Source organism: Homo sapiens, chromosome 2 (assembly GCF_000001405.40).
Source record: "Homo sapiens chromosome 2, GRCh38.p14 Primary Assembly".
Classification (NCBI taxonomy): Eukaryota; Metazoa; Chordata; class Mammalia; order Primates; family Hominidae; genus Homo; species Homo sapiens.
In genome coordinates, this window is record NC_000002.12 from 155,678,866 (window position 1) to 155,922,658 (window position 243,793).

Consider the following 243,793-nt stretch of genomic DNA (forward strand, 5'->3'; position numbering starts at 1 on the left):
TCAATAGAGAAATGAAAAAGGAAGTTTTGTGATGTATCAAGAGCACTAGTATTTTGTTATTATCGTTATTTTTTAAAATAACACAGTCTCAAGTTAACATGCCTTTCTATTTCATCTCTTTGCCTTGAAAATGACATAGTAGAGATATGTTAAACATTTTTAAAATAGTTGAAGATCATAATATTTTTGTTTTGGTTTCTAGTGTCCGGAGTTCAAATTGAACTCCAGTATAAATAATATACTCTAGAAACAATTCTTAGACAGCTAGGTGCACAAATGCTACTGTTAATCATATGCTTCAGCTCCTTGAAATTGTGTACATATGCATGTAAGTAATCAGGCAGATATTTATTTATTAGTAATAATGAACATTTTCTGAAAACAGACAATAGTATGTTTTGAACATGCTAGAACTTTAGCTTTTTCTTAGGTTTCCTATTTTTAAATAAAACTAAAAAATTATACTCATATGTAAGAGGTCAATCACATTTGGCAGGATCACTTAAGATATAACAATGATATAATATATAATTTTATATATTTTATAATAACAATGATATGAAGACAGTAATGATTCAGATTTTTAAAATTAACTACAGACATTGAGATACATAATTGTTCTTACTTCATACCTTATTTAACGTTATAAACACTATTTCTGTTATAAATAGGTGTCTCAGCTGCACGTTGCAACTTGGAGTAGACCACTGAGCCGTCCTCCTAAATATTATGACATGGAGAAAATCACGTCGTACTTTAACCTATCAACAAAGGAGCAAAGCAATTACAGAGCTAAACAGAGTCCAGGAAGACCCAATAAAGAAAAATCCAAGAAAATTTGGTGAAAATTCTTAAGGGGCCTTCCAATGTTTAATTTAGGCCTGAGGCATGATTAATATTCTGATTCTAATTCAAAAGACTGAACCACAAAGGTACATCTTTTGGGTATTTTTAATAAGCGTAGTACAACACTCTGTGAATTAACAGCTGGTCTGACTGGTATTTTACTTCCTCTTTGCTTACTCAAGTGAAGCAGTTAATATTAGTATAATCATCAAACTAACACTAGTCCGGCAGAGGGACAGATTTTTTTTTCTAGTGTTGTGATGTAGAATACAAATTTTAAAATACAAAAAAAATAAAAACCCACAGCTGTATTAATATTAATCAAATCATTGTTTTAGATCTAAAAAACATTAGAAGTGCATTTCAACAAAAAAGAAAAATTAAAATTTTAAAACCGTATTCCATCTTAAAAAAAATTTCAAAGGAAAAATAAAATATCAAATACTTAAATAATTTAATGAAATCGATCAGATGTTTATGAGAAATGTTGAGAAGAATCATGAAAAAGTGATAAGAATAATTTGTCAGTATTATTGCTAAAAATAAGTAATAACTTCAGAATAAAACTCTATTTTCATAAAACTGTATAAACAATTACTATGTATTTTATGTATACCCGAACAAAAGTTACACTTTTTTGGTCAATGAAGAATAATATTTAGACCATGAAGCATTAATTTTCATAATTTTGTTGTTTGCAGTGTTTCAATCCCTTTTATCATCTGATGTTTTGACATGCTCATTAAGATTCACGGCAAATGAGATATTCATATTTGCTGAAAACAAAAATTTTTATTTCTTTGATTTTAATTTTTAATACATTTGCAACTGAAGCATATTTGAAGCAAAATTTGCAACATAATTTTTTTATAGTTTTTAGGCAGGTCATCTTCAATTTTCATAAAATATTCTTTTACAAAATCTCATTTTGAACTATTCTTTGTAAACGTAGGACTTCTAACCATTGTGCTTATATATGATTCTTCAATTTACTAAATGAATCTACAATTTATACATTAAACCGCTCATTAATGACATTAAACTCACCTGTAAAATATTTAGCCTTGGCTGTTTGCCATTACATTTACAGTAAAAGACAATGCATTATTTTTATAGAACATTACTAAATATAAACTAAAATGTTATTACTGTGCTCCTAGTTAAAATCATCATGGCAAAAATAAACTTCATAATACTCAAATATATACACTAAATTATAAATTAACTCTTAATGTTTCGCTTTTTATTCTACAATCAACCATTTTAAAAGAAATTTAAAAGATAGCAGACTTAGGTAAGACTATATCTTTTAAGCAACACGTTTAATCACATTACTAGACATGCAACTGTCTATTTAGTGAATTAGGGCTATCATATATGTCAGAATATTATGCACAGTAAGAAACATTTGAAATGTTTTTAACGTTTCCCTAACTGTTAAGTGCAAAGTCTTTGACTATGAAGCATCAGCGGCATGATGAGTCTAATGACTATTTCCATTCTCTCCCAAGAATATATCTCCATTGGAAGAAAACATGCATATACCCTCCTTTCCAAAAACAAAAATAAACAAACGCAAAGTAATATTCATATTGGTTTCAGTTCTATAATCATAATGGATACTGATCATCAGGTGTTGTATACACAAGTAGTAGAGAATACAGCAAATGACACACTGGTGATTCTGTTCTTGATTAAGGGATTTGCTTTCAATTTTTTAAAACTCTATGCAACCAAAGAAAAATGCACCTGCAACCAAATTGTGTCCCAAAGTCATTGATTTGCAATTCTGGGGAGTGAATGGTCTACGTCAAAAGCTACCCAGGTATACAACTCCTGAATATCAGATATTAGCTTCTGGGCTTGACTGATAAAATAAATTAAATTACCAACTACTACAAGGGACATTTGTGATGAGCTGCTGAGGAGTCTTGACATCAAATATGGCTTTACTGAAAATAGATAATTTGTTTATTGGAGACATATAGAAGAAAGATTAATTATGAAGTTTAGAAAAACAGAAGGATAGAGAAGAGAGAATAATAAAAGCTGAATCATGTTTCTTTTCTCCCCCAAAATATTCCAACCAGAGCTTTAACACAGGTGGATAAACTTCTTGCAATTATGAAAAGACTCTGTATACTAAGAAAATCTACATTCTAGTGGTACTGCTTTACCGGGTGCCTTGGAAGTGCCTCATAATTTCAGAACTCAGTTTCCCTAGCTATAAAATACCAACGTGTGTTAAAGCTATATATTTTCTACTATCTTTTCCAGCTCTAAATCCTATATATGCTATTTTCCTGCCATAATATTAATGGTATAAATAGAAGTTAGATTCTCCTTGCTACAAAAATATATTTAAGGAAAATTTGCAGAATTAAAAGGAAAAGGAAGGGGATTGGGCACAAAGAAACAAAATGGTATATCTTCTTATATGTTTCTGGTCTCAAAGGATAGAAAGTCTCTGAAAAGATTTTCAGACTTGAAAAATTCTTTATATTTTGTGACTTGTGAAGAGCATTTATATTTTATCAGTTGTTTTAATATTAAGTATTCAGACAAGGTGGTTTATTGCACATTAAAATAAAAATTTATTTAATCTTTTCAATGAATTTTTATTCCAAAAGTATAATCTTCTATTTTACTAGTAAGAACAGAAGATTCTGTTAAGGGAAATTTACAGGGATGTTCATAAGGTCACATCTCTTCTATCCCATAGATCATATTTCTATTGGCAGAAACATAGTTGAGAAAGACTCAGAGAATTTTCGATATGGAAGAGTTTTCAAAGACCATATTCAGGAATTGGTGTGTTTTTCTTATAAAACTGCCTTATTTTAATATAGGACTTTCTATAGTTTACAACCAGCTGTAATTACTGAAATCAAACTAGTAGTGTATCTGAAATATACTAAAATAATCAATAAACAGTAAGAATTAGCCATCACTGAATTGTACAACATTGGCTTCCTCTTTATACTATCATTGGCTTTGCTTCTCTTCTGACTGACTGTTCTAACTAGTGTTTGAACCTTGCAAGAACATTTATTTATAAATTAATTTAAATTCAATAAACTTCTATATTCCAGAATAATTGTAAACTCTTATGTAATATCTTAAAGAAAAAAGTTGCTGAAGTAAAACAAATTCTATTGCCTTCCATAATTGTGTTTGTTAACAAAAATCATATTTGTATGAAAACCAGACTTCATTTACTGCAATTAATTAAAGAGCATACCTTGGCATACATGAGGTATTTCTCATGCTAAAGTCAAAGGCTATTTGCTAACTTTTGGTATTATGGAAAGACGTAGTCCAACAGTTGATTTGGATAGTAACTGAACTGGGCATTAAGAATGCCAAAATAAGGGACTGGCAATTCTAATCAGGGGAGTAAAAACCACTGGAGAATGAATGTTGAGGAAAGCATAGTATTTTCTTAATTTTTTTTTACTGCTTCATACTTCTGATTCCAGATATGAAGAGAAAGAATAGGTGAGAAATCTGCATAATTTGGAGGCAATAGCTAGAGTCGCTGAAGAATGTGTACATAAATAAGACAGCGGTAGCAGATGCCAGAGGAGGGGAGATGATGAAGAGGGATGGTAGGCAGAGCCACCAACAGAGCAAACTGAGTTTAGAATAGTAGGTCCATAGACTTCTAATCCTGGGGAATAAAAAGTTTTAAAAATGCAATAATCCAAATAAATGTCATGCATTAAGGTGTTTATATTTGCTATTCGTTCATTGAAGAATACAATTTTATTGAATAAGTGATTGGTCAATAAGCAATTATAAGGCAACCAAGTTAGAAGCTGTGGAGATAGAAATTAGTAAAACACAATCCCTCCCCTCCAAGACTGAAAAAGACATTGTCTCTGCCCTTTAGAAGCTCACGGTTTAATTGGGAAGATAGAAATAGGAGTGTTATGTTGGAGATAAGGGCAAAATGCTATGGTCACCCAGGCAGGAGAGTAATAAACTCTAAGTGGGTTGCCATTTGAGCAGAGTCTTACAAAAAAGAATAACTATTTTTCCAGGCAAAGGAATGAGAGGAACAGCAGAATAGACATAACGGTGCGTAACATATTTGGGAAACATGAGGGGAGCAGTTGCAAAGGTTGATGATGAAATGACGAGCTGATGACAGGGACCAAAGTCTGCAAATTACATATTATATGGCTCTTATCTCACAGGGCAGTGATCTCAACCGTATCTGACTCAAAGGTCTATTTTAATAACAAGTATATACTTTATATATATGAAATATTATAAAATATGTGATAATCTCCACTTAGCTACCTGGAAATAACATTTATACATATTATAACAGGTATATAACAAACTAAAAACAAAAAGTTAATATAATGACAAAATAAAAAGAAAATATTTAAACAAAATAGTGTAAATGTTAAGGCATAAATGTCAGACATGATTGCATTAGACCTGATAAAGAATTCAGATGCTTGCACTTATATGGGGAACCACTGTGAATTTAATGCCTATAAATATAGGCTCATACAGATGTGTTGCATTGGCAATGCAAATAACCACCGACATGGTTGCTAAAGGTGATGTGATTTTCCAAAATAATAATTTTTTAAAAAATTCCCTCTATTTGCATTGTGGTTGCATTTCTGGAAAATGTTGCAAATAAAACTGCAAAAGAAAAATGCCTTTTGCTTATTTAGGGAATCAAGTCCAGTGCTTGTTGTTATTTTTTATTTGTTTTTCACCCAGTTGCATATTCAATGATTCTTTGGAAAGTGGTTAAGGACTTATGTAACAAACTTACATTTAACAAACTTAAAACAGTTGATCTATCCTCCCTCAGGAAAAATCATCCTTGATCAGGACTGTGCTATGAACTACACCTAAAATCCTTCTCTGCTCCCCTTCCCAGCCACCAAATTCTAAAAGTCATCGCAAAAAATGCCCTCTCCAATGTCAAACCCTGGCCTCCAGCTATGAGTGATTCCTTAAGGACATAGATCCTCAAAATTTGAATCACATTTACCTCTGTAAAAGTTAAGTTTTGGGCCTACACATCCCATATGTGTGTACTGTATTTATAAATTATGTACACGTACTACCGTACTAATTATATAATGGGGATATTTTGAGACATATATAAAGATATTTATTAAAGAATGAGATAAAAATTAATATTTTTCCAATATTTTTAGACACTCAAGTCATGTTTTCTGACTTTTTTGGGGATAATTTCAATTTGTAAACCACAGCTCTGTGATAACAGAGTGCCAACGAGGGCAGGTGAGTCCTGGCATAGCATGAGAAGATGAATGTTTTAATGAAAGGCACATCTCTATCTTAACACTGCATGAGGTAGAAGGGAGGGAGGGTAGATCAACTGTTTTAAGTTTGTTACCTGTAATCTGGATAAAATTTCAGGAGAAAGTTGATGCAATGTGAAAGGATTTATAAGAGTGGCAATTGAGAGAAAATGTTGATAGTATTTAGAGTTATTCTGTACTAAATGAAAAGGGTATTGATCATTAATTTATTTTTATATTAATCCCTCCTTTTCTAAAAATAAGATTTATTAAATAATCTTTAGTCATGTGTAATGGAAAAATATGTACAAAATATATAAAAATATATACAAGCTTTCTAAGCCCTCCATCAGTCATGATAATCTGCCCCTTTCCCACCATTAACAATACACAAGCTATTATTCTGAGTTTTAAAAGCTAAATATGATTTTTTAAAATAGCTAGAACTTTAAGCTTGAACTCTACCAACTGAGGCTCTTTTCTTCTTTAGATTAAGGGCTAATCTACAGATAGGAGTCGGAGTGACTTACTTTAAAGCCTCTCTTATACGGACCACCATATTTCATTCTTGCCTTCATTAGAATTACATTTTATTATCAGTACCATGATTTAGGAGATAAATTTTTTCAAACCATATGTATATATATAAAACGAAAAAAATTTACCTCCTAAATCATGGTACTGATAATAAAATATATATATATATTTTTTAAACCATATATATACACAAAATGTTTTGGTCACTTTGTCCTTCCCTTTAGCTTTTAAAGGGAAGGACAAAGTGGCCAAAACATTATATATATATATATGCTGTATATATATAAACTACTATGATATTGCAGTTTTATCTTCACCAGCTTTTTAAAGATATAATTCACATACAGCTGACTCATTAAAAGTGTATATTTCAGCGGTTTTTTAGTATATTCAGAGTTATACAACTATCACCACAATGAATTTTATATCATATTCATCACCCAAGAGAAAAACCCCACACTCATCAATTATCACCCCCTTCACTTCAAACCCAATCTCCCCAGGCCAAGGCAACCATTAACCTACTTTCTGTCTCTATAGCCTTGCTTAGTTTGAACATTTCATTTAAATATTATTATACAATGTGACTTACGTGACTTGTTTTTGTTCACTTAGCAGGTTTTCAAGGTTTATGCTATACATTCATTGTAACATGCATCAGTTCTTTATTCTTTTTTATTGTCAAAATAAAATTTCATTATATGAATATACCACATTTATTTATCAGTTGTTGGAAATTGGGTTGTTTGCGTTTTTTGTCTACTGTGAATAACGCTGCTACAAACATTCCTGTATACATTTTTGTATGGCTCTTTCAATGATGGCTCTTTTTCCCTGTCTCTTTCCGTATTTCTCCCTGTTAAATTTCTATCTGGTGGCCAGGCACCGTGGCTCACGCCTGTAATCCCAGCACTTTGGAAGGCCGAGGCGGGCGGATCACTTGAGGTCAGGAGTTTGAGACCAGCCTGGCCAACATGGTGAAACCCATCCCTACTAAAAATACAATAAATTAGCCGGGTGTGTGGTGGGCGCCTGTAATCCCAGCTACTTGGGAGGCTGAGGCAGGAGAATCGCTTGAACCCGGGAGGTGGAGGTTGCAGTGAGCCGAGATCGCACCACTGCACTCCAGCCTGGGCAATAGAGGGAGATTCAGTCTCAAAAAAATAATAATAATTAAAAAAATAATTTCTAACTGGTCTACTGTTGTCCATTTTGCTCTCATAAGTCTACCAGCCCCTTCTCAATTGCTTTCCACCAAAAATCTCCATTGCTTTAGACAGTGTCCTTAGGCTTGTGCTTTCCCACACTCTGTCCCAAAGGAAGTCAATCTCCTTAGAAAGAGTTATGGAACACTTTGCTCTTGTGTCCTGCCGCCTCCTATATGGTATCTCTATATCTGCTCCTCTGAATCCTTGCTCTGGATCTGGGGTGGCGACATCAGTCTGCTTCTTTAAGAGTGACAACTCAGTCTACTAGTGGAACACTGGATGTGGGTAGTAGCCTCTAGTCTTCCCATCTTGGCTTTCACAGGATGGAACCCATCGCCCTATGAGCAAGCTGCAGCAATGACAATGAGAGCCCAGTATTCTTGGCCCGCCACTCCTGGAGTAGATTTCCTGCCCTATATGTAGGAGTTGGATGGACAAAAGAGTCCCTGGACCTCTCTGTTGCTCTTGCCAAGAAAGAGCTTCTGCAATATCAAACTTGGGAGAGTGATTACAAATGCTGGTGGCCTGGCACGCCTGGGAGAAACCCTAGCCCTTGACTGGGTACTGGAGGCAAAGATCTTGGCTATACCCTCTCAGAGTAAAGTTCCAACTTGCTGAGCTGGTAGGGGGAAGCAACATGTGGAAGTTTATAGTACAGTTTTGTAATTTTGAAGATTCCAATTTCTCCTTCCCCAAAATAGACCTCCTTCTCTTTTTCAGCTTAGGTAGACTCTTTGAGATCCTCCAAGTTTGGAGACAGGGATAAACAAATATTGAAGTAAACTAAAAATAACTCTCTCTACTGGAATGAAGAGTTTGAAGAAACAACCCACTTTTATTTGTCTCTTAAACATTTTCAGGTTGAGAGAAATTAAAGACTTAAATAAATGGAAAAGTGTATCAGGTTCATGAACTGGGTGACTCAATATTAAAACATCATTTTTTTCCTTAAATTGATGTCTAGATCTAATGCAATCCAAACTAAAATACCAGAAGACTTTTTTGTAGTATTTATTAAGTTGAATCTAAAATTAAATAGAAATGCAAATAACCTAGAAAAGCCAAAAGCAATTTTGAAAGATAACAATGTTGGAGCACTTATACTATAAAGCTACAGTAATCAAAACAGTGTGTTTTTTGTTAAGACACACATATGTGTCAATGGAACAAATTAGAGTCTAGAAAAAAACCACAATTATGACACTTTTGACAAAAACGTAGGCAATTCCATGGAGAAAAAGTAGTTTTTTCAACAAATAGCCTTAGAACAGCTGGATATGCATATGAACTTCAATTCTTAATTCACACAACAAACAAAATTTAGCATGAAATAGAACATAGACCTAAAAATTAAAATTATAAATATAAAATTTCTAGAAGAGAACACAGTAGGAAATCTTTGCACACTTGGACTACGCAATGATTTACTAGGCAAGCCACAAAAAGCTGAGTCCATAAAAGGAAAATATTGATACATTTTACTTTATCAAAATTTATCTAAGAATCTTTCAGCTCTTAAATAAATGGAAAGGGAAGCCAAAAACTGGGAAAAAATATTCACAATGCATAAACTGATGAAAAGCTTATATTCAGAATATAAAAAGCATGTTTACATATCAGTTACAAGAAGACAACTCAATTAAAATTGGGAAAATGATTTTATTTTTCACAAAGGATGGTACACAAATGAATGATGAATACAAGAAACAGTGTTCAACGTCATTAGCAATCAGGAAAATTCACATTAAAACTGCAGTGAGATTCTACTATAAAATCACTAGAAGAGCTAAAATTAGGACTGAAAATATCAATTGCTGATCAAAATATATAGTAACTGGAACTTTCATACATTTCTGGTAGAAATGTAAATTTATGCACTTTGGAATAGACTGGCAGTCTTTCATAAAGACACATACACACTTACCAAATAAAGTTTGTGTTTAAATTAAAATAATAGTCAAACCAAATAAAAACAGTAATCCAAAGCACTACATACCAAATTTTAAAACAGATTTGATAGATTCATATTAAGTGGATTTGATATAGTCATATTTGACATAAACAAATTCAAAATACAGAATTTTAATAGGACTTGCTATTGCTTAGTGAGTCGACATCACATAACTCTAATACTCTAATCTCTGAGGAATAATTTTTAAAATCACTGTTTCCTGGTGACATTATTTCTAAGCCTTTATACATTTATGACCTTGTCATTATTCCTATTAAATTTTGGGGATTATATTGATTTTTAGTTTTTTTGGTAAAAGTGTTATTTTAGATTTCATTTATTTTCAAAACTTCCAACTAAAGTTCCTTAAACTTTTTTTGGATCACATGCAGCTATAAAATATTATCAGTTTCCAGAAAAATACAACAAATTGCAAGTACACTATGTTTAAGATGTAATTTTAGAAGGCCACTGGTCCCCTAAAGCACCTCTATTTATCTCCTAGAGAACCATGAACTATAAAATAATGATCTATGATTCAAATACAATTTTGAAATGTTGAAAATATGAAAGACAGGTAAACACAGTTTCAAGATTTTCTTCAGCATACAATGCTTATATAAGTATCATAGATCTAATTTAATGAAATACTAAACAAAGCATCTTATCACATAGCATTAAGCAGTTCCTAAGGAGCCACAGTACACATTACTCTTAGAAGAAATCTTGGATGGTGACTGGAAGGACCACATCTAAAATCAATGGACTTTAGTTGAAATTCTGATCTACAACTGTAGGCTCAATTCCCCTATCTGGGATTCGTGAATAGTTAACTATACCAATCTCTTTATTTGGTGTTAGAAGTATGTGAAATAATATAAAGTTACTTAGTATAATAATGGCACATATAAAACATTTAGTACATGTTAACAATACTTATTAGCACATACTATGAATGTTCTCATTGGTGATGTGAATATATACTCCAAAGCACCAAATTCCTGTTTAAATCCTACAAAGAATCTTCCAAAGACACCAAGTTTTCATAATTTCAGTGTTCTTTCTAAGTCGTTGCTTTTCACTATTACTTTTACATTTATGTAACAAAGGAATACTATTTTTATTCTGTTCTGTAGTGTTTGATATTGCACACATTTTTTTCCTTACATTATTGTCGGACAAGAGAACTCTGATTATGCACTGTTCACACAAAGCTTCCTTGTGTAATATTAAGATAGATCATTTGCCAAAAGAATAACCTCACCAAGAGGCCAAAGCATGGGACAACAAAAAAGTCTTTATGTAGTGATTGGTTCACAGGCATCCTGTGCCTTGAGGCGTGATTCAAATTTCCTCACTGAATTATATCTGTACATCTCTCACGCATATCCACATCCCTCACAAATCAACTTCCCTAGCTTCCAGAATTCATTAGGGATCTTATCCTCTCTCTAAAATAACTACAACTCTAATGCGTTCCCTGTTTATTTTCAACATAGAGCAAAGAGGAGCTGAATATTTAAGACCTTAGTTGTTAGACATGTTCGTAATAAAAGATTAAAGAAAAATAGAACAGAAAATTTGGATACAGAATACATCAGGCTTTTTTGGTTTAACTAAAGTCACTCAAGTTGTAAATTTAAGTGATTGAAGTTCTAAATAGAATAATAATTAAGATTTTTCAAAATGCAGAACTAGAAAAGAGAAACCTGGAAATTATTCCATCAAAGCTTTAACCTATAAAGCTTTAATTATATTCAGGATTTGAGGTTAGAATGATGAAGAATGCCTCCTTCTTAAATTAGGTTGAAGGTTTAAATCAAACTCAACAATTTCAGCAGTGCCCCAATAGATCTTAATGTCACATAGCTTTTTGCTCTTCATGTTCTTTTCTTTATTATTGCATTGCCTCATTAACTCTCTTCTGTCCAAAAATAATAGACCGGAGTAGGAGGGCTAGTGATTATTGAAAACCTAGGGGTGTTCAGTATCAATACCCAAAACTTAGTATACATCTTCTTAACTTCAAAGGAATATCATACTCATATACAGAAAAATTAAGAGCTTTTATATATAACTCCTTGTACCTCCAATTAAAAATGTGTGTAGTTTATACCACTTTAGGTTTTGTTGTTTATAAGCCAATTACTGGAAAAATTATCAAATTATAACCTAGCCACTATAAATAAGTCTGATCCATCCAAATAAACATGCAATATGAGTATATAAATGGATGGTTGGTATTGGTTCCTCATTTCTAGAACAGTTGTGTTTTGCATCAGAGCAATGAACTCTGCTTTCGTTTTCCTAGTTTTGCTAGTCATGTCTGCGTGTTCCCATTCTCTTAACTTCCTTATTCAAATACTTACCAACTATTGTCAATTGTACATTTTAAATATCTCCAGATATGCACACTTTCCTCTGTTCTTTCAGGGTCTTACTATTTCTTGTTGTTTGGATTATAGCAACATCTTCCAAATTGATGTTCTTTCTGCATGACTTGGTTCCCTTCTATCTATTCCCAAGATCAGAAGAATCTTTCTAAATGCAGAGATGATCAAGTCACCTCTGTTCTTCATACTTTAATGGTGGCATTAAAATGGAATTGTTAATTTCTACTTTCTGTATACTTTTATTTTTTGTACCGATGCACTCTAGCCTCAAAAAAGCAAAAATATACCAATTTTTACTGTACGAATAACAAAGTTCAATCACTTTACAATGACAATTAAGGACTTTGATTTGATCTTTTCTTATCTTGTCAATACTGACACACACCACCCCTGACTGTCTAGCTTAAATTTTGTGTAGTTGTTAGAATGTAATAATATCCTGTGAATCTCTGTACCTTTGGCACTCTCGTTATGATTAAAAACCTTTTCTTCTTTTTTTCTTGAATAACTCCTAAGTGTCTTTTAAGATTCTGCTCAGGCAGCACCTCCTACTCTAGTCAAAAACAGATGTGCAAGTTCAAACAGCAGTTTAAATGTTTCTCATAGACATCCCAAAACAACTCAAGGGCAAAGACTATGCCTTACCAGTCTTCGCACAGCACCTAGTATCTACTAACTGCTCTCTAAATAGATGGTAATAAATGAAGACATGCTTGGCTCTCTTTCTGAGTTTTCACTCTACACCTTAGAACACCAAAGCCCGTACCTTACTTTGGATAGACCCATCTGGCCCTGCCTTGACAATCTATATCAAACATATTTCTTAGAGTTTGCTAAAGCTGAAGTTTGAATTTTGTGTACTAGAGCAGAAAAGAAAATGAATTTAGATTTATAATTTAGGCATTAGGAAACAATGAAAAGTTTAAGTTTAATTTTAATTTTAAAATAACAGATTTGCATATTGGCATCATCACTCTGATAACAGTGTGAAAAACTGATTAGATAAGGAAGACAATGGTGTCAAGGTAATTAATTTAGAGGCTATTTCAATAGTCAGGAGAGAGATAATAAGTACATGGATGATATTGGATCAGGAAGGAAAGAATCAGATTTGAGACACTTAGGAGGTAAAATCACCAACTGTTCACTGGAGGATATAGGGATGATTTAGAGTCACAGAAGTTCCTAGATTTCAGGCTTTCCCAATCACTGCCAAATGAGAAAAAGAGGAAGAAATTTTGGTGTCAGTGTATGTGGCAGCAAGTGAGCAGAGGAGATAATCAGTTCTGTTCTGAACTTGTTAAGTTTGAGGTGTATATGGGACATTCAACAGGAGGATTAGAGTATGTATTTAAATGTATGAATCTGAAAATCTGGGAATGGACAGGCCTGTAGATAAATATTTGATAATACAAAGCCTACAACTATTGTTTGAAATTATCAGAGTAGATGAAATTTTCAATGAAAATGTAGATTTTTCTCCAAGAAGTCCAGACTGTATTTCTTCTGGACTATATAACTAACGAAATTGAAAACTGATTTACACAGCAGTGCAAATAAAAGTTAGAATAGTTACCATTAAAAAATAATAATATTAAGCAGATTCATTGCATTGCTGTATACACAGAGTTTCATTTTCTGACTTAAGTCTTGCACTTCAGTTCAATGTGCCCTAATGTGATTCAACATTTTGCTTTGAATGTTGTAAAGCGTATTTATACCACAATCAAAATAATTTCTTCATCTTTGTCTTTAATCCAGAATAATTTTTTGTGATTGGCACTTCTTTATTTTATCCAAATTCCCTCCTTTGGGATTAGTGTGTAAAGGTTGATAAGGGTCAAATGATGTGTGGGTTGAAAGTAGTTTCATGATTCATGGGAACTATTAAACTATGCAAAATTATCACTCTGGCACAATGAGTTTCTTATGAAAGCCTTCTTAATGCAAAAAGGAAAATGGAACATTCCATGGATTTTCCATCTCAAAAATATGCTAAGAAGTACATGGAAAATAGTCACATAACAGTTTCCAAATAATAGCCATATATCTCTGGTATCATGCAAGCATTTTTTTTTCCACTGTTGCCTGGTTCTCTTGTAATTCTGATAATGCACTGCCTGACTCCAGCCTTATTTAAATTTGATTTGTTTCTAAAGTGTGTGGTCAATTTTGAACAATTAGAATAATAATATTTTGTACATTTGTTCAGGGGTTTGATGTTTATAAAGTTATTTCTTATAGATTATCTCATTAAACATACAAGCCATACAGGTCTATAACTATATGTTTATAACTATAGGTTATTCTCTGGCAAAAATTGTTTTAAATTATATTTAAACTTAAATATAATTTAAATTGAATTAACTCTTCTGACTACAACCACACAAATATGTAGCCATTTTTAATTTATTTCTTTTTTATTCAAATATTTTGGAGTTTTACAAATTAAATGAATTAATATTTACAAGGCACTTAAAATAGTTTCTAATAGATGATAACCTCTTATTGAGAGTTAAATAAACAAAAATAAAATAAATAAGTTAACTATCTTCAAGAACATTTTATGAATCTTATTATTTTGCTTGATCTCCATTTTTACCACTGTATCCCAGGGTCTCAACTTATCTGCTTGGCTTATTTTAGCCTCTCCTTCAGATTTCCCTCTCCAGAAGCCAACTAAAGAGTTGCCACTAAATTTAATGTTATTACATTCCAACCATGTAAATCTTCTTCTATAAAATGACTTCTATATAAATTTCCAAATCCTTATTATAGATTTCAAATGTAATCAGCCAGCCCTACCTAATTACCTATCACCTTTTTTTTGAGCAATATCTTCTGCTGTCTTGACATGAAGCATTCAAGACATTGGGGGGAAGCACACTATTCTATCCCTCTTAGTGACAAGCTGGTCAGGTCTAACTCAACTGCCACCTTTTCCAATGAAGACATAAGCTGATTGTTATAGTCAGAAAGTAGGTTTTCTTCCTTTTTACTCTGATGAAACTTATTGTTTCAGGTTCAAAAGACATTCATCACTCAATGTGGAGTGTAATGGATGTGTTGGTATGATCTGTCTTGCTTAGCAGAGTAGAAGCTGACTAAGGAATTACTGAGACTTGGCAAGTTATTTATTCACACTTAGTTTCCTGAATGTCGAATTGGTTCAAGAACAACCTATGCTGGATTCGTGCTTTTGCTGTGTCTTTTCTTTAGAGTTCTAACTACCACTGACCTCTACCATATTTCTGGGAGGGCTTCAACTTCCTCTTTACTCATTTAACTGTAGCTAGATTTTCTCCAAAGCTCTGGATGTAGAAAATGAATGCCTCTTTTTCTCTTCTGTTCTCTTGTTTCTCCTCCTCCTCTTCTTCTTCCTCCTCCTCCTCCTATTTCTTCTTCTTACGCTCTCTCTCTACCCCCTCCTTTGGATTATGAATTATAAAAGATTTGCTGGAAAAAAAAGAGTAATCTAAAAAGTACAGAAAAAAAAAAAAACCTATGTAGTAGTTTCTTATTCTCAAAAACAGGCATTGCCTTGATGAAAAAGGTTATTAAAAAACTAAAATTAGGCAACAAAAATAAAAATTATTAAAATATGGAAACTACCTAAACATTTTTTCTTAATCAATAATACACTAAAGGCATATGTATCTGATATCTAACAAGCAAGAGAATTTAGGAAAAACAGAAAAAATTAAGAAATGATTTTAAAAGTTTTCTTCATACATCTTGAGTCTTCTGTTTAATAACTGTTTGAGAAGCAAGTGGAAAGGTCAGAGAGGGGCAAGCCAAGATGAAACAAGTGAGAGAAATGAGACTATCTGTACACTAACTTTTTGATGTTATAATTATTAAACTGCATGATGCAAGGCAGCAGCCTAATAGCAAATTAGCACCATTACTTTCCACAAGTATATTATCATATTGAGATTATTATCATGCATCCTAACAATTACATAATGTTGAAATATGATTATAAGTATAAGGTGATATGGAGCTCATCAGTTTTAATATCTGTTTGCTCATTAACTGCAAATACCTCCCAAAAACATTCCAATTTAAAAGCTACATATTGCTATAACTTTAAAACCACATATTATGTAATTCTGTCTATTTTGTAGTTTTCCCAGAGGTCAAGAAAAATAAATAAATAAAGCAACCAAGCTAATTTTCAAAATCTAAAAGTTTCTTATAGAAATTTTGATTTTGAGCCTACAGTTAATGAAAATCCAGACAACCAGGCAAAGAAAATATTTAGAAATCAATAAGTATATGCCAAGTGATTAGATGATTAAAAATGAATAGAAAAATGAGCCTCCTGTTTTATAGCACTAATATTGTAATAATTGATCAAAAGTAAATATTAAAGTTACATTAAACATGCAAAACTGACATTCCAAGTATTTATCATTTTGCAACTTATTCATAGCTGAAAATAGTCACTCAGTTCTAAAGTGCACACTAACGTATTTTTCAGTTTTGTGAGCTTAGTCTCAAACATCACATTTCTTCAGATTTCAGGCTAGGCTTACCTGTCTTTAAAGCCAGGAGATAGACATAAACAGAGTAACAAACAGTTACTAAACATTCAATTCCATGCATTGTGCAGCATCAGCATAAAATAAAATTTCTAGCTCTGTCTGTGCAATTTCAAATATTATACGGCTTTGCTTATTGCTTTCCTGCTTGATTACTTAATTAGGCATATACATATGCTTAAGACTTTGCTAAGAATACATATACATATATACATTTTTATATGTATATATTTGTATATACATACATACATTTTATAGGTATATATTTCTGTATACATATATACATTTTTATATGTATATTTTGTATATATACACTTTTATATGTATATATTTGTATATACATATACAAACATAATATAAATATACAGATATGTATATACAAAATACGTATATAATATATTGCATAAATACAAAAATTTGTATATAAATATATGTCTATAAGTATACATATGTATTTATGTGTATATGTATATTTAGTTTTATGTTTATATAAAATATTTTGTATATTTTATAATATATAAATTGAAATATATAAATATATTATAAATCTATAAATATACATATAATAGATAAATTTATTTATTTCATAATTTGATAATATATTAATTTATTAATATAAATTCATGCATAGATCTAAATATTTTATGAATATTATATATTTATATAGTTTTATATTGGCAAAGTCTTCAATCCCTAAAAATGTTTACTAACCTTCCTACAAATTTCAGAAACACCAGAGACTTTACGCCTACTACTTATCTCTAAATTTAGGGAAAGAATAACAGATACTTTTAAAAACTCATCTGAATAAGTAAAAATAAATATTAGCAAAACTTGGTGCAAATATCAGCAATTATATGAAATATTTTTGAAATTCAAGATATTAAATACTATTGAATTGTCAGCCATTTTTTAATTTGCTTAATATTAAATGCTTAGTACAAATTATTAAACATTCATGACATGTCAGGCAGGAAGATGAGGAAGTCTGGTCATTTATCCTTAAGGAGATCACAGACTTGCAAGATAAACATATTAGGGGATAATTAAAATACAGTTTGATAAATACGTAAAGTTTTGAGCCAGTTACATTAAAAATTCAAGGGAAGAGTGACTAATTCTTTCAACAGAGTTACAAAAACCTTCAAAAAGGAAGTGATACTTCATTTAAAACCGACAAAAACATTCCAACACAAAGAACAGGGCAAGAATCATTACATGTCATAGTATTATTATAAAATGGCATAGGGTATGTTTAGATATTTGTAACTTATTGAGATGGTAAATATGCTTATAGAGTAAAAAAGGAAACCCCATCATTAATAGCCTTTATCACACATTTTTATTAGTAGTTAATAGACAGTTATAGAATTTTATAAATTGAGGTATAGAATTTTTTGTGTTTTTTTGTTTTTGTTTATTAATCTTTTATTTATTTATTTATTTGAGATGAAGTCTCACTCTGTTGCACCGGCTGGAGTGCAGTGGTGCGATCTCGGCTCGCTGCAACCTCCTCCTCCCAGGTTCAAGTGATCCTCCTGCCTCAGTCCCCCAGTAGCTGGGATTACAGGCACGTGTGCCAACATGCCCAGATAATTTTTGTTATTTTTAGTAGAGACGGGGTTTCGTCATGTTGGCCAGGCTGGTCTCGAACTCCTTACTTCAGGTGATCCACCCACATCAGCCTCCCAAAGTGCTGGGATTACAGGCGTGACCCACTGCGCCTGGCCGATTATTCTTTTAAGTTCAGGGGTACAACTGCAAGTTGTTATATAGGTAAACGTGTGTTGTGGGAGTTTGCTGTGCAGATTATTTCATCATCCAGTTTTGTTTTGTTTTGTTTTGTTTTGTTTTGTTTTGTTTTTGATAGGGAGTCTTGCTCTATCGCCCAGTCTGGAGTGCAGTGGCGCGATCTCAGCTCACTGCAAGCTCCGCCTCCCGGGTTCTCGCCATTCTCCTGCCTCAGCCTTCCGAGTAGCTGGGATTACAGGCGCCGGCCGCCACGCCCAGCTAATTTTTTTGTATTTTTAGTAGAGATGGGGTTTCACCGTGTTCACCAGGATGATCTCCATCTCCTGACCTGGTGATCTGCCCGCCTCAGCCTCCCAAAGTGTTGGGATTACAGGCGTGAGCCACCACGCCCTGCCTCCATCACCCAGTTTTAAGCCTAGTACCCATTGGTTATTTTTTCTGATCCTCTCCCTCTTCCCACCATTCACCCTCTAAAAGGCTTCAGTGTGTGTTGTTCCCCTCTATGTGTCCATATATTCTCATCATTTAGTTCCCATTTATAAGTGAGAACATGCAGTATTTCGTTTTCTGTTCTTGTGTTACCTTGCTAAGGATAATGGCCTCCAGCTCCATCCATGTCCCTGCAAAGGACATTATCTTGTTATTTTATATGGCTGGATAGTATTCCATGGTGTATATGTACCACATCTTTTTTATCCAGTCTATCATTGATAGGCATTTGGGTTGATTTCATGAGCAATCCCATTACTGGGTACATACCCAAAGGAATATAAATAATTCTATTATAAACACACATGCACATGTTTGCTCATTGCAGCACTATTCACAGTAGCAAAGAGGTATAGAATTATAGTATAAAATTATTAGTATTTTCATTAATTCATTTTCATTAGTATCATTGTTTTAATACCCTCTAAATGGCAGACACTGCCCTAGATCCAATTATACAAGGTCAAATTATACATAGCCTCATTTTTCAAGAGTGGGAAAATCAGTGGAAGAAACTGTCAAAAGATTATTTTACATTATCCATCATTTATGTTGCCCTAATCTTAGATTTTTTTCAGATAATATGATAATACCTAAGATAATATATGGTATTATACAGCAATATCATATTTTAAAGTTCAGAAAAATACACAAAAGAGGCAAGTAAGGAAAAAGTAGACTGGCAGTGAGGCTAAAATTCATGATGTAAAGATACAGCTCTCTAGTACTTGGCCATAGTTGGTGGCTCTAAGTACTTTTGCACCCAAAATGAATAGGTAAGACTTGGCAACTACACAGTTCACCATGTTTACCAATTTTTTTTTTTTAGGCTGAAAACCACCACTCTATTTTACCACAAGTTCAAACTGGAATTTCTCAGAGACCTCATAAAGACTACATTGTATAATATAATGTGTAATATCTTAAGCAATATGAAATAAGCAATAAGGAGTTTAATAAGAATATTTTGTATAAAATCACTCATATTATATAAACATATAGATCACAACAAAATATAATTAAGTGAAAACACATGAACCAATAGTTTAACATGCTATTGGATTAATATTGCTTCTTTGCATACCTCAAATGAAAGTTTCTTTTGTTGATACTGTCATAATCAGTTGAAAAGCAGTCTAAAATGCAATGCCATCTGTTGAAAAATAAAAATGAAATTGTTCATACTACATATCTGGGCAGATTTTCTTAAAATGGTGCAACACAAAATAGAGAAATCATCTGAATGCTAAGGTTGTTTTGTATTGTCATTCATAATATCAAATTTTACATTTTTTGGCTAAATACCTGCATTATTTTCATTGACTTTCAAAATGTCAGTTTTATCTGTTTTACATGCTGAGGTTCTATACAAGATCTCATCCAAAGAAAATGTTCTACTGTTGTTTTTTTTTTAAGTATCAAAACCTTTATTGCAACCCTTTACTGCTCAAAGTTCTCTCAGCAAAACTTTGTGACAATGCAGACATTTCCTTTCCCTGAAGGTCCCCACTTTAATCAGCCTTCTCTTGCTGGGGCCAGTCTTTAATCTCTGTCCTTAACAAGTGTTTATGTGGCAGAGTCATGTGAATTAGTATCACATCAATGCTGCCTTACATCAAATTTGGGAGCCTGAATATTGGGGAGATATGTGCTTAAACTGTTGGTGATGATGGCTTGGAAGAATATATTAAATGATGAATGTAATGTCTGAAAAGAATACAGTTTTGATTTGAACATTGTGGAAGGATGTCATTAGAACAAATCCCTAATATTAGAAACTATTCCTGTGTGACTTTAGAGTTAGATAATCCTTATCATTTTTCACCTACTTTTTAACTATTGTGGAATCTTATAACATCAAGGTTCAAGACTGATTTATATCTAATGCACTAATCTTATCACATCAGGATTTTTTTTTTTTTTTCTGAGATGGGTTCTCTTACTATGTTGCCCAGGCTGGCCTCAAACACCTGGGCTTAAGCAGTCATCCTGCCTCAGTCTCCCTAGTAGCTGGGACTACAGACTTTTTCCAGTGCATTAGGATTTTATTTGACAAAATCACTTTTCCAGTGATTCTCTTGAATCACAGTGTGAAAAAAATGTTCTGCAGTTTGATTGTAAGCTTTTCTCAGTTGTATTCAGTCAGAATATTTTTAAACCTGGGCTGGGAACACTAGTAAAACTTGGAGAGCCAGTAATATGATTTCTGATGTGTAGTTTATCATCTTATTCTTCATCCCTAAACTCCAGATAGAAGAGATGAACAGTTATCTGATTCCACAATGGTCCCATTCAATAGAAGAACATCCATTTTAAAATGTTGCTTTAAAAGCAAACTATTTATTTTATATTCCTACAGAACTTTTCAGAATTTAAGCCTATGTTAGATACTAACTGACAATAGCAGATTTATCCAAAGTTAGGAAAAAGAATTAAAAACAAACACTTTGGCTTGTGGTATCAAAATTGAATTACTAACTTTTAAATTGACCTCAGTAGAAAATAAAAAAAAAAATAGCAATACTAAATACAAATACAAACACTAAATACAAAACTAAATACAAAAACAAACTGAACAGTGCCGAACAGTTCATGGGACAATACCCAGAGTAAATTAAACCAAAGAATATTTTTAAACCCTGAAAGGCATAGGTACTGCTGTTATAAAGATGATCATGTCCATGAAAAAGTGTTCTTTAAAAGCAATATCCCCATTTTGTTTAGGACACAGCATTTATTGGGTTAAAGCAAACTCACCTTTTCAACAAGGACAGCTAGATATATTTTGACAGCACCAAGCAATTGGTTAGCTCTCCTGAGTAAAAAACAGTGCTGTGTAGACTTTTTTCCCAATCAATTATTTTTAAAATGATCAAACTGTGTCATATTATTTGTAATGCTATTAAGAATAATATCTAAAGTACTTAAACTAATTATGCCTATTTTGTAAGATTAATTATCATTAATAATTTAACATATTTTATCATTTAAGTCAGTATCCGTTCTGATCTTTAACTTTAGAGAGCGCACTGTATATGTACCACATAATTAGGGCTTATGTATCACATAATTAAGGCTAAATACTAGGAAATCAGACTAATGAGACCAAATCAAACTGAATTATTTAAGCTTTTTTCCTTTAATTTTAGAGGTAGAATATTTAGTAATTAAACACTGATTTCATTTTCGTGAACTTGCATATGTCTCCTTTGTTTCTGAGGTCCTTGCTGCAGAACAAGCCTTCCAAAGTGTTTCCCTGAGAAGTGAAGGGGAAAAAATCTCTCACTGGCCACAACTGGGGGCAAAATAATTAACACAGGCAGGTGGTTACAGCTTTTTTCTCTCCCCTTTTTCTGCCACTCTAATATCTTGGGGTCTTCATTGTTTGTTTGTTTTTTTCCAGTTTCCCAAGGACCTATGTGGCTTCCTATCTTTTTATATTCCATTCTCCCAGGACCTGGCTGCTGTGATGGGGAATTAAGAGCTATGAAATGAGCAATATTATTCAGGAGTTCCAGTTCTATGAAGAAATGTTTTAGGCAAAGGGACTTTGGCATTCTTTTTTACCACATTATTCATTCACTCCTTCATTCATTCTTTGAACAGATATTTATGAATGTCTACTATGTGCTAGTCTCAATTGTTATACAACAGAACTGGTGAGATTTTTATATACCCGTCTGATAAACAACAAATTGCATTTGTGGGTGTCATTTCATAAGTATTCACTGAGTGCCTCCTATATTTCCTGAGACCTGGCTAGTAGCTGCTAAAGATAGAGTGGTAAGCAAGAGTGACAAGAGCTTTGTTCTCATAGAGCTGATGGTCTTTCTGGGAAGACAATTACAGAATTTAATAAAATGCATTATGATGGGAGAAATATAGGGTCATGGAGGAAGACCAAACTTCAATTGAGTTAAATAACACTTCCTGTAGGAGGTTTCATTTAAGCTAAGGCCTGAAGGATGGTGAGAAATTTGGTATTCATATGTGCATGTGTGTGAGGGTGAGAAACAGCTGGCAAAACATGGATTATGAGAGAATGTTGCAGACAAAGGAAACATTTCTGAAGGCTGAATGTAGGACAGCAGCATGACTTGATCCCGAAACAGCAACAAATTCAGTGTAACCAGAATGGTTAACATTAAATGAGTCTGGAGATGTAAGTAAAACAATTGCCTAGACACACATCAGACCAGAAACTGAGGCCTTGTAGCCAGTTAAGTACTAGGAATAGATAAACTTTTAACTCAATTTCTCTTTACAAAGTTGCCATTATATATGCTGACCCTCTGCACAAACAGAACATAAGTATTTATTTGAAAAACTTCCTTGTTTTATAAAAATTATAATTTTTAAAAAGCAATCGCCTCTCAATGCTTAAAAAAAGTGCATTTTTATAAAAACAATTGATGTACACGCACACTTTCTAAGCTATAATTGCAAGAGGTGTTGTGGTTCAAAAAGACCCAAAAGGAAGCATAGACAATATTACTCTGAGGAGTTGTATCAAATTTACCATAAGGATCTTTGGCAGTATTTCTGCTCCTCTTCTTCCATTGCAGTGTAAGCCAGGGGCCTAGTTGTGGAAAGTCCTGTGTGGTAATCACACACAATCAGTGGGGTTATTTTTGCACATTTTTAGTATGGAAAGTAAAAGGCAATATAAACTCTTTATTGACAGATAACTTACTGGGCGCTTTCATCTTTTTACCTTTTTGTTTTGTCTTCAGTTTCACTCCTCCATGACAATGTATTTTTTCTGGGCCTCACTTCCTTTCTCCTCCCCTGGATCTGGCCCCATAAGAGCTGCGCTCAGATATGGCTTTTTACACGGGAAGCCAGAAGCAACGTGAAGGATGCCTTTCAGAAGGAAATGAGAGCAGTATGACATGGCTATTGCTGGGGAAGGTTGCTATGATTCTGAACTAAGACAGTAGGAGTGGGAGTAGAAGGCAGCAGCCAGGTCTGAGAGATACTTGTGAAGTAGAAGTGATAGCTTGGGTGACCCAGCTAGGGAATGGCTTCTACCAGAGGGAGGAGTCAATAAAGATTCAGATTTTTATCATCTGACAACAATGAATAAGGAATGAAGTATAGATTTGGGGGGCTTAGTAAATTCAACACTTTTACATTTTAACTGGATTTCATTATTTTATTTCTTGTGCTTTCCCCAAGGGGAGAAGCATTCAACTTTGCAGTGCTTCTAAAGTATGCTAAAATATCAGTGTGATTTAAATGATCACTTATATTTTCACACAATTAAATACAGCGATTAAGTCACTTTTCATATAGACAAACTATCTGCAAAGTTGTTTCTATCAGTCAATCTTGAAACTTCAACAGGAAGACCTATTAGCTGATCCCTGACATATGCACAATTGTTGTCAGGCATTATTCCCGGCTGCTAGCCAGTGTGATTGGCAGCACAGCTCTTATTCCAGTACTGAGGTAGTTCTTTGGGATCAGTAAAAATCCCTCTGAGATCTGCCTACCTCACTTCTGCCGTTATCTACCTAGTCAGTGATAGCAAGGCATTGAGGAAATTAAAAAGTAATGTATCTTCTCAGAAGAGTTAGTATCCCTTATATGATTCAGGACACACACAAGTCTTGGTAAGCCCTTACCAAGAAATTGAAAATACTGGAAAGAGTAAAGAAGAGTCATTTCTCCTCAATGTTAAGAATGGCCTAAATCTAATTCACATATTTATTTTACCTTATCCATTTATCAGTGAAGAGATCGTTAAGTAATTTTTGCAAACATATTTTTGACATGTTCTGGCTCTTTCTGGTGGTCTCAAAACTGACCATTACCTGGAATTGTTTTTCTTTCAAACCAGGAAAAGAAAATAAGACCATCACTACCACAATATTCATCTTGGGTTGCACAAAATGACATATACAATTTGAACCAGGAGACAAATATAATAATACTTTACAGATGAATCTCTTTTTTTTCCAAAGTAGATTTAGAAGAAATTAGGAATAGAAAAAAGTCTTAAAGCAGACTCAAGGAAATAGAGTTCTTCATTTATCACAGAAACAAATAATACAGTAATGACATAATTTCCCATAATATCACTTGATCGAGTCAACCTATTTCACTCATTTTATTATATAGACCTTCAATGTTTTAGATCTGTCCTGTCACCTGTCAATTCATGCTTCATTATGTTGCTCTTCAGTGTCATTCAAGGTTGGCTTCCTCCCCAACAGCTATTCCTGTCCAAACAGGAATCATGCATGCCATTTCTGTCTGCAGTGTCAATCCAAACATGATTTCCCATAATTGTATATTGCAGAAATCATAGTGAGCTGAATTCTCTCTGCAAAAGAGAAGAAAAAGCTCAGAACTACCCAGAAAAAGTGAATCTCCTACCATTTTACATTTGCTGAGTGGTTATAAATTAAGATACATTGTTTGCCCCACTTCACAGTTCCAGAGTGCTACTACAAGAGCCCTTTACACAATCAGCAACCTTATCATGCAGTATTTTTTAGAGTATAGTGTGGACAGAACAAGCAGAACAGAATCTATTAATTTCCCAGAGTAGAGCTATTTTATTAGTCTCCTGCAATATCTTCATGGACTCACAAGTCTATTCGATACATAGGACAACCTTCCAAATTTAGTATTTAAGTTTCAGAACTGCATAGTCTGTTTTCTCTGCTACCTATGAGACAAAGGCTGCTGTGATAGTTCTGCAAGGCATAGCTACCATGAACCCATACATAGTTTTCTAATCACACCATCTCTTGTTACTGACATGGTTTCTGTCTTTTTTGCCACTCATAGTCAGGTAAAGAAGTAGTCATAATGAAACAAGCCAACATTTATACACCTACAATGCACCAAGGACTATTACCCTTTAATCTTGACTTCCATCTTAACAGTTTAATTATCTAAAATGTACTCAAAAGAAAAATGAAGATAGAAATGATTGTTCTGGAACAAAGTCCCATAGATAATAAGTAGTAAAGGCCAGATATTAACCTAGGTTCTTGTGGACTTCAAAACTCCTGTTTTGTACCCTTTACAATATTGCATTCAATACAGAAATTTTATGTTTAAGGATCATTAGGTTTAACCTCCACATTTTACAGATGCTGAAACTATGCCATGTACTGGTTCAATGACTAAATCAAGGTCACACAAACATTTCTTAGAGCTAACACTTAAACTCATGATTCCTTCAACTCTCTTCTGTATCATGTTCAACTAAAACGATGATAATAGATATTACAACAATCATAAGTATTATTATTGCCATTGCTAATTGAAACCATACTTCTAGTTAGCGATGGAACTTCTGTGGGACTACCGTATTATTCCCCATGGTCGCATTATCTCACGCTTCCTTGAATAATAGCATATTGAGCATGGACTATGCGTCGGCTCAGTGAAAAAGTGGTATCATTAGAATCAGAGTTTCAGAAGCTTTTCCTTCCAGTGTCTTAAGACTTTACGTTTTCAAATACAATTGTGTGTCTATGAATGAACAGCAGTGCTTATTTGATCTTTTCACTACAATTAGCTTCGCTAGGACTAGGTTATTTCTAAACAGAAGGAAATAGAATACTCTCATTTGATGTTCTGATAAAATGCTGATACCTTCTCTGTTCTTTTTTCTTTCTTTCTTTCTTTTTGGGAAAGGAGGAGAGGATCTATATCATTCATCAGATTTTCAAAAGGTTAGACTTCTTACTGTGTGGGGATAAATTAAGTTTCATTGTAGTATTATCAGCCCAAAATACATGGGCCATATAGAAAATATATGATCATAAGGGCATTTTGCATATGTTTGCCCACCTGGAACAGTAGATGTAGTGCATATTCTCCTAACCTTCCTCACATAGTGCTATGCAAACATTTCACTGAATTGATTTTTTTTAGCCAGGCATTATTCCAACGTTGAAGCTCCATAGGAAAATGGAAATGCCAGTGCAAATTTCTATTTTTGATTTAACTATCTATGAATCCAAGTTTGAACTGGGAAAAAAATCACAACAGGATAATACCAGATAATGGCAAGTCTCACAATGATTGTTGCCTTATAACATCATTTTGAGATCAGGCACAAAGATTAAATTAGGACCCATTAATAGAAAAATTTTTAGAGGAACTTGAGCTCAAATTATACCAATCTGTTACTATTCCAAAATAAACGCATCAGGTGGCATTTAAATGCAGGTGGTTAACCGTTTTATCAGTGCAGATATTTAAGCTATTAGAAATATAATTAGAAAAATTAAATTAAACACACTTAATGTAGATTCTAATTCTAGCAGCACTGTCCTTAGCATTATGCTATTTCTATTGTAGATTATAAAATGTGCCTAAATTGCACAGATTTGCTTCTGAGTGATAGCTGAACTTAGATAATTAAGTTGTTAACCATGAACTTCAGTGGTCAACATGGTTATATATCTTTGTCTTAATCCTGCTCCTCCTTCTTGTTTCCACAAATCTCAGGGGAGGCAGATGAATGGCACTTGACTCTACCCAGCAACAGAGTCGACTGATTAGACATAGTCTTGTACCGCAGGTACACTCAATTATATGCCTTTTGGAGAGTCAAGCATTCCCTGAAGCTAAAAGTGTTGAATCTGTTGATATCACATATTTTATAGGAGGAGAAAACTGACCAAACATATTTAAACCTTCAATTTTATTTCATAACATACTTCCTTCTTCTGTTTAACACAGGAGGTAAGGAGTTTGTTGAGATAAAAAGGATAAATCAATTCTCTTCCAAATAATTAAGTCATTAACTGGACAATGACTTCAATTTTAGTAATCAAGTCATCTGTGCTGGGAAAAATGTGACATTACATTCAAGGCACAATTTAGTGTCCATTATGACACAACCTATATTTAATTTTTAAGATGTCAAATAGAACAAATTCGAGAAAAGCATACTGCCAAAGCAATCATATTTTCTTCTATTATCCTCACAATAGAAAAGTACTTAGTAAGCACTGTTATTAATGTTGCTTGTATAGTAATAAAGCTGCTCAATGCTGAAGATAAGCTTGGATGCATTAAACGCTAATAGTAAATACATACAAATAAAATTCCAATGAATTTTTTCCCCCACAAATTGTAATATACCTTCATTTTAGCCAAAACTTCAAGAAGCTCTTGAATATGCTGAAATTTCCAACTTGAAATAGTTCTAGAAATGGCAAATCAATGCCTTTTAACAAGATATAAGAAGAAGCCTAGCAAGTATCAGTAAATCTTAGCAATCAAGGGATCCTTTCCATGAGCCATTTCCTGAACAACACTATTGGCAAGTCCTTTGATTCCTGAACTTTATCGTAAGCTAACCACAAAACATTTTATGTCTATTTTGGCTTTAATGAAGGTAGATGTGATTTCTGAACAAGTTCAGGAAAGTACTTCTTTCAAGCAGGGAAACTGCTTAAATTAATTAAGCTAATTAGGTTAATGAATAATTAAGGTAATTCTTTCACTCTTCCTCCACAATTCAATCTCTTCATTTCTTAGTCATAAGTCTCAAATGGTGGTATTAGGATTCCTAAATACAATCACAAATTATATTTCTGTTTAATATTCTACATCACAATCAAGTCTATTTTTTAATTTTTTTTCTGAGATAGCTTAAATAAGAATGAGTCACCTCTCAAATATTGAGTATCTCTCTAATTAGGAAATGTCAATATCATAAACTAAAAATTAGTTTAAAATAGAGAACATATTTAGATATAAATAATAAATACTTTTAAAAAATCACTTATTTGAAATATAATAGGTTCATGAGCACCTGCCTTTCAAACCCTAGGCTCTGTAAAACAGTATTTCATGCGATCCTCTAATTACCCAAGGAGGTATATACTATTATCATATTTTTGTGGTTAAGTAATTCAAGACTCAAAGATGTTAAGAGACTTGTCCAAGGTCATACAGCTGAACATAGTGGAGCTTGGATTTGTCTGTTTTAAAGGAGGCATTAAATCTCTTTAGAACTTGACTTATTTTTGAAAAATGAGTACTATTACTTCTCTAAATGTATATAGTATATTTCTATAATCTTCATATTTCCAATGAGTTAGTCAACTGTTAAGAAATAGAAAATTTGTGAAAATACTATAGCAAAGAAAGACTAACCTGACTCAGTCAATTAGTAATTTGTATCTTTTGTCTCCAGACTCCTATCTTCCTGAACACATTGTCAGTGGTCATACAAGACTGCATTTTAATTTAGATACAAAGACATAAAAATTGGATTTCAGAGAATAGACATATTTTGCTATTTACTTCTGTGGTGACAGACATAATTCCTGTCAGTCAGTCATCTAACTTCAACTAACCTCTGTCATTCCCCTCACCACTAAGGGGCAATACAGCAGCACACATGTCACTGTAATTAGCATGCAGCAGCAACTTTCATTAGACCAATGATCTCCAATAAGATTTTCCCAAGGGCTGCATTCAGTTATGTGTAATCGTTAGGCGGGCCACACATGTATTAGCATATAATTTGCACATGATTTGCATATGCATTTAAAGATTGCATCCTATTTCTCTGGATATTTCTAGTAAAAATGTAATTACTACAACATTGAAGGTTGTGATTTCTCTTTCTCTGCACTATCCCACCACATCTGACTCATGTCTCGTGACAGAATAGTTCAGCAGAAAACCAGGAAAAGCCAGCAGGGAGGAAATAGTCAGTAGAGATGGTTAGGGTCAATAGAAATCTTTTTGGGGGCACTAATGATGAGAACTGAGAGTATATTGCATTAGACAGTTTGTCTCTTTTATAAGGATAAAGGAATAAATGCCCACTGGGTGGACCTTCTAAGAAATGTCTTTATAGTTACTGCTGATATCTTGTTGAGCATCTTTTTTTCAAACCTCATTACAGGCTAAACAGCAAATTATCTATTATCACTTGGGAAATCTCAGTTACCTCTTAATTCTAATAGTGTAGTCACATAACAACTTTAACTGAGTTTTCTACTAAACCTAATTACTCTCTGTTTTGAGCACTAATTTTAAGTGGAGAGCTCTCTATTTCCTTTAGTATTTTTTAATTCATATGGACCAGTCCCACACACTTGGAGATCATACCCACTCCCAATTAAAGAGCTTCCTGGTGCATTCATATTTGGTTAGGTAAAGGAAAAGTTACAAGGAAGCGCACATGATTGGTATAGGACAAAATTAGTAAAAATTGGGAATAAGTACACATGCATAGACACAGACATTCTCACACATTTTTAAATACATATATGTTCTTATGTTTGTGAAAAAAAATTATTTTCTCCCTCTCTGACTTCTTCTGCAATCAATTCAAAATCTACATTTGTTTATCTGGGAAAATGTTCTTACTGCTAATTAGATAGAGTTAGATAATACATAGATAATAGCTAGATGACAGAGAGGATCATAAAAATTCTGGTGGTTGTAGACTGAAGACATATAACTACTAGAAAAAAAGTAGTATAGTCCTATTTCCTCTATATGTTTCACCAGTGTTCTATTTATGCTTTGTTATTTCAGATGGTCAGAACCACGTAAGAAAATTGTTAAAAGCAGAATTTCCCTTACCTACTCTGGTGTTCTTTGAACTTCTAGGGCCAGGCCAGGAATCAGTAGAATGCTTTCAAATAAGGTCACACAATTTTTGGATGATAGAGCCAGGACTTGAATCAATACTTGTATAATTCCCTATTCTACCTTTAAAGTCTTGATTTTATGATCTCATTTATGTGCATAGTGAACAGACATCATATTCTGTTTTGTGAGTAGAACAAAATTAAGCAATTCTCAGTACTTTGTTCTTGCAGTTCATGATAACAAAGGACGCACAGAACAGAACTCATCTGTTGGCCAAACACTTAGTTAACATCCTCAACAGTGACTTAATAGAAGATGAAAAGATACATTTTTTCCTGCATCTTCTTCTAGTCAACCAGTTCTTTTGTCCCAAATTCTAGTATGATTTGGCACTATCAGCAACACATATCTTTGGTTTACCCATTGTATCCCTGGAAAGTGAATGTATCTGTAATATAATAAATTATCTGTAAGCAATTTTTTATTGGATAAACAAGTATGAATGTATAACTGTTACACAAATTGTTTATAACATAGGAAGCAGTTCATGATGTATTAAGTAAAAATGTAGGCTACAAAGTTTTTTCTTAATAGTTTGATCCCATTTTGGGGTAAGGAAGACAGAGGGACACATATTAATGAAATTATAGTTCATTGATAGTGTGGAATTATGGTTTCTTTTTCATAAGTTTGTCTTATTTTTTTAAATGTATATTTTTATAATAAAAACAAAAATGTTGTACGTTTGTTTTTGTTTTATTTTAAATATAGTGGCCCCTTCTACTACATCTTGGTAGGACTTTATGGAACACAGTTGGAAAACCCACATTATAATTAACGATCCAGGGTTCCAATATGAAATGTGGGCTTAAGTTTCTTACTTAACAGCCCCATCTCCTTATTCAATTTACTTTTTGGTGTTATTTATGTAAAAATCTGCCTCTTTCTTTAAACTGAAACTGTCTTAAGACCAAAAGCACATATTATTTATTTCTGTGGTCATCTCATCCTGATGCCAACCCTAGTAATAAGCTCATATGTAGCCTGCACCCAAAAGATATTTACAAAAATTTGTTCAATAGCTTAATTAAAACAGTAAGCGCCACAAAATTATATAGCTTACTAGTGAGTATATAATATAAGCACCCTTTTTGAAAATAAATCTGAAATTTAAAGAAACTTGGTAGCCTAATTTCTTAATGAACTCTATTGCCATTGGTCATGTCACTTCATAAATAAAAGTCGTTGATCACAAGGAAAACCAGACTAGAGCACCATCAATCATGTCTATTGGGGAAAAACAAAACACTTCAAGTAATATGTTTATGGTTCATTCTGTTCCTGATCACAAATAAATCATTAATTCAAAACTCCTGAAAGTAGTCATTTACCTAACCACAAAAGCTAAAGAGTAGGAAAAAAATTGTAATGCAAGAAAAATATGTAAGTAAGCTTGAAATCATGAAAGAAGTGAAAGTATGGGAAAATCTCACCAAGTCTAAAGAACTTCTATATTTTTAACTTTAGGTTGAGGAATATCTCCATTGATTTCTTTTTCATAAAGAATGAATACTTGGGCTCAATGGCAAGGAAATTAGAATTATAATAACTTTTTTATATCAGAGCTAAACCCTACATAGTTTCATCCCACCCAAAATGATCCTTTTCAGGATAATCCATTAACTGAGGTTTCCCATTCCAATTTACTATTGTTTTTCTCCTAGAGTACTGCCTAAACTGCATAATTTGATAAGACTGTGCGTATTCCTAGGCCTATGTGCAGTAACAGTTTAACCTTCCAGGTAACAATTGTGATAACACCTGAACCCAAAGGAATATCTCTAATTATAGACATTTCAGCCATCACTGCAGAGTGGAAAAAAATATTCCAAGCCAGTTGGATCTATAAGTGCTTTGGCTACACTTTAACTAAATAGATGCTTTTTGGTAGCAATGGCTCAATTAATAGTCTTCATGTTTCTTTCTGTGTTTGCTTTAGCCCTTGGAGTTTAGCACCTTTGGTGCGAAACAAATGTATAATCATGGCAGTAAGTCCAAAATTTTCCTTTACCTGCAGAACCAGCTTAACATTCTATATTATTGAAATTATATAGTAGTATAAACATGAATAGAAAGCTACTTAAACTGGAACCACAGAATAGTTCTTTAAACAAGCTCAAAGCACATCACCATTATTCTTTTCCAATCATTATTTACAAAGTTTTTGTTATTATACTTGCCACACTAAGGATATATAATGACCTACACATTTCAGTACAGTAAAGAATAAACATTAGTTGCCTTAAGACCTTTTTAGAAATAGTTTTTTTCAACAAACCCGTTTGGAAAAAAACATGTATCTTAAAATACAAACTTCAGAGTTCCATTTCTACTTTTGGCAGACTCTGTTTCAATTACCTATAAGCCTAAGTAATTCATATAAATTTCTTCTTCTTCATTAACATTGAGCACCTGAGAAAAATCATATAAGGCTTTCAGAATCCAGATTTTCACTAGATAAATGGCAAAATGAAATGATTATTATTCATGATATCAGTTGGCCTCTTCAGATACATACCTATGACTGTAGGTATGTAAATCTACCATGTTTAACTGAGTACATTAGCACTGCAGATTGAATAACCCACAACCCAGGGACAGAAATAATTATATTAAAGCTCATTTCAAGCCATGTAGTTCTCTATTAGTAATTGTATTGAGCTATTGAGACACAATCATTAGAGACATAAAATGGTCATTTTGTATATTAGTAGTAAAAGAAAAAATCGTAAACTTTTAAGGAGAATTCATAAAATATGTACTTTTGACTCCCAGTTAAAACATTGATTAAATTGGATGCTACAAAAAAGGGCACTAAAAGCTAGGAAACATCACCAAGGAGGGTGACTACCAACAACCACCTAAACTTTTTACAAGCATCTAGTCACCAATAAGGTAGCATGTACAAGGCTTCAAACACCTATTTTATCAAATGCACCTGGAAAACTGAGGTGCTCCCATCAAACTGCTGAATGCTTTATCTGGGGAAAAACTGACAGCCAAGGAACAACCCTGAACTGAAAGAGATGGAGAGTGTTGCCCATATTCTGTAACTCAATTTTTTCCTGAGAAATGTCAAAAATTTCTAATTAACAGGTTACTCTACTTTACATAATAAATATTTTTTATTATAATATTCTAAGAAAAACATATCTAATTGGACAACTCTTTTTAAAACATTCACATTGTTTTGTTTTACTATAACTGTCTCTAAACCTTGGTTTACAGCACATTATACTGCTTTTGTGTAAACTTACAAATACAGGTAGATGCTTCACATGTACTAAACTATTTGCTCCTCAAAACAAAGTGTTGTGAGTACTGTAACTAATCTCATTTAAAGGAAAGAGAACTAAAGCACAAAAAGGCATAAGAATTTGCCCAAAGTTACACAGCTTGGAAGAAACAGATCTCAGATTCAAACCCAGATATTAAGGCTCTAGAGCCCATCTTCTAAACGCTACATATTTACTTTCATCAGTTCCAAAGTTTACTCTGAACATTGTTAAGACAAATTCACCATTTCTTACTTCTGTTTATGAAAGTTTAAGTATTTTAATGTTCGATGTTTTCTCTTGTCCTCAAAAGAAAATTGAGACATGGGAAGGCAGTGAATAATGGCTTTATACATCACACCTCCAAAACCTCAACCTTTCCCAACAACCCCTTAACTGGTGACTATGTTGAAGTGAGTTAATGAAATTAACTACTTCTTTTTTAAGCTTAAAGGATCTATCAGTTAATCATTTCATTTTTACAAAACCTTCCTTCATACTACACATTGAAAGGGTTAAATGTGATTTCTGCAAAAATCCTTGAGGGCAATGCTATTAATAGAAAAAGGCAAAATTAATTGTACTACGTATCTTTTAGGCACATTGGTTTTTACTGCTGAGGGCTTAGGCGCAAGCAATCCCTCCACAAACTATGTACAGTATATATGAAAATACAAATATTTTTATTATATATAATATAAACATAGTATATATAATACAAATATATTATTATATATAATATAAACATAGTATATATAATACAAATATATTATTATATTACTTATTATATATATCACTCTCTCTCTAGGTGTACTATCTCTCCATCTAGAGAGAAAGAGAGTGAGAGAGAAAGACAGAGAGAAACCCAGAAATAGAGAGACATATCATCCTGGAGCTGCAGTTAGACTTAGGCAGAACTTATACTTCAGAAATAGTGTCTCTGAAAAATCAAAGTATAAACCAATATAAGCACGAACATGATACATAACTGACTCACGGAAAGTATGATACAAGAGCTAAGGAGTCCCTCACCACATGTTAACTTCCTACAGTGAGTTCCAGAATTCTCTAAGATGGAAACATGTAGGAGAGGCAATAACATACCTCATAGAATTTTAGAAATTCGGAAAAGAGTTTCATGGCCTCTTCTGGTCCCTCCTAAATTAAGTCGTTGATATCACCCACGGGTTACTTGTCTGATTCCTATACTCATCCTGACCAGATTTGGAATCAATTAACTTTTATTCAATCTATTTTACCATTTTTAATAACAGGTCAGGAGTCTCACAAATATTATCTCACTATTAGTCCCAATTTTACAAATGAAGGAACTGAGGCTCGGAGAAATTGAGAATCCCATATGTAGGCCATAAACAGCAGAGCTGGTATTCAAACTCACATCTGCTGACTTTATAAAAACAAGATTTTGTTAAAGTACTAATTTCATGTTGTGTCTGAAATTAACTGTACTTCCAAAAAGCTGCCATGCTTCTGTCTGACCCTAAACCATACAAACATGGATATATTTTGGCAGTAGGTCTTTGGTCTTAGCTTTTCTGTAAAGACTCCTTTGACCTGAGGCTCAGCCTACTTAGCTAGAGCCCTAAGCCATGTCTAGTTTCTGCCAGGCTGCTTTTCACGAGGGCACATTTCTGATGTCTCTCTCCCTAGATTCTACCCAGCTCCTATTACGTTCCTCCTGAGTCCATGAACTGCTGGTCACAAGGACTAATCCTCTTTAACTTCATTTCCAGTAGCCAGGGCAGTAAGAGATATGTTTAGGAGAAGAATGGGAAAGAACAGATTTTAACTATTTCATAGTTATATCAGACTAAATCTACATAAAGTTATAAAAATACTTGCAAATTGGATAAGACTTTATAATTTACAAAGTGCTTTCCATTTAAGACTTTAGCTTTACAATGAGAATTCCCATTTAACAGATAAGAACACTTTGCTTCAGAAAGAATTAATGCTTTATTAGGACTGCCTTATAAAGAAAGAAATTCTGAGCACTCTTAGTCATTGCCATCCAATTTGAAATCTTAAATAATAAACCTACTTTTTAATAGGTTATTTTAATTTTAGTTTATTTCTAAATATTCTTAGTGGTACTTTCTATCAGGATAAATCAATCATATTGTAATTTTTTTTAATGATACTTAAAATGCAGCTTGGTTATGGTCTCAATGATTACTACCTATGGAAGGACACTTCAAATGCAAAAATATCCCTATTGACTTTTTGTTTTCAGATATGTGAATCTCAAATTGTCTGCATTTGTCAGTCTGGAAGAAATTTTGATAGTCAAGTTCTATTGCGTTGAACAAAGCTGATCTTTTGCTCTCTTGTTCATCACTACAGAGGGCAGCAACAGACAGCAGAGCTCAGCCTTACACAGGAAATATTAAAAGTTTCTAGTAAACAAGAAGTTTAAAGACAAAGTCATGCTTTAATCACACCAAATTTTCTTTTGCCTTTATGCAGTTTAAAATTAATGACATCTATAAATTTTCATATAAATTAGCAGAAAAATGGAAAAGTACTGGGAAAGACTGGATTCTTTCAAAGGTTAAGTCTCTGATGTTTTGTACTTATGCCAAAATCAGCATTAAACAACAAACATAAACTGTGTGTCATACAACATTGAGACAAGTAAAATTTATTCTGTTTTTTTCTTGCCATTTTTCTTACTCATGCTTGTTTTATTTTATAAATCTCTGTCTTAACAAGTACTTTATATAAATGTTTATTCTCATAGAATAAATACTATTGTTAAAATGTATCCAAACTTACTTTCAATAGCTAAGAACTTTAAAAGCCATGGTGTTAAGAGAAGATTTACCTGCAAAGTGCCCTCAGGACAGAAATGATTGTGAATTGCAGTTTGCAGGGGAATGAAGACTGTACTTGCTTCATAGGTTGGTTGCATAGGCCTAAGACTGATTGTACATGCAAAGGAGGGCAGCAAAGATCTTATGATCAAAAGAGAAGAAATGACTGACAACACAGAGCTAGTTCAAAGGAACTAATGGAATAATTAGTCCCAAAAAGACCAAAAAGACTGAAGAATTCATGATGTCATAAAAAGCAGAGCTACTTAAATTGGATTAGAAAATAAAAATGACATGAACATTGTAAATATTCACAGATCACATCATTGACGTGTAATGTGCCGTTAAATGATGTCAAATTAAAGGGGAAATTACATGTGTTAGAACTAGGATGAATAAAAAGAAGACATTTAAAGATACATGGTCCTTCAAGTGAAAATTCCTAACATATATTACATAGATGATCATCACTCAGACAGAAAAACTGGGTGAATGAAATGTAAAATAAAATATGGGGGAAAGGATACTGACTAAAAACAACTCATTTTCAAATATAAATGGTAGTTAACTTTAGATTTTAGAGGAATTATTTGGGGAATTTCTTTTACATAAAGCAAACTCAAACATGGTTATTATAAATAACTGATAACTGCAATTTATTTCTTAAAATCTGTCCTAGGGTTAGCCCTAAGTATTGAATTAGTATGTACGTTTGTCGGAAAAGGAAAGAAGGGTTAGGCCTATTTCAATTTCCACATTCTCCATTTTCTCTTGCTAATTGTATATGTTATTTGAATCAGCTCAATTATTTGGGAGCTTGTTTGGAGCTTACATAAGTAATAAAAAGAAAAACACAAGAATACTACATAAAGTAAGTGTAATGTTTGTCCTTTCCTGAGTTTCAGAAATATCCCTTGAAGATAATCACATTCATTAACATATAAACCAATCTGAATTAACACACAGCTCAAATACTTCCAAAATGTATATAAATACATGGATAGCTTCGGGGTAGTCTATAAATGTTTACCAAAGCAACATTTTCATTCCTGATGTATCTTTTTTTTGACAAATGACTTAGAAACTATTATATAAAAATCATTCACCTTTTAACTGACTCTTAGTTTCTGTTTATCTATTTTTACTAGCAGTAAGTTCAGCTTTACCTGAATCTTATGTCATATTAACTAGATAGCAAGTACCTTTCTTATATTGACGCTTATTGTTAATAGCATTTAGCATTCTGTACTATAACCTTAGTACCTCAAATTGACAGAAGAAGCAAAGTCAAGATAAACAATAGACATTATACTCCTCCAAGTCGACTAACATTCAAAAGGTACTATAAGTGCCCAATATAACTTTTCTCTATTCTCAAAAATTCCCTAGGTCTCTTTTTGGTCTATGAAAAGGCCAGTGTGTTAAGGTAAAAAAATGTAATCCAGGTTGCAATGAAATATTTTTTAAAATGCATTATCAGTAGGCATAATCCCCAGTCTTAAAGCATTTCACAAAGCACATGGAACTTGCTCCAGCTCATTACATTCTCCACAAGAGAACAAACTATCAGACAATGTGGTTTGGGAAGCAGTGTTTGTCTGGGTAATGATGGAGACCACATCTCCTTCCCAGGCTTGTGGTCCTAGGGAACTCTATAAGAGCTCATTCCTCAGAAGAGAGAATGAAACATGTGGCGCAGGGGTGGCAGAGTGCTTCTATTACGGTCCAAGCTAATTTATTCATAGACAGAAAAATGGCATGCTTACATATTGCAAACCAGTGTATAAAATTTCTGCTTCTTTTCAGCCTAAAAAAAAGGGCATTAATTGTTTACTACTTCAGACTTCACTTATATGGAAAAAAATAGATTTGTTGTTGTTGTAGGAAGAAAGGGAGGGAATCTACTATAAACTAAGTTCTGTACTAGTCACTTAATATATACAAATATATGTACTGTATTAATTTTATTCCTCATAATAATGAAGAAATGATATCAGAGAAATCAGCCATACCAGAAGCTAATTGTAAATGTAAGAATTCAAGTCCATTTTGTCTGACTTCAAAGCTGATGATCTTCCTTTAATGGACGTATCAAAATCTCACATTATGTAACCACTATATTTAACAACACATTTGGGCCTAATTTGGGAATAAAATTTTGGTCTTTACCCTAGAAACTATTACCTTACAGAAAGCCAATTAGTGTCGATAGTATGAAAACCAGACAATATGAGACTTAAAATTTGTATGTTTTTTGTTTTTGTTTTTTTTTTTGAGACGGAGTCTCGCTTTGTCACCCAGGCTGGAGTGCAGTGCCACGACCTCTGCTCACTGCAAGCTCCACCTCCCAGGTTCACGCCATTCTCCTGCCTCAGCCTCCCGAGTAGCTGGGACTACAGGTGCCCGCCACCATGCCCGGCTAATTTTTTGTATTTTTTTTAGTAGAGACGGGATTTCACCACGTTAGCCAAGATGGTCTGGATCTCCTGACCTCATGATCCGTCCGCCTTGGCCTCCCAAAGTGCTGGGATTACAGGCATTAAAATTTGCATCTTTACCCATCATCAAGCTGTTTGATTTTGAGCAAGTCACTTAGCCTCTCTGTGCCATAATTTCCCATCTGTAAAAATGGAATAAAGATAATAACAATACTGCATAGGGTTGTTCTGAGAATTAAAGTAGTTATATATACAATGAACTTGGAGCAATACTTAGCACAGGTGTGCTATATTAATTCAATGCAAGCAATGTCAATCCACAATTTAAAAAATTGATAACATTTTTATTAACACATCTCAGAAATATAAGAAATTTGCAAACTAAACTTATAACTGTTGTGTGGAATTTGGGGTGGGATATATCCAGAAAAAAATCATTGATAAGAAAAATGATGAAGAAATACAGAGAAAAAGATGAAAATGTGAGAGAATGTAAATGAAGTAAATGATTGAAATAACTGCAACAGGTTATTTAGAATTAATCATAGACACTTAAATATGCATTAAATTCCTAGTTCTATTAAGAAGAAAAAAATAAGATTAGGTTTCTGTTCCTGAAACTTAAGTAAATCACATTCCTAATATAATTTTTCAAAACCAGCTTAAAGTTTCTGGGGATACTAATTTGATTTTATTTTGAAGGGTGGATGGTAAAGGACTGGATTCTCTTTTCGCCCCATATCCTGCAGGTGAAGAGGAAAAGAAAGAAGGGACACTCACTCTAGCAATGGTTAATTTTTACAAAGTATTTGGAACACTTCAGAAAATCAGTATAGACTATACTAGCATGGAAGCTTTTGAAGGATTAATAAATCTGTTCTGAAGATTCCTACTGCAGATGTGGCATGTAGGAAGGGTATATATGGCCTAAGGTAAAACTCTTGACAAGACAGAGGGTGTCTGGATTCTGCATTGGCCTAGGATATGACAAGTGATTGTAAATTTCCTTTTGCAGTCTATAATCTTGTCAGAAAGTAATGCAATCCTCTCTGTTGCAATTTTCATTAATATTTAGACTAACTTTAATGTGGAAAATGGACTGAATACTGAGTACAAACTGTTTTATTGACTCAACCAGTAGACAGCCTTGTAGTTTTACCAATGTTTCTAATTCGGTTGCAATGATTTGATCATTAACATCATACAAAGGATTTTTATACACATACCCTTACTTACATTATCTGTGGGCTATTTTCGGAGTTATATCATATCTCAAAGAAAAGTAATTCTATAATATATCAGAATGTTCCCACATTTTATCAAGTATATCAGTAACAAATGGTTCTAACTGGTGACTAACAGAGAAAGCAATATATAAAAAATAACATTATCATAATGTTTAAGTAAATTAACCTATTTTAGGCATAGTATAAGCAGTATGATTTGATAAAGACTATTTTCAATCAATATAGGCACTCATCATAGGGGAAATGATCACAAATAATGTGGATTTACTCTGCAACATTGAGAAAATGCAAATAAAGTCAGATTATCAACCACAAAAAGTACTTTTCTAATCTCTTTCTTGTTTCCTGGAAAAATGCAATGAGGACAAGAATGCCCAATTGTATTCCAAAGCATTCCAGCCCCATTCCAGGGGAAAAGTTAGCAATAGGATCTTAATATGTAATCAATTGCATAGTATCAAGAATAAAATTTCAAAAAATAAAAATATTTGAATATTTTCCTTAAGATCTTTTAGAAATCTTGTTCCTATTTTCTTGTCTGGGTTATCCTTATGACATTCTATCTGAAGAAATAGCAGTATGGATTCATTTAAATTGATTGAATAAGAGTTCCATCGAAACAAAATAATTTTTGTTTAAATATAAAGAGGAAAAGTCAATCAATAGGTCTTTATTCATAAAAAATTATATTATTATTTGAGCTAAGCATCATTTCTAAATATATGTATACGTAGTTCTCTGAGCTAAAATAATATGTTTTTTTCCTCTCATTGATAATGAAAGAAATTCAATGATTCTAGAAATTATTCAGCTAAAGAAGGTGGTTAGTCTAGCATCCAGAAAGCACCAAAAGATGTGATAGCTTTGACTCATAAAGAGGGATTACATTTATTCTGATAGATTGCACCAGAGCTACAGAGAGAAAAGTTTCAGTTTATCACAAGGAAAATTTTTAGAAAGATGGCACAGGTTGGCTTCAGAAACATTAATCTAGACACTGTGTAAATTATTTTGTAAAATTTACTGTTCTCTGGATATCTTCTATGAACAACCAGAAATGGAGGAACCAATAAGAAATTGTAACTCCACTCTAACAGTTCACATATTTTGAAGTATTAGAAAAGCTGATTGGTGAAGGCATTGGAGGTTTTTTTTATGGAACAGAGTCTTGCTCTGCTGCCCAGGCTGGAGTGCAATGGAGCAATCTCGGCTCACTGAAACCTCCACCTCCTGGGTTCAAGCAATTCTCCTGCCTCAGCCTTCAGAGTAGCCAGGATTACAGGTGCCCATCACCACACCCAGCTAATTTTTATATTTTTGGTAGAGACAGAGTTTCCACATGTTGGTCAGGCTGGTCTTGAACTCCTGACCCAGGTGATCCGCCCACCTCAGCCTTCCAAAGTGCTGGGATTACAGACATGAGCCACCGTGCCCGGCTTTTTTTTTTTTTTTGTCCAGTTTTTATTTTTAGAAAACAGTTCATTAAACTCATGTCAACTTCACATTAGTTATATATAATATAAATTAATAATATAAATAAAACATCCTTCTAAACATCTAAATAGTTTGAGCATGGTTTATCGCATCATTAGGCAGAACACCTCCTTTATGTTATTGCTGATATAGGTATTTCTACAATTTTAGCCTTCATTAGAATTTAGCCTTAGATTCAAGGTTGACTCAGTATTTAGTACTTAGAAATAAGTTTACATTTTTAATAATGTATATGTTTTGTTTTATTCCTCAGTTTTTAAATGTTGATTCCTGGAGATATAACCTCCTAGTAATGTACTCTTGCAGATGATTCAAAGGATGGATATAAACCTTTTCTTACACAAAATTGAGAAATGCAAAATAATAAGTAGCTAAAACATAGTATCTTCCACTGTGATTGTTCTAGAGTCAATGCTTAATCTAATTTTCTGATCAAGTTATGCCTCATACATTTTTTAAGTAATAAAAAGGCATTACTTTAAATTAAAAATATTTGCCTCTGGTATGAGCATAAAGTATATTCAGAGTAGATGTCATTCTTTAAAATATGTTTTAAAATGTTGGCAAATCTTTATTGATTTTAGAATCTAAACATAGAAAAGCTAATTTGCAAAAGGATCAAACAAACAAAAAATCAAAACAAAAGACTAGACAGCCAGGCATGGTGGCTCACACCTGTAATCCTAGCATTTTGGGTGGCCAAAACAGGAGGATCACTTGAGCTCAGGAGTTCGAGACCAGCCTGGACCACACAGTGAGACCCCCATCTCTAAAAAAAAAATATGAAAATCAGGTGAGTGTGGTGTTGCGTGCCTGTAGACCCAGCTACTCAGGAGGCTGAAGGGAGGATCATTGTAGCCTAGGAGGTCAAGGCTGCAGTTAACCATTTTCATGCCACTGCACTCCAGCCTAGGTGACAGAGCAAGGCCCTGACAAAAAAAAAAAAAAAAAAAAAAAAAAGACATAGTTTTTCTTTAAGAACATAAACTTGGATAAAATTACTTTTATCCGCTATGGTTTCTGTTTATTGCCATACAGAAAATTGATAGTATTTGATACCCATCTTCTGGATTCTTCAGCATTACACAGACACAGCCAAAGAGTCAAGACAGCTCCTAAGAAAAGGAATCTGTTTGCTTCCTACTTAGTAAAAGCTTGTTTATAGAATAAAACAGAGGCGAATGAGCTATAATCTGAAATTTTAATTTGCCCTACAATTAATTTACATAATTTGTGAAATGGTAAGTTATTGATTTTCCTAGCTACAAAGATTGCTATCTAAAATTTCTCACATGCAATCTCTGCTTCATACTCTAGTCTTATAAAATGGAAACCTAGTAAGGAATACACTAAAAATTCTTAAACACAAACATTGTCAAGGACATAATATTCTTTCAGAAGTTAAGGTTGCCCTCAGCTTTTCTGCACAAATTGACTTCGCAGTAAATCTAAAGTAAATTTTCCCAACTTCTCTCCCACTTTCCACTCTAATTGATTCTCCATGAAACTGCTGGGGTTGTCTTCCTAAACAACAATAATAACAAATGAAGAAGAAAAGAAAGAGAAGAGGAAAAAAATGGTAGATAAAAGGGAAAGTAGGACAGACGATGTCATCCAGCTGCAGAGACCTGCAAGGTGCTTCTCACTCTGTTCCATTCTTGACTCATCGATTATGGTAGTGCTCCACCTTCCCATGATTCAGCAACAGTGGCACATCTATCTTTCAAGATGATAGATGCACACCCTTTCACACCCTAATACTCCTTTCTTCTTATGCTTTTCATTCATCCCTGAATGCCTCCCCCATCTATTTTTCTTATCTCTTACTTAATTAAGAACTTGGTAAAACGTGACTTCTTTCATGAAGCTTTTCCTAATATTTCAGGTATAATTTGTTGTCCCTTCTGATGTGCTCTTATTGCAACTAGATTATAAGCTCCTTCAGAGCAGAGATCATATCATGGTTGATGATAATAAATGCTTCCTGGATTTAATTGAATTGAACTTCAGCCTCATCTCAAATAAAACTTTCTCCATTGAAGCATTTTCTGATCTTCTGTTAAATATGTCTCTTTCTTCTCTTAAGTGCTGTGATTCTAATTCTTTTATGCTTCTGATTTTATTTTTATATTATAATTCATATACAAAAACATCACTCTCAATACACATTGCATAATACTTGATGGCAAGAAGATTGTGGTTTCTGGCATATTCTCTAGAGTCAGTTGCATATCACATGAACTCAAATATTAAATAGATTTTATATTTTTCAGCAATCTTTAAATATATACATATTAATATTTTAAATTCCTACACTCAAACTTACATTGTCAAATTTGGTACCAAATTTACAACACTGTGTGATTTCTCTATAGGATCCTAAGCTTCAAAACTATAACAAAACTTGAGAGTGGTTATATTTAGATGTCACTATAAAATCATTTTAGTTTTATTTTTAAATGTGAATTTTTGAGTTACACATTTCTCATAATTCAAAAACAAACATTTTGAAAATAGGATATACAGTATTTACAACATGATTGCTATAAATTCATTTGAGTCTCATAAAACCTCTGCTCTGAAACTTAGCATATTAATAATATGATTAGATCCAAAAACACATGGCTAACTTATGACCAAGAAAGGCAAATTTTAGCTACCTATGAACAATCTAAATGATCTTTCCCTCTCAATATAATACTATTGTCATTATTACAAAATTAAATTGTTCTTGAATACTTTTGAAGTAAAAAAATAAAGCAACAATTCTGTTTTATTCAACAGAGAAATAGTGCAATGTGTTATTGTAACCTGACTTGTATCTTACTTGTAAAGTACTGGAAATTATTATTTTAAATTACGATGTTAGATTAGATTTTCTGCAGCTTACTGTATTGTAATGTAATATAATTGCTAAATGCAAATGAGATACTGTACAGCTTTCCCATAGAGTTGTTCATGAAAGCCAAGCATTTTACATATTACAGTGAAGAGCATGTTATTAAGAAACAAATTATAATGAAGCTTAACTTAGTATGAAGACCAGATACTGTAGCTTTATAATGGGTAACAGTATAGTAGGGTATGTGTGTGTATATATATATATATATATATATATATATATATATATATATATATATATATATATATCAAGTCAACTACCCAGTGAAAAATTCATTTATCAAGAACATTAATTATGGCAGGAGTGATAGCACTGTACTTAAAGATTTTCACTTGTTCCCATTACTGGATGTTGGAGTTACCCATGAGAGTTATTTTAGCTTCCAAACACTGACCAATGTTCTGTGCCTAATAAAGCCTGGGACTCATCATACCCCAGGGAGATGTGAAGGAAGTAAATTCTGTCTGGCAACTTTCAGGATAAAGTCTTTATTTCTTTCATCTGTAACTAGTATTAATTGCTAATTACTTTTTCACATGTGAATATCTTTTCTTTTCAACTGTGTTCTAAGTTCATGAAGACAAGCGCTATACCTTACACTCTTTCTTCGTCACCCTCAGTTATACAGGAAAGTTGATTTGGAATCAGCCCACCAAATCTGTCTGTAACTAGCTATACAAGATGGGGAATTAATTTAATCTCCTTGCAGATAATTTTTTCTCTAAAAAATAGGTTGCTCCAGATGACCTCTAAAGTCTCTTAAAAATCAAATATTCTGTGACGTATGATCTCAAAAGTGTTCAGAAAAATAACTGTGAACTGCTTAAATACAGTAAAAAAAATATTTTTAGAAACCAAGGTGCTATGGGGGAAACGTGTATAAATACACAAATAATAAAATCAAAAACAATGGCATTATTTAAATTATAATATTCTGGGAACTCTCAAAACCATCCTTGAAGTTGTTGAGGATAATCATGTAATTGTCATCCAATCACATTGTAGCATTTGGTTCTGCCTAAGACATCCCATCTTTGTACATTTGTGAGGAAAGCATTTTTGAGAGAAGAGGAAGGTGAAACCACAGCAATTAGTACTACAAATATCAAAATGGCCTACAAATTATAAAACAAAACTTCTCAAAGATATGTTTCTTACTCTTTCTAATCATAGTGTTCATTAAATAAAGCATAATAATATTTAAAAAAAAAAAAAGAAAAAGAAAAGAGCAGAGACACCAAATGGGTTTGTTGCAGTGCAGAAGAAACCAGCTCAAAAGCAATTTATTATTAATGCCTGAATATTCTTGCTAAACAGTTCTGATTATTTCACAAGAAAGAGGTCAAGGTAGTGGAGAAAGGGATTTAATCAAATAAACTCTCAATCTCTCTCCAAATAGCATTTTCATCCAGCTGCATGTAAATTCATCAGATGACTAGCCTCCAAAAGCACAGGCAAGGTTAATCTGCTATGACTGTTAAAACTTCTATGATATGCCTATTGAATAAAGATTTAAAATGGGATGAGCCATGCAAGTTACCCCAAATCAGATTTTTTTTTGCTCATAAAATACATGATATATCCACTGTTAAAAACAAACAAACGAACAAATAAGCCAAATTCTTTTCATCTAAGTTAGAGTTTATTACGATTTCTTAAAAAGGGATCTTGATGATGTGTAGTTTTCATTTATCATGATTTTTAGGAGTAGCTGGCCTCAGGTTCCAGGAATCCTAAATACACTTATCCTGTCTGGAATCAGCTTAAAAACTTTAACATGTCAAAAATCAAAAAAGAGAAGGTTACAATAAGTGTTAAAATATTTTTTAAAGTCATGCTGATTTACTTTTACTTATATGAAGATTATAAAATGAATTGTATTGTTTTCCGAAGGTAATATTGCTGGCAAATGTTATCACGTACATACATTTGATGATTTATTACTTAAAAGGTAAATTTTCATTTATGTTTTTCAAGAGAAAAAATAGATGAACACAACATCAGCAAAGAGGTATATTCGTGTGCATTTTCATAAATAAGAAAAATGCACTGTATAGATAAGATTTTGCTGATTTATTTTTGCCTGCTTCATGCTCCATGAAACTTTATAATTGTGTATAAATATATTGCAAGAGTTAAAATTATGTTTTCAAATATGGCAAGGTATTCCAACATGTTTTACTTGGAGGATGAAGAATTCTAAATTCATTTTCTTTAAAAAAATGAATTATGCTATATAGATTTGTTTCTATAGTTTTAAAAAATGTAAATGCAGAAATGACCTTTGACAAAAATATATATAATTTACCCTCAGTAATAAGTAATTTAAGTGGTATTTCCAAACGAAGCAAATGTCACGATAATAAACATATATATGAAGGCTTTTAAAGAATCCATGATATCTTTACTATCTGAATGCTCAATTTGTCAATTTTTTTATATTTATAATTTTAAAATCCATATGAAAATATACTACACCATGTAAATGTTTAGTTCAGTCTATGGCTACATCAATAATCCTTAAAATACCTTTCTTTCCTGCCAAATTTATAAGATTTGCTTTATATTGCGTATTTTATTTCTATACTTAAGAAATCATGCAGCAGTTAATAAATCTTCTTCAGAAGAATTAAAGTGTTTTTTTCTGCTGGCATTCTTTGCCCTCTAAGCTCTCAGCACCTTTCTTGAATCTTAGACGCCATTTTACATGAGGACAATTTCTAAAAAGCAAAATACAACTGTCTAATTAAGGGCTGTATGATTGGCTAGTTCGCGGTCTCTGTGACAGTTGTGACAAATACACATATTGGCACAGCCCTAACCTCACTTCACAGTTTGCAACACAAAGATGGTATTTTCAGAAATGTGGAGAACACTCTGATACAAAGCTTCACCTTGTCTAGTGCTATTCCATTTAATTTTTTATTAACTGCCTGAACATATGCCATTCTAGAAGAGGGTAATAGTTACAAAATGTCAGCAGAAACATTTAAACTGCTAAAATGTAAATGATTTTATAAATTTGTAATGAAAGGTAATTGTCATGTGGGAAAAGTAACAGGAAAACAGACAAGTGTAAATGTAAAACTGGTAAAGAAAAAATACATCTTATTGGTTGTAGGTAGGAAAACCTAAGTATATTTTAATGAGTACTGTAAGTAGTATTTAAATAAAATTAGATTCATACACAGAAAATGTGAATTCTATAATATTTTATTTTATAACATTAGGAAAGTTCATAACAATGACAAGAACTCATAGAACTTTAATGTGTTAAATTCAGAAAACAGTAGGACATTAAGATGTTTCACCTCATTTAAAAAAACAAATAAATCAAAAAAGGATAATATAAATAAAAAGTGTCTTTGGTATCAGCACAATAGCTTTAAAGCACAATATTCAAATATGATTAGTGTGTTTCCTTAGTTTCCACCACAGTGAAAAACAATTTAGTGATTAATCCCTTTAGCAACATAGTGCTGGGTCAGTGCTTTCAGATATGTCAAGAACGAGAAGACTCCGGCAAGGAATTGAGTATTTCCTCAGCCACCACACACAGCAACCACCTTCCAGTTAGGTTTGCGGGCAACCATCTTTAAATGCTTGAGCTGTTCTGCGTGGCCATGACAAGATTTGCAATTCTCTACGTTTATTTACACACCATCACCCCAACTAGACATCACATGGAAGTGGCATGGTCACAGCTGACCCCAGGGTAGTCCCTGTCTCTGCCGATCCAATTTCATCGTGCTCTGCAATTGAACTGCAGTCATACTGTAGAGGATGTATGCACAGGACTCCGTGCCACAATAAAATTAGCAGAAGCTTGTCAGGGGGCATTTTTCTGTTTTACAGTGACAGACCCTGGACAAATAGGTCTGCTTTCCAGAAATCCATAGAGGTCTGGCTCTCTTGAAATGTATATGAGCCCAGCATGTTTATGTCACTGTTCTATATGGTAAGCCTGTTACATGATAGTTTGAGAACAATGTGAAGCCTTTGCGCTGTATTTTCCATTTCCTCTTCACAGTTTTCAGGGGCTTTAAATTACATATGAATAGACTACTTATTTTCGGTTTGTAGAAAAACAGCTTCTGTTTAGTAGCAGTAACTGAGGAAAAAATGCATTTTTTCTTCAGGAAAAAAATGCAGCACAGATCTATTGTATGTTGAAAGCAAAAGTTCAGATAGAATTTTTTTTGTAGTTTGATATGAGTAGATAAATCAAACATCAAAAGTCTCTTTCCTGAACCCTCATTGTACCTGTAAAATTAGGTATATCAAAAGGAAAATCTGTGTAAGAGTATACATTTAAAGTATACTTGCAAATAAATTTGAAAGATTATTTCTTTAAGATAAAATGTTAAAAGAATAATATGGTAAATAGATACATTTTAGTTGTGGGTAGAACACTTTAAAATATAATATGTTTTGTAATCGACACTAAAGTAATTTTGTTAGATATTCTGTGCAGTTCTTACATCAAACATTCTCAAAAGCCCTGGGATCATTTTATATTCACTGGAAGACAGAAAGAAATCCAAAACCTAGTTAAATAAATTGTTCATTTATTCCTTCCCTTTTATGCACCAAGATCTACATGTGGTCATTAATTATAAAGAGACTATTATAGCACCATATTTTCATTCAATACGATGTCCTGGTATATATCAAAGAAGTCCCATAATTAAAACAGAAGGGCCACAATGACAATTAAAATTACAATCTATATGGGGAAAGAAAGTACAGTTCTGCAATTTTTCACCCTGTCACTGTCAGCTGCATGGAATATTCTGGTCACGTCTCTTGCAAAGCAGCCTAAATTCTTCTTCACCAATGCAACCTCAAAAGCATTATCAGCACCTAAGCAAAAGCCTGTGCAAGTATAATTTAATACGAAGCCACAGTTTGCAAGTAATAGCGTATAAAGTGATATTTAAGTGGTGTTTTAAGCACACTTCTGATGGCTACAGCCTCTTTTCCCTGGTAAATGCGTTTTCCTTTGAGTAGTGATTATGAGTCCTAGGTGAAGAGGTCCTGTGTGCAGGTCTGTCTGTAAGCCTTACTTCCAGCTGCCAATCTTTACTTCACAGTGAAGAAAAAGCCACATAGCACCTTGTTCTTACTCTTGTATGCTGTCATCCCCTGAGCCTGATAACACAAAATCATTTCCACGTAACACTTTCCTGCTTCTGCCTCTTAAACCTTGAGACCTACACATTGTGCATGCACTTGCACCCTTGGCAACCGGCTCCCAGGAAGCCCCTTCTTTTGAACCATCAGAGTCTTCTAACGGACTATTTTTAACACTTATCTTGGTAAATATCTGCATTAATGGAGTACAAAGCTTTTTGGTAGCAATATGTATTTGCTACAATTTATTGTCTATAAAAGTCACGAACAGTGAATTATTACTCTCAAAATTGTGTTTTTCTTTATAATAACTTTAAACTGAGCGCTCATATATGAAGCATGCAATGGAGATTGAGAAGGTTTTGTATAATAAAACTGTGACATGGTCATTTTTTCCAGTTTTGCATTACGGAGACACACTCATGCATGGTGCTTTTTAAATTCTTATTATGTGTGAGGTCAGGGGGTCGAATGTCAGAAAGTACTGTTAATTTCACGGGGTTAGGGGAAAGTAAATTCAGAGGGAATACAGATCACTTAGCACAGAAAACCAGCTCCTCTGAAGTTTGGTTTTACATTTGTTAACCATATCCTTCAGCTGACGAACCATTGAGACCACGGTGACATTCTGGTCCCAGATATAATGGCTTGACATGCTGCAGTGAGAGTGTGATTCCGTCGCCCTGCTCCCGTGCCAGCCTCAGCCTTCCTCTGAATCAATGAAGCACTAAAACTCCACACAACTGGAACTGAACAAAGCATGTTGCCATTTTGGCTGTGATGTTTAAATTATAGAGAAAGCAGTCAGGATGTCTTAAAGTTCAATCTGACAAGAAATGTAAAATATATTTCTGTCTTCATTCTCTGGGAAGGTAGCATCTCATCCTGCACAGTATCACTACCCAGAATCCTTTTAAAGTGGTTTGTAATAGAACATCAAAGACGAAATTTTTGCATTTCAGGGTTTTCTGCCTAATCAAAAAGATATCTTGGCGTTGGGCAAAGCTTCTGGGGGAAAATAGTATCATAGATAATAATGCCTTATTCAGTTGGTGGTGTAAAGATATAGTTTCTTTATTTTACCTGTTTGTCTTGTAAGACAAAATTAACATGCCGGCACACATATAGGAGGCATGGGTTATACAACTAACTACCAATAATGATGAGTTAAAATAGCCCATTTTATGGTGATGATAGCTGAGTAATAATCAAAATATGTTGTCGTGTGAGGACTGTGAACATGTTGAACTCTGATAAAATGTGCAATTTTATTTACAAATAGTTCACCAAAGCTGTAGAAACAGATGCTGATAGGTTTGGTTGGATGGTTTTGTTTTTATTCATTTTTTAAAACAAGATTTTTCAGATTCAAAACTCAAACGGGGCTCAGCTGCCCCCTTATAATTAAATTTTAATGACTTAGGCTGAGTGTTTGTGTTTTGGCAGCATGCTTAATAGTGTTAGCATTTAAATGGTTACAACTCGACTTTGAGGGGTAGACCCATTGCAAGTGGTCAGTGAAGTTCTTGGAAAGATAGCCTGGTTTACTGGGATGCTTCTGGGATTTAGTGGGACAGCTACCCACAGGCCATCCAGTTATAATAACTTGAAAAATTAAAATAAAATACTACATACTCTAAATTCCACAGTAGCCTGAGGGCCAATGCTTTTCAGTTTCAACTCTTTTTCACTAGAAGTACTATTCTGTGTGTTTTCCTATGCCAAAGGGTGCACTGGTAAATAAAAGCAATATGTGGTACTGCTCATAAAATCACTCATACTCACAAAATGGCAAGAATAATTCAGGGTACACATTTTAATCAGTTCACTTTTTTTTTTTTTTTAAAAAGAATCATTATTAACTTTGCAGTGGTGTATTTCACTGGTTCCTTTTATAATTAAAAACTTTTTCCCCTCAAATTCCCTTTCCAGCAAGCAGCCTGTTGCCTGAAGTTTTACTCCTTCATTACCAGTTAAAACAAAATCACCAATTAGGCACATGAACACGTCTGTATTAATCTCATTAAGGTGATAGCACCAAATAAATTGGAACTATTTTTGTGCTTTTACTGTGTTCCTATGGCTTTATCAGGCCCTGTGGTCATATACAAAGACCTCGCAGCTTAGTCATTTAGAGTCATTCGGTTGTGGACTGAATGTGGCATTACCATCTATGGCTGAAAATTGCTTTCAGCTTTTCAACTGCACTGACTAGTCTGTAGTTAATCTTAGATCATTCACTCGCAAAATTAAATGAGCCAGAACGATGGTCTTTTTTTTATATAAAATAATACATCACAAAACACTTATTTGCCCTGCCCAAAAGAGAGATCAAATTCATTTAAAATCCCATAAACCAGAGTTGTGAATTTTTAATTTTATTTAGTAGCAGAGAAATAGAGGGTAAGCTATCTTTCTACAGCACATCATTGCTATAAATTTACATATAGAAGATGGTTTGAAGCTTAACCAACCTTTAATCTATCTTTGATGTATACTTCTACTTCAACATGGTCATGTGACACCCTTATTAATGCAAATGTAAAAAAGACTGTTTTGGATCTCTGATGTAATTAGCCATAAACTACCTTAAAAAAATGTGCATACTTGAGTCACTGGAGTTGCATATAAAGTTCACAGTTATCATCACAGAAGAATAACCTTAAGAAACTAAGTTTAAAATTTTTACTTCATTCATTCCTACATTTTCTTCCCAAGTAACTATTGAAGGCCATTTTACTACACCAGTGATAGTTAACTAGGATATGACTTCCAAATAACTAGTTTTATTGGAGTAAAGCATTTTAACTTTTCCAGGATTTTTATCCTACTTCTTGTAGAACTAAAATCACATTGACAGAAAAATGCCAAATGAGGCAAGGGGAAACACAGTGTTTCTCACCCTGATTATCATATATCATAATGATTTCAAACACGTCATCTTTGCAATGAAGCCACTGAGCGTGTGTGCTGCTGTTTGTTCCTCCCTCCCTCCCCACTAGCCTAGCCCCACAATACAAGCCAAGTGTCTATGTTTTGATTTTGACAGTCACTAATTTTAGGCTCCGAAAACCTTGAGCCACCACAAATGAGGTGAGGTCACCTCATAATGCCAGAAGGAGGCAAAAAGTTTGGATATTTGAGGGCCTGACCCAGTGAGTCCCACAGTGGATGGCAGGACGCTAAGGTCAGATATTGGAAAATAAGGTTCATGTTACTCTGTCAGTAGGGCCTGTGCAAGCTGCCTGTTTGACAGAGAAGGCCGTGTATGGTCTGGATCTCAAGAAAAAGGAAGGCAGCCACCCAGATCAAAAATTATCCTGTCGGCCATCCAAAAGCGATTCTGACATCAGCTTAGGGAGACAGAAATAAAATGGTATCAAACACCAATTAAAATTGTACTTTATTCTGGGATAGTCAAGAGAAATTCATGGATCTATCTCAATATTATGAAAGTCCTTTTATTAAGAATACAATTGCCAAAGTCACATTGGTGACATCTCTATTCTTACCATATGTTGCAAGTATGCATGACTCGAACTGTGCAATTCTGTACAATTCATTTTTTAAAATATAGTTTAAACCATAAGTGCAAAATATAGTGTTGCATAGGAGTTATAAGTTTCATAAGCTTAAAAACAATACAAAAATGTATTTCTGTTTGAATATAATTTTTAACTTAGAGAAAAGCAAACTGATTGAAATTAACCAAAGCCACTCATTGGTTATGTAATCATTATGCTAATTATAATCATGTCTTTCTTTTTCATTTGTAATAATTTAGAAAAAAAAAGATTTTGTGACCAAAACATTATGCCCATTTTCATTGAGGCTGTTCTACCTGTCTTGAAAACTTTCTTGATAGTGCTTGATCTGATTCTAACTAAAGCAGTGCTTTTTAAATCTCATAGTATTGCCACTTTAAAACAGATATTAGCTTTATATTTTTCAATAATTTTTAATGTCTTATAGGGACTTAAATCTATCAAGATTTGTCCCTTTTCTAAGGATATGGGTGAAGGAAAAGATAGATATATAGTTTTAAATATATATTACCCATATATAAGGTTACTATTCTAAATACTGCACAGTATTAGTTTTCGTATCTCAAGAAAAAAAATCTGCATATTGTTGTTTATTCTGTGAAATATTCCTTTTTTTTAATAGCCTGAACCAAATAATTTCTCATTTTTACAGGCTTCACTTCACTTTTCTCACAGTGAATAAATTGCAACTTATTTCCATGAAATTCACAGATGACACAGATCTTTATTTTGCATAAAGGCATAAAGAAGTGTCTAATATCTTCAATATTCATCTGCTAAGTGGACATTTGCATTGGGTTAGAACGGAAAAAGAGCCCCAACCCTCCCGCAGTGACAGCTGTACAAAGGGATGACATCTGACAGCTGTGACAGTGCTGAAGGGAAACTCAGATGACTTGCAGCATCCATGATCCAATTACAGCACACATCCCTCTGACAGACCCAGCAGCTTGACTCCAGCGTTTGGAAGGACAGTATTGATCTCTTGTCAGAAACCAGTTGCCTGCCTGCAATTGTGCGCTGCTGAACTTTGAAAAGCTATAGTACCCTCTTAAATGATAGGGGCAGTCAGGTTATAGTATTCAGGTACAAAGAGAGGTGCAAAGGGTATCTGCTAAATGCTCTAAACTTGAACAAATCATAACAATATGACAGTCCAATCATACTCAAGGAGCCCAGCTGATCTAGCTGGCTACTGTCTGTGCTAATGGAAAGACAGCTCTTTGTGTTTAGTGGGATGATCTTACTTGATGAAAAGGCCACTGCAATTAGTGCATGCTGGTTGGCTGTGCTGGGTGACAGCAGCATGGATGGTACAATGGCAGCTGCCAATAACCCTAACTTCAAGAAAGCAGACAATTAGGCCTTTGATCCTAACACTGTTAGTCCCTCTACTCCAGACCTCTGCTTGGCTTTTACTGTAAACCTCACAAGGGCAATGTGGTACAACCTCCCCAAACAGAACAACTTGGCCAAGAGGTCAATTACCTTTCTCCTCTTGCCTTGTGGTCCCGCCTTCTGTAAGGGAAGAGACAGAGAGAAAGAAAGAAAGAAAGAAAGAGATAGACACGTGTAAAATGTAACAAGCAAATAAATATATATTTATTTCAACTACCATTTAAAGGAAGCTAATATATAAGCATCCATGATTTAAGATGCAAAACTTTAAAAGGAATTTTTAAAAACAGGGTTGTATAAACAAGATACTAAATTTTAAAATAGAGCTATCTAATGACAAATGATCTAAAAGTGCATGTTTAAAAATTATTAAACTGCTAGAATAATTAAAGGTTATCTCTAGTTTATTTTCAGGATTGGATAAAGATAGATGAAATTTTCTGAAGACTTAGAGCTTACACAAAACTTACAAAGTAAATTTTTTTGGCACTCTTTATCAAATGCAGTCCCAAAGCAGGTAAAAAAATTAGATAGCTGTAAAACAAGTTAACTGCTGAAGCACGTGCACACACACACACACACACACACACACACACACACATTATACCAGTATAGACAAATATATGATTAGAAAAATAAAGTCTGTATCAGCCTTAGAGAGTTTGTAATGGATTGGACATAATAGTAAGACTGGAAAACTGACATGATATAAAACATTAGAATATTTTTCAAAGAGACAGTGTTAAATAACAGCGTAGTATTATTAAAAGATAAAATTAGGCATGGAAACAAGGATTTCAGAAATGAACAGAGAACTAGAGATTTTTAAAAAGCATAAAAATATAAACTTTGGAAGAGCTTTAAAACAGAGAAAAACAGATATAAAAGTATCTAAGATAGCAGCAGACACAGAAGCCATGTGTTTCAGAAATATAAATCTTTAATACACATAAAAAGATGCCATGCTCACTCACATGTAAATGAATGCTAATCAAAGCGGCATATGAGATTGCCCAAATATAAACTGGACAATACAAAATCAGGGTGTGGACAGACAGGCATCCTCTTCTTCTGGAAGTATAAATTGTGGCAGACTTTCTTGAGGTTAATTCAGGAATATCTCCTACCCAAAATCCATGTTACTTTAAACATATACAAAATTCATCACTGCACAAAGATTTATGTGCAAGAATACTCATTGCAACATTGCTTTTAATGAGAAAAAAATGAAAACAATCTATCCAATCAGAGAAGATCGGTTAACTATATCATGATACACATGGAATAATACATAGCCAATAAAAAAGAATTAGGTGGATTTATATAAGCAGATATAAAAATATATTTTTATTTTTATTTTCTTTCTTTATTTTGTTGAGACAGAGTCTCGCTCTGTAGCCCACGCTGGAGTGCAGTGGCATGATCTTGGCTCACTGCAACCTCCACCTCCTGGGTTCCAGTGATTCTCCAGCTTCAGCCTCCCCAGTAGCTGGGATTACAGGCATCTGCCAACATGGCTGGCTAATTTTTGTATTTTTAGTAGAGACGGGGTTTCACCATGTTGGCCAGGACGGTCTCGAACACCTGACCTCAGGTGATCCGCCCACCTCGGCCTCCCAGAGTGCTGGGATTACAGGCATGAGCCACTGCGTCTGGCCAAAAATATCTTTAAGTATAAGAGTATAAAGTATAAGTATACTTTAAAATATATTTTAGGCTGGGCACGGTGGCTCACACTTATAATCTCAGCACTTTGAGAGGCCAGGGAAGGCAGATCACTTGAGGTCAGGAGGTGAAGACTGGCCTGGCCAACATGGTGAGACCCCGTCTTTACTAAAAATACAAAAATTTGCCGGATGTGGTGGCACACACCTATAGCAGGAGAATTGCTTGAACCCTGGAGGCAGAGGTTGCAGTGAGGCAGAGGTTGAGATCTCGCCACTGCACTCCAGCCTGGGCAACAGAGAGACTCCATCTCAAAAAAAAATTAAAATAAAATAAAAGTATACTTTAAAGTAACACGCTGGTTCTGGGTCTGTTGCTATCTTAGATACTTTTATATCTGTTTTTCTCTGCTGTAAAGTTCTTCCAATGTTTATATTTTTATGCTTTTTAAAAATCTCTAGTTCTCTGTTGATTTTTGAAATCCTGGTTCCCATGCCCAATTTTATCTTTTAATAATACTACACTGTTATTTAACACTTTTTCTTTAAAACATATTCTAATGCTTTATATCATGTCAGTTTTCCAGTTTTGTCATTATATCCATTCCATTAAAAATTATCAAAGACTGATATAGACTTTATTTTTCTAGTCATAAATTTGTCTTTACTGGTATAAAGCATACTTATACCCAAACAACTATTCATATATGTATGTTTCCCTGTATACTTATACTTTAAAGTATACTTCTAAAGTTTACTTTATATTATTTTATACAGAAAAACATACATATATGAATGATTGTTTATGCATTTGTATATACGAATACTTATAAGAGAGAGATATATATATGCGCTTTATGTATCTTAGCATTTCTAGAAATACAAACAAGAAACTGGTAAGAGTGGTTATCTGTCATCGATTGGGATGGTAAGGAGAGTTAACTTTTAGTTTATATTACCTGGCACTATTTGCATGTATGTGTATTATTTTGATAATAATTTCTTAAACCAGTGAATTTAAAAGTTTTTGTGTTAATCACCTCTGGCTGCTAAATATGACTATCCATGACAGTTGTTCATATAGATGGGGGACACACTCAGTAGAAAAAATGGTACATTCCCTAAAAGTATTGTACATTTAGAGATTTAAAATTGTTGAGATAGAGCTCCAAGAATTTATACTCTTCATTCCTTTAGTAAACAGACATCGATTGAAAGTCATATTTTATGGTAGGTTGAGACCATGAAGTGTAATTAGTAGTGTTCCTTACCACGAGAATCTTTTGTCTAAAAGTACAGAACAATGAAGAATGCTGAGTACCATTACCATGAGAGATATAAGCACAGGTGGTTTAGGGTACATAGATGCAGACTTATTCCAAGTACAGGAAGTTAAGGAACTATTTCCAGCAGAGATGATGCTAGATTGAAGTATTTGATGGCAAATATGGTCAACCAAGTGAAACAAATTAGTAGGCCTTGGATTTGAAGTACAGGAAACAGCATGGGCAAATGAATAAGGGAAGATTTAGGCAGTACAGCATGACTATCCATTAGAGAGCAAACAGATTAGTGGTGAGAGATGGGTCTGAAGAGGAAAGTAGACATTTCAAGGGGTAAGAAGAAGGGTGATAAATGACCTGCATATTTTCTGAATTTTTGCGTTTATTAAGATGGTATAAAGATGCAGTCGTTAAGTATGCTGAAAAATAAGAATTACCTGGACTCCATGTAAAAAGAAGCAAATTCTTGAGGCCTGACTCGAACCTGCTAAGTTAAACTGATGATCTGTTTGTGTAACAAGTATCCTGGATGATTGCTAATATCCAACAAGTTCAGAAAACATTGGTTGAAGGTTATAACTTAATATCTTTTATATTATTATCTTTAGCCCAAATTTAATCCAGCTGAAAATAACAAGCAACCTAAGTTTAAAAACTCCATCTTTGAAATTATGTCTCTAGTGACAAATATTAAGTGAAATAAAGGACACAAAATCTTAATTCCAACAAGACCATATTATGACATAGCTTTTAATTTATTTGATGAATACGTCTTAAAAATTTATATTCCTTGAAAGCATCTAGTAAACCTCTATTCATCTGAATTCTCAGTATAATTGATTATTAATCAAAATTATAAGATAAATATTTTAGACTAAATTATTCGGCTATAAAAATGAAAAAGGGTATATATTATAAAATGCTTTTGAAATACAGTTATATTTTATGTTTTATATATATATTTATGCATATTACCTTTTTTATTTATTTTCAATCTTAATTTCCTTAAACCTTTGAATTTTGTGTTCTGACTCTAAAATACATTAAATTTTATTAATATTAGTTTTACTGTATGCGCTAAACAGTTGGATAACTTTACCAATAGTAATTGACTTTATTTTAATAACATCTGTTTCCTATAAGTCCGGAAATACAGATCTCTTACAGCTAAACCACAGCAAAGAAACAAAAAATGTATCTCTAGCTTCATTATAGGCCTCAAAAAGGTGTGTTTGTTGGTTTGAGCATTATGCTTCTATGGTCTAATTCTAGGCATTGATCTCCTTGTGGATCATTTAACTTTGTTCTGCTCCATTTCAAAAACTGTGCCCTTAAACATGTTCATCTCTCAAATACCTGTCATTGGTCAGAAGGAAAATGAAGAAAGAGTGTGGATGGTTTTATTAAAAAAAAAAAAAACTATTCAATTTAATTAAATTCAACTCAATTCATTTCAACAAAAGTTTGAGGAATATATATTCTATGCCAGGAATGCAAAACCATGAACCATGAACTAGAGCTCAACGGCATTACAGTTTGTTATCAGGGATATATATATAAAGAAAAATAATAACATGTAGAATTAAATATAATAACAGAACTACATCCAAGGCATAAAAAAGTGAGCATTACCTGATGAGAAAATAGGAGGGAAGAACTCATCTATAGACCAATGGTAATTCTAAACAATAAATAAGAGTTCATCAGATTTATTGGCCATTGGAGAGGGTAATTTTGAGCAGAGAGAGCAGCATGCCCAAAAGTGCATAGAGGTGAGGATGTCAGAAAACTACAGCATTTTAGTATTGATGGAATGTATGTTTTGAGGAGAAGGGGAGACACTCAACTCTATTGAGCCTTTTCTCAATTTTTGAGGTACCCCACGTTGCCGTGTTCATGTTCTCAGTGTAGATCTTCCCAGAGTCCCCCATATAACCATGTCATTTTAGGTTGCTAGAAGGAAATAGGCAGAGGGATTGTGCTCAGCAAGATTGTATTTTACAACCATAAGTTTTTCTAATAAACTATATTGGAACAAAAATATCTTAATTTAAGACGTATTATAAAAGCAGACCCCAGTGCAATCCGAATCTTGAACTATAAACTTTCTCCAGTAAAAAAATAAAGGTTTAAAGAAGCCCCTACTCCAGATAAAATCACACCATGAGTTTTTTCCTTCGTCTTGAAACAGCTTGTCTAAATTAACCACTCCTTATGACTTTTCCCAGAAGCCCCATCTTGGTTCTTGCCTCACTACTAGCCCACCTGGACAGGAAAAATTATAATGTATTGTAAGTGAACAAATACCATGTAAAAATCCTCATGGATTACTCTTGACATTTTGAAAACAACACCTCTTAGCACTGTCATCATAATACTGTGTTTTGTAACAGTGGCTATCTAACCTGGAAAGCCATTAAGGAGGTTGGAACAGATCAACAGCATCCCCAACTTTTTGGTTCCTCTGTTCATCTAATTGGCTTTTTAAGGAAACAGCTCTGCCATGGTAACTGGGAGACCCTGCCTGTCATCACATAGACCATGTAGGCAATGTTTGACCAAGGTCTGACCCAAGCTTTGGTGAAATGGCCTGAAATTCCTCCTGGGACAACTGTAGACATACTGGTAAATGGCTGTTGCATGTAGTTTCTCATCCATATCTTATAGGAGATTCCCACAAGACCATTTGTGATCCCTATTCCTAGTCTCAGCAATGTACATCTATCTTGCTCCTCTTTGAGGGTGCAGCTTCAGGCTTCTGTGTGAGTTTATAAAACTGCTGTGTAAATAATAAACTTTCTGGATTTATTTGGGTTTGTTGCCTCCTCACTGGCTCAACCTATGGGCATGCGACAAGCAAACCTAGCAGCTGCCATCATGGTGCAGTTTATGGGCTGTTTGATCACTTGACAGACTTAATAGTTAGTCCCAAATTTCATCAAAAATATTGCTCCCTTTGTGAGAGAAATTATCTCTGGAGACACAACTTACACTAATTTTCAACTAATATTTATAAAATACCTCTTATACAGTGAGCAGTGAGCTTATTAACATTCTAAATCTCATTTAACATGAATAACTAACACGTATTGGACATATGTGCCAGCTACCGTGCCACAATGTATCATGGCAATTCCCTTATTAGTCCGGATTGACAGAGGTGGCAGCTGGGATTTGGAGAAGTTAAGTAACCTTCTCACAGTTAGTGCACAGTTAGAATGAGCCAGAACCCATTTTGGAGTAGACACAATTCAACACCAGTGCTCTTCTTTTTAACTACCACGTAATTTGGCCTCCACACTATTTAAACATTTTACTAGGAATCTTATTATGGTGCATTTTTAAAATGCATCAAGTCATATCAACATATATCATTTATTTAAGACACATATAGAGCTATCCTTAACAAAACTTAAGGAACATGGCAAAAAGTGATCCTCAGTAATGGATGTCCTGTCTGATCAAGGGTCAACATCAAATATTGATCTATGTTGTCACATATATACTCTGAAGATTGTATATTATTTGCTGTGTGCTGTTACTTTCAGCTTTTCAAGAATAAAATTCTAAGAAAAGCTTTCCTTTTGAAGTGTATCGATTTCTTACATGTTATGCAGTTAACTTGGCTGAACTCAAACTCAACTCTCACCTAATTGAAAAAAGTTGGAACCTCTGCTCAGTTGTTTCAGTCTTCCAGCTATGGCATTCGCCTTAAAATCATGATGCATATGTAGATTAGACATCAGACAAGGATGTATGTGGTGTTTATATGCAGCTTTTATGGCTTCACCTTCCAGAGATTTTTCCCTTCAATTTCCGTCCGTATAGTGAGTCCTAAATTTTATCCTCTTTTTTTTTTTTTTTTTTTTTTTTTTTTAGATGGAGTCTTGCTCTGTCGCCCAGGCTGGAGTGCAGTGGCGCCATCTCGACTCATTACAAGCTCCGCCTCCCGGGTTCATGCCATTCTCCTGCCTCAGCCTCCGGAGTGGCTGGGACTACAGTTTATCCTCTTTTTTCTTAGGACAGAAGACAGTGACATCCACTTCAGTTTTTGGTCCTGTACTGCAGGGACTGGAGAATAACCTCAGCAAAAAAACAAACAAACAAACAAAAACGACTAACTGTATAAATGTGAGTTTTGTCAAATATAGTGCATTTTTCTCAAGGGCCAGGCTAGTTTCTTATTTTTCAGCCCGTATTTGGTCACTATTCAGTGTCTTACATAGTTATTCTTTATATTTTATGTTGAGCTTATAATTGTTATCTATAAAAGGCTCACTCTGATAACAGAAAGTCATCCTCTACTAGAATTAATACTATGTGAATATATAAAAAGTTTCTTATATACTGCTTGTGAGGTGAATAATTTGATATATGTACATGATTTATATACATACTATTTAGTTATTACTTAATTATGGTAATTAAATTCTTATCCTTTTTATTTTTGTTACCTGTTTTTTAGATGGAGAATTATGAAATCTATTTTGGTTTTTTTACAGTTCTCTTTTTATTTTTTCTGTCTCTTTTCTTTTCTTGCTTTGTATAATTTATTGCTATATTACTGAGTGCGTAAAGTTACTTAGTTGTTGTTATACCTGTTCTCATATAACAGTCTTCTTTTTGCTCACTATATTCTTCTTGAATTTAACCTTAACATTAATGTATTGTACCTTTTAATTTGTTTTTCTACGATTTGCATGGCTTTATATTTTTTACTTAACTTGTTTGAGAAATAATTATTTCTTGAGAACAAAATACTTTGTAACTTATGAGGATTACATGATGGTGCCAATATGTTGCTTAGCCATTGCTTATGCACTAACACTAACAGAAGTGGATATTGCATAACAGCAGGCAATGAAAATTATTTGCTTGAAAATTTTTACTGGGTCAAAGTATTAGATGTTTTTAATTCAAATGTGCTGATAATAAATCAAATTATAGTATTTTCTCTACATTCCTACTAACAAGTTTATTGTATAGGAATTCAATTACTGTATTTCACATTATAATAAAACTATTGGATTCATGTGTTAATGTATGTCTAATTCTTCATGAGTCATTTTGTTTAATGTAATATTTGTTAAAGTGAATATGAATACAGATGCTATGTAGCAGTTTATAATTTAGTAATTTTTATAATTCAAAGAGGCAGGAGAGTGGCATCACCAAGATGGTGGAGTAGGAGATGCCAGGCTTTACTTCCCTCAACAAAAACATCAACTAGCAACTATACTCAGGCCAAAACACCTTGGTGAAAACTCCAAAACGAAAGAATAAACCTCAGTACCTGTATGCTCTACATAACTCAATAAAAGTCCACATTGAAAGGGTAGGATAAATAATCTCACTCTGACCATGTTGCTCTGCCCCAAGTTGGAACAGCAACACACGGAGAGAACTCTCCAGGGTCCATGGTTTCTACAGTGAAAAAAAGAGAACTGGAGAGGTGGACATCCAGCTACTCTACCATTCTAAGTCACTTCCCAGAAAGCCCACTCCATTCTCACCTCACCAGAAATGGGGAAGGTAGTGGAAACTGCATGGCTAGACCCCTGTGGCAAGGTAGAAACAAAACGTGGCAGAGTCCACCAAGACCAATGTGTAGATTTTTATGAAAGCTCAGTGTACTTCTAGCAATGGTACTCAATCAGAGGTAACAGCTAGCAGCAGAGCTGATCAAAGCTCAGCTGCTCACTCTCAGAAGAGATGGAACTGCTACTTGTCTCGTATTCTTAGGCAGCCACCCTCCAGGCTTAGTCTTAGATCCTATACCAGGGCCCCACCCAGGGAGGAAACATATCTCCACAGCAAATTTTTACAAGCAGACACTATATCTGCCAGGCCTGGGAATTTTATCAGCACTCCTAGTGGCCTCAAAGCCCACACCCAGAGCCCTTCCAGGGAGAAAGGCAAATCTCAGCTGTGCATTTCAACTCAGTATAGCAGTTCGTCCATTCATTCTGATCTACTTAACCTCAAGGTCCCTCTTGCAATGCTATCCAACTGCTGAACTCAAATATTGGTATCTTCTGGCCAGGGAATACACCCTGTGGCCTGGCTGTTTCAGGGGCGATTGCAGTGCTATAAGTAGCTCAGCCTGATAGCAGAGTTCAGCCAGTAGTCTTGCAAAAGTGCAGAGCCTAGCTAGCTGTCTCACTTGAATTCAGAGCAAAGGCAGCAAGCCATCTATCTAGAAAATCTCAAAGCAAGCTCTACCTGCCCATGGTCTTTAGCAGGTGGTCTATCCAGGATTTAGGCTAAACTAATTAATGAAGGTCTGTCCCTGCCAAAGAACTCGTGGAAAAGCCAAAAATGATGGCTATTTTCACAAAAATGTAAACTCTGATGCAAGGACACAATAATTAAAAAGACTCTGGAAATTATGATATCTCCAAAATGAACTAATGAAGTTCAAACAATGGACCCTAAAGTAAAAAAGCTCTATGAAATAATGGGAAAAAATGATAACTCTTTTTGAAAGTCCAGCGAAGTAGAAGAATACATGAATAAAATAAAATTAAATGGCATTTGGAAAACAATACATACACAAAATAAGAAGCTTAACAAAGAAATGGAAACAATAAATATAATCATATAGAAATCCTACAGATGAAGAATACAATGACTGAGCTGAAAAATGCCACAGCTGGATTTGATCAAGCTGAAGAACAAATCAGTGACTTTGAAGACAGATATTTGAAATTACTTAATCAGAGGAGCATAAAGAATAAAAAAGAATAAAGAAACCATATGGAAATTATGGGACACCATTAAGAGACCTACCCTGTGCAAATAGGCATTCCAGAAAAAAAAAGTAAGAGAAAAAGGATGAGAAAGCATATTTAAAGAAATATGTTGGTGTGTAAAATAAACGTTTCTAATATTAGAAAAGAAAAAAATATCCAGGTACATGAGGTAGAGGTTACCAATTAAATTCAGTTCAAAGAGGCGTTCTCTAAAACATATAATAAACAAGTACCAAAAACCAAAGACAAAGAAAACAATTCTGAGAGCAACAAGAGAGAAGAAATACCTCACAAAGAAAGGAATCCCATTATGACTATCAGTAGATTTCTCAGCAGAAACCCTGCGGACCTGGAGAGAGTGGGTTGATATATTCAGTATGCTGAAGGTAAAAACAAACAAAACCTGTCAATCAAGAATACTTTATTCCGAAAAACTATATTTCACAGGAGAAGAAAAAAAAAAAAAACCTTTTCCAGACAAATAAAAGTTAAGGAAGTTAATCACAGCTAGACCTTAGTGATTGTTAAAAGGAGTTATTTAAACATAAACAACAAAAAAACTGTAATTAATAACATAAAATATACTAAAGCAGCAAACATAGTGGTTTATATAATATAGAGGAATATTTAGAGTACCCTAGGACTGCAATGGTGGAGTGTAAAATAATTATATCCTTAGTATGAAGGTTAAAGGAAAAATTATAAATAACAACTAGAGCTAATATCAATTGTCAAGTGATATATATTACAAAATTACATAAATTTAGACACCAAAAATATAAAATGAGGTGATAGTAAAAGCATAGAGTTGTTTTATGCAGTCAGAATTAGGCTATTATGTGCTTAAAATAGACTATTATAAGGGTAAGATATTTATTAATTTGAACAGGCTTTTCTCAAAAGAAGACCCACAAATGGCCAACTAATATATGCAAAAAGGCCTATCACCAATCATCAGGAAAATGAAAATCAAATATAAATATAAATCATCAGGAAAATAAAAATCAAAGCAATATTGAGGTATCATCTTACTGAAGTTAGGATGGTTATTACTGAAAAGACAAAAAATAGTAAATACTAGTGTGGATGTGGAGAAAAGGGAACTCACCCACTAATAAGGTTTGGCTGTGTCCCCTCTTAAAAATCTCACCTTGAATTGTAGCTCCCATAATTCTCACGTGTTGTGGGAGGGACCCACTGGGGGATAATTGAATCGTGGGAGTGCTTTCCCCATACTATTCTGGTGGTAGTGAATAAGTCTCATGAGATCTGATGATTTTATAAGGGGTATCCCCTTTTGCATGGCTCTCATTCTTTCTTGTCTGCTGCCATGCATTTTGCCTTCTGCCATGATTGCGAGGCATCCCCAGCCACATGGAACTATGAGTCCATTAAACCTCTTTTTCTTTATAAATTACCCAGTCTCTGGTATATTATGGTAATCACAAACAAAAAAGACACATAGACCAATGAAACGGAACAGAAAGCACAGAAATAAATCCATTAAACTATTGTCAATTTATCTTTGTCAACAGTTCTGAGAATACAGACCGGAAATGGGATAGTCTCCTAGTAAATGTTATTGAGAAAACTGGATATCTATATGCAAAAAAAATTAAATTGGATCTTTATCTCAGTATTAAAAAATCAACTTAAAATGAATTAAAAGCATAATCACTAAAGCTTAAAACTGTAAAACTACTAGAAAAAAACAGAGGGAAAACTATACAACATTAGTCTGGGCAATGAATTTTCCGATTTGACACCCATCAGAGCTGGCAACAAAAGTAAAAATAGATAAATGGGATTACATAACAATAAAAAGTTCTACAGTACAAAAAAAAATAAACAAAATGAATAGAAAACCTGTGGAATTAAAGAAAGTATTTGCAAGACATACATCTGATAAGGAATTAATATCCAAAATATATAAGGAACTTAATCAACTCTATAGAAATACAACAACCTGATTAAGAAATAGTGAAAAAACCTGAATAGACATTTCTCAAAGGAAAACATACAATTGGCTAACAGATATATGAAAAAAATGCTCAACAATATTAATCATTTAGGAGGTACAAATTAAAACCACAATAAGATATTACCTCATACTTGCTAGAATGGCTTCTACCAAAAAGACAAAATATAACAAATGTTGGCAAGGGATGTGTGGAATAGGGAACCCTTGTACACTATTGGTAGTAATGTACATTAGTACAGCTATTACAGAAAACTGTGTAAAAGTTCCTTAAAAACTAAAAATATAATTACTTTATGGTCCGACAATCCCACTTCTGGGTATTTACTCAAAATATTTGAAACTAGTATATCAAAGAAGCATCTGCATGCCTATGTTCATTGCAGCACTATTCATAATGTGTCTCTAAATGGATGAGTGGATAAAGAAAATGTGGCATGTATACACAATGGAATAATAAATTCTGTCATTTATGACAACATGGATGGAATTGAAGAACATTATGCTAAATAAAATAAGCCAAACACACAAAGGCAAATATCGTGTTTACTTACTTATATGTAAAATCTAAAATAATTGAACTCATAGAAGAACAGAATAGAATGGTGGTTGCCAGAGGCTGGGGGTGGGAGGAATGGATAGATGATAATCAAAGAGTATAAAGCCTTAATTAGATAGGAGAAATAAGTTTGATTTTTTTTAAAAGATTGATTGCACAATTTGGTGCAATATAGCTAATAATTGAATACTGTACTTTTCAATATTGCTAGAAGAGTAAATCTCACATGTTCTAATCATAAGAAATGTCAAATATTAGAGATGGTGGATAAGTTAATCTGCTTGATTTAACATTCCACATTCTATCCAAAAAAAACCCCTTCATTTCGTATCCCATAAATATATGCGAGTGTAATTCATCAATATCTAACAAAAGATTAGATATTGTTTTGTGAGCTTCCAATATTGCTATTGAGAAGTTCAATAACATTCTGACTTCTGAGGTTTCATATTTTTCTTTTCTGTATCTCTTTCTCTCTCTCTCTCAATCTCTCTCTCTCTCTCTCTAACAAAAGAGAGAGAGAGCATCTTTATCTCTAACAAAAGAGACAAAGATTTCCTTCAGTCTTAAATATTCAGTCTATTTTAGTCCTAACCAGATTATCTTTAAAAATGTATACAAAGTTGAAATCAGACATTGTAATGAAGCTTTTAATCCATGTTAACTTTCATTAAGTATATTATAAATTCACATTCCTTGACACATGTTTTCCTGAATTAATTTTTAATATTAATTGTCAAGGCAGAGTTTTAGAATCATAGTAGATGCTAAAGCATTAAATATTAAAACGTACAAGACCAAGAGGGTTATTGAAAAAAAGTGTGATGCAAACAGCAATAATCAAAGAGAAAACAGGCAAAAAAAAAAAAAAACTGTCCCCACTATTCCATACAATTCTTTTCTTCATCATTCAATCAAAGTTTCATTATCTCTTACGTTCCCATCAAAATAATATATTCATTTCTGTAGTGGATTGAAAAACAGTCATTATATTTTACCCACTTTCCATCAGAAGGTGTGGTCTATTCTCTAATCCCTTGAATCTTGTCTAGGCTTTGACCACCAGAATGTTGTAGGAATCACATTGTGTGCATAACCAAACCTAGTTCTCAAGAGGTCTTGCAGCTTCTGCTTTGACTATTTTGAAATTCTGCCTTATAACTGGCATGTAAAAATCCATTCTAGCCTACAGGAGAATCAAGGCTAGAATGGATTTTTACATGTCAGTTATAAGGCCACATCAAGGAAAACAAGACCAGAATCAACTTCTAAATCAGTTAGTGAGGTTACCTTAAACATTCCATCCCAGCTGTCCTTGCAGTGACAGTCAATCATGCAAAAGAACTATACAGCCACCCCACAGATTTGTGAGGAATAATAAATTATTGTTTTAGGCCTCTAAATTTTGAGGTGGTCTGTTACACAACAATATACAATGTAGAATTTTTAAGGAATAGGTAACACCCTGGTGATATTTCATTTTTTTATCCTATCTATTTGTACTTTTGACTTGTTTGTACTTGAAAGATTGTACTTTTGAGTACAAACAGATAGAATTAAAAAAACAAGATAGTACTTCTACTAATGCAAAACTTATTTGTATACTAAAATGAAACTCTACACAGGGCTCAGTTCACTGACGTTTCTTAGTTGAGTGATGCAAATTAGTAATGACTGAGTAATAATCAACAGTAGATGTCCAACTCTGTGTATGTACTTTCAGTTTGAGTCTTGCTGATAGAAAACTTTCTACTTCCTTCTTCAAGAAACATAAAAGTTGAGGCAGAGTCAAGATGGCCAACTAGAAGCAGCTGCAATTGGAGGCTCCCACCAAGAAGAACCAAAACAGCATAGGAATCCTGCGCCAGCAACCGTGGTATCCAGGTTCTATCATCAACTAGGCAGTTGGCGTGATCCACAAGGGGCAAGGAAAAGCAAGGTGGTGCATTGGCCCACCTGACAGCCACATGGGGAAGGTGAGCCCCCACCCCCAGTCAAGGGAGGTGGTGAGTGAGTGTGCTACACAACCTGAGGAACCATGCTTTTACCACAGAATTGTGCAACTCACAGATCAGAAGATCCCATGCCACCAGGGCTTTTGATCCAACCACAGAGCTGCACAGATTCTCAACATCCACTTGGCTGGAATCTGGTAAGACTACTGAGTTCCTGGGGAGAGGGGTGGCCATCATCACTGCTGCTGCCTGCTGTCTAAGCCGTCTGAGCTGCCTGAGGGAGGGGCAGCAGCCATGACTGTGGCTGCCTAAGACAACAGAGCTCCCCGAGGGAGGAGCAGCTGTCATTACTGTGGCTGCCATCTGTCTAAGGCTTCTGAGCTCCCTGGAAGAGGGACGGCAGCCTTCACTGTGGCTGCCAGCTGCCTAAGAAAACTGAGCTCCCTGGGGGAGGGATAGCAGCCATCACTGCGACTGCTAGCTACATAAGACAGTAAGCTCCCAGGAGAAAGGGAGGCAGTCATCACTACAGCTCCAGGCCATGTTTTTCCCCTGCTGGAGCCAAGGAGGCTAAACAGCTTGGTCCCAACAGGTATTCTTCTCCACAGCATAGCACACCAGCATTGGCAGACCATGGTCAGACTGCCTCTATAGGTTGGACTCTGACCCATCCCTCCTACTGGGAGGAGCCTCCCTGCAGGAACTCCAACAACTCCAGCCAGGGGCTCAGGGACAGAACTCTGACCTCCCTGGGCTTAAACCCCCAGTGGGAGGGGTGGCCATAGTCCCCACGTATGCACAGACTTAGTCTTTCCTCCTGTTAGCTCTGAGGAATCCGGGCAGCCTAGATGAGTGGGTTTCCTCCCAGCACAGCACACGCCCTCAACCAAGAGTCAGCCAAAGTACTTCATTAAATGGGTCCTGGTTATCTTGCCCCCTAACTCGAGAGACCTCCCAACAGAGTTCACCAGACACCCTATACAGAAGCATTCCTATTGGCATCAGATCAGTGCCCCTCAATGCCAGAGATCCCAGAGGAAGGAGCAGGCGCCCATCTTTGCTGCTTTCCAGCCTCCTCTGGTGATATCTCCAGATGTGGGAGCAACCCAGATGAACAGAGTCTGAAATGAACACCCCAGAAAACTGTAGTAACCCTACAGAAGAGAGACCTGGCTATTGAAAGAAAAATCAACAAACAGAGAGCAACAATAACACCATCAACGAAAACGTCCCCACAAAACCTCATCCAAGGGTCAGCAGCCTCAAAGATTGAAACTAGACAAACTCATGAAGATGAGAAAGAATCAACAAAAATCACTGAAAACCAAAAGGCCAGAGCGTCCCTTCTCCTCTCAATAATCTCAACACCTCTTCAGCAGGAGCACAGAACTGGATGGAGGATGAGATGGAAAAATTGACAGAAGTAGGCTTCAGAAGGTGAGTAATAACAAACTTAAAGCTGACTTAAAGGAGCATGTTCTAACCCAATGCGAAGAAGCTAAGAACCAAGACAAAAGGTTACAGGAGCTGCTAACTAGACTAACCAGTTTAGAGAAGAACATAAAGTACCTGATGGAGCTGAAAAACATAGCACGAGAACTTCTTGAAGCAAAAACAAGTATCAATAGTTGAATCGACCGAGTGGAAGAAAGAATATCAGAGCTTGAAGACTATCTTGCTGAAATAAGGCAGGCAGACAAGATTACAGAAAGAAATGAAAAGGAATGAAAAAAACCTCTGAGAACTATGGGACTATATAAAAAACCAAAGCTATAAGTGATTGGAGTACCTGAAAGAGGCAGGGAGAATGGAACTAAGTTGGAAAACACACTTCAGGATTTCATCCAGAACTTCCCCAACCTAGCAAGACAGGCCAACATTGAAATTCAGGAAATACAGAGAACTACAGTAAGATACTCCACAAGAAGATCAACCTCAAGACACATAATCATCAGAGTCTCCAAGGTCGACATGAAGGAAAAAATGGTAAGAGCATTCAGAGAGACAGGCCAGGTCATCTACAAAGGGAAGCCCATCAAACTAAGAGTGAAACACTCAGCATAAACACTCCAAGCCAGAGGAGAGTGGGGGCAAATATTCAACATCCTTAAATAAAAGAATTTTCAACCCAGAATTTCATATATGGCCAAACTAAACTTCATAAACGAAGAAGAAATAAAATCCTTCTTAGGTAAGCAAATGCTGAGGGAATTCGGCACCACCAAGCCTGCCTTGCAAGAGCTCCTGAAGAAAGTACCAAATATGGAAAGGAAAAACCAGTGCCAGCCACTGCAAAAACACACTGAAATATAAAGACCAATGACACTATGAAGAAAATACATCAACTAGTGTGCAAAATAATCAGCTAACATCATCATGACTGAATCAAATTCATACATAACAATATTAACCTTAAGTGTAAATGGGCTATATGCCCCAATTAAAAGACATGGACTGGAAAATTGGATAAAGAGTCAATACCCAGCAGTGTGCTATATTCAAGAGACCCATCTCACACGCAAAGACACACATAGGCTCAAAATAAAGGGATGGAGGAAAATTTACCAAGCAAATGGAAAGCAGAAAAAAGTAGGGGTTGCAATCCTAGTCTCAGACAAAACAGATTTTAAACCAACAAAGATCAAAAAAGACAAAGAAGATGATTACATAATGGTAAAGAGATAATTCAACAAGAAGAGCTAACTATTGTTAAATATATATGCACCCAATATAGGAGCACCCAGATTCATAAAGCAAGTTCTTAGAGATCTACAAAGAGATTTATACTCTCACACAATAATAGTAAGAGATTTTAACACCCAACTGTCAATATTAGATAGAACATTGAGACAGGAAATTAACAATGATATTCAGGACTTGAACTCAACTCTGGATCCAGTAGACCTGATAGATATCTACAGAACTCCCCACCCAAACAACAGAATACACATTCTTCTCAGTGCCACATGGCACTTACTCTAAAGTCAATCACATAATTGGAAGTAAAACGCTCCTCAGCAAAAATGCAAAAGAATGGAAATCATAACAAACAGTCTCTCAGGCCACAGTGCAATTGAATTAGAACTCGAAATTAAGAAACTCACTCAAAACCACACAACTACCTGCAAATTTAACAACCTGCTCCTGAATGACTCCTGGGTAAATAATGAAATTAAGGCAGAAATTAAAAAGTTCTTTGAAACCAATGAGAAGAAAGAGACAATGTACCAGAATGTCTAGGATGCAGATAAAGCATTGTTAAGAGGGAAATTTTTAACACTAAATGTCCACATCACGAAACTACAAAGATCTCCAATCAACACCTTAACATCACAACTAAAAGAACTAGAGGAACAAGAGCAAATACATCTAAAAGCTAGCAGAAGACAAGAAATAACTAAGATTAGAGTGGAACTGAAGGCGATACAGATACTAGAAATCCTTCAAAAAATCAATGAATCCTGGAGGAGTTTTTTTGAAAAAATTAACGGGATAGACCAGTATCTAGACTAATAAAGAAGAAAAGAGAGAAGAATCAAATAGGCACAATTATCACCACTGACCCCACACAAATACAAACCACCATAAGAAAATACTATAAACACCTCTATGCAAATAAACTTGAAAATCTAGAAGAAACAGATAAATTCCGGGACACATACATGCTCCCAAGACTAAACCGAAAGAGATCGCATCCTTGAATAGACCAATAACAACTTCCGAAGTTGGGGCAGTAATAAATAGTGTATGAACCAAAAACAGCCCAGGATCAGACAGATTCACAGCCAAATTCTACCAGAGGTACAAAGAAGAGCTGGTACCATTCCTTCTGAAATTATTCCAACACTTGAAAAGGAAGGACTTCTCCCTAACTCATTTTATGAGGTCAGCATCATCCTGATAACCAAAACCTGGCAGAAACACAATGAAAAGAGAAAACTTCAAGCCAATATCCCTGTTGAACATTGATACAAAAATTCTCAATACAATACTGGCAAACCAAATCCAGCAGCCCATCAAAAACGTATCCACCATAATCAAGTCTGCTTCATCTCTGCGATGCAAGGCTGGTTCAACATACACAAAACAATAAACATAATCCATCATGTAAACAGAACCAATGAGAGAAACCACATGATTATCTCAATAGATGTAGAAAAGACCTTTGATAAATTCAACGTCCCTTCATGTTAAAAATTCTCAATAAACTAGATATTGATGGAACATATTTAAAAATAGTAAGGGCTATTTATGACAAATTCACAGCAAATACCATACTGAATGGGCAAAAGCTGGAAGCATTCTCTTTGAAAACCAGCACAAGACAAGGATCCCTCCTCTTACCACTGCTATTCAACATAGTATTGGAAGTTCTGGCCAGGGGAATGGGGCAAGAGAAAGAAATAAAAGTATTCAAATAAGAAGGGAGGAAGTCAAATTGTCTCTGTTTGCAGATGACATGATCTGATATCTAGAAAACCCCATCATCTGAGCCCAAAATCTCCTCAAGCTGATAAGTAACTTCAGCAAAGTCTCAGCATACAAAATCAATGTGCCAAAATTAGAAGGATTCCTGTACACCAACAATAGACAAGCAGAGAGCCAAATCATGAATAAACTTCCATTCACTATGGCAAGAAAGAGAATGAAATACCTAGGAATACAACTAATAAGGGATGTGAAGGACCTCTTCAAGGAGAACTACAAACTGCTCAGGAAAATAAGAGAGGACAAAAACAAATGGAAAAACATTCCATCCTCATGGATGGGAAGAATCAATATCGTGAAAATGGCCATACTGCCCAAAGTAATGTATAGATTCAATGCTATTCTCATCAAACTACCATTGACATTCTTCACAGAATTAGGGCCTGTCATGGGGTGGGGGGGTGGGGGAGGGATAGCATTAGGAGAAATACCTAATGTAAACGACAAGTTAATGGGTGCAGCAAACCAACACGGCACATGTACACATATGTTACAAACCTGCACATTGTGCCCATGTACCATAGAACTTAAAGTATAATAAAAAAAAGAAGAAAAAGAAAAAACTACTTTAAAATTCATACTGAACATAAAAGGAGCCCATACAGCCAAGATAACCCTAAGCAAAAAGAGCAAAGCTGGAGGCATCATGCTAACTGATTTCAAACTATGCTACAAGGCTGCAGTAACCAAAATAGCATGGTACTGGTACAAACACACACACATAAACCAAGGGAAGAGAATAGAGATCTCAGAAATAAGACCACACATCTACAACCACCTGATCTTCAACAAATCTGACAAAAAATAGCAATGGGGAAAGGGTTTCCTACTTAATAAATGGTTCTGGGAAAATTGGCTAGCCATGTGCAGAAAACTGAAACTGAACCTCTTCCTTACACCTTATACAAAAATTAACTCAAGATGGATTAAAGACTTAATTGTAAAACCCAAAACCATAAAAACCCCAGAAGAAAATCTAGGCAATACCATTCAGGACATAGGCATGGGCAAAGATTTCATGATGAAATTGCCAAAAGCAATTGCAACAAAAGCCAAAATTGACAAATGGGATCTAATTAAACTAAAGAGCTTCTGCACAGCAAAAGAAACCATCATCAGAGCGAACAGGCAACCTACAGAATGGGAGAAAATTTTTGCAATCTACCCACCTGATGAAAGTCTAATATCCAGAATTTACAGGAAACTTAAAACAAATTTACAAGAATAAAACAACCCCATAAAAAAGTGGGCAAGGGACATGAACAGACACTTCTCAAAAGAAGACATTCATGTGGCCAACAAACATGTGAAAAAAAGATCAACATCACTGATCATTAGAAAAATGCTAATCAAAACCACATTGAGATACAATCTCAATGTCATAATAGAGATTATTCAACAGTCAAGAAACAACAAATGTTGTTGTGACTGTGGAGAAATAGGAACGCATTTACTCTGTTGTTGGGAACGTAAATTAGTTCAACCATTGTGGAAGACAGTGTGGTGATTCCTCACGGATCTATAACTGGAAATACCATTTGACCCAGCAATCCCACTACTGGGTATTTTCCCAGAAGGAATAAAAATCATTCTATTATAAAGACACATGCACATGTATGTTTATTGCAGCACTATTCACAATAGCAAAGACATGGAATCAACCAAAAAGCCCATCAATGATAGACCTGATAAAGAAAATGTGGTATATACCTACTGTGGAATACTATGCAGCCATAACAAAGAACAAGATCATGTCCTTTGCAGGGACATGGATGAAGCTGGAAGCCATCACCCTTAGCAAACTTACCCAGGAACAGAAAACCAAACACCACATGTACTCACTCATAAGTGGGAGTTTAACAACGAGAACACATGGACACAGGGAGAGGAACAACACACACTGGGGCATGTCGGTGAGTGGGGTAGGGAGAACATCAGGACAAATAGCTAATGCATGCAAGGCTTAATACCTAGGTGATGGTTTGACAGTGTAGCAAACCACCATGGCATATGTTTACCTATGTAACAAAACTGCACGTTCTGCACATGTATCCCACAACTTAAAGTAAAATAAAATAACAAAAAAGTTGGACCCTGACAGTAAAGCTGAAACACTATAAAATATTTACCTGTAAAAATAAATAAAATAAAATAAAATAAAATAAAATAAAATAAAATAAAAATAAAGGTCATTGTAGGTGGATAGAGTTTCGTTCCAAATGAAGGGATTTTGTTCTGTGTTCCCTCTTATGCGGTGTTCTGGTCCCAATCCTGTTAGAGGATGTATTCTACCTTCACTTTACTAGACTTTTCAGCACAACCAAAGCATTTTTTAGATTAGCGTCTAATTATTATGCTAGTTTTATGTTATTAGAGATGTTTGGGGTAGGAGAAGCCTAAATTTGATAAGCAGTACTTTAGGGAGATTCAAAAATTTAAATTCATAGACTTATTGGTGTTGCATTCAGTGCTTCGGTGTATTCAGTGTTGTATTCAGATTCAATATTATTATTATAATTGCTATTATCTTATAATAAATATATAGATTACAGGAAATATTTGTCTGTGTGGTTTTTTGTGAAGATAAATTAGAAATTCATTATGGGTTTCAGGCCAAGTGCTTTTAGGTTAATTTTGTCAACATGAAGACTTTTTTATAAATAAAACCATATTTCTTGAAATGAACTTATTTTCAGGATAGACATTCTAAATTATTCAATTATATTTATTGGTGTAACTGGATCTAGAAAAAATAAATTAAATGCATAACTAGTTTCTGTATATATCAACTACAGGAAATAATTGTGTGGTTTTTTTGTGAAGAGAAATATCTTTGAATTGTATTACTAGGTATAATTCTCAAGAAATAGCCCTCTGCTCAGTTTTGAAACTAGTCTCCAATAAGAATAAGTATTGTAAGTAAATGTATTTGGAATCATTTTCTCTGAATAGATGGTTCTACACCCTGCTTGCTAAACATTTATTTCTTATGAATTAAGTTGAATACCTGAGTATCCTAGCCTAAGGTCCCAAATTTTTCCATTTGCCAAAATTGGAAAGGTTAAATTTATAACCTTTCTAATGACACTTGGAGCTGAACAATGATTCTTGATAGAGGTTATTATGCCAATATAGAAATTCTTCCTACATTTACAGAAGAAAACTATATACTGAAACAAGAATGCTACACTTTGCTTACCTCAGCACCTTTTTTTCTTTCACTTTAATGTTGACAATTAGAATTTACCATTAAGGATATTGCTACCAAATGATCTCTGTAGTTTAAGTCAAATTTATGAGGTATAGTATGGGAAAAATTGTAGCTTCCTCATCTTTGGAATTTAATAAAGTCTTCATGTTCAGTTTAAATTTTTTGATTTATTGTTTCTGCAATAAAGAGAATATCTCTCTTTTAATGCTTTTAAACAGTTACATTCAGACATATTGGCCTGTTCGATAATTTATTAATGTTTGCTTCCTTATGATCTTACTAATAAGCAATATGACCAAACTTAAAGTAGATTCAAAGTGTCTCAGTTTGTATTCTGTATTACCCATGCTTCAATTTTTAAAAAATAAACTGGAGGAATAAAATCTCAATTTTGGGAAAAGAGAAACTATATTATACACACAAAAATTAAATATATAGAAATTGTCAAACTTCCCTGCAGATATAATACATTCCAAAAACAACAATCCACTTGACTAAAGTAATTAGTAGCAATCAAACTGACTTATAATTGAGTGGAAAATAAAACCAGGTGAAAAGAGAGTGCTATGTGGTGCTCCCAGATGGGTTAATTGCACTAAAATCTTAATGAAGTATCTTAATTTCTAATAGAAATTGGAACTGGATACTAACATTTTTTCCCTGCCTTTGATGTCAAATCAAAGCAAAGTTTTTCTGAACACTTTGGTATGATATTACTAAATATGCTGCTGATAGTTCTTTCTACATTGTTTATTTTTCGTGGTTGTCTTAGGATAGACTATCTTCATTGCCTAGTCCAAAAAATTCCGACTTTGATACAAGCCAAAATTTCTTCTTGCATGTAGTACACATTCCGAATACTTATAGTACTCTTCTTAAACCTTGGGTTTTTGTCGAATTTTTCCTATTTTCTAGGTTGCTTTGATTGAATTCAGGAGATCCTACTTTGTACTTGAATAATTTTCAAGAACATTTTTTTCTGAGTCTCTCTCTTGCTGGCCTTTCTTTCTCTCACTACCACCACCCACCACCTCATCTCATATCACATTTTTTCTCAATAATTCTTGAGAGTGGGGCCTTAGATGAGCAAGTCCTTCACTTTTTAAATGACATTAAAGTTTTATAAAGATCTTAACCACATGGATGAAAGTAGGAAGAAAATAAAATAGCTGCAATTATCAAACATTACACGTGAAAGCAAGTATTTCCTTTCATTTCATAATTTTAAGTAACTGCTTTGTTTTCAGAAATCTAGTCACTATATTGAAATGTGGAACATGTAAAAGCTAAGAAATTAAAGCTTTATTATAGGTTTCAGGCCAACTGCTATTGGGTTAATTTTGTCAACATGAAGACCTTTTTAAAAATGAAATCATATTTCTTGAAATAAACTTATTTTCAGGACAGACATTCTAAATTATTCAATTGTATTTATTGGTGTAAATTGATTTAGAAAAAATGAATTAAATACATGAACTAATAATAGTTTCTATAAGATCACTGTGGCAAATTTTGCTTCTATACTTCACAGTTAAAATTTGCTATCTGGCTACTACAGACAGCAGCCAGTGAATCTCACTCAGCTTTATCAAACTATTGCTTGGCAATTCCTCATGTAGGGGATTGTATTTAAAATTTTCTTTGCCTTATGAACTGACAAGTTGATTGGCCTTCAGGCCTGGGATCTTGGGTCAGGCCATTGGTAAAGTTCAGTGGCTAAGAAAGAGGTCACTGATTACTATTTATAATTTGTTTTCTGATAATTTTAGCATGCACATGAACTCAGAGGCCATGGGTTGCAGTTTATAAATTAAAACAAATGAATAAAAATATGTACAACTAATTCTGGCCATTTTCAAAGCACTAAGATATTTGTTATATTCATTTAAATTAGTATGACATTATGCTTAACTTTAAGGCAGAGGTGGACAATAACAAAATATCATCTTGTCTGTTTCTTCTGAATTTTCAGATGAGTATTTATAAAAATAACACTGATGAAAAATTACAAAAGTCATAACAAAATATTAAAGGGGGACTATATTCATTTAAACCCAATTAGTAATTCTTTATTGCTATTTACTTTATTTCTTAATATTCAAGACTTTAAAAAATTACTTTATCTGTTTTATATTTACCATATAATGTTTCATATAAAAAATATCTTCTAGGCTTCTTGTCATTGGTAAATCTTCATCTCTTGCTATTTATTATTTATCGGTAAATTCTACTAATAATTTTTTGGGGTCAATGGTTTTATTCTGCTTGACAAACAAAAATTTGATATAAAATTTCTTATAGTTTTGTAGCAAATTTTGTTCTTATACTTAGTTAAGAAAATTCTTAATACCTTAAAAGAAGATATAACCATACTTTAAGTGAGTATTTTACTAAAAACAAAAAAACAAAACAGTAAATTAAATTTTTGTCTGCACACTAAGCATTAGTTAAATCAAAGTTTTTATAAATGTTATATAATAAATTAATTCTGAAAATGCTTTCTTTCCATTTGTATTTTCTTTTTGCTTGATTTTGATGGGACTCTATATCAATGAGGAATATAAGGTCATTTCAAAAGAACATGATTATATAACCTAAATCTAATCAAATTGGGAACAACAAAAAGAGGCTGGAGATCAGAAATTTAGCTATTTTTAACATCATCCTTATATGCAGAGGGCATAGGAAAAAGAGATTCTATGTTATAAAAATGCTCAGTAATTACTCAAAAATTACTTGACATGAAAATAATATACATGAGAATTTTAATAAAAAAGAGATGAATAGAAACTAACCTAGAGATTACCCAGATGTAAAATTTAACAATGAATTTGAAGCAATTATTATGAGTCTGTTCTGTTTCAACATGGATGAACCTAGATCACATTCTGTTAAGTGAAATAATCTGGACACAGAAAAACAAATACTGCATGCTCTCACATCTATGTAGATGTAAGTTCTGTAAAAGTTAAACTCGAGCCAGGCACAGTGGCTGACACTTATAATGCCAGCACTTTGGGAAGCTGAAGTGAGTAGATTGCTTGATTCCAGGAGTTCAAGACCAGCCTGGGCAACACGGCAAAACCTCATCTCTACAGAAAAATACAAAAAAAAAAAAAAAAATAGTGGTGCATGGTGGTGCACATCTGTAGTCCCAGCCACTCAGGAGGCGTGGAAAGATCAATCAATCCCAGGAGATAAGGTTGCAGTAAGCCATGATCACACCACTACACTCCAGCAAGGGTGACAAGGTGAGACACTGTTAAAAAATTAATAATAAAAATTAAAACTTACACTTATAGAAGCAGAGAATAGTATGGTAGTTGCCTGGGACTGGAGTGTGAGGGAAATGGGAAGATGTTAGTTTAAGGATACAAACTTTCAGTTATAAGATGAAAAAGTTCTGGGGATCTAATTTTCACCATGGGTAGTGATAGATGTGTGTTAATTTCATGTGCTAATCATTATATAATGTATACATATATCAAATCATCACATGTACACCTTAAATATATACAGTTCTTATTATAAAACCAATTATTTTTAAAGAACATTAGAAAATATGTAAACATAAAATGCAAAGATGACAATATTGCCATAAGATAAAAAAGTAATTTTTAAAAAGGCAATATTATATTGAGATATATTCCAAATAAGGAAATTAATCAACATACACTAGAATAAACATGTAAGTCAAAGAAAAATTATAAAGAAAATTTAAAAATATTTTGAAGTGAATCATAATAAAATACATCATATCAAAATTTTAGAGATGCATAAAGAACATTTATGCTATAACGAAAATAAGAACAGAACACTTTGAAAGAAAAATATTTAAGAAAATTAACAAAGACAAATATCTGTTTTTTGAAAATATACAATTTGTAAAAATCTTAGTAAGAGTTATCAAACAAAAATAAACCAAGGATTTGAGAGAACTCACATTTTCCCCATTTTTCCACTTTGTGGGCAGCCTTGGATATAGACTTGTGTGACAAGATGTCATTGAAGGAATGCCTTGACAGGACATTTATTTTTCTGGTGAGAGAGAATAGGAAAAGAAGAACTTGTGGTTAAAATGCTGAAGGAAGTCTTTATTAACTTTTTATGCTTTTTTATCTTGTTGCTTAGTCCTGAGGGTGATCCCAAGAGAGTGAAGCTCAGTCATAGTGAGAAACAAAGTTTCTGAGAATAAAACCTATTTTTCTAGCCAGAGAACCAAGAACTGGAAAGTGTAACATAGAGAAAATCTACATTAAGTGATCCGGAGAAAACGATGCGCTAAATGTGCATATTAACTCATAAAACTCTTGGGCTAATCCCCAAATGGAACTTGCGCAAGATAAAACCAAAACAACACAGAACATGCTGAGAACTAACTATAAAGTCAACTGCAGCCCAAATCCAAGACTAACCACTAAAAGGAACATGGGCAATATAGAGCTCAGTCATTTAGAAAAAGCTGTGAAAATTGAACTTATATTAGAACCATTGCCCACAGAAGTTGACATACAAGACTGATCAAACCTAACCAAGCTTATTGTCTGCAAAAACAAACAAAAATTAACTTTGAAGTGAGTATTAACAGCAGCAATAACCCCACAATATACTTTTCAAAATTTCATAGATACATCCAAAATTACTTGACATACTAAGAACTAGAACAATGTGACAAATTCCAAATGGTAAAAGTAATGTCGATTTCAAGATGGCTTAAAGGTTGAAATTATTAGTTAACAACTTTAAAGCACCTATTATAACAATGCTTCTTGAGGTAAAGGAAAACACTTGAAATGAACAGAAAAATTTAAGTACTCTTCTGACAAAACCTGTATTAAAAATATAAATTTTGGTACAAAAATATATTAATAATAAATGAATTTAAAACGCATTCACTTGATTGGATCAAGATGACAGAATAAAGAGTCCATGCACTTGAAGATAGATCAATAGAAATTATACAAGCTTAAAAATAGACAGAAAAACTTGAAAAATAACAGTCTCTGAAACTTATAAAACATCAAAAAATAATAGCATTTGTCCCAGAAAGAGAGGCAAGAGATTAGTGTGGAAAGTATATTTGATGAAATGGTGACCAAAACCTTTTCAAATTTGGTGAAAGACATAAATTTATAAATTTAACAAGCTCAGCCATCTTAAACAGAATAAACTCAAGGAAAGCCATTCCTAGACACAGTGGATTCAAAACACTAAAACCCACAGATGAAGAAAAATTATTGGAAGCATCCAGCGAAAAATGGCATGTTAATGGTCCACATTGTTTTATATAACTATGGATAAACCAGACAGGCCAGGAGGCAGTAAAATGAAACATTTAAAGTACTGAAAGAGCGGTCTGTTCAGTATTTTGTTGATGAGTTAATGTCCTTTGAAGGGACATGGATGACACTGGAAACCGTCATTCTCAGCAAACTAACACAAGAACAGAAAACCAAATACCGCATGTTCTCACTCACAAGTGGGAGTTGAACAATGAGAACACGTGGACACAGGGTGGGGACACATCACACACTGGGCCTGTTGGGGGAAAGGGAGCTAGGGGAGCGATAGCATGGGGAGAAATACCTAATGTAGGTGACGGGTTGATGGGTGCAGCAAACCATCATGGTACGTGTATACCTATGTAACAAAACTGCACATTCTGCACATGTACCCCAGAACTTAAAGTATAATTTAAAAAAAAAAAACACCATGACACAAGTTTATCTATGTAATAAACCTGCAATTGTACCCCTAAACTTAAAGTTTTTAGAAAAGAGAACAACTGGAAAGGAGCATGAAAAAATTCTCTGAAGTAATAAAAATGCTCTATATATTAATAGGGATGGGGATTACATGGCTGTTAGCTTTTGACAAAATTGAGTTAAAGCCTTCATTAATGCATTTCATACTTTGTAAATTTTATCCAAATAAAAGATAGAATAGTAAATAAATATCAAATTTCTTTTTTGTAGTAATATTTTAGTAATTTTGAAACTACTTTCTGTGTGTTATAGGCTTGAACAAATGAATAAAAATTTTGAAAATAATGAAATCCCAGTTTCTTACATTTGGGAATTTGAAATATCAATATGAACTCATAGTTTTTAAGACAGATAGACATAAACAAATAGATGAAGAAATGATATGACGTATGTCATACTCCGTTTCTCTGCCCACTAAGAAAGAGGGCCTAGGAGCAATGACAGGTAGAAAATGAGCACACCTAGTACACTGATCTTGGTTTCTAAATACCATTTTCCATTAAAGTTTGCCAGGGCTTTATGAAGAAAAAGCTGACTCCAAGCTTGAGATATGAAAGTTAATAAATGAGCCTGAAATATCTTCTACTGTGTTCAATAACAAAATACTCAAAGAATGATGGAGACACATCAAAAAGACATAAATTCCAGATTTAAGACAGTCTCACTGAACAAATGTAATATACACTGGGAACCAAAAATAAACAATGATATTTATGGAATACATTGCACAAAATATAAATCCATGAGTAATCCTAATGAAAATAAATTAACAAATAAATAGAAAACTGTAGAGTTTATCAGACATTCATAGCTGTTTTTAGGAGGATGTATCTGTTTCATTATACTGGTGAAAAGAGAATTTCTTACAATCAAATTGGATTGCTAAATATATACCACCGTGGCTTATACCTCATATGAACATAATAAACATCTGTAAAATTTGGGAATAAAATATAGTAAGAAAAGCAAGTGATATTATATTCACTCAATGGTTTTCTTTTCAATAAAAATACCAATATAATGTTTTCAATTAATATTGAGACAATTTATCCAAACTACATGTTTTTATCATGTTTCAACAGATTACTTACTCAATCATAGAAAAAACTACTCCTCCAAACAGCAGTCTCTTCTCGATGCTTTCCATGATAGAGTTCCCAAATATTTCACAAGGGAATCCCATACAGAGAAGAAGAGACACACACACTGCCAGAAATGGGACAACAGGGAGCTTACTAGGATATTAATACACGTGAGTTACAGTAAATTAACCTAAATGAAGAGCTGCCACATACAGCATTGTGCCTACCGATTGCAAGTGAACAATTCTGGATGAACTGCCAGCTATCACTTATTCACTAGGCATCAGTAATGTTTGCTTCTAGTTGCAACAGTGACAAAGAACAAAATTTGAGACTAGTTTTAGTAATTTTGCTCCTGTTATATTCTCAAACACAGAATATGCATTATTTGCTATTGATTATTTTTATTTGTAAAGGCCATGAACCCCAAATTCTGTTATAGTTTCAAATTTTGCTAACCTAAATGCTTAAAAAAATACTTGTCATGTCTTTTCTTGTTTTAATTTGCAGTTATTCTCTTCTAACCCTTTTTTCCCTGGCTTTCACTAATATACATGACATTAAGCATTTGTCAAAACCTATAGAACTTTACAACACAAAGAGTGAATATGAATGTATGTAAAATCCAAGGATCTTCTTACTATTCCATGCTTGTGCTCTATGAGGATATCTCAATAAAAGATAACAGGAGATGTGACACTGAGAATCTGTAAGGTTTCATATGGCACATAAATTGAGCTATTTACTTTTTTCCCTGGAACACAGTATCTACTATAACAGAATATGAATGGAAGGAGGTGTTTGGCATAAAAAGCTGAGGCTGTGATGTTGACTTGAAAGTTAGTGGATGAAATGAATCACTTCATTCTGTTTATGTGATGGATTACATTTATTGATTTGCATACATTGAACCAGCCTTGCATCCCAGGGATGAAGCCAACTTGATTATGGTGCATAAGCTTTTTGATGTGCTGTTGGCTTCGGTTTGCCAGTATTTTATTGAGTATTTTGCATCAATGTTCATCAGGGATATTATTCTGAAATTTTCTTTTTTTGTTGTATCTCTGCAAGGTTTTGGTATCAGGATGATGCTGGCCTCATAAAATGAGTTAGGGAGGAGTTTCTCTTTTTCTATTGTTTGGAATACTTTCAGAAGGAATGGTACCAGCTCCTCCTTGTACCTGTGGTAGAATTTGGCTGTGAATCCATCTGGTCCTGGACATTTTTTGGTTGGTAGGCTATTAATTGCTGCCTCAATTTCAGACTTGTTATTGGTCTACTCAGGGATTTGACTTCTTCCTGGTTTAGTCTTGGGATGGTGTATGTGTCCAGGAATTTATCCATTTCTTCTAGATTTTCTACTTTATTTGAATAGAAGTATTTATAGTATTATCTGAGAGTAGTTTGTATTTCTAGGGGATTGGTGGTGATATCCTTTTTATCATTTTTATTGCATCTATTTGATTCTTCTGTCTTTTCTTCTTAATTAGTCTGGCTAGTGGTCTATCTATTTATTGATCTTTTCAAAAAATACCTCCTTGATTCATAGATTTTTTGAAGGGTTTTTCATGTCTCTATCTTCTTCAGTTCTGCTCTAATCTGAGTTATTTCTTGTATTCTGCTAGCTTTTGAATTTGTTTGCTCTTGCTTCTGTAGTTATTTTAATTGTGATGTTAGGGTGTTGATTTTAGATCTTTCCTGCTTTCTCTTGTGGGCATTTAGTGCTATAAATTTCCCTCTACATACTGCTTTAAATGTGTCTCAGAGATTCTGGTACGTGTGTCTTTGTTCTCATTGGTCCCAAAGAACATCTTTATTTCTGCCTTAATTTTGTTATTTACCCAGTAGTCTTTCAGTAGCAGGTTGTTCAGTTTCCTTGTAGTTGTGCAGTTTTGAGTGAGTTTCTTAATCCTGAGTTCTAATTTGATTTCACTGTCTGAGAGACTGTTATGATTTCCGTTCTTTTGCATTTGCTGAGAAGTGTTTTACTTCCAATTCTGTGGCCAATTTTAGAATAAGTGCGATGTGGTGCTGAGAAGAATCTATATTCCATTGATTTGGGGTGGAGAATTCTGTAGATGTGTATTAGGTCTGCCTGGTGCAGAGCTGAGTTCAAGTCCTGGATATCCTTGTTAATTTTCTGTCTCATTGATTTGTCTAATATTGACAGTAGGGTGTTAAAATCTCCCACTGTTATTGTGTGGGAGTCTAAGTCTCTTTGTAGCTCTCTAAGAACTTGTTTTATGAATTTGGGTGCTCCTGAATTGGGTGCATATATATTTAAGATAGTTAGCTCTTCTTGTTACATTTATCCCTTTACCATTTTGTAATGACCTTCTTTGTCTTTTTTGAGTTTGTTGGTTTAAAGTCTGTTTTATCAGAGACTAGGATTGCAACCCCTGCTTTCTTTTGGCTTTCCATTTGCTAGGTAAATATTCCTCCATTCCTTTATTTTGAGCCAAAGTGTGTCTCTGCACATGAGATGGGTCTCCTGAGTACAGCACACCAATGGGTCTTGACTCTTTATCCAATTTGCCAGTCTGTATATTTTAATATGCGCATTTAGTCCATTTACATTTAAGGTTAATAAATTTGTGTGTGAATTTGATCCTGCCATTGTGATTCTAACTTGTTATTTTACTCATTAGTTGATGCAGTTTCTTCATAGCATTGATGGTCTTTACAATTTGGTATGTTTTTGCAGTGGCTGGTACTGTCTGTTCCTTTCCATGTTTAGTGCTTCCTTCAGGAACTCTTGTAGGGCAAACCTGGTGGTGAAAATAATCTCTCAGCATTTGCTTGTCTGTAAAGTATTTTATTTCTCCTTTGCTTATGAAGCTTAGTTTGGCTGGATATGAAATTCTGGGTTGAAAATTCTTTTCTTTAAGAATGTTGAATATTTGCTGCCACTCTCTTCTGGCTTGTAGGCTTTCTGCTGAGAGTTCTGCTCTTAGTCTGATGGGCTTCTTTTTGTGGGTAACCTGACCTTTCTCTCTGGCTGCCCTTAACATTTTTTCCTTCATTTCAACCTTGGTGAATTTGATGATTATGTGTCTTGGGGTTGCTATTCTCGAGGAATATCTTTGTGGTGTTCTCTGTATTTCCTGAATTTGAATGTTGGCCTGCCTTGCTAAGTTGGGGAAGTAATATCCTGAAGAGTGTTTTCCAGCTTGGCTCCATTCTCCCTATCACTTTCAGGTACACCAAACATAGGTTTGGTTTTTTCACATAGTCCCATACTTCTTGGAGTCTTTGTTCATTTCTTTTCACTCTTTTTTCTCTAATCTTGTTTTCTTGCTTTATTTCATTGAGTAGGTCTTCCATCTCTGATATCCTTTCTTCCACTTGATTGATTCAGCTATTGATACTTTTGTATGCTTCACAAAGTTCTCCTGCTGTGTTTTTCAGCTCCATCAGGTCATTTTTGTTCTTCTCTAAACTGATTATTCCAGTTAGCAATTCCCCTAACCTTTTTTCAAGGTTCTTAGCTTCCTTGCATTGGGTTAGAATATGCCCCTTTATCTCAAAGGAGTTTGTTATTACCCACCTTCTGAAGCCTAATTCTGTTAATCTGTCAAACTCATTCTCCATCCAGTTTTGTTCCCTTGCTGGCGAGGAGTTGTGATCCCTTGGAGGAAAAGAAGCATTCTGGTTTTTGGAATTTTCAGCCTTTTGGCACTGGTTTCTCCCCATCCTCATGGGTTTATCTACCTTTGGTCTTTGAAACTGGTGACCTTTGGATGGGGTATCTGAATGAACGTCCTTTTTGTTGATGTTGATACTATTCCTTTCTGTTTGTTAGTTTTCCTTCTAACAGTCAGGCCCCTCTACTGCAGATCTGCTAGAGTTTGCTGGAGGTCTGCTCCAGACCCTGTTTGCCTGGCTATCACTGGAGGAGACTGAAGACCACCAAAGATTGCTGCCTGTTCCTTCCTCTGGAAGTTTCGTCCCAGAGGGGCACCTGCCAGATGCCAGCCAGAGCTCTCCTGTATGTTGGCCTCTACTGAGAGGTGTCTCCAACTCAGGAGCCACGGGCATCAGGGACCCACTTGAGGAGGCAGTCTGTCCCTTTTCAGAGCTTGAATGCTGTGCTGGTCGATCTGCTGCTCTCTTCAGAGCTGCCAGGTAGGGAGGTTTAAGTCTGCTGAAGCTGCACCCACAGCAGCCCCTTCCCCCAGGTGCTCTGCCCCATGGAGGTGGGGGTTTTGTCTATAATTCCCTGACTGGGGCTGCTACCTTTTTTTCAGAGAGGCCTTGCCCAGAAAGGAGGCCTTCTGACCGCAATGGCCTTTTTGAGCTGGGGTCCACCACTTAGAACTTCCTTGCAGCTTTGTTTACACTGTGAGGGTGAAACCACCTACTCGAGCTTCAGCAACAGCCCCTCCCCCGACCAAGCTCCAGCGTCTCAGGTCGATCTCAGACTGCTGTGCTGGTGTGAGAATTTCAAGCCAGTGGATCTTAGCTTGCTGGGCTTTGTGGGGGTGGGACCCACTGAGCCAGACCACTTTGCTTCCTGTCTTTAGCCCCCTTTCCAGGGGAGTAAATGGTTCTGTCTCACTGGTGTTTCAAGTGCCACTGGGGTACGGAAAAAAACTGTGGCTAGCTCGGTGCCTGCCCAAACAGCCACCCAGTTTTGTGTTGGAAACCCAGGGCCCTGGTGGTGTAGGCACTGGAAGGAATCTCCTGATCTGTGGGTTGCGAAGATCATGAGAAAAGCACAGTGTCTGGGCTGGAGAGCATGTTACAGTCCCTAATGGCTTCCCTTGGCTGGGAGAGGGAGTTCCCTGACCCCTTGTGCTTCCCCGGTGAGGTGACACCCCACCCTGCTTTGGCTCGCCCTCCTTGAGCTGCATCCACTGTCCAACCAGTCCCAGTGAGATGAACCGGGTGCCTCAGTTGGAAATGCAGAAATCACCCACCTTGTGCGTCAATCTCACTGGGAGCTACAGACTGGAGCTGTTCCCATTCAGCCACCTTGCCAGCCAACTCAAGTTTTGCTTATTTTCTTGTGGATGTTTTAAGCTTAGATTTCTCTTCCTTCTCTAGTTTTCTATGATAGAAACTTAGATTATTGATGTTAGATATTTCTTTTCAAAAATATTCACTCAATTCTATAAATTTTCATCCGAGTACTTCTTTGGCTATATCAAATTTTGGTAAGTTGTAATTTCACATTTATTTATTAAAAAATATTTGCTTAACTTGCTCTGAGGCCATTAATAATGGCTCACAGTTGTAATTCCTGCATTTTGGGAGGCCAAAGTGGGCAGATTTCTTGAACTCAAAGAGTTTAAGACAAGCCTATGCAACATAGCCAAACCCCATCACTACCAAAAAAAAAAAAAAAATTAGCTGGGCAAGGTGATGTGCTGTAGTTCCAGCTACTTGGGAGGCTAAAGTGGCAGGATTGCTTGAGCCCAGCAGGTGGAGGTTGCAGTGAGCTGAGATCATGCAACTCACCCCGGCCTGGGTGACAAAGCCAGACCCTGTCTCAAAAATAAAATAAAATAAAATAAAATTCCTGGGGACTTTGTTAAGCTATGCATTATTTAGAAGTGTGTTGTTTAATGTAATGTAATGTAATTCTATTGATTTCCAATTTAATTTTATTGTGCTCTAAAAGCATACTTTTTATTCTTTTAAATTTGTTAAAGTGTGTTTTATGGCCCAGAATGTGGTCTACCCTGGTGAAGGTTCCAAGCTTAAAAAGAATGATTATTCTGCTGTCCCTGGATGTAGCATTCTATAAATGTCAGTTGGATTCAGCTGATTAATGATGCTAGTCATTTCATATATATTTTTACTGATGTTCTACCTGCTTGGTCTATCAAGTGAAAAAGAGATTTTTAACTTACTTTGATGTATTTAGACCATTCACATTTAAAGTAATCATTGATAGAGTAGGGTTAATATCTACCATGTTTGTAACTATTTTCTAATTTTTTGCACTTGCTCCTTCCTTCCTTTTACCCCTTTTCCTGCCTTTTCTGGTTTTAATTGAGAATTTTATGTAATTCCATTTTTCTCTCCTTTTCTAACATATCAATTGTACTTTAAAAAATTGTTGTCCAGGCGTGGTGGCTCACACTTCTAATCTCAGCACTTTGGGAGGCTAAGGCAGGAGGATCACTTGAGCCCAGGAGTTCAAGGTGGCATTGAGCTGCGATCATGCCACTGCACTCCAGCCTGAGTGACAGAGCAAGACCGTGTCTCAAGAAAAAAACAAATGTGTTTCCTAAAGTTTGCAATATGATTGTAAAAGTAATGTAATTCTTGTTTGAATTAACACTAGCACTTCTCAACTAGTGCAGGTACATATAACAGAGTATACTCAATTCCTTCTTCCAGTTCTTAAAGAGAACATTGCAGTTATTCGTTCATTTATTTATCTGTTATAATCACACAATACATTGCTACCATTATTACTTTGAACAATTCTCTAAGTCAATTAAGAATAAGAAAAATAATAAATATATTTTACCTTCATTTGCTTTTTCTCCAGCACTGTTTATGTAAATCTGAGTTTCTGATTTACATAAAGTTTCTGATTTTCTGCTAATCTGGCTGGGAGTTGAGCTGTGATTGAAGGTTGCCACAGTTATAGGTGTCAAGATTTTCTAATTTCCCCTATGGCTGTTGTTTTACCCTTCTTTGTTATATTTTAGTTCCCTAAGGATTCCTTCTAAAATACAGTCTGTACCTTGCAGCTCCTCCAGCTCTAATCAACTGTTACTATACCAGAGCCCTGAGTGTGGGTGTTCTATGATGTTATGATTAAATCTCAGTCTTTTAGTGGCCTATATCCCTGTGCTGTGACCTTTATAAGTGTTTCTTATGTTGTTTTGTTGTTTGTTTCCCTTTCTTCCTTCTGAGGTGAGGTAGGAAGGCTAGACTTGACTAGAGTTGGGTAATTGCCCTTTCGCAGAATAGGTAAGATAAATTTCTGATAAAATCTTCTTCGCTAGATTATAGGCCTTTGTTATATAAAACACACTGGGCATATTTCAAGTGTTCACTTCTTTCCTTCTCTGCCAATGACTAAAGATGTTTTTTCTTGGCTCTTCACAATGACTACCTGAAGGAGCTCCTGGAGGTAAAACCCATGGAAGTGTGAAGACTCTCTAAGACTGAATGCCCAGGAGCGTCCCACTCTCAGGCTAGCTCACACCCCGCATCCAGAAGTTTATCACAAATACTATATATGTCCCTTCCAGTTTATGGCTCAGATGGCTTCTGCTCCACTAATGTAATCTCAGCTGTGCTTCTGTATACTAATCTCTCTTTTCAGATTTCAAAATAGTGATTTTCCTTGTGTTCTCAATTCTTTGATGGATCCAAAAATAGTCATTGATTCTGTTTCTTTAGACTTCTTCTTGTTCTAGAGAGAGAAGTAATGATTTTCCAGCACTGTACATATAGGAGCTAAAAGTAAAAGTCCTCAAAACTGGTTTGTAAAATAAGAAGGCACCTTGATGAATTCTATGCTGGTAATTGAAAAACTTACATGCAACTCTGTTATTGCTCAATTATTATCACATCACATGTGAATGAATTTTGGGAAGCATTATCAGTCATCGTTGTCATCATCATCACCAACATCATCACCATCATTTTGTTACACTTCCTCAGGTTGTAAAAGTTGGTAAAATGTGGTGGTGAAATTGTGTTTTCAACACAACTTCTTAAACAAAAAAGTCCGCAAGTGCCTGTAATCCCAGCTACTTGGGAGGCTGAGGAAGGAGGATTGCTTGAGCCTGGGAGGTGGAAGTTGCAGTGAGCCAAGATCGTGCCACTGCACTCCAGTCTGGGTGATAGAGCAAGACTGCATCTAAAAAAAAAAAAAAAAAAAAAATTCCTTCCTGTGAAGTGACACCACCTAACTAAGGATTTACTTCAGTTACATACAAGAGCATATCTAGGTATAAAACATAAGTATAAATGTTTGTCTAACATACCAATTTCAAAATGAAAAAACAAAAAGGAGTAAACAACTTACCAGTGGTTTAATACATCAAAAAGTAGAACTGATGCATTTTTAGAATCATGTCTTCAGACTGATCAAGGACATCAAATTCTTTAAGACAGATGACTATTCTGGGATGAATTTTAAAATGCACTGTACATACCTCTGCAAACTAGACATAAAATGATAAGAAATTCTTGCTAACATTCCTAACGCTAACTTTCATGGGAACCAGACCTCTTGGGAAATATAGTCCTTTGGTGTAAATGCTTAAATACAGAGTTATGTGAGCTGTGCAGGCAATGAAATATGATGAGATTTACTTTTAGTTAGAACTTAACTGAGACTTAGAATGATTCTGGAATGAGACTTCCAATGGTGAAAGATAAATGTCTAAATTTACTGTCCCTCTTAATCCTAAACTTTTTCCATAAATCCCCCCATTCCTCTTTATTAATGTAGTACAAGAATAAAAGACAAATTGGTGAAACCATGATCTAAGAATTTGTTTGCAGTACCACTGATTATGCCATTTTTTAATTCAAATGACTTTAGTGGCTAAGGTTTAGGTCCCCCAAAATTCTCATTTTTTGAGGCTTTTGAAAGTTATTTGCATAATTGCAAATAACCTAAAATTATTCTTACAGACATACAAAAAGTATTTTGTAAGTATTTACCAAGGGTGGGTGGTATTTCGCCTATTATAAAGAAATTTGTGTAATTTTAAAAAGTCTCCTTTTTCCTAATACAAATTTATTTTTTCCTTCTCCTTCAGTGCTCAAAATAGAAAGATTTAAAAAAACCCACACGCTAAATCTAATTCTCTCATCATTTTCTTAAAGGCTACTGAAAGGTATTTTCAAATAGGAATAATCCAATTAGCAATGATGGTTCAATCCAAGAAAAAAAATTTAGTTTCTCAATAGGTACCCATGAAGAACTGTTTATGGGCTGGCCTACAAAACTACATAAAATTTAATTTATATGTAAGTTTATAATAAATACAAACGTATGCATGAGGGCTAGATTATTTATAAAATGTTATATGTTTACAGAGGTCAAGACTTTTTTTCTTGTGTATCTTATAGCATATGGTATAGGCTAAAATTAGTGTAAACTTCAAACTACTACATTGTCACGTTTATGGACCCTTCACCTCTACCATACTGGGAGTTTATCAAAGGTAGTATTCATTGCCTGTTTTATACTGGATCCTAAATACATTGCTGTTAAATGAAACTGCACAAATTGAAATGTATGTGCTATGACTTCTTTCCCAAAATATGTTGTGAGATCCTTGAAGGTAGGCACATTTCTTTGTTTCTTTTTTTTTTTTTCCTTTACTTTTTGGTGCCTAGAACATGGTCAATTGATCAGCATACCCTAAGGATAGTGTAACCATTGTTACAAATCACTGGTTCTGGCCCGGATCACAGACTTGCTTTCTTTGGATCATGCAATGACTTTTAAGAACTAGAATTAGGTGCCAATACTTTTAACGTTGGGAAATTTTATATTTTTTAAACAGATCTAGATGTTTTGCTTTAATCCAAAAAATTGGTAGGTGCAGCCACAAAAGACCTACACTCACACATACCACCCTCCACTGAAGACGCTCCTGTCGAGGTGGGGAGAGCACACTCCACTTAGCACAGTCTGCTACCAGGTTGTTTTGCTTATTTACATTACTTCCCTGGATCCTCTGGGGTTTGAATTTTCTACCATTTATCTTCTTTAAATATTAATTTTCATGAAGTGTTCTGGATATACTAGTCTCAGTGGATGCTCTAAGGAAAAAAGAAAAATCACAACAACAACAAACTTAACTAAACTTGTTTACCCAACATTTTCAGACACTGTTGGCTGCAGAGGCCTTTAAAGATATGTAACAGATATGTAATGATACATAACAGAACTAGCAATTCATGGTACATATTTAATATTTATATCAGTAAGTTAAATGTTCTCACCCACTGAAAATATATGACTTGTCTTGTCCAGGCTCCTTTAGTTTGAGGCAAAGTTTATATGCTAACATATTTTTGTGGAGCAAGAGGATGAAAAAGATTTGCAATCCCAGGGCAACAAGAGTATGGGTAAAAGGAGATTAAAACAGAGAAAGAGGAAACGCTATCCTAAGGTGGTACTCCACTAAGCCAGTCAGGCCTCGTAATGACACGTAGCTGAATGCTCAACAACACCAGGTACCACTGGACTGGCCATATGGAGCCATCATGCCTTAGAACAACCATTGCTGGTTCCTTGTTGCCTTCTGTCTCTCACTGACGAAAATTCCCTGCCTATTTTAAGTTAGTTAGCTGTCCCCTACAGGTAGACACTAGGAAAGCCATACTCAGCCACAAGCATTAGGAGACGAGATTGCCAGTGACGCCTAAGAATCTTCAGTAGGCAAATGGTCCAGAAGGTAAGTAGGAAGTATCAAACCTGGAAGGTAGATAGAGTTTGATATACTCCTTAAAAGGTGATACTTCACTCTGAAAATTTAATGCAGCAAGAACAAAGCAGGAGTTTTCCAGTTTGTATCTGTTTCCACTAAAATCATGGCATTTCTGCCTTCCAAGACTGGCTATCTTCCATTCTTACATGAAATCAAAAATATTGCAAATGTATTCACAATAATTATGTTTAAATGTACTTTATGTCAATAATGTGCAAATAAAGACTGTAGCTAAAACCTGCTTTCTTCCTTGGAAGACAATAATTGTTTAAAAAAAAATGAAGACAAAGTAAAAAATCCCATTTATACTCTCTGGGATCTAAGTTTGAAGAATTATAACAAATATACCATAATATTTTCTGCTAATGATGTAAAGAGCTTAAAATTATTGTTTCTTTAGAAAGAAAAGTTTCTATGTGGTATACTTACACCATGGAATACTACGCAGCCATTAGAAGAATGAAATCATGTCTTTTGCAGTAACATAGATGGAGCTGGAGGACATTGTCCTAAGTGAAGTAACTCAGAAATAGAAAGCCAAATATTGCATGTTTGCACTTGTAAGTGGAGGCTAAACAATGGTTACACATGGACATAAGATGGAATAATAAATACTGGAGACTCCAAAACAGGGAGACAAGGGACGAAAAGTTATTTATTAGGAACAATATTTACTCTTCGGGTGATGGGTACGCTAGAAGCCCAATTCCCACCAGTATGTGATATATCCATGTAACAAACATGCACATGTACCCACTGAATCTAAAATAAAATTAAATCTTTAAAAATAGAGAATTCTCTTTCAGGATACTGGATATGAGGAGAGTATAAAGAAAGATTCAATTATTTCATTATTTGATAGACACATTTATTTTCCATTGCTTCATTTTTGTTTCTCCACTCTATATTCCTATGTTCATTTTTTTCACCTAGATATTACCTTTTTCAAAAAATTCAGAGCAATTTTAGGTTTATAGCAAAATAGAGCAGAAAGTACACAGAGTTCCCATATGACCCCTGTACACAGAGAAGCACGGCCTTGTCCACTACCAATATCTTACACAGAGTGGTAAATTTGTTACAATCAGCAGGCATACACGGACACATAATTATCACTCAAACTCATGGATATGACCTTTGATGTTGCATCTAAAATGTCATTCAATACAATAGCAAATACAAATAGCAAAGAATTCTCAGTCTCTCCACCTACAAACACTTCACACTTTATTTTTCTGCATTTTTGCATAGGAGATTTTCTCCTATGTTATAGTCTAAGAGTTTTACAGTTTACATTTATGTGTAAAATCCCTTTAGAGTTAACTTTTGTAAAGGGTATAAGGTCTGTATCTAGATTCGTTTTTTATCATGTAGATACTGTATCCAGTTGTTCCAAGCACCATTTGTTGAAAAAACTACCTTTTCTTTGTTTCTTTGCCTTTGTTTCTTATCAAAGATCAGTTTACCTTATTTGCGTAGGTCTGTTTCTGAGCTATCTATCCTGTTCCATGGATCTATTTGTGTATTCTTCTGCCCACTACCATACTGTCTTGATTACTGTAGCTTTACAGTAAGTTTTAAGGTTTGATAGTGTCAGTCCTTTGACTACTTTTCTCATTCAATATTGTGTTGCCTATTCTGGGCTTTTCTCCTCTTCATATAAACCTTAGAATCAATTTGTCAACATGTTCAAAATATTTTGCTAGGATTTTGATTGTGATTGCATTAAATCCATGGACATGTTAGTAATACTGAGTCTTCCTATCCATGAACATGAAACATCTCTTAATTTATTTTGTTCTTCTTTAATACCTTTCATCAGAGTGTTGCAATTTTCTTCATATATATTTTGTACTTATTCTGTATATGTATTTGTGGAATTCCTAAGTATTTCATTTTGGAGGGTGCTAATGTAAATGATACTGTATTTAAAATTTCTAATTTCAGCTGTTCAACTTTGGTATGAATGCTTACTTAAAATTCACAATACTGTAAGGTGAGTTTTATTATATTTTTGATACACATGAAGCCACTGAGTCTTATAGAAGCTAAGTAATTTGGTCTTGGTCGCATCAACAGTTAAGTAGCAAATGGAATTTGACCCCAAAACTTTCTGGCTTCAAAGTTCTCCCCCACCTCTATGACTCACAGCCTTCGGTGATCACAGTAATCTACACACAGCTATCACACATTTGATGGAAAATTATAAATATTGCACAACTATAGTAATGTGGACATCTTCAGTTCCTGAGTCTCTTCAGGGACAAGATTTAATATAAAATGGTTGTTGATAACATAGTTTACAGTCTCTTCACCTGTTCTTCTGCTCTCAGGTGAGTTTGCCCAAGCAAAGGTCAAGTTTGAAGTCCCTAAGCATTTTACGTGCTTTGATAAGGCAGAGACTGAAGTTATATTTTCCTAGTCCTCTTTGAATATGACCTCAGAATATAACCGTGCCACAAAATATTCCAGAAAGCATGTCATTTGGAGAATTAAAGATGGCTTTGCTTTCCCCAAACTTCACTGAAATTAAGACAATTTTAATGAATTTTCAAAGACTGAGCAAGATATTTTTGGCAACATTACTTCTTACCTGGGACATTCAGAAAATATGTAAACTCTCAGTGTTCTGTTGAAAACATGCAACAATTATTCTGTAAATGTTCCCAACACTTTACATATATATATAAAAGACAATTTTATTGTGCTTTCTTCATGCAGCTGCCTTCTCTTCTCATTTCATTAGTCTTAGAGTTTTCCTACATCGCAACAAATACTTGTATCCATCCATAAATAAATTCAGGCTGTTTAGGTAAATGAAATTACAACATGTAAATATTGTTTTACATTTATTTATTCAGAAGAAGCAATTGTACAAACAGAAAAGTTGGAGTAGTGAATCATCCACCTTATAATGCCATCCAAGATAGCACTGGTATTCCAGTGGTAGCAAATACCTGGGTATTCCCAAACTTGTCTTGAATACTTATGCCATCTCTTGGTATAAATGAAGCTTTTCTTTTTCAAGTTTTCCTTTCACTCTACATATACTTCAAGCACACCATTTGTATCAGTGGCTTCAAGTCTCAACTGAAATATAGATTCTAAATATTGACCATTGCCAAATCTATGTCTCTAGCACAGAACTCAAAAGTTTTGGAATACTATGCAGCCACAAAAAAGGATGAGTTCCTGATCTGTGGAGGGACATGGATGAAGCTGGAAACCATCATTCTCAGCAAACTAACACAAGAACAGAAAACCAAACACCGTATGTTCTCACTCATAAGTGGGAGTTTAACAATGAGAAAACATGGACACAGGGAAGGGAACATCACACACAGGGGCCTGTCAGAGGGTAGGGGGTTAGGGGAGGGATAGCATTAGGAGAAATACCTAATGTAAATGATGGGTTGATGGATGCAGCAAACCACCATGGCACATGTATACCTATGTAACAAACCTGCACGTTCTGAACATGTATCCAAGAACTTAAAGTATAATTTAAAAAATAAAATAAATAAGAATTACTCACCCATTAAAAAAAAAGATAATGTATTTTCCAGTGTGCTTTACTTTTATTTTCTTAGGCTCTAGTTTTACATTTCCATTTAGCTTTATTTTCTCTCTTTTTCTTTTTGACCTCTCAGAGGATGCTACACTATAATTTCATGGGTATTCCCTATACATATTCAGTTGGTCCCTACTTGTCTCTGTTCTCCCAGGGACTTAGTCTTTGCACTGATGTCTTCACTTCAGCTTGCATTTACTCTATTCTCAATGGCTGACTCTTCTTTCATCACACCTGAAGGCTTTTTCTCCTTCTATCTGACACACAAAAAACTCCATTTTTATATGACTTTAAAAATATTTTCCCATTATAATCTAAATTTCTTGTAATTATATGTTTTAATAAATCTTATTTTATGAAGATCTAATTTCTGACTTCATCTTCCTTTATAAAATATACTAGATGACTGTAACATATATGTTAACATTTTTCTAGTACTTACCAATAGAAACCATTACATTGTTTTGTATATGCATTAACTCAGTTAATCCCATTTCAACACTATATTTGGCAGATATTATTACCTCAATTTTAGAAATGGAGAAATTTAAATATACAAAGTTAACTAACTTGTACCAGGTCACACCAATAGAAAGTGCAGGTTTTAAATCCAGGCTATCTGATTCCTGAGTCTGTCCTCTTTACCTCTATGCTATATTGCTTTGTTATTAGGTAAATATGAAGCATTCATTTAGAGATAATTGTGGCTTCTATGACATAATAAAAAAACTGAATAGGTTACTATAAAAAATAATGGGTTTTGAAATTAAAAACCCTTTTGTCAAAATACCAGTTTTATTTAGTAGCAGTGTGACCTTGAACAGTTCATTCCATCAGAAAACAATACCGAACATTTAAGAATTAAAAAGCTGAAAAATAAAAGGGGGTGGGAAGGTAATCCCAAAGGATATGAAAGTCATAAAGAAAACAAAAGAAAACTCAAAATTTGTATTATACAATTTAAAAGAGCTCTAAAAAAACACATACATAAAACAAGAACAGATTACTGTAAGAAGTTTCTGAGAATTAAATACATAATTATCAAAGTTTCAAAAGTAATAATAATTAATAGAATGCATAATACATGTAGCTGAAGTCTGAGTTTGTGAACTGGAAGATGGACAGAGAAGAATTCTTGAGGCAAGTGTAAAATTTCAAGCCTGATACTGAACACAGTGGAAGTAGCGTCTTTAGAGAGAAAAAGAGAAGCAAATATCCTTGAACAAATACTGATGTCTAAAAACAAAAACAACAACAACAACAAAAAAACGGGCCACTCTACATTTAGCGAAAAAACTGGGGAAGAGTATTTCTTACTAAACGATCTTAATGAAATTTAAGAATACTAAGAATCAAGAGGAAAATTCTCCAAACCTCCAGAAAGAAAACAGGGATAACCTACAAATCAGTAGGATCAGATTTCCATACACTTGCACATATGAATCTATAGAATAATGATCACAAAAATCTGAAGGAAAGGATTTTAAAATCTTATTTTTAGAATCAACAGACCTATTTTTAAATACTGTTACACATTTTTAAAATATGCAAATTCAGAAATTATGTTATTCACATAAACCTAGAAACCATTTCTGAACAAAATAATTGCAGCAGTATATGCCAACAAAATACAAAGTAATACCAAACACCAGAGCCACAGAATACAAGAAAAATGAATTAATATCTACTAATAAAATGTATAATTAATATAAGATAATTGTCGCTATTATGATTGTATATGTTTTCTTTCAAATGGAGATTTCTGAAATAGAAGAAACACAATGGAAAACATTTATTAGCAATGTGAAAATAAAGTTGCAGAAGATTTAAGGGAAGGGATGGGCAATAGTCAAGTTGAAGAAGAAGGTCTTGTCTTACTTGAAGAAAAGCCGTACCTACTGATTATTATATAGCCTTGATTTTTTCTATGTCTAAGAAAAGCAGAATGGTAGAATAAAAGTAAAACAATAATAAAATAGAAATAGAAAACTTTGACTCTAGTAACAGATATAAAACCAAACATATCAGTTGCCAATTACAATGTTAGATAGACATTAGACAAAACATATCAATGACTATAATAAATGAATGTTTAAAATTTCTCCCCCTTACACATCTAAGACATTCAGAAGGAATTTTCTTTAGTGCCCCATATAATTCTAACTTGCACATGTCTTACTTTATTCCTTTTTGTTATCCCTTGCCCCTTCATGGGCCCTAATTTCTTTAAGCATTAATAATGGAACATGATTGATGTGTTACTAAGAGGAAAATGTATACCCTTAAATTATTCAGTTCTAAATGGCCCAGGGGTCTAGACAATTGTGAAGGACCTTTTTCAGGGGAACAGATTAAGTCAGATTTTATTTAATAGTTTGTTACCATAATATATAATTTTTAAATATTTAGAGATATGATGTCTAGGTTTCTATCTCTACTCCCACTCTATACCCTCCTAATGTCACAGGTGGGCCTGTACTTAAGATTTACAAATGTGTTTGACAATGTTTTGCACATTATTTTTGTTGCATTCTCCTCTTTCTTCTAAGATTAATTTCTATTTTGATGATATTTATAATTAAGTGTTCCTCTAATGAAGGTTTGTGAAATGTAATCCTCCTCGGTCTAGGCCAGGGAATACCTTCATTTTGTTCTTATATTTGAATCATAAGTAGAAAATTCTGGGAGATGTTTACCTTCAGCATCCTCAAAATATAATTCTGATATTTTTATTATTTATTTTGTTGGTAATGAATCTGCCAAGAATCCAATGATTTTTCCTTATAGCCTATCTCTTGTTTCTTGCCTCTTTAACAATTTTTTTTTATTTTTCATGTTCTCAGTTCTCTATAATGCAACTTAGGTGCAAATTTATGTTTTTTATTCCACTCAACAAAAAATAATATCTTTCTTCAAACTGGAGACTAGTAGCTTTTATTTGATTTTTGATGTTCAGTTTTTTGCAAGTAACTCAAATTACCTCCCAAGTACACCAAAGCAGGCCTATTGGATTTTTCTCCCAGTATAAGCATTAGGGCCTAAGCTCAAAAACATCCAGAAGCAAAAACCCCCACGAGCTTCCTAGATTTAAAATTTGCTCACAGCTCTTCCGTTTAGGCCCTTCTTCTTATAAGGCAACCTGGAATTCTCTTTTCTGGGATTCAAATTCAGCTAAGTACATATTAGTTTCTGCTTGGTCCTACCTATCTACATATATATGGGGGAAGGGTATTAAGATCTTTCCTCATCAGTTTAACCAGTCTCCATTACTGATTCAAAAATTTTATCTCTCCTTCATTTGCTCACTAAGGTAATCTCAGTTTGGGAATAAAATTTTTGTTGATATATAAATAAACACTGGAAATTTCTTATTATTTCCTTATTACTTTTTTATCAAGAATTAAGTAGAGGAAAGAAGATATTTATGCCATCCCTACATCTTTCCATCCCATTTTTAATGGTAAACCAAGGAAATCTACATGTTATCCTGTGAGTCACTCTGGTCATTATGTTCCATTTATGATATCATCTAATAACGTCCTTCTCTCTTTTTGTATTTCCCTAAACCAAAAACTATATGTGAAATATCTCTTACCACAAAGATTTTTAGTACTCACACAATAACAAAAACATGTGAGACTGGCAAGGTAGGGTGGCAGGGAGACCCTGTGTAAGAATAGTGTTATTTTTCACTTGGAATAGCGAAACTTATCCTTATTTCCAGGGATACCTGGAAGTCTGGTACTGATCCTTGGTCAGAAAAAAAATGAAGTGTAGATGCAATAGATAGTGATTATCATATCCGTTTTAAAGCTGGAAACACCACTAGAGAAATCCTCTACTATTAATAGCTTGTCTACGTTCTTTGGGATATATAAATAAATGTTCTGTATTTGGTTTAAATGGTTTCCCAGCCTGTCTTTAGCTGTGTGATATGTAGGAAAAACTGATTGCTCTGTAGTTCTGTGGTTGGACTTCCTGGAAACTGATCTACCTCACACTGATCTGAGCATTTCAGAATCTGAATGTGAAGCAAGTCCTTTGTGGCTGAGAAGGATCCTGAAGGGCTGCAGCTGTAAGTTTGATACATCTCTGTGACTTTCTGCTCCTTGTTTCTCCTGTTGAGTGTATACTTTACCTTCCTTAAAGACTTTATTCCATCTTATCCTGTGGAGTCTTGTGAGTCCTTTCAATTAACTGACCCAGTGTAATTGAGGCAGGTACAAATAAAATATGTAAAGTATCACTGTATTTATTAAAGACACTTTAAAAGGAAATTTCTAAATCTCTATCTCATTTTACAGATAGAGAAAATAAAGTAGAGAAGCTACATGATTTGTACCGTATTGTCATGTAAATTCTAAATTGCTGTGATTTTTTAATTATATGGAGGAATGGTTATTGAGTTAAAATTTGTAAGAATTGTGTTTCCAACAAAGATCAAAAAAGACAAAGAAAAGCATTATATAATGGTAAAGGGTTCAATTCAACAAGAAGATGTAACTATCCTAAATATATATGCACCAAACACAAGAGCACCCAGATTCATAAAGCAAGTTCTTAGAGACCTCCAAGGAGACCACAATAATAGTGGGAGATTTCAAAACTGCACTGATATTATTAGATGAATCATCGAGGCAGAAAAGTAACAAAGATATTCAGGACCTGAACTTAGCACTGGAACAAATAGACCTAAAGACTTCTACAGAACTCTGCACCCAAATGCAACAGAATACACATCCTTACTACCACATGGCACATTCTCTAAAGTTGATTATATAATCAGAAGTAAAACACTCCTCAGCAAATGCAAAAGAACTGAAATCGATAACAGACTCTTGGACCACAGCACAATCAAATTAGAAATCAAGACAAAGAAATTCACTCAAAACCATACAATTACATGGAGACTGAATAACCTTTTCCTCAAGACTTTTGGGTAAATGATGAAATTAAGGAAAAAATCAAGAATTTGTTTGAAACTAATGAGAACAAAGATACAACATACCAGAATTTCTGGGATGCAGCTAAGGCAGGGTTAAGAGGAAAATTTATAGCACTAAATGCCCACAACAAAAAGTTAGAAAGACCTCAAATTAACAACCTAACATCACAACTGAAAGAACTAGAGAACCAAGAGCAAACCAATCCCAAAGCTACCAGAAGAGAAGAAATAACCAAAATCAGAGCTGAACTGAAGGCGATAGAGACATGAAAAACCATTCAACAGATCAACGAATTCAGGAGCTGGTTTTCTGAAAAAAATTAATAAAATAGACCAATAGCTAGATTCATAAAGAAGAAAAATAGATGATTCAAATAAACACAGTCAGAAATGATAAGGGGGATATTACCACTGACCCCATAGACATACAAACGACCATCAGAGAATATTACAAACACCTCTATGCATATAAACTAGAAAGTCTAGGAGAAATGGATAAATTTCAGGACACATATACCCTCCCAAGACTGAATTAGGAAGAAAATGAATCCCTGAACAGACCAATAACAAGCTCTGAAATTGAGGCAGTAATAAATAGCCTACCAACCAAAAAGAGCTCAGGACTAGATAGATTCACAGCTGAATTCTACCAGATGTACAAAGAAGAGCTGGTACCATTTCTACAGAAACTATTCCAAAACAATTGAGAAGGAGGGACCCCTCCCTAACTCATTCTATGAGGCCAGCATCATCCCGATACCAAAACCTGGCAGAGATACAGCGGAAAACAAAGCTGCAGGCCAATATCCCTGATGAAACTCGATGCAAAAATTCTTAACAAAATACTGGTAAACCTTATCCACCACGACCAAGTAGGTTTTATCTCCAGGATGCAAGGTTGGTTCAGCATATGCAAATCAATAAATGTGATTCATGACATAAAGACAACTAAAGACAAAAACCACATGATTATCTCAATAGATAAGGAAAATATTTTTGATAAAATTCAACATCTCTTCATGTTAAAAACTCTCAATAAACTAGGAGTTGAGAATAATAAGAGCCATATACAATTGACACACAGCCAACATAATACTGAATGGACAAAAGCTGAAAGCATTCCCCTTGAAAACTGACACAAAACAAGGATGCCATCTCTCACAACTCCTATTCAAAATAGTATTGGAAGCCCTGGCTGCGGCACTCAAGCAAGAGAAAGAAATAAAGGACATTCAAATAGGAAGAGCGGGAGTCAAACTATCCCAATTTGCAGATGACATGATCCTATATCTAGAAAACCCCATAGTCTCCACCCAAAAGATTCTAAAGTTGATAAACAATTTCAGCAGTTTCAGGATACAAAATTAATGTACAATTAATGTACATCTCTATATACCAATAACATTCAAGCCAAGAGCTAAATCAGGAATGAACTCCCATTCACAACTGCCAAAAAAAGAATAAAATACCTAGAAGTACAGCTAACAAGGGAGGTGAAAGATCTCTACAAGGAAAACTACAAAACACTGCTCAAAGAAGTCAGAGGAAACCCAAACAAATGGAAAAACATTCCATGCTCATGGATAGGAAGAATCAATATCATAAAAATAGACATACTACCCAAAGCAATTTATAGTTTCAGTGCTATTCCTATTAAATTACCATCCACATTCTTCATGGAACTAAGGAAAACTAGTTTAAAATTCCTAGGGAACCAAAAAAGAGCCTAAATAGCCAAGGCAATCCTAAGCAAAAAGCATGCAGCTGGAGGCAACATGCTACCTGACTCCAAACTATACTAAAGGACTACAGTAATCAAAACAGCATGGTACTGGTACAAGAACAGACACATAGGCCAATGGAACAGAACAGAAAACCCAGAAATAACACTGCACACCTACAACTATCTGATCGTTGGCAAATCTGACAAAAACAAGCAATGGGGAAAAATTTCCTATTTAATAAGTGGTGCTGGGATAACTGGCAAGCCATATGCAGAAGATTGAAACTGATCCCCTCCCTTACATCTTATACAAAAATTAACTCAAGATGGATTAAAACTTAAATGTATAACCCAAAATCATAAAAATCTGGGAAGACAACCTAAGCAATACCATTTAGAATACATGGGCAAAGATTTTATGACAAAGATGCCAAAAGTAATTACAATAAAAGCAGAAATTGACAAATGGGATCTAATCAAACTAAAGAGCTTCTGCACAGCAAAAGAGGCTATCAACAGAACGAACAGACAACCTACAGAATGGTAGAAAATTTTTGCAAACTACGCATCTGACAAAGGTCTAATATCCAGCGTCTATAAGGAATTTAAACAAATTTCTGCATTAGCTTGATAAGGATAATGGCTCCATCTATGTCCCTGTTTCTTCCCTACAAGAAAAAAAATACTCTATTAAAAAGTGTTCGAAGTACATGAACAGACCCTTTTCCAAAGAAGACACATATGGCCAACAAACATATGAAAAAAAGCTGAATATCACTTATCATTAGAGAAATGCAAATAAAAACCACAATAAGATACCATCTAACACCAGTCAGAATAATTATTACTAAGAAGTCAAAAGATAATAAGCTGTTGAGGTTGTCGAGAAAAAGGAAGACTTATACAGTGTTGGTAGGAGTGTAAATTAGTTCAACCATTGTGGAAGACAGTGTGGCAATTCCTTAAAGACCTAAATAAAGAAATACCATTTGACCCAGAAATCCCATTACTGGTTATAAACCCAAAAGAATATAAATCATTTTATTATAAAGACATATGTACGTGTTTATTCCTTGCGGCACTATTCACAATAGCGCAGACATAGAATCAACGTAACTGCCCATCAATGGTAGGCTGGATAACGAAAATGTGGTACATATACACCATGCATTACTATGCAGCTATAAGAAAGAACCAGATAGTGTCTCTTGCAGGGACATAGATGGAGCTGGAGACCTTTTTTTTTTTAGCAAGCTAATGCACAAATAGAAAACCAAATACCAAATGTCCTCACTTATAAGTGGGAGCTAAATGATGAGAACACATGGACACATAAAGGGGAACAACACATACTGGAGCATATTGGATGGTGAAGGTGAGGGAGGGAGAGAATCAGGAAAAATAATAGGTACTGGGCTTAATGCCTGGGTGATAAAATAATCTGTACAACAAACCCTCATGACACAAGTTTATCTATGTAACAAACCTGCACATGTACCCCTGAACTTAAAATGAAAAGTAAAAAAAAAAAAAAAATTAAAGGAGCTCAATTGAGAATTCACAAATAAACTGAAGAGTTTTCTCTTTTAATAAAGTTAACAAAAAATGTATTAAAAAGAACAAGTATGTCAGAACAAGACATCTAATCTGTAGAGGAAATAATACTCAGAAGCAGATATTATCACAGAAATGAGTACCATTAAACTACTGAAAGTAACTTACTGATTTTGAACTAAATGTTTCTGTTTTCACTAGCACGAAAGACAGATATGAATTAAACACTAAGGAAAAACAGAAATGAGTGACACAAAGGGCATTTTATATGTATACAAATGTATAAAATGTATATATGCTTATCTCTTTCTATATAGAGAGAAAGAAGATAGAATAGAGAGTAAGAGAGAGAATAGAGGACAATGAAGGGAATTCTCAAGAGTATACTCCAAATAAAATATATTTATTTCACAGAGTTCTTTCTACGAAAACCAATGTAAGAAGCAGGAGCATTCTGTGCTGGTAACTGGTGAAAAAAGTCAATGATTGTTACAAATGAAGACTTAAGAAGGAAATTTTTCAAGTTTAAAACATAAGGAAGTTTTTGATCAAACAATCCATGATTCTCCTTTTAAAACTATATAAATAACATCTAATGTTAAAAAAGTATAAAAAGCAGATACTGGCTTTATTCCTATAGTAATAGTAAAAGAGAGGGTAATAAACTGGAGGTTACTAAGTATTGAAGTGAGATACAATGTTACAACTAAAAAATCAGCAAAACCTAGAAATGGAATCATCATAGGGTTTTAAATAATTGTCTACTATTTGGGGGAACCAATAAATGTGCACACAGAATTATTTTATAGTACATTATATCAAAAATTAAATACAAGTGGGGTTTAAAGTAAGCTATTAGAACTAGTGAGCTATTCTATAACATTTCTGTTTTTATTATAACCAGTGTTACAAAGAACATTTGTAAAGTCATATTTGCCTACTTGCCTATTGCCTTAGGAGAAAACACAAGGAATTACACTGCTTGGTTAAATGAATTATATTGCTTGGTTGAAGTTAATTATTTAATATAAACTGGCATAAAGATTGATTAAAAAAATTGAAATCATGATTTTGTCTTTCTTGGTGTAGAATCATGATATAGAAATTTAAATTGAATACAGATCACTTTACATTTTCTTCAGAGAAGGGTTAAGCTCATTTAACAGGTTGTCGACAAATCCTAAGACACTTGGCTTTTTGAGCTTACTTTGCTTTTATGTGGAAAGTCCAAATTTGAAAATTTCCACTAGATTTTATGACATTATGTTACACTCTTTCTAATTTAGTCATTCTGCCTTACAATCAGCCATTACATCCCTTGGGGAAATGTAAAATTTAAACAGACATTAAACTCAAATAACTTCCCTGCCTATCAGAGAAATGACAAGGAAATACTGTTACATATCATGTCATTTATGACACTTGTGATTAAGAGCATATATATATATATTATATATATATATATACACACACACACACACACACACACACACACATGTTGAATGCTAAAGAACTGGATGTACTGAACGGATGTATTTGGATATTCCCAAATTTTAAAAGGAAAAAAATCATAGTAAAATAAATTATAAAGTAAAAATACAGTTTTAGTTGGTATCAACTTTAAAAAGCTGTGCTTCAAATGTTGATAGAACTCTTCAAACTTTAGGATATACTTACGTAGAATACTTTTATGATTGTATATAAGATACCAAGATATCCCACAGTAGATTATTTAAACCAAAATGGGATCAGTTTATAAATCTTGCAGTACTGGTTTGAAATCCGGACATTACAGACAACAGAGGACAAAAGGGGAATAATATAAGCAAAAAGAATAAAATAAAATATGTGAAACGTTGGTACATATTAACCTATTCTGTATAATTTTTCACTTCACAGTATCATTTTCTTTGTGTCTGCAAGTACCCAATGTGATAACTTTGCTCTAAGTCACTTCCTAAGTCAAATCCTCTGTCCCCTGTAATTTAAAATAGCCCACCTCACCCCTCCCCCAAATTTGGAAACTACATCTCTCAGAACAGTTAACCTCATTTACATATTAGATACAAGTTAACTTTACCAAACTAATTTAATGTTTGTCTAGCTTGGCTGATGATAATAATAATCTGGGTTACACATCAAATACTAAAAAGTTTAGAAACTCCCAGGTCTCATTCAAGACCAGTTGATTGGTCTGTTTGAATTACCCATCCCAACCAGCATATGTGTGAATGATGTGTTTATGTGTATATGTGTGTGTATATCTATATCTGTAATATTATGTGTACTAATAATGTGCTTTTACTTATACCACGCAAGTATACATTGTAATATATATTTATATGCAACATAATGTATGTTGTAACAGTATATCATGTAAATATGCATTTTATGGCAAGCTATAAAATGCGCTTACTAAGTGAAGAACATTTAAATTATTTCATATAATTAAATTGTATTATGAATAACAGTGACAAACCTCTTTTTTTGAGACACGGTCTCACTCTGTCACCCAGGCTGGAATGCAGTGGTACAATCACTGCACCTCAACCTCCTGGGCCCAAGCAATCATCCCGCCTCAGCTTCCCAAGTAGCTAGGACTACAGGTGTGCACCACTGAACATCTTTATAAGTAAATTCCCTTTCCCTTTGTGACTTTTGCTTTGAATAGTCTTTTATCTAAAAACAATAGAAGAAAATGTTTTCAAATGTTTTGTGAAATCCTGACACTTAATCTGCTTTTTATATTTAGAAAGGTGCATAGTTCAGATAAAATAAGTTGACTTGTTGGGGGAGAAAATCATCTGGCAGATTGTATGTAGATAAAAGGCAAAGCTCTTGAAGAAAAGGAGCATGAAAAAGGAGGGCTGAGGACTGAAATGTTCTGCATTAAAAAATTAGAGGAATTCAAAGTTTGTACCCAGTAGTAGGGAAAGAGAAAAAGAGATGCAGAGGAGAAAATGATGGGAATAGATGGAGGGAAAATAAGAAGGAAAAGTTTATCTAGAAAAAAATAAAAAGAAGGAGAAAGTCAAGCAACATAGTAAGGAAAATATCGTGTAGAATGGAAGAGGGTCTTCTCTGTGCAGGAGTCTGTATGTATGTACAATTTATGCATATCTTTCTGATTCCTGTTAACTATGGGATAAATTCTATAGTTTCCTTTGTAAAAATATATTGCTGGAATTTCCCAAAGTCTTACAGCATCTTAAAGTAGACTAAATTTAATTATTGCATGGTATGACATTACAGAATTCTCACAATGTATTTAACCTAAATACCATTTGATCATAGTAATACAATTTTAGCTATTAGTAATACAATTTTAGGTATTATAAATTCTAAATTAGTGAGCATGTTCAAAAATGAATGTCATCACATAGCTTGATTATTCCTAAAATAGGAATTACTGTAACATATATTTCAAGTGTTTTCCTTAATTGAGATCTGTCAGTGAGATAATGGATATTTTTAGGACCCTTTAGTTTATACTTCCAAATTTTCCTTTGGCCTACGAATTTTGCATTATTTCACACTTTATCCGGGTGCATAAGTTTGCCTCCTAGGGTACTCAAACTTCACCAGGTAGTAGATGCTTTTTCTTTTCTTAGCCAAAAAAAAAAGTCTCAATGTACATTTAAGGTGCATTACTGTGAACAATGTTTGCATGTTTATAGACTATCTGTATATCTATATTTTTTCTTTAATGAATTGCCTTGCAAAGAAAAACTTTTTCTCTCCTGGGCGCAGTGGCTCACGTTTATAATCCCAGCACTTTGGGAGGCCGAGATAGGCGGATCACGGGGTCAGGAGATAAAGACCAGCCTGGCTAACATGGTGAAACCCCGTCTCTACTAAAAATACAAAAATTATCCGGGTGTGGTGGCGGGCGCCTCTAGTCCCAGCTACTCAGGAGGCTGAGGCAGGAGAATGACGTGAACCACCTGGGAGGCGGAGCTTGCAGTGAGCCGAGATGGTGCCACTGCACTCACCCTGGGTGACAGAGTGAGACTCCATCTCAAAAACAAAAACAAACAAAAAAAAAAAAAAAGAAAAACTTTTTCTCCTGTTAGATGTAGTGTAAAAGTCTTTTAGCTATTAAGATGATCAATAGTTTATGTATAAGATGTGCTATAATGTAGCCCAACATTATCATATTTTTTATTTTGATATGGACATATACTTTCTTTTTTATGTTTATGCTATCCAAACTTCTAATATTTTTCCTTAGGCTTTTTATCACTCCTTGCATATTTAAATGCAAGGAGTTGCATTTAAATATTAAATGTTTCCTCCTAATGTTATTATTTAATTCTTATTTTATTAATATATGTTTAATATATCTAAGACTTCTTTGGCTAAATGGTGTAATATGACAATATAGCTATATCATTTTCCAAATTGCTAAATCAGTAGTCCAAATAATGTTTATTACAGAAGCTTCTTCTTCACTGATTTTTTAAATACTCCAAATTATACATGACATTTTAATGCATTATATTAGTATTTTACTATTCTTATGCCAGCATCTCACTGTTAAAAATATCTTAACTCTCCTTTCTCCAACAATAGTAGAAGAAGGGAAACATAGTGGGAGAAACTTAGAAGTTACACAAATAGAAAAAAAAATTGGTGTTCTGGTAAATATTAGCATATGATTATAGGAGGAGGGAGTTTCCATGATCAAATGATATTAAGGGTGTATACTAAATAAATCCAAAATTCTACTTTGGTATTTCTGGAGAACGTAATGTGGTTTATCTCTTTTAAATAATTAATATGCTGTGTTACATTAATCAATTACCTAATATAACATTTCTTACATTCCTTAAATGAATATATTTGGTTATTTTGGATTATTTTGAATAATCTATTACACTAAATTGGCTAGTATGCTATTTAGCATTTTATCTATTTTGTAAGTAAAATTGGCATGTAGTTGCCTTTATTGTCTATCATTTAGTAGAGGAGCCATACCATCTTATTAAAATAAATTTGAGATGTCTTCAATCTATGTATACTTAGTAGATATAGCATAGAAACTAATAAATTGATATTTTGAACTTACTTTTTATTCTGCTATCTCTTTAATTTCTTATTTACCCTAAGTTTCCTTTTAGAAATCTAAATTTGTACAGGCAGATAATTATATTTTCACCTTTTTTTAATTTTTTAAATCACTATGCTTTAGAGCAATAAGCAAACAGTCCATAAGAAAGCTAACCAGGCTGGGCACGGTGGCTCATGCCTGTAATCCCAGCACTTTGGGAGGCCAAGGCAGGTGTATCACGAAGTCAGGAGTTCAAGACCACCCTGGCCAAGATGGTGAAACCCTGTCTCTACTAAAAATACAAAAATTAGCCAAGTATGGTGGTGGGCGCCTGTAATCCCAGCTACTCGGGAGACCGAGGCAAGAGAATCGCTTGAACCTGGGAGGCGGAGGTTGCAGTGAGCTGAGATCATGCCACTGCACTCTAGACAGTAAGAATCCAACCCCCCCCAAAAAAAAAAAACCGTAAAGGAAGAAAGCTAATTAATATGCGGTAGTTCTTTGTATTTGGCTTATGCTTTTAATAAGAATGGCTCTATTCTCTTATTATTCACATAACATTAAGTAATTAAATAAATATTATTTACATGAATTAAAAGCATACAGTAATATATTGGATGTTCTTAACTGATCAAGGGCTATACTATTTTACCTATAGTTCATCAAGGTTATTTAAAAATCCTTGAACTACATCAGCATCTAGTGATATTTCAATTTCTCTAGCATACATTTTAAGAGTAGCTTCTCTGGAGCCAAAATACCTGGGTTTAAATCCTAGCTGGACCACTTTGTCATTTGTGTGACCTTGTGTAGTTTGCTTACCCTCTTTTTGTCATTATTTGCATGTCTGAAAATAGAATGATCATAAAAGTACCTACCTCACAGGATTATTGTGAGAATTAAGGCTGTGTGTGTGTGTGTGTGTGTATATATATAAATATAAAATATATAAAATATAAAATATATATATATTTTTATTTTATTTCACTTTAAGTTCTGGGATACATGTGCTGAACATGCAGGTTTGTTACATAAGTATACAAGTGCCATGGTGGTTTGCTGCACCTATCAATCTGTCATCTAAGCACTTAAAACCATACCTGTCCCATAGGAAGTGCTAAACGTGTTTATTATTTTACTCTGAGATGTATTAAAGTGATTGATTTTATTTTCTAATATTAAATTCTTATACAAATGTATCTGTATACGTAAACCAATAGGTATTTTAGGTATCTTAGTGTTCACCTTCCTTTTTTTTTTTTTAGTTTTTTTTCAGTAGAGATGGGGTTTCACCATGTCGGCCAGGTTGGTCTCGAACTCTGGACCTCAAGTGATCTGCCCACCTCAGCCTCCCAAAGCTGTGGGATTACAGGTGTGAGCCACCACACCCAGACTCACCCTCCTTATATTGTTTTCCTTAGTGTAGTTGGACTAATATTTTATTTATAGGCTATGGCAAGTTTTGACTGTGTATACTACTTGATGTGTCCATATGTTATGTCCTGTGGTCCAAATTTGTAGAATCTAATTTGTGTAGTTTTTTATTGCTGCCACTAAAAATGACTGCAAACTTATTGACTTAAAAAACAGAAATTTATTATCTAAAAAGTTTTGCACTTCAGTATTCTGACATGAGTCACACTGAACCAAAATCAAGGTATCAAAAGGGCTGTCTTCTTTTCCGGAGGCTCAAGGGAAAAATCTGTTTTCCTGAGTTTTTCAGTTTCTAGAAGTTGCCTCTCTTTCTTGGTTTGTGGTCTCTGTTATTCCTCCTTAATGACACTTCTGTCATCACATCTCTTTCACTGACTACAGCCAAGAAAGGTTCTTCATTTTAAGGATTCATGTAATTAGGTTGAACCCAGGTGGATAATCCAAGTTAATTCCCCTACCTCAAGGTCCATAATCTTAATCACATCTGCAAAGTTCTTTTTTGTTTTTTACATGTAAGTTTACAGATTCTTAAGATTAAGAGATGGACATCTTAGATTATTAGTTCTGCCTTTAACTGTATATGGTATTTTAAACATCTCCTTACCTATCAAAACTGTACTCCTTACTTAAAATCTCTTGATACCTCATTTACTAATGCTTAGCTGATTCTCTCACTCACACCCTCTAAAATTCTTCCAAAGATTTTGTAACTACCTTGTTTAGTTGTTGCAGTTATTATGTACAAACTTCTGAGATGACTTTACTATGGCTTCTCTGTTTCAGAGACATTTCAGGTGGCACTTTTCAATTATTTCCTAGATACAGACATTAAACAGGAAAAATCATTTCAGTGTACTTTCTGATATTTTCCCTCTCCCCTGGCAGTTAAATTATTTCATGTCTAAATCATTCTTCTTCACCTAGTAACAATTAAAATATCTCCCTTTTTCCTCCCTGTATTGATCTGCTTGGGTTGCCATAAGAAAATTCCTTAGACTGGGTGGCTTAAGCAACATAGATTTATTTCTCACAGTTTTGGAGGCCAAGAAGTTCAAGATCAAGCTGCCAGCAAGGTAGGTTTCATTCTGAGGGCTTTTTCCTTAGTTAGCAGATGGTCACGATTTTTCTATGTGCTCATATGACCTTTTCTACATGCATTCAGAGAGATCTCTGGTGTCATATAGAAAATAAAATTTTTCAATATAAATAAGAGTCAACAAACATAAAAAGCAATAGGCTTACATCAACACCTCTCTAATTTTGGAATATAGAAGAACAATAGGTGATGGAAATAAAATACTTTTTATACTATAATTATATCTTCATTAGGACAAAAATCTCTTTAGCTTCCTCATGTACCCTTATAATCTATTCATATGATAGCATTAATAAAGCCTGTTTAAAATGATTACAAAGGTAAACAAATATATAGAATATATGTGGAAATAACAATACACCAGGAAAATAAGAACAGGAAGTATTTTTATAAAGAATCATATAGAATTTCTAGAAATAAAAATATGAGGATAGAAATTAAAAACTCATTTTATGTGCTAGAAATCAGATTAGACACAGCTGAAGAGAGAATTTGTTAACTGGAAGATACATTTGAAGAAATTACCCAGTATAAAGAAAAAAATAAAGAATTTAAAATATAGAAGAGTCATGGATGGTAAAATAAGAAAAAATAATATATGCCCAACAGAAATACAATATATGTCTAAAAGTATAAAGGGAAAATACAGAGAATGGTGGGAGGCAATGCTTCCGGGTAACAGGTGAGAATTTACCAAAGTATTTGAAAGAGTTGAATACTCAGATTCAAGAAGTACAAGTGACCCTTATACAACATGGGTGTGACCCATGTGGGTTCATCTATACATGAATTTTCTTTGCCCTTTGCCATACCTGACATGACAAGTGTATTTTACAAATGATTTTTAAATAACATTTTCTTTTCTCTAGCTTACTTTATTATAGGAATACAGTATATGTACCTATAACATCCAAAATATGTGTTAATTGACTGTTCATGGTATCTATAAGGCTTCCAGGTCAACAGTAAGCAACTAGTAGTTACGTTTTGGAGGAGTCAGAAGTTATATAGATTTTCAACTGTGTAGAGGGTTGGCACTCCTAATCCTAATGCTGTTCAAAGATCAGCTGTATAATATGTTGTAAGTAACTTTCTTTATTTTTTTCATTGCTTTCCACTGTTTTAAGAATTCAGACTGAATAACAATATTTAATTTATTTAAAATCTCAGTCAGACTGGTAAGTATACTATTCTAGTGGCAAATTAGTAAATATTGAAGCTTTTATTCTGGCACCGTTTCATTTTGTTTTCATATTGGTGCTATGTAAAGCTATGGGATTACTGTTGGGGAGGGGGTAGATGTGAAAAGGCCATTCTATTGATTAATGAACTTTTATTCCAGAATTTGTTTCTCCACATTGGAAACCAAGCTTAACCTGTATTTAATAAGCAAGCAGAGTACATTTGAAAACACAGGGTGTACTCTAAGAGAGACCAAAAAAAAATTGATGAAGGAATCTTCTACTTTAGATGGAGTTCAAAACAAGATAAAGTGAAACAGAATTTATGTGACCAATATAGTACCAACTATCAGAGCCTAAATCCAGTTATCAGGCCAATATCACACATTTAAATTGCCGGTTTCATAGTGGTAATTTAAGGTGTGTCCCACCCCCTAGAAAACACTATAGTTTCTAACACTTAACCTAGTTTATAAAGTCTTTTCATTGTGTTTACATATGACAATAACATAATTAGATATAGAATTGCTAAACATTTCTCCACAGGTAGTATTTATGCTTTTGTCTAAATAAATTTAGTTACAAAGAAAAGGCCAGTGGCATCATATATTTGGTTTTTCATGTTATCTTTATTTTTATTTCCAGTAGGTGTGTATAATTTTTCAGTTCTTAAATATAAGAAATGAAAGTAATATGTCTCCATAGAGTATATTTATTTCAGCTTTATATAAAACAATACCTTTTTTTAATCCTTAGACTAAGTATTCAAATGCAAATATGTATTCTTTTCGGCTTTGTTTTAGAAATAATTTTATTATGCAAAATTCATGCATATAAAAATATATAATGTTCATGTGAAATACAAAGAATGATATTGAGCTAAATATTCATACAGAAAACACCTTGTTCAAGAATTATAACAGTAATAGTACATTGGCTTGCAAGACGTTGTAATAAAATTGCACTCCCTGAGAAAATCACTATTCTGAATATAGTATTCACAATTAATTTGCCTTTAAACATTTTAACAACATATGGATGCATTTCTAAATAAATATGGTTTATTTTTGCATAGTTTTTAGCTTTATATGAATGGAAACATTATAAGTTCAGTATGTTGCTATCTACTATTTTTACTAAATCTTATATTTGTAGTAGTTATATTAGTTTGTTTTCACATTGCTATGAAGAAACACTTGAGACTGGGTAATTTATAAGGAAAAAGGTTTAATTGACTCACAGTTCCACATGGATGGGAAGGCCTCAGCAATCATGGCAGAAGGCACCTCTTCACAGGGAAGCAGGAGAGAGGATGGGTGTCAAGCAAAGCAGGAAGCCCCTTATAAAACCATAAGATCATGAGAGAACTATCACTCACACTCATGATAGTGAGAACGCTCACTATGAAAACAGCATGGGGGAAACCACCCGCATGATTCAATTATCTCCACCTGGTCCTATCCTTGAAGCAAGGTGATTCTTACAATTCAAGGTGGGATTTGGATGGCAACACAGAGCCAAACCACATTATTGCCCCACTGGCCCTTCCCAAATATCATGTCCTTATATTTCAAAATGCAGTCATTCCCTTCCAACAGTCCCCCATAGTCTTCACTCATTTCAGCATTAACCCAAAAGTCCAAGTCCAAAATCTCATCTGAGACAAGGCAAGTATCTTCCACCTATGAGCCTGTAAAACCAAAAGCAAGTTAGTTACTTCCTAGATACAATGGGGGTACAGGCACTTGGGTAAATACACCCATTCCAAATGGGAGAAGTTGGCCAAACCAAAGCTGGTACAGGTCCATGCAAGTCTGAGATCCAATAGGTCAGTAATTAAACTTTGAAGTTCCGAAATGATCTCCTTTGACTCTATGTCTCACAACCAGGTCACACTGATGCAAGAGGTAGGCTCCCACAGACTTGCACAGCTCCACCCCTGTGGCTTTCAGGTTACAGTCCCCCTCCCAGCTGCTTTCACAGGCTGGTGTTGAGTGCCTGTGGCTTTACCAGGCACCCAGTACAAGCTGTCAATGGATCTACCATTCTGGGGTGTGGAGGATGGTGGCCCTCTTCTCACAGCTCCACTAGGCATACCCCAAATGGGGACTATGTATGGGGTCTCCAATCTCACATTTCCCTTCCACTCTGCTCTAGTAGAGGTTCTCCATGAGGGCTCCACCCTCCAGCAGACTTCTGTGTGGACATCCAGGCCTTTTCATACATCCTCTGAATTCTAGATGGAGATTCCCAAACCTAGATTCTTGACTTCTGTGCACCTACAGCCCCAACACCATGTGTAAGTCACCAAGTCTTGAGGCTTGCATTCTCTGTTCTCTGAAGAGCAATGGCCCGAGTTATACCTTGGCCCCTTTTAGCATGGCTGAAGCTGAAGCAGCTGTACTGTAGCGCACCATGTCTCAAGTCTGCACAGAGCAGAGGGGCCCTGGACCCAGCCCAGGAAAACATCTTTCCCTCCTAGGCCTAAGAGCCTGTGATGGGAGGGGCTGCTGTGAAGGTCTCTGACATGCCCTGGAGACATAATCTTCATTGTCTTGATGGCTAACATTCAGCTCCTTGTTACTTATGCAAATTTCTGCAGGCTGCTTTAATTTCTCCTCAGAAAATGGGTTTTTCTTTTCTGTCGCATCATCAGGCTGAAAATTTTCCAAACTTTTATGCTCTGCTTCCCTTTTAAACATAAGTTCCAATTCCAAACCGTATCTTCGTGAATGCTAAAACTGAATGCTTTTAAGAGAACCCAAGTCACCTCTTGAATGCTTTGCTGCTTAGAAATTTCTTCCACCAGATACCCAAAATCATCTCTCTCAAGTTCAAAGTTCCACAGATACCTAGGGCAGAGGTAAAAAGCCACCAGTCTCTTTGCTAAAGCATAGCAAGAGTCACCTTTACTCCAGTTCCCTACAAGTTTATCATCTCCATCTGAGATCACCTCAGCCTGGACTTCATGGTGCATATTACTATCAGCATTGTGGTCAAAGCCATTCATCTTGTCTCTAGGAAGTTCCAATCTTTCCCACCAATTTCTGTCTTCTAAGCCCTCCAAGTCTCTAGGAAGTTCCAAACTTTCCCACATTTTTCTGTCTTCTTCTGAGCCCTCAAAACTATTCTAATCTCTGCCTGTGACCCAGTTCCTAAGTCACTTCCAAATTTTCAGGTATCTTTATAGCAGCACCCCACTCTGCGGTACCAATTTACTGTATTAGTTCATTTTTACACTGCTATGGAGAAACACTGAGACTGGGTAATTTATAAGAAAAAGAAGTTTAATTGACTCCTGTTGCACACGGCTGAGGAGGCCTCAGGAAACTTACAATTACAGCAGAAAGCACCTCTTCACCGGGCAGCAGGAGAGAGAAAGAGTGCCGAGCAAAGTGGGAAGCCCCTTATATAAGTATCATATCTTGTGAGAACTCACTCACTATCAGGACAAAGGTATGGGGGAGACTGCCCCCATGATTCTATTATCTCCACCTGGTCCGGCCCTTGACAACTGGCATTATTAAAATTCAAGGTGAGATTTTGGTGAGGACACAGAGCCAAACCATATCAGTAGTCTTCCATTTAGAGTTGCATCTCTGTATCTACATGATGTCTTTTCACTATACACATATATTTCCATTTATTTCTGCATTCAAATGTTGAACAAATTTTTGTGTTTGTTGTTATAAACAATATTTCTAATAACATTCTTTCATATATCTCCTTATGTAACATGCAAGGTTTCACTAGGGTATGTATCTAGAATTTTGAGCATCTTTTCATGTTTTTTAACTGTTTATATTTCCTTTTGTGTAAAATGTCTACTAATGTCTTTTCTCTTTTTTGATTATGTTGGGATTTTTTCCTAATTGCTTCTTAAAACAATTGCATAATGCTTTTTGCCTAAGTCTATTCTGACTGATATTAACATGGCTATAAATATTTCTTTCATGTATTCATGTAATATCTATATATCTATATATACTATTTATATTATTCTGTATATATATACACATATATACTTATTAAACTATTATTTTAGTAATTTGTATTGTTTTTGGTAGTCTATCTAGACATTTACAAATAATGACAGTTTTTATATTTTCCACACATTTGTACCATTTATTTTTACTTTTGTTTTTGGGTTACTATGTTGACATCAAAATGCAATAAAATAAAGAACAGAAATGAGTAAATATGAGTATTCTTGTCTTACTCCTATCTTAATGGAAATAAATTTAACATTTCAACATTGCTATACTACTTGATACAGGATTTTGATATATATCTTTTTCAGATTAAATAATTTCTCTTCTTTCCCTGGTTTTCTAATAGGTGGTTTCTGTTTTACTCATTTACCATAAGTTGGTATTTACTTTATCCAAATGTTTTCCTCTGCATCTTTTATTAATTAAGTTCTTCTTTTGCTTTTAAAATTGTTCAGATAGAGAATTAAGTTGATGACTTTTCTAATGCTAAATCCATTTGCATTTCTGGGACAAATCCTACATGGTTTACATATTTTATACTTTGATGGATTTAATTTGCTCATCTTTATTGGTTTTTGCATCTGGGATCATGATTGATATTGGCCTACGATTTTTCTTTCTTATATGTTTCTTATTTGATTTTGGTTTTAATATTATATCAGCCACACACATATTTGCATGTGTGTTTGTTTTGGGAAGTGCCCTTTCTTGTATTGTCCTCACAATTATTGGTTTATTTTTGCTATTAACTACATTTGGTATTGTTTAATTATTATTTGGTTGAACCACCCTGTAAAACTTTCTAGCTTTCTTTATGTGCTGATTTCTATTACTATTTTAATATCTTTAAGAGTTATAGGACCATGTAAGTATTCTATGTCTTCTTGAAGCTCAATTAGAAAGCTACATTTTGCTTTCTAATTGACATTAGAAAGGAATATGACAAATTAGTATACATTTTCAAATTTCTAATTCACTGGCATAAACGTTGTTCATAATATTTTTTAACATCATCTAAATCTTTACTGTATTTACTCCTGCTTTCTTAACTGGAAATGTGCCTATTTGAGCCTACATTCTTTTTATTTTAAAAAGTCTTGCTGAAGATTTAACAATTTTGTTAGTCTATTCAAACAACATATTCTGGCTTTTTTGATCATGCTAAATGTTTCATTTCTGACATCAATTTTATTTTAATATTTTCTAGTTTTTATTTTTTAAATTCTTCTATTTAGGATTGTTTTTTCTGTTCTCATTATTGGAATTTGATTGCATAACTTATTTATGTTTGCCCTATCATAATATAAATATCTTAAGGCTACAATTTTTTTACTGTTAACTTTAGCTATACCCACTAAGTATTGATATATGAATTTTTCATTGATTTTTAAATATTGTCTAATTTTATTTTAGATAATAGATTCTTGAGATGTTCTTTTTAAGACCATTTTTATTTCTTCTAAACTATATCTTTTAAGTTAACTTGGGTTTGAATATTATTCAGTTTTTTTCTAGACATGAAGAAAAGGAAATACACTATCCTAAGGAAGATGAAAAATCCTGGAGGAAAAGAATACTTGGAAGAGTTCTAGTTCAAAGTCAGATATTGTGACTTGAAATATCAGAATCCTAGACAAATGGAAATGTAAAGAAGGTAGACAGAACTCAGAGGGAAATACAGGCCCGAAATATAAGTTTAAAAGTTGTTGGCATAGAGATGTATTTAAAACCCCCAGGAATTAATATGATCTTCCGGGGAGAGAGTGAATGATTAGAACATAAGAGGGCCCAGGACCATAGTCTAAGGAATCCCAGCATCTAGACATCAGGATATTTCAAGTGATAAAGTGGAGGTAGCTTAATTGATAAGGTGAAGAAACATACTTGTTAAGCAGAGTAGAGAAATAATGTGGTAGCTGAAGGGGGACATTGGTCAAAATTTTTGTTTCGCCTTTTTTTTAAGGAGGAAAGTACAAGAGCATGTTTGAAGGCTGATAAAAAGAATTCTGGAGAAAGAGAGTGATTGAAGACAAGAGAAATGAGGAAAAATCTAGAGAAGTAAAAATGCAAGGGAACCTAAAATAAAAAGCCTGACAATAACGGATGTTGTCAAGGAGGTGAGACAACCAAATTTTAATTTAATGTTGGTGGGAATATAAAGATAAGCATTAATTTTGTAAAAAGGCCCATCAGTTTCTTATAAAAGTAGCAATATACCTACTCTATTATCAGCAATTCCATTCAGATATTTTTCCAAAGGAAATATAATCATATGTCCATAAAAAGAATGTTCAAGGGGGGTGAGGGATAAAAGACTACATATTGGGTAGAGTGTACACTGCTTAGGTAACAGATGCACCACGATCTCAGAAATTACCACTAACCAACTTATCCATGTAAGAAAAAGCCACCTGTACTCTCAAAACTATTGAAACTAAAATCATAAATAACAAAGAATGTTCATAGAAGTTTTATTTATAATACCTAAAAACTAGAAAAAGTCCAAGTGCCCATCAATATGAGAATAGATAAACAAACTTCACTATATTCAGAGAATGTAATACTATTCAGCCATAGAAAGAAACAAACTACTGATACATTTAGCATGGATGGATCTCAAAAAAATGATTTGCAGAGCGAAAGAAGCCACCCACAAAGGAGTACATACTGTATTATTCCATTTTATATGAAGTTCTAAAACAAGCAAAACTAATCTGTATTGAAGAAACAGAACAGCAGTTTCCTCTCTTGGGGTGGAAGTAGAATATTGATTAGAAACGGGATGAGGGAATTTTCTGGGATACAGGTAGTGACCTACCTGATAGCGGGCTGGGTTATACAAACATATGCATTCATCAGAACTCAGCAAGTATATATGTCTTGTGTATGTAAAATGTACTTGAAGAGAAAAAAATATGGTAAACATATATTAACCTCTAGTTAATTATAGGCATGCTGATGTATTTAGGGAAAGTGTAATGTCTGCGATTTCTTATAAATGCATTAAAAATTATAAGTTGGATTGATGGCTAGATAATTGGATATGTGATGAAATGTTTATAGTAAAATATCAATGGTAGAATTTAGGTAGTGGCCACATAGATGTTCACCTTGAATCTGTTTGAAATTTTGTATCACAAAATATTGGGAAAATAAGCAGTAAGGAGATAGTGCCTGGAGATTTTTGGTTGGACTGGTTTTTTTTTTTTTTTTTTTTTAATGCCACTGTGAGGGTTTAGATGGAAAAAAAGGGTTCAGAGAAGTGCTGATCCTGAAATGAACCAACACTGACTGAAAAAGAAGAAATGGACATAATTAAGTCTCTTATGCAGGATAAAATTTTTCAGAAAACCCAGTGGCAAAATTATAAGAAATTTCTGCACATTTTCTATTACCCAACTTCTCATCAGTTTGTAAGGTTCTTAAGGGTGTAGCCAACATATATTTTTCTCTGTACACTTGACCTGTGGTGACCATGCAATGACATTTCAATTAATCAAGTGCTCCTCCTCTTCTTCTATCGTATTCCTGAACCATGCAAATGGCCAAAAATCATGATCTTGTAACTGCATAGAGAATCTTCTTTTCGATGTCTTTCAGTGAATTTAAAATCTATTCTTCACTTTAAGGATCTTTTCTTTTGCTCTCTAAATGTTTTGGAGTCAAATGCATCTTCATTTCCTTTTTTGCATGTCCCTCTGACAGCTGATGCAAGCTGGCAGAAGATGAAAAGTATTTAAAGTGTGGCAGCAGGGCTCAGTTCACATAAAGCAATCATCTTCTCCTCCAACACAGTCTTGATCACTCTGAACTATGCTGGTTAAACAAGTCCAATCTCACTATAGTACCTCATACAGGATTTGAATTTTCCTTAGAGGGGGCATGCCCTCATTCATTTGTTTGCATGTTTGCATTTTCTGTGGCAAGCAAGGGTGAAAAAACCAATGAAAGGTGACGGTCATCTCTAATGGAGAAATGCTGGTGTAGACTAACCTGAAATGTGCTGTTCCGGCATCAGGGCAAACCTAAGCATCCTTTATGGAAAAGGAAAACACCACACATAAGAAGCACTGCCATCCCTAAAATGTTCCTTAAATGCAGTGTGCCCTTTATGGGCACACTATATAAACTGGACCAAGAAATCCAAAGCACAATAAATCTTTTTGTTTCCTTCTTTAAATGACAGAAAGTTTCAGTAATGTTCTACCATCCAGGTTGACGAAAAAAAAGTCAAAGCAAAATGAGTTGAAAAGTGGCATGTACATTCAAAATTTAAATTTCTTTCCAGTTCAGCAATGTTAGATGTCATAGGTAACGCAGGGAATACTTATTTAAGTGGTTCATATACTCTTAAAAGGAATCAAGATTAAAATGAGGAGGTGCACATAATAGCATAAAAAGGAGCAAAATCTCAAGCTTTTTTCTAGGTGAAAGATTAGTCATTTAAGTCCTTTGAATCCAGAAAGCAAACAGCAACTGCTATATTTGCTTGCTTTACAAACATGCTTGTTAAAAATAGTTCTCTAGACATTTCTACTCTGTTAAATATCTAACATACACTTTTTTAAAAACCACCCTTTACTCATTAAAAATAAGGAACTTTGAGGTACATTTGATGTGATCAAACATGAGTGGACATATAAACTCAGCTTTAAGTAGCATGACACATCCAGGCATTTAAAAATATGTTTAGAAATTTTAGTACACCTTATATTGAGGAGTTTTGTTTTTATCTTTGGTATTGTTAGTGCTGTTCTAGAGTAGGTTAGTATATTCTTTTATTATCAAACATAAAAACAAATGAGAAAACACTTTTGTTTCAAATTCTGATTTTTTTTCTTCCACATTCTAGTCGTTACTGGTATTAGACACGTAGACATGTAGAAAGATAAGGGACAAGACACAGATAACGCAAATAAAAATTGAACAAAACACAGGAAGATGACATTTACAATGCAGCTGACAAAGCCAGTCACTTCACTTTAAATAATGTGGCAGGCTGCAAAACTATAGTAATTACTAGAATTTCATTTTCATTAACTAATAAACCAAGGAAAACAATTTAAGTATCTGAATGTCATTTTTCAAATGAAAATAAACTGTAAACATTTGAATAACATCACAGCAGGGATAATATACCTAAGGAAATCTATTGAAATATGTTAGTGGATTCATCCTCTTCTATCACATTAAAACTGCAATTGACTGTAAACCTCCTACCACTCTCCACTGAGACTTTAATTGTAAAGATTCCTGTTACATATCATATTAGAATTTAGTTAAAATTGTAGAACACATTATTTCCAATCAGACAGCCAACCATCACTCACAAAGATTTTTAAAAAGGTGATTAATAATTCATCTCAGATAAGGAAAAGATCTATATTTATACCATCTTCTCAGCCACCATAAACTACCTGACAATTGTTCAGTAATGATGCCCAGTAAATTCTTTAAAATGGTAATTTGTCATTCTGTCACTTCATTTGTGACCTAAAATTCCTCACTTGAGGCATCATCAAATAAATTAATCACTTTCCAGGATCCATTTCTCTGTTCTGCACGTTATTATGCCGGGGCTCTCTTGTGTTTCTCTTCATTTACATATATTTAATGGCTGAGCCGTGGTTCACGATGGCACATAACGCACACATCTCATTACAGGTGAAATATTCTAACTGCCACTATCACTGGGAAAGAAAATAACTCTCCCAATTTAATTTTCCTGATGTAAGAAAACCATGATTCTTCACTATGAAATGTTGATGCCATCCATCAGTCACAATCAATAAAATCATCATAGAAGTACGCCTTCTTCAGCATCTTTCCTTCATACTGGTATTATTTGAGGAAGGTAATTAAACTCATAATATGTAATGAATGTAAATGAAGTAAAAATCCTCATATTAGCTCTCTAACTATGCTTATATTACAGCGTTGATTTAAAATATTTTCCCCAACTTATAAATACATAAGACCCAAAAAAAGAGCTATCAGCTGTAAAGACAATATTCATCAATAAATAGAACTAATTTTTAAAGGAGCATTTTAAATGTAAAAGTACCAAGTATTAACTATTTATAGATTTTTCACTTAAAATGATACATTCTCTTTGGATTTGTATATTTCCAAGCTTTCTGAAAATGTAGCTAGTACTTTGGATGTACATGTTATCATGTCACAAAATTAGTGATTTTTTTCAGTAACCTGGTCTACTTGATTCCCGCCATTTAAAGGCTGCAGGTACCATCTGTTCTCAAGTAAGAAATTTTCTTGTTGAACTGGCAATCTCGCCAATCTCTGCCTTAAAAAGCCTATGAAAATGTAGATCAAAGAAGCAGGACATTTTGCAAACAGTGGTTTGGGAATTAGCCCTTCAGAACTATTTCCACGTACTGTAAATATTCATCTCAAATTGCTATCGTATTATTTTTGTAAAGGTAAATAGGGAGTGTTTTAAAGTAAACTAGTGTCACATAAACATCACCCTGACTCTAAGTATGTTACTACTTAATTTAACATTCATTAACTAGTTCTCCCCACATACCTAGGAACATTAATTTCAGGGGAATGGTGCCTTATAGAAGTCCATTTGGAATGAGGATTCCCTTCATTATGAATTCATCATCAAAAGAATGGCGACTTTCTTTATCTTGGAAGTGGTCCCTGTTTGCCTGTTTAAAATAATGCTTGCAAGAGTGTCTAAAATACAAAGTGAAATATTAATTGTACATCTCTGTAACAAAGGAGAAAGTAAGTGAATACCACTGCTCCACAGATGAATGACCTAACTACAATATTGACAAACCATCTACACAGTACTATTTTCTTCCTCATTAATTATCATATAGTTATTTTTAATGGGCATTTATTCAAGAAAAAAAAAGACTGCAAGTGCAGTTTGTATGTGTTTTCATTAACACAGCAGCAGTCTGTTGACCTAAAGCAACACACCAACACTCACAGACCTAGCTGGAAAATAGTGATTGACCACTTTCTGGAGTTTTTGAGGGACTGTCTAAGGTGCATCTGCATTTTGGAAAATGCAATCAGTTCAGACTGAAGCAAGAACTGACAGCTTTCATGGGTGTTCCTATATGAGACTGGACTGTAGTCCCAGATGATCTTCTGGTATGGAATACAGCTCATTGAATCTTCAAGTACACATCAAAGTGACTTGGAATGGCTCATTGTGATGACGGTGATAGGGGATAGAAAATGAACTTCTACCATAATCTGACAAAACAGATACAACTCATGTCCTATAGATAATATTATTAGGATACAGTGGTGTGGATTAGAAGACATAAGCTTGAAAAGTTTTTGGAAAATCTTATAAAAACTATAGACAGATAATGCTAAATGTATTAAAACAGAGGCACTGGGCAGAATATATTAAATTGCTTTAAACAATAGGAAAAAGAGAGAAAAATGCTATTTACGAATCATGAATAAACTCTATGCATTTTAGCAAATTTGGTGCTCTGAAAATTTAATGAACTAAAGTATATTTTAAGAATAGAAAAATGAAGGTGAATAAGGTTCATGGCATGAACAAAGGAAAGAGGAAAGATCCTTGCAAATACAAATGCCTATATTAATTATGTTAAATGTACCACAGAAACTTGTGATTGCCCACATTGTGGAATAATGCGCTTAACAAGACCACACCTTCAATGGGAATAGGAGACTTTTCTTTATTATTTAAATAATCATCTCCTTTTTGCAGAAGCATTCACTCCCCCAGTCATATTTATATTATAATTCTGCTAACAAAAGCTGTCCAAGCTGAGATCCTTTGATATTTTACTCATAGACACCTAGCCATTAACATGTGTACCATAATAATAGCACTAGAAAATATTGTTACTACAATTGGTTGCCTCAAATATTGTTTTCTAAGATCACAGAAAATTTGAGTTAACAGTTAGTAAACAGTTGCTAAATTAATGCTGCTTGGGGACTTCCAAGTAAACTGAAGTTTCTATGGGGCTAATCTTAGTAAACCCAAGGTAGAAAGCTTAGTTTAGCCATCTGTCTATGGCCAAAGGTCAATGTTTATAGACTTAAATAACCAGTTTTGCCTGAGACAAAACACTGGCGAAAATCCGGATTACCCTAGAATGCAAAGCAGTGTACTGGGGCTCAACCAGGCTGTTTGAACCACTTGTTAACTATGTGACTTTGCATAAGTTACTTTTCCTCTTGAGAGTCTCTTTCTCCTGATCTGTAAAATGGGAACTAAAACAAAACAAAAACATAATTCATAGTGTGGCTATCAAAATAAATAAGCAAATGGATGAAAGGGAGTTATAGAGCTTTAAATATTAGGCTAAATTACATTTCTTTTTCTTTGGTGGTGCATTAGTCTGCTAGGGCTGCCATAACAAATTACCCAGACTGGGTGGTTTAAACAACAGAAATGTATTTTCTCACAGTTCTGGAGGCTGAAAGTCCAAAATCGAGGTGTTGGCAAGTTTGGTTTCTCCTGAGGCCCTCCTCTCCTTGGCTAGCAGACAACCACCTTTATGTTCTATACTTATACAAATTTTTCTCTGTAAGCTTTATTTTCCCGTGTCACTTTATTTTCTCATAAGGACACCAGTTATTGGATTAGGACCCTACCTTATGACCTTATTTAACCCTAGTTTTCTCTTTAAAGGCCCTATCTCCAAATACTCATATTGGGGTTAGACCTTTAACATCACTTAGGCATTTGAGGCAGATTAGACATCCTGTCCTTTTGCAGTTAGGTAGGAACTTGTGGCTAGTTTTGGCCAATTGGTCATGATTCTGTGCAACCATTTTAACTCTTTGTGTGAAGCTCTCCAACACTCTATTTTCCTGCCATAGTGATCTGATCTTGAGTTGAGATGAAGTTTCACACGACCTCATGAGGCAGCCCAGTCAGCTGGGTCTCTACATGGAGGAAAACTACCTGAGGTGACTCAAAACTGCAGCAGACTTTGCAGGCCCAAGAAATAAACCCTTATTTTGATAAACCACTGTAGAAGGCATGTCCTAAAGTGAACCCTGATGAGATGTGCCCTTATATCATCTATTCTCATTGAATGTAGGCAAAACCAACAATTTGCTCTTACCAAGAGAACATAGCAAAGGTAAGTGGATGGTCAACTCCTTGAATAGGTTATGTCACATGGCAAAGATAATGGGATGTCATACCCATGACCGTATTATGCTGTTAGAACAGACTCTGTCTTACAGACTACAGGAGAAAGACTCTCTTGGTGCCCTTAGAAGCTGCTATGATATGAATTGCCCAAGGAAAAGGGCACACAGCAAGAAACTGTGAAAGGTCTCTAGGTCCTGAAGGCATCCCCTAGCCAATAGACAGCAAAAGAACTGGACTCTTAGTCTTAAAATTTTAAAGAACAGAATTCTACCAACAACTATGTGAACTTGGAAGAGGACCTCAATCTCTCGAAAGGAACACAGCCTGGTTAACTTCTTGTGTGTAGCTTTGTGCCATTCTGAGCAGAAAACTCTAGTAAATTGTGCTGAGACTTCTGATTCATTAACACTGTGAGATAACAAATGTATTTCACTTTGAGCTAATGAATTGGTAACAATTTGTGGGCTGTAGTAGAAATGTAATACAACTGCTGAGATTTGGAGGCTTTTTGCCTTTACAGAAAAGACCTGTCTTGACTGGCATTGGAACAATTGGTTAAGGTGAAAGCAATAGGGGCTGGTTGCCAAAGCATTTGGATAGAGGGTGGGTTGAACAGTCACAACCAATGTGAGTACAGAAGATTGGACTGATACCACTCAGAAGCATGTCACACACATATCCTACCATTACTAGTCTCTCACTTGCATTTGTGTTTACTGGAAAATGTGAAGAGACATACTTCTTGAATTTCAAGATATCACAAAGTTTAGAGGGTTATCATAAAGATTGGATTTCAAAAATAAGATCTGAGGATACCTATAAGTATAAATCTAACAAATATCAATTAAAATGAGACAAAAAGTAGGCTCGTTTTTACCAAATCCTGCTCTAAACTTTAACAACTACAACTACTTAATTTGCACACCATGAATTCAACTGCTCCTCTTACCTAATATAAGAGGAGTAAACCTGAAACAATCATCTTTCATTCTGGAATATTTGACACCACATTTAATCTGATGTCATCCTCTTTCCTCTCTTTAGTATCTTCAACAAAAGACATGTATTAAAGACCATGCGGGCTTATACACAGAATAAATAACAGAACAATCCCTGCATATGGGATGCTTTACATCTAAGATACTCCTTTGCACTCATTGAAAAGAAAAGATGGATATAGTTAAAATACAGTAATGAGTTGCATAACGATGCTTTGGTCAACCATGGACCACGTATATATGACAGTGGTCCCATAGATTATAATATGGTAGTTTTTTACTGTAGGTTTTCTATGTTAGATATGTTTACATAAACAAATACTTATCACTGTGTTACAATTGCATAGAGTACTCACTACAGTAACATGATGTACAGATTTGTAGTCTAGAAGCAACAGGCTATACCATATAGTCTAGGAGTGCAGTAGGCTATACCATCTAGGTTTGTGTAAGTACACTCTAGGATGTTTGCGCAATGACAAAATCACCTAATGATGTATTTCTCAGAATGCATCCCTGTCATTAAGGGACACATGACTGTAGTGAAATACACAATTCTTAAGCATGCAAGGAACTAAATTCTCTAAAGCTTAGAAAAGGGCTGGCTGATGAATCACAAAATGGGATCTTAAAGCATGACAAATTCAGAGTCTTTGTTTGCTTGTTTTTGTTTGGGGGTTGGAACACCAAACAAAACATCAGAGACAGCCCTGTTACTTCAAAAAGGCAACATCACAATAGAAATAATAAAGTGCAATATTTTCTCTACAGTATGTAGAACATCAACAAGTACATTAAGTAAATAATGTCTCTTATACACATTGCCATGGGAATCCATGATAAGAAAGCTCATGGTATCTGTTTGTGTATAAGCTTAATAATATTCTCTACTGTCCAATAGAATATAAACACAGACCTCATTGAAAGCATGGTACTGTCTCGTTTAATCTTTGATTTTTTGTTTTTGAATGATTTTATAATACCTCATTCAAAAATGCTAAAGTGGCTTCCTTTTTTTCCTCTTTTGACAATGGATTGCAATAGGTACACTGAGTTCTATATCAAGGACTCTAGGCTGTCTATATTGAAACATTTAAAAGGGAGAAGTTGTTTATTGTGAATAATGCTGCTGTAATTCAGATGGGCAGTGGGTATGTGAACTTGAGCATTTTCAGTGAAACGATGCCCAGTAAATACACGAGCATTTTTTCAGCTCTGTATATTTTGCATAATTGGATGGAATGGAACTGACAAGTACAACTAACTAATTCCAAAGTTTCTCCTAATTAAGTCATTTTAGTTCTAGAGAGGAAAACTTAAACCCTGAAATGTGGTCTCCCTGTTTTTCTTGCTACACAATATAGTAAGGGTTTTTTTTTCTTTTAAATTATTAACATCATCATTTGCTGTTTTGGTGTTCTGTGGTACTCAATTTCAATGACAACAATTAGTAGTAGATGTGCATTTGTTCCTCAATGCTGGGAATTGAATTTTTTTTATAAGCACATCCTGTTTTCAGTAATTGGATATACCACCAAGGAGTAAAACAAAAGATGAAACACCCTTCAAAGGAAGACAAATGGAATTAATATTCCAACCGGGTAATTACAATCCACGAGCCTAAAAAACTCTTGTCCTTTCCTTTTCAGTACCAGATTATTGTGCAACATGGCTCTGCTCTGTTACACTTAAAGCCTACTTTCTTACACCAAACACAAGAATGCTTTTCAAGTTTGGGTTAAAATAATTTATTTTAATGTTTAGAGGAATGAGTTCTTTGACTTTTTTGGAATTTTCTGGCAAAATACAGCAAAAGAACTAATTTTTCTCAGTGTTCTTGCTGCTCCTATCTTAATTTAAGGTTCAAATAATATGCATCCTTTACATGACACAATGTAACATGTAAGATTTATTTTGCTGAATATAAGTGTGGAATTAATGTTAAGAATATGGACAGGAGTCATACGAACTTGGTTCAAATCTTAATAATGTCATTTGTTAGCAGCATGAAGCACAACCCTGGGAAAGTTACTTAAACATTCTTAGTTTTTGCCTATGCACAATAGTAATAGTTTTTATCTTATTGTACATAATAATAGTAGTTAACCTTTGTGAGCATTTAATATGCATCAATCACAGTTCTAAATCTTTACACATATATTGAGTCATTACATGAACCACTTGGAATAGTTTCTGGTATATTCCGAGCACTCAATAAGTGTTAGCAATAATAATGATAATTATTAGTATCAGTAGCAATCCTAATAATAGAAACAGATGTAGTAGAGTTCTTACCTCATTGTAATACCGTTTGTTGTTACAGATTACAAGCCAGGCTCTTAATCTAAAGGGTGTTTCAAAGGTTCTCTTTCAGTTCTGGTAAGAAATTCAGAGAATATGTTATGAATACATATCAAGGAGAATGAAAATTTCACATTAAATCCTTAATATTTTTAAACTGACTTAAAAATATACTATGTATTGGCACAAAGTAAGTTTCATATAGGTAAGTATAGGAAAGCAATCTGGAGAAAACATAGATTGTAATGTCAGTTCTGAAAATTAATAGAGCCTTACTGAAATACTGAACACTTGTCAACTCTCACCTTTTCTATTAAAAATACAGCTTTTGTGATGATGGGGAGATGCTGGGTGTAGGAATAAAAATTGAAAATGTTAGGGTGCCCTTCTTCCCTATGAATATTACAACTGCTCTGTCTTTGGACCCAAAAGGCCTGACACCTCTTAAGTGGGAATAGAGTAAGAAGCAACATATCACATGCATACACCTTTGTGCATGCTCACAAGTGTATCCACTGCACTCATGAGCACATTTTCTCCCTAGTTCACTCACTTATTCCCTGGAGAGAAAATTTACTGGAATAAATTTGTAATCTCATACATAACTCTCTTTTGAAACTGTTAAAGGGTATCAATAATTATAAGTTTTGCCATCTATTTTAAAGTTAAGTCAGCATTTTGTTGTTCTTTGATATTTTTAAATGTCAAATAAACACATGCTTCTTGTTAAAAAATAAATCAGTTCAGTAGGACGTAAAGTAAAAGAGCTAAATCCTCCATTCTACTCCTTTGAAGGAACCATTGCTGATGATAGATTGGTTTACATTTTTGCAGGTATCTTCTAAACAAAAACAAATACATTCATACACACAGATTTTTCTACAAATTAAGAATATAAACACATCATTCTATGACTTGCTTTTTTCTCGACAACATATGACTATCCTTTCATGACAGTGTTCATAGGTTTCTTTTAACAAATATTTGAGTACTCTACACACATTGTGACACAAAACAAAATCTGGAGCTTACATTAGATAGGGCGATCAAGAAAGTAGGAGGGGATATTTGAACAGAGGCTTGAATAAATATATGAGCATGCTGTCCCAGGAAATTGATTTATCATTAGGACATATAGATTCATTCCATATTTCTACTATTTCAAGGAACTGAGTGATCAGTCCTATGTCAAATGAATGCTGTGTACTTCTGTGTACTTTATGAGTTTTTCCATCATAAAGATTTCTAAAAGTACAATAGATACACATTTAAAATGTTGACAACTATTTCCAAATTGTCCTCCAGTCTAGTTTTACTAAAGTACCTCAATACCTGACACCAAGACTGTGTAAGTATTCTATTTTCCCAAAACCTTGCCAACCCTGTAGACTGTCACACTTTTTCATTGTTCTGTAAACTTAATGGTGAGAAATGGCATTTCTACTTCCATTTCCCTGATTACCAGTGAGTTTACAGATCTTATCCTATATGTTATGACAATTATTATTGTTTTTTATCTTCACTACCTGTTTATATATGTATTATTTTTTTCCTAAGGGATGTGTAAGAGCTCTTTTTATATCCAATTTCCCTTTTCCATCAGTGGGGTTGAAAACAATTACCCAGTTTAATATTGATCTTTTGACTTTGCTTATGCTGCTTTTCTTAACAATTTTAGAAGTTTTATATAGTCAAAAATTACTAGTTTTCCAAGATCTATTCATCACTGAGTACCTACACTCTTTCCTAGGAGGCAAAGATATAGGATTAAAAACAATGTTTACAGGCCAGAAGCAGTGGCTCACACCTGTAGTTCCAACATTTGGGGAAGCCAAGGCAGGCGGACCACTTGAGCCCTAGAGTCTGAGACCAGCCTGAGTAACATGGCAAAACTCCATCTCTCCAAAAATTATCCCAGTGTGGTGGTGTGCACCTGTAGTCCCAGGTACTCAGGAGGCTGAAATGGGAGAATCACTTGAGCCAGAGAGGTCGAGGCTGCAGTGAGCTGTGTTTGTACCACTGCACTCCAACCTAAGAGACAGAGAAAGACCCCGTCAACAGAATGAGACCCTGTCTCAATTAAATATATATATATATAGACATAGGAATATATATATATGATTCTTATGTCATGCAAAGTATGAGGATAAGCAAGAGAGAGAGTAAAAAGGTGTTAGGGGGAGGGGGCTACTCCTTTATATAAAGCAATCAAGAAAGGCCTCTCTGAGAGGATGATATTTAATAAGACTCTAAAAGAAAGTAAGGAAGTGAACCACATAGGGGAACAACAGATGAAGCAGGATCCTACTAAGTGCATGTGAAGAATGGCAAAGAGGCCAAAGGCTGAGGGGATCCATGAGTGCTAGGCTGTGATGCAAGAAGCCACCGGAAGATTTCGAGCAAAGGGGTGACATTATCTGACTTACATTACAAAGGATCATTCAGGCTGCACCACAAGGAATAGACTATAGGACATGAGAATGAAAGCTAAGTAGAGAGAACATTTATCAGGAAATTGCAATAGCCCAGGTAAGAGATGTTGAGAGCTTCTAGGCATTTGGACACACTTATAAAAAATGTACTTTCATTAAACGTACAAAGACAACCAAGCATGGTGGCTGACACCTGTAATCTTAGCATTTTGGGACCCAGAGGCAGAATTATCACTTGAGCTTCAGGAGTTCAAGTCCAGCCTGGGCAACACAGTGAGACTTTATCTCTACAAAAAATTTAAAACGATTTGTTGAGTATGGTGACACGTGCCTATAATCCCAGCTACTCAGGAGGCTGAAGTGGGGGGATCACTTGAGTCTGGGAGGTCAAGGCTGCAGTGAGCTGTGTTTGCACCACTGCCCTCCAGCCTAAGAGACAGAGAAAAACCCCGTCAAAAAAAAAAAAAAAAGAGTAAAAAGACAGTATTTACAAATATTTTCAATTTAATTTAGGTAACTTATTTTAAAGTAAAAGGTAAAATAACATTTCAGTGCCTTTTTCCCACATTTACCTATGTTAGGATTGAATGTTATACACTTAGATCTTTTATCCACTGAGAACCTATTTTGTAAGGGACAAATTGAACATCAAATTTTAAGGGTTTTTCTCACAAAATGCTTTTATTATAACAATCATTTATTTAAAAATTTATCTCTTCCCCACTGGTGTGAGAACTTTTATTTCTATATGTACAGTCCTTCATCACTTAACAATGGGGATATGTTCTACAAAATACATTATTAGACAATTTCGTCACTGAGCGAACATGCTAGAGTGCATTATACAAACCTAGATGGTATAGCCTACACCTAGGCTACATGGCATAGCCTGTTGTTGTTAAGCTACAGACCTGTGAAGCATATTACTGCACTAAATACTGTAGGCAATTTTAACAAATAGTAAGCATTTGTGTATCTAAGCATTTTTAAGCATACGAAAAGTACACAAAATACAGTATACAAGATTTTAAAAATGGTATACCTGTATAAGGCACTTACCATAAATGGAGCCTGCAGGAATCTGGCTGAGTCAGTGAATGAATGGTGATTGAATGTGAAGGCCTAGAATATTACTGAACACTACTGTAGACTTCATAAACACTGTATATTTAGGCTACACTAAATTTATTTAAAAATAAAGTAATTGAACTATAACATTATGATGACTACACCATCACTAGGAGACAGAAAATTGTCAGCTCCTTTACCTTCTTACAGGATCACCACATTATATGCAATCTATCATTGACCAAAACATCTTTATGCACTGCCTGAGTGTACTTGAATATATTTCTGGACCGTGAATTCATGGATCTCTTTATCACTGTACCAGGAAAATGTTATTCTAATTATTGTTGCTTTTAATATATTTAATATATTTTTAGATTTAGTAAAGACAGTAAAATCATTATCTGATATAAACTAGCTACAACCCTTCTATAAAGCTATTGATGATAACTGATGTTCTCTATCATTATAAACCGAAAAAAGCAGAACATAAGGGCCAAAAAAAATTATGCTTTTTGAAATGTTACTTACATTTCAGAATTGTTTGATGGCCATTAGCACATGTTCCCAAAACTAAATCCTTCCTCTGTCTTCTGTGTTTCTTCATCCTCTGTTTATGAATTTCTATGATCCTCTATGAAAACAAATACTTCATTATGCTGTGTCTTATGTCTAATTGTTTGTGCATCCAAATCTGCAGATTTCCAGATGCTGGAGGACAGAAACACTACATATTAAATTCAAAGAGCTTAGGCATTTAGCATAGTTTGAAGCGAGGCTTTTTAAAAATTTTTGATGAAGTCCAATTTATCTATCTTCTTCTTTTGTTGTTCATATTGTTTTGCTCATATTTTGATGCCATATGTAAACAAACCATTGTCATATCTGCAATTGTGCAGATTTAGCCCTATCTTTCTTCTAAGAGTTTTAGTTTTAGCTCTAGCATTTAAGTCTTTGAAAAACTTTTGAGTTACTTTTATATATGATGTGATAGAATCTAATATCATTCTTTTGTACATGGATATCCAATTTCTCAATATCATTCACCTAAAACACAATTTTTCCCCCATTGAATGGTTTTGGCATCTTTGTCAAAATTAGATTAACTTTCTTTCTCTTTTCAAGATGGTTGACTAGAAACATCAGATACCAGTTTCCTTCAGGAAAAAAAAAAAGTTATCAAGGGGAAAGTGCCGGAGCCTATGAAAAACTCACAGGAAGAAACTGGGGCACAGACAAAGAAGGAAGCACGAGGCTGGCAGGGATTGGCTGGGAACCCAAAGGACTTGTTACTTCATCAAAAGGGTAGGTGTGTGTGGTATTGTCTCCCGTTGCCCCTGCAGTAGACTACCAGTGTCTGAACTAAGAGTGCTCCTCTTTCCTTGAAAACCCAAACATTGCTGTGAGTGTCAATTTAGGGACTTCTTAAGAGCATTACACCAGACTACCAGCTCACGCAAAGTCACTTGCCCTCCCGCTAGATCCAAGCTGTGGTGGTGAGTGCTATACTTTGAGTACACAGACTGGGGGACTGTGTCCAACTCAGGAAACCTCAGCCCTTGTGTCACCATATCACCAGAGACACTGCAGACATTCCCTGGCACCCACTTGGATTGTAACAGCTACACAGGACTTGCTGGACCCAGGGGAGCGGCAGGATTACCAGTGGTCTAGCCCTCAGGGAGGGCTGCTCCAGAGAGAAGGGAAAGAGCAGCATACCAAAGGAGTGTGAACGGAGAGGAGACCAGTGCAAACACTCTCCTGGCCCGGGAGCTCCAGCTGGTAGGCTGAGAGTGACTGTGCCACTTCCAGCAGAGATGTGGGTGGTGTGCTTGTCTCTGCAACAAAGGAGTGTGGTTCCATCCCAGTGGACAGAAAGCCTCAGTGCTCAGGCATGGACATGGAGAGGGAGAGAGGAACTTCTCCTCTCCCCACCTACAGCTTCAGAGACAGCCCTGGCTTCACATGTGATAGGTTGGTAAAGACACATCAGAGGATAGCCATTCTAGGGCTATTAGGGATGGCCATGTCCCCACTGGCAGTATGCCCACTGGGCCCAGGCTTGCATGAAAGATGAGGCCTGTCATCATCTCTACATGAACAGCAACATTTCTGCAGTGGTGAGCAGGAGAGCCAAAAACCTGAGTGTTTTGGGCTGAAAGAGGAGATTTTGCACAGAAGATATTTCAACAGTGAGCGAGAAGGCAAATGTCTTTCATGGCTCTTGGCTATACTGACTGCCGCCTGGAGATAGACGGCAGCGTCCATCCTATTTGCATGTCCCAAGCACTGAGACAAGGGTGTGGCAGGGAGCAGATCACATTTTTGCCTGCCTAGGCCTTGGAGCTGGGGCAGCCCTGCTCCTCCTCTGCAGAGATCTTAATAAATTTGACCCTGCCATCCTAATCAGGGCTGGTGCTTGTGCCTGATGTTGGGATTTCCAAGGGCAGCCTTGGTGGTTCAACTCAGCCCAGGTTTGTCCCCAACTCAAGGACTGAAAAGGGAGTTCAAGCCACTGTGCATTCCACAAACCAGTTCATGTCCCCAGACAAGTGAGAGCTTCACTAAGTAAACAAAGATCAAGCATATTCCCATCTGCCTTTGCTATAACCAGCTCTTACCCTTAAGCACCACCCACTGGCCTGAAGGTTGAATTGCACAACCCACTACAAAATCTGCTGACACAAGTGCACAGCACTGGGAAACAAAATAAGCTTCCTGAGACCTCTAGCATCCCAGCCCCACAGGAGGCAGTGAGTTAGCTCACACACCCAGTCCATCACTATTATAGCCAGCATTTTAAAAAGCCACCACACAAAAGTTATCTACAACCAAGGAACTTACACATTCTTTGCCACTGAAAGCACCCAGAACCAAACCTAAATGACCTTACACAACATACATTATACTCACATCATCAATTGGAAAAGAAAAAATTTCTTCCCAAATGAAACAATAAGTACATTACAAAATAAGAAGAGATAATTTATCCAGTTAAGAAGAAACCATAGAAACAATTTTGGATGTACAGAAAACAGAATATTACAACACACCAAAAGGATCATACTAACTGTCCAGCAATTGAACCTAAGCAAAATGACATCTTTGAAATATCAGATAAATAATTTTAAATATTTATTTTAAAGAAGCTTAATGAAATCTAAGAGAATGTTGAAAATCAACACACACAAAAATGAGAAAAATAATTCAAGGTATGAATGATAAATTTGCTAAATATATAGATGTTAAAAACAAAAAACAAGCCAAACATCTGGAATTTAAAAATTTGTTGAAGGAATTTAAAACTATTGCTGAAATCTTTAACAATAAACGAGACCAAGTGAAAGAAAGTTTCCCAGAGCTTGAAAACAGGTCATTCCAATTAACCCAGTGGGATAAAAATAAAGAAAAACATTTTTTTTAATGAATAAAGCCTGTACTCAGTACAGGGTTATGAAAACAACCAAGCCTGCAAGTTGTAGGTATCCCTAAGGGAGAAGAAAGAGAAAAAAGTTTGGGAAACTTATTTGAGGAAATAAGTGAAAGTTTCTTTACTCTCGCTAGAGACTTAGACATCCAGATATAAAGACTCAAAGAACTTTAACAAGATACACTGCAAGACAGACTTCACAATGACATATAGTCATCAAATTACACACAGTCAATATGAAGAAATAAGACTCAAATGTCAACAAGAGAAAAAAAAGGCATCTCATAACATATAAAGGAAATTCCATAAGACTAACAGTGGATATCTTAGCAGAAACTCACAAGCCAGAAGAGATTGAAGTCCAATTTTCAGATTCTTAAATAAAAAATATTATCAATCATGAATTTTGTAACTTGCTAAATTAAGCTTTATAAATAAAGGAGAAATAAAGTCTTTCTGGCCAAGCAAACACTAAGAGAATTCACCATCACTAGGCCAGTTCTGCAAGAAAGGCTCAAGGCAATCTAAACCTTGAAATGAAAGCTTGATAATCTCCGTCATAGAAACACATGAAATTATAAAACTCACAGGCCTTATAAAACAGTAATTGAGACTATAAAGCAACTAGACAACCGACATTATGACAAAACAAAACTTAACATATCAATATTAACTTTCAACATAAATGAATTAAATACTCCACTTAAATGGTATAGATTAGTGGAATGAATTAAAAAAATAAGATCCAACTATATGCTGCTTATAAGAAACCAATCTAATTATTAAAGACACATAGATTCAAAGTAAAGTATGGAAAAAGATATTTCAAACAATTGGAGACCAAAAGCAAACAGGATTAACTACATTTATGTCAAATGAAACAGACTAAATCTACAACAGTTAACAAAGACAGAGTCATTATATAATGATAAAAAGATCAATTGAATGGGAAGATATAATAATCCTAAATATATAAGCACCCAACACTGGAACACCCAGAATGATAATGCAAATACTACTTAATATGGTTTGGCTCTATATCCACACCCAAATCTCATCCAGAGTTGTAATCCCCACATGTCAAGTAAGGGACTTGCTCAGAGGTGACTGGATCATGGGGGTGGTCTCCCTCATGCTGTTCTTGTGATAGTGAGTTCTCATGAGAGCTGATGGCTTTAAAGTGTAGCACTTTCACCTTCTCTCTCTCTCCTGATACCTTGTAAGATGTGCCCTGCTTTCTCTTCACCTTCCACCATGATCATAAGTTTCCTGAGGCCTCCCCAACCATGCAGAACTGTGAGTCAATTAAATTTATTTCTTTATAAATTATACAGTCTCAGGTGTTATTTTATAGCATTGTGAAAACAGATAACACAGAGAATTGGTACCAGCAGAGTAGGCTGCTGCTATAAAGAAAATCTGAAAATGTAGAATTGACTTTGGAACTGGGTAATGGGCAGAGGTTGGAACAGTTTGAGGGGCTCAGAAGAAGACAGAAAGATGTGGGAAGGTTTGGAACTTCCTAGAAACTTGTTGAATTATTTTGACCAAAATGCTGACAGTGATATAGACAATGAAGTCCTCATCAGATGGGGATCTGGTACTATTGTGGACTGAAGCAAAGGTGAGTCTTGCTATGCTTTAGCTAAGAGACTGGTGGCATTTTCTCCCTGTCCTAGAGATCTGGGGAACTTTAAACTTGAGAGAGATGATTTAGGGTATCTGGTGGAAGAAATATCTAAGCAGCAAAGCATTCAAGAGGTGACCTTGCTTTTACAAAGAGATGATATGAAATTGGAACTTATGTTTAAAAGGGAAGTAGAGTGTAAAAGTTTGGAAACTTTGCAGACTGACCATGGTAGAAAAGAAAAACCCATTTTCTCAGAGGAAATTCAAGCAGGCTGCAGAAATTTGCATAAATAATGAGGAGCCAATGTTAATCATCACTGACAATGGGGAAAATGTCTCCAGGGCATTTCAGAGATCTTCAAGGCAGCCCCTTTCATCACAGGCCCAGAGGCCTAGGAGGAAAAAATAGTTTTTGTGGGTCAGGCTCAGAGCCCCACTGCTCTGTGCAGCCTTGGGATTTGGTGCTCTGTGTCCCAGCTGAAAGCTCCAGCCATGGCTATAAGAGGCCAACACACAGTTCAGGCCGTTGCTTCAGAGAGTGCAAGCACCAAGTCTTGGTGGTTTACACATGGTGTTGGAGGGAAAAATGGTTTTGTGGGGCAGGCTCAGGGCCCCACTGCTCTGTGCAGCTTTGAGACTTGGTGCTCTGCATCCCAGCCAAAAGTTCCAGCATGGGTAAAAGAGGCCAATGTACAGCTCAGGCCATTGCTTCATAGAGTGCAAGCTCCAAGCCTTTGTGGCTTACATGTGGTTTTGGGCCTGCAGGTGCACAGAAGACAAGAGTTGAAGTTTGAGAACCTTCACCTAGATTTCAGTGGATGTATGGAAATTCCTGGATGTCTGGGCAGAAGTTTGCTGCAGAGGTGGAGCCTTCATGGCAAACCTCTTCTTGGGTAGTGCAAAGGGGAATTGTGGGGTTGGAGCCCCCCACACAGAACCTCCAGTGGGGCAATGCCTAATGGAGCTGTGAGAAACAGGCCACTGTCCTCTAGACCTCAGAAAGGTAGGTCCACCAACAGCTTGCACCATGCACCTGGAAAAGCTGCAGGCACTCAATGATAGTCCGTGAAAGAAACCATGGGGACTGTACCCTGCAGAGCCACAGAAATGGAGCTTCCCAAGGCCATGGGAGTAACCCCTTGCATCAGCATGCAGCATGACCTAGATGTGAGACATGAAATCAAAGATTATGGAGCTTTAAGGTTTTTTTTTTGTTTTTCTTTTTGTTTTGAGACAGAGTCTCACTCTGTCACCCAGGCTGGAGTGCAGTGGCATGATCTTGGCTCACTGCAACTTCCACCTCCCAGGTTCATGCAATTCTCCTGCCTCAGCCTCCCAAGGAGCTGGGATTACAGGTGCCCATCACCATGGCTGGCTAATTTTTGTATTTTTAGTAGAGACAGGGTTTCAGTGCATTGGCCAGGCTGGTCTTGAACTCCTGACCTCAGGTGATCTGCTTGGAGCTTTAAGATTTAATGACTGTCTGGCCAAGTTTTTGACTTGCAGAGGCCCTGTGGCCCCTTTGTTTTGGCTGAATTATCCCACTTAAAATGGGAACATTTACCCAATGCCAGTACCCCCAGTTGTATCATGGAAGTAACTAACTTGTTTTTGATTTTACCATCCTATAGGTAGAAGAAACTTGCCTTGTCTCAGATGAGACTTTGGACTTGGACTTTTGGGTTAATGCTGGAATGAGCTAAGACTTTGGGGGACTGTTCAGAAGGAATGATTGGTTTTAAAATGTGAAAAAAACCATGGTATTTGGGAGAGGCCAGGGGCAGAATAATATGGTTTGGCTTTGTGTCCCCACTCATATCTCATCTTGAATTGTAATCCCCACATGTCAAGGGAGAAACCTGGTAGGAGGTGATTGGATCATGGGGGCAGTTTCACCCATGCTGTTCTTGTGATAGTAGGTGAATTCTAACAAGACCTGATGACTTTAAAGTGTGGCACTTCCTCACCGTCTCTCTCCTGCAACCATGTAAGGCATGCCTTGCTTCCTCTTCACCTTCTACCATAATTGTTAGTTTCCTGAGGCCTCCCCAGCCATATGGAACTGTGAATCAATTAAACCTCTTTTTTTAATAAATTACCCAGTCTCAGGTAGTATATATATAGCAGTGTGAAAACTAATACACTACTAGACCTAAGAAAAGAGATAGCAATACAATAATAGTGGAATTTTAACACCCCACTGACAGCACTAGAAACATAATTAAAGGAGTAAATGAACAAAGCAACACTGGACTTAAATTAGACTGTAGACAAAATTGACCTGATAGACATTTACAGAATATTCTACCCAACAACTGCAGAATATACACTTTTCACATCATTACATGGAAGTTTTAAGGTAGACCAACTGTAAGTCCACAAAACAAATATTAATAAGTTTAAATAAATCAAAATTATATCAAATATCTTCTCAGACCACAGTAGAATGAAAGCAGAAATTCATTTTAAGAAGAACTCAGGAAACTATACAAATACATGGAAATGAAAGAACATGATCTTCAATTATCTTTGTGTCAACAAATTAATGTGGAAATTAAAAAATTTTTTAAATGAATAAAAATAGATGCACAATAAAGCAAAACATTTGGGATACTACAAAAGCAGTATGGAAATGGAAGTTAATAGCATTAAATGCCTACATCAAGAAAATAGAAAGATCACAAATTTACAACCTAACATTATACCTCAAGCAACTAGGAAAACAAGAACAAACCAAACTCAAAGCTAGCAGAAGAAAAAATTATAAAAGACATTAAAGAAGAGCTAAATGAAATTGAGACCAAAATATAAAAATAAAAAGGATTAATATAATTAAAAGTTAATGTTTTGAAAGGATGAACAAAATAAATAGACTGATAGCTAGATTAACCAAGAAAGGATGAGAGAAGCTTCAAATTAGCAAAATCAGAGATGAAAATGGAGACATTACAAGTGATGCCATAGAACTATAAAGATCATGAGAGACTTTTAGGAACAGCTAGCTCTACACTCACAAACTAGAAAACCTAGAGGAAATGGATAAAGTCATAAGTGACTTCAGTAAAGTTTCAGGATACAAAATCAATGCACAAATATTAGGAACATTTCTATACACCAATAATGACTAAGCTGAAAATCAAATTAATTCCATGTATTATAGCTTCAAAAACAATAAATAAAATACCTAGAAATTCATTTAACCAAGGAGATAAAAGGTCTCTACAAGGAAAACTACAAAACACTGATGAATAAATGAAAAAACATCCTGTGCTCAGGGGTTGGCAGAATCAATATTGTTAAAATGACCATACTCCCTAAAGCTAGATACAGATTCAGTGAAATTGCTATCAAAATACCAAAGTCAGAAAACTCACCTGGAACCTACAAGACCCTGAATAGCCAACCCAAGTCTAAATGAAAAGAATAAAACTGGAGACAACACATTAGCTGACTTTAAATTATACGATAAGTTCATAGTAACCAAAATAGCACGGTACTGGTATAAAAATAGACACATAGATCAATGGACCAAAATAGGGAACCCAGAAATAAAGCCATATACCTATGACCAACTGCTCTTTGACGAAGTCAACTAAAAACGTACACTGGGGAAACAATACCCTATTCAACAAATTGTGCTAGGAAAATTGGATTGTCATATGCAGAAAAATGAAACTGGACCCCTATTTCTCACCATATACAAAAATTAACTCAAGGTGATTAGACATTTAAAATTAAACCTGAAACTATGAAATTCCTAAAATAAAACCTAGGAGAAACTTCTGGACATTGACCTAGGCCAAGAATTTATGACCAAAACTTCAAAAGCACAAGCAACAACAACAACAAAAGTAGACAAATGGGACTTCCTCAAGTGAAAATGCTTCTGCACAGCAAAAGAAATAATCAGCAGAGTAAATAGGTAATCTACAGAATGGGAGAAGATATTTCCAAACTATGCATCTGACAAAGAACAAATACCCAGATTCTCCAAGGAAGTCAAACAACTCAAGAAGAAAAAACAAAACAAATAACTTCATTTAAAAATGAGTAAAAAAACATGAAGACACTTCTTAAAAGAAGACATACACATTGCCAACAAACATGAAAAAACTTTAAACAACATCAATGATAGAGAAATGCAAATTAAAACCACAATGAGATATCATCTTATACCAGTCAGAATGGCTATTCTCAAAAAGTCAAAAAACAACAGATGTTGGTGAGAGTGTGGAGAAAAGGGAATACTTATACGCTGTTAGTGGGAATGTAAATTAGTTCAATCTCTATGGAAAACAGTATGGAGATTGCCAAAGAACTGAAAATAGAGCCACCATTCGACCCAGCAATCCCACTACTGGTATCTACCCAAGGGAAAAGAAATCTTTATATGAAAAACAAAAAAAAAGACACATGCACTTTTATGTTTATCACAGCCCTATTCAGAATAGCAAAGATATAAAATTGACCTAAGTGCCCATCAACAGATCATTGGATAAAGAAAATGTGCTCTGTATATGTACACACAAACACACACAAACACACACTCATGTACACATACACCATGGAGCACTATTCAGTCATAAAAAAAGAATAAAATCATGTCTTTTGCAGCAAAATGTATGCAATCATCGGCCATTATATTACAGGAAATAAATCAGAAACCAAAAGTTAAATACTGACTTGTTCTCATGCATAGGTGGGTGCTAAATAATGTGTACACATGGTCATAGAGAGTTGAATAATAGACATTGGAGACTTAAAATGTGAAATGGTGGGAGGGGGTGGGGGATGGAAATTATTTAATGAGTACAATGTACACTCTTCTGTTGATGGTTAAACTAAAAGCCCAGTCTGTTGTTTAATTTCCACGTATATGTAAGTTTCTCTAATTTGTGTTTTTTTGACATTATTTTATTGTAGTCAGTGAACATACTTTATATTATTTCTATTCTTTGAAACTTACTGAGCTTTTTTAAAATGACATAACATATTAACTACCTTAAAGAATATTCCCTGTGTACTTGAAAAGAATGTATATTCTTCTGATATTGAATGGACTGTTCTGCATATATCTATTAGATTTCATTTGTTTATAATGTTTTTCGAGTCTTCTTTTTTGTTGATGTATTTGATCTGTTATGAGAAGTGGGCATCTGAGTTCTCTATTAGTGTTTAATTATCTATTTCACCTTTCATTTCTGTCAGTTTTTGCTTTATGCATTTTGGTGCCCTGTTATTAAGTGCATATATACGTATAATTGTGATATCTTCCTGATGCATTGATTATTTTATCATTATAAATATCTTCCTTTATGTCTAGTAACATTATTTGTTTCAAAGTCTATTTTGTTTATTGTTATTATAGTCACTTCCTAATTTTTTCTTTGCGTAAATCTTTTTTCCATTTTTTATTTTTTAAATTGATTCATATATTTAAATCTCAAGTGTCTTAGATCTTTTCTTAATCCTGTCTAAAAATTACTCCTTATGAATTGGAATATTTTATTCATGAAGATTTACTGTTACTATTGACATAATTGGATTTTCACATACCATTTTGCTTTTTGTTTTTATATCTCCTGTGTCTTTTTCCTCCTCTTTTCCTCTTTTACTGCTTTTTTTGCATCAGGTAAATATTTTCTCTGGAAGTATTTTAATATATTTTTATGAATGGTTTACTCTGTTGTTTAAGTTATTTCCATAGTGGCTGCTTTCAGGCTTATCATATAGATATTAACTTATAAGAAATGTCTTTATATTTATACAAACTTAATTTCACTGAGATAGGAAAACATTACTCCCATATAACTATTTTCTTTCCCTCCTTTTGTGATATTACTCTCAAACACACTACACTTATTTCTTCAAACCAAATGACGCTTATTAAAATCATAATTTTATATAGTATTATGTACTTTAAAGAAACTAAGGGACGAAGGGTGAGCAAATATTTATTTATAGCTTTGTTATATTAACCTTCTCATCTATCATTTGTGATTCTGTTTGTTTATTCCCATGGTTTCAAGTTTTTATTTGTAGTCATTTCCTTAGCCCAATACAGCTTTGCATCCAACCCACATGTTCTGTGCTGTTATTAGACAATATATTACAATTCTATGTGTTATTAAGTCCAACAATACTATATACACATATAGTGTATGAATGTATGTGTGTGTATATACATTATATATGTATTAAATAGGTATGTGTGTGTATACATGTGCAGACTAGGCATCCTCAATTCAAAAAATTCAAAATCTTTAATGCTCCAAAATCCAAAACTTTTGAGCATTGACATGATGCCACAAGTGGAAAATTTCACACCTAACTTCGGTGATGGGTCACAGTCAAAACACAGGCCCACAACACACAGTTCATTCAGCATCTGTACAGTAACCTTTTAATCAAGACACACAATTGCAGGTGGAGACTGAAAGCCTGCTGTTGTTTCCTGTTGCTGTTGTTTAACAGCCTACACAGGTATTCTGGTGCTGCTACTGTGCTTCTTAGTTACCATAAACACATAATTTTTTCACTATTACTGATATGTCATACTTTTTACTGTTAAGTACATATGTGTGAATAAGTATAAGAAAATAATTACTTACTGATAGCAGAGAAATTCAGATTCAGGAACGATGGTGATGCCAACAAAAACAGATTTTCCACGTGAGTGACTGAGATAGTGACACTTTTGCTTTCTGATGGTTCAATATGCAGAAACTTTGTTTCATACACAAAATTATTAAAAATATTATACAAAATTACTTTCAGGCTATGTGTATAAGGTATATATGAAACATAAATAAATTTTGTGTTTACACTTGGGTCTCCTCTCCAAGATATCTCATTATGTATATGCAAATATTCTACAATTTAAAAAAATCTGAAATCTGAAACACTTCTGTTCCCAAGCATTTTGGATAAGGGATACTCAACCTGTGTATACATTTCCTCTGAATCTTTGTTTATTTTTCCTCATTAATGTCTTCAAATTTTCTAATTCTTTCCTCTGCCTGTTAAAATCTACTAATGAGCCCCTCTGGTAAATGCTTCATTTTAGTTATTACACTTTTCAGTTTCAGATTTTTCTATTTTTCAAATAATTTCCATGTTTTTGTTGATCTTCCCTATCTAATGTAACACTTTCATCATAGTTTACTTCTTTAATAATGGTTTTCTTTAGCTCTTTGAACATATTTATAAGGGCTACTTTGAAGTATTTATCTATTATACACAATTTCTGTTGTTTCTCACCAGCAGTTTTTGTTGCTTGCTTTTTTTCTAGTATTTGGCTCATCCTTTCATGTTTCTTTGAATGTCTCATTTTTTTTTTCTGGAAACTGAACAATTTAGATAATGTATTGTAGCAATTTTCCTCTCCATTCTAGAGCTGGTTATTGATATTTTCTTCTTTACTTGTTTAGTAACTGGCTGGGTTGTTTTAGTGAAGTCTGCGTGATGTTGCTTTTCAGAGGACACACCCTTTGGTAAGCCCAGAGTTATTCTAGGTTCGACAGGACTCTCTTTATCTCTCCTTACCACACCAGATGTTAAGCTCCAGCAATTGCTGGCTCATTGCTCTACTGTTTACAGTAATATCCCAGGGCATAAATTGTTCCACACACTAATCCAATCAAATTTAGGCTACTTGAAGGTGTAGTTCCAAAGGTCAGTGTTTGAGATTTGTTCTGACACCAGAAGGGCTCTTGCAAGCTGTCTATTTCTCCATTTCTTTCCAACAAGCTAGCTTCTCTAAGAATAGCTCATATTTCACATGAATGTGTTCATCACTTGTCAACTGCTTTTTACCTAGATGTCCTCCTGAGAGTGCTCCAGTGCCTGACTTTTTTGCATTTTGCTACAAATGAAGTTCCTTTCTTTAAAGTGGCCTTTGAAGTTCTCTGTTCTACGGCTTGCTTGTTTTCTCAGACAAAATATTAACCCAGTGTTTGGCGTTGGGACAGGGAAAATGGCGAGCTTCTTTCTAAATGACACCCCAGTTGAAGAGCTGAACACTCAGTGGATAAGAAGAGGGCAGCATCTTTAGGTATCTTTGGCATGCTTCCTTTGTTCTTATGAAATCCTCATCCCATGAACCAGGGCAAGGGCAACTGGGGGCTCCAGTATGCCCAGACACCACTCCCATACTACATCATTTTTCCCATAAGTGAGGACTAGGCAATAAAAGGGGTCCTCCGTGCCTTAGCCATACTCATCCAGAATTTAGATTCAGAAACAGGTAGCTGGGATCAAGACGAAAAATGTTGATGTTCTGAACCATAAGGGAAGAGAGCCCTCCAACTTGATGCTGGAAAAAGAGAGAAGCCTGTGTTCTTGGCTGTTCCATTTTGGAGTAGAGTTTCTGTCCAGCTGATCTGGAAAAGGGGTGATGAAAGGCATGGGTCTTGGTTTAAGTATCCAAGCTTTTGCAGTTTTTACTAAGTATAATAGATTTCTTTGAATAAGTGGTTTTTTTTTCATTTGCTATATACAATTTTCTGAAAACTTCAATGTTGTTTTTATTTATAATACTCACTAGTTTCACTAGGGAGTGGACCCATGGAGCTCCTCACAGTGATATCAGAAGAGGAGCTCCCATTTTCCTCCCTGTTGAAGTACATATAAAGAGAATCACATAGAGGTACTTTTGTGATATCTGCTTCTTTTACTGAGCATTATGCATCTGAGATACTATTATGCTGTTATGTATAGCAATAATTTTTTCTCTTTCATTCCAATATAATACTTCATGGTATGAATACGCCATAACAAGTCATTGTTCTCTTCAGTGTCATTTGGATCATTTTCAGTTTGGGGGTATTATAAGTAAAGCTCTTATAACAATCATCATATACTTTCTAATCAACATAATCATTTATTCTCAGCATACTCCTCTGAATGAAACTTACGAGTCATAAATATATGTATGTTTAACTTTAGTAATATTTGCCAATTTCTCAAGAACATGGTTCCAATATACACCAGCATCAGCAATAAATAAGAGTTTTAGTTGCTCCATACTTAGACAACCTTTGGTATTATCAGGTTCTTTTAATTTTAGCCCTTCTGGTAGCATATCTCATTCTGATTATATTTTCCATCTCCGTTATAACTAATGATGTTAAGTATCTTTCCATATGTTGGCCAAATGAATAGTGTTTTTTGGGTGCCATTTTGAGTTCTTTGCCCATTTTTTAAAAAAACTGGTTTGGCTGTCTTTTTCTATTTTATTTTTAGGAGTTCTTTATATATTATGTTAGATATATGCATTGCATATCTTCTCCTAATCTGTGGCCTACCTCTTCACTCTTTTTATTATATCTTCTGATGAACAAAATTATTTATTTTAAAATGAATTCCAATGTAGCAACCTTTTCTTTTAGAGCTAATTTTTTGTGCCCTTTTAAAGAAATATTTGTCTCCACCAAGGTCATAAATATATTGTCTTATATTTTTTTCTGGAAACATAATAGTTTTACATTTCACATTTGCAACTATAAACTATCCTAAATTACTCTATGTCTAGTATACAATCTATTTTAAAGTCCATTTTTATTCATATGGATATAGAATTTGTCCAGCATTATTTATTAAACAATCTTATGCTCACAAAATTGTCATGGCATAAGCAGGCCTATCTCTTAATTCTTAGTTGCTTTGGTGTTTTAAACTATAACTACATCAAACCACACTGTCTTAACTACTAAAGCTTTACAATACACTATGAAATCTGGTAATGTATATCCTTCATCTTTGTTTTTATTTAAGGTTGCTATGGCTATTTCTGGTCATTTATATTTTAATATAAGTTTAGAATCAGAATTTTTAAAGTCTAATCAGTGTGTCAAAATGATTAAATCAGAGAGTCATTTCTATCCACTAGTAAAAAGAGACCCAAGAGATTTCTTTATAAATGTTTTAGAGGACAATAGGTGGGAATACACTAAAAGAAAAAAAACAAAAGATGTTTTAGCTAGATATTCTTGTCTGTAGAATGATGTAGAAGAGTTTGGCAAAGTAGTTTAAAAAATACTGCTTAATACATTTATATGTGTATTAGTTCATTTTCATACTGATATAAACAACATCCTGAGACTAGGTAATTTATAAATAATAGAGGTTTAATTGACTCACAGTTCCTCATGGCTGCGGAGGCCTTAGGAAACTTAAAATCATGGCAAAAGTGGAAACAGGCACACCTTACATGGCAGCACGAGAAGGAAAGCATGTGAAGTAGGAACCACCAAACACTTATAAAACCATCAGATCTCATAAGTACTCATTACTATCATGAGAACAGAATGGAGGAAACTGCTCCCATGATACAATCACCTCCCTCCCTCAACACGTGGGGATTACAATTTGAGATGAAATTTGGGTAGGCACACAGAACCAAACCACATCATTCCACCCCTGGCTCCTCCCAAATCTCATGTCTTTTCACATTTCAAAACCAATTATGCCTTCCCAACAAAAACAGAAACTTCTTCCGCCTGATATCCTAAATCATCTCTCTCAAGTTCAAAGTTCACAGATGTCTAGGTCAGGAGCAAAATACCACCAGTCTCTTTGCTAAAGCATAGCAAGAGTCACCCTTGCTCCAGTTCCCAATAAATTTCTCATCTTCATTTGATGCCACCTCAGCCTGGACTTCATTGTGCATGTCACTATCAGCATTCTGGTCAAAGCCATTCAACAAGTCTCTAGGAAGCTCCAGACTTTCCTACATCTTCCTGTCTTCTTCTGAGCCCTCCAAACTGTTCCAACCTCTGCCCATAACCCAGTTCCAAAGTCACCTCCACATTTTCAAGTATCCTTTTAACAGTACCTCACTCTCTGCAGTACCAATTTATTCTATCGGTCCGTTTTTACACTGCTATAAAGAACTTCCCAAGACTGGGTAATTTATAAAGAAAAGAGGTTTAACTGAATCACAGTTCCCCATGGCCAGGGAGGCCTCAGGAAACTTAAAATTATGGCAGAAGGGGAAGCAGGTACATCTTACATGGTAGCAGGCGAGAGAGAGCATGTGAAGGAGGAACTGTCAAACACTTATAAAACCATCAGACGTCATAAAAACTCATTACTATTATGAGAACAGCATGGGAAAAACCACCCTCATGATCCAATCACCTCCCTCCCTCTACACATGGGGATTACAGGTCCCTCTCTCAAGACGTGGGGATTACAATTTGAGATGAGATTTGGGTAGAAACATAGAGCCAAATCATATCAATATTCAAACCATAATTTTGGGTAAACAACTCCAGTTCTACTCTAGTTCAACTCTATCATAAAGCTTTTCCTACATTCTGAGTATATACATTACCAACTACATGTTATCAACTAGAGCATATATACTGCAGTTTACAAAACAATTTATTTGTTTTGTGCATATGAGTCTTATTTTTCATGTGAGTTATGAGTAAGATTATGAGTTCCCTAAGGGCAAAGGTCTTTTAGATTTCTTTTTACCCTTCATGACAAGGTAACCCATAGTACTTAGTGACATGCTCAAAATACTGAAACATTCAAGAAATGCCTCTTGATTGATTGGCCATTGACTGAGAGCCTGTCGACTGTCTGCTATTTAGCTGCTGGCATTTTCTATGTATTTCCCATCTAGCTTTGGTGATGATGTTCAATAGAGACAGATTTCTTTGCAAGTAATTATATTGCTTTTTACATTCTCCTTGAAGGAAGACTGGTCATCAGTGTTAGAGATCTAGTATTAACACAAGAAAAGAAACATGAGTTTTAAAAAAAAAATCTTTGAAGAGACCACAGCAAATGATAATGGAGAAAGCAGTCCACAGGCAATGACACCTTTGGATCCCCTCATACCTAGTCAATCTTCTAATTATACACTGTAGAATGCTAACCACAAAACAGACATACTGTGATTATCTGTAAACATTAGAGGATATAGCATCGAGTTGTATTGCCTCTACCAGGACTCTAAGCCGTAAACTTGTAAGTACATTAGAAGCCGACACTCTTAGCAGACTTTGCTGAATTGCTGGCAGCATCAACATCTGATCGATATGCATGTTCACCAGCCAAGCTGACTAGTACATCTGTTCTGTGAAGAAACATACATTCTGCCTCTAGTACAATCAGTGTAATTAAAAATTAACATGCATTAATTGTTAGAGCTGATGTAAACAGCTGATGTTCCACTTAGCACTGTCTTCTGTACATATCATTAGGCAAAGCCAAATATTGTTAAGTAAACAGGCAGCGCTTACAAAAAGGAGAGAAATAGAAAACTAATTCCAACTAAATAAACTGACACTGTATTAAAAGTCAAATTACAATGATTAACCAGAGCCAGATTAGGCTCTGGATCTTCAGAGGAAAACAATTATAAAAGTCACATTTAATTATTTGAATCTTATTTTGGTAAATGTATTTAGGCTTAGTCTGAAATAGAGTCAGTGCATGCATAATACACTAGGATTTCAAATGAGTAGAAAAGAACTCTAGGAAAAGTATGATTCAGGATTGATTTATGGCTGAAACATTCTGTGAGAATGCATCATTCACAGCCACTTCAGTAACCGGTGTTCTCTGGGGAAACCCAAATCTGATGTTTAATGTTAAAAGGGGTCTATTTTCTTCTGCATGCATCTGCATAACTACTGTCAGTGTCGATGAGAGTTTCAGGCACATACTGAGAAGAGAATATACACCTCACTACTTAAGTTTCGCCTGACTTCTTTTTTTAAATAATGTCATAGCAAAATGATTTCTCTATCTTGATTTAAAACCAGGAAAAGAAAAAAAAATCTCCAGCAAGCAAATCTGTCCAGTGAGATGCACTACCAGCATAAGTTCACAGACCAGTTCTGTAGTTATAGATTGCCTCGGGCATTCAGCTGCTGGGGCCCCAGGCTTTTCCTCCCCTTCTGAGGTTTTCCCTGTAAGTGACTTGCCTGTCACTCTCAAGTCTAATTTAAAAATAGTGTGCATTTAAATTTTGAGAATGATTTCTTAGGTTATTTTCTCATGAAGTTTGACCAAGTTTCAAAATACCAAAGTCCCAATAAGTGTGATTTTTTTGAAAAAAAATAAAAATCACAGAGTGTTAAGGTCCAAGGGAGAAATGGATTTATCTAGAAATCACTAGGGAAAACATTGCTATTCAATGGTATTCACAAAGGTTCAACCCTTTTTTGTTTTTTGTCATAATTATAGTCATTATAAAGAGAATAACTATAAAAATTTCCTTAGCATGTAGGCATGAAATGGTGAATCCTCCACTGTAAGTATACAGTGCTTTAAGAAAGTGCCTACATTATTTATTCATAATTGTGTTAAATTTGAATACAAACTGAATTCATTCATGTATTAAAAGTTATAAACATGTTAAAACTACTCATAACAAAACACATCAGATATGTCAAGAATCACAGCAATCAAAATGAAGCCTATAAAAGGTAAAAGTTACATAAGTGTAAGGCATGAATATAAAAGCTAGCTTAAGAGCTTCTAAGTTTTCTGTTGCTATTCAAAACCACCATTAATCTCCAAGCTTTAAACATAAAAGTTAAAAATTGGTAGTTATAGAATAACTGTTTTTGAAAATTTAAACTCAATTCCTAAAAGATATGATGATGATGATGATGAAGATGATGATTAAAATGTCTGATACTTACAAAACAGTAAGGCTTTAATATTGTCTATATTATACAGTTTACACTTCTGGCATGATATTAAATATATTTTTCTCTTTTTTAAGATGGAAAAATCCATTTAAAATGCTGTTTATAAATGGCCATTTAAGCAAAATAATTTGAAATGATGTTATAGTTAATTAAAAACTAACATATACCCAATGCATGGATTATTAAGAAATAAGTATAATATGCATTCTATAGAACCTACATTAAATATTAAGTATTTCTTTGATTTTTTCAATTACTCAGAAAATGTTGATGGTCTCATGGTGCCTCATACTCATGAAAATCTCTGAGCAGTAACTTACAAAGTATTGTAGGTATTTATGGTTTATATCATTAGGATAAACTCGCTTTTTACCTTGAAGATTACTTTTTAAAATATTTCTCATATCAGTTGTCTTGACATTTAATGTTTATGTATATTTACATATATGTATATATATGTGTGTATATATGTATGTAAAATTGTATATACATATATATAATTGTATACATCTTTGGATATGTAATTATATACAATATGTATATAAAATTGTAAAAATACATATATATATATATACATGTACACACACACACACACACACACACACAATAATTCTGGGAAATTCTGCCTAATTGCAGTTTCCTGTGTTTCTGCTGGGACTAGAAAATAATTTGCTAAAATGAAAAATATGTGTCTCTCTTTAAAAAAAAATTGAAAATACTAAAGCTGTCTCCTTCACTTTCAAAGAAAGGCAAGATAAAAATAAATACATTGTTGTTCATGAAAGTAATATATTCTCTGTAGTATTTTTATAAGGACCTTATATAAAATACAATGATTATAAATCATCAGTGTATTCAGAAATTTCCTCAAAGAATAAAGCGTGAATTTGTATTATCTTAAGTTTCCTCCATTTCGTAGGAGGCCTTTATGAATGTAGTAGCAACTGAATACATGATTTTCACAGAAAGGATTGGAGAGTAGAATATAAATATATAAAGAATATTTGTAGTTAAAAAAGCTTTATTACTACAAAGAATATTTATAGCTATAAAAGCTTCATTAATACTAGTGATTCTTAGAATGTAGTTAATACTATTAGAATTTTTTTTCTCTTAATTACCATCATTTTCTATGTTATTTTATTTTGGAACATTGCTTTCACTCTCTTCTTCTTTGTGGGAACAGGTCAAAGTCGGTTTTCATATTCAATTGTGCTTCCAGGTGATGGAATTTTCAGCAAATGCTATGTATAACTAACAGTTAAAAATGCATTTGTACTCTAAAATTCTTTATAGCACCTCAATCTACAAACAATTTTGCCAATGCAGTTTAAAAAATAAAATTAAGAAACTGATATGAACATTTTTCTGTGTGTAATAAAGCAACATCCAATGTTAATATCATAGGTAATCATTTTGTCTTTGTATTTATTTCAGAAAAAATAAAACTCATAGTTATCTCTGAATCTTATTACAATCAGTTTGTTGCTAAGGATTACTTTTTCTTGCTGTAGGATACATCAGACTTTCACTTTTCTTCTCCATTCCTTTATCCAAAACTACAAATGTGATGTCTCAGAAAACCATAATTGCAAACATAATAATGTATCTTCAGGCTACTAATGTGGTGAAATATTAGCCCTCATGGGCTCACTTTGAGTTTTCATTATTTATGAGTGGTGGGAATAAATGGCAGGTATAATATGGGAAGTAGGTCCACCTAGAGAACACAAATGTCTCAGGAGTCATATCCAATGGAAAGGTGAGAAGAAATCAAAGATATATTTTTATTGTTTTAGCATTTTGTTTAGTCAAGAACTAGAAATCAGGTAGCACTATTTATACTAAAGTGAGAGAGTCTCTCTACTACTATTAAAAGGACTCTCAAGATTTTTAAAGAAGCCAGATGTCTTGAAAGAACAGTTACACTAGTTTGAAATCTCAGAGAAATGCTTTCATTTAAATTGCCCAAACAGCGAATGATAGTGACATGGATGTAGTCAGAACAATGTTGAAAACGGGGAAATTAAAATTAAACTCAAACTTTCAGCCTTCTATCACCCTGTAACAAAATTACTGTGCTCATTTTGGAAAGATAAAAGCAACCAACCAAATTTAACTTGGTCCTTGAAGCTGCCCTGGAGTCCTGCTGTTTATTGGTTTGCTCTCTCTCAAATGCTGTACATTGTAGGGACCACAGTGTCTATTTTCTTCCTCCAATGTTCAATCTTCCCCTTCCCTCTCAAGGGAGGCCTCACCTCCTAATTCATAGAATTTTTAAAAGCCAAGAAGTAACAATTGCTTTAATATCCTACCACTAAACCTATAAAATCACCTGCATCTTTATCCTACTCTCCTCCCCATTTTGTGAAAATGTAAGTGTTCTCCTTTTGCTAAGGCTACCATTTCTGCTGGCCTCCAGATTCTATCCTTTGTGACTTCTCAGATAAACTTCTCTACTCATTTTATGGTCTCTCCTTCCTGATAACCACACTTCTGGCAAATGTTCTTTGCATGGTAATGTCTCCAGTTTTCACCTCTTATTGATTCCTAAATGTCTTAGTCTGAGAAATCCAGGATCAAGGGGGCCACATCTGATAATATCCTTATTGTTGGTAGGGAATCTCTGCAGAGTCCCAAGGCAGCACAGGATATCACATGGTGAGGAGAATGAGTGTAGTAGCTCAGGTTTCTCTTCCTTTTCTTGTATACCCACCAGTCACACTCCCATCATAGCCCATTCATCTATTAACCCATTAATTCCTGAATTGATTAATTCATTCCTGAAGGCAGAACCCTCATTACCCCATCACCTCTTAAAGACCTCACCTTTCAACTTTTCCCAATTGGGGATTAAATTTCAATGCAGGGTTTGGAGGAGACAAATATTCATAGCGTTCAACATTTGTTTGCAATTTAGAGGAGCAGATATCAAGAAAAGATTTAATGTGCGTTAAGAGATGTCTGGGAAAATACCTGCAAAAGAGGAAGGGGAGGGATCATGAATAGGTGAGGAAAACCTTCACACTGTGTTGAGGATCCCTGTGAAGGAGAGATTGAAGGAAGAAGGATTGGTTAGGAAGAGTCTCAGACAATGGCACAGTTTTAAGATATTGTGTCCAGAAAATGGCACACGGATTGAAAGATTATTTTGGAGCTGTGAGATTTAATGTCTGCCTTGCTGAGTTTCATGATTGTTTAGGGCCTGTTACTCCTTTCTTCCTGTTTATTTCTCCCTTTTGGAATAAGAATGTTTAACCTATACCTGTTCTGCCATTGTATTTTAGAAGTAGATAACTTGATTTTTGGTTTTACAGGCTCATAGTTGGAAAGGGTTTGCCTTGAGTCTTAGATGACACCTTAGACCTTTGTGTTGGTGCCAGACCAAATTAAGACTTTGGGGACTATTGGGATGGAATGATTACATCTGGCATATAACGAGGACACGAGTTGTCGGGGGATACTAGAATGTTATGGTTTGGATGTGCTTTGTCTCTGCCAAAATTCATACTGAAATTTAATTGACAATATAGCAGCGTTGGGAGGTAGAACATTTAAGAGGTGGTTAGGTTGTTAAGACAGATTAATGTCTTTCTTGTGAGAATGGGTTAGTTTCCACCAGATGAATTAGTTCTCATAGGAATTGATTAGTCCTTGTGAGAGCTGGTTGTTATAAAACAGGTCAGCCTTCTTGTCCTGTCTCTCTCTCACATGCTTTTTCTGTGTGATATCATCCACGATTTTATGATGCAGTTAGGAGACCCTCGCCAGACACCAGCACCATGTTTCCTGAACTATCCAGTCTCCAGGACCATGAGCCAAGATAAAACTCCTTTCTTTACAGATTACGCAGTCTCGGGTATTCTGTTATAGCAACAGATAATGGGCTAAGACACCCCTACTGTGTTCAGTCATTGGCGATAGGCAGCCAATGGTAAATATGGACTCTGCTCCAACAGTGGTGAATCCAGAAGTGCAACACCTGGAGCTATCATTTGGTTGTCTTCCTGCAGCATGTTTGAGTGTAATATTCTTTTGGCAACACACTGAGCCTCCTCCAATTCAACAGTTATACCCCATCATTAAAATCATTCTCATCAAGCGTCCAGTTGATAGAGTCAGTGAACTCTTTTTAGTTGTAAATTTTCTTGTTCTATCCACTGCATTTGACACTGCTGACCACTCTCTCTTTAAAATTATCTTTTCTCGACTTCTGTCACACTACTTTCAGATTTTTTTGTTTGTTTAAAATCTATTTCTTGTTAGTTTCCTCCTCTGAGAATTACATTTAAAAATCCACATTTCATTATTTCCAAAATTGGCAAATGTCACTATTATATACCAGGATAAAGGGATAAACTATAAAGTTTAGCATTGTTTTGATTTTTACATCTTGCTCTGTCACCATTCATACTATACTTAATTAGCACAATGCTTACCATTCTGCCCCTCAAACCTCTCAAATCCATCCATTCCCCTCCATCTGCATGTGTTTACCAAAACAGCAAGACACTTTCTCTCTCACCTGGATTGTTGCTAAATATCTCTTATACTAGTTTCTTTGTCATGAATCTACTCACACTACAGACTGGGTAATTTTGCGAAAATTTAAATCTGTTAAATACCAATTTCTTGTTAAAAACTCTTCAAGGTCCTTGAGATAAATTTCAAACTGCTTAATACTGTACTGAAGGCTCTTTAAAAACTGGCCCCTGCCTACCCTTTTATCTTCACCTTTCCCACTTCCCATTAGACTCTGTAATGAACTCAAACAACACTTTCTTAAAAGTTGCTCCTCTATGCAATACTCTCTTTTTTATGTCTGGCTGGATCTTTCTTTCCTCTAATTTTTCTCCTGACAAGCTTTTATCCATTTATTCAGTAAACATTTTTGAAACTTTCCCCGAAGTCTTTGAGTCCAGATTTGGTACGTGTTCTCCAAGATCTGAAAGCATCCTCTTCTACTACAACCTTACAGCAGTCTTCCCTTATTCAAAAGGAGTACATTCCAAGACTCACAGTAGATGCTTGAAACCCTAGATAACACAAAAACTTATACATCTTATGCTTTTTTCCTAAATATACATATCTATGATAAAGTTTATTTTATAAATTAGGCACGGTAACAACAATAATTAATAATAAAATAGAATAATAATAAAAATATATTGTAACAAAAGTTATGTAAATGCAGTCTCTCTCTCTCTCAAAATATCTATTGTTGAATTCACCTTTCTTCATGTGATGATGTGAGATGATAAAGTAGCTACATAATGAGATGAAGTGAGGTGAATGACAGTGGCATTGTCACATAGCGTTTGACTACTCTTGACTTTCTGGTGATACATCAGAAGGAGGATCATCTGCTCTGGGTGATCCTGAATCACTGAGCCCTGACAATATCGGCTGGATGTCAGGAGCAGATAATGTTAACTAACTGGGAGGCAGTATATACCGTGTGGATATGCTGGACAAAGGGGTAATTCATGTTCCAGGTAGGAAAGAGCAGGATGGCAGGAGATTTCATCACGCTACTCAAAATGGCATAGGATTTAAAACCTATGAATTATTTATTTCTGGAATTTTCCATTTAATGTTTTCAGACCACAGTTGACTGCAGGTAATTGAAACCTCAGGTGAAACCATGGATAAGAGCCTACTGTATTGTTGCTGACCCATTTCCTTTGCTAGCCATAGGATCCATGATAATTGGAGTCACATCTGTTCTATGTGTTATAATGCTTGAGACATAATAGATAGTCAATCAATATCCCCAGTATGCATTTTAGCAGTATGGCCTCAGAGATACTGTCTTTTTTCCCCTATTCTTCACCACGCATATATTTAATAATTTGATCTGGGAGTCAGAACAGCTGATTTGGCGCCTTTATCCTACTACTAATTATCTATGAAGTCTTGAGATAATCGCTCCAGCCTTCAGTTTCTTCATATCAGGATGTGCTCTGCAAGTGAGTGTTGTCTTTCATTTCCTATCAGAAAAAATGTTGTGTTTCACTGAACTAGATGACCTTTAAGATCGTCTCCAGTTCAAAAATATATTGCCACTGGGGCTACAAACTATTAAGTTGAGGTAGAAGACAAGTGTACAGAGTAACATCACTTAATTATATTAGTATTTAATTTTTACATAGTCTTCTTTTATTAATACAACACTTAGTAATTTCTTTCATTAGTTCTAGTTGACCTCATGACAACAGCTTGTGTCTCTCTGTACCTTTAGCCACAGTTCCCAACTCTTCTCAGTCATCCAGCTTGCACTTACTGGCTAATGTTCTTCTAAAGGTTTGTCTATAGTGTCTTAGCTTCTCTCTTCCTCAGTTTCCTCCTCTGCCAAATGGGTATAGTAATAGTACCTGTAAATTTTTTTATAAATAATTAAACGAGTTTATTTTCTTAAAGGGCCTGGCACACAGTAAGCTCTTATATAATGCTATCAATTATTATTATGGTAAGGAACCAAATCCTTTTTCATTTACCCTGCATTGATACCGGGATTAATCATCCATCCTCATGAGTATGAGGTCATGATATGGACTTTCAACTGGTTTTTGTTTTATTTTATTTTTTCTCTCCAGGACTTTAAATATTTTTCTAGTTTGCTGGATGCCACAAACCTTCCACTTTTGTTTAATAATGTCAGGAGATTTTTTCTCTTTGCATAAGCAATTTTTGTTACCAAAACAAAACAAGACAAAAAACATATACTAATTCCCTTTCCTTGTCGTTTCCAATTTTTACAGATTTCTCTTTATACCTATCCTTCTCACTCTTCAGCCTGACTGTGGAGTATCATATAGCTTAAACAAATTATGAGGAATATTTTAGAGAAACTAACATTTATAATATGTTCTTGTATTTCTACTGCAATGACCATGGGCTCAGATCAATTGAACCCTCCAAATCCATTACAACTTTAAGGGAGAGAGAGTTTCATATCATAAATATTTACTAAAGATCACATGAGAACCGTAGTACTCTTGGAGAAAGATATAAACCATGCTTTTGAAAAAGCTGTCTCTTACCATCCAGCCCCACAAAACCCAGTTCTTCTTCTAAGATGAGAACTACAGTACTTAACATTTCAAGAAAGAAAGAAAACAAAAAGGGAAGCTTTTTTTTATACTATACCTACTCTGTAGCATTATAGAAATTTAGCAGAAAAGACCAGACATCCCCAATACTCCCTCCAACTCTAACCTCAGTCTGTCCTTACTTCCATTGCCGCCCCAGGCAATATGGCATGAAAAGGCTCAGCAAGAAATATTCATTTGTAAAAGAAAAACAAATCATTATAGCAACACTCACTGGTCATTCTGTAGCAAATGTGCAATGCTCAGATTTTGTATTTTCCTGAAATAACATGCACATTTTAGGCATGAAATTATGATTGTTTGACTGTGAAATACTGCACCCAAACACCATGTGGCTTTTAGCAGCGTATCATCATATCAAGAACTATTTTTACCCTTTGGCGATTTTTCCTGCTTTGGCTCTGAGAGCTAGTCCATACGGTATTTGTATGTGGCATCAGTGGCAAAGATTTTTTAGAAGAGTAGATTTCTTCATTTAAACAGCATCACTGTGTAGTACCATGTACCAATGATAGCACAGAATCTAAACTAGAAATTAAAATAGTGTGATTTCAGGTTAACTGGCAAGAAATAAAGTCAGTGAGTATGAACAAGAGAGGAACAAAGATGACAAAGGACTTGGAACATACATGTCTTTTCATTTTCCTTAAAAGGTGATTTAAGTACATACTAGATTTTATAATACCAGAAGAATGACAGTATTTTTTAATGCAGTGCATTCTACATTTTTCCCCCAATGACTCTGAATCCTAGTGACAATGAACTTTGTCCGGCATCTCATTTGATGAAAGCAGGCAGAAAGACTTACAACTTCCATGTATTTGCTGCCTTTCAGAAGCCTGGGCAGAAGAAAAGAGCAACTTCTTGAAAGATTTAAGCACATATTGGTCCCCTTCCAGGACACAGACATGAAGCCATATAAGAAATATTTTGAAAAGACAACCAAAATTAGCCAAACTCTTTAAACTTTCAAAATGCTTGGAGCAAAAGTCTGTTTTAGTTTAATCCAAATTAGTTTGCAGACTTAACTAGAAAGAGAAGCTACAGGAAAATATGAGCTGGCTTAACGTGTGTGTCTTGTCTATAACTACAAAGTTGGCTTTTGTTTCTTGAAGAGACAAATCTGGTTATGGGGTTTTCCAAACCTGTGATGACATAAAAGTATAGTGCCTGTGATGCTGAGCATGGATTCTTAGATTCAAAAATTCAATTTACATTGAAAATAAAACAAAATTACACCAATTCATTTAAAATTTCTACCACCCGTTCTTTCTAAGGAAATAGCATCAGAAGGATTAATTACATCAGCATTATGTTATACTCACCCAATACGTATTGCTGCTTGAGTTCATGTGTAGATGATTTCAAAGCTGCAGAAATCACTTTTTAAGTTCTACTAGGTTAATCATATATCTCCTTCTCATAGTTACTGGTGCAGTTACCCCTTTAAGTGGCTTTCCAGCACTATTGCTTTATAATAAAATGTTCCAGAGTGTCTATATATAAACTGAAGCTCAACTTGTCCATGCAAACTAACTTGTTGCATATGTATTGCAAAGAAATTCCATTTCGTCAGTTGATTTATTGTTGTATCAAAAGAAATAAACTCTTGAACCCCAGGGGGAAAAAATTATGCTGTTTCATTCTACTTATGATGTTTCAACATAGGCCAAAAAATAACCAGGCTTATTTTCTCCAGTGAGGAAACTGAAATGAAAGCCAAAAAAAGTAAAATTTTGGTCAAAATCAATGTTTTTATATACTTTTAATTTTAAGAACTGCTCTTCTTTCTGAAAATGCGCAAGCTTCATTTCATAAGTTTATCTTTTCTAGAAAAGTATTGCTAAACCATTTGTTCTTTAAAATATATTGTATATATTAAGAAAGAGGATGATAGGTAAAAAAAGGAATTAGATGAAGTAATGAATTTCTTTCTAGCTAATCCTTTTAGTGAAATATTTGCTTAAACATTGGACTTGGTTGAAGCAGTGTAACTGTCCTTGCTATTTTTCATCATCTGTGTTTAAAGCTCTATACAATAACACTAACAGAAGCAGCATCAATAAAAAATAACCATTATGAAATATTTGTATGTTTTCTGCAAAGTCTGAAAAAAAGTAACATTTAAATTTCTCAATCTAAAAGTAGCGACTATTATCCCATTTTAGAGAAGAGTCTGAGGCTTAGAGACGATAAGTAGCTTGCTTCAGGTTATAAATCTAGCAGATGGCAGTCAGAACTTTGAAGCACTTCATCTGACTTTAAAGCTCATGGATGAATTGAATTACTCACATTCCTGTGTTCCCTTTCTCTTGCACAGGAAATCAGCCAATTGGCTACTCAATGAGCTAGATGACCAAAATTGTCTTTATTATTATTTTATTTCAAGTTGTTGTTCTTTCCCACCCCTCTCCCCTACCCTCTCACGACCATCTGGGTGGGGAGTACTGCCATTAAAAATGCAAGTGTGACTTTCAAAAAGGGTATTTGCATGATTAGCAAGGCTAATAGAAGATCGAGTTACTGTAGCTGATTAACTCTACTATGGTTGTCAAACAAAAGAAAGGGGTAAGGAATATCAAATGGAAAAAAAAAAATGTCTAAATTAGATTCTCAGTTTCCCAGAATGTGACATATGAAGACTTCTCTAAGGAAGAAAACACATTAGTTCTCTGAGTGATGGTACTTGAAGTTGTTTCAATACGTTATTCAGCTTTATGCTGTGAAGCAACTTACAGTACTCCAATTGTTTACTCACTCAGCTACATGTAAAATGTGTACTTAGGAATGCTTTATAATAAGATATGCAACAAAGTCTGTCTTATTTAACTGCACTGATTAGAAGGGGCAAGCATTTCATTTTGGCACAGTGTGGTGCACTACATCATTTCATCTCGTTTGAAATATTACTCAGAGTTCAGAATGCCAAGCTTTGAGCAGAGAAGAACAATGTGTGGTTTTTTTAAAAAATAAAATAACAATAGTGATGATGAGAAGAGAATGAAATAATGCAATTCTTGATTCTGTCAGATGGCAACTAGTTCGGGGGTGGGGAGGGAAGTAAGTCCCATGATGTTGCCATAACAGAATCTAAAAAAAACCTTCCGAGATTACAAAAGAAGCAAAGTTTAAATCTACCCTGTAGGAGTGCGGGTCACCAAAGCACTCGGTGACTAAATGAGAAAGACTCGAAGAAAATGTCTGTGAGAAGAGCTACTGGTAAGGAAGAGAAAAAAAAATGCCAGGCAGCCTGAAAACAAACCTGACCTTAACGGTGACCATATCCAAAGTATAGCAGAAAACCTCCTTGAGCAAAGCCAGGGCAGTGAAGAAAACAATAAAAAGCTATGTGGAATCACTTATGCTTATTTTTTATTGGAAATAATGTATTTGGTTGGCGACCCTTGAGATGTGTTACTGTCCACCTATATGAGTTCCAGATTTTGCTCCAAAAAGAAGGGACATCTACTCCTTTTTGAATATAGAATGAGTCCATTTATCTGAAGATAAAACTCACGTTAGAAAATTGTGGTCTGTTGCCTCATTCTGTCTCATCTTTAGGTGAAGAAAATGATGTCCAAACAAATTGAATGACTGCTCAATGCCATTACCATGCCATTAGTGTAATCACCAGTCCATACTGTACTTGCAGGGTGTGTGTGTGAGTGTGTGTGCACGTGCACACCACAGCAAGGTAAATTGTATTTTAATCCCTTCATGCTAAATCATATATTTATATTTTCACACTTTTACAATTTTAAAATGTAAGAGCATTTACAATTAATTTGTACATTTAAAGAAACCATGTTTTAGTTTTCTTTTATTCTTTTTTGCTTCCTCCCTCCCTCCCTTCCTTCCTTGCTTCCTGCCTTCCTTCCTTCTTTCCTTCCTTTCTTCCTTCCTTTCCTACCTCCCTTCCATCTTCCTTCCTTTCTCACTTTCCCTGTTTTATTTCCCCCCACTAAGAAAGCCATTGTTAAAGCTAAGATCCCTTTTACATTCTTCCCTTTGCCAGACAAGTAATTTCTAGACCGAGATCTAAACCAGTAACACAGAATACCTAATAAGCAAATCATGATTATGATGGAATTTTCAACAGAATATCACTACCAGTACAGCTAAAAGTTTTTCTTGTTTAATCATTTCAAATCCACTGAAGCATTAGCTATACAATGATTAGAACACATCTTTCCTAAGTATAAAGTGTTTTCTTCACTCTATCACATTTATCATTTTAATTATTGTTTTCATCCACCAACAATGATTTAAGTTACAGAAAAATACTATGATGCATCTCTCACCTTTAAGCTTCTGGTCAGTACCAAGTAAAATTGAAACTAAGCCAGTATTTTGTAAATTGCATCAGTGTAGATAATTCATGTTTTATGAAGATTAGACTTGTATAGAAAGTTGTTTTAAAATTATTACACTTAATTAGTTGCTAAAGTATATTTTAAATAATATATTATAGAGTAAGCTTCAAAGAGTGTTCACACACATTTGCAACAAATCCAGAAAGTGTGGGTAAAGAGTTTTGTGGGCTCAATTTAAAAGGCAATAAAATGAGATCAAGTTAACAAAGAAAACATATGTATTTACTTAGCTATACAAATTTTAGGTTATTTTATTAGTATGTTCATATGATACAAATTCTTTCTAAAAACCATCTCAATACAACTTCGTAAGGTGCCTCATTGCATGAGTGGGAGAGTGAGGAAGGAAGAAACCAACACTGACCATTTATTTTTGTTTCATTTTCTTCTATATTAGCATTCATATTTTATGTGTGCACTTCCTTTGAAAATTGCAATTTGTTTAGCTTTCAGCCACTTTAAAGATTAGAACCATATCTTATCCACTGAATTTTACAGTTAGTATAAGACTGATTTTTGAGTAGTTTTAGGAGAAATAATAATCTCTCTTTTCCTGATTCTAGCAGATAAGGATACTATTGATTTATTAAAATGCCAATGCTAATTGATAAATCCAAATATTGTTGGTCAAACGAACGGTACAACATTGAGATACTTGCAAAAAGTTTATATTCCTTCTAAAGAGAAATCTCTACCTAGGAATTTTTCAGATTGGGTATATGATGCAACTTTTATGACCGAAAGTTATCTTTTTGCTTGCTTTCTGTTGCAGATTTAAAGAAAGAATATAACTGCAACCATTCTGTGCTTATCAGACACCTATTTTCTCCAAACAGTCTTCCAAATGAAACAATACAGATCTATTAGTGTAATTATCGCATAAGGTCATTTACCACTTTATAATTGCTGCAGGTTGTGAATGATGTATGAAATGAAAGCATCTGCAGTGCAAATAGAACATAGGCAAGAATGTGCTGTGTGCTAATTAGGTAACCATCTCATGATAAGACCCTAGGGAAAGACAGAATGGCAAAATCCCACAGTGCTCTGCAGTCACAAGGCAAGAAAACATTCCTAAGGAGTTCAAAAATATATCCATTATTAAGTATAATCCTTTCCTCTCTTCAGAATCTCTGAGCTCTGTTCCCTGCGTGCACACAACCCTTCTGTCTCCTTCATCCTGTGCAATGCTAATCAAGCCCTGACAGTCAAGAACCATTTGATTGTTGTGAGAACTGCTCTCTTTATTCACATTAAAAATTGAGGACTCAATCTTTTATTTGAAGAGTCTTGATAAGTTTCGGTATTTTACTGTGTTTTTTCCTGGCCCTTTCTATTGGCCTTTTTGTTTCGAGAATGGCACATTATGGAATAAGGATGTTAAGGCTCAGTCATTATGATAGGGGACTATAGGGAAGGGAAAAGCATGGTCCCTTTAAATGGCACGAAGAGGGGAAGGGAAGTGCTGGGTAGAGAAGGGTGGTCTCTGGCTAGGGCTCCACCCCCACAGACCTTAGGTGAGGACAGGCATTTCCTGCCCAAATGTTGCATTTCCCAAGACCACCCTGGCCTGCCAGGCCCCCATCCTGGGCCTATAAAAACCCGAGACACTAGCAGGCAGACACACAAATGGCTGGACGTTGTGAGGAACACATTGGCAGAAGACACAAGCAGCTGATCATGGAGAGCACACCTGGCGGAAGCATGCGGACAGCCCCTGGTCGGCCTGATGGCAGACCATTCACCAGCAGAATGCCGCAGAGTTTGGCCAGAGCAGTCCGCCAGGCTAGGTGGCCAGACTCCAGGGGAAAACCATCTTTTTTCTGGCTCCCCTCTCTGCTGAGAGCTACTTCTACTAAAAAACAAAACAAAACAAAACAAAACAAAACAAAAAAAAAGCCTTGCACTCATTCTCCAAGCCCACGTGTGATCCGATTCTTCAGTACACCAAGGCAAGAAACCCCCGGATACAGAATTCCTTCTGTCCTTGTGATAAGGAAGGGGGTCTAATTGAGCTGGTTAACACAAGCTGCCTATAGACGGCAAACTGAGAGAGAACCCTGTAACACACACCCACTGGGGCTTCAGGAGCTGTAAACATTCACCCCTAGACACTGCCGTGGGGTTGGAGCCACACAGCCTGCCTATCTGTATGCTGCCGTAGAGGTCTGAGCCGTAGGACACTGAAGAAGTGAGCCACAGTCCCATGGCAAGCCTTTCGAAGGGGACACGGGAAACTTGCGTTTCAATTACAGCCTCAACTTAGCGGGGAATGAATGAAGTTCATGTTACTTAAAGCAAAACCCTTCTTTCTTTATGCAGCAATCTAACAAATTTAGATAAAACGAAATACATAGGCCAGGAAAAAAATGTAATAACAAACTGAGTTCTTAATTCTTAAATATCCAGCTGAGTGTTTTATGTGGGTGAACTACAAATTTCAAGAGTCTGACTGAAACTGAGCACCTGACAAATACATTGAACAATTTGACCAAATTAACCAGTTGGATGTTCTTTCTTCTCTGCTTTCACAATGCACTACTAAAAATGTTTGTTTAATTGTCAGCTGTCCCCATTTGGGTAGAGAGTATTTAATTCTATAAAGCTACCTACCAAAATGCATAATCTATTCATTCTGTATACCAACAATTGCAATTACTTTCTCTTTATGTGTCTGTTTGCTATTTATATAATATTTTCCCCATATCTTGCTTTCTTCTTGAGTGCCACATGATGTACTTTTTATGATGTCACCCTGTCACTTCCCATTGCCACTCCAGTACAATGGGGTTACTATGAACTTGTCTTTAATGACAGCATTTGACCTTGTGGTTAGCTTCTTGCCTTTCTATTTACTGCTATTTGTGACTCATAAATGTTACTAATCAAATGTGTCTACATGCTTCACACAACAGATTCAAGATCTTTGGTAAACTACTCTAGTCTGGAACTTTTGTCTACACTGATTTTTTTCTGCCAATCTTCTAATTGATGGGGTCTTTGTCTTGATAAATTTTCTCTAGGTTTTTGCTACTTCATGGTTACTTAAATAAGCAGAACTTAATACTTAATGCTTACTGCTTTTTATTCTGTGGCATCAGTTTTTAGATTGTGAATGCAGTTTCCCAAATGTTGGTTGTTTATGCAGACAGGGTAAACATTTCTAAACTACATTTTTTATATGTCTCCTATAAGGGTTAGTCATTTTTTTAATTAAAAAATATGTATTGCATGCCTACTATGTGACAGAAATAGGTATAAATTCTCAGACATAGGGGAAAAAGGAGAGAATGTCATTATTATCACAGAGTTTACACTACAGGTAGAAGAAAACCAAAAAATAAACAAGAAGGTTCTCAGGTAGTTGTAAGTATTTGGTAGAAAATTATGAGTGCAATGCGATAGTGAATGCAAATTTAGACTGAGGATTTAAGAAGGTATCTCTGAGGATGTGATATTTATGCAAAGATCTGAATGACACAAAGGAGCTAGCCGTGATAAAATCTATGGGAAGAACATTGCAAGTCAAAGGAAGAGTTAGTGAAAAGGTCAAAAGGCAGAAATAAGCTTAGTTCCCTTAGAAGTTCCTAGAAGGTCTTAAGCCTGGAAATATGTATACAGTGTAACATTTTAAAATATATCTCAGGCTACAGTGGGAAGAGTTGAAGAATCAGGGAATAAACAACAGGATTCTTAGTTAATTGTTGCAGTAGTCCAAGAAAGAGAAGATGATGGCTGGAACTAGGGAAGCTGGAGATAATTGAATGCATTTGGAATATATCTTGCAAGTAGAATTAACCGAACATGCTTATAGAAGAGATGGCAAGAAAACTAATGAGAGTAATACAGGATAATTCCAAGAATTTTGATTATCAACAGATAGATGTGAGTCCATTTACACAGACAGGAAAGAATAAGGGAGGAATCTGTTCTTGGGCGGGGGGGGAGTAAAAGTTTTGCTTAAGATATATTTTGACTTATAAAGCCTTAGAATCATGCCTGTAGGAATGCCAAATTAGCACTGGAGATAAATTTAAGTTTTATTGGAACCCTAAGACTAAAAAAACTTGCCTAAGGAGTTTATCTAGATAGAAAAGACAAAAGAGAGCAGATCAATGCACCAAGGGCCCTCCAATGTCAGAGGTGGAGGACAGGAAGCAAACAAAGAAGTAGAAAATATCGTGATATCTCCTGGCTAACACGGTGAAACCCCGTCTCTACTAAAAATACAAAAAATTAGCCGGGCGTGGTAGCGGGCGCCTGTAGTCCCAGCTACTCGGGAGGCTGAGGCAGGAGAATGGCGTGAACCCGGGAGGCGGAGCTTGCAGTGAGCCGAGATCGCGCCACTGCACTCCAGCCTGGGCGACAGAGCGAGACTCCGTCTCAAAAAAAAAAAAAAAAAAAAAAAAAAAGAAAATATCGTGATATAGTATCCCTGAAGCCAAATTTAAAAAAGCATTTCAAGAAAGAAGGAAAGGTTTGTTATGTTGAATGTTTGGGAGAGGTTCAGAAAATGACAGTGAAGTGACAACTTGATTTGGAACACGGATTTATTTATGACCTTGCTAAGGAAAATCTGAGCAGAGTGATGGAGACCAAAGTCCAGCTGGGTTGTGTTGAAAGAGAATATATGGAAAAGAAGTGATTTTAGTCAATCATTTTAACAAAAATTTTCTGCAAAGTTGAATGGGGAAATGGGATAGAAGTTGAACAGCAATATAGGCAAGGGAGCCTTTTGCCATCCAGGGTATCGCATATTTGTGTGCTAATGGAAGAGATCCATAAAGGAAGAAATTGATGTTGCTGGGGAGAGGCAGGACTGACCTTTATTACATCTTGTGAATTCTACAACTTTTTGTCACTTTCATTCACTAAACCTGATTTTAGGCTAATTTAAAACTTTAGTTTCTATTTGATTCAAGAGAAGGATCTGTGCCTTTTCCTTTTTCCGGCTACTTGAAGGGCATAAAGAATTTGAAGTAATGAGACTAGTATCTGGGTTTTCCTGTTAGGCTTGCTTCTTCTTTGGGGTCTGGCACCTCTGAGGTTGGAGGCAAGGAGGACAGTGAAGTAGAAAGGAGCTGCACGTCCATTTGGAGGTATCCCTGGTTTTCTTCCAGATCTTTAATTCTTAGAAGGTTTTCTTGAAAATGGTATTTAGCTTTACCCCAAGACTCTGCCACATGGGAGGACTTCACAGAGGGGAAATCCTGGATTCCTTCAACCCTGGTGGTTCTCCACATCTACACTTTCTCTCTGGAAAAGCTTCACTTCACATGGGCTGCCCAACATAACTTTCCTCTCTTCTCACCTCTCACCTCCTCACATCCTTCAGAGAGCCGTAAAAACTGACAGGTTTTCCCTCTTACACTCTAAGAGCTGAGGATAAGTAAGTTGACTTTGATTTGCTCCCATCTTCTTCATAGGCATAATACATTATATTTGCCTTCAGAAATATGCAGATAAGAAGCAGAGACCAGGTCTAAGTTCATATTCTCCTTTGGTCATCAGGGAACATATCTCAACTCTCCCTCTTCCAAGAATACTGTTATAATTTGTGCTTCAATTTACTATAAATTTTATAACTTAGCAAGCATTCAACCAGGTAAGCAGATTTTCAGATTTTTTTTTCTTCTTTTCGGCACCTGCAATCTCCATGAATGATTCTCCTAAAGATTCATTCTTCTTTATCACTTCGCTTGTGTAGAGAGAACTACTTTACCATATAAATGATGCACTTTTCGAAAAATTTCTCTCCATTCTCTCCAATCATCTCACAAAGACTCCAGAGGAAGGTAAGATGGTGGCTCAGTGCCAATAGCAGTAGGAGTATATAGCCAGAAAATGAGCAAGTTTTCCAACAAAATTGTTGGAAGCTTGATTCTGTGGATCTTTGTGCAAAAAGATACCTTACTAAAAGAGCAAATGGGGACTAAAATCTATTCTGTTTAGTGCTGATGAAACCTCAGGTCATGGAGCAGAGCTACAGCTGTACAAGGGATGCCTCCTCTAATTCACTGTAAGTAGGTATGAGTTAGTGCTGCCATGCTTACAATTTTTCTTTTCATCCATGGGCCAATAGCATACTTCACAGGAATAGGAAACATCCCAATCAAAATCCTTTTACACTATGTATATGCATACTCATATGACTTTCATGTTTATCAAGCCATTCTGGAGTCTACTTTAAATATCATTTAGCATTAGGGTGGAATTAACCTGTAAATAAATAAATCTTCCTTCATTCAACTGAAACTGATTGTGTATAATATTTGAAAGTTTCTATTATAGAAAAACAATAACAACAAAAAATAGTCATTTAAAAGACTCAGGCAGCAGTGTGTAGAAACTCTAGTTCTGATATTTACTTACTAGATTACCTTGGACTATTTATTTAACTTCATTGAATTTTAGTGTGTTCAAGTATAAAGTGAAGCTCTTAATGCTTATTTCATGAGATTAATTTGAGACTTAGTGAAATAATTATGTAAAACATCTAGTATAATGTCTGGCAATATGATGCATGTATAATAAGTGATGAGTATTTTTATTAACACTCACTGTATTTAATGAAGCCTTGAAAATTATGCCCTGATAATCAACTTTGTTAAACTGTAAGCTATGTGATGGTAGGAACCATGTCTTATTTATTTGCGTATATAATATCTGCCACATTGTAGGAAAACTATAAATACCTGATGAAATAAATGAAAGGGAATTCTTTGATGGAACTTAAAAGCAGCAGAGCCAAAGCACAACCAGATATTCAGTTACTCATTTTTCCACACCAATTGCTGGTAGCAAGCCACCAATTTACCAGCAAGCTGGTATCAATTTAAGGTAGCAAGCCAACTTAAAACTTTGGTATTTAAAACAGCACAATATTCATTTTGCCTACAAATAACAATTTGGGCAGACCTTGGTTGGGACTACATACTCTAGTTAGTGTCAGCTGGGGTTATTCAAAGCTGGGGGCCAGAATCCTTTGAAGGCTCACAAATTTACAAGCTGGTCTCTGGTCTAGAAAGATTTAAATCGCTGAGAGCTGGACAACTTAGTAGCATTCCTCTTTATCTCTATGTGGTCTTTCCAGCCTGATGGCTTCTAGCTCAGAGCTTCCAAGGCATGAGTCCTGAGAGAGAAAATGCCAGGCAGAAGATGTACCATGACTGAGATCCACTTGCACTATATTCTCTTCATCAAGTTGTAGAACAGAACATATTATTGCGGACTGTTTTGAAAATACAATCTATGAAAATCTCATTGGCAATATTGTTCTGTAATTGATCTAAGGTAATCTAACCAGCATTTTGTGACTAAGAGCAATGAAATACTTTGAGCATTATACCTTTCCTGTTTACAATGACAGTAATGCCTGCAAAATCCTAAGGCACATTTTCTTCAATACACCGTAAGTGCAGGTCATAACAAGTCATAATTTTCCAGATATCTTTTCTCTGAACTCCTTGGTCAATTTAGGTGCTTACATTTGCCTCTATCTGCACACCTTCTGCTAGAATCAACATCCACCGGTACACATCAAATTAAATATTCTGAATTTCATTGTTTATTCAACAATAACAACAATCACAAAATAAAAACGGAAAATAAAAAATAAAGAGAGGGGGGAACTTATGGCTTGAAAGAGTCTTAAGAGACATGAAAACTATTTATAATAATAGACCTACTAGGTCCTTGATTTAAATAAACAAAAGAAAAAGGTTAGATAACTGGGAAATTTGAACTCTGACTCAACATGTGACAATTCTAAGCAATTTTTTAAACTTTTACAAATTATAATAATATTATATGTTTAAATTATAAGACTGTATATTTTAGTGATAAATACTAATTGAATGATATGAATGAGATGATGTCTGAGATGTACTTCAAAATAAACCAGGGGCAGAAAATGGAGTAATTTAGATGGAACTGTGCACACTTTAATAATTGTTGAATATGGATGATAGGGATATGGAAAATTCATTGTTACCTTATTTTTTACTATGTTTGAAATTTTTTTATTTTAAAAAGTTTGTTTGACTTGTTTTTAAGTTCTGATTTAGAGCTGGAAATCTGTCTCAGAACTTCTGGTCTTAATCTTATCAATGTTTAACTGGTGCCTTGTTTTTCTCAGACCTCCTCATATGGGCTTCATACTTTTTTATTTCAGTATGGAATAGAGATTAGAATCAAATCCACTGATTATATTCGTCATTGTTTCACAATTGTCCAATTTGCTATAATCATTGCTTATGTTGACTTTGTGCTCTTGGAAATCCCAAAAGGCTTACCTTTCTGATCCTTACCCCAACCTCACAAGCTTAACCTCGGTCTATATTGGATAACTACTGTTCAAAATATTTGTTGCCCTTCCTTGTTGAAAAATAATCCATCCCTACCCATTGCCATCAAATTTGGTCATAGAACTTGCTTTGCCCAGTAGAATGTGAGGAAAGATGTGTGTGATACTTCAAAGATAGGTTATCATGTGATTCTAATATTTTCTTTTCTCCCTGACACAAAACCAGCAATGTTTCAGATAGCAGCTGCTACCTTCAGCCTGGATTCCAGAACAGATGTGACTTAGAACAGAGACATAGCCAACCCAGAATGGATATATAGTTAAAATGAGGAAATAATTTGTTATAAGCCACTTGCTTTGAGGCTGTTTGTTACTGCAGCATAACTTAGCCTAAGCTGCCTGACACAAATTCTGTCCAATCAGCATTTGCTATGGCTTGCTCAGTCCTGGATACACTTTTCCACCCACAACAATCCATCATCTACAAACTAACCTGGTTAAGTTTGATGTTAGATATAAAATGAGGTCCTAGTTTTATAATTAATGACACGATCATCATAATCTAGATAACTTCATTTGCAATGTCAAAGAGATCTGAGATTAACGTTTATCTGTGTATATTCATAGCCAGCTAATCTCTGCAAGAAATTGTTTTGTGATTATTGGTATTATTGTGTTAAGTTGGTAAAATAATGAGCTCAGTTTATTATATGTTCTTAAATATCTGGAAACAAGTATTAGAATACTGAATAATAGAAAGTGAACTTTAACAGCAATAAATATTATTGCTCAAGTTTTCATCTTTTTGGTACAAGCACAGTGATAGTCCATTAAAATGAGGAATGTGCTACTTCTCTTTTAAGTCAAGAATGCCAGATTAGTTATGCATGAAAAATAAAGTAGTATTTTATATCAGTCAAGACAGACTAGGTAACAAACAACCACAAAATCTCGGTGGCTTAGCATCTATAATTTATTTTTGGTTCATGCAAAGTGTGCTATAGGTCAGGACAGTTGTCCTTTTGGGCAGTTGTCCTCTGTGTGGCAACATAACAATCTAACCTGTTTGAATTTTGCTGCTTCGCCCTCTCAACAAATAATTTTCATGATTAGAATTGAAGAAATTTTGACTAGAGAATGTTGCTCCAGGGGCTTTTCATTGCCTCCACCTGGGATGGATACATTTCATTGGCCAGTTGGTCACCTGGCCTTACCTAAAGTTATGCAAGCTAGCTCAGCGGACTCAAAAAGAAAAGGGATATTGATGAACAGCAGTAATGTCTATGACATGCTCCTTTCATGTTTTAAATAATATAAAAAGACAGCCTACTAAGGGATGGTTACATTGATGGAAATGGAAAGAGAGAAAGGTTGCCCACAAAAAATTTAATTCTAGGGTCATCGAATTCCCACCTGTATGCAAAATAAAATAATGAAAGAAGTGTTTTACCATCAATGCAGTAAGATTACACCAAATTATACAGTACCATCTCCCACTACTGTATTTCTCTCAATAGAAAATAGGATCTATATCACTGGAAGAATAGAGTTGGCAATAATAACAATAACGACAATAATAACAACAATATTGTTAGCTAACATTTGTTGAGGGCTTATTCTATGTTGGTCATTATTTAAAGAGCTTTACAGGAACTATTTTATGTAAAATGTCCTAAACAGAGAAGATCTGGAAAACAGTTACTACTTACCTAGAAAGGTATATTTCAAATCTTTTAGCAATAACTAATAAAGTCAAAATTGCTTCAAAGAAAACATGAATGACAATGACACCAAGGAACGTCTGATCTTAATGACAATATCTTAGTCTATATAGTAGTTTTCATATTTCTTTACATTCTCTTATGATTTGGCAGTAGTTCAAGGATAACATATGTGCATTCCAGTGCTCCAAGTATTTTTGAGTCTGTGCTAACATAAAATGTGCTTTCACCTCACCAACTTTGTGCTATAATACCAACTGGGGAATATTCTCATGTATGTCAATCAGACATAGGGTAGACACTAGATATCTTAATCCTGTCTTAGGTCGGCATGTGGGTGGATGGGGGGAGAACTTAAACAAAGAAATTAGAAGACTGTCTAAGCCCTTATAAAAAATAAGGGAAGAGGCATACAAAACTCAGTACAGTAAGGTGGAGAAGAATATGATAAGGAGGACACACAAGCACCTGTAAAAGGTATTGGTAAACTTTTACTTCTTAAGCTGGTATGGGGTATATAGGTATTTTTTATTTTAAAATGCATATATGCTATACACATTTGCATAGCATAATTTCACAAACAGAAGAAAAGTTTTTTGTGGGCAAAAACCTATACAAACACAAAATCACAGCTATATTTGTTTCCTCAAATCACCTTATAAATTTATTTTTGCAATGTTGAATAAAATACTTCAGGAGAAGGTGATAATTCAAAAAATATTTTCAGGCATAGTGACAATTTTCATTGATAGGTAGTTACACACAGTGGAAATATGTCAGAATTAATTGGGTTTGAATTAACAGTCAATCCCCAACACTAAACTATCAGGTACAGATTTTATGAGTGAAAGCACTCTTGTGACTTCTAACTTGTCTCTCTGGGTTTTCTGGCTGTCCATTAGATATATCCTTAAGGCTGATGCCAGTGTACCTTTGGAAAATGCAGATCTGACGCCTGATTCCTGCTTAACATCCTTCAGGGTCACTTGAATTTCCATGGAATGGTATCAGGGCCCTTACCTTCATTTTAAGGTTTACCTTCCTCTACTCTCATCATGTGATAAAAATGTACTCAGCCACATGCCGTCTCTCTCCCTTGCTTTTTTCTTTTTCAACTTCCTGCTTTCATATGCTGGACTCTTTTTCAGGTACGTCCTTCTCCACCTTATCTGCCTGGCAAACTGCTACTCACGGTGTAAAATTTAGCTCAATTCCTTACCTCTTCTTAAAAATTCTCCTGACTTTTCTAAGTGGATTTCAATACTTGCTCCTTAAGCTCTCCCAGCCCTTGCCTGCACCTCCATAGTTACACTTAATGCATTTTGTTTGAATCTGTCTCTCCCACTGGAATGGGAGCAAAATGAGAGTTAAGCCCTATTCTATTCATTTTTGTATACTTAGGGTTTAGAATAGTTACTGAAACATACTGGGCACTTAATAAAAGTTTATTAAGTGAATGACTAGAAATGGACGTAGATAAGAATCTTTAGAGCTAAATGTGCAGAATCTCCAATACAACTGAATCTGGTTTCCCTCAAGTTTGATTAAATAATTAGCAAATGAGTCATATTATTTCTTGCTTAACATGATAATGATCTTCTCCTTATATCTCACCTAATGACTTATACTGTGGTTTACATGGATTTCATGTGTCATGAACTGGGCACTAGGTTGATGCTTTGCATGCACTCCTCTAGTCTTCACATCAGTCCTTCTAAAATGAACATTGTTATCCCCATTTCACGGAGAAAACCTAAAGTCTGGAATAATTGGGTAACTTATCCAAAATAAGATAGCTAAAAATTGGTAGACTCAACCTCCGACTATTCTCCAGATGGGTATAGTATAACTCTACTGCACAAGAAAATGTACCAGGGATTATACAGGTATGATGATTTTTCAATCTTCAATAACACAAACCACTAGCAAGCCTGGGTGATTTATTCCCAGATAACCTATTCTCAGACTACAGATTTTCCCAAGGGCCTGTTCCTACATCCATGATGGAAGTATGTGAAGACCTTGAATCTAGAAGCAGGAAGATCATCTCCCTTTAAAATTAAAGTCTGCATTTCTGAACTATGGGAAAGGAAAAATGTTTTAGTAACTCATTTTGAGAGTTTTCGTTTATACAGTCTGGGTAAACACTTCCATTTTGGTCATCAATATTTGCTGTCACTTCCCTTAAGAATAACAAAAGTCTAAAGCTTCTGGCTTTCTACTCACATTTCAGTAAGTAAAACAAAATAGCCTATATTTTGTCTAGTGTGATCCCTAGATGGAGATTCAGATCCATTACTTTATCATTTTTTAAAGTAAAATTGTTTCACAACCATATCTAGATCATTCTATTTCTAATAAAATATTTGATCACTCCTGACAATTCTGAAAGGTCTATGAAACTTTGCTTTTTACCTGTGTTTGAGCCTATAGAAATCATTTATTTAAACTTTGTCCTTATTTTCCTTTGCTAAAGCAATAAGGAACAACTTATCTTTGTTTTTTTAATGGGTAGTCTTTTGTTCATTGACTGGAAGATGATTATCAATTCAATTGACTGTTTAGTTTATTGAATGTTGGTGATTTATAAAATATTGTGTATAAAATGCATAATTAAAAGATATATACAAGAAAGATGTCCAAAGACAAATCTCCATAACTAAAATAGAAGACCTGTCTATAACTTTGAGGGTATAAATCCAATAAAAGGCAATGTGCTCCAAAGTAGCTATATTCATGCATGAAGTGCTTAATGAAATATGCTATTTCTAGTACAAATAATTGCCTTTGTTTCCATCATCTTGACTGGTGCATCATAGCAACCTACAGAATAGTGTACATTTTATCCTGAACTACAATCAGGCAGTTCATAAAACTAATGGAAATGAAGATTTTGCTGTTTGAAGTGGTCAAATTTCCATTTTCAAACACAACACAGGTTATAACCACTGATGGTATTTGGGTTTGCTTTTGAGTTTTAGGATAATAGCATATTATAAAGAAAATCTACCAATTTTTTTCAGTTGAACTATGAGAGAAAAAGGCCCATTATCTGCCTGGAAGAAAAGCAAACGCACATGGTGTTTTTAAATCAAAAATATATATTTGTTTGTAGCTATGTGCTATTTGCAAATTTAAGATCATTAGTCCTGCTTAAGAGACCAGAGAATTTGTACAAGCAGATAAAATTCTTTCTTCTCTTACTTTTAAATCTATTTTAGAAATAAAAAAATTTTTTAAAAAGCAGTGTGAGAGAGCACTTTTTCTTCCTATTTCAGTGGTCTGTGATCCATAAAATCTAAGTGGTTATTTAGAACAATCCAACCTGAATGGATATATGTTGTTACATATCTTTGCCTTTCTAATAGTTTTCCTTCTGAATATTCCTTCCACCTATCTTTCTCTGTATGTAATTGAAAACCCCAAAGGCTTTCTTCTACTTCAACTCAAATCCCACTTCTCCTTGGAGTACTTCACCACCTAAACCTCCTAACCCAGTGATCTTATTTATTCAACAAATACTTTGGAAGAGACAGCCTAAAGATCGTCCTCCATAACCTCTACTCAAGTTAGGAAAAATTTGCTACAAGATTCCTAACATATTTAACTGTTGGTTGAATCCTTTCAACTATGGGGAGCTCATTTCTTTGTGAAGCACCAGTTCCTAAAACATCTTCCCCCTAGGTAAGCTAAAATCTACCTGCCTGTAATCTTTATGTATAGGTCTCTGTTCTGCTTCTTAAGAACAGACTGAAGTGATTAAATCCCTCTTTCAAGTAATGGTCCTTCAAAAAGTTGACAAAAGGTGTCGCGTTTCACTCCTGCATTAGCTCCAAGTCAAAATAGAAGACCTGTCTTATATGCCCAATTTCTTCCACTAATCTCCATTAGGTACACATTCTAGTTACCCCATAATGTTGATCTTCTTCCACATACACTTCAGGTAAGTGATATTCCTTTTTAAAATATCACTCTAATAACTGCTCTGTATTTTGATATTAGTGGTGTTTATGTGATCTTATACACTTACCAAGACATCAAACTACATTCAAAATGTGTGAATTTTTAGGAAATATAAATGATACCTCAGTAAAAAACAAAGATACTGGGGCAAAGATATTCACCTAAATGGAACACGGTACCTCAGAAATATAATCAGAAAATAATGCACCGAAGCTCGCAACTCTCTGTTTCTGGACACCATTTTTCTTTTTAAATTTTTCATCCACAATAATACTGGTAAATATGCAGTCAAGAAAAATTGCAAGGATCTTCTACCATTTGTGGAAAATTATACACAATTAATTTTATAGGCCAAACATAATTCTAAACATACATTCCAGATTTATTTCTTTTTAACTTCTATGTATCTTCAATGTTCATTCATTCACTCAGCACACATTTATGGAACCTATATTATAAGCCAAGGTAAACAAAAGACTTATGTACCCTGCCCTCTTATAGCTTACAGCCACTTGCAGGGAAATAGTGTGAAACAAAAGCAAGAGAACAAGAAAAATAATTACCATTTGTATTAATGTAACGGGGGATGGGTGCTGAGATAAAGAATAGCTTGAGAAGATGGGTAGACAAACCCAATTTAAACTGAAAGTTTAAGGAAGATAACATAAAGGAATTCACATTTAATTTACAACTTTAAGGTTATGTTACAAGAAGCAATGAGGGGAAGATGTAGAAAAATCATAATATAGGCCAGGAAAACAGAGCTTAGCTTGTTTGAGGAAAAAACTGACTGCCAGAACTGTAAGAGTAACATGGAAGACATGAGCAAGAAATACAGGAGGAGAGTTAGGCTGTACTAAATCATGTAGGCTATCATAAAGGAACAGATTTTTTTTCCTATATGCTTTAAGAAGCCATTATCAGATTTTCAATAGAAGAATGATATCATCCAAATGCAAATTTTACAAAAATCACATCACCTGATGTGTATGTAATAGATTGGATGTTGACAAGAGGAGAAATGAAAACACATCAATACAAATATAGAATATAGAACAGGGATAGGCCTGGACCACAATACTTGAGACCTCCTCTTAGATCAAGATATGTCATCACCTTTTAAATAGGATTATTCAACCTACGTTCTCAAAAGTGTAATGCACACACTTTTTGGGTATGCAAAATGATCCTTTGAGATAAGAAAAGAATAATATGAAATTTCTATTTATGTTAATTTTATCCCTTAAAATATTCTGAGACATTTGTTGCCTACTTCATAATATACATATTGTACTACCTTCATCCTTATATGTATTACATATAAGCACATGTATAATAAGGGAGAAGCTTTAAAAGTTATGTTGATATAAATTTAACCAGCTGATACTCCATTTAAACTATGATCCAGTGTGTGTGTGTATCTCTTGTCCATAAGTCTGTGTCATACATATTTGCTTGAGCCTTCCTCTCTCAAACAATATGGCTATAATGGCTTTAGATCACTACACATTTCTGTTAGTAGTAACAATTCTAGGTTCCACTCTGTTTTGTATTTAAACTCTTTAGGAAGGAAAGAAATGATTACAAAAGTTTAAGCATTGCTGAAAAGTGAATGGTCATATAGTCATCTTTAAAATGACAGAAATATTGAACAATTTTTAAATTATTAGCCACAATTAAAAGCATAATACAATTTATAATTACCCCCAAAGCCCCACAATTAACAAAACATCTTATGTGTAAACCTACAAAATAAATATCATATCTATACGCTGCAAATTATATAATGCTGATGAAAGAAAGATCTTAGTAAATGTAGAGATATGCCATGAGCATAGGTTGGAATGCTCAACATACTAAAGGTGTCAGTTCTATCTAAATTGATCTGTAGGTTTACTGCATGCAGGTCTTATTAAAATTCCAGCAAGATTCTAGCCAGTAGAGTGAATCACTCTACCAGATATAAGGGCCTACTAGATAGCTAATAATCAATGTTATGTGGTATTGACAGAGGGGCAGACACACAGATCAATGGGACAGAATAAAGAGCCCAGAAGCAGACTAATATAAATATGCTAAACTGATTTTAACAAAGGTGCAAAAGCAATCCAATGGAGAAAAGTAAGCCTTTTCAACAAATTGGGCTGGAACAACTGTATATCGATAGTCGAAAAAATGACACCCAACTTAAATCTCACATTTTATATGAAAATTAACTCATAATGGATTACAGATTTAAAACTTTAGAAAAAGTTAAGAAAAAAATACTTCCAGAAAAAAAACAGGATAAAAATATTTGGGATCTAGGCCAGGCAAAAATTTTTAGAATGACAACAAAAGCATAAATTATAAGAGAAAACAAACTGGACGTTATCAAAATTAAAATCTTTGATCTGTAAAAGCTCATGTGAAGATGAAAAGACAGACTAGAGACTGGGAGAAAATACATGCAAACCACATAACAGACCAAAAAAAAAAAAAAAAAGACAGTATCTGGAATATACAAAAACTCTCAAAACTGAAGAATTTTTAAAAATTAATTACAAATTAGGAAAAATACATGGAAAGATATTTGCCTGAAAGAATAGACAAATGCAAAATAAGCAAATGAAAAGATGCTCAACATAATTAGCCATCAGAAAAATGAAAATCATAAACCACAATCAATATTACTGTAAATCTATTAGAATACTTAGGGGAAAAAATAGTGACACCACCAAATGGTGGTGAGAATTTGAAGAAACTGAACCATTTAAACATTGGTGGTGAGAATGCAAAATGGTCCAGTTGTTCTTTTTTGGTTTTTTGTTTGTTTGTTTGTTTGTTTGTTTTAGACAGTGTCTCACTCTGTTGAGTGCAGGCTAGAGTGAAGTGGCACAATCATGGCTCACTGCAGCCTCAACTTCCTGGGCTCAAGAGATCCTCCTGCCTCAGCCTCTGGAGTAGCTGGGAATACAAGCATGTGCCACCATGCCCAGCCTAGCACAGCCATTCTTGAAAACAGTTGGGCCAGGCGCAGTGGCTCATGCCTTTAATCCCAGCACTTTGGGAGGCTGAGCCGGCAGATCACTTGAGGTCAGGTGTTTGAGACCAGCCTGGCCAACATGGTGAAACTCCATCTCTAATAAAAATACAAAATTAGCTGGGTGTGGTGGCAGGCGCCTGTAATCCCAGCTACTTGGGAGGCTGAGGCAGGAGAATCACTTGAACCCTGGAGGCAGAGGTTGCGGTGAGCGGAGATCACACCACAGCACTCCAGCCTGGGTGACCGAGTGAGACTCCGTCTCAAAAAAAAAAAAAAAAAAAAAAGTTAGTCAATTTCTTATCAAACTCAACATGCAATTACCATATGACTCAACCACTGAACATTCGTGTATTTGTCTCATATAAATGAAAACTTATGTTCACACAAAAATCTGTACACAAATGTTCACAGCAGTTTATTTGTAACAGCTAAAAAATGAAAAACCCCAGACATCCTTTCTTGAGTGAATGGTTAAACAAATTGCGGTACATCTATACAATGGAAGTCTACTTAGGAATAAAAAGAAACAAACCGTTGATACACACAACTTAGATACATGTCCAGGAATTAGGCTGAGTGAAAAGTGTCAATCCCTAAACATTAAATATTTTATGATTTCATGTATACAGTCATCCTTCAGTATCTGCAGGAGATTGTTTCCAAGATCCCCAGGGATACCAAAATCCACACATGCTCAAATCCCATATATAAAATGGAATAGTATTTGCATACAACCTACACACATCCGCCTGTATATATTAAATTATTTCTAGATTACTTATTATATAAATACAATGCAAATATTTCTTAATCTGTATTTTAAAATTTGTATTTTTTATTATTGTATTATATTTTATTTTTCTGAATATTTTTGACCCACAGTTGGTTAAATTTGTGGATGTGGAACTCAGAGAGAGAGCCAAATGTATAACAGGTTCAAAATGACAAAATTGTAAAAATAGCAAAAGGATGGGGAAGGAAGTTGGTGTGGCAACAGGAGAGATACTTTTCATGTTGGAGCTGTTCTGTATCTTTATCGATGTCAATATTTTGCTTATGATCTGATACTATTACACTAATGTTGTAAGCTATAAGCACTGGGGGAAATTAGTATAAGGTATGTGTGATGTCTCTCTATTATTTCTTCCAATTATGTGTGAATCTATAATTTTCTCAAATTAAAAAGTTGAAGAAAATATAAGAATATAAGATTCAATTAATGTATAATTAGTGTTATATTTTTAAAATAGAGCATTCACCCCAATCCTTAAAATATATTAGTTATGTGGGAATTTCTAAAGAAAAATTTCACAATCAAAATAAAATATTTGAATATATATGTGTGTGTGTGTGTGTGTGTCTGTGTGTGTGTGCGAGTGTCTGTGTGTGTGTGTGCATGTATATACATGTAAAAATATATTTCGGCAGGGGAGCTGGGCATCAATAAAGCCCATTTTCATGCCTTCCATAAGGTTCATTTAAGCTTATTTTCCCATATGGGGAATATGACAGAATGGAAAATATTCTGCCCAGAACTTATCAAAATTTCTTCCAATGGTTAAAATGTTAAGAAAGGTAAAATACTAATTTTTAATCCAGAATTTCAAATCAAATATTTTAAATTAATAAAATAATTATCTTTAATATAATACATACTTCCTAATAGAGTTAATATATAAGTAGCACTCTTGCTTATGTGTATTTTCCTCTACATGGAATTTTAAAGTGATTGAATCTTCCTGCCCATCTTGTATACTAATGACTAATTCATAAAAGTTTAGTCATTTCAATAAATTCAGAAGCAGAAATGAGGCTCATGAGCCATGCACATATATGTATTTAGAATTGCTGTTCAGCACAATAATCATAAAAACGTAAATAATATACATAGAAAAAAATAACTGGAAAGAAATTCTTACCATGTGGTTAGTGGTAATGTTAGGATGTGGAGGGCATATATATGGCACTCCTTCGTGTATCACAGCAGACATTATCAATCAATTACAGGTACTGTGGCCAAAGAATCTTTCTCAACCCTCTGTGCTAGAGTCATTACAAACATGTTAAATTTAGCAATCAAATTAAAATATTTTCCATTCCTTTGTGAGAAACTGTGTTGTGAACTATTTTTCAAATTTTCTATAGTCTGTTACTTTTTGTGTGTGTGACAAAGTCTTCCTCTGTTGCCTAGGCTGGAGTGCAGTGGAGTGACCTTGGCTCCGTGGAACCTTTGCCTCCAAGGTTCAAGTGATTCTCCTGCCTCAGGCTCCCAAGTAGCTGGGATTACAGGTGGGCACCACCATACTCGACTAATTATATTCTATTACATTTTTTATAAATAATATGATTACATATTAAATAACTTAAAATTTTAAGCTGGCATCAAAACTATCCAAAAGAAATATATTTCTTATCCCAAGAAGACTTGTTTAATGGGAAATTTTTACTATCAAAATTAAGAGAATAAAATACTTGAACTTTTTATGAGAGAATAATTCCAAATGTTAGGGAGGTGTCAGAATTGTTTCATGAACCAAAAATGTGACAAAGATTTGTATGTTCAGGGATAGAAATCAAGTCTTTTTCTTTTTTTAGAACTTTTATTTTTATTTTTAATTTACAAATAAAAATTGTATATATTTATGGTGTATATAATATTTTGATATATGTCTGCATCGTGGAATAACTAAATCAAGCTAATTAACATATTCACTACCTCACATACTTACTTTTATTCTAGTGAAAATATTTGAAATCTACTGTCTCTTAGCAATTTTCAAGTATACAATGCATTGTTATTAACTATAATCACCATGCTGTGCAATACATTTCCTGAGCTTGCTCTTCCGAACAGAGGCTATGTGTCCTTTCACCAACATCTCTTCAATCTCCTATTTCCTCTTGCCCCTGGTAACCACCATTCCAGTCTCTGCTTCTGTAAGTTTGACTTTTTTAGATCCCACATATAAGTAAGATCATGCAGTATTTGTCATTATGCAGTGAGAATTAGCTGTCCATTGATTGGCACTTCGTGTAATTTATTAATAAACATTTACCAGGTGACACTGAATTCATTAGTTCTTAAGGAACAAAATAAGTTAAATATAAAAATGAGGCTATTTGGGAGAAGGATATGAATAAGAAAAAGTATCATGTGGTGAATTATCTTATCCCTCTACTCTTTCTTCCAGCCAGTACCTCTTGAGCCTGACAGAACTTAAAACCTCGATTGGCACCCTTGAGGAGTGAGGCCACTGTTCGGTGGCAAAAAAAAAAAGGAGACTGCCATGCCCTCCCCACCACAAGCGCCCATGCTTGTCAGCATGATAAAATAGAGGTTGGAAAAAGATATAATATTAAATGAAGTTGAATATTTTGATAAATTTTGGGGACTGGACCTTTTCAATGTAGTGAATTGAGCTTAGAAAAATGATAGAGAACATTTTTGTGTGCTTCAAGATCAGAGGAAGTCATGAGGTCTGATGGAAGCACCATCAAGAATCAAGGTGAGGATTATCCTCTCAAATGATTTAAAAGACCAGTGAGACAACTAAATAAAATTGATTTTGTGACATTCTGCTTATTCAATACGCTAAAGACCCAAGTATTTGCTAGTAAGACTATACAGAATGTATATGTACATTATAAAATGTACAAAGCTGGTTCCCCACTAAAACTGACCTTCCAGATAGTCCATAGCTGTTGAACAGCTAACAGAAGTCAAGCACCTATCTCAATGCTGTGATTGTATATGTGTCCCTGTTGAGCCCAAGGACACACAGGTGGTATGGAGGCATCAAATCCTGCATTTTACCCAAACAATCTATATCAAGCAACTATGCTTGAAACATTAAACTGTGTCTTCTAAAACTCTAAAATCTCAAATTTTAAGGAAAGGATACATTTCAATTTTGAGACACCTTATTTTAGTAGTGTAATATTATTAGGCTTCCTATCTGACCATTGTATTCATTATCCTAATTAAAAGTAAATATTATTTTTCAGTACACATGCATGTGGAAAAAGGAGTTCATTTCACTGAGGCCACAGGACAGACACAAGCAATCAAGTAAACAATTAACAAGAGCAAACACCCTTTGGGTTGGGGTTTTGTGGAAAGGAGTGTTAAAATCTCATATTAATCAACTTTGAGACTTCTAGACATGCGAGTACCTTTTCTTAATGGATACAAGAAAAGGCTTCAGGTATAAATAACAGATTTCAAGGAGTTCAAATGAGATTCACTAACACCAGCTCTTGTAAGCTTTAATAATATGCAGGCCAGAATTATTTAATGACACCTAAAGCAGTATCATTAGAGTCCTGGAGACACTTGTGTCTTGAACCCAAAGTTGGATGAACAGAAATCTGTTATTAATTTCCTTACTTATTTAGAACATGTGAAAACTGATAGCTGAATAAAGTATTTAACAACTAAATTCCTTTTCAAAAAAAGACTCTTAATGTGAAATTACAAACAGGAAAGAAAGAAAAAATGTTCAAAAGGTTACAAAAATTGATGTATGTAAAAATGTCCATCTAAAAATGACACAACCTCAAAAAGTTGCTTTTTTTTTAACAAGTATGTTCCAAAAGAATATGGCCACATTTCAGAGAGACATTTCTTCTCCCAACACCATGACAAGTGTTGATATCACTAAAAGGATTCTGAAAATGAATTCAAAGCAACATCATTTTTTTTTAATGTTGGAGAAAGCAAAATGACTGGTATGGTATGTCTTGTAAAGACCTTAGTTTTTATAGACTCAACTCAGTTATCTTAATACTCAGAAAAGAGCTATTTGGATTGTTACATGGATCTTTCTCACAAACTTTTTTAAGCACTCAAATTCACACACAGATGCACTTAGACATATACACAAACTTTTATATTTTTTGAAGTGAGCAAGTGAATGTATTCACGATTTCACATGTCTTTTTTCCTCATGGTATATTTTGATCTCTTCTAAGTAATATGAAAACAATTATTTGTAGCTAATGCTCTTATAAAGAGAGTTAGTAGAATTTTCTACAAGTACTGTCTAAGCCCAGGGTGATTTCTCCAAATGGTCTCTAAATTCTCTGTAATTTAAGCACTGGCATTTCACTTCCCTTCTGCTAATCATGTCAAGCTACCTAATTCCTAACTGTAAAATCAAATGTCTTACTGACTTTCCTCTAGCTGAGTCTTCTGGACTATCCGCTCATATTAAGGATTCAATGACTATGCTTTAAATGAACCCGTTTCACTGGCAGGTGCCTGCTGGTTTCTAGGTTTTAAACGGTACCATTACTATCATTTATAAGGATAACATCACATTAAGAATGTATGAATAATTTAAAATTGAGTAGCATTCAGTTTCACAGTCTGTCTGGCACGAAGGCTTGAAAGTGCAAGGTCTTCATTTTATTACAAAACACTGGCTGTCTGGGTAAAAAGAGATGAAAAGTTACTAATTTCAGGCTTTACTTCAAACCCTTTAATCTTGCAAATAAGTGCTTTCGGTGAGGACTTTGTTATCTCCTAAAGCCTAGCCAGAATTGTTCATGCTCTTTGTCTTTTCCCAAGGTCTTTACCTTATCCTAGGTGAGCCAAATGAGACAAAAGGGAATCCACCGAAGGAAGTGATTATTTAATAGAGCTTTTCTTTCTAAACCCGAACTTGTGCTGTTGGCAAACATTATGAAACACGATCATTTCATTGCCATAAATAATGTTATATGATTAAAATTCCATTCTGTGGTTGGGAACAGTGTGATAAACTGTTTGCGAATTGGTAATTCTATTTATTAAAAACAGAGGCATTAATTTTGACACATTGAATTATAACACAGACAAACAGATCTTGTGTTTTAATTAAATGCTCTATTTGATGAGCTTTTTTACTCTACGATTTAATACCAGATCCTTCAATTCGTATGGTATAGAGCAGGGGACAATCTCAGCAGGGAATATAGAGAAAAGCTCTGCTGGGATTCAATAGGCACAGAGCAGAGCTCCTTGGACCGCTCCCTAAAGCATCCCTTCTTTGTGTCAGGCCCAGTACCATTAGCTGGTTTGTTAAAGCCTCTCCAAGCTCTTTTTTTCTTCCAAGTCTCCAGCAAGGCTTCCAGTCCGGTAATGCATTCCTTATTTTCTAATCATGAAGCGGGACTGAATATTTTTAAAATAAATAAATAACAACCAAACTGCTTTGAGCTTTCTTTCACATTAAGCTACATTTAATATTCATTTCACATTTTTTTCTATTAATTAAAAGTAAACCGTGTATTGTATGGTACATTATCCCTCTAACAGCCCCATGTGGAGATCATGAAGTGGAAGACTAATGGTGTAGACTTTAGCATTTAGTTTTAACCAGAATAATTTACATATCTGTGAGAAGAGTCCAAGGCATGTGTAAATAAGCAGAACTCTGAGATATCAAGACCCTTGTTCAGTTTACTATGGACTGCCGAGCTATAGGCTGTGTATTTATTCCATCAGTCAGGTAATTTAATGAGACTTACACAGCATCTATTCCTGTGGAAGAGACAAAAGTTATTATTAAGGAGAGGCATGTGGCAGTAAGAAAAATGTGTTTGCTTGTTTTATTTTATTCTATTACCCCAAGTAGCAAAGGTGATCCTATTCAATGTTCATTAAAGTTTACCTTTATAATTTATCAAAGGGGACCCACATCAACAGTTTTTTGCTGAGATTTCAAAATTGGAAACATTAAAATTTGATATAAAATGCCAGATACTTAGGGAGCCTTTTCATTAGAAAAATAACTCCATGGCTTTAATCTATGGATTTTTATTAATGTACAACTCTATGAAGTAAACAGAAGAAAGAACATTAAAGAAAAGTCATCAACCCTGAAAGGGCATATTAACTTCCAATTACCAGAATTTTGGACCAGTTTTAAGGGAGGAAAACTGTTGCTTAAAGAACTGGGAAATTTAAATAAATGATTACAAAAGCTTAATTTCCAGTGATTTCTCTGGAAAGAATTACACTGTTTCATGAATAGTGTTAAGCAGTCACTAGAAGACAGATTATTTTAAGAAAGAGCCCTGATTCTTTGATAAAATTTAAATTGAATGACGTCAGGCTTTAGTCGTCAAACTGATTTAAGTAACAAACTCTTAAAATATGCCTCGTATAAAATGGTTTTCTTTTTTTGAAAATCATTGTAAAGGCTACAAAATTCAATGAGGTCTTTGACTATATGATGCCAGCCATCCCTAAGAAAAGTGAAAAACACAATTGCCAAGGCTGTTTCCAAATATTCATAATTTTTGGCATCCATGTGGCCAAACAGAAATGAAGAACAGAAGTAAGTCACATCCTACTGATAATTCTTTTTTTACTGAGATATTCAGGTAATTGTAAAGGCTGCCTATATAATTCAAATTAGTTGGATATCTATCTTAAATCTTCATTCTGCTTTACCAAAGTGGAAATTAATATTAAAATATTTAGAGTTGATAGAACTGATGCTGTTCCTTTAAAAACCATCACAATCTTTTGTAACCCAAACCAACAGTACGAAAGCACAAATGTTCAGACATAGACACTGCATTTTTACATGGCCTCTTAAGTGTTCACACTCCTACAAAGGCTGTCAGACCTGCTAAATGGCATAGCCAAATTTCTCTTGAATCTTTTTATAATACAATGATGCATAAGTGTAAGTCAACGTAGCATTTGACTCTTCAAATACCACACCAAAAAATCCTTTAAATATGCAACTCAATGCATAGGATACATTTGAGCCAATTTCACAAAAATATCTGTAACTTTACATACCCTTTGCTTATTATAACCTACACATAATTCTTCCTGCACCAAAAACTCATGTTAAAATTCCCTACCTGCAGGGCAGGTCTACCTTATTCAAATCATAAATTTTACTCTGATTAAATGAAAATAAGTCTATAGGGTACATATTCTTGTAAATGCTAATAATAAATTTCTATTTTCATTATCAAATAATTATTTCAAAGTATATGGAAAATAATTTATTTCCAAAACATTTATTATATAATGAAAAATAAAACTGACAATGGAAGACAAGCTTAGAAAAATAAAGTTATTTATTTCTATGCATTTCTTGTTATACTATATTTTAATCTTTTGTTTTGTCATATTTCTTTCCTAAAGATTGTAAGTTCCTTAAGCCAGAGTCTATAGTTTAGCTATCTCTCTCTCCTCAGCACCATTTACAGTGCCTAATGCATGGAACATCCTTTTTAAAAAACATCTGTATTGAATATTGAATGAGTAGAACTTTTCCAGGAGTCTCAGGAAGAATTTCAAATAGTTTAGTTGCTAGCTGGATTTTAAGATTAAGAAGTAAAAGGTAAATTGCTTTGAATAAGAAAAGTTATACATAAATAATTGAACACATATTTTTAATAACAGAGATGGTCATTCGTTCTGAGAGATGATTAATTTCTCCCTCAAATATTGGTAGGCATGATAGATATGCCACATATTTTTTAAGTTTAACAAAAGAAGAATCAATTCCTATTTTATTTCCACTTAGGTTTTATAAAGTATTTCAGTAGCTCACATTTAGACTGTCCATTTTATGTTTTTAAGACATAATTTGGCATTTAAAAATATTATACTTTCTTTGCTCTTCCAGTAAAGTGTGATGATATAGTCATATGTGTCAATTAAAAGATTGCTTGCTACATCATTTGCTGGCAGGGATTCAATGGAGTTACCCAGAAAAGTGAATCTTGAAGCATTTACCATTCTTTTATTGTGTGTCTTTTCTATATTTCTGTCATTATATTTCTTTGGACATAAATTAAAGCAGAGTTATTTTCTATTAAATTGCTCAGCTAACCATTAGTGATTCTGGATTTTCAGTGTCTTTTCTCAGAATACACATGCACACGACCATATCCTTCTTTTACTGGCTTTGATTTTAAAATTCTGGCATGGGTCTGGGGTGTCTCTATATAGCATTTACTGAAATAATTCTGAATTTCCCTCATGCTTAGGAACCACTGTAGGCTTCCATTGACATCAAGCTTCCAATGTCATATATGATATGAACTTCCATTTTTGTTTTAATAGTATATGATAGACTAATATTATATGACTAGCCCACTAAAATGCATGTACAAAGACTACATTAATTTTCTGATAATTTCAATGCCAAACTGTTATAATAAAGCGACATATTTTAAGTACTGAATATTTGAAAATTCTTCAATAGAGATGCTAGGGTTTTTAATGATCTTTCACTTTACTTTCTGCTTCTTGGTATTGCAAAACATATATAAATATATATTTAAAATATATTTAATTCCTCTTTAAATCACAAGTTTAAAAATGGTTCCAAACATTTAAATGGACTGATGATAACATTATTGAAGCATAAAAAGAAAAAAAAATCTCTTTTGCGTAACATGAATTTTATGATGGAATCATATGATTATATAGATACTGCTAGCTTGAGACAATAGGAACTGGAATGCTGTGGCCTGGAATCTTGTTCTTTATGTATTAATAACAGACTTCTGAGCACACATATTCACTTTCAGATTTTTAAGCAATTAGTTTGCAGATGTCACTAAATAAATGGCATTCATTCCTTAAGCAGGAACCATACCTGTTAACCATCTCAGCCTATTCTAGCTTTAAAGCTGGGCTTGATGTGCACAGCATGCTCAAAAACTGTACTCACAGTTCAAATGAGCTGGATTACAGACCATGACCACTGAGACCCTCACATGACAAAGCCTTTGTGTAATTAATATGCAGGGTAAAATGCTCCCTGGACTGCTGCTAAAGCGATTTAAATCATGCACATAAAAAATGTAATCACAAATTTAGCATGGTGGACAGAGTAGTCACACTGGGCTTGATTGCATAGAAGGTTCCAAGTGTGTTTTAAATGTCCTTTAAGATTGAGATTAAGACTTGTACTTACAAGATGCATATTAATCTAAAACTCAACATTTTTCAGTGTGGGATCACAGTAGGAGAACATTATGGGCAATAGAGGTTCATTCTAATCCCAGTAGGTAATTACACTTTGAAATAATATTCTTTAATTAAATCTTGTTTGCAGTTGATTGATTTAAACACTAAATCTAAAACCCTAAATTTGAGTTTTTATCAATTTTTGATGCTTATTGCACACAACTTGGGCTTTAATTGATGTTTCTGAAGTTTTAAAGCCCTTGTCCCCCATATCCTGGTTTAGAATTTAGTATAATTATCAACATCATTCTTTAATACTCTTGATGGCTTCTTCTGGAAACTCGGTAAGTTTGAGCACTTTCACAATTTTAATATATACCTGAAAGGTTTTTAATATATCACAATTCCAGTATTTACATACATGATTCTTCTATCACACCTTTAATAGACACATAATCTAATCCCTTCTCTGAAATACTGACAGAGGGTTCTATTTCCAAAATATTTATCACTTGCAAGATTACAGTATAAAACTTGGGCTATAACTAATAATAGACAAGGTATAAAGAAAAAAAAGGTTTCAAATTCCAGAGTTATTTGCATCTTTTCAAATTTAAAGTAATATCATTAAGTGACAAAAAAGTTACTACTTTCAGGTATTCACAAAGGAAGGTTGTCCAGCTACACACACACACACCACACACACACACCCATGTGTGTGCATGAGTGTGTGTATGTATAATCTTTTATGTTTATATCTTCTTTCTTACCACTTGGCAAAGCTCACCAAAACTCAATTAAAAGACTTATTGTGGCCATTTTAAGATTAATTTCTTTTATATTCAATAATCCATATGATGCCAAGTCTGTATTATAATTGCTAAAAGCAATATGTTTCACTGTCACCATTGTGAAAGAAGATTATTCTGGCAGGTAACATTAATATCTAACTGAACTTTAGCCTTCTAGATTTTGGAACTCTTACAATTTCTCATTCTTCCAACATAAGTGCTTTTTCTAAAAGAATGTTGTAAAAAAATTTCATGTCTTATGACCCACAGAATGGAACTTTGACATATGTCCTAATTTGGCGCATGATATTATCTGTCAGGAAGTGATCAAAGATCTTCATAATTTGTTGCAAATTTGCAAACTACAATGAACCCTTCTTAATAGGCATCCATATAACCAACTGTTTTTATGGTTTACAGATTTATATCCAGAAACACAAAATTAGGTATGGAGGCCTAAGCATTGTGATTTAAAGATTCTGTTCACCAATGTTTATATTTAAATTTATACAATAAGGACTGGCCTGGTTTTAGCTTCAGCAGTGCCATATAGCAGTATCTTGCAGATGTAGCTCAGTAAATTACATTCATGATGCCATATTTAATAACTGAAAATTCACATTTTACTACAATTGCATTTGTCACTGCTGAAAAACAAACTAGTACGTGGAATGTTTTATTACAATGACTACATTCTTGTGAGAAATGATTAAGTCACTATAAGAGAAAAGTAAGGCCAAAAAACCTCATTCACCATAACGCAAATATTAATCACACATAAATAATACAGGTGTCTTACAGTAAGCCACATTCCCCTAAAATATAGATTATACATCCTAGGGGCAAATAGTAGCACAACAGACTCGAAATAAATCCCTCAAGCCATGGTGGCCAAAACGAAATCATTTATGTTTGACAGTTTAATACACTTTTTGTTTATGCATAACAGATGAAAATATTTACACCAATATAAGAGAGTGAAAGAAAAATTAAATCTGACTAATCGACCTGTTCAAAGTATGATTTTTAATTTCAAGGATTTTTTTATAACTACTGGAAATAATAAATACGCTTTCTACAATTCAACCGTATCCATTCATTTTTAATTATTTTGCAGCGCTAAAAAACAAGCCAGTCTCTCAACTCAGAGACAACTTTCTCTGGTATGTACACATGCCCCAACTGAAGGAAAAGAGGGCTGACTGCCAACCTAGAACACTGCAGGCTGAGATGAATGAACTAGGTGATCCCTAAGAGTGCTGTACAGGAAATAGAGCTGGGAATGCTTCTGGGAAGAGGGTCAGAAGGTTGGGCATGGGGGAGATCTATTTGCCACAGATAGATCTCTTTTTGTACTGATTAGCCTTTTGAACATATGTATATGTTACTTTTGCAATAACAAATCTTTAAAAGGTACAAATCAACAAAATACAAGCTGATAATTATTAGAAATAGATTTCATTTCTGTTTTCCTGCAAGTATTTATTAGGCATTTGTCTCACTTGCAGCACTGGGTTTGGGAATAAAGAAAGGGTAGGAAATTAGGAAACAGGCAGCTCTTTGACCTTTAAGTGTTTAAAATTCATTGAGAAATTTATCTGATAAAATGAGTATCAAGAAAGAACATGTACAAACATGACATTATACGGTTTACACTAAAGCATTTCAGGGAAAAAAATTAACATATTTAGAACACTCAAGTAGGTGGGGATATAAGCAGGCAGTGAGGATGAGTAGTTAGCCTTTGATAGGAACACAGATACCCCAGAAAGTAAGAAGCCTCCAAGTTAAATGCTCGAATTCTGATATTGCTAAATGCATGAAGAAATTATTTATAAAGAAATGAAAAGCAACTGGAGGAACTTCAAGATGGCTCACTAGATGCATCTGGCACATGCCTCTTCCATGGAGAGGAACCAAATTGTGAGTAGATAATCACATGAATTAACAGATCATCTAAGTGAGAACACTAAAATTCAACCGAGAAGTGATGGGAGGCACTGAAAGCAAGGAAGGAGAGGAAATCGAGGCAGCCTGTTCATCAAGGATGAATTAGAGTCTAGAGAGACTTTCTAATGCAGGGAAAGGGTAACTGAGGGAATCCCAGTTGTCCACGTTCCCACCTGGATGCCTACAATCTAAGCCAAGGAGAGTCCCTCAATCTTCATGGGCCACAAGACAAACATAGGTAGCTGTCTGGAAACCACACAAAGGCATTGCTCCAGAGAGAGAGTTCTTTCTAAATCCCATAACTCCTAAGCTGCAGCATGGTGCCAATTTGAGCGGCTAGTCTCCACCAGAATGCGTCCTACCCTGTAGGCAGCTGCACATTTTCATGTACACTGAAGACAAATTGCAAAGCCCACAATTGCCACTGCTGCAAGCAGCTGTAGGACCAATGCGAAAGCAAAGCATACACCCTCCAGGTACCTGCCTATGGTTCACTGAACCTGCTACTACCATCACAACTGACAACCACCAACATGTACCACCTGTAAGTCTCGAGACCAGCCTGCCCAACCCATCACAGCCACTGTCAACAATGGTATGGACAACTTGGATCCCAGAATGTTGTCCCACTACTTCTAATGCCGTAGGCCATGCCACGCTTCCTGCCCAGGGGCTTGAGAACCCACCCATTGGCCAAACCAATCATTGCCATTCCCAGCCCCAAGCAAGCCACCTGGAGGCCCTAAAATTGATCTGCCTAGACTCACTAACATTAGAGCCAACATACATTGCCCTGGAGCCCAAGACAGGCATGCACAGCCTACAGCTGCAACCTCACTAGGGTCTGAATACTGGCCCAGCTGGCATATCAGTTCCCAGCAAAACTTCACCACTATCTCTACTAACAACTGTACCCTAAGCCACAGAAGCAATCACAGATCCAACTGACAGTTTTTATAGCCAAATAAATCATACAGAGACTGCACTACAGAATGCACCCAGAATCAAAGACAAAGGGTCCTAACCAACCAACACCACAGATTTATCTCAGGAAAACGTCCTCCCTTAGTACAGCATATTCCAAAAATGGAAAGAAAGAACTATTACACCAGATACACAGATATTAATGTAAGAACACAGGAAACATTTTTAAAAATGTGAAACCTCCAAAAGAACACAATATTGTTTAAGAACAAATCCCAATCAAAAACACATTTATGAAATCCCTGAAAAAGAATCCAAAATATTGATACTAAAGAAATTCAGAGAGATACAAGAGAATTCTGAAAAATAATAAAGAAATAACTGAAACAATTCAGGATAGAAATGAGAAAGTGACTAAAGAGACAGATCTCATGAAAAAAAACCAAACAGAAATTCTGGAAGTGAAGAATTCCTTGAAAGAAATACAAAACATATTTGAAAGCTACAACAATAGACTAGCTCAAACAGGAAGAAAAAAAATCTCAGAATTTGAATACAGGTCTTTTGAAATAACCCAGCCAGACAAAATAAAGGAAATTGAATTTTAAAAGAATGAGTGAAGTCTTTGTGACATATGGAATGCCATAAAGCAATCAAATTTCTAAATTTTCAGTGTCCTAGAAGGCAAAGAGAAAATGAAAAGGTTAGAAAGCCTATTAATGAGGGGGCGGTTCCAAGATGGCTGAATAGGAACAGCTCCAGTCTACAGCTCCCAGAATGAGCAATGCAGAAGATGGGTGATTTCTGCATTTCCAACTGAGGTACTGGGTTCATCTCATTGGGGCTTGTCAGACTTTGGTTGCAGCCCAACGAGCATGAGCCGAAGCAGGGAGAGGCATTGCCTCACCTGGGAAGTGCAAGGGATCAGGGAACTCCCTTTCCTAGCCAAGGGAAGCTGTGACAGACGGCACCTGGAAAATCGGGTCACTCCTACCCTAATACTGCACTTTTCCAATGGTCTTAGCAAACGGCACACCCCATATATCCCATGCCTGGCTGGGGGCATCCCACGCCCATGGAGCCTCACTCATTGCTAGCCCAGCAGTCTGAGATCAAACTGCAAGGTGGCAGCAAGGCTAGGAAGGGGCACCCACCATTGCTGAGGCTTAAGTAAGTAAACAAAGAGGCCTGGAAGCTCAAACTGGGTGGAGCCCACTGCAGCTCAAGGAGGCCTGCCTGCCTCTGTAGACTTCACCTCTGAGCGCAGGGCATAGCCAAACATAGGCAGCAGAAACCTCTGCAGACTTAAATGTCCCTGTCTGAAAGCTTTGAAGAGAGTAGTAGTTCTCCCAGCACAGAGTTTGAGATCTGAGAACGGATAGACTGCCTCCTCAAGTGGGTCCCTGAACCCCGAGTAGTCTAACTGGGAGATACCCCCCAATAGGAGCAGACTGACACCTCACACAGCCGGGTACCCCTCTGAGACGAAGCTTCCAGGGAATGATCAGGCAGCAACATTTGCTGTTCAACAATATTCGCTGTTCTGCAGCCTCCGCTGCTGATACCCAGACAAACAGGGTCTGGAGTGGACCTCCAGCAAACTCCAACAGACCTGCAGCTGAGGGTCCTGACTGTTGGAAGGAAAACTAACAAACAGAAAGGACATCCACACCAAAACCCCATATGTACGTCACCATCATCAAAGACCAAAGGTAGATAAAACCACAAAGATGGAGAAAAAACAGAGCAGAAAAGCTGAAAATTCTAAAAACCAGAGTGCCTCTCCTCCTCCAAAGGAATGCAGCTCCTTGCCAGCAATGGAACAAGCTGAATGGAGAATGACTTTGACGAGTTAGGAGAAAAAGGCTTCAGACAATCAAACTTCTCTGAGCTAAGGGAGGAAGTTCGAACCAATCGCAAAGAAGCTAAAAACCTTGAAAAAAGATTAGACAAATGGCTAACCAGAATAACCAGTGTAGAGGAGTCCTTAAATGATCTGATGGAGCTGAAAACCATGGCATGAGAACTACGTGATGAATGCACAAGCTTCAGTAGCCAATTCGATCAACTGGAAGAAAGGGTATCAGTGATTGAAGATCAAATGAATGAAGTGAAGCGAGAAGAGAAGTTTAGAGAAAAAAAAGTAAAAAGAAACAAACAAAGCCTCCAAGAAATATGGGACTATGTGAAAAGACCAAATCTACATCTGATTGGTGTACCTGAAAGTGATGGAGAGAATGAAACAAAGTTGGAAAACACTCTGCAGGATATTATCCAGGAGAACTTCACCAACCTAGCAAGACAGGCCAACATTCAAATTCAGGAAATATAGTGAATGCCACAAAGATACTCCTCAAGAAGAGCAACTCCAAGATAGATTCACTAAAGTTGAAATGAAGGAAAAAATGTTAAGGGTAGCCAGAGAGAAAGGTGGGTTACCCACAAAGGGAAGCCCATCAGACTAACAGCGGATCTCTCAGCAGAAACTCCACCAGCCAGAAGAGAGTGGGGGCCAATATTCAACACTCTTAAAGAAAAGAATTTTCAACCCAGAATTTCATATCCAGCCAAACTAAGCTTCATAAGTGAAGCAGAAATAAAATCCTTTGCAGAGAAGCATCCCCATCATCTCAGCCCAAAATCTCCTTAAGCTGATAAGCAACTTCAGCAAAGTCTCAGGATACAAAATCAATGTACAAAAATCACAAGCATTCTTATACACCAAGAACAGACAAACAGAGAACCAAATCATGAGTGAACTCCCATTCACAATTGCTTCAAAGAGAATAAAATACCTAGGAATCCAACTTACAAGGGGTGTGAAGGACCTATTCAAGGAGAACAACAAACCACTGCTCAATGAAATAAAAGAGGACACAAACAAATGGAAGGACATTCCATGCTCATGGATAGGAAGAATCAATATCATGGAAATGGTCATACTGCCCAAGGTAATTTATAGATTCAATGCCATCCCCATCAAGCTACCAATGACTTTCTTCAAAGAATTGGAAAAAACTAATTTAAAGTTCATATGGAACCAAAAAAGAGCCCTCATTGCCAAGTCAATCCTAAGCCAAAAGAACAAAGCTGGAGGCATCATGCTACCTGACTTCAAACTATACTACAAGGTTACAGTAACCAAAACAGCATGGTACTGGTACCAAAACAGAGATATAGACCAATGGAACAGAACAGAGCCCTCAGAAATAATAACACACATCTACAACCATCTGATCTTTGACAAACCTGACAAAAACAAGCAATGGGGAAAGGATTCCCTATTTAATAAATGGTGCTGGGAAAACTGGCTATCCATATGTAGAAAGCTGAAACTGGATCCCTTCCTTACACCTTATACAAAAATTAATTCAAGATGGATTAAAGACTTAAATGTTAGACCTAAAACCATAAAAACCCTAGAAGAAAATCTAGGCAATACCATTCAAGACATAGGCATGGGCAAGGACTTCATGTCTAAAACACCAAAAGCAATGGCAACAAAAGCCAAAATTGACAAATGGGATCTAATTAAACTAAAGAGCTTCTGCACAGCAAAAGAAACTACCATCAGAGTGAACAGGCAACCTACAGAATGGGAGAAAATTTTTGCAATCTACTCATCTGACAAAGAGCTAATATCCAAAATCTACAAAGAACTCAAACAAATTTACAAGTGAAAACCAACGCCATCAAAAAGTGGGCAAAGAATATGAATAGACACTTCTCAAAAGAAGACATTTATGCAGCCAAAAGACACATGAAAAAATGCTCATCATCACTGGCCATCAGAGAAATGCAAATCAAAACCACAATGAGATACCATCTCACAGCAGTTAGAATGGTAATCATTATAAAGTCAGGAAACAACAGGTGCTGGAGAGGATGTGGAGAAATAGGAACACTTTTACACTGTTGGTGGGGCTGTAAACTAGTTCAACCATTGTGGAAGACAGTGTGGTGATTCCTCAAGGATCTAGAACAAGAAATACCATTTGACCCAGCCATCCCATTACTGGGTATATACCCAAAGGATTATAAATCATGCTGCTATAAAGACACATGCACACGTATGTTTATAGCAGCACTATTCACAGTAGCAAAGACTTGGAACCAACCCAAATGTCCATCAATGATAGACTGGATTAAGAAAATGTCACACATATACACCATGGAATACTATGCAGCCATAAAAAAGGATGAGTTCATGTCCCTTGTAGGGACATGGATGAAGCTGGAAACCATCATTCTCAGCAAACTATTGCAAGGACAAAAAACAAAACAGCACATGTTCTCACTCACAGGTGGGAATCGAACAATGAGAACACTTGGACACTGGAAGGGGATCATCATACACCGGGGCCTGTCATGGGGTGAGGGGAGGGTGGAGGGAGAGCGTTAGGAGATATACCTAATGTAAATGACGCATTAATGGGTGCAGCACACTAACATGGCACATGTATACATATGTAACAAACCTGCATGTTGTGCACATGTACCATAGAACTTAAAGTATAATTTAAAAAAAAAGAAATCCTATTAATGAAACAGTAGATAAATATTTCCCCCTTGAGAAAGATTTAGACATCCAGATACAAGAGGCTCAAAGATTCATGAATAAATAAAATTCACAAAAGTCTTCTCAACAGCACATTATAGTTAAACTGTTAGAAGTCTAAGACAAAGGGTGAATTCTAACAACAGCAACAGGAAAAGGATCTAGTCACTTACAAAGAAATAACAGTGGATTTCTCAGCAGAAATCTTCAGGTCAAGGGAGAATGGGATGATATATTCAAAGTACAAATAGAAAAAAAAAACTGTAAGCCAAGGAGACTATACACAGCAAAATTATTCTTCAGTTATGAAGAGGAATGAAGTCTTTCCCAGACAAGCAAAAGCTGAGGAAATTCATCACTGCTAGACTGATACTTCAAGAAATGCTTAAGGGAGTCCTATACTCAGAAGCAAAACAACAATGACTACCATCATGAAAACACAAAAGTTAAAAAGCATATAACAGAACAAACACAAAAAAGGAAGAGAAAAAACTCAAATGTTACCATTACAGAATACCACAAAACTGCAAAAGTAAAAAATAAGAAAGAAACAAACAAATGATATGCAGAACAATCAGAAATCAATTAATAAAATGACAAGAATAACCCGTCAATATATCAATAATAACCTTGAATGTAAACAAATTAATCTTTCCATTTAAAATACATAAACTAGCTGAATGGAATTTTTTAAAAAGCATGATTCAAGTATATCCTTCCTACAAGAAATTCTTCTTACCTCTAGACACATATAAACTGAAAATAAAATGACGGGAAAAGATATTTCATGCAAACAGAAAACAAAAGTGAGGAGGAATGGCTATACCTATATCCAATGAAACATACAAAAACACAAAATTTCTTAACAAAACTAGCAAACCAAATTAAACAGCACAACAAAAAAAAAAATGCACCATGATCAAGTGAGATTTATCCCAGAAATGCAAAAATGTTTCAACATCTGAAAATCAATAAACATTGTATATCTCATCAACAGTATGAAGGACAAAAACAGTATGATCATCTCAATGGATGCAGAAAAAGCATTTGACAAAATTCAACATCCCTTCATGATCAAAGCTCTCAACTGGGGGTGGCTGGCAAGATGGCCAAATAGAAACAGCTCTAGTCTGCAGCTCCCAGCTAGATCAACACAGAAGGCGAGTGATTTCTGCATTTCTACTGAGGTACTCAGCTTATCTCACTGGGACTGGTTAGACAGTGGGTGCAGCCCACGGAGAGTGAGTCAAAGAAGGGTGGGGCATCACCTCACCCAGGAAGTGCAAGGGGTTGGGGAACTCCCTCCCCTAGCCAAGGGAAGCCGTGAATGACTGTGCCATGAGGAATGGTGCATTCCAGCCCAGATACTACGCTTTTCCCATGGCCTTTGCAACCCGTAGACCAGAAGATTCCCTTGGTTGCCTACACCACCAGGGTCCTGGGTTTCAACCACAAAACTGGGCAGCCATTTGGGCAGACACCAAGCTAGCTACAGGAGTTTTTTTTCATACCCCAGTGGCACCTGGAACACCAGTGAGACAGAACCATTCACTCCCCTGGAAAGAGGGCTGAAGCCAGGGAGCCAGGTGGTCTAGCTCAGTGAATCCAACCCACACAGAGCCCAGCAAGCTAAGATCCACTGGCTTGAAATTCTCGCTGCCAGCACAGAAGTCTGAAGTCAACCTGGGATGCTAGAGCTTAGTGGTGGGAGGGGCGTCTGCCATTACTGAGGCTTGAGTAGGCAGTTTTCCCCTCACAGTGTAAACAAAGCCGCTGGGAAGTTCAAACTGGGTGGAGCCCACCGCAGCTTGGCAAAGCCACTGTAGCCAGACTGCCTCTTTAGATTCCTCCTCTCTGGACAGGAGATCTCTGAAAGAAAGGCAGCAACCCCAGTCGGGGGCTTATAGATAAAACTCCCATCTCTCTGGGACAGAGCACCTGGGGGAAAGGGAGTCTGTGGGCACCACTTCAGCAGACTTAAACGTTCCCTGCCTGCCAGCTCTGAAGAGAGCAGCAGATCAAGAGAGCACTCAAGCTCTGCTAAGGGACAGACTGCCTCCTCAAGTGGGTCCCTGACCCCCGTGTCTCCTGACGGGGACACACCTCTTGGCAGGAGTCGACAGACACCTCATACAGGAGAGCTCCAGCTGGCATCTGGCGGGTGCCCCTCTGGGACAAAGCTTCCAGAAAAAGAAACAGATAGCAATCTTTGCTGTTCTGCAGCCTCCACTGGTGATACCCAGGCAAACTGGTCTGGAGTGGATCTCCAGAAAACTCCAGCAGACCTGCAGTAGAGAGGGCTGACTGTTACAAGGAAAACTAACAAACAGAAAGAAATAGCATCAACATGAACCAAAAGGACATCCACACAGAAACCCCATTCTGAAGGTCACCAATTTCAAACACCAAAGGTAGATAAATCCATGAAGATGAGGAAAAGCCAGTGCAAAAAGGCTGAAAATTCAAACAACTAGAATGTCTTCTCCTCCAAAGGGTCACAACTCCTCGCCAGCAAAGGAAAAAAACTGGAAGGAGAATGAGTTTGATGAATTGACAGAAGTAGTCTTCAGAATATGGGTAATAATAAACTCCTGTGAGCTAAATGAGCATGTTCTAACCCAATACAAGATAGCTAAGATCCTTGAAAAAGGTTAGAGGAATTGCTATCTAGAATAACCAGCTTAGAGAAGGACATAAATGACCTAATGGACCTTAATAACACAGCAGGAGAACTTCGTGAAGCATACACAAGTATCAATAGCCAAATTGATTAAGCAGAAGAAAGGATATCAGAGATTGAAGATCAACTTAGTGAAATAAAGTGTGAAGACAAGATCAGAGAAAAATGAATGAAAAGGAGCAAACAAAGCCTCCAAGAAATATGGGACTATGTGAAAAGACCTAACCTACATTTGACTGGTGTACCTGAAAGTGATGAGGAGAATGGAACCAAGTTGGAAAACACGCTGCAGGATATTATCCAGGAGAACTTCCCCAACCTAGAAAGATGGGCCAAAATTCAAATTCAGGAAATACAGAGAACACTACAAAGATACTCCTCGAGAAGAGCAACCCCAAGACACATAATCATCAGATTCACCAAGGTTGAAATGAAGGAAAAAATGTTAAGGGCAACAAGAGAGAAAGGTCAGGTTACCCAAAAGGGAAGCCAATCAGACTAACAGTGGAGCTCTCTGCAGAAACCCTACAAGCCAGAAGAGAGTGGGGGCCAATATTCAACATTCTTAGAGAAAAGAATTTTAAACCCAGAATTTCATATCCAGCCAAACTAAGCTTCATAAGTGAAGGAGAATTAAAATAATTTACAGACAAGCAAATGCTGAGGGATTGTGTCACCACCAGGCCTGCCTTACAAGAGCTCCTGAAGGAAGCACTAAATATGGAAAGGAATAACTGGTACCAGTCACTGCACAAACATACCAAATTCTAAAGACCATTGAAACTATGAAGAAACTGCATCAATTAATGGGCAAAATAACCAGCTAGCATCATAAAGACAGGATCAAATTCACACATAACAATATTAACCTTAAATGTCAATGGGCTAAATGCCCCAATTAAACACACAGACTGGCAAATTGAATAAAGAGTTGAGACCCATTGGTGTGCTGTATTCAGGAGACCCATCTCACACACAAAGACACATATTGCCTCAAAATAAACGGATGGAGGAATATTTTCCAAGCAAATGGAAAGGAAAAAAAGCAGGGCCTGCAATCCTAGTCTCTGATAAAACAGGCTTTAAACCAGCAAAGATCAAAAAAGACAAAGAAGGGCATTACATAATGGTAAAGTGATCAATGCAACAAGAAGAGCTAACTATCCTTAATATATAGGCACCCAATACAGGAGCACCTGGATTCATAAAGCAAGCTCTTGGAGACCTACAAAGAGACTTAGGCTCCCACACAATAATAGTGGGAGACTTTAACACCCCACTGTCAATATTAGACAGATGAACGAGACAGAAAATTAACAAGGATATTCAGGACTTGAATTCAGCTGTGGACCAAGCAGACCTAATAAACATCTACAGAACTCTCCACCGCAAATCAGCAGAATATACATTCTTCTCAGCACCACATCATACTTATTCTAAAATCAACCACATAATTGGAAGTAAAGCATTCCTCAGCAAATGCAAAAGAATGGAAACCATAACAAACAGTCTCCCAGACCACAGTGCAATCAAATTAGAACTCAGGATTAAGAAACTCACTCAAAACCACACAACTACATGGAAACTGAACAACCTGCTTCTGAATGACTACTGGGTCAATAACGAAATTAATGCAGAAATAAATGAGTTCTTTGAAACCAATGAGAACAAAGACACAATGTACCAGAATCTCTGGGACACAGCTAAAGCAGTGTTTAGAGGAAAATTTATAGCACTAAATGTCCACAGGAGACAGCAGGAAAGATCTAAAATCAAAACCCTAACATCACAATTAAAAGAATGAGAGAAGCAAGAGCAAACAAATTCAAAAGCTATCAGAAGACAAGAAATAACTAAGATCAGAGCAGAACTGAAGATGATAGAGACAAAAAACCCTTCAAAAAAATCAATGAATCCAGGAGCTGGTGTTTTGAAAAGATCAACAAAATAAATAAACCACTAGCCAGACTAATAAAGAAGAAAAGAGAGAAAAATCAAATAGATACAATAGAAAATGATAAAGGGGATATCATCACTGATCCCACAGAAATACAAACTACCATCAGAGAATACTATAAACATCTCTACATAAATAAACTAGAAAATCTAGAAGAAATGGATAAATTCCTGGACACATACACCCTGCCAAGATTAAACCAGGAAGAAGTTGAATCCCTGAATAGACCAATAACAAGTTCTGAAACTGAGGCAGTAATTAATAGCCTTAACCAAAAAAAGCCCAGGGCCAGATGGCTTCACAGCCAAATTCTACCAGAGGTACAAAGAGGAGCTGGTACCATTCCTTCTGAAATTATTCCAGTCAGTAGAAAAAGAGGCACTCCTCCCTAACTCCGTTTATAAGACCAGCATTATCCTGATACAAAAACCTGGCAGAGATACAACAAAAAAAAAAAGAAAATTTCAGGCCAATATTCTTGATGAACGTTGACGTGAAAATACTCCAGAAAATACTGGCAAATCGAATCCAGCAGCACAGCAAAAAGCTTATCCACCACAATCAAGACAGCTTCATCCCTGGAATGCAAGGCTGGTTCAACATACACAAATCAAAAAAAGTAATCTATTATATAAACAGAACCAATAATAAAAACCACATGATTATCTCAATAGATGCAGAAAAGGCCTTTGATAAAATTCAACACCCCTTCATGCTAAAAACTCTCAATAAACTGTGTATTGACGGAACGTATCTCAAAGTAATAAGAGCGATTTATGACAAACCCACAGCCAATATTATACTGAATGGGCAAAACCTGGAAGCATTCCCTTTGAAAACTGGCACAAGACAGATATGCCCTCTCTCACCACTCCTATTCAACATAGTATTGGAATTTCTGGCCAGGGCAATCAGGCAAGAGAAAGAAATAAAGGGTATTCAAATAGGAAGAGAGAAAGGCAAATTGCCTCTGTTTGCAGATGACATGATTGTATATTTAGAAAACCCCATCGTCTCAGCCCCAAATCTCCTTAAGTTGATAAGCAACTTCAGCAAAGTCTCAGGATACAAAATCAATGTGCAAAAATCACAAGCATTCTTATACATCAATAACAGACAAACAAAGAGCCAAATCATGAGTGAACTCCCATTCACAATTGCTACAAAGAGAATAAAATACCTAGGAATACAACTTACAGGGGATGTGAAGGACCTCTTCAAGGGGAACTACAAACCACTGCTCAAAGAAATAAGAGATGACACAAATGAAAAACATTTCATGCTCATGGATAGGAAGAATCAATATTGTGAAATGGCCATACTGCCCAAAGTAATTTATAGATTAAGTGCTATTTCCATCAAGCTACCATTGACTTTCTTCACAGAATTAGAAAAAAACTACTTTAAATTTTATATGAAACCAAAAAGAGCTTGTATAGCCAAGACAATCCTAAGCCAAAATAACAAAGCTGGAGGCATCACAATACCTGACTTCAAACTATACTACAAGACTACAGTAACCAAAACAGCATGGTACTGTCCAAAACAGAGATATAGACCAATGGAACAGAACAGAGGCCTCAGAAATAATGCCACACATCTGCCAACATCCGATCTTTGATAAACCTGGCAAAAACTAGCAATGGGGAAAGGATTCCCTATTTAACAAATGGTGTTGGGAAAACTGGCTAGCCATATGCAGAAAACTGAAACTGGATCCCTTCCTTACTCCTTATACAAAAATTAACTCGAGATGGATTGAAGACTTAAACATAAGACCTAAAACCATAAAAACCTTAGAAGAAAACCTAGGCAATACCATTCAGGACATATACATGGGCAAAGACTTCATGACTAAAACACCAAAAGCAACAGCAACAAAAGCCAAAATTGACAAATGGCATGCAATTAAACTAAAGAGCTTCTGCACAGCAAAGGAAACTATCATCAGAGTGAACAGGCAACCTACAGAATGGGAGAAAAGTTTTGCAATCTGTCCATCTGACAAAGGGCTAATATCCAGAATCTACAAGGAACTTAAACAAATTTACAAGAAAAAAATCATACAACCCCATCACAAAGTGGGCAAAGGATATGAACAGGCACTTCTCAAAAGAAGACATTTGGGCTGGGCACGGTGGCTCATGCCTGTAATCCCCGTACTTTGGGAGGCCAAGGGGGGTGGATCGCGAAGTCAGGAGTCCAAGACAAGCCTGGCCAAGATAGCAAAACCCCATCTCTACTATAAATCAGAAAAAAAAAAAATTAGCTGGGCATGGTGGCAAGCACCTGTAATCCCAGCTATTCAAGAGGCTGAGGCAGAAAATCACTTGAACCCAGGGAGCAGAGGTTGCAGTGAGCCGAGATCGAGCCACTGCACTCCAGCCTGGGCAACAAAGTGAGACTCTGTCTCAAAAAAAAAAAAAAAAGAAGACATTGATGTGACCAAAAAACATATGAAAAAAGGCTCATCATCACTGGTCATTAGAGAAATGCAAATGAAAACCACAATGATACCATCTCATGCCAGTTAGAATGGCACTCATTAAAAAGTCAGGAAACAACAGATGCTGGAGAAATAGGAATGCTTTTACACTGTTGGTGGGAGTGTAAATTATTTCATCCATTGTGGAAGACAATGTGGCTATTCCTCAAGGATCTAGAACCAGAAATACCATTTGACCCAGCAATCCCATTACTGGGTATATACCCAAAGTATTATAAATCATTCTACTATAAAGACACATGCACACATATGTTTTATTGCAGCACTATTCACAATAACAAAGACTTGGAACCAACCCAAATGATCATGGATGATAGACTGGAAAAAGAAAATATGGCACATATACACCATGGAATACTATGCAGCCATAAAAAGGATGAGTTATGTCCTTTGCAGGGACATGGATGAAGCTGGAAAACATCATTCTCAGCAAACTAACACAGGAATAGAAAACCAACCACCACATGTTCTCACACCTAAGTGGGAGTTGAACAATGAGAACACATGGGCACGGGGAGGGGAACATCACACACTGTGACCTGTCATGGGGTTGGGGGATAGGGGAGGGATAGCATTAGAAGAAATACCTAATGCAGATGACAGATTGATGGGTGCAGCAAACCACCATTGCACATGTATACCTAGGTAACAAACCTGCACGTTCTGCACTTGTATCACAGAACTTAAAGTATTAAAAAAAAAAAAATAAAAATAAAGCTCTCAACAAACTAGGCCTAGAAAGAACATACCTCAACTTAATAAAGGTCATTTGTGGCAAACCCACAGCTAACATCATACTTAATGGGGGACAGCTGAAAACCTTACCCCTAAGAACTACGACAAGACAAAGATATCACTTTCACCACTACAATACAACATAGTACTGGAAGTCCTAGCCAAAGAAATGGGGCAAGAGAAAGTAATAAAGGGCATCCACATTGGAAAATAAGTCAAATTGTCTCTCTTTGTTGATGCTATGATTTTATATCTGGAAAAAACTAAAGTCATCAGCAATAACAAAAAAAAAAACCTCTTAGATCTGATAAATACATCTAGTAAAGTTGCAACATAGAAATCAACATACAAAAATGAGTAATGTTCCTATACACCGATAATGAAGTACCTGAGAAAGAAATCAATAAGGCAATCACATTTACAATTGCTACAAAAATTAAAATATGTAGGAATAACGTAAACCAAGGAGGTGAAACATCTCTACAAGAAAAACAACAAAATATTGATGAAAGAAATGGAATATAACACAAACAAAAAGACACTCTATGTTCATGACTGGAAGACTTTATATTATTAAAGTGACCATACTGCCCAAAACAATCAACAAATTCAATATAAATCTTAGCAAAATACCAATGTCATTTTTCACAGACATTTTTAAATCCTAAAATTTGCATGGAACCAAAAGAGAGCCTGAATAGCAAAAATAATTCTGAGAAAGAGGAACAAAGCTACAGGTGTCACATTACCTGACTTCAAAAGTACATTAAAAGGCTATAGTAACCCAAACAGCATGGTTTTGTTATTAAGAAAAATAAAAGAAACATAGATCAATGTAACAGAATAGAGAATCCAAAAATCAATTCATGCATATACACTGAGGAAAGGCATACTCTTCAATAAATGGTACTAGGGAAGCTTGATATCCACATGCAGAAGAATGAAACTAGGACTCTATTTCTCACTATATGTAAAAGTGAAGTCAAGATGGATAAAAGACTTACGTGTTCAACCTGAAACTATGAAATTAATACAAGAAAACATAGGGAAAACATTTGAGGACATTAACCTAGGAAAAGACTTTATAGCTAAGACCTCATAAAGCACAGACAACTAAAACAAAAATAGACAAATGGGACTACAGTACTCTAAAAACTTCTGCAAAGCAAAGGAACAGAGTAAAGAGACAACCTGTTGAATGGGAGAAAATATTTGCCCACTATTCATCTAGTAAGGAATTAATATCTGGAATATATAAGAAATTTAAACAGTAGCCTAAAGCCAAATGATCACATTCAAAAGTGGGCAAGGACAAGAATATTTCTCAAAAGAATTTTTCAAAAGAAGGCATAAAATGGCCAGCAGGCATATGAGATAATGCTCAATATCATTAATCATCGGGCAAGCCCAAATCAAAACAACAATTAGATATCATCTTATCTCAGTTAGAATGGCTATTATTAAAAAGACAAAAAATGAAAATCTTGGCAAGGATGTGGAGAAAAGGCAACTCTTATACATTGTGGGTAGGAATGTAAATTAGTACAGCCTCTATAGAAAACAGTATGGGAATTTCTCAAAACACTAAAAATAGGACTACCATATTATCTAGCAATTTCACTATATTCCTTTATCCAAAGGAAAATAAATTAGTCTATCAAAGGGATACCAGCATTCACATGATTATTGCAGCCCGATTTACAAAAGCAAAGATTTATAATCAACCTGAGTATTCATCCATAGATGAATGGATAAAGAAAATGTAGGCCTGGCGCGGTGGCTCACACCTGTAATCCCAGCAGTTTGGGAGGCCGAGGAGGGCGGATCATGAGGTCAGGAGATCGAGACCATCCTAGCTAACACGGTGAAACCCCGTCTCTACTAAATATGCAAAAAAAAATTAGCTGGGCGTGGTAGTGGGCGCCTGTAGTCCCAGCTACTTGGGAGGCTGAGGCAGGAGAATGGCGTGAGCCTGGGAGATGGAGCTTGCAGTGAGCCGAGATCGCGCCACTGCACTCCAGCCTGGGAGACAGAGCGAGACTCCGTCTCAAAAAAAAAAAAAAAAAAAAAAAGAGAAAATGTGTCATATATACCCAATGGAATGCTATTCAGCCATTTAAAAAAATGAAATCATATCGCTTGCAGCAACATGGATGGAAACAAGAGGTCAGTATGTTAAGAGAAATCAGCTAGACACAGGAAGACAAATTTTGTATGATCTCACTTATTTGAGGGAGGTAAAAAAGAAAAACAATCTCATGGAGGTAGAAAATAGATACTAGAGGCTGGGAAGAGTTTGTGGGTGGGAGGAGGAATGAAGAGAAGTTGATCAATGGGTACAAACATGTATTTCAATATAAAGTATAAGGTCTAATAGTCAATGGCAGAGCAGGGTAATTATAATTAGTAACAATGTATTATAAGCTAAAAGTAGCTAGAAGACAGAACAAATAGAAATGACAAATATTCAAGGTGATGAATACCCCAAAGACCCTGACTTGATCATTACACATTCTATACAAGCATAAAATATCACATGTACCCTATAAGTATGTGAAATATTATGTATCGGTAAAACAGTAACTTAATAAAAATTAAGCAAAAATCTTAAACATTTCCCAGAAAAATATTTACAAATGGCCAATAAAAATGAAAAAAAGTGTTCAATGTTATTAATATTTAGGAAAACATAAATGAAAACCACAATATTGGATTACTACTCAGCAATACATACAAATGACTCCTGAACATAGAATATATGTTGCTATGTATGTGTATTGTATGTATGTATCCATTTATGTTCGTATGTATACATTTATATGTACATATACAGTGTATGTATATGTGAATGCATCTCAAAACAATCTTGGGCAAATGAAACAGGATACATAAGAAAATCTATTATATGGTTCTTTCTAGCTGAAGTCCAAGAATAGGCAAAAGTCATCTGTGGTGATAAGTACAGATAGTGATCACTTCTTCAGGGCTGGGAAAGAATGACTAGAAAGGAGGATAAGGGAACTTTTGGGAATGACAGAAATATTTTATGTCTTGCTTGTAATAATGCTTATACACATTAACAAACTGAACCAGTACTCAACAAATTGAACACTTAACATATGTGCATTTTATTGTATAAGAAATATGCCTTAGTTCAGAAAAAAGAAAAAAAAGACTCTTTTCCATTTATTTATTAAAATATTTTTGGGGAAAGTTACTATAATTTCATACTTCATCCAAAATTTTTGACTTGTAGTAATGAATGCAATTTATTTCCTCCCATCTGGGATCTTACAGTTCATTATTTTTTCTTTCCATGACAAAAGGAAAGGATATAATACCTGGAGTGCTCTTTCAGCTCTTTAGCTGGTAAGGGACAAAGCTTTATTCAAATCACCTCAAGTAATAAGATTATATTGTGAACATGCACATTGACCTAATCTTGAGAAAACCCAGAAACAGTGGTAGGTTGGACTTCTGGAATTTGGAACAGGTCAAAAATTAAAGAACTCAAAGCATGTTTGGGAGCTAGTTAGCCTACCCCTGCTTCAACAGAAGAACAATGTCAATCTCTCTTTGTTATCAATTCCTCCACTTCTGATCTAGCCACCACCAATCCAGCTATCTCACATTCTAATGCTCTATATCTTTTGTCTTCCACTTACACATATTTACTCCCTCATAGCCTCTGCTTACTTGTTACTTCAGCTTACTCAACTCTATTATTGCTAACAAAATAATTCCCCCTTTCTCCCTATCTATTCAGCAAAATGTTTCCAGATAGAATATGTGAGCTGGCCTAAATAATCCTCATCTGTGTTTTGACTATCTAGTAACAGAACATTCATGCAAAATTACCTCCCAGGCCATTCTACCAGACAGCCTATAGACTAGCTGCACTGAGGCAATTGTCCTTCCTTGAGTGAACCAGCTGTGACATAAAAACACAGTAAGGTGATGCCATCGGAGCAAGATATGGGTTAAGAAACTAAATTTAGATTTTCCCTCAACATGAGGCTAATCATAACCAGATAAATCTCCTTTAGATGGTGCAATAATTGGTAAAAAATGTGATTGCCTGTCTTGCATGTTGTTTCTCCCAAATAATACAAAAATAACTGAACTCTATGATAGTTTTTTGGGGGGTAAGAGTTTGGGGGGAACTAGCAGAAAGGTACTACTCCCTGAAGTTGATACTTAATTTGCATTAAATAACCTAAAACAAAAAATTGACAAAATTTATATCAAGGTTTTAGATGTTTTAAATAGAACACATTTACATGTGACATTTGAACCAAAAAATGCGATTTATCCATAATCACAAAATAAGATAAGGTAATCTGCTGCATAATTATCATTATTCAAACAAGTTATCATTTTAGAAACTTACAAGTTAAGACTCCAAAAATCCATTTTAAAAATGATCAAGTAAAAGAATATCCTATTTTTCTTACTTGATTTGTTTTTAATACTTGTTTCTGTCTTTCCTAACTGTCTAGTTAGTAATTCTCTTCAAATGCTATTTTCTTTCTCCAATGTCTACAGCACCAGGAATTCTTTATTGTTTTGCAACCAAAATGTCCAACCAGTCAACATCACAGACTCCACTGTTCCACCTATCAGTAGGAGTGAAGCATCCTACTGCCTGTCAACGGAGGAGTCTTCAACTTACCCCGTGGATTTTTCCTTCTTTTCACCCACTGCATTAGTAAGAACTTTGCTTCTCCATTATAGCTCCTAAATCATAGATTCTCCCTCCTTTCAATTCTATCTGAATCAGCATACAAACATGCTAAATCCTATCTTTTAAAAAGAAGGAGGGAAGGAAGGAAAGAAGAAAGGAAGAAAAGAAAAGGAGGGGAGGAAAGAAGAGATAGGATGGAGAAGGGAAGGAAGGAAAACAATTTTCTTTCTAGTCTACTTCCCTTTGGGCTGTCTCTTTCATCTCAAAATTTATTGAAATAATGATACATATTTACCTTCTCCACATCCTCTACTCTAATCTCAATCTAATCCAACCATACTATCTTTCTAGCCTACTTCCCTTTGGACTGTCTCTTTCATCTCAAAATTTATTGAAATAATGGTATATATTTACCTTCTCCACATCCTTCTACTCTAATCTCGATCTAATCCAAACATACTATCATTCTCACAGCATCACTAAAACTGCTCTTGTTAAAGTAACCACATTTTAAAATCCAATGGTCCAGTCTCTATTCTTATCTAATTTAAACCCTTATCAGTACTTGATAAGTAGTCTCTCTACCTTTCTGAAAATATTTTCTTTTCTTGGTCTCAGTGTTTCTACATTCTTAGTCTTCTTTCTGTTTCACTGATGGCCATTTTGTGGTATCATTTGCTGGATTTTCCTACTTGGCTTAACTTCTAAATTTTGAAGACCTGAAAACTCAGTCTTGTATCTCTTTCTCTTTTGTATCGTCCACCTCGGTGACCTCATCCAGTCCCACAGTTCTAAATTCCAACTGCAAGGCTCTGTCTGTATCTTTCTAAACTCAAAACTCATTATCTAACTACTTAGTTCATTCTGCTTCTTGAACGGCAGAACAAATTTTGTATGGTAAGTAACTAAAACACATTTTTTAGTTTTTTCTTGCCCAAATTGCTCTTTCCTGAGCTTTCTACACTCTGGCAAGATGACCACCATCTGCCCAGCTTTTCAAGCCAAATACGTAAGTTCATGTTCTTCTCTTGCTAAATATGAGAATTCTCTAATGAATTCCCATTACTCCAAGAATTGAGTTGGTGAAGCAGGTTCAACGTGCACTGGTTACTTATCTGAGTTTGCTGAGAAATAACACTTATACACATAAGTTACAAGAAGAGGGTTTTTTCACTTGCAGATAGGCAGCAAGGGACAAGAGCACCATAGAATTAATTGCTGGATGGTCCTCAAAGTCTCAGGAAAGCTTCTCCAGGGTGGATGGAGTCTCAACTGCTTGTTCCCCACTTGCATCACAGCTGAGGGACCCTGGAAAGCAGCCTGCCCTGGATTTTATACTCTGGTGTCACAAGACTCACTGCACTAAAGCACTGCAGGACATCCTGTTGTTACAAGGGACTGCAACAGAGCCTAGGCTATTACAGTCAATCCTCCTTTATCTCAGAAATTTGCATTCCCATCAAATTCTAAAGTTTTTAGTTTTTTGTTTTGTTTTGTTTTTGATAATTACAAGTAAGAAAGGAGGGAGGACTTGGTTGGTCCAAGGTTAACCAGAGAACTGTTTGGCAAAATCATGGTCTTTGACTTTATTTAGTTACAGTGTTCCATGCAATCTGACCCCATGCACCTTTCTGATGTCCTCTTTTATTGCCCCCCTCCATTTTTTACTATGCTGTAGCTGCATTGGATATTTTCTATTTTTTGAACATTATATTTTAAATTAAATGCTAGACTAGTCAATCGAATATAGCCACCAACATTCTCTATCTCATTATTCTTTTATAATTTTCTTCATTAAAAGCATCACAATCTTGTCTAGCCTTGACTTTTGACAATGAACCCAATTTTAATATGTAGTATTTTTGTATGCCAAACTGGTGTCTTGTCTCTTGTATACGTGGTAATGTTGATTTTATGACTACCATTAAAACACATTTGCTGTGATTAAAATTCATATGATGATTTCAAATGGAAAATTAAAGAAATTATCACCATCTGATATTTATCTTTTTGTTTTTTTTAATTACTATTGCAGTAGAATGTTAACTCTATCAAAGTAGAAACTTCACCTATCTATTCTCTACTATCTTTCCAGAGTTTAGAACAGTCTGGTATATAGTAGACATTCCAACAACTTTCAAATAATTCTAACAAGAATTCAGGAAAATATATGTGAATAGTGTGTGACCCAAAGTACATTAACTATTATTGTTTTAAGTTATTTTTTCACTGGTATCACTATTTGTATTAATAATGTTATAAGTGGTTACAGGTAAAATAGTAAGTACAACATGTGTATGTGTTAGGAAGACTGTAGTTCTCATTAAAATGTTAATGTAATGGGGGCATGTGTTTAGCTTTATTCCATGTGTGTGATGTTGGCTTTCACTAACATCTAACAAAGTTAGTGGCTTTGTGGCTAACTTTGTAACTAACTAACAAAGTTAGTGGCTAACAAGTGTTAGTGGCTTTCACTAACACTAGCAAAAGCTTGGATGTGGGAAGGAAGAGCATCCACTTGCTTCACACAGCCATGGGCAATGTAGCGTTCTGTAACAGCCATCTGGGACAGGTCCTAAATTGAATACATGTCAGCCATGTGAAGCTGCATCCCACCTAGTTGATTTTCAGACCCGCTACCACCAAATGTCCCATTCTCTCTCCCTGCTTCCAGCTTATTGGTTTGCCCCATGCTTCCAGCCTCAGGCATCTTCTCAACCTTTCCCCAAGGAAAGCCCTCAGTGGTCCCCAGGAAGGCCTTCACCACTATTGGCGAAAAGATTTAAGGAAATGAAAGAAACCTGTCTCCACAAAACACATAAGGTTGCTTCATGAAAGAGAATGATTAGCTTTAGAGATTTTTCAGCTCAAAAAGAAAACATGTTACCTTGTTTTAGATACTCACATTAAAATGAAACCTAATGTATGAACAACAATAACAAAAAGATTATTCCAGCAGTATACTAAGAAATAGATTCTTCATAGTTTACGTGGACCCAGTGACTTTTGTAGGTGCTGAGCAATTCTATTTTTGTGGGCCCCTTTCTCAATAAAAATTATCAAAAATATATTTTCTGACCATATTAACTGACATAAAATGAATGTCATTACATATTAAAAATTTTTTCTTTATCTAAAAGTTTCTTGCTTTCCCTTCAGATTTTAAAATAAATTAAAATCTTTTCATAGGCCTCTAAAAGAAGGGAGGCTCAACTGCTGTGCTTACAGTGCCTAATGGATAAGTTGGCCCTGCTCAAATGAGAGGAAAATATTTTGAATGCAGTTTGTCTCTCAAATGGCTAAATCATTCTTCAAACCAAGCACTATAGTTGTGTCTCACAGAGTTTTTATGGTTTTCCATATCACTAAATAATCATTTAACATGTACTTAGAGCACTTAGAACACAAAAGACAAGGACTGTGGTTGCCCAGATTACTAGAAGAGCTAAATTGAATATATTTCTCCAACCAAATTAAAGCAAAATTTTAAAATAATCAAACATGTTGCTATTTAATATCCCTGAACATATGGGTTCACAAGAGCACTCACTGATTTTTTTTTGGTAGGATCTTTAAAAACTAGAAAGATCCACATAAAAATAAATGTTATATCTTGGTCCATTAAAAATTAATATGGAATTGGCAAACCAAATATTGTATTATAATGATTAATTACTCTTCCTTTTTCCCTACTCTTCCTGCAGTTATTCAGACAGGGTTTCATATACTCTGTCCTACCTCCTTTCCCCAATTTGCCCATAGGGAGGATAGCTATACATTCCAATGAGCCTTTGGAATTCTCTGTTTATCCTTTTGCCCCAGTACCTCCCTTTCACTCTTACAAGTTAGACAATGAATCATAGTCATCCTATCTATAGTGACTCAAGAGTTTGTTCTTTCAATTCTATTTATATTCTCGTCAAATTAAACTATTTTAACAGCAGAGAAAGATAAGGAAGCTATCTGTACCAGATTAAATCCCTTGAAACATAGGTCTGCATATGTAAGTTCCAGATGCAAAAATTACCATTTACTTTCCATTGGTTATACAATAAAGTTCAATATAAGAATGTCCTTAATCTGATTTTAACCTCTGAATACACCATACTCTCTCCTATCTAATCTATTTACTGTTCTCCCCACTTACTTTTCATCATACTCTGACTCTCCCCTCTCCTAGATATTTCAGATGAAATATTCTGCCCATCCCAGGCCCAGCCCCAAAGAGCGAAATCTTAAAAGCTAGCCTATCCTGCCAGGATCCCAAGAAGATCTTTCTCTTCCACCCTCTCCCCCAACTGTGAAGGGCTATTATCTGATAATTCAATTTTTCCTCAACATTGATAACCTGCTTTATAGGTAGAAAATAGATAAGTGTCTATATAGTTATTTCAGAAATTTAGTTGTGTCTAAACTATGTCTTCTTCTACCTCCTGAAATATTGTTGGAGCTTCATCAAACATATTCTTAAATTAACCTTCAAATACCCCTGAGAGGGAAAGTTTTTAAAGTTTTTGTCAACAATTTATAACCTAGTGTAAGTTAAAATTTTGAAAATAGGTTTTAATACGGAGAATGGAGGCCTAAGTTAAAGGAAGGGAAAAACAGTATCTTGCCAAAAGAAAATTATTTTGATTTCTAGTCTAGCTAACTCAATAGCCCATGAAATCTTTACCTGCTAGAATCAGCTTTGAACCCGTTTAAAAATATTCCTGTGTTGTGGAGGCATCCAGCAGAGTGTTTTAAAAAAATGTGCACTAGAGTCTTTGAAATGTGGACACAAACACGGATTCTGCCATTGATTTGCTGTAAAACCTTGTGCAATGTAAGAAAGTTCTCTAAGCTTTAAATTATTTAATCTGTAAAAGATGATCATTCTTAACTAAAATTGTTATAAAGATATGTGAAAATAACCTTACTATCGTGCCTAGTTTACCCTGATTTCAGTGAAAAACTAAAGACCCTTCCCTTTGCCACTTTTCAAAAAAAAGAAAAAAGAAAAAAGTAAGACATCACAAATGTATCAACATTAGAAGAAAAGAAAGATATGTAAAACTAGAGCAATTTACAGGGCAAAATATCTGACTGGAAATAAACAAGTTAGGTAAAAAATATTCCAGACCCCACCTATAGAGAAACCACTGTATTTTCTCCATCTTTCCCATTCTGGGAATTTTAATCTCTGGAGGAAAAACAAAATGAAACAAAAACAAAACAAAGAAATTCTGGGATTCAAGCACAGGAGATGATGGGAGAATGCCACCACCATGTAAACAGTGGACTAAATAAAAGTTCCCACACATAAGGGTAAGTTCAACAACCTTCTTCTCATCCCACTTTCAGTGTATACAGCTAAGCTTGTATTACCTTACATACCCTGAAAAAAAGCAAGCTGGCCAGCAGGCTGTGCACCCTCTAGCAAAATGGTCAATTGGCAGTCTTCCCTTTGCAAAGTAAGTTTTCAGTCAGCATAACCAACAACCATCAGATATTTGCAAGAAGATCTGAACAAAAGATCTTGAAAAAAAGGAAACATCAAAATAAATAGGAAATAAAAATAAAGATAATAGAATTGTGGAAAATATAATGTCATCAGTAGGTTAAGAAAATAGACAATATTGCATTCATACAATATAAAGATAGAATGCCATTGAAAAAATTAGAGAACAAGACATGGGCCGTACATTTCAAAAATATTTTTAAAATTAAAAATCAATATTAGAGTTAGAATATAAGCTCAAGGAAATATCTTAGAAAGAAAAAAAAAAGCATGATAAGTTGGATGAGAAAAGGTAAAACAATTAGAGGATCAAATCCAAAGCTCTAACATCTGACTAGTAGAAAACACAGATGGTGAGAGGGAAATTATTTTTAAAAAAAATACGTAAGGAATTGTTCCTGAATTAAAAAATATATATATTTCAGATATGTACCCAGTATGAAGAATGACAAAGATTCATGCCAAAGTACAAAATCATAAAATTTCAAAATGTCACATATTAAAATTAGATTCTAACTGCTTCCCAAGAGAAAAACAAAACACTGTCCTTTAAAGAGGTTAATATACAAGGGATCAAGAATCAGAGAGATATGCGACTTCTTTGAAGAAACACCGGGAGCTAGCAAACAATGGAATAAGTATGGTTAGGGGACAGATATTTAAGATGGAGAAAGCATCAAACAACTTACTTTCCAAGAACTCTTTCTCAGAAAGCTTATTAGAAAATTTACTCCACAAAACTAAAGAAGTAAAGCAAGAGAGAAATAAAGGTAATTCCAGAAGACAAGTATTAGCTATTAGCAGGCCTAGATTGAAAACCATCAAACCAGATTTGAGATGGGGCCTTCTGAGAAAGAAAGAACTGAGAAATAAAGTTGACAAATTCAAAAATATGAAGGCATAGAAAATTGTACTAAATATTTGACAGTCATGGGGAGATTTAGCTGTGAGTACAAAGAAATTAAGCAAATTAAAAATAACAACATGTAGGGCCCAGTGGTGCATACCTGTAATCCCAACACTTTGGGAGGTTGAGGTGTGAGGATGGCTTGAGCCCAGGAGTTTGAGACCAGCCTGGGCAACATAGTAAGACCTCATCTCTACAAAAACAAAAAAATCAAAAACTGAGGCAGAGGATTGCTTGAGCTTGAGCTTGAGCTTGGGAGGTCAAGGCTGCAATTGGCTGTGATCACACCACTGCATTCCTGCCTGGGTGGCAGGGTAAGACCCTGTCTCAAAAAAAAAAAATGAAATTTTTTTTAAGGAAAATTATCAAAAGCTATGCAAGAAAAGAACTACTCCCGCTGAGTTGGTCTGCCTCCATCACATCTTGGAATCAGAGCTTTTTGCTCTGAGCTGGAGGATGATTAGAACTTTAGGCTACCTGCCCAGCAGGAATTTCAGAGGTACAGGCCAGCCCCCTTCACACTGATGAATTTCCATTTATCTAGGCCTTCTCTAGCCTTTAACTTCTGAGCATAAGTGAGCTCCTGTTTGGGAGCTTATAATAATCTCATAAAGCCACTCTTGTCTTGGTTTTCAGCTGACTGGCTTTCCCCACCACTAGCAAACTGTTCTATCTTCATTCCAGTTTATTAAAATTGGTGAACTGTGTGCCTTTTAGCAGAGGAAGACCAAGTCCTTTTTGGTTTAATTTTCATAATTTCACTTTATCTTTATATATTATCCAAAAAATGTGAAAAGAATTGAAAAAAAAATTCTATGACCAGTTGAGTCTTCATTTGATGCCTTGCCTTTGGTAGAATAAATAATTTCAAGATTGCATACCTGGGTGTATGAGAGCTGGGTATGTGGAGCTCCCTTCCAGGTAGTTGTCTTTATTTCCTATGTCCTTTCATTCCCAATTTATGTTTGGTTCCACGGAATTAGTGCCAGGAAGTTACTAAAATCCTGATTTCCACTAACATTAAGTCATTGTGCAAATACAATGGGGGACAAATAGTCCAGTATTTCTAGGTTCAACTGGGATACAATTGGACTGAAATGAGAAGCAGGAATGCACAATGTGAAAGAAATTATGGGAAACCAAGAGCTTTAATCTTGACTATCTTCTAGCAACATAAAAGAGAAACACATGTACATTGATAGCAATTGCAATAGACAATTTAAAACAAAATCAGTGTGCCCCTACCCAAACATCTGGCCATGGATAAACCCAATGTTGTAATAGTTTGGACAAATGAGTCCTGGTCCCTTTCTATTTGCTAGTTGCATCCCTTACCTTATTATGAGACCTACCTCTCTATTAAATTACTTGTCTAACTAGTCAACTTGCCATTTCCTTGTAAACTGGCTAAACATTGAGAGTGGTGAACTTGCTGAATTGCACTGACTGTCTTAATGGAGGTTTCTGGGAGAATATTATGAAAGGTTGAAGGTAGATTTTACAGTCACTAAGTCCGGGGTGAATATAACAAGAATCCATTGTAGAAGTGGACATAGGCTCCCAGGAACCACATTACTTAGGCTATGCTATCGGCAAATGGCCATATGAATCCACCGGTGGTCCTGTAGTGGGTGACTTGCTGAATGGGCACTACCATCTGCACATCCAGATAGATACTTGACACGTATTACCCTCAAATTCCTGTGAAGTTGACTGCAGCACAGCAGGTGCCATGGAATAGCTTGTGCTCCTTAAATTCATAGCATGTTCAATGTTCAAGGAGTTAATTAAAAAATACTCTCCAGATTTACACATTTTCTCAGAGTAGATCAAAAGAGGGTTTGGAAATACAAGCCTAAAGTAAATAAGACCAACTGCTGATTTTTCAATTAGGTTATGTTTCAGGGATACAAAATTACATATTCCTTTCCTATGCACATCCCCTGCACTTTTTAAACACAGAGCAACCCATTATTAAGCTATTAATCACCTCTTCCAATTAATTGCTAGAAAATGACCCAGATTTTAGTAGTAGTGTTGCAATTGAAAAGCTCTTTGATATTTGGCAAGGTAAAGTTACAGGCAGTAGTAATTTGAGACAGTGAGGCTATTAGCTGCTGTTTAGAATCTCAATTACTCTAAAGATAGATAATTACAAATAAAACAAACTTGTTCTCCTACATTAGTAAGTGCTTCTCTTTTGCTTTATGAAATTTCAGTGATTTTTTCAGCCACTAAATATAATTTCCATGTGAAAAATTGACCTTAACAGTTTGAAGTATAGCTACAAGGAGAAGCCGTGTTTTCATCGAAGAGAATAAATGCATTTCCTGAACTCTGGCTGTTAAAGCTAATTGATTTATTGGCTCTCTATATAGTGTGCTATTGTCTTTATGCTCTTGGGATATGAAAACTCTTCAGAAAAGAGCTAAATTCTACCACATCAATATGACAGTTGAAGCACACCTCTCCTTTCTGTAAGTGCAGGGTTCCTTGCACCTTAAAAATAAGAAAGAAAATCTCTTTCCAGGATAAGTTGGAGCTAACTGAATGCTGCTGCATCCCTTGGCTTATGGAATGTGTACTTTTACTGCTTTAATGTTCCTGAGAAGTTAATAGTGTGGGGGTTCTTTTCTTTTTAATCATATTCCTTTCACAGTAAAATATTTATTCAAGCAAATGTAAAGTACTTGTCAAAATATGAGAATATGAAATTTCCATTTTTAGGTTTCTTAAACACAGCAGTGATACAAAATATAAAGTGATGCATTTTCCCCCAGGGCTAGTTTTTAAATTCATTAAATTACCAAGTATGTTTTTGTTTTATTTCCCTTCTACCTTTTGGTTGCTATATAAATTACTCCATATGAGAGAAGTTTCTCAGCTACAATTGATCTCAACATTGTACAATCATCTGCATAAAAAGTTATGAAGTCAAACAAATAAAGTGAAAAACACAAACACTGAAATGGTTCTATCTAGATGTTCCCTTAACATGAGGTATAGTCAACAGACTGATGATGCCTTTAAGAAGAATCTCAGTTCAGAAAGCAAAACAAGGGTGAGCATTTTATAGCACGTGTACATCTATCAGGCTGACACCAAAGGCCATGGAATACTGATGGAATGATTCCAGGTTCAAGGTATCCTACACAGCCTGCAGGCCCATGGGCCACCAGTGAGAAAATTTCATCTTCCCCTCTTCCAAACCTACCCTTTATATAGCTGTTGATTTGGGTTGGTAGGAAAGATTAGATGATAGGTTTGTTTTTTCTTAAAAGTTTCTTTACCTCCAACAATATATACATAATAGTATTGTATATAAAAAATATACTGCATAAAAATATTTTTTCTCTCATAGTAAGAGCATTAGTATATGATTTGCTAATGTCACCATCATGTTTGGCCCAAGTGCCTGTTAAGACTATATGCTGACTACTATCAGAAATAGAAAAATAAAGAGAAGCATACATATGTTCAAAGGAAATTAATAAAACAAATTTCCCTTGCTTGTCAAGAAGGTCTGAATAATAGCTGAAAAATAAGTTAATTTATTTAAGAAAATATGACTTCTCTTTTAGACATTCATGTTTGGGGGTTATTTCTCTGTTCTCCACCACCAGAATGTATTACCCACCAATTTTCCCTAGATAAAGTCTTCCACAATATGTAATTGTTGTCTTTTTCATAGTAGCACATCTTTAGAGCAAACCAGTAGAGTGCTGCTTCCATTTAAAAGGGAGAAATGTTACTAAGTAATTCACAAATTGAAATTGTCTTTCTGAATGCAGAAAGCTATGCAGCCTTCATTTGACATCAACAGTTTTGGAACAGAGAAAGTTCGGAATTTCAATTAATTTAGTTTGAACAATGTAAGTTAGTTTATGTGTTGAGATAAGGACAAGACAAAGCTTTATTTTGAAATAGGAAGTTTTATCAATAGACTGCAAATGTTTTCTGAATGGCCATTGGAAATAGGGGGTATGGGCATATGGGATACCATTTAAGAATGGATATATTCCTGACTGGGCACGGTGGCTCATGCCTGTAATCCCAGCACTTTGAAAGCCAGAGGCAGGTGGATTACCTAAGGTCAGGAGTTCGAGACCAGCCTGACCAACATGGTGATGCCCCGTCTCTACTAAAAAATACAAAAATTAGGTGGATGTGGTGGTGCATGCCTGTAATCCCAGCTACTCGAGAGGCTGAGGCAGGAGACTCACTTGAACCCAGGAGGCAGAGGTTGCAGTCAGCTGAGATCACGCCATTGCACTCCAGCCTGAGTACAAGAGCAAAATTCCATTTCAAAAAAAAAGAAAGAAAAAAAAGAATGGGTATACTCCCTATATTCAAAGTTTTTATAATCAAATTGTGAAATATACATATTGTTTAATATTCACTATTAGATTATAAAAACATATGTTCACTATTAGATTATATGTATAATCACATATATATATATACACACACACACACACACACACACAAACATATATATATAGTGTTTCTCACTGAAGTCCCAGGGGCCTGCAGGCTTTGTGGGATACCTTGAACCTGGAATTATCTCATCAGTATTCCATACTCATTGGTGTCAGTCTGACAGGCTTACACACACTATAAATATCATTCACTATTCACTAACATATATTCACTATTAGATTATATATATAACATATTTATATATATTAGCATATATTCATGCAATTATTTCCAGAGAGCCTGGCAAGATGAGTCATCAGAATTTTGCAGTGTAGTTAAAAAGAGAAAGCTTACAATCAGATATTCTGCATTCAAAGATATTCCGAATTCTATGTATATTGTGGGTCACATTGGTTAGTAATCCCACTTCTTCATATCCATCATAATGTTGGCTCAAAAAGTCAGAGATGGAGTGAGGTATCTGCCAATGATGAGTATTCCCCCAAATTTACCTTTACAGTATTTTCACATTTATTGACTCTAGTGTTTTATTGTATCTTATAAATCTTTGCATCCGTAGAAACTTTCACAGTGACCAACACATTGTAGTACCTAAGTAAACAGTCAATGACTAAGTGAATAAATGAATAAGTGAATCTCAGCATTTCCTCGTGATAAAACACTAAGCACAAACTGGGATGGATTACAGACTTTTCTGAGACCATGCCTTGGTGCACATATGGGAACCCTTTGCTTCACCCACCATTGGAGAAGAGATATCTGCAGATGCTCTGCAAATCTCTGACTATGTGTATGTGTGTGTGTGTGTGTGTGCGTGTATGTGTATATATACACACAAACTTGTGAATACACTATAAAAAGCAGCAAAGTTAATAGAAAAAAATCAGCCTCCATCCTAAGATTAGAATTCTTTTCTGGATTTTTCTGGTCCCATAATGTTCACAGTAATTATATGACATTGACTATCTATATACATTATATCAGCTAGGTCCTTTCTATTTAGCACTTGATTCAAACTCTAGGATGAAACTCTATATTTCAGTATCTGTCAGATTATTTTTTTCCTAGACTCCTGCTTACTTTCTCCTTTGTTTTTGAGATGATGTCTTGCTGTGTTGCCCAGGCTGGACTTGAATTCCTTGGTTTAAGTGATTCTCTTGCCTCAGACTCCCTTTTAGCTGGGACTACAGGTGGACACCACCATGTCCAGCAAGGACTCCTACTTAGGATGTCTCCTAGTCGGCTATCGACTGTTTCCACATACCTTGTATATTTACCCTAATTTAGTGAATAGAACATGATGAATTGATCATAGTTTATCACATCTTTCAGGTCTGTATCAATTAGACTCACCATTCTCAAAAAAAATTATACTATTTTCTACCTAAATAAGCATTAATAGTCTCGCAGATACAAAGGAGAAACTAATCTGATCAACAAAAGTCTAAACTTGGCTGCTTTCATGTCTTCATAGATAATCAGAAAAAACAAATTTTTATTTATGAATTACAGTAAAGTACCTAAACAGGTAGCCTCTACTGACAAATGAGTGAGGAGGTACAGGACAAAGGTTTCATGGTATATCCACGGAAACCCAAACTAAAGCATTTCCATTTCCAGTGTTACTTTCTTAGTAACTATCCATTCTTGGTGAGACAAAGAGTTTGTTGTTCAAAGTGATGACAAGTGACATGTACTAAGCAACACACAGAAGCGTGAAGATCCAGAATTAAAAAAAAAAAAAAGAAAAGGCAGAGGTATGGCAAAGCAGAACACTTCAAATCTCCTAAAACAATTTTAAAGTTCTTCTGTGATCATACATGACCAAGACTTATGTTAACCTAATAATGCATAATATTCAAGTTCCCACCTAATTGGGCTTGGACAATGCCCCTCTAACACAAAAGATCACTTTGCAGAATATGCACAGGCAATAATTACAATTTGCAGGGAAATGGCAATTCAGGAGAAAAAGTATCAATTATATTACTTTGAGTAGTTGTGAGTCTTTGTCATCCATTTTTGTCAAACTTTTCAAACAAGTCTGAATATTTTCACATAGGTATAGGGAGCCTATTGCTTGTCTGCTTGTTCTATCCTTCCTCCATGAAATTGGTAATGAGGCCTACTCCCATTGGTACAGTACATAGAGAATGAATTGTTTGACTAAGTCAACCAGAATAAGATGTCCCAAGAGCCTGAGAAAGTTTAGAATAGTATCTCAAAGAAATCATTATTCTGCAATCACTTAACTGAATTTCATCTTTTTGGTTTGTTAGGGAGACTGGAACAGGTGTTAATATCCACATATTACATATGTGTATATTACATATCCACAAGAGGAAGAGGAAGAACAAGAGGCAAAGAAAGAACACAGATCAACCCTGACTGTACATGTCTGCACATAATCCACTGCCCTATCCACTTTTCTACTCAGGCCATGTGGGTTTAAAACCCAGCCCCGTAGCAAGTTTTTAAAAAATACGAATTTAGAGAAATTATAAATATCAGGAAAAAAACAGGGTGTTTGTTCGCCACCAAATTTTACATATTTTCTTAGAATTTTGAGAATAAATAAAAGGAAGTTTGTTCAAATCCTATTTCATTTACCTGTTCCTTCAGTGCAAAGGGAAATAGCAATCCTGTGCAAAAATGGCCACTCCTGCCTTCCTAGCATTCTTATGTGTTATAAAGCCCTTTATAAGATCTGATACCCAACTGAGTACTTCCTTTCACCATTAACTCCTTAAACCATGAATATTTAAAGCAAACAAAGTTTAAACCCCTTACTCTTTTCACAGTTAGTATCTATAATCCCTTTTTCCAGACTAGGTATTTCTAAATCGTGTTAAATCTTTCATCTTCCTTCTGGTCAATTTCAAGGTTTTTATTGAATCAAATGCAATTTTTTTATACCAGCGTTTCTTTTGCTTTTAGACATTTCTACTGGCTTAGCAAGAGCTGTTCAAATTAGGTGATTATTTTATATGTAGTACCTTGATTTAAGCAGTCTTAATTTTTGGACAATAATCTCCAGGTGAATCATTAATTTATCTCTTTATTTTTAATGCATGGGACAATTAAAATTTGTCCTGAAAAATTAAGGATATTTTCCTTTTGTGGAATTTGAAAATAGTTTGATTTTTCTATTTTGGCAAACAACTCAAACTCTATTTTCAATAATCCTAAAAGTTAAGAAGGCAATAAATGGATCCACAATTAAATATTACATTTTCTTCTGATAAATTGTTGAGGAATAAACTAAAATCAATATAGTTGCACTACATTGATTTTATAGTACAGTGATTCCATAACAGGGTTTTTTTCCTCACCTGAAATAATTTTATTTTCTATAAAGTTATAAAATATTGTATATCAGACTTTGTTATTTATTTCTCTTAAATCATAAAACCAAAGGAAAGGTAAAGAGGAAGAACAGTTAACCTCTGGTGACCAAAGGTACACTTGATCTGTTATTTTGTATTCTATACTCTTCAAAAGAGCAATATAAACAGAATTATTTATGCCCAGCAAAATGTTGCTTAATTACTTATGCACCACTGTTTGGTTGTATTTTAAGCTCTCTCTACCACCCACAGGCAGACGTTAAACAGCTGCTAAAAGCTAGCTTTAGTCTTGCCTGTTTGAAATTAGCATACTTGAGCTTTGAAAAAACTTTGTTACCAATTTACATATGCATAGAGACTGATATTTAGACTCACCATATGATATGTCCCTCAAGAGCTTTTCTTATTGCCTCCATCCTCAGGTCTCAACCTAGAGACTGTAAATCTAGCAGGTGATTAATTCTATACCCTTGAGAAACTAGCAATTAGCACTTGCAACCAGTAAAAAATTGTCATTTCAAAACCCTGTTTACTATGCCCATGTATTTTCTATGAACTCACAGTTAACTCTAAATAGATGGGTATGGCAATATCTGCAGACATTTCTGTCTCTTTATGTAAAATATAATATTGCCACCAGCTAATCAACCTATTAAATATATATAATTGACATTCCTTTTTAAATATAAAATAGCAAGATGTAGCAAGCATGGAAACACTATACATGATGTTTTATGTTACTAAACCTTAATCAGTTCATTTCAACATGACGACTTTGTAGGGTTTACCTGTTCTGTGTCAATTCTTATCTCTGATAGCTGAAATTACCGTACTTCCAGATGTTCTTATGCATTATTGAGGTCTTCTGCAGTAGATGCTGGAAAAGGTAAGATAAGGTTTTATTTCTTTGTAGTAGTCACAACACTGAGATCAAAGATGGTAAAGTGCAGTGCTTAGTATTGAAAACTATGATGAACCTAACATTTATTTTCAGGTCGCAAACCTATCATAAAAACTGCTCATCAATCTTTAGTTAACCATTTCATGTGTAATCTGTGAGTGGAGCAAGAAAATATTTTGAAAGGTTTAAAAACACATATTTGACCACATAATAAACTAATGCTAATTATGCATATATATAACGCTATAGTGGAAGCTCTATCTTGTGAGACAAGAGTGAAAATTAAAAAGAAAATAGGGACATTAAGATTATTTCATAGAATAATTTGCACTAAATAATTCACTTTGGTCAGAATGTAAGAATCTGTTAAAGAATATATATACATATATACACACACACACACACACACACACACACACATGCACATATATATATTTTTAAATGGTTTCTGATAAAATCTGCCAGTACTCCAGAGAGTGCTAACTGAAGTGAAAACAGAGTAATTCCATTTTCTGAAATGTTTTCAGTTCAGTTCAAGGGAAAGAAGATAGGTGAAAATAGCTAACATGCATGCTACCCGCAGTGTGTTAACTTACTATAACCAAAACATTTCATTTTGAATTATATGTTACACATTTGTATGATTACAAGAGTAAAAAGGAAAAAAAAATGCCATTTAGAATATCTTGATTCCTAACTTGAGTAATCATCAGTTAACAGATAGCATTACTTTAAAAACAGGCAATAAAAATTCAGAAAACCCATGAAGGAACAATTTAGTTTCCAGTATTAGAACACCAAGGGCAATGGAGCTCCTTTATTCAGAACAGCAAAGCTAGAAGAAAATGCAAAAAGATCTCTTAGAAAAGTGGACCTTATTTTCTCCAGTTGCACAGTCATTAGATGGTCTGCTAAAAAGGCCTGCTAGACTTTCGACTAATTACATCATCGGATCATCATACAGTTAAAATCAGTTGCAGGGCACTCATACACAACTAAATCCCTGTGTCTAATTACTATTTTAGTCTCTTTTTCCTTGTGACATGTTGGTGATAGATCATTATTTTTTCAGCAATTTGTTCGCATTTATATGCAATATAATTGGATCTGATTAATTATTATGATTAATGACTGCAGAATTTCCTTGCAAAGCTATTAATACTGGTAGTATCAAATGAAAGACATGGACAAATTAAAGCCAATGGATTCCTGTTGCTCGCACTTGCAGCGCCTGGGCTAAAGTAACCCTTTGCTGTTCCCTAGCAAACAGAAAGTGACTGTAAACCTGAGCTCTTTGAATGGTTTTCAGAAGCTCATAATGTGTGAAGTGTTTAGGATGCTTTTGGGCTTATTTAGGTGCATTGTAAGTGAGTAATCTGGCAGGTCTATGTTCAAGGAGCTCAGAGTATTATTGATTTGAAGTAGTAAGAAAATGTGTAGCATTAAAAATATGTAGAAAGCTATTAAGAAATAATTGTCGTGAAGGATATTTATAATTTCTCCATTTTCCTTGACAAATATGATATAAGGCACTTAGTTAACTTCTATTAAATGTCAGATTACAAAATTACTAAAGGACATATTTATGTAGAGTGTGTTTTGTATTTTAAATTATATTCTGGCTTAGTAGTAGGATATTACATGTAAAAAAAGCAAACAACGACTGAGTAGCTTAGGGGATCGACTTGCCTGTTACCTCTGGGACCTGACTTTAAATCTGGCTTTGAGCAAACTGAAGAAAAATCATTTCAATCTAATGGCAGCAGCAAATAAAAAAAATCAGATAGTTTGAGTTCCTTGAAGGTGGCAGCAAGCTTTTTGCTTTATGAAGTGTCCAGAATTCTGGGCTTTAAAGAAAAGAATTGGGTTTGGAGGATGCATGCCTCATTATAAATTGTAAAATCCAAAAGATGTTGAGTATAATTTGCATCTTTCATAAACAGTACCAGCCTTGCTCATAGCATGAGTCTTAACAGGGGGCATGAAGGCTTGAATCTTGCTGAGAAAATGGATTCATTCCGTCTGACCCAGAATTGGTAGTGGTGCCTGCATTAGCATCAAGATTCTCAAAAGAGTTAAAATATAGCTTTTTAGTTAGATCCAGATGCAGGTATCTGATAATATTCAATGTGATAATGCTGGAAAATTAGTATTTTTTTTAACTTAAACAACGCTTGCTAGCCAACCCAATATATAAATGCAAGAGATGAATTTGTTTTATAAACAACTGTAATTTTTCTTTGATGATTCATATTAAACTCACCAAAAAGAGAAAGAAGGTAGCCTAAAGGTATCATTGTGTGGAGGTGAATAGCAAAACATTGAAAGCACACCTGACTCTTTAGTCATTTTAGTTTTTCCCAGACAGTGAATTCCTGTGAAGCTTTCACACAATTATTGGTATTGAAATGTAAAATTATTTATTCAAATTCACACATTTTAAAAGGTATGATTTGTTTAATCATTATAGAAATGATTAAAACAAATGCAAGAACCTCATTAAAAATCTTCTAGTTTCTACCAGAATAAGTAATTTGGCCTATCAGAGTTCTTAAATAGGCCACCAAGACCACCACCACCACCCCATTCCCCGGCTGAATGGCTTTGTATACATTATTTATATAAGGATAATGCTAGTTTTTTTCTGAGAGTAGAAAAATGGGATTAATGTGAAGATCAACACTGAAGCTATTTTCATGAGCTCCTGGTATATATAAACCACGTTTATGGCAATTACTTTAGAAATTAGGGCTGGCCTTCACCCCAGGTGAGAGTGAGAGTTGTGGTGAAAGGCAAGAAACTTGTTAAAGGGTTTCATTTCTTTTCCTAGGTAAGCATCACCGCCCAGGAGAGAGAGGGCACTCGCATACCTGATAAATAACGTTGGGTGTTCACAGTTGCTAATATGAGAAAGGTAATGAAACAATTAGTAACAGAGCGATTAATGACATTATTAAATATACTGTGTATGAATTGCCATCAAGAAAATTGGTTTTGAAATATATTTTGTGGAAAAATGCAACATAAAGCAAATAAAACTGCACACCATCCAGGACATCAATAAGAATAGTCCTGGGCCCTGGGTGCTTACAATTAATGTAGATGACCTATCTGTCACTACAAGGGAACACCTTTCCATTCTCCTCTTATCTTGGTTTCAGGTAGTCACTTCCAACTACTTGAGAAAAAAATATACACATAACATTCATAACTGTAATACCTTGTAGCAACATGTATCCCAATGTTTTACATACTTTCACAGGAGAAATTTTATATTTGACATATGTATTGTTATTACAGAGACAAAGAGACCCTAGTGTTGTGTCTGATATGTATGACCAAAAGACTCCTCAGAAGAAGACCATTTAAATTTTAATCAAACAAAAGAACAAAATGATTAGAATCACTTTTTCCCACATTACTATTTTAGAAAATAATCTTATTTGTCAATTATTTAACGATTCAGAGCCAATAACAAATCATCTAGCAAACCAGGAGAAGAATCGGGAGTAATACTAGGTCTTTGAATCTGATCTCAGCCATGGACTGACAGCAAACCATTTAAGAGGCAGCATCAACTCACTGCATCCTCTGAGGGATAGAATCTCTAGAAGCTGCTCTCTGGTGCACTACACTCTAGGTAGTCTGTCTTAATTCTATTCTAACATCAAGAGTCTATCCAAACAAGGAGGGCTCTGAGGAAACCTGATCAAGACTGAACAAGGATTAGAAACGTCTCTACCCATTATTGAATTAAACTACTGTGTCAGAGTATAATGCAACCCTGACAGGAATGTCGAGTCTGGGTTTGCCCACGCTTACCTATACAATAGAGTATAGAGCAAGGCGTGGCTAAAATACAAGCACAGCAAGGGGTATAAATCCTTTCAATTTTTCAAACCCAATACCATGATTTCCATCAGTTTTTTCTACCACATAGTGAGCAACCTAAAATAGCTGGTGACTGCTTCTTTTCTCTGGAATACTCATCCTTCCTAGCCAGTGATGAGTCCATAGTTGTTGTGTTTTTTTTTTGTTTTTTTTTTTTGTATAATTGCAGTATAGAGTCTTTTATTTAGAGTTTTTAGACCCTTTAAAGACCATCTACGTCATACTCATCATTTTGTAGATGGGAAAACAAGGCCCAGAGAATTTAGATAGTTTGCACAATATTATATAATTAATAAGTGTCAGGGATCAAAAAGACCCAATTCTCTTGGCTATAAACCTATAGTCCTTTCCAATATACTATACAGTTGCTGACTGATATTTTAAAATATGACATTTAGAGCTCAATTTTTAAAAATTCTTGTCAGTCAGAATTCCCTAGGAGATTCATGTTTTGTCTAAATAACCAATACTCTAGCTTAAGTAAAGAATATCTTTTACAAATATTCCTCTAGAAAATGAAACGAAATTGGAAAAAACCTAAATATCCACCTAACAGGAATTGGTTCAATATATGAAATACACTTATATCGTAAAATGTTGTTAGATAATCTCAAAGAATGAGATAACTCTTCTTTTCATATAGCAGCATGAATAAATATGCATTATATGTGGTTAAATGTTCCAAATGCAAGCAGTAAAAAAGTATGCAAAGAATGATCCAGTTTTTAAAATTTTTAATTTGGTTATATAAGATGAGAATGTCTAGCATAATGCACATCAATGTTTAATCATGGGTCTCTCCAGGGATCCTAATGGTGGGAACGAGAGGGATAATTTCGTGACATGCTACATGTATTTCTGGGCTGATTTTTTTTTAAAACAGTAAGGAGATATTTGCTTTTATAATTAAAAATTAAAAGGTAAAACTAAAGAAATTGCATAAAACCAAATTCTAAATTTTACAGTCTTACATGACATTTACAAAGAAAAACTTTGTGGGTTTTTTTTCCAAATTCTTATCACATTTCTGAGGTGCAGACACTTTTTGGTAAGCAAAGTGTTTGGTATTTTTTTTTATTTTTTTATTTTTTAAATACCCCTCTATTTACTATTTTTTCTTCATTAGGAGTATAATAACTAATGATGGCTGTATAGTTACAAAAGTTATGTAGTCTTACATTTTTATCAAAAAATAAAGAAAAGGTTATTATATTTTATTATAATAAATACAGTGCTAGTTTATGCATGAAAATGATGAGTGAAAAAAGAAAAAGTTAAAGACTTTGTCTTTGGCTTTTGTTTTATTTGGTTTGTAATTATTTAATATCACTTCCAAGAATGTTGGTGCACACTCTTTAGTTGAAAGATTCAAAAGACAAAGCAATTTAGTTGTTTGGCAACTTTCTATGACTCTGCCATGCAATTTTAACATGCAATATTTCACCTCGTCTATTTTCCACATATACAGTATATTCTTGGAATAAAAAGATGTAACTTCATGTGGAAAATCATACTTAGTATGTAAAATCAAACTTGATAGGAATTTGGAATTCCTCAAAAGAAGACATTCCACAAATACTACATTTGAAGAGCCCCAGAATTGTCTATTTAATGTAGAAAACAGTATCAGAGCATCAGCTTTTAAACTCTGTTCTCATCTAAAGTCTGTTATAGCTAAGATTTTTGAAAAGTTTTAATATTATTTTTACTTTTGCTAAAATCTCTAACAACAAAACAAAGTTCTTAATGTTACACCTTAAGAATACACATTACATTTATAAAAAATAAAAACTTCTAAAGCAAAACATGTACCTGTAAATCAAACTATTGATGAGAAGAGAGATGTTGTTTCGTAAGTGGTGAATACTTCTTTTCTTTTCTTGATGCTAGGAAGTAAAAAAAAAGGTTTTTTATATATTTATTCTAGTAGATAGTGCAATAATTAAAAATTTAACAATTCCATATTAGCAACACTGTTTCTATTTAAATATGCGGTGTTCGCTTTACAATTACTTAATGAAAAGGACAGCCTCATTTTATGGAGATAACATTGCTCCCCTAAATCACAAAGCAAAAAATAGAAGACCAAATCAATAGCCAAAATAAAGCTGATGTATTGCTGATCTCCATTAATTTTTTACTTTGAAATACCATTTACATGTTTTGGTGTTTTAAATTTCAGCATTTTAGATAAATATTGACCAGGAAGTTCCCATGTTTTCTAATCAAATTTTTACAATAATTACATTATATAGAAATTGTTGTGCTATATATAGTTGTTCATCTAAAACATTGATGATAGTACATTACAAAAAAGAATAAGATCAGCAGCAATATTAGTAGCCAGAAATGTGTTCCTGGATATTCTTGTTTCTCTGAATTTTTTAATCCCACAAGAAACATTCAGAATGATAAACATGCATTAGAAATTGAACTTTGTAAATCAAGTGTTTGGAATTCAAGAACCTGAACATCAAAGAAGGTCAAATGGCATACTGTTTCACAGAGCCCTAAAACGACTAAATATGTGGAAAATCACATATTAAGATGCAAGTAAACACAATTTACTAATGATCATCTCTAGTGACATTATGGCTTTGCAAGTACACAGGCTTTGCTTGTATGCAGATTCAGGAAAATAACAGTGATTTGCCATTTTACCTGATAGAAGTTGCCTTAACTTCCAGTTCCATCGCTGTGAAAATACTCCTTCAAGCTTTTCTTACAATAAGAGGAGGATGGCTCATCTCCAAATGTTGAGCTGAGACACTTGAGTATGTTCTGTTAGATCAAAAATTGCAGAAATAAGCTTATTCACTAGGAAACCTACTTGTAGAGAAATTGGAAAACCAAGAAATGTTAAGAGGAAATAGTTGTAAAACACAATGGTGGTGGAGATATAGAGTAAGAATAGGTATATAACATCTAGGTGTAAATTTGAAGGTAAATATTTTAATAATGAAAGATTCAGGAATGAGAATTTTCTGATCGCACAATGAAGAACAATACAATTTGCTCATGCCATTGGCAATACTTGTCAAATAAAACCATATAGTTTGTGAACAGGAAGTATATTAACACACTTCACTTTTTCTTCAAAGATGTACACATGAAATCCATAAAATCAGAGGAAAATTTCTCAAACATGTGCATGCTTTTCTGGTGAATTTACTAAACCAAGAATCTAGTCACTCAACTCTGAATCATGGCAAAAATTTATCTCCCAAGTTACTGCAAGATTAGCTGGGTGCAAAGAAATGTCTGCTATCTAAAAAAAAAGAAAAAAAAACAATAAAAGAACTAAGAATCAACTTTGCTTTCTAGAGGCACAGAGACCAATTTTAGTCATCTCATCTGTTTCAATATATGTATGTATAAAAACAAGCCTTCTACACCTTAGAGCCATTGGTGCAACAATGACCAGAAACACACTTGGGAAAGCTATTCTATGATATTTCGTGATTGCTCTGCCTGTCCATTTTTGTGTCAAACTGCTCTTGGGGCAAAGACTGTAAACATCTGTATTAGTTTGCTAGGGCTGCCATAACAAAGTATTATAGGCAGAGTGGCTTAAACAACAGAAATTTATTTCTTACAGTTCTGGAGGCTGTGAAGTCCAAGATCAAGGTGTCATCAGGGTTGGTTTCTCCTGAGGCCTCTGTCCTTGGCTTGCAGATGGGATGGCCATCTTCTCACTATGTCCTCACATGGTCTTTCTCTGTGCTGTTGTACCTCTGGTGTCTCTTTTTACCAATATGCTCTTCTTCTAAGCACATCAGTCCAAATGGATAATTGTCTTCTCTAGTGGCCTCATTGTAACTTAATCACCTCTTTAAAGTCCCTATTTCCAAATGCAGTCATATTCTGAAATACAGGAGGTAAGGGTTTCAACATATGAATTTTGAGAGATACAATTTAGCCCATAACAGCAACCTTTGCACCCTATCCTAAACATCCATTTTAGTCTTTCACAGTCCCCTACTCTGCAGAAAATGTTACTTCATTGTTCTGAGTTCCTCAGTGTACAATGGGAGTCCATATTGTAACATTATTTATTTTAATCTCTGTTAAAATACAATAGTTACTTGTCACTAGTTGCTTAGGTATTTCTATAAACATAGTAACAAATACAAAATGATTTTGAGAAAATTGATGCAACTATATACAGAACTATAACAACTTGAATGAATTTCTCCATTCTTAGTAATTTTATCCTCCTACTGCTTTCTGAAATGCTCTCATTAAACTAATAATCATTTTAAATAACAAGTGGGTTTACATTTCTTTTTTTGTTTCTATCTTTTCATTAAAGTAGAAAGTATTATATTTTTGTTTTTACATCTATAATACCTACAATTTGTCATGTATAGGAAACATATTTGTGGATTCAGTAATTGTTAACTAGTAGAAAAATTTATAATTAGTGCTTAGAAGAATAAACAATTATTTATATATATACATATTACATGACTTGGTGGCTTCAGGAAAAACAAAAAGTTAAAATGATTATTTTTTAATTTAAGAACATTTTCAGACTGGAAGGTTTTCTATATTCATATTAACCTATGTTATTTTTCACTTTGGAAGAATTTTTAGCAAACCTTTCTTAAGGAAGCTATTAGCAAAAGATAACCAATTTATGAATGTATTTAGCTTCATGAAAATGTGTTTAATGAACAAAGACTGCTTAATACTTTCTAGAAAATTATGGGATAACTAAAAATATTCTTAATATATTATTACTAATATTTGTAATTCTCTAATATTTGTATTACATAATAATGATTATTAGATATAGTGAATATTGAACAATCACTAAAAAAGTGACTTTGATATTTGCAATAATTCCCTAATTTTAATTTCATTATTAATATTTGAAAATATGATAATTGCTGTCCATTATGGTATGGTTGAGCAATATTCTTAAAGTTTTAAAATGCATACATGATATGATAAAAAGCTCCCTATAATAATTAGTCTCAAAAATGAGCCCCATGATTTAGCTCTCAAAGGTATGCAATAGACCACATACATTAACAGCACCCTAGTGGTCTCTATGGGTCTCACTGACTTCACTGTACAAACACAGCACAAAGATCATAAATAACACTCACACAAACTCATTCACTTACATTAATATAAGTCTTCATATAAAAGACAACAGTAGCCACTACTCCCTATAAGGGGCCAGATCTAGCTATTTCATCCTAAAAATAATCACTTATTACTGCTAATTAATAATCTGAATCTTTTTAATTTATTTTTAAAATTCTAGGCCAAAAGAACATTTGTTAAAGAAAAAAGCTACCTAAAAAGTTGTAGCTAGATGAGTTGATTGTATTATTCAGAATATAAAGAGCAGAGCTTTGAAGTTTCCACGGTCAAACTGTATATATCGAAAAACACAGGATTCCAGGCAAAGCAAACAAACTAAACAAACAGCACTAACAAAACTATTCAAAATAATCCCTTTTTTCTAATAAGAAGTATCAAGTTTCTATATTTTTAATTTGTTACCCTCTTTCAGACATATCAAACATCAGTCCACTTTTTTATGTGTGCAACTTTCTATTTCATCATCATCTCATCAAAAGTACAATATAGGTTTATGTAAAACTTCAGCTGAAATGGCCAAATAAGGTTGGTAATTAAAACTGAAAACCAGGCTGGGCACGGTGGCTCATGCCTGTAATCCTAGCACTTTGGGAGGCCGAGGCGGGCAGATTGCCGGAGCTCAGGAGTTCGAGACCAGCCTGGGCAACACGGCAAAACCCGTCTCTCCTAAAACAGAAAAAATTACCCAGGCATGGTGGTGTGCACCTGTAGTCCCAGATACTCGGGAGGCTGAGACAGGAGAATTGCTTGAACCCGGGAGAGGGAAGTTGCAGTGAGCCAAGATCATTGCACTGTACTCCAGCCTGGGCGAGAGAGCGAGACTCCATCTCAAAAAAAAAACAAAAAAAACAAAAAAAAACTGAAAACCAAACTCATACGTTATATGGCATAGAAAGGTAGCACCAGCCCTGTCCTCAAAAATTTAAAGCAATATTTATTTCTTCTCTTTTTGACTAGGTACACTGTGACACTAAATCTTTGTGTCAATGGAATAACGTACTTTTTAGGGGAGAAAAAAGCAGAGGTGTATGTATTTACAACTTTGAAATCGAATAGGATTCTGTTAATAGTTCAGAGATAATAGAATCTATAGTTGAGTTGACCCAAAGGAGGTGGACATTAAACATCATGGCACTAACATAATAAAGGAATTAGGATGCATGATTTAATAAAAAATTTGTTTACCCTGATTGTATTCCCTATAAATGTTCAGTCTGTTTGAGGTCACCCAATACTTAGGAGTAAGAAAATGTCTAGCAACCTGTTGGGAATCCTAAGAAAAGCCGCAACATCACTTTTCTTAAAATGACAGTATACACAAATTGTAACTATAAAGTTGTAAAATTTGTAATACTCTCCTAAAAAATTCTGTCTTCCTTTGGCATGACTTTTTATAGGACACCAGTGCATTATCTTGATATCAACAAAACAGTTTTCCTTCCTAAAATGGCCCCAAATTTAGAAAAGAGGAAATGAATACTTAAGCATATGTATATCAAATCTAATAAATGAGTGTGCGTGTACGGTGGTGGTGGAGTGCTGGGGGAGTTTCTTTATCCTTAAACCAAAGAAGTTTGAATTATAATATTGGAAGTATTGGTTTTTTTTCCAATTTTTTTCAGGAGGGCTTCTTCATAATGAAGGCATTTTCTGTAAATGACGGATCAGTGAAGGCATCAGTTTGAAAATGTAATGTAGAGGGTACGTAGAAGTAGGAAAGGCAAGAATGAGGCTCATAATCAGTTAGTGCCTTTGCATTGTATTAGCAAAATACCATATCATCAATCTCCTTTCTTTTTCTGTGTCTGACTCTGCCACCTTCTTGGCGTGCACACCCGGAGGAGCATAATTATAGGCATGTAACATATGCATTGTGACTTTGAAAGTATGGAATTTAAATTACTTCAGTACATTAATCACCCTTACCCTATAAGTCCATTTTACTGTGCAAATGAGGAAAACCTACTGCTTGTTTACCATACTTTGAAAAACTTAAAAAAAAACCTGTGCATTGCTTAATTATTGGATTTGTAAAAATATGCTGTGATCAAATGAAATGGCCATTTAGTTTGTTCAAAGCTACTTTCCATAATCCATTACACAGCATAAATTTCACATAACTGCTCACATAGCAACTTGTAAATATACCCGTATATTTCCTTCATTTTAGCATCAAAGGAAAAAAGTGAGTAAAGATGTAGCATGTAAATCTCTTTCACTTACAGCTTTTCATTAGAGTTAAAAATCTCAAACTATTAGAATTAACTCAATAAGCCTACAATAAATTTATGTTTGATGGTATTTCCCTCTCCCTTTCTGCATCACTAATATTAACAAGCAAAAAGCTTGGGTATCTGGTAAATACAACAAATTCAACAAGATGTAAATACACTAGCATCCCTCTGAAACCTGAAGTAGTCATCCATTACATTCAAAAAACCTAACACAAGCAGAAGTCCAAATCTTAATCTTATTTCCCTAAATAAAATCTTATTTCCCTAAAAAAAATCTTATTTCCCTAAATAAAATAAGGGAAGCTTGGAGAACATAACTGTGGCTTTAATTATTATCTTCTGAAAAGTAGTACAATGTGCTCTGGGGCATGAACAACTAAGAAAGAGTAGAGTTCAGCGAGCGGTTCCATTTATTTCCTTCTACCAATTTAAGGGAGGAAAATGTGTAAGAGTTCTGAAAGAGAAAATAATCAAAACCAATTAATACACGCTCTTGTTCATATAGTTCAGATGGTGCTAGTCTCAATCCATCATCCATTAGATACCAGGTCCTAAAGTATTTTTATTTTCAGTTTCAAATGGCTGTTAAATAGCTAATGCTAAAGTGAATTTCTCTAGTGAAAATCATACTACATTTGAGAAAAAAACATCCCTTTTCCTCACCGCCAACTTTTCAGTTCTGTGGGTTGAAATGTGAATCCTGATTCTATAAAATTCACCCAAAAATCTATACTTTTCATCTATTTTTTAGAATTTTATATATTTCCCAAAAACTACTGACATTAACTTAATAAGATTAAAATAAAACAAATCAAGACTATATGGAGAAGCACTGTCCAATTGAAATGCAATGAAAGTTACATGTGTAAGTCTAAATTTTCTGGTAGCCACATTCACATTCAAACAGCAAAAAAAAAAAAAAGTGAAATTAATCTCATATATTTTTATTTAGCCCAGTATATTAAAAATATGATCACTTTACTATATAATGCACATAAAATGCTATTAATTAAATTTTTTACACTTTTATACCTAATCTTGGAAAATCAGTATATTTTACAATTAACCACATCCTGATATTACACTAAATTTTCATTAAAAATACATAATTTGTATATGAATTTCACAGAATTTACAGATGAAACAGTAGATTTACACACCCAAATTTCCAAACACATTTTGAAGTTTTTCAATAACTAAACCAAACATCAGATTTAAATTTAAATTAAAATAAAATACAAGTAAAAACTTATTTCTGTAATCACATTAGCTTCATTTTAATTGTTCAATATCTACATACGACTAGAAGCTGCCATAAAGGACACAGCATAATAGAGAAATAAGAAAAATTAAAACCTTAATAAGAAACACTGATGGCGGCCAGGCATGGTGGCTCACACCTGTAATCCCAGCACTTTGGGAGGCCAAGGCAGGCAGATCACCTGAGGTCAGGAGTTTAAGACCAACCTGGCTAACATGGCAAAAACCTGTCTCTACTAAAAATACAAAAATTAGCCTGGTGTGATGGCACGTGCCAGTAGTCCCAGCTTTACTCGGGAGGCTGAAGCAGGAGAATCCTCAGGAGGCTGAGGCAGGAGAATCACTGAATCTGGGAGGCAGAAGTTGCAGTGCGCCGAGATCATGCCACTGCCCTCCAGCCTGGGTGACAGAGCATGACTCTGTCTCGAACAACAAACAAACAACCACAACAAAACACTAATGGTTTTATTATCTAATTAAAGACTGAATACAAGATCCTCTCGATTTCTGTTATCTTTGTAACTTCTTGGTTAGTATGTAACTAAATTGCTATATATATAAACAGTATATAAACCCATTCACATTTTAAGTCTCCAGTTTATTGGTAATTTCTACCTCGTATTTAGGCAAATGCATTTTGAAGTTTGTAAAAATATTTAATATGATTGCCACTGAAAACATCTGAGTAAGGATTTTGGAACACAATTAAAAACAAATTAACACTGAGATAACATCTTCTTCATAGAATCGTAAATGCTTGTAGAGAAGGTCAACTATTTGATTTATTAAGTAATATTTATTATATCATTGAGTAATTTAAGTATGAAAGTATTTTTTCTGTCTTTTATGTTATCAAAGTCCAGGACAGTAAATTTAATACTTCTTGGTGATATCCCACAACATTGGGTAAAGTCATAGCGACTGACAAAACTATGATGACAGAAATAATTGTCTGTCACATTTTGAGAATGTATTTGTCAGGCATTGTATTAAGCTGCTTTATATTCACCATCTAATACTGAAAAACAAAGCCACTATGCATTCAGCATTGTTATCCTCATTTTATAGGTAAGAACATCAGCATCAAGGCTTGGAGAGGTTCAATAAAAGGCTGAAGTCAAATAGTTGTGTGTTTGAACTGGGCTTCAAATTTAGATCTGCTTGATTCCCCCAGATAAGTTTGTTATTACCTCACAATATTATTATCTCCCATAACTGTCTACTTTCACACAATATCTTAAAATGCTTACTTCATTCTGTATGTTTTCTTGTTTGTACATATAATCTGTCAATTTGACTATGAATTATTTTAACCATGCCCATGTCCCCTTTGAATTCTACACTTCATGTAAAAAGTTTTCAGTAAATTCTCATTTTGCTGAATTGAACTGAAACCTGAGTTCAAGTTCCCTACTCTGTTGTCAATGGCTTTTCCTTAGTAATTACCAGTGGTTACTCTTTTATTCTCTCTGAATTCCCATTTCCTAATATATATAAAATAAAAGAACTTGATTATATTCATGGTTTTCAAAATTGTATTTTAACAACAGAATCTATTATTTCAGGTAAATATTGTGTGGAATCACAATATGAAAAATAGATGAAAACTGATATATATGGTATTTAACTTCCCTTTCCTCTTGGTGGCCTCAGAAGAAAAATATAGGTCTAGACAAAACTATAAACTAAATCACAAGTATGGATGCTTAGTCTTAATCTTGTCTAGGTCCATTTACATCCTATGGATTTTTCTTAAAATAATATTTTTAAAGTACAAAATAAACTATGTATAAATAAAAGGAAACCGATCATACTGATATTTCATTCAATCATCTTACGGGTTCAATGTAACTCAAGTTAATAACTCCATCAACTGATCTTTAAAGTTCTTCTAGCAACTATATGCACAGGTGCAATATATACATAATGTACATATAGGAGCGAACAATTGATTAATACTCACTTTATCAACAAACATTTTTGTTCCTAGTGGGTGCCAAGCACTATTATAAACACAGTGAACCAGATGATGGACTTTATGCCCATGGACTTAGCTTATGTTTAGAAGTAGATTTATAATAAAATGTCAAATACATAAAATTACCAAAACAAGGACTTTTGATATTACTGTAATAGTAACAGGAAGACATCTGACTATTTTAATCTGCAACTGTGTGGACTTGAGCAAGTTACTTATTCTCTCTGTGTTTCAGTTTCCTTTCTGTAAAGTCTATATTATAATAATAGTGCCTACTTTTTAGGTTATTATTAGTTTTATCAAGATAATATTAATACATGAAAAATGCTTAGAAAAATGTCTGTCATTCTGAAAGCAATATATAAATGTTAGCTATTTAATAGGGAAGTAATCTAAGCATATATAAAAAGAAAACAATTATATATATATTTAATATCAACACATGTACATTTTCAGTATACAGTCAGCCCTCTGTATCCATGGGTTCTGCATCTGTGGACTCAAGCAACCATAGATCAAAAATATTTGAGATAAAATTGCATCTGTACTGAACATATACAGACTTTTTGTTCTTTTTATGACTCCCCAACAATAGAGTAAAACAACTATTTACATAGCATTTACATTATATTAGGTATTATACGTCTAGAGATGATTTAAAGTATACTGGAGGATGTGCGCAGGTTACATGCAAATAGGACATGATTTTATATCAAAGACTTGAGCATCCTCAGATTCTGGTATTCATGAAAGGTACTGGAACTCAACTCCTGCAGACACCAAGAAATGTCTGTATTATTATTCAATTCCTATTATTTCCAAGTTTTTATTTCATATACAATTATTAGAAATGTTTCAAAATAATTTTATGTACGTTTTGTCAAGAAAAATGTGAAAGTTGTATTGCATACTCAATTCTAGGAATTGGGGTTTTATGAAATCATTCTTGGCTGGTATTTATTTACACTTAATTTTCTAGTATTGGGCACCTTTACAATTACATAATGACTCCCATATGCCTACATAGAAAACAAGACTGCCCATTGAGTTCATTCATTTATCTTTGTCTTGGAATAGATTGCTTTTTCTTTTCTCTTAGTTGATAAGTTGAATGTGTTTTCTGCTATTATCTCTAAAATATTATAGTAATTCATGTTTCCCTTCAGTTCCAATCTCTATCACAAATTTCTCAATGTCTTATATCATCTTTCAACTACTTACATTCATAGTCTACATTTATTTTTAATAAACATTTGCTGAAGGTCTATTTTTAACTCAATAAATATGACAGAGTTCATGTTTGCTACCAAATTATGATGCCAGATAGTGAAGCAGCTTTAATTGATTGTGAATATTACAATCTTCATATTTCCACTGTCATGTCCGGACTTTTTTTTTTCTTTTTGAGACAGAGTCTTACTCTTGTCACCCAGGCTGGAGTGCAATGGTGTGATCCTGACTCATTGCAACATCCACCTTCTGTGTTCAAACAATTCTCCTGCCTCAGCCTCCCAAGTAGCTGGGATTACAGACGTGTGCCACCCGGCCTGGCTAATTTTTGTATTTTTAGTAGAGACGGAGTCTCACCGTGTTGGCCAGGCTGGTCTCGAACTCCTGACCTTGTGATCCACCCATCTCGGCCTCCCAAGTGTTGGCATTACAGGCATGAGCCACTGCATCCAGCCCATGTTGCCACCTTCGAGGTTTC

At 34.8% G+C, this 243,793-nt stretch overlaps 2 long non-coding RNA genes across 6 annotated transcripts, besides 2 other annotated features; both read right to left on the bottom strand.

Moving 5' to 3' along the window:
* Window positions 1-18,601: 18,601 nt before the first annotated feature.
* Window positions 18,602-26,044, bottom strand: LOC107985828 (uncharacterized). Its single transcript, XR_001739221.2, has 5 exons — window positions 25,171-26,044; window positions 23,732-23,880; window positions 23,537-23,612; window positions 20,102-20,170; window positions 18,602-19,148 (listed from the first exon to the last, which is right to left on the bottom strand). It is a non-coding gene; the product is annotated as an uncharacterized LOC107985828 (long non-coding RNA).
* Window positions 26,045-77,199: 51,155 nt separating this feature from the next.
* Window positions 77,200-235,448, bottom strand: LOC105373703 (uncharacterized). 5 transcript variants are annotated; one of them, XR_001739749.2, is made up of 8 exons: window positions 235,095-235,448; window positions 234,160-234,279; window positions 233,311-233,384; window positions 227,495-227,583; window positions 161,738-162,119; window positions 135,100-135,279; window positions 131,063-131,143; window positions 115,254-115,983 (listed from the first exon to the last, which is right to left on the bottom strand). It is a non-coding gene; the product is annotated as an uncharacterized LOC105373703 (long non-coding RNA). The 5 variants fall into 5 exon arrangements; XR_007088689.1 differs by lacking the exons at window positions 115,254-115,983; window positions 161,738-162,119 and adding an exon at window positions 77,200-80,860 and having other exon boundaries at window positions 235,095-235,445; XR_001739751.2 differs by lacking the exons at window positions 115,254-115,983; window positions 131,063-131,143; window positions 135,100-135,279 and adding exons at window positions 153,896-159,674; window positions 160,787-160,940.
* Window positions 162,404-163,172: an enhancer, noted in NCBI's record as "OCT4-NANOG hESC enhancer chr2:156697781-156698549 (GRCh37/hg19 assembly coordinates)". NCBI's record gives its function as "activates a minimal SCP1, AML or CMV promoter by ChIP-STARR-seq in primed H9 embryonic stem cells {active_cell/tissue: H9 hESC(primed)}" and the evidence as "EXISTENCE:reporter gene assay evidence [ECO:0000049][PMID:30033119]".
* Window positions 191,204-192,228: an enhancer, noted in NCBI's record as "VISTA enhancer hs411". NCBI's record gives its function as "enhancer in: forebrain[7/9]" and the evidence as "EXISTENCE:transgenic organism evidence [ECO:0001131][PMID:17130149]".
* Window positions 235,449-243,793: the final 8,345 nt, after the last annotated feature.